Source organism: Taudactylus pleione, unplaced genomic scaffold, assembly GCF_031769625.1.
Source record: "Taudactylus pleione unplaced genomic scaffold, aTauple2 ptg000541l, whole genome shotgun sequence".
Classification (NCBI taxonomy): Eukaryota; Metazoa; Chordata; class Amphibia; order Anura; family Myobatrachidae; genus Taudactylus; species Taudactylus pleione.
In genome coordinates, this window is record NW_028284943.1 from 1766581 (window position 1) to 2006625 (window position 240045).

At 45.1% G+C, this 240045-nt stretch overlaps 2 protein-coding genes and 1 pseudogene across 2 annotated transcripts; 2 read left to right on the plus strand and 1 right to left on the minus strand.

Annotated features, from left to right (window-relative positions):
* The first annotated feature begins 39833 nt into the window (after window positions 1-39833).
* On the plus strand, window positions 39834-110579 carry LOC148500871 (BRCA1-associated RING domain protein 1-like; annotated as a pseudogene).
* Window positions 110580-111122: 543 nt separating this feature from the next.
* SYNC (syncoilin, intermediate filament protein) lies at window positions 111123-151234 on the plus strand. Its single transcript, XM_088451214.1, has 4 exons — window positions 111123-111284; window positions 112748-113519; window positions 118597-118721; window positions 149973-151234. The coding sequence occupies exons 1-4, from the start codon at window positions 111241-111243 to the stop codon at window positions 150025-150027; spliced, it is 996 nt and encodes a 331-aa protein (XP_088307340.1). The 5' UTR covers window positions 111123-111240; the 3' UTR covers window positions 150028-151234.
* On the minus strand, window positions 150421-186769 carry RBBP4 (RB binding protein 4, chromatin remodeling factor). Its single transcript, XM_088451213.1, has 12 exons — window positions 186510-186769; window positions 186106-186253; window positions 185835-185980; window positions 173086-173259; window positions 172512-172627; window positions 172246-172406; window positions 165095-165221; window positions 159468-159545; window positions 159292-159368; window positions 158101-158158; window positions 157895-158005; window positions 150421-151120 (listed from the first exon to the last, which is right to left on the minus strand). The coding sequence occupies exons 1-12, from the start codon at window positions 186523-186525 to the stop codon at window positions 151055-151057; spliced, it is 1278 nt and encodes a 425-aa protein (XP_088307339.1). The 5' UTR covers window positions 186526-186769; the 3' UTR covers window positions 150421-151054.
* Between the last annotated feature and the right edge of the window lie 53276 nt (window positions 186770-240045).

The following is a 240045-nucleotide window of genomic DNA, read 5'->3' on the forward strand; positions in this document are numbered from 1 at the left end:
CAGGGTGGCATTATTTTTTTTTGTGTCAGCCTCCAGGCCGCTCGCTAAGATGTGGGTGACCACCTATAGCTATTGCGAGCGGCCAGGTGATGGTCGCAATAGTCACGACCATCGCGACCATTGGGCTTGTGCCGAGACCCTTGTGCATCGCAAGCCCCAGTCTAATAGAGTCGGCAGCTCACTACTGAGGCCGCCCCCAAACGGCAGGCGTTCCTTCGGGAACGACTCCGTTTGGCCAGCCACGCCCACTGCCCACCTCAAAAACGGGGCGAGCTGTCAATCACAATCGACAGCCACCCCGTTTTGGTGCGAGACGCGTAGCGACGGAGCGCCCTTCGCTGGCCGGGTCTCGCGCATGCGCACGCCGGAGCCAGTTCACAGCGCTTCACTTTTTACAAATTTTGTTATGTTACAGCCTCATTCCAAAATGGAATAAATTAATTTTTGTCCTCAAAATTCTACACACAGTGGGGGTCATTCAGACCCGCTCGTGAGCGGCAGTACGCTTGCAAGCGGGTCGATGTTCCCCCACTGCGCATGCGCATGACGGAGGGAGCTCCGTTGTGCGCATGCGCGAGACCCGGTGAGCGACGGGCTCTCCATCGCTCCGGGTTTTGCACCAAAGGGGGCGTGCTGTCGATGTTGATTGACAGCACGCCCCCTTTGGTGGGCGTGTCGGGGGCGTGCCTGCCAGACGGAGGCATTCCCATGAGAACGCCTACCGTTTCAAGCCGGCCCCAATGACATCACTAGAGCCAAAGTCACTCCAGGGCTTGCGGCAACGAGACCCTACCGCAGGGTCTCTGTCGCAAGCCCGATGGTCGCGATGGTCAAGACCATCGCGACCATCATCATGGACGCTCGCTATAGCTGTGGGTGGTAACCCACAGCTATGCGAGCGTCCATGAGGACGCTCCAAAAAAAGGTAGGTGGGCCCTGATTCAGAGCGAGCGCTCTGGTCAGAGCGTTCAGCTCTGAATCAGGCCATGTACCCCATAAAGACAACATGTAAAAGAAAGAGTTATGGTATAACATACCTTTGTTAACTCTTTTTCTTCGAGGTCCATGGGGTCCACAGCCATTACGTTGGGGTATGAATCCCAGTCACCAAACAGTTAATACAAACGAGCTCTCTGCTCCCAGGATGCACCGGGTTTCCTCCTCATATACCCCACCTCCTGCCTCAGGTAGCCAGTTCTTCCTGTTTGGTGTGTTCACCACATAGACAGTGGGACTGCTGGAGCAGTCCTGCAGATGAGTACAAAAAAAAAAAAAGAAGAGAGTCTTACTCTCTATCTCAGCGGGTGGTCTGAGCTGTCCTGGAAGCAGCCTCGCGCCTGATTGGAGGCCTCCTGCCTCAGGTAGCCAGTTCGTTACCAAGCTCAAGCAGGCAGAGACAAACAAAGGGTAAGAAAGAAAAGACCCATACTTACGAGTCCAGACTCTCAAGAGAAGAAACTACGGAAAACCTCCCCCAGAACTACAGGTGCGTCTGGGTGGGTGTCCTGTGGACCCCATGGACCTCGAAGAAAAAGAGTTAACAAAGGTATGTTATACCATAACTCTTATTTTCTTCTTCAGGGTCCATGGGGTCCACAGCCATTTACGTTGGGGATATCCCAAAGCACTAACCCTACGGGCGGGGATGCTCCTGACTCTCGGAAGAGAGGAGAATCCTACGCCCGAAGGAGGCATCCCGAGAGGCAAAAGTGTCAAAGGCATAAAATTTGACAAAGGTATGGATGGAAGACCATGTGGCTGCTTTACATAATTGCTCAGCAGAAGCAGACTGGCGGGCCGCCCATGATGGACCTACCGCCCTAGTAGAATGTGCCGTCACTGAATCCGGCACACGCTGTGTATAAGCCAATGAAATTGCCATGCGAATCCACCTGGCCAGTGTCTGTTTATTGGCTGGCCAGCCATGCTTATGACAACCATAAAGCACAAAAAGTGAATCGGACTTCCTCCATTTGCTCGTGTGTTTAACATAAATTCTCAAAGCACGGACCACATCCAGGGAAGCCTCACCTTGTGAGAGACTTGTGCCCTGAAATGCTGGAACTACTATTTCTTCATTAATATGAAATTTAGACACCACTTTCGGAAGGTGACCCTCCCTAGTACGTAGTCCTGCTCTATCTTGATGAAATATCAAGAACGGCTCCCAGAAGGAAAGCGCAGCTAAATCCGACACTCTACGTGCAGATGCCATAGCAAGGAGGAATACCGTCTTTGCTGTTAGCCACTTGATGTCTATTGAATTTAAAGGCTCAAACGGAGGAGCCTGTAAAACCTTCAGAACTAGAGTCAAGTCCCACAGAACAACTGGGGAAATGAAGGGAGGCTGAATCCTCAACACCCCCTGAAAAAAGGTCTTTATATCCGGTCTCAGAGCAATTTTATGTTGGAACCAGACTGAAAGAGCTGACACCTGTACCCTTAAAGAGGCCAGGCGTAGCCCTTTTTCCAGACCACTTTGAAGAAAATCCAGCACTCTGGATATCAGGAATTTATGTGAAACATACCCTTTCAGTTCACACCACTGAAAGAAAGTATGCCAAACCCTATAATATATATGGGCTGAGGATGGTTTCCGTGCCTTCAGCATCGTGCGTATAACAGACTCGGAAAACCCTTTTTCCCTCAAGATGGAGGCCTCAAGAGCCATGCCGTCAAAGATAGCCGATGAAGATCCAGGTACCAGCAGGGACTCTGTAGCAACAGATCCGGTCTCAATGGCAGAGGCCAGGGAGTGTCTATGGAGAGAGACCGTAGATCTGTGAACCAGTGCCGTCTCGGCCACGCCGGAGCTATTAATATGACGGTGCTGCCCTCTTGTTTGATCTTTCTGCCCACTCTGGGCAGAAGAGCAAATGGGGGAAACAGATATACCAGCTTGTAACGCCACCTTACTGTCAGTGCGTCTACAAACTCGGCTCTCGGATCTCTTGTCCAGGATCCGTACCTGGGAACCTTGTTGTTCCTTCTTGATGCCATCAGATCTATTTCTGGTAGACCCCACCTGTCCACAAGGTTCCGAAAAACCTGTGGATGTAGGGCCCATTCCCCTGCATTTATCTCTTGCTGACTGAGAAAATCGGCCTCCCAATTCAGGAATCCTGGAATGAACACGGCAGATATCGTGGGCAGATGAGTCTCTGCCCATACCAGGATTCTTGATACCTCTGCCAAGGCGGCCCGACTCCTCGTGCCCCCTTGATGATTTAGGTAGGCGACCGCGGTGCGATTGTCCGACTGTATCTGCTCCGACCTGCTCTTTAAGATTTCCTGAGCCTGCACTAAAGCTTTGAATATAGCTCTTAGTTCCAGGATATTTATCGGTAGCCGGCTTTCCGTCACTGACCACTTTCCTTGGAAAGTGTGTGACCCCGTCATCGCCCCCCAACCTTGAAGACTGGCGTCGGTTTTGACTAATGTCCAATCCGACACCCAAAAGGGGCGACCCTGCCTGAGATGCTTTGTCAGCAACCACCAGGTCAGGGACAACTGTACCTCTGGAGAGAGATGTAGCAGCTGGGACCTGATCATGCGATGATCCTTGTTCCATCTAGACAGAATGAATTGCTGCAGTGGTCTGGAGTTGAATTGAGCGTATTCCACCATCCTGAAGGTGGCCACCATTGACCCCAGGACCTGCATGGCTACTAGAATGGATATTTGCCTGTTGCAAAGCAACCTGCGTATTCGTGATTGTAGAGCAAGGATCTTCTCCTCCAGCAGATATATTCTCTGCACCACGGAGTCCAATCTTGCTCCCAAATGACACATCTGTTGTACCGGACAGGGAGACTACTTTTGCCAGTTTATGATCCAACCGTGACTGTACAGACATGATACTGTCAGCCTCAAATGATCCTGTAACTGCTGTGGGGACTGCCCCAGCAACAGGAGGTAATCCAAGTAAGGCAAAATCCTGACGCCTTGGCGCCTGAGGCATGCCATCATCACTGCCATCACCTTGGTGAATATCCGAGGGGCTGTGGACAGGCCAAATGGCAGGGCCTGGAACTGAAAATGTTCCTCCCCTACCGCAAAACGAAGAAATTTTTGATGAGCCTGTATGATTGGGATGTGAAGGTAGGTATCTTGTATGTCTAGGGACAACATATAGTTCCCCTGTTCCATTGCCAACACAATTGATCACAATGTTTCCATCCTGAACCCGGGGGCTTGAACAAATTTGTTGAGCTCTCTCAGATTTAGAATAGGCCGGTATGACCCATTCGGTTTCAGAACCAAGAACAGATTGGAGTAAAACCCCTCTCGGAACTGGTTCTCTTGCACCGGAATCACTACTCCTGATGCTAGTAAGGCAAGAATAGCCTTCTGAAGGGCCAAAGCTCTTTCTGAACCCACCTGCAGGTTTACACAAAAGGACCTTTGAGGAGGAGTCCTCCAAAAAGTCAGGGTGTACCCTCGGGAAACAACTCCCCAAACCGAGGCATCCTCCGTCGTGAGGTGCTAGGGCTCTGAGAACCGAAGCAGTTGGCCCCCCCACCCTGGGATCCCCCAGGGGGAGGCCCGTCCCATCAGGCCACTGGTTTATCCTGGATCCTAGATCCTGGATGTTTGTTCTGCCAGGGCTTCCTGGGTCCTGCCTTTCTTGGTGGAAATGCGGCCGAAACCCCCGAAAGGATGCCCTCCTCAATTTAGACGAGGTTGCTGATGGTAAACCTGCCGTCTTTGAGGCTGCCATGGAGGATACAATTTTGTCCAGTTCTGGACCAAAGAGCACACCTCCTGTGAATGGAAGGAATTCTAGGGCCTTTTTGGACCCGACATCTGCCCTCCAATCCTTCAACCAGAGGATCCTACTTTCCACCACGGACTCAGCTGAAACTTTAGAGGAAAGGATCCCTGCATCCAAGGCGGCATCACCCAAATAAGAGGCCCCTTCTCTAATAAAGGAGATCATATCCAGTTGCTCCTTAGAGGCATCTGGTAAAGACTCCGTTAGAGTTTTGGCTCACTCCTCAATAGCTCTTGCTACCCAGGCAGTGGCCATAGCTGGGCGGGTGGCCGTTCCTGCCAGCGAAAAAATTGATTTGAGACAAGACTCCCCTTCTCCTATCCGTGGTTTCCTTCAGCGAAACTGCTGGGATTAGCAAAGTGGTACGTTTAATCAGCTGTGCCACATGCACATCAACTGATGGTGGATTCTCCCACTTGGCACAGTCCTCTGCTGGAAAAGGATATAGAAGCGCCGTTATTTTAGAAGAATAGCTTATGTTATCCGGACAGACCCAGGCTTCCTCCATAAGTTCTGATAAATGTTCAGACTTTGGGAATTCTGCCTTAACCACTTTTTGGCGCTTGAACAGGGGGGCTTTGCTAAGTGGAAGATCCCCTTCCTCGATATTTAACACCGATTTTACAGCCCTTATCAGAAAAGGGACATCGGCTACTGGGAAATGATCATCACCCTCCTCAGAGCTAGACTCCTGCGAAAAGTCCTGTGCCTGTTCCTCGGAGGAGGAGGCACTCGAGTACTCACCCATGTAAGGCGGTACATGGCGCCTTGATTTAGGCTGATTTGGCTTGACAGCCTGAGGCTGAAAAACCCCCGAGGATGATGCCATAACCTTACCAGCACCAGGGTCCATCCAAGGCGGCCACATCATGGGCATAGGATGCATCTGCTGAGGCAAACCCCAAACCGGTGGTACCGGGGCAGCCAGCCGTTCTGCCACCTGAGCCATAACCTGAGAAAATGATGCCCAAGGAGGCTCAGGGCCTGAAACATGCAAACTTAATTGGTGTGGTGGTTGTCTGAAACAGTTCCCACAAAGCCCATTTTGAAGAAAGTCTTGTGGGGACAAACCTGCCTTGCAGGCTACACAGGATATCAGCAACGGGGCTCCTGCCACCTGACCCTCAGACTCCTTAGACATAACACTATGCCACTGGTTCTGAGTGTATATGTGCTGCTTTCTACTCTCAACCCACACACCTGTAGCAAGGGAAGGGGAGAGACAGTGACAGTATACAGGAATTACAGTTCTTTTACAGAAGAAACAGTATCCATAAACAACAATCACATGTCATGCATAAATACTCTGCGAGCCATATGCATATAAGCTCTCACTACCATAATCAGCCTCAGCTTAGGTAGGATAGAGCCCTGTAAAAACCTAGACCAGCAGTAGGCAAGGTATACAGGGAGACTGCCCAGCGTCCCTCTTGTAGGAGCAGCGTTCAGAGAGCAACTGATACACTCTGGCTGCCCTATATGGAGGCTGGGAGGAACAATCCACAATCAACTGTGCCAGAGGACTGAACTAGCATGTGGATTGGGGGAGGGGCCACCGGGGAAGCGTACCTCCCCTATGCTGCTTGGTCCTGCCCGGTAAACTGACCTGGCCACCGCCACAAGCCCCGGCTGGTCAGGAACATCAAATCCCGGTGGTCTAGGCTAGGAGAACAAGCCATATGCCTCCTGACTGCAGCGCGCCTCTGGCCAGCTTCACCACCGGAGGCCGGACCGCCACGTGGTCCCAGCGTCAGCGGCCACCGCGACCACCTGCTTACCTGCCATCCCCTTGATCCGGTTGCGATCCAGGGCCAGAAAGCCCCTGCCGAATCCCCTGCCAAAGACCTGCCGAGGCTAGCGGTGCGGCGCCGGAGGAGGTAGTTGCAGCACGTGGCCGGTGCGCCTCCAATCAGGCACAAGGCTGCTTCCAGGACAGCTCAGACCACCTGCTGAGATAGAGAGTAAAACTCTCTTTTTTTTTTTTTTTGTACTCGTCTGCAGGACTGCTCCAGCAGTCCCACTGTCTATGTGGTGAACACACCAAACAGGAAGAACTGGCTACCTGAGGCAGGAGGTGGGGTATATGAGGAGGAAACCCGGTGCATCCTGGGAGCAGAGAGCTCGTTTGTATTAACTGTTTGGAGACTGGGATTCATACCCCAACGTAATGGTTGTGGACCCCATGGCCCCCGAAGAAGAAAAGTTGTTTTGAGATTTTTGCAAATTTAATTAAAATAAACACTAATAAATCACATGTACATAAGTATTCATAGCCTTTACCATGAAGCTCAAATTTGAGCTTAGGTGCATCCTGTTTACACTGATCATCCTTGAGATGTTCCTACAGTTTAATTGGAGTCCACCTGTGGTAAATTCAGTTGATTGGACATGATTTTGAACGGCATACACCTGTCTATATAATGTCCCACACTTGACAGTGCATGTCAGAGCACAAACCAAGCATGAAGTCCAAGGAATTGTCTGTAGACCTCCGAGACAGGATTGTCTCGAGGCACAAATCTGGGGAAGGGTATAGAAAAATATCTGCTGCTTTGAAGGTCCCAATGAGCACAGTGGAATCCATCATCTATAAATGGAAGAAGTTCGGAAGCACCAGGACTCTTCCTAGAGTTTTCCGGCCGTCTAAAATGAGCGATCGGGGGAGAAGGGCCCTAGTCAGGGAGGTGACCAAGAACTCGATGGTCACTCTGTCAGAGCTTCAGCATTCCTCTGTAGAGAGAGGAGAACCTTCCAGAAGGACAACCATCTCTTCAGCAATCCACCAATCAGGCCTGTATGGTAGAGGGGCCAGATGGAAGCCACTCCTTAGTAAAAAGCACATGGCAGCCCACCTGGCGTTTGCCAAAATGCACCTGAAAGACTCTCAGACCATGAAAGACAAAGATTGTACTCTTTGGCATGAATGCCAGGGGTTATGTTTGGAGGAAACCAGGCACTGCTCATCACCAGGCCAATACCATTCCTACAGTGAAGCATGGTGGTGGCAGCATCATGCTGTGGGGATGTTTTTCAGCGGCAGGAACTGGGAGACTAGTCAGGATAGAAGGAAAGATGAATGCAGCAATGTACAGAGACATCCTGGATGAAAACCTGCTCCAGAGCACTCTTGACCTCAGACTGGGGCGACGGTTCATCTTTCAGCAGGACAACGATATCCTTTGATATCTTGGCACACAGCCAAGATATCAAAGGAGTAGCTTCAGGAAAACTCTGTGAATGTCCTTGAGTGGCCCAGCCAGAGCCCAGACTTGAATCCAATTGATCATCTCTGGAGAGATCTGAAAATGGTTGTGCACCGACGCTTCCCATCCAACCTGATGGAGCTTGAGAGGTGCTGCAAAGAGGAATGGGCGAAACTGCCCAAAGATAGGTGTGCCAAGCTTGTGGCATCATGTTCAAAAAGACTTGAGGCTGTAATTGCTGCCAAAGGTGCATCAACAAAGTATTGAGCAAAGGTTGTGAATACTTATGTACATGTGATATCTTAGTTTTTTGTTTTGTTTTTTTAATTAAATTAGCAAAAATCGTAAAAAAAACCTTTTTACACGTCATTATGGGGTATTGTGTGTAGAATTTTGAGGACAAAAAAATTATTTATTCCATTTTGGAATAAGGCTGTAACATAACAAAATGTGGAAAAAGTGAAACGTTGTGAATACTTTCTGGATGCACTGTATATATGTTTGCTGGTAAACAGTTAATTCCTTGATATTTAGACATGGTTTCGTGAATATCCATCGTTATTCAGCCATGGATCTTGTTAATGTATCAGTCCCCGTGCTTTCTCTGGGTGAAACATTAAGTTTTTCAACAGAAGAAGAAAATAAAATTATTTTTGAATCGGATCTACAAGCTTCAGGGGGAATTGACATGTGATTTTTTTTCCAGATTTTTTGTAGAAGCGAGAGATTGATTACATTGCACGGATTAATGCTTTCTGATTACTAGGAAAGATTGGTTTAAAAGCATGGAGTCTAGTATAGTATATGCCCACTATTAATAGGCACAATTTTTGGTAAGTCCTACAAGTTTATATACTGTAGTGCAATTTTGGGTTGATTTTTGGGGCGTGGGTCCCCTGGATTGCTTTGGTTGGTCTGCTCCAGGGCATTGCATTATAACACATTCTTTCTTTTCTGCACAATTTTAATACTTTGTTTGTTTAGTTATATTTGTATTTTCACCTTTCTATGCAGCCATAGCTGCTAGCTGCTCTTACTTTTATATACTTCACTTTTCTCACTATGGCAATGCCCTGGGGTGGCTAAGCTGCGCTGATTTAGGGGTGTCCTGCGCTCTGGATTTGAACCCTAGTATGTTAGGGACCTACCCTAAAGAGGTTACCTGGATATGGTGGGTAGGCCCATAACCTTGGCCATGATTATGCTAAAAACCTCTATTGATTGCAAAATATTATTGCCTTTATATGTTATCAGTAATTTGGGGTTGTGCACCTGAGATCTGTCTGTTTCTGTGCTTTCTGATTACTATCAGATTAAGCACATTCCACGCGGCTTCAGGGTTAGAAATGTCCCACAATTGGACGACAAAGCCAGGATTTTTGCAGCAAGTGGGTGGCAGTGCTTAATTAATGCTCCTTTGACCTAATGCTTTTGGTCATAGGGGAGGCATCAAAGGAGCTGGAAATAACTAAACAGAAGATCTCGTGCTTTGAAGAAATTCACCTACCCACTCTCCTGGTTGACCAAACAACTGGTTGGATTTTGAACTTTAAAACACAATGTGATAAATATTGTCAAGAATTAATTTGTTTTAAAAAACAAAAACTGTTGAAAATGGTCAAAGATTATGAGGAGAATCTGGTTTATCATTGGATTACAGGTGGGGACCATCAGCAAGGCCCTAGGAGAATTCAACGGTTCAGAACGTTTAGACCTTATAGAAGACAACAATATCAGACCAACACTCAAACGTCACAGAGTGATAGCGACTTTGTGGTCTCAGAAACTGACGAGGGATCCTCTACACAAGTCCCTTTAGGGGTAAATCTAATCATTATGGACTGCAGCAATACAGGTCCCATACGAGGAGGGCGGCAGACCAAGAGGAGCTGGCCGCCCTCTGTCGAGGAAACAGTGGAATTTTTTACTTATCTAGTAGGACCTTGACCAAAGATGAAAATAGGGTTCTGAATAGGGGACTCTCTTTTGTTCCAACTAACATTCTTTCTGAGTTTGACTGGAAACTTGATTTACATCACTTTGGCCGCAAATTACGCTTACAAGAATTTTTTACAGAACAGTCTGGTTGTTTTGATGAGGACCCTGTTCCTAAATTTTGTGGGGAATGTATCAAATTAAAATTTGATCCCCCCCAGTACGAAAGCCTCATTAAAATGTTTCAATAGATTACTGGATGACTCTGTGAATAAATTTAATTGGGAAAATAAAGGTAAAATCCAGAGTAGTCTAACTAAAGGTGAACGACAAGCTCTCAATGATTTGAGCAAATATGAAGACATTGTTATTCGCCCTGCGGATAAGGGCGGGGCGATTGTCTTTCAAGATATCTCTGACTATAGCTCCGAAATTTTGAATCAACTTAACGATGGTGTGACTTATAGTTAATTACCAAGGGACCCTACCATGACGTTTAAATTGGAAGTTGATCTGATGTTACAAGAGTGATGGCACTATCACCAAGAGAATTATGGATGCATTGGATCAGAACCACTCTATAGCTCCTTTGCTTTACTCTATCCCGAAAATTCATAAGAGTATGACTAATCTGCCAGGTCCTCCTATAGTCTCTGCCCAGGGTTCTATTTTTAAACCTATATCGCATTCTTGGACATTGTTTTACAACCCTATGTCATTAAAGAAAAAACATATCTAAAAGATACTACATCACCCTTTGGTACAATTGGAAGAACTTGGAACATTGCCAAAGGACACTTTGTTATGTACACCTGATGTACACAGCCTATACACGTCCATTCCCTATACGGCGGGGATTGAAGCTGTACAGAACTTTATTAGTAACAATCCTAATTACGATGGTCCGGATCCTGATTTTATCATAAACCCTTTGTCATTGGTGTTACATCGTAACTGTTTTTTGTTTGATGGCAGCTTTTACTTGCAAGAGACCGGTTCTAATGTCGCAGTGACCTACGCTAACATTTACATGTTTTCCCAATAGAAGAAACTGTTTTTTGACATCCTAGAGATTAACACACACTTACGCCTGCACTTACGGTACAAATATGACCTCCTCATTTTCTGGACCGGCGATGCATTAACAGTACATCAGCATATTGATTCCATCAACCAGGGGCCCATTAAGTTTACGTATAAAACCAGCTATCAGGAGATCGAATATCTTGATGTAAAGATTATGTTGAGTGAAAAAGGATCACAAACCACGGTATTCCATAACGACACAGACCGTATTTCACTTTTGCGATACTCAAGTTTTCACCCTTAAGCTTTGAAATCAGGTCTCCCCTACTCTCAAATGCTTCGCCTTGCTAGGATTAACAGCAGTAGAACATCACTCGAACAACTGGAGGAGATGGTACAAAAAATCATCAGACGGGGATATCCTGAAGAACTGCTCCAAAAACACAAAGAAAAAGTACTTCAAATACCAAGGGACTCGTTGCTCCAGTCTTCCAAATCCAAATCTATGAAGAAACAATCGTGTGATTTGGGCTAGCAAATACACTACTAGCAGCCCTATTGTGCAAAAGGCCACCCGAGCATTGTGGCCGATAGTATCTATGGATAAGGACTTGAAATCATTTAAGAACAAAACCCCAATGTCTTGTTTTCGCTGTGGCAGAAACATCCGAGATCTGGTGGTCCGGACGGATATTACCAACATGGATAATTACAGATTGAGACCTATGACTAAGAAACCTGGATGCTACAGAGGCACCAATTGTGTAACCTGCAGATACTTGGATACGGGAAGTATGTTCAGGCACCTGCATAGTGGTAAATACATCCCTATACAGCAAGTGGTTACATGTACCACAAATTTTGTAGTATATATCATTAGGTATCCGTGTGGACTTCATTACGTCGGTAAGACGTCAAGAGCTTTTAAAGAGCTTATGGTGGTCCACCGTTCAACCATCAACACCAGTGATCAACCGGTGGTGAAGCACTTCACTGAACATAACCATCCCCTGGCCTGCCTGAAATATATGATTATTGACCATGTGTCTGAAAAACTACGTTGTGGCGACAGGAATAAGGAATTATTAAAATGGGAAGCCAAATGGATTTATCACTAGGATATGGTATCACCAAGAGGCTTAAATGAGAAGATTTGTTGGAATAACTTTTTGTGACAATTTTTGGGTCGTTGGATTGTTTTTTGCACTCTTCATTTTTTTTATTATTTTTCAATTTTATTCTTTGTTTCATTTTTATTGTTTTGTGTTATTTTTCTTTCCTTATGCCTTATTACCACGCACATGTCTTACATATTTTTCTCTAAAAAAATTTTGTTGCTTTTTCTTCATTATTACAAATGACTGCGGCATTTAGATATTGCAATGTTTCAGTACTCTTTTAAGTAGGCACTGTCATCAGGCTAATGAATACAAGAAACCACCTTAAATAACAATATATTGAACACCATGTGCAAGCCGAGGCCGGGAACGGAACACCTGTCCTGCGCGGCCATGCCATCATCGCGCCCGATGAGTCACATGTGTCAACCCATCACCATAGCAACATGGAGTAATATAAACAACATAGCAGCAACAGAATAAAATAATACAATAAACATTCTTATACTAACTTGTTGTATCAAGGTGCATGAATTTAAATAATGCATGCACCTACTTATACATAAACAACAATTATATAAAATGCATAAAGCCACATACAGCATATAATATATATCCTGTACACAATCACAGCAGAGGAGTAATTCATAGTAATTATTTATATATACACAAAAGAGTAATTAGTATATACTGTAGCTATTAGCCCAAACCAAAAATACAGAGCATTCCCTAATGACATATATCACATACGCTTCATATATCTATATTACATAATCATATATAATATCAGATTGTCAATAAGGATCATAAACCACTGCTGTCACAATACCGGATGATTATAACCAAAATAACCACATTGCACCATATAATGTTCATAAAAAATAATAGAAACCTGTTTGTTCATTAAGCCCCTTGGGTACAAGGGTCCCTAATCTATGTATTCATTTACTTTCATCTTGTAACCATTTCAGTCCATGGTTACCCCCACGTATATCTCCAGGGATAGGGTCGATCATCCTATAACGGAGTGATTATATGGTATGTTTGGCTTTAGCATAGTGCCTAGCAACAGGCTGTTCGCTGTTGCCACTATTAAGGGCCGCTCTTATTGACGATCTGTGGGCTGTCATGCGTTCTTTGAAAGAACGTTCTGTCTTTCCAATGTATGACAACCCACAGGGGCAAACGATTTGATCGACCACGTATTTAGAGGAGCACATTAGTCTATGATTAATAATATATGGTATAATTTCCCAGAATGTGGGTGATGGAATGTGTTGCCAGAAATCATGAAGCCACATGTAGTGCATGGACATCTATGACAGCCTTTTTTACTAATCAAAAAATTATTTTTATGCTCCTCCTTAGGTTTAGTTATATTAGTCTTAACAAGATGGTCTCTAAGATTGCGTCCTCTTTTATAACTCGCCATTCATTTCACCTGTTGAAGACCCAATTCCCCATCCATCTATATCAGGTGCCACAGTTTTTTAGATGCTCTATTGATAATACCACTAGTGGGGTTATATTGTGGAAAAAGAGTAGGTTGAGTTGTTTTAATTTTTTTTTAGATAATAGCTGATCTCTATCTTAGATAAGTGCCCTCTGTGTTGATTCCATAAGCAATATATTATAATAAACTCTCTCAAGGAATTTATCTATCATCTTATCATATCAGTAAAGAATATTTCTTTTTCAACCTCAAACATAAAAAGGTTGGCATACGATGGGGCCACACTTGACCCCATCACACAACCAACATTTTGGAGGTAGAAAGTACTGTCAAACAGAATTTTTTTTTTAAGAATATTTGTCATAAAACTCATAATCAAATCAATAGTAGGACCTGTATATAAAGGGTGATCACATACAAATCTCTTCATACTATTGAGCCCCATATCATAGGGAATCAATGTATACAAATTGGCAACGTCAACGCTACATAACCAGATATCTTCCTCAAACTTCGGTAAATCCCTCAATTGTGATAACAAAGTGGCAATATCAAGTAGATATCTAGGATAAGATTGTATACATGGCTGCAATAGACTATCAAGATAAACAGCTGTTGGCTGAAACAATGATTTTGTAGCTGCAATTATTGGGCATCCTGTTGGACTCTGCAATGATTTATGGACTTTAGGTGTGGTATATATAATCGGCAGAATAGGATATGCTGGTAGAATTACATCCATCAAATCTGCAATAATAAGTTCATCATTCACAGCTTGTTGTAATATTGCTGTGAGAGACTTCTTAAAAATGTTCGTAGGGTCTCTATCCAAAACACGGTATGACCAGGGCCCCGCCCTTATCTGCTAGTCGAAAAATTTAATCTTTACTTTGTGCTAATTTATTGAGGGCTTGATGTTCAGTTTTCCTGAAGTTATTTCTCAAAGGTGTAGATTTTTTAACTTGTGTGTTCACTTCCTGATCAAGTAACCTCATAAACGTTTTGATCATTGGATTTGATGATGGAGGATCAAATGACGACTTAGGCAACAAGGTAATGTGGGGGATTTAGTAAAAAATTATTTTAGTCTTAATTGACGTTGTAAACAATGTTTTTCTACTCCTCACTTAAATGAATCAAATGAGCTCATTGGTACAAATGATTAGCCTTTAGACAAAATTTGATTTTCCAATGGAGATAACTCATAACTAGATAAATTAATAACTAAATTTTGCGTCCCTGTGGAGGTCTTCCGCCACGTGTTTTTCCTCTGCCTCTTCCATTACTGTCCGCATCTTGTAAAGCATCTATGCCTTCTCCCAGCCCCTTGGCCCTTGTATTGACACCAGTCGGTCGTACACAGTCTTTTGTCCCCACTGGGATATCAGTTTCACTATTAGATTATGTAAATTCAGTTGATGGCCCAGCGTCACGACTGCGCCACAGCTTTTTACGAAAGAAGGGTTTTCTACTGTCTACTGGCCGAGTATTATCAGTCCATCGATATACCATATGGTTGTCATAATCTAGATCAACTTTTATACGTTTTTCCTTTTTAAAGTTTATAAGGTCTCTCTTATAGGTTTGTAGTTGATTGGTTAATTTCTCATACCAATTAGTATCCGGGTCATTGTCAAATTTTATAAGGTCTCTCTTATAGGTTTGTAGTTAATTGGTTAATTTCTCATACCAATTAGTATCCGGGTCATTGTCAAGGATTGGTTTATGTGTGTTTTCAAGCACACTGATTTTGCTCTTGATAGAATTCATTTATTTTGTAAATTGGTCGATAATTAATAATATAAGATCTATAGAGCACTTATGTAGTAAGCCGACCCATTTTTTTTACAAAAGGTTGGATCGTTACTGCCAATGGTAGGGCAATTTAGGACTTTTAAACCACTGGGAATTTTTTTAGCCCTGTAATAGTCACTGAGGGAAATACAATGATAATAAAAAATCATTCTCAGAAGATCTCTATATATATCGTCAAGATTAGCTGCCTCTGCTTGTTCAGATAAAATGTATTTTATATAATATAGAGTCCGCTTCTGGTTCGAAAACCTGAATACATCCCCCACAGGGTAATCAAATTGGGTAAAACCTATAGCTCCCACATCACCTTCATTTTGTGTCATGATTATACAGTATGATCAACTACAATCACCATAACATGCCAATATGTTCAATGTAAGAAAATGCAAAAAAATCCAAAAGAAAAGCTATACTCCGTTTGCAGGATACCACAATGTCAGATAAAGTGTCCAGGTGCTATAAAGTACAACAATATGCAATATAATCAGGTAATATGCTCCCCAATACAGAAGCTGCAAAAGTTGCATAAAGTGTCCAAGTGCTATAGCTTTAAAAACAATCCATTATGGAAAACAAATCCAATAAAATAAGGTATATATCTCTCAAAACCTCAGCATCTCACGTGATGGCAATAGATACTGTATATCTCAATTCCAGTGAGCCTTGACAAGGTAGTATGCAAAATGCCATAGGCAACTACCTATATAAACAAATAGCAGTGTGGTCCGGCTCTCCTTTGTAAAGAATGCTTGGCCAGCTGCCTGCACAATATTACTCACATACAGCAATTTGTGTAAAGCGCACTCCATGCGCTTTGCAAATGTCATAACTCCGGCATTTAGATATTGCAACGTTTCAGTGCTCCTTTAATCAGGCACTGTCATCAGGCTTATGAAAGAGACCTGTTGTAAAAAATGGGTCGGCATACTAAATAAGTGCTCTATGGATCTTATATTATTAATTATCAACCAATCTTGAAAACACACATAAACCAATACTGATAATGCTCGGCCAGTAGACACTAGAAACTCCTTCTTTAGTGGTTCCAGTCAGCGCCTGAGGCTAATTTTCTAGTTCGCTTCTTTCGTAGAAAGCTATGGCACAGCCGTGACCCTTGGTCATCAACTGAATTTACATCATCTAATAGTGAACTGATACCCCAGTGGAGACAAAAACCTGGGTATGACTGACTGTTGTCAGTACCAAGGTCCTGGGAAAAGGCATAGATGCTTTACCAGACGTGGACAGCAATGGAAGAGGCAGAGGAAAACAAATGGTGAAAGACCTTCACAGGGACGCAAAATGTAGTCGTTAATTTTTCTCCATTGGAAAATCAAATTTTGTCTAAAGGCTTATCATTTGTACCGATGAACTCATTTGATTCATTTCAGTGGGGAATAGAAAAACATTGTTTACAATGTCAATTAAGACTAAAATTTTTTTTTTTACTAAATCCCTCACATGACCTTCTACTAAAATACCAATACCTTCGGCATTAACTAGATTGTTGCCTAAGTCATCATTTGATCCTACATCATCAAATCCAATGATCAAAACATTTATGAGGTTACTTGATCAGGAAGTGGACACACAAGTTACAAATTCAACACCTTTGAGAAATAACTTCAGGAAAACTGAACATCAAGCCCTCAATAAATTAGCACAAAGTAAAGAATAAATTTTTTGACCAGCAGATAAAAGCAGGGCACTGGTCATACACAACACTTCTGATTATATATTAGAAATAAACCGTCAACTAAGTGATTCTACCATGTACCGTGTTTTGGATAGAGACCCTACGAACATTTTCAAAAAGTCTCTTACAGCAATAATACAACAAGCTGTGAATGATGAACTTATTATTGCAGATTTGATGGATGCCCTTATACCAGCATATCCTATTGTGCCAATTATATATACCACACCAAAAGCCCATAAATCATTGCAGAGTCCACCAGGACGCCCAATAATTGCAGCTACAAAATCATTGTTTTTCAGCCAACAGCTGTTTATCTTGATAGTCTATTGCAGCCATGTATACAATCTCATCCTAGATATCTACTTGATATTGGGGGTCATTCAGACCCACTCGCGAGTGGCAGTACGCTCGCAAGTGGGTCGATGTTCCCCACTGCGCATGCGCACGACGGAGGGAGCTCCGTCGTGCGCATGCACGAGACCCGGCGAGCGATGGGCTTTCCATCGCTCCGGGTCTCGCACCAAAGGGGGCGTGCTGTCGATGTTGATTGACAGCACGCCCTTTGGTGGGCGTGCCGGGGGCGTGCCTGCCAGACGGAGGCATTCCCATGGGAACGCCTACCGTCTGAAGCCGGCCCCACTGACATCACTAGTGATGTTAGTGGGAGTGATTTTGGCTCTGATAGAGCCAAAATCACTCCAGGGCTTGTGGCTGGGAAACCCGACCGCAGGGTTTCCCTCGCAAGTCCGATGGTTGCGATGGTCAAGACCATTGCGACCATCTTTTTGGACGCTCGTATATGCTGTGGGTGGTGACCCACAGCTATACGAGCATCCAGGAGGATGCTCCATTTTAATGGAGGAGGGCCCTGATTCAGAGCGAGCGCTCTGGTCAGAGCGTTTGGCTCTGAATCAGGCCCATTGCCACTTTGTTATCACAATTGAGGGATTTACTGAAGTTTGAGGAAGATATCTGGTTGTGTAGCGTTGATGTTGCCAATTTGTATACATTGATTCCCCATGATATGGGGCTCACTAGTATGAAGAGATTTGTATGTGATCACCCTTTATATATTGATTTGATTATGAGTCTTATGACAGAGATTCTTACAAAAAAAATTCTGTTTGACAGTACTTCCTACCTCCAAAATGTTGGTTGTGCGATGGGGTCAAGTGTGGCTCCATCGTACGCCAACATTTTTATGTTTGAGTTTGAAAAAAATATTCTTTACTGATATGACTATATCTAACAACATAGTATATTACACACAAATTATTGATGACCTCTATATTTGGAGAGGAAGTAAAATTCAATTCAATTCAAAGATCACAATGAGTGCAACCACCCAGTGAAGTTAACTTATACTATTAGTGATAAACAAATACATTTCCTGGCTGTACAAATATCTATTACTAATGGATATATACAAACATCCTTGTATTCAAAACCAACAGATCGTTACAATCTATTACAATGGCATAGTTTCCATCCACCATCATCTAAGCCAGGGCTCCCATATTCACAGCTATTACGGATTAGTACAGATGGATAAGATGATAGACAAATTCCTGAAGAGAGGGTATAATAAGGAATTGCTCATGGAATCAACACAGATGGTGCTTATGCTAGATAGAGCTATTATCTAAAAATTTCAAACAACTTCTACTTCCGGGGCTCCAGCACTGGGTGTTTTTGAAGTCTACTTAAGGTAAGATGCTTGTACTGTTTCTTTGACCTGACGAAAGTGCCACACATAAAAGGGTAGTATTTTACTTGGCGTTCAGTCCACCTAAAAAAGTCAATAATATTTGAGCTGCTGCCTCTCTTGCTGGATGTTTGCTATAATTACATCCAAATAAGGAGAAACCACACAAAAACAATAACAATAAGAGGCGCTGCTCAAATATATAGATAATTTATTAATAATTTTCAACATTAATAAGACCCATATATATTCATCAACTGATGTTCTTTCTAATAATTTACCAATTGGTCATATAATAGACATGCATGCACAGACATTTATCACAAAATAAATCTTAATATTAATTAAAACCAATACATTCAATATATATCGCTAAGCCACATTAGCCACAATAGCCACAATTTCTTGATATTAATAATTAGAATCCAGTAAATATTGGCCACTCAATTTTTAATTGATCACAATCTTCTGCAATCAATATCTCTAAAGACAGTGTATCATCTAGTATACCATTCAAATAGTAATTGCTCAAAATCCTGTGCTGTCAATATTGGCCACTTCAATTAGTAGTAATTAGTAGTCTCAGTCACATCCAATATGGTTAGTAGGATCCAATGTTATTTTTCATAGTTACCACATATGGCTTATCCCACGTTTTTTCTGTGATCTTCCTTAATAATCCAAGTGATACACTATATAAATCTGGATAGTGGATAATAGTATCTAGCCAATACTTATTTAGGCCTCCTCTCAACTCGCTGCCAGAGTCTCCACTGTGCAAACTGGAGAGGGGAATGATTTCAAATAGTTCACACCTCCTTTGGAGAGTATTCTCTCACTTAACTATGTAGCCCACAGAATGACTACAATAGCCTGTATATAATTTCCACTGCACAATCTAATGGAATGAACTCCACCTCTTGGGAGCGGCTTGCAGACTGGCTGTGTATGATCTCAGCACTCTGTCCTGTTCAATCACAGACTGGCTGTGTATGGTCTCCACTTTGTGGTCACAGACCTCTCACTCTTCTGCAGCGTGGATTATAAACTGGCCGTAGCTCTCGGCGCTCTGTCGTAGTCGTAACGCGTTTCCCCGCCTCCTAATCAGCGGCTTCCTCAGATGAAAAGATGTGATGATCTATACTCTCACATGAGCTTGTTTTTATATGTCGCTCCCATCATGGCTCTATTGCCTGCACCTGTCATCACAGCTGGCTCTCATTCCTCGGATACAGACCATATTTGGCACTCCTAAGCTTTTGGCCGGAAGTCTTGCGTTCCAGCGGCCATAATTGTTTTGAACACATATTTATTAGATTCTGCTTGCATGTGCGTTCCAGCAGCCATTAAACTTTTAATACATTCCAATTATACTGCACTTATACTACATCAATACCAATATCAAAAAATATCAAATAATCTGTCTGCATATGTAGATAGTATGTTACAAAAATATGTCTGGTCTTTAAAATCATTTGTTAAGGACACTACCGGCTTTCTAAAGATGTTAGAGGGTGTTGAATGGAAAAGCACACATATTTTTATCACATGTGATGTGGAGTCACTATATTCAAATATAGATCACAAATTAGGTTTACAGGTGGTGGAATATTATTTATCACTAGATGACACTATCACTGAAGTTACTAAAGAGTTTATTTTAGAATCTATTAAGTTTATTTTAACACATAATTATTTTGTTTTTAATTCACAATATTATTTACAAACATGTGGTACTGCCATGGGGACCAGGTTCGCCCCGAGTTTTGCTAACCTATTTATAGGTAAATTTGAAGGTGAACATATTTGGGGCAGACTCGGGTCAAACCTGGTCCTCTATGGGAGATATATTGATGATGTGTTTTTATTTGGGACGGTCCTTTGAGCACTGCTGAGGTTTTTGTTGACACTTTAAACTATAATAATTATGGGTTAAGGTTTACTAGTACTATCCATCAAACACAGATTACTTTCCTGGATATTGCACTAACCATCATTGATAATAACATCAATACGGAGACATACATAAAAAAGTGGATCAGAATAGATATCTTAATTATACCAGTAGCCATCAAAAGAAATGGAAGGATAATGTCCCAAAAGGACAATTCCTAAGGATTAGGCGGAATTGTTCATCGATGGAAGTTTATGAAAAACAAGTGGTCTCTTTGTACAATTCCTTTAAAGAACAAGGCTATCCTATCAAAGTACTAGATAAAGCATTGGAAGATGTAAACAAGCTAGATAGAAGTAGTATCCTCACCAAGGTTTCGAAAAAAGGGGAAAACAAGTTGGAAAGATCATCATGCTTTATAACACAATTTAATTCTAAAGCTCGTGATATAGAAAAGATCATTAGGAAGAATTTTTACTTACTAAGGCTTGATGATGTTTTAATGAAATCAGAGGTATTAAAAGAAAAACTTATCTTTAGAAGAGCAGATAACTTAAAATGAAAACTAGCCCCAAGTTTTTTTTAGGAAAAAAAAAAAAACATCAACTATGGAAGAAGACCCTCAAACTATGTGGATACCACAAAGACCTATAGGCTTTCATCGCTGTGGGAAAACAGGTTGTTTTACATGTAAATACACAGAGAGAAAAACATCGGTTTTCACTTCTTTTAATTCTAAAGAGAAATTTAGTATTAAGAGTTTCATTAACTGTAGATCTGAATATGTCATTTATGTTCTTAGTTGTGGTTGTGGACTACAATATGTAGGTCGCACAATCAGACAACTACATATTAGGTTTATGGAACATAAAATACATATATTGATGAATTCTAGGACCAATCAGTTATATAAACATATTTCGGACTGTCAGAAAGGCTGTATGGATAGAATAAATATAGTAGCAATTGAACAGATCAAAAAAACAGCTAGGGGGGGTGATAGGTTTAACCTATGTAGGCGGGAGGCCTTTTGGATATATCAACTTAAGATGTTAGATCCAGCAGGCCTTAATGATACCATCGAACTAAATAATATATAAAATCTAGGAACTATTATCCCTTACATTTATTGACATTAATGTATGTTTCTTTGTGAATATTCGGAATACTATTTTTATACAGTATTCCTGTCTATTCATTTTCTCCTGTGAATGTAGATCAATAGATTATTGAATAATTGTATTTATTAACTAACTAAATTGTATCAATATACATTTCTTGTTGTTTATATGTATATGTATACACTTGTTGCGTGTGTACATATATTAATATATGCTTCTATATTATACCCAGATAAATGGGGTCATATATGAGAGGTGAGGTATAAGATGGATTTTAAGGTGCATCTATTTTTATATATTTATTATTTATTATTTTTATGTATGCATTTATTTATATTTACTATTTATTTATTATGGTATTTAATTATTAAAATATTGGTCTGTTTTTTAGTGTAATGTAATATTCTATTGGTATAGTATTTTTGATATTGGTATTGATGTAGTATAAGTGCAGTATAATTGGAATGTATTAAAAGTTTAATGGCTGCTGGAACGCACATGCAAGCAGAACCTAATAAATATGTGTTAAAAACAATTATGGCCGCTGGAACGCAAGACCTCCGGCCAAAAGCTTAGGAGTGCCAAATATGGTCTGTATCCGGTGAATGAGAGCCGGAGGAATGTATAATATGTACCAGCTGTGATGACAGGTGCAGGCAATAGAGCCATGATGGGAGCGACATATAAAAACAAGCTCATGTGAAAGTATAGATCATCACGTCTTTTCGTCTGAGGAAGCCGCTGATTAGGAGGTGGGGAAACGCGTTACGACTAGGACAGAGCGCTGAGACCTACGGCCAGTTTGTAATCCACACTGCGGAAGAGTGAGAGGTCTGTGACCACAAAGTGGAGACCATATGCAGCCAGTCTGTGATTGAACAGGACAGAGTGCTGAGATCATACACAGCCAGCCTGCAATCTATGCTGCGGAGGGGTGAGAGGTCTGTGACCACACAAGTGGAGATCATACACAGCCAACCTGCGATCCACGCTGAGGAGGAGTGAGAGATCCGCTCCCAAGAGGTGGAGTTCATTCCATTAGATTGTGCAGTGGAAATAATATAACAGGCTATTGTAGTCATTCTGTGGGCTACATAGTTAAGTGAGAGAATACTCTCCAAAGGAGGTGTGAACTATTTGAAATCATTCCCCTCTCCAGTTTGCACAGTGGAGACTCTGGCAGCGAGTTGAGAGGAGTCTTAATTAGTATTGGCTAGATACACTATATAAATCTGGATAGTGGATAATAGTATCACTTGGATTATTAAGGAAGATCACAGAAAAAATGTGGGATAAGCCATATGTGGTAACTATGAAAAATAATAAGTAATAAGCATGCTTAGTTACTAACATTGGATCCTACTAACCATATTGGATGTGACTGAGACTACTAATTACTACTAATTGGAGTGGCCAATATTGGCAGCAAAGGATTATGAGCAATTACTAATTGAGTGGTATACTAGATGATACACTGTCTTTAGAGATATTGATTGCAGAAGATTGTGATCAATTAAAAATTGAGTGGCCAATATATACTGGATTCTAATTATTAATATCAAGAAATTGTGGCTATTGTGGCTAATGTGGCTTAGCGATATATATTGAATGTATTGCTTTTAAATAATATTAAGATTTATTTTGTGATAAATGTCTGTGCATGCATGTCTATTATATGACCAATTGGTAAATTATTAGAAAGGACATCAGTTGATGAATATATATGGGTCTTATTAATGTTGAAAATTATTAATAAATTATCTATATATTTGAGCAGCGCCTCTTATTGTTATTGTTTTTGTGTGGTTACACATAAAAGGGCACTGAAACTTTGCCATTCGCTATGCCATTGTGATTGTGCCTCTTATCTATTAGCCAGAGTGCTGCAACCATACTTGGATTTGTTTATTTATTCTGTGCAGGCACCTGGAGAGCCGGACCTCTGTGGATTTGTTTATATATGAGCAGCATTTGAGGCATACAAGTGTTTGCTCTGTCAAGGCTCACCTGCACTGTATTGCATTAGAATACTCAGTTTATGTGTGCACCATCTCCAGGGTACTCAGTATGTTACTGAGATTCTGCTGTTTTATACATTCTTTAATTTTTTTCTATTTTTTGCTAATTTGCACAATATTCTAAGCACAGCTTTTTTTGCACTTACACTGTTACACTTTATATACAGCTGTGACTTCACATAGCGATCTTTTGCACTAAGCATTTGGCACTTTATTTGTTTCTACTATGGCTAATCAGGAGGAGTTTGATGTAGCCAGTGGTTACAATTATACCAGATATCCGGTGGGAGACACATATAGCTACTCCGAATCAGAGGCTGACGGAATTTTATAGAAAGAAGCTCTGCTAGACCAGGTGGAAGCAACTTCAGCAGAAGACCTACTCCAGAAACTGTTAAATTTTAAACGTAAAGAAATTTTTATTACCACTGTATCTCCCTAAGTGAATATCATCGAGTGAATAAAATCCCGCGGGGCTTGAGGGTGAGAAATAACCCCACAATTGGTCGCAATTACCCTGCGTTTTGTAAAAAATGGGTGGCCATTCTTAACAAGTGCTCGATGGACCTCATATTATTAATAATAGAACAATCCACAAGGAGAGATGAATATCCTTAAGGAAAAGATTGCATCATTTTAGTTAATCCATAAACCAGCTTTGGAGGATGCTGAATCTGTTAAATGGTACGAAAAACGAAATAACCAACTACAGATATACAAGAGAGATTTAATTAAATTCAAAACTGAGAAAAGATCCAAAGTGGACCTAGATTACGAAAATCATAATGTCTGTCATTGGACGAATAATTCTAAGGCAGGTGATAAAAGGATACCTTTCTTTTGGAGGAAATATAGGAGACCAAGAGAGTTTGAATCTTTCAATGAATTCACATCTATGGGTAGTGATACAGAGGCTCCCCAGAATCTTATCAGCGGTGAATACCCTTTAGGGGTTATTACAAGAGCCAAGGGACCAGGAGGAGGCGCCAGCACAAATTCACCAGATGTGGGCACTAGTGGAAAAGGCAGGGGACGTGGCGGAAAACCCCCCAGACCTCAGAAAATTTGATTATAAATCTTTCTAACTATGAATTAACTGATATGGAAACCAAGTTGTTATCTAAAGGACTCTCCTTTGTCCCACCAATACTCTTGACCCGCTAAAATGGCAGACTGAACAATATCAATTACATCGCCAATTGAAGCGCAAAGAATTTTTCTTTAAAAATCTACCTAAACAGGCCAGCGAATATGAAGTACCACAACAACTGGCTAAGGTCCAACCCAAATCTACATTTCACCCACAGTCATTTAATGCTTCCAAGCGTGGTGCTTTCTAAGCGTGGTGACTGTTTTATTGCATGGGGACTCGCTGACATCATCTATCTTTACCTGAAGGAGGGAGGAGAATCCTAGGACTCTGAGCCTCTATACCCTAGTCTATCTGGGAGGGTAATATTTAGATGAGAGAAGCAAGCTGACACCCCATTTATTACCCTATGTGGTTATACAGTCAGGTACATAAATATTGGGACATTGACAGAATTTTCATATTTTGGCCTCTATTCACCACCACAATGGCTTTGAAATGAAACAAACAAGATGTGCTTTAACTGCAGACTTTCAGATTTAATTTGAGGGTAATTACATCCAAATCAGGTGAACGGTGTAGGAATTACAATGGCTTCCATATGTGCCTCCCACTTTTGACGTTTATTTAAATGTGAGTGTGATGCGAAAAATAAATTTTTTCTAAAGTATTTCTTGGCTATATTGCACCATGTTCTTGTCTTCTTCTTTTTATACCAACAAATGACGATTTGATTGAAGAAGGATTCTATATGAAGAAAGATCTATGTCCTTAAAAGAAACATCTAGTGAATAAGGAACTATTTTATTTGATGTAAGGACTTTATTACGTTTTTGTGCCATCTGATTAGAAGTTGTTTATGTATATAATGCTTCCATACGGACATTCATGCGGCTTTTGGATGAGGATTCGAAGGACCTTATTTGTCAATTACCTCAAATACGACAAAATTTAAACAAAGTGGAAATTACTGCATTAAAGAAGCTGGCAAATAATAATGATTTAGTCTTTAGACCTGCCTATAAGGAGCCCTGGTATTACAAAATTTGAGTGACTATAAAGAGGAAATCGAACGTCAATTGGGTGATGGTAATACCTATGAAAGACTTGCTAAAGATCCTTCAAAAAAAAGTTAAAGAAGATTTGGTGTTATTTCTAACAGATGCAGTTTATAACAACATCATTCCAGTTAAATTATCTGATGCATTAAATCCATCATATCTGGTAGTCCCTGTACTTTATACTATACCCAAGATACACAAATCTTTAGTCAAGCCCCCTGGTCATCCGATAATTGCAGCTAGGAACTCTCTCTTCCAGCCAGTGGCATTGTTCTTAGATTCTTTGTTTCAACCCTGTATCCAAGACCACCCCCAATTTTTGGTATACACTAGTACCCTATTGAGAAGGATTGGGTTATTACCTAAGTTCCAGGATACTATTTGGTTGTGCAGTATAGATGTTAACAGTCTTTATTCGATTATCCAGCATGCTCAGGGGATTGCAGCAGCTAAGAGGTTCCTAACTAGGCATTTGTTGTATCAAGGTCCTGATGTAAATTTGTGTATGTCATTGTTGGAGATGACACTTACTCGTAATTTCTTTCTATTTGATAGTAAATTCTGTCTGCAGCGTGTCGGATGTGCGATGGGGTCCAGTGTGACCCCATTGTACGCGAACATGTACATGTTTCAGATAGAAGAGGAGATTGATAATATGACAACAAAATTTCTGGAACATAGGTATCCTCTCAAATTACTACAGGAAGCTAAGTTGAAAGTCATCAATGTTAATAGGGATACTCTTAGTCGATAAAGCAGTTACCTCCAATAACGTTAAATTGCCATGGGTCATGGAATACAATATAGCTAGTGACAGCATCAATCTCCAAAATATTGTGGCCTTTGATGCAATCAGATGGTGAACTACCCCTTAAAAATACATCTTTAATGCCTTGTTACCGGCGCGGACAAAATCTGCGTGATATACTCGTCAAAACAGATATTTCTAAACTTAGTAGCCCAACTAACACCAACTTTTTGACTGCCAGATTAGGGTGCATTAAATGTACCTGTACTAAATGTCAATTTCTAATCTCAGGTGACACGTTCCAGCACCCCCATACGGGTAAAACCTGTTACATACGCCACAGACTAACTTGTACGACTAAATTCGAAGTGTACCAAATCATATGCCCCTGTGGGCATATTGGTAAAACCGAGAGACTTTAAGGAACGTATGACAGCCCACATGTCAGCAATTCGATCTGCTCTTAATACAGGTGTAAGCGAACAGCCTGTCGTGCGCCACTTCTGCCAGATTCCCCACACATTGACATCACTACGATACCGTATGATAGACCATATCCCATTATCTTTATGGGATGGGGACCGTGCATTGAAGCTACTTCAATGTGAGACTAGGTGGATTTTCAAATTAGGGATTCTTGTCCCCAAGGGACTTAATGACCATTTAGGTCTACAATACTTTGTATGATTCTTTACGAATTTTGCATATTAGTGCTACATTAGATCCCTTATTTGATATTACTGCCATCCACTATTCTATTATCCAATATTTCTGAGTTTTGCTCCACTGTTATATAACAGTTTGTGCATAAAGTAGCACAATCTATTGTAAGTTTGATGTGGAGAAGTGGATTCTTCTTTCTTTATTTGTGATATGTTTATTTTTGTGTCCATGAATATGTATTTGTTACTTTGTATGTTTTACTACTGTACTGTTACCATGCTGATGGATGCACTACTATGATTCATCAGAGTATAATGTCATACACTATGCGCCATCGGGACGGGTGGTGCGTCCCGCTTCCAGAGCGCTAGCACTGGGTGTCTTTGAAGTCTACTTAAGGTAAGACGCTTGTACTGTTTCTTTGACCCGACGAAAGTGCCACACATCAAAGGGCACTGAAACGTTGCCATTTACTGTGCCGTTGTGATTGTTTCTCTATTTATTAGCCAGGAGTACTGCAACCATACTTGGATTTATATATATATATATATATATATATATGTGTGTGTATGTGTAAGTAACAAGAAGAGTGAAGTTGTGAGAGTAATATAAAAATCAAAATTTACTTGAAGTAATGCTCACGTACATCAAAGATAAAAACTTCATATATAACCCGGTGGTCCTTTCCCATCAATTGGTGGATACCTGCGACTGCCGACAACTTCCCTGGAACAACACTGCCTCTGGATACAGCAGGTGACGTAACAACGTTTCCCGTTTTTGCTTGGCTTACAGCTAAAATATATACTGTTTTTAAATTGTAGAATTTTATTAGACACCTTTAAAATATTTTTATGTTAATTTTGCTATTTGATATAATTAATTTTGGTGAAGCAGTTGCCGTTGAAAAGGGCAAAACATCAAGTTCTGCTATTTCAATTTGTTGTTTTGTCAGAGCAGTATCCACACTGTTATGATACTGATAAGTAGTGTAACTTTATTTTTATATTGTGTTCTATCAGATGTTACATATTTTCTCACTTTTCATCTTGTATGATGTGTTAAACTGGCCACAGATTAGCTTTCTACTGCACTGTGGCACCATGTGAAATCTAATGCAGTCAGCAGAGAAAATTGATACCCCTTTCACACAGAAAACAAAATTACCGGGTAAATCACCTTTACCCGGTAATTTGCTGATCAGCATGGATCGTAATTCCCGGGACTTCGACCTTGCTTTTTACCAGGGTCGGAGACCCAGCAATTTTGACCCGGGTTGACCCTCTCACACAGAAAAATGACCCGTGTTGATCAGCAAATTACAGTGTAAAAGTGCTCTCTGTGCGAACAGGGAGTCAGGCTAGAATTAGCAGAATGACCCGGCAGTAAAAGCCGGGATTTTAAAGAAATCCTGTGCGAAAGGGAGATATGAGTCAGACACACTGCCAGATCTGTGCACATTGTCCACCCACATTACATATACATAAGGCTGTTTCAGCAAAGTGAATGGGTTGCAACGTGTGTGATCAGCTTAAGATATTAGAATGTATACTACTCATTTATTGTCAAGGACTAACATGTATAGAACTTGTTTTTATCTCATGGTAAGCAATACTCTACCATAATGGCACATAGTCAATTTAAATTAATTGCTTACAAGTTCTCCCAAATCTTGATCAACAGTTCTAATTCCACGTTAGTTTGTATTTAATGTGATATTTTGCAGCCCAAATAATTGATGACAAAACAAAATACGAGAAATAAGCCATGGTTTTTAAAATGGTATTAGCAGATTAGAGGTCCAAGAATTACACAACACAGCTTTGTATACATCATTGGGATTGTGTTGACTTTGTCTTCAGAAAGCTTAGCTATATTACAGCTGGATTTAGCTCCTATCAATGAAGTGGTTATGTAGGAAGATTCCTGGGATACACCTGAAGGTTATGTTGAATCCAAATAACATTACAATGTAAGCTCATTATCAGGGAAGGTATAAATCATGTTAAACATTACCTTAATTTAAGGTTATGAAATTATTCTTAAAAATAATGAACAATTACTATAATTTTCTATTTTCTCAGTCTTGGTTTGCGGTAACACAATTATTTATTATGGTAACCTACAACCCATGATATGAAGTAATAAAATAAAGAATGTATGTACTTTTTTTAAATTATCATTGAAAAAAATGAATATTAGAGCATTATGTAATCCCTTTACTGTGGACAACGGATGTATGAATGGTCCACTGCATATACAGTCAAGTGCATAAATATTGGAACATTGACAGTATTTTCATATTTTGGCCTCTATTCACCACCACAATGGCTTTGAAATGAAACAAACAAGATGTGCGTTAACTGCAGACTTTCAGATTTAATTTGAGGGTAATTACATCCAAATCGGGTGAACGGTGTAGGAATTACAACGGTTTCTATATTTGCCTCCCACTTTTTAAGGGGCCAAAAGTAATGGGACAAACTAAACAATCCTAAATCTAACTTTCACTTTTTAATACTTTGTTGCAAATTCTTTGCAGGCAATTACAGCCTGAAGTCTGGAACGCATAGACATCACCAGATGCTGGGTTTCATCCATGGTGATGCTCTGCCAGGCCTCTACTGCAAATGTCTTCAGTTCCTGCTTATTCTTGGGTAATTTTCCCTTCAGTTTTGTCTTCATCAAGTGAAATGCATGCTCAATCGGATTCAGGTCAGGGGATTGACTTGGCCATTGCATAATATTCCACTTTTTAGCTTTAAAAAACTCTTTGGTTGCTTTTGCAGTATGCTTCGGGTCATTGTCCATCTGCACTGTGAAGCGCCGTCCAATGAGTTCTGAAGCATTTGACTGAATATGAGCATATAATATTGCCCGAAACACTTCAGAATTCATTCTGCTGCTTTTGTCAGCGGTCACATCATCAATAAATACAAGGGAACCAGTTCCATTGGCAGCCATACATGCCCACGCCATGACACTACCACCACCATGCTTCACTGATGAGGTGGTATGTTTTGGATCATGAGCAGTTCCTTTCCTTCTCCATACTCTTCTCTTCCCATCACTCTGGTACAAGTTGATCTTTGTCTCATCTGTCCATAGGATGTTGTTCCAGAACTGTAGTGGCTTTTTTAGATGTTGTTTGGCAAACTCTAATCTGGTCTTCCTGTTTTTGTGGCTCACCAATGGTTTACATCTTGTGGTGAACCCTCTATATTCACTCTTGTGACGTCTTCTCTTGATTGTTGGCTTTGACACATGTACACCTACCTCCTGGAGAGTGTTCTTGATTTGGCCAACTGTTGTGAAGGGGTTTTTCTTCACCAGGGAAATGATTCTTCTGTCATCCACCACAGATGTTTTCCGTGGTCTTCCGGGTCTTTTGGTGTTGCTGAGCTCTCTGGTGCGTTCTTTCTTTTTAAGAATGTTCCAAACAGTTGATTTGGCCACACCTAATGTTTTTGCTATCTCTCTGATGGGTTTGTTTTGATTTTTCAGCCTAATGATGGCTTGCTTCACTGATAGTGACAGCTCTTTGGATCTCATATTGAGAGTCGACAGCAACTGATTCCAAATGCAAATGTCACACCTAGAATCAGCTCCAGACCTTTTACCTGCTTAATTGATAATGAAATAACGAGGGAATAGCCCACACCTGTCCATGAAATAGCTTTTGAGTTGATAGTCTCATTACTTTTGGCCCCTTAAAAAGTGGGAGGCACATATAGAAACCGTTGTAATTCCTACACTGTTCACCTGATTTGGATGTAATTACCCTCAAATTAAATCTGAAAGTCTGCAGTTAAAGCACATCTTGTTTGTTTCATTTCAAAGCCATTGTGGTGGTGAACAGAGGCCAAAATATGAAAATTCTGTCAATGTCCCAATATTTATGCACCTGACTGTACATCAAAACTGCACACTACCACCAGTCCCACTCATCCATACTGCAGTACTGGCTCTTCCCACTGGGAAACTGTGCCACTGGGGAGTCAGGAAGGAGGCCACAGAAGAGTTACATTGTCACAAAGGTGCTCCTCTGAACTACAGAAAAAAATTGTACGTATAATACAGGTGATGGGTAAGGAACTGTATGTCCCCTATCTCCCCTACCATCGCACACACAAAGTTTTGGACATCCTCATTAGAAAGGGGTGACTCTTTATTTTCTAATTATGTGCCCCACAGAAATTATTTGGGTACATGTATGAAGCGGAGATACTCGACATTGTAGCTGCTTCTCTAAAATGGACTAAAAGTCTGACCACAGAGAAATTACTGACTTCTCCAGCAGCACCTTCACCTTGTGAAGATAACGTCGCTGCCATTGTCAGCTACAGCAATGTACCTTTATGGAGCATTTACTCAGCAACAAAAAGCTCAGCTTTTGCTCGATTGTCCCCTAATACATTGTGCCAACTGAGGATAAAGCTATGTGTTACTTACCAGTCCCACCGCCGCTTCCTGACGTCTTTGCGTATGCGCCATCAGTCCAGAATGAGATCTCCAGAATGAGACTAAAGAAGTCCAGGGATGGTGGTAGATCTACCCCATTCCTGCTTCCATTAATTTTAGTTTCCCACATTTAAGAGAGGAGTCCCCACTGTCAAATAATGTGGTCCCTTAGTAGTTACTGTCACCTGTGAAATCAATTTAAAAAACAACAACATAATTTTCAATCTGTGGATTTTATTTTGAAAACCTACATATAAAATCTTACTTTTTTGCTATATTGGGAAGGTAAATGAATGCAGACACAAGAACCACCAAGTATTTATTTGTGGTTTTTATAAAAAATATATACACATTTGCTTTAAGATCACTTTCTTAAAATTTCAATCACAAACACATGTTTAGAATTCTCTTGTGGCTGGCATTGCCCTCCCCCTTCCCTGTCTTTTCTTTGTACCCCCTACCTTTCCACGCCTGTCCTCCTTTCCCCCATCTCTCTGTACATCTATCCTCATGTCCTATCTCTTATCTAGCTCTCTCCAATGTGTGCCAGGGAGGGGGGCATTTTGTCCAGAGTCACTGTTAGACACACAAATTGGGAGGGGAGGGAGGGGGAAGTTGGGGGTAGGTGCAGGTTAGCTGTATGAGAGGAAAGGCTGTGGTATCTGGGCAGCTGCCAGTGAGACCTGTGAGGGTAGGGATGGGTGTGGGGCCTCCCTCCAGCTCTCTTCTGTACAGCTGTTAGACAGATGCCTAACAGCTTTATATAATAGATTATATTTTTAGCTGCATAATTGTCATCATTTTTTACAAGGTGTTTGCCTGATGTACCTGTTCTCTATTAGATCTATTTTTTAGATACATTATTGCAAACTATTTTTTAATTAAATAAATTACAATGTATCACACAATTACGGTTTATATTTTTTGTGTATGTGTTTCTGCAGTGCTGTGTTAATATTTTTAAGAAAACAGTTGTTTGGCCATGTTAGGTAGATTATATTTGCCATGGGAGTAGGAAAAAAAGAAAAATTTTATATTCTGAAATTGTAAGGTCTTTTGAAAAATACAAGGTATCATTTTTTTTGGTTACTGCATATAAAATTACTAATATTAATGTTAGAATTTGAGCAGTGCAAAAAGTGGCAAAAAATAGCTCAGCACAGGGATTAAGGACAATCAATAAATTAAAGTGTCGGCTTAGTAAAACTTAGAACATATATTTGGAGCGCTGTGTTAAAGGTGATAAAAATTAAATAGTGTTTAAAACATGCAAATACCTAAAATACATAAAAAATACATAAAAATAGTGTATTTTTATAGCCCTTTTTTGATAAGGGAGTCAGCAGGTCCGGTTTTTCTTTATTGGTACAGGATTCCAATATAAGCATTATGGGGGTAGGTCTACAGGCACTGTATCACGATAGCTATTTTTCCCCATCTAGTACCTCCCGGCTGGTCTCCTTTCCACTCGTGCGGCCACTTCCGGTGACGGTGTCTGCAAGCTTCCGGTTTCCCGCTGTCATCAACCAACGCGTTTCATGCATACAGCACTTTGTCATTTTAGTAAAATGTGACATAGGAAAATTATCAGATGCTACCTGCATATCCTCTCCTGGCTTCTCCAGGAGAGGAATTTATAAATAATATCTGAGGTCCAGGCAAAGTTATACAAAAGAAAACAAAATATGTGACCCTTGTGCTTCAAAATACAGTTGCAGCTCAATACCCACTAAGGTAGTCACACCACACCTTAAATAACAACGATTACAAATATATTGTGAACTTCGGCGCAACCTTCTAGGACAGAACAATAATAAAGGTTGTATAATTAAGTGTCCCAATGGTAAAAGTTAAGGACTTATATATAATTTTCGAAATAGGATACTTCTTAATCATCTAATAATTCCATAATAGTTTCAGGTGCCTTATAATCCATTTCAATATGGTCTCATTTGGTCTCCTCAGACTCCCCAATGATTAGTTTCTGCATTATACATATATAGGGAGAAAGAGAATTCCAAACATAATGAAATAATGTTTATTATAAACACAGTGGACAAAGTAGAAGCAAATACAAAATTTCAAATTCACCACCATAGAAACAAAAGGGCAGCGTACCGGATAGGACGGTGTATATATAACAGCAGGTCACATATGAACTCCTCCCGGGATAGGAACCTGGACACCAATACTTTAGATATTAATATTTCCACCCAATTGTGTCAATTACCGGTTATTTGCTCTCCTGCAGCAACGCGTTTCAACTCCGCTTGAGTCTTTTTCAAGGTGTATAATGATGGTGGCAAGTATCTATTATTTTTGCCCCTAGAAACTTCCTCATAGGTTCAGTCTGGGGACGGAGTCAGAATATTGTATAAAATTACATAGACACTTAAATTAACAGATTTCATACAGTATAAACACATAATTACATAGAGAATAAATAACCCTTTATACCTTTAAAAAGAGACTTTTCATATCTCAAAAACACATCCTGTAACTTCATTAGAACCTTAATTGCGTTCCAGTACTGGAACGCATATTAAATTATATAGTGCCGTCTTCTGGTTCCTCACTTCCAGTCCTGGCATACACCTACTTCCGGTTTCGCATTCCACCTCGTGGAACGCATTTCCGCTTGCCCGGGGCGCTCCTTATGTAAACTTCCTGTGGGCCCCTCCTCTTTATCGGAGGAAGAAAACAGAATGGCTAAATTTCATACCTTATAATAAGATTCTTATTATATTTAGCATATACAGCCCTGAAGTAAAAATACCACAGGATGCATATGAAAAAAGAGAGAGATTAAGGGACATTATACTAGTTACTGTCCCATTACGATTTCAAGTGTTCCACCTATGGACCGCATCACTAGAAAACATAGCAGTCCGTTGGTCCACATATAATGGAACATATCCCGCATATCCGAAAAACAAAAATAAGGAGGGTTAAAATGCTACATAATTATTGCATATATATATATATATAAAGTTCAATAAATTCATACCAATAAAATTATAACATTCATAAAACTTCATAAAAAATATGAGAAAACGAGAAAACATCTAAAATTAATCACTCTAACACAATAAAAGAGGTATAAGGAGTAATTGACTAAAGAAACCACTTAAGTTCAAAGTCAATATTTGAACCTTGGGGTATCAATGTTTTAATTTCATGAATTAATTTTCTTTCTGTTTGGGCAAGCACCCTATCCACATCTCTTTCCCTTCAATGGCTTTACAATTGTTTAATTTCTATCAGTGATATTCAATATGAAACGTTAACTTCACTGCCGAAGTTTACGTTTCATATCGAAGTTTTTTTTCAGCGTTAAAGTATCGGGCGCGCTCCCGCGTATCCCCGTATTCAATTTGAAATCGTCGAAAACGGGAACCTCCGAAGTTGGATTTGCGTAAAGTTACGATTTTTTCCATAAAAAATGTGTAAGACCCCCCTAAAGTTGTAAAATCATGGGGGATCACTATGGGTACCCCCGTTTTAGCCTTTAAATGAAAGTCGGTGATTTAAATAGCCGCAGCAGGTGTTTTTTTCCCGACATTGAAGAAGTGTTGCAGAAGAGCAGTTAGGTTATTTTTTTCGTTTTTTTAAGTGGTCCCATCAAATTTGGGGTACATGAAAATGGGTACTAGCATATTTTTAAGTCCCTAAAGTAAGTTTTTAAAAATTCTGCATTTGTGCACCTGCCGCTATAATTCTATTCTTCAAAACACCTGCCGCATACTTGCAGAATAGCCCTGAACCTATTTCCCTATTGTTAAAAAATTTTTTCCATTTTTTTTTTTTCACCCCAATTTTTAAAAACATTTTTTGGGGTGTCCCTATTTTTTTTTAAACCCAAATTTATTTTTTTAAGGGTGTCCCGATTTTTTGTAGGACATTTTTTTTGAACATTTCCTTTTAAGGGGACATTCCCAAAACGACAGGCTATTTTTTATAAGCCTACACCCCCAAACTCCTATTCTGCTTTTTTTTTCACTTGCTATAGTCCTTAGAAAAATTATCCCTGTTTTTCAAAAAATTACCCTTGAGCCCATTTAAGGAAAAAAACGGGAATTTTCGGGAAATATGCCTGGGACCCCCCTAAAGATGTCCTGACATGGGGTATCACTATGGGTAACCCCGTTATTGCCTGCTTAAGAAAGTCGGGGTTTTAAATAGCTTTGCAAGGTGTTTTTCCCTGCCGCAGCTATTAGAAACCCCGACTTCCTTCAGGAGTTAAAAATGGGGGTACCCATAGTGATCCCCCATGTCTAGACATCATTAGGGGGGGTCCCTAGAATATTTTCCGAAAATTCCCGTTTTTGTTAACCTTTAAAAAAAATTTTAATAAATGTAGGAAAAAAATGACATAAGGTCCCCCCCCAAAAGCCAAACCAGCCCCAGGCTAGCCAGCCAGTGGTGGTTTCTAAAAATACGGGAAACAAAATGTGTAGGGTTCCACCGTATTTTAGAAACCAACACCAGGCTGCAGGGACTAGTGCTGGTTTTAAATATAGGGGGCAAAAACGACGTGGGGTACCCCCTATATTTAAGACCAGCACCAGACCCAACCGACCGGGGTGCAATGCCACAGCCCGGAGACCCAATCACCGGGGCTCCAGGTCCAAAGCATTACACCCCAAGTCGGTCAGCGCAAGCCGGTGATCCCCCCCAAAAAAGGGTCCCCCCTCTCTCGAGCACCACAGGCTTACGCTGAAGCCTGGGGCTCATCCCCATACCCCTGGAGCGGTGGGTATGGGGCTAATAGGGGGGCCAAATAATGTAAACCTATTGTACTTTACAGTGGAACTACAAGTGCCAGCATGCCTGCCATTTTGCACTTGTGGAACTACAAGTGCCAGCAGACATGCGGCACCTGTAATTTCACTGTGAAATAAATAGTTAAAAAAAGACAAAACACACACACCGTGCCCAGTATAAGTTTATTACACACACCTACCCATTCACACATACTTACCTATACCAGATGTTCGGTCCCCTTGTCAAGTAGAGATCCATGGTAGCTGGCCCTGCAAGAAAGATTTCATACTCGCCTACATCCAGCGCTGGTCTCCGCAATAATCCATGGGTGTTTTAAAACAAAAAAACGTGTTACCCGATCCACGCTACAAGCTATCTGTATGTGTGTTGTCACACATACACATAGCTCCCGAATGGCCGCTGCCGGGACTTCACGGGGCATTGCAGTCCCATCAGCCAATCAGCGGCAGCGCTCACTGTAGAGCGCCCGCTGATTGGCTTCGGCAACTGACAGTTCCCACGTGGGCTGATTCACCAACGTGGGAACTGTCAGTTGCCGGAGCCTATCAGCGGCCGCGCTACAGTGAGCGCTGCCGCTGATTGGCTGATGGGACTGCAATGCCCCGTGCGTGGCCATTTGGGAGTTATGTGTATGTGTGACAACACACATACACATAGCTTGTAGCGTGGATCGGGTAACACGTTTTTTTGTTTTAAAACACCCATGGATTACTGCGGGACCAGCGCTGGATGTAGGTGAGTATGAAATCTTTCTTGCAGGGCCAGCTACCATGGATCTCTACTGGACAAGGGGACAGAAACTTCTGGTATAGGTAAGTATGTGTGAATGGGTAGGTGTATGTAATAAACTTATACTGGGCACGGTGTGTGTGTTTTGTCTTTTTTTAACTATTTATTTTACAGTGAAATTACAGGTGCCGCATGTCTGCTGGCACTTGTAGTTCCACAAGTGCAAAATGGCAGGCATGCTGGCACTTGTAGTTCCACTGTAAAGTACAATAGTGTTACATTATTTGGCCCCCCTATTATCTCCATACCCACCAAGCAAGGGGTATGGGGAAGAGCCCCAGGCTTCAGCGTAAGCCTGTGGTGCTCGGGAGAGGGGGGACCCTTTTTTGGGGGTCCCCGACTCCCCCAAGATCACCAGCTTGCGCTGACCGACTTGGGGTGTAATGCTTTGGACCTGCAGCTCCGGTGATTGGGTCTCCGGGCTGTGGCATTACACCCCGGTCGGTTGGGTCTGGTGCTGGTCTTAAATATAGGGGGTACCCCACGTTGTTTTTGCCCCCTACATTTAAAACCTGCACTAGTCCCTGCAGCCTGGTGTTGGTTTCTAAAATACGGTGGAACCCTACACATTTTGTTCCCCGTATTTTTAGAAACCACCACTGGCTGGCAAGCGTGGGGCTGGTTTGGCTTTTGGGGGGGGACCTTATGTCATTTTTTTTCTAAATTTTTACACATTTTTTTAACAGGTTAACAAAAACAGGAATTTTCAGGAAATATTCTAGGGACCCCCCCTAATGATGTCTAGACATGGGGGATCACTATAGGTACCCCCATTTTTAACTCCTGAAGGAAGTCGGGCTTTCTAATAGCCGCAGCAAGTGCATAAATGCGACTTTGAAGAAAGTGGTACAGAAGAGCATTTAGAATTTTTGGGGGGGAAAAATAACTATGCCCAGCAAATTTGGGGTACTTGAAAATGGGGGTCAGCATATTTTAAAGTTGCTAAAGACTTGAAAAAATCATGAAAAACCCACTTGTGCAAGGAGCGGCAATGAAAAAAACACCTGGGGCGTACTTGGGGACCCCCCCAGAGTCAAGTTCACTATTTTTTAACTTTGTTCCCCAACATTTTTTTTTTTGGCCCCCAAATTCAAAGTGCTTTTTTTGGGGTGTCCCGATTTTTTATTTTTATTTTTTTGACACAGATTGTTTCAAAGGGTCATTCTGAAGGGTGCAGGCTATTTTTTTAAGCCTGCACCCCTAAACCCCAATTCTGCACTTTTTTTCGACACCTATTCAATGGTGAAAACTTATTCCCGTTTTTTAACTTCGACTTTTCAAAAATGCGATAAGTCTTTGATATTGAATACAGTGTAAAAGTAAAACCTGCGATAATGATGTCATAATTGCGATATTAACGCAAAAACGATGTTATCGCACCCATATTGAATACCCCTGTATATCTTTAAAAAATGTATACAAAAAAGTTATACAAAAGTAACAGTACAGTGCTTCTAATAGTATAATACACCAATCAGCCTTAACATCAAAACCACTTATAGTTGAAATTAATAACATTGTTAAAATGGCACCTGTCAAGAGATGGGATATACAGTATTAGGCAGCAAGTGAACAGTCAGTTGTTGAAGTTGGTGTGTTAGAAGCAGGGAAAGTGGGCAAGCAAAAGGATCTGAGTGTCTTTTATGATGGTTGGACGACTGGGTTAGAGCATCACCAAAATGACAGGTCTTGTAAGGTGTTCCCGGTAAACTGTGGTTAGTACCTACCAAAAGAGGGTCAAGGAAAGACAAACAGTGAACCGGGGACAAGGCCATGGGCACCCAAGGCTCATTGATGCATGGTGACCAAAACAAGCCCGTCTGGTCCTATCCTACAGAGTTTCTGCAGCACAAATAGCTTGCTATGATAGAAATGTGTCATAGAATATATTGCAGCTTACTGCATATGGGCTATGTAACTGCAGGCTGGTTATAGTGCCCATGCTGACCCCTGTCCACCGCTGAAAGCACCTACAATGGGCACGTGAGCATCAGAACTGAACCATTGAGCAATGGAAGAAGATGGCCTGGCCTGATGAATCACATTTTCTTTTACACCATGTGATCAGCCAGGTGCATGTGCGTCATTTGCTTGCAGAAGGATGATCTATGGCAAAAAGGCAAGCTGGAAGAGACCGTGTGATGCTCTGGGAATGTTCTGCTGGGAAACATTAGGTCTTGCCATTCATGTGGATGTTACTTTGATATGTACCACCTACCTAAACATTGTTGCAGACAAAGTATACCCCTTCCTGGCAATGGTATTCCCTGATGGCAGTGGTCTCTTTCAGCAGCATAAGGTGCCCTGCCACAATGCATTACTGGTATATGTGTGGAAAACTGAGCTTAGTGTTACCACCTTTTCATTTACAGATTCCCAAACAGGGGGCATGACCAGGTAATATAGCTAAAATTGCAGTAGGGTTACAAACATTTTATTTCCCCCGGTCACCCTGGCTGCCTCTGTCACATGACTATGCCGCTCAGAGTGCGCTCTGGGAACCGGCTCCCAGACGCCAGCACCGGCAGGGACTCCTTTACCATGAGGGATCTACCTGACGAGCCAGACACGGGCAGCACTGTGGGAGCTGGAGGGGAGGCTGCGCTGCTCTGTATGTTTGTCAATCTTAAAGGAGCCCATGTGCTTGGGTGGTTGTGAACGTGTTTTGTAGGGTATGTGTGGATGAAAGCATGGAAAATGAGTGCCCTGTTTGCCATACTCCAGCATTGGTAAAAGATGTGCAGATCAACAGGCAGCTTGACAACATTATTCAGCTTTGCAGTAAACTGAATAGCCTACTGGATAAGGAACAAAAAGCTGGAAATAAAATGGATTTATGTCCAGATGTATCAAAGTGAACACTACTGAAGGAGAAGGAGAATGCAAGAGAAAACAGATAAAGATGTGGTTTAGCCCCCGGAGACAGAAGGTGAGATACATCTTGGAGCGCAGAGAGACCAGTCGGGAGATCCCTTCAGACTATGAACAAGCTCCATTTTGCCCATGTTATGATTTTGTCTCTTCTTCACCCAATGTGGAGCCTGTCCAAAAGAAAAGTGTCAAGAAAACTAAGGCCCTCATTCAAAGCCGCACGTTAACAACAGTACGCTCGTTGCGTTCCGATGTTGACTAACCGCGCATGCGTCGGTGTTACACTGCGCATGTGCGTACGGCAGATTGCGGGTTTTTTTTCTCTCGTTCCTAAAATAGCGTACAGGAAGTGACATGTCAAATGTGATTGACAGAACAGGGCGTTTTTGGGTGTTGACGGGGGTGGAGATGAAAAAACGCAGGCGTGGCGAGGCGTTTTTGGGGCGTACATACATTAGCAGATGCGAACGTCAAATGTGTTCGGACCGTCTCATACGTCACTGGAACATCCGCTTTCCCTTCAAAATGCTCACACAGCTTAGGGTCAGGATTACTCGACCACATTGGCGATGGCCTTCTCCTCCGTCCCGGGACTCAACGATGGTGCTGCGATTAATCGCGGCTGGTCTGTAAAGTAATTAGTGTTGGATTGAAAACCGGCTTGGTATGTGTTTGGAAAGCAGTTTATTGGGATAGCACAAAAGCGTACGCAGGTGGAAATCAGAGCTGCTAATGTCATGATTACACAATCAATTAGCGTACATTTTGGGTGTTTTATTTTGGCCACAATTTGTTGGTTATGGCCTATTGTAACAATAATGTCATCATGTTTTAATTAGCTCCCCTTTTTTTTGGTTTACTGTGGAATTTGCATCGCTATGTGATTTTTAAAACGTTCCTTAAAGAGGCCTTTTTTTTTTTTTAAGAGGGTCAGTTTTTGCCTTTAGGGCCAGGATTAAATGTAACCCATTTGGACAATAATGTCACAATACAATCTCAGTTTTGTTTTAAATTTATTGTTTAAACACAAACAAATTGGCCTAATATTTTTTGGCCTTTTTTTTGTGGCAAAGATATTTGTAAAAAAAAAAAAAAGCCATAACTGGTAACATAAACGTAAATACCAAATTTTAAAAAATTTCACAAGAAAGGAGAGGGAAGTTTTGACCAGAAAGGAATATGAGCCAAGCACAGAAGGAGTGTGGGAAAAGTCGCCATTGCTGTCACCGTTTTCTCGCCCGTTTGGCTGGGTGAGGGTGGGCGCCAGACCGGGTCCGGGATGCCATCGGGCTGGCCTGTCCAGAGGCAGATGTTGTGGCCTCTGGACTAGGCACAGGGCTAGGCACATTTGGAGTATTGGCTGATGTTGTGCCAGAGGTGGAGGATCCGGATGTTCCGGCAGGAAGGGAGGTCGGCTCCACCATGTGCTGGCGAACGAGCTGCTCCAGGGCATCGGCGATGCGGATGTTGGCCCTGGTATTTTCCGCCAGGGCCTGAGCAATGGTCACGTTGGCCGCAGCATTTTGCTCCAGGGCCTCAGCCACCCGTATCAGACTGGCGTCCATCCTCTGCAGAATCTCCGTATGGAAATCCGATTTAAAATTGAGTTCTGTGAGGAGGCCCACTGCCTGCGAGGGGGCACGCCCTGGACTGGCTTCTGCAAGGGCCTCAGCCGGATGTACTGGTTCCTCCCCTGCAGAGCCAGCAGAAATTCTGCGGCCAAGGCTCCCCTCTGGAGCAGACTCATCCGCCTCTGTCTCTGTTAGGAAAAATGCGCAAAGACTCACATTAGAATCTACATATTGGCACAATAGCATTTCAGAGTTGGTGACATCACAAGACTTACCTTGGCCAACATGAGGAGCCGCAAAGTCTGGCATGTCCGTATCCATGTTGGACACGCCAAACACCTCCACAGCCTGCACACACCCCTGTGCCAGCTCTTCTAAGTCTGTCAACTCCAATGACACAGGGGTGGGACCCCCACCTGTCCCCCTTGCATGCCTAGCCCTGTCGGCAAGTTTTTGCTTGAGACGATATTTGAAGTCTGCCCATCTGTGGAATGAAATTGGAACCATTATCCTTTGTTTTACAATGGGGTTTGTTTATAGGATGGGAAAGTGTTTACTTACCGCCGTTTGACATCCCGGGCTAGACGGACATAATCACCCACCCTATTGACAGCAACGGCGACCTCCTCCCACATTCTCCACTTCTGGCTTTGGCTCATATTCCTGGCTGCCTGGGGCAGGATGTCAACGCACTTCTGGATCAAAACCTCCATCTCCTTGCTTGTGAAATGTGGCTGCCTTTTTTTTTTGGCAGCTTTGGCGGGTTGACTGGGGCCAGCAGTCTCTTCCATGTCATCCTCCTCACCTATTTGGGTAAATATGCAGATTTAGCCACTTCACAACTTGCACAATATTATGTTTTAAAAGAATCATTGAGACAAAATGCATGAAGGCCTTACCGCCGGATTTTTGGCCATTGTTTCCCTGGTCTGAAGCCATGTCTCTGCTTCCAGAATGAAATCAACCAGAAATTAAATGTGATTTCGTGACGTATTTATACATGCGTCCTTAGTTTGCGGCCGCATCATTGATTGTGCGTCCCTATGATTCATCCTTAATTTGTGCGGGAAAATAAACACTATTTATGGCTTGGTGTGTGTGGAGTCGAGGTTGCGTTGTTGGATTGTTGGCGGTTAAGTTGGTTGGATTTGGTTGTTTGCGGTTGGAGGATTTGGCTGAGTTTTTTTTTGTTTTGTTTTGCTACAGTTGTTTTGGTTTTCCGTTCGCATTTGTTTGGTTTATTTTTTTCCATCGTTTCCTGATTTGGTAAGTTTTGTGCAGTCTAATTTGTGGCCAATTGGTGTCTACTTCTGGTTTTTGGTTTTAGATATTTTTTTTTACACTAATTTCATCTATTTTAGTTTGTTTTGGCTTTCGGACCCAAAGACCTTTTTGTTGGAAATCTTATATATTCGAGTTTGGTAAGTCCATTATTTTTCTTGCATTTGCGAACTAATTAACGCATTTTTGACTGTTGGTGTAGTGACTTGCATTTGCGAACTAATTAACGCATTTTTGACTGTTGGTGTAGTGACTTGCATTTGCGAACTAATTAACGCATTTTTGACTGTTGGTGTAGTGACTTGCATTTGCGAACTAATTAACGCATTTTTGACTGTTGGTGTAGTGACTTGCATTTGCGAACTAATTAACGCATTTTTGACTGTTGGTGTAGTGACTTGCATTTGCGAACTAATTAACGCATTTTTCGAGGCTTATTCATCATGTAAACCAGTTTTGCTTTTCCCTTTTCCATTTTTGGGGTCCATTTGACCCCTATTTGACGTACGGTGTGCAATGTTGTTTTCATCGATGGCCAAATGTGTGTTTCGCCTATTTTATGTGTTGGCTTGCACCAATTTGACAAACATAAAATCACCCTCTAAATTTTTGATGTCTCATTTTTGGCTTTTTTACAGTTTATAGGTATCATGACAATACCCCGGCATGTAAGCAGCTATGGATGGTATCATAAAGCTAAGTTGTTTTATGTTACTTTTGGGGTGGCTCAAAAGCCTTACATTGTAAACTTTGAATTTCAGGTAGATCTGGGGCGAATTGTTCTGGCCCTGCTCCCGGAAGACGACCAACCTCAAACTCGTCCCAGGCGTAGGCATCGTAGGCATGCAAGGCCCCAGATATTTCGAACACGTGTCACCCTTTTTGGAATGCCCGATGATGAGGTTTTAAGACGCTACCGTCTACCTCCCAAAATCATCATAGACACTCTCTCATTAATAGAAAGTGATCTGGAGCGGCAAATTGACAGTCCAACAGCAATACCACCACTGACGCAATTTATGGCGGTGTTACATTTCTGTGCCTCAGGATCGTTTCAAACAACGGTGGGAATAGTGGCGGGCATCTCCCAATCCTCCTTTTCCCGGATCCTGAGGGCAGTGATGGAGGCACTTTTCAAGCACCTCCATCATTTTATTAAAATGCCTTTGGATATGGGTGCCCTTAGTGTGGCCAAGGCCAATTTTTACCAAATAGCTGGCTTCCCACACATCATAGGGGTTGTGGATGGTACTCACATACCACTTCAGCCTCCAGCACGGCTGGAGGCAATATTTAGAAACAGGAAACACTATCACTCCCTGAATGTAATGGTGGTATGTGATGCCTCCCTCCAGATCCTGTCCCTGAATGCTAAATTACCAGGAAGTGCTCATGACTCCTTCGTCATCCGGCAATCAGGGATATGGCAGAAATTAACCAACCTACAAGCTGGTGATGCGTGGCTTCTGGGTAAGTGGAGACCTTTAGTACATAACAATGTTAAGCTTGATACACAGTGTTCCTGATGTTGTCTTTTTTTTTTCACAGGAGACAGTGGATACCCTTGCATGTCCTGGCTGCTCACTCCTTATTTGGCTCCCACACCAGGGCCACAAAGTGCGTATAATTCCGCACTTACAGCCACCAGGCAAGTGGTGGAGCGCTGTATCGGCCTTTTAAAAGGCCGATTCAGATGCCTCCACCGCTCTGGTGGCGAGCTCATGTATGTGCCGGATATGGTGTCTAAAATTGTGGTCCTGTGTGGGATATTTCACAACATTGCCATAAGGAGTGGTGTCCCAATGCAGCCAGAGGATGCCTTACCTGAGGATGGCCCCCCCGAGGTTGGTCGGAGGTCAGTATGTGGGGGGGCCATACGCGATGATGTGGTGGCCAGATTTTTTAGGTAAGTTGTAACAAAACTACAGTGTTTATACCTAATGTGTTTGTGTTTGTTTGCGAACATCTAATTTTGTGTTATTTTTCTCACCATCTTCTGTTTGTTCACATAATCTTTGGCACTCCAACGCTCACTACTTCCTGCTACCCTTACCAAACCTGGATCTGGTCCTTTTGGGCATATATTCTGGAACCCATATCGCAACGCCATGTTTGTGGAATCATGTTGCCATGGTCCTTCGTCAACCAGTTCTTGATTTTTAGTTTTTATTTAATTATTTCTTGGTATGTGTTGTATTTGAATTTATCACTGTGTTCTTTTTTTGGGAGTGACCACTTTGTTTTCTCTGTTATGTTGTGAATAAATGTTTGGAGAGTGAAATGGTCTTCCTTTTTTGGGACGTTAACAGCAAGTGTAACCAGGTTAACACAAGTTACATTTGACTAAGGGGTAATCCAGTACTGACGCCAGTTGAGCTAAACTGAAATATGTTTTCAGCTTCCCAAACCACACCAAAAGGAAGCCTGGCCCAACCTTGGGATTTGTAAGATTGGCCTAAGCAGCTTGCGCACCAACTAGGAACCTGTAAAATGTAGAAATATGTAATTGACACTACACCCAAAAAGGGAAATGACATTGTTACTGTTATGTGTTTCTTGTGTCTGTTTGACATACAAAGACAAAACACAATCTAACTTTTAAAAAAGGGAAATCCTTGCAGGAACAGTCTACTTATGTCATGCTAAACTATCTTGGTTTTGGATGTAAAAAATGAGCCAGAACGTATATTTGTCGGAAAAAATTTATTTGGAAACGTTAACAAAAATAAAAAAACTACTGGCGAAGGAGGCCAGACAGCCGGTCGAGGCCCACCAGAATGCCAATTACATGTTGGCGCATCTGGCCCACACAATCCGCCACCTCTTGCCGACGCCTCTGTTCCTCTGTGGGTGAGAAAAGTGTGTGGGTTAATACAACAATAGGGAATCCACATAAAAAAAAAAAAAAAAACAACGAAATCACTCCTAAACCTAAAAAAAAAAAAAAAAAAAGGGGGGGGCTGCCAAAAATACAAGGCCTATGTACAAATTCCCACAGGTGTGATATGTGTATGTTGAAATCACCAGGAAGAGGTAAAGGCAAACTGTAAAATCACCAAAAGTCAAGCCACAAAAACACGAAGAAAGGCACGACACATGATTACATACAAACAGTTTGTGCTTTAAAAAAAACAAAATAAAAACATACCGGGAGCCAAAACGGGAGCTCCGGAAATGCCTCCATGATCCTCCTCGGAGGATCCGTCATTCCCCAAATAATGGGGAGGAGTTATGATGGACTCCGGGGAGGGGGTAATTGGAAGAGGGGTGGGTGGAGGAGAGGGGGAAGTGGGACGGAGGGGAAGGAGGCCCGACATTTCCGGGAGAGGGTCTGGGAAGGATGGGGAGGAGTGGGGAATAGGGGAAAGATTTGGGGTGGAGTGTTGGCTGGGGGTTGGGGATAGTGTCCGGGAACGCCGTCTGGACGGACGGTGATGGCGGAGTCTTGGCTGTCCCCCTAAAATATGTCAACGAAATTGCGGTTAGTTTATGGACAAATCCGGGGACCAAAACTAAAAAAAAAAAAAAAACCAAAAAATAAGCCAAATAGGAGTAGAATGAATAAATCAGAAAGAGAGGGAAAACATGCACACGCAGATATGAGTACAAATAATAAATAGGACAGACAGGAAAACATGCACACGCAGATATGAGTACAAATAAGAAATAGGACAGACAGGAAAACATGCACACGCAGATATGAGTACAAATAAGAAATAGGACAGACAGGAAAACATGCACACGCAGATATGAGTACAAATAAGAAATAGGACAGAGAGGAAAACATGCACACGCAGTTTGACCCACAAACACAAACATTAAAACCACAATACATAACACTTACTTTCCAGGATCTGCATGCGAAAGCATGCCAGCAAGCGGGGCGTTCGCCGTTGCAGGTCGGACCACCTGCGCTCCAGCTGCCCGATGTTGCGGCGTGAGCCGAAGGACCGCAGGCGGGACCGTGCCTCCGCATACGCGGAGCGCTTCTGCCGGTTGGTCATGGGTTGAGGTTGGCTGGTGATCCGGCGATCCATGACCTCCGTAAGCACCAGCAGCTCGCGCCTGGTGAATGCGGAGGCTCTCATGATGGCAATGGTGTTTTTCTTAAAAAACATTTTTGATAAAGTGTGTAAAAATTTTCTGATTGGCTAATGTATTTTGGAAATTAACAGGAGCAATTTTATTGGTTAGTGTATGAGTCATGTGTTCGACAGGGCCAGAAATCTCTGGAGAGTTATGATAGGCTTGATGCAGTGACATGCGTAAGCAAATGTAAATAAAGAAATGAACCCAGAGAAATATGCGGGGATCCACAGCAATAGAACAATTGTTTAATTGTGGTTCACATGTTTTTTGAACAATAAAAGCGAATGTTTCATCCGTACGTATTCTGCGGGTAAACACAAACACGGACAAGAGTAAAGTTTCTTGCATTGTGTGGAAAAAAAACAAACAATTAAGCTAATTGATACATTGATTGGCATGATACGATTGATGGAGGTAGGCAGAATAAAGGAGCAGGTAATCGACATCTGACAAGGCCACTTCCTGTTTATACTTGTGCGTGCGTTCCTTTCAAGCCATTTCGGGGATGTACGCTCGCTATTTCGTATGCTCGTTAGTTAGAGGAGGGGTCGTCAGAGCTTAGGGAGGAATTTTAGATGCGAACGAAAATACGAGCGAGCCATTGAATTTAAATATTTTTGTACGTACGCCTAACGTACGTGCGCCCGCTTGCGAGTGGGTCTGAATGAGGGCCTAAGATAACGAGGAAGAGGACACTGAAAGATATCAACCAGGAATGGGGCTTTATGTCACAGAAGAGATCGGAAGGCATCAACAAGAACTGCACTTTGCGACACAGGATCAAAGTAACGAAAACTTCAAGGAAAGTGAGTTATTGATTCCAAACAGATCCGTCTCATTTTGCAGTGCTCCTGTTGTGCATTAGACAATCGATGTTGCACAACAAAGTGACTACAAATGTAATACACTGGATGAAAATGAGAGCAGTTTGGAGGAACCTACTGAAGACCATACTAATAATAGAGACCCCAATCAATTGCAAACTGAGTCTTGTGCTTCAGACATCTATTGTTGTGAAGCAAAGTGACTATAACTGTGGGCCACTGGTTAAAAAAAACCTGGATGAAAATGAGAGCAGGTCGGAGGAGTGTATCGAAGTCCAAACTAACAACAGTGACAGTGATCTATTAAAATCTGAGTCCCCTGTACGCCAGGCTCCGTTGAACAAGACAGTGGCTACAACAGTGATCTAATAAACATAAATGCAAAAACCAATAACGAGACCAAGTCAGAGGAACCTACAAGAGAGCAGCCCAATATTAGGAAATCTGTAAGATGTACAAGACTAAGGAACATTTCCTCTGGGAGCCCCAAGAGAGAGAACAAGATTCATGTAAAACGCAAGCATCACCCATCTGGATCTCCTGCTTTTGGCGCTTCAAAACGTCTCAGAAAAAAAGAACTTGGGTCTGCGGATGATTTAAGTCCTGAGAGGTCTACCTATGGGCCGGCTAAGAATGGAATAGATGGCGAGCGAAAACCTGTACCAGCAGAAACGCCTTCAATGCCTTCTTCTCGTAATAAAGATGGCAGAAGAACAAACCAAACTGGTACCAACATTCAGACATCCCAGAGTAATTTTTCAATCACGAAGATAAATCACGAGGGTGAGACAATGCTCCATGTAGCTTCTATCAAGGGGGACTTGCAAGCAGTGGAGGAACTTCTGATGAGTGGGGTTTACCCAAATGTTAAGGACAATGCTGGATGGACACCTTTGCATGAGGCGTGTAACCATGGACACTCAGACATGGTCAAGTTGCTGCTTCAGTACAAGGCTCTAGTGAATACTATGGGGTACCAAAATGACACGCCTCTCCATGATGCTTCTAGAAATGGACATCTAGCCATTGTCCTGCTTCTGCTCAGCTACAGAGCATCGCAAGACGCAGTTAATATTTTCGATTTGCGACCTGTGGACTATGCTGAAACAGAGGAGATGAAGTCGGTTTTACTGCAAACACAGACAAACAAGGAGCCACTTCTGCAGTGCCCTGCTCAAAGTTCATGCCAGTCCAGGGAAGGAGGTGCTCTTCTTCTAGCTAGCGGTCTGTCCTCTGCTTAGAGGGCTGATTTCACCAAGCTTGTTGAACTGCTTAGGTTGGTGATGAGCCCATGCTCCGAAATCGTATGTATTTGTGTGTATTTGTTTCCTTAAAAAATTATATTAAAAGTTGTATTTTAACAGTTTTTTCAAGATAAGAGTGCACCAAACAAGGAGTCTAGCTTTAATTGGTCCGCATCTTGGATCAGTCTCTGTATATATAACAATTTTTATTTGTCAGATTTCAGGCTATTTTCTTACCAAACTAATAAAGAGCCCCATCATGCCCCTTTATTTGCCAGTCCAGAACCCCTCATGTCTCAAAAATTCCTCAGTTCCCAATCATGGTCATTTGTCTCAGAACTGCCATATGCCACTGTATATGCCTCCGTGCCATCCCTCTCATGTCCCATATATGCCTTTCAGCCTCCTCATACACATATATATGCATGCTCCAGAGCCCCCTAACGCCCTATCTTGCGAGACCATCTCAGAGCCCCTCTATATGCCCCTTTATATGCCTCAGAGCCAGCCCTCATGCCACTTCATATGCCGGTCATCCCTTCGTGCCTATATATGCCTCAGAACAAAGCGTAAGTTCACACCAGATGCCATTAGGTGAAATAGATGGAGATGCCCATCCTTCCCCTCGGTGGCTCTGGCTTACGTATGTGACAATGTCTGTCGGCACATGCGCAGTAACACAGCCTCAGGAGGAAGTAATGTGATCCCAGTGACTCATCAATGGTACATCTGGGTGAATAAAGATTCCTTATTGCCATAAGGAATCTTTATTTTTGGGTGTTGGCCGCAAATGATAATAAATAGAGCCTTAAAAGTTTTATTGTAACATATAGTGCACTACCTTAAAACAACTACTGCTCTCCTTCCTTTCATTATATAAGACACAACAGCAGTTGGTGTAGCTCACTGTATACACACTGTGATGTCCCCCACACATTCCAGGACATTTCAACTCAAGGCCCTGGAGGGGGGTCCACTAAGGGGGCTTGTAAACAAGGAATGCAGTCAGCAGTGACTGCATCAATTCACTTATAAAATATGTGGAGAGATCTACTTCTTCTCAGCAGCCCCCTGGGTCCTAGGTGCCTCCTTGACAGCTGGTGCCCAGAGGCCAATGCTTCCACTGCCTCTGGCAGTTACGCCACTAGAGCTTCCTTGTAATGTCACATTTTTACGGGCCCATTTATTAATGATTGCATTTGCAATGCGATCTGGGAGTGCGCCCATGATTGTATTGTAGGATGCGATCATATCTCCCGGATGTAACAAAAAGCACATACAGGGAGTGAAATTACTGCGTCAGTGGTCTCTTCACTCATGTGTCAGGACTCCAGCGCATGCGTGGTCTACAGAGCCCGCATGCACCACGGCCATTGCCATGGGAGGGTTTTTATGGAACCCTCTACCAGTAGTTTTTGCAATCTGTAGCTCATAGGCTACAGCGGGCTACTGCCATCTTCTGATGGCAGTAACTGTGGGGCCAATCTCCAAAATACATCGCATTCTGAAAGTTGGTTAATATGGCAGCATCAAATCCCTCATAGAAACCTATGGGGGTGGCAGTTTCCAGCGGAAATGGAGGGATCGCAGCAGGTATAGGAGACTTCTGCTGTGGTCCCTCTGTTATACATTAGGGGGATACTAAATATTTGTGGTTACCCCCCAAAAACTGGTGTTTTCAAGGTAGAAGCTGCAAATATTTATTGATAAATGGGCCCATCTCAGAGTAGTAGGAGGCTTTACCCACACTTGTTTACAACCTCCTCTCCCATAGCCTGTCCCTTACCACTGCTGGAGCTGCCTGCGCTATAAACCAGCCCTTTGCTTCCATCCAGGGCCGGCTCCATGGGTAGCCCTGTGCCGGAGTCCTCTAAAGCGCCCCATGTGCGACTGAAAATTGGAGCGTGACCTAATTACCATAGACCATGCCCCCTAAGTGACGTTATTTGGGGGCATGCCCGCATGGCACACCTCCTGTGTAACGTCAGGCTGGGGGCGAGCCCAGCACTCCATCACTAGCTTGGCTTCCCCCAGCCCTCTCCCTGCACTGAATGGATGCCGCACGCATGCGCACAGCATCCATTGAGCTCCTACGGGGTCCGGCACTGCCACACAGCTGCGGCGGTGGGGGTGCCCAACCTCCCGACCAGACCACCCGCGGGACATTTCAGCCCACGGGTGGAACAGCGGGACAGTGCTGTCCTGCTGTAATCGGGATGTTGTGAGGGGTGTGCCATCTTTGGGGTGGTGCCCCTGTTCGACCGCACTGGTCGAACACCCCAAGAGCCAGCCTTGCTTCCATCTCTCTCTCTCCTACCACCCTTTTTACCAACAGGATCAAGCAGGGTTGCTCTCACTGGCACTTACAGTGTTTCTGAGCCAAGCTAACAGTGCATGCACATACTGCTGGTAGAACCTCTGACCATGGGATTCCCAGATACCTGTCCTGGATTAGGAGGCCACTGAGCAGAGGGCCTGATTCAGACCCGCTCGTTTGCTCTGAGCGCTCGCAAGCGGGTCGATGGTGCCCTAGTGCGCATGCGCATGACGGAGGGAGCTCTGTCGTGCGCATGCGCGAGACCCGGGAGCGACGGGGAAGCCGTCGCTCCAGGTCTCGCACCAAAGGGGGTGTGCTGTCGATGTTGATTGACAGCACGCCCCCTTTGGTGGGCTTGCCGGGGGCGTGGCTGCCAGACGGAGGCGTTCCCATGGGAACGTCTACTGTCTGGGTCCGGCCCCACTGACATCACTAGTTATGTCAGTGGGAGTGATTTTGGCTCTGATAGAGCCAAAATCACTCCAGGGCTTGCGGTCACCGAGACCCTACCGCAGGGTATCGTTGCAAGCCCGATGGTCGCGATGGTCTTGACCATCGTGACCATCATCATGGACGCTCGCATAAGCTGTGGGTGGTAACCCACAGCTATGCGAGGGTTCAAGAGGCCGCTCCAAGTTTAGGTAGGAGGGCCCTGATTCAGAGCGAGCGCTCTGGTCAGAGCGTCCGGCTCTGAATCAGGCCCAGAGTTTCAGATTTCTGGACTGTCCGGAGGAATCCCGGATGGGTGGCAAACATAACTGGCTGGCAAAGCACAGCTACAATATATGGAGCACTATGTGACACCACTAGTAAATGGGATTCATTGACTTTTATGTATGGAATATGTATGGACAATAAGTGACACAGCTAGTATATATAATTCTCACTACCAGGCAAAACAATGCAGAGAAAGTAATTTGTGTTTCTTGTACAGTACATCTCACTGTCTAGTTGATTTGAAGTTTGAACTTCAGATGTAAGAATGACATAAATGACACATACTGATAATCCAAAGACTTCTGTCTATCTGGCTCGGGGCTATATATCACAATAAGATCTATAATGAATATTAAGAACCTACAAAGAAAGATTGCAATTCTATGTTGATAGTATTACACTATATACCTGTCTTTATTTAATTGTACATCTATACCTTACCAATATATAAATACCAATTAACCAGCACTCCAGAATGTTTTACAAAATCAGTAAAAAAAATTTGATCCATCATAGTTGTTATAAATTGGTAGTACTTTTCAGAAAACATTGGCCCTCATTCAGAGCCGCTCGCTATTTGCGGTCGTTCGTTTTCTAAAAAGGGGTGGCTATTCAAATCAACCGTTCGCACTTTGCGGTCTGTTCACGCCTCTAAGTCTGAACGAGCGAGCAAAACATGCGAACGTAAATTTGAAAAATACGCCCCCTGGCCGCTCGCACCATACGTCATGCCCGCTATTTATTAGATTAATCGAGTACATCGACCAGTGTATGAACTGCTCGCTATTCTTGTGGTTGGTTTTTTCAACCACTATTTTGCGAGCAGTTCTGAGTTAAAAAAAACCAAGTGACGTGGTCAATGACGCTGCAGGATTAATTATGCACTCCCTTAAAACGCCCGTTTTGACCTTTAAGCACGCCTGCGATCGGATTTCCACTCCCCGTTTTCAAGCACCTTCCCCTGTTACCACCCACATACACCTCATTCTGTCACTCAAATTATCAGGCATTCGCTATTTTGCGAGCACATGAATTTCGACCGCACTGACTGGTTCGCGCATGCGTATAACGATCCGTACGCATGCGCAGTTGGGCAAACATCGCTCGGAGCGAACGAGCTGCTGCTTACGAGTGGCTCTGAATCAGGCCCATTGTCTTCACGAACACCAATAGCAACTACAGTGCCAGCCTATGTGGAGCACTGAGTGGCACTGTTGTTATATGCATTTAGCACTTAGGGCCTGATTCAGACCCGGTTGCAAGGCTGCGTTTGCACACAGCCGTCGGCAGTAAAGATATGCAAATTCCGCGAATGCTAGCAAGACATTAGCACGCCTACTATGTTTTGCTGTGCGATCGCGGTATGAATTTAGACACCCACCAGCCTGACACAAGATGCCCACTTCCCCTTAGTAACACACGTCATCTCCAGGAAGTGTATTAAACAATCGGTAACATCGGCTGACATCAGACCCATACGCACCACTTGTGGCTGACCATACCGTACCGCAAGCACTGCGAGTGCTGCTTTGTGTAATTCAGCCATGTGACGTTTATGCTGACGATGAATCTTAATTATGCACGACCCTAAAATGGCGTTCAGACACACAGACACGCCTGCGTTTGCACTACCACACCCCCGTTACTATCGACCACCCCGTCACCACCCACAAACGGCTCGTCCTGTCACTCATGCTTGTGGAGCGTCTGTGAACTGGCTGTGAACGCTTTCAGATCACAGTGACTGGTTCGCACATGCGCACTGCGTCTTGTATGCATGCGCAGATTGCAAACATCGGCAGGCTGTGTGCGAACACAGCCTTGCGACTGGGTCTGAATCAGGCCATTAGCTCCTAATTGCTTTCCAAGCTACCCAGTGGTCGCATGACTACAGATTTACAGTGGGTATACCATTATGGAATCACCACCAGCCTGCACGGTGCCTTGTCGATAATTGGGGTCCATTGCCTCATGGGGTCTGTACCACACCCAAACCATCAGCCCAAAATAACTGAAAACGTGACTCATCGGACCACACCACGTTGCCAGTCCTTCAGGGTCCAATTTGCCCAAGGTGCTAGTCCGGTGTCGTAGTGTTTACAGGGGCACTCTGGTGGGTCTTCTGCTCCCATATCTCATGATAGCTAAAGAATGCTGCACTGACCTGCTGGATATGCATCTGGTACCTCCTGCATTGAATGTGGGTGTGATTTGAGCCAGTGTCGCTTGTTTGTTACCATTGACAATTCTGACCTGACACCGCTGGTCACGATAAGAACCCAGAGTCAAACGCAGGAATGTTATGGGGGGGGAAGGTTCTACATATACATACATATATACATACATACACACGCATATAGGTATACCCACGCACACATATATATATATATATACATATACACACATATATATATATATACATACATAAAAATACATATGTCACACATACCTTACCCCAGATATGGGGAACCTCAGGCCCGGGTGCCGTATAAGGCCCCCGGAATCATTTGGTCTGGCCCTCTGAGCTTTTTCTGCTAGCCTCATCTGGCTAACAGAGTGCCTAGATTGGCACCCTGCAGCCAGAATCTATGCATCCGGGCATTGCTGTAATCACCGTTGATTGTGGTCCCGCCCCCATGTGACATCACATGGAGGGGCATGGCCTGGACTGGGCCCGCAAATGATGTTATATATATCAAAATGGCCCTCGTCAGAAAAAAGGTTCCCCACCCCTGCCTTACACGCGCACAAACACACATACACACATGTCTACACACACGTCACATATACATTACAAACAAACTTACCTTGCAGCAGATCTGATCTGTGCAGGACCTAGAAGGCTGGCACCATGTAATTAGGCCCCTCCCCCTCATGACAAAATGCCGCATTTTGCGGGTCAATCGGGAGGGGACGTGGCCAAATAACTTGATTCTAATTAAATTGTATCATATTGGCTCCTCCTCCTCCATATTGACCCACGAAATGCCGCAATTTGCCGCGAGGGGGCTGGGCTTAAGAACATGGTGTCTACACTCCAGTCTGTCAGGGGGGGGGTTCTGGGTACTCAGAAACCCCCCTGCGTGTGCTACTGGAACCCGTGGTTGGCCACAGCGCTGTCCACAGTGGGCGGTAATGCCTTTCATGAGGTGTTCTCAGTACACTCGTGACACCATAGATCGAGGAATGTCCCAACTTCGGAAATGGAATGTCCCATTCATCAGGCACCCACTGTCATGCCCTGTTCGAACTCTGATAATTGAGGTTGCCTTGCCATGAGCAGCCTATCCGGTGTTCAAACTGACCCACGAGATGTCAGTTTAGAACTGATGCAGGTCTGGGCATTTCCAAAATGCAACAGTACGGTGACGCCACCTACTATTACCTTTGCATATTGCTATCCCATAACTTTTGGCACTTCAGTGTATGTGTCTGTAAGAGTCACATATATATATATATATATATATATATATATATATATAAATATACACACACATCTAAGTCGAGATCATTTTCAATGTAGTAGGTAAAATGAATATAATTGCACTTTGAAATGTAATTCTTTGGAAGAACAAGTTTCTATTTTATGCATTGTTTTGTTGGACGCACCTTCTTTTGTCTTTTATGGATGACTTGTAGGTGTCAGTTTACAACAGGTTGCTATTGCTATCCATAGATAGCTACATATTACATAGGGGCACCAAGACAATACCGCAGGTGTACTGTTTTGTATTATTAGATACATTTTTAATAAAAATGTATCTAATAATACAAAACAGTACACCTGCGGTATATGTATGTCATGTTGTACATGTACAGTATTACATCAGTCTAGAAAGCCTTGTAGTTTTTGTTCTGCTTTTGTGACCCCCTACTTTTTCCTCCACAATGCAACAGCCAGTTTTACCCAGCAGAACCAGTTCAAGGTGGATGTCACCTTCCTCCCTCACCTCCACCACCCAGTCACAGGTACCAGGCAGCGCTGAATTCCTGTGATATGGGAGTGGTCGGGTGATCTGTGCCAAGGCAAACAAAAGGTTCTGCACAGGAGTAGGGAGCCCTCAAGTGGATGTTCTTAAGAATACACAAATTGGTCAATTACAGTATTGAGACTGAATGGGCTTTTTAACTAGTCCAGTATGTTCTACGCTTACATTCACTTATCAAATGTGGACAAAACTTGTGTAAATTAAAAACATAACAAAATCATCTGATGCACAAATGACGATATTGATCAATCAGTGTTCTGTACAGTGAGCAAGATCATGCAAAATTTAGCTTGAATAATAAATATATTAATAGTATTTATTATGTATTTATTTAATAATTGTCATTGCTTCAACAATATCAAAGTCACATGGGAAGGTACCTTTTTTTTCAGGGTTTTTTTTTTAATTAAATCAAAATTGCTAGAAATCTACAGGAAAAATGGGAATACATTGACCCAACTCTCTGTTCTCTGAAAGGTAATTTAATTCAATCTTATGTAATTTGCAGTGCCTTCCATATGTGTAAAAAACGTGATTTAACAAGCACTGAAAATTTTTGCCCATCCATTTCAATGGTGTCTGCAGCACATGTGCTGCATGTAGAAATTCCATAAAATGAATGGATCCATTGAAATTAATGGGTGCATTTATGTGAATGGGAAAAGGACTCCAGGTGCCCAGCAATGCTCACTGCTTTCTCCCCACATTGATGGACACTCCCAAAGTCTTTAATTAGTGTTGATATAGAATTAAAGCAAATTCGTCACATCACTGCAAACCAATTACAAGTGGAAAATGTGGCAAAGCTCTCCTGATTAGCTGTCAGAGAAGGGGAGAATCCCTACTCTGATTATTTAGGAGTGGTTACACTTATACCTTTTTTCCACCAAAAACTCGAGTCCAACCTGGGTTTTCAGACAGGGTTCCAACCCAGGTCAGACACCGTTTACACAGCACCATCAATCTGGGTTATTCTCAGGTCAACCCCATTCACACTGAACCTGGGTCTGCGCTGCTAAACTTAAAAGTGGTGCACATCCCACACTTAACTAAAATCTGTAATCTCTCTTTCTCTACTGGTATCTTTCCATCACTGTTCAAGCAAGCAGTGATCACTCCCATTTTGAAAAAAAAAAATTCTGACCCTAACTCTCTCTCAAATTACCATTCTGTCTCCCAGCTACCTTGCCCCTCCAAACTACTGGAGAGACTTGCCTACACTCGCTTCACACACTTTCTTAACACCCACAACTTATTGGACCCACTTCAGTCAGGCTTTCGTTCCCAACACTCTACTGAGACAGCACTGACTAAGGTAGTAAATGATCTGGTCACTGCCAAGGCTAAAGGCCATTATTCACTTCTAACCCTTCTAGAGCTCTCTGCTGCCTTTGACACTTTTGACCATTCTCTTCTCATACAAACACTACAATCCCTAGGTCTTCAAGACACAGCCCTTTCTTGGTTCTCATCCTACCTATCTAATCGCTCTTTCACTGTTCGCTTTTCTGATTCTACCTCCACTTCGCTACCTCTGTCAGCTGGAGTACAACAAGGTTCAGTATTAGGTCATCTGCTTTTCTCAATCTATACCACCTCTCTTGGCAAACTAATCAGCTCTTTTGGTTTTCAGTATCATCTGTACGCGGACGATACTCAAATTTACCTATCCTCCCCAGATTTGTCACCATCTGTGCTGGTCGGTGTCACTGAATGTCTCTCTGTCATTTCATCTTGGATGTCATCTCGCCACCCCAAACTTAATAAATATATCCAAAACAGAATTAATTATATTTCCACTGGCCAATAGTAGTCGCTGCCTAGGTGTCATCCTTGACTCTGAACTGTCTTTTGTTCCCCACATTCAGTCTGTCTTTAAATCCTGTTACATACATCTAAAAAACATAGCCATATCTTATGCAAGACACTGCAAAAACTCTAAAACATGTACTCATTATTTACCGCATTGACTATTGCAATAGTCTCCTTATTGGTCTTCCCAAAAACAGGCTCTCCCCACTACAATCCATTTTGAATGCAGCTGCGAGGTTGATCTTACTTACCAAACATTCAGTGTCTGCTGATCCACTCTGTCAGTCCCTCCATTGGCTGCCGGTCTTCTACCGCATTCAATTTAAAATACTTACACTAACACATAAAGCTATTAACCAAACCACACCAACATACATCTCTTCACTTATCTCAAAATATCTTCCAACCCGACATCTCCGCTCTGCACAAGATCTGCGTCTCTCATCCCCACGCATTACTTGTTCCCATGCACGGTTACAGGACTTTTTTCGGGCTGCACCCTGTGAAATGCCCTCCCATGCACAATAAGACTTTCCACTCGTTTCCAAATATTCAAGCGTTCTCTGAAAACTCACCTCAGATAAGCTTATCAGATTCCAGGGCCGCCCCACATAACCTTTTATAGCTCCATATCTAACTCCTTTCTTATAGTAAACACCTATCACCTATTCTCTTTCTTCAATTTAACATCCTCCTAACTCTAGGCCAACTTTCCAGTGTGATTGGATTATACAGCTCACCAAAAACATCTGCAATCGGGCTGGACCAATTTGCAATATATAGCACCTATCCTTGTGTATCAACACCTATTTCCCTATAGATTGTAAGCTTGTGAGCAGGGCCCTCTTACCTTTATGTGTGTCTTTTATGTAATTATGTATGTCTTTTACAACCCAGTAAAATGTTAATGTTGATTCAAATTGTAAAGCGCAACGGAATTTACTGCGCTATATGAGAAACTGTTAATAAATAAATAAATAAATAATAAGAGACGGCAGACAAGATCTACAGACTGCATCGTTAGTGACAGAGAGACTGTGGTAAGTCACAGGGCTGTAACTAGGGTGGTGCGGCTGGTGCACCCGCACAGAGAGCACATGCATGCCCTGTGGGCGGAACCGGCCAACTCCACCTGTGATCACGGGCACTACTTCTAACGCCCGCTACAATGTATAATAGTAGCGGTATGCCCGGGTGCACCGCTACTAATACACATTACAATGGGCCGGGCAGCGCTGCCTGCCCCTGTTGTACGCACCCTCACTAGTGTCACTATCTCAGCGAGGGACTGGGAGAGACATCAAGAAGTCTGCTGCTGCTGCTAATCCTCCAGTGCCTTCTCCTATAGTCGTCCCCCAGTAGTAATGCCCCCATGATCGTGCCCCCAGTGCTTCCGACTGAAAAAAAAAAACACAATACTTACCTTTAGCCCCGCTCCTGCTTCCGCTGCTGCTGCCGCCCGGTCCAACCGTGGCTCCTCGGATCTATGGGAGAAACGTCATGACATCATGACGTCCCTCCCATAGAACTCTCTCTGCCGGAAGCCGGAGCTCAGAAGTGAGCTCCAGCTTTCGGCTGCAGGGAGGGAGCCGGGTGCCTGCTAATAACAAATATCAGCGGGCGCCCGGCAAATGCAGCCTCCCGGCGGCGGCGTATTTTTTTTTTTTTTTTTTACTTTCCCTCTAGGTTTTTTTTTTCGGGGGGGGGGAGGGAGACTCAGTGGCACCCTCTAGGTGTTGGCGCTCCGGGCAACGGCCCTGTTAGCCCGCACCTAGAACCGTCACTATGTATGGCACATTACAACTGAGAGCATAATGTATAAGGGGCATTACTACTGTGTGGTCAAATTGTGTATTAGGCTTTACTACTGTGGGCATAATGTACAGTCAGGTGCATAAGTATTGGGACATTGACAGAATTTTCATATTTTGGCCTCTATTCACCACCACAATGGCTTTGAAATGAAACAAACAAGATGTGCTTTAACTGCAGACTTTCAGATTTAATTTGAGGGTAATCCAAATCAGGTGAACGGTGTAGGAATTACAACGGTTTCTATATGTGCCTCCCACTTTTTAAGGGGCCAAAAGTAATGGGACAAACTAAACAATCCTAAATCTACTTTTTCACTTTGTAATACTTTGTTGCAAATCCTTTGCAGGCAATTACAGCCTGAAGTCTGGAACGCATAGACATCACCAGACGCTGGGTTTCATCCATGGTGATGCTCTGCCAGGCCTCTGCTGCAAATGTCTTCAGTTCCTGCTTGTTCTTGGAGCATTTTCCCTTCAGTTTTGTCTTCATCAAGTGAAATGCATGCTCAATCGGATTCAGGTCAGGGGATTGACTTGGCAATTGCATAACATTCCACTTTTTAGCCTTAAAAACCTCTTTGGTTGCTTTTGCAGTATGCTTCGGGTCATTGTCCATCTGCACTGTGAAGCGCCGTCCAATGAGTTCTGAAGCATTTGACTGAATATGAGCATATAATATTGCCCGAAACACTTCAGAATTCATTCTGCTGCTTTTGTCTGCAGTCACATCATCAATAAATACAAGGGAACCAGTTCCATTGGCAGCCATACATGCCCACGCCATGACACTACCACCACCATGCTTCACTGATGAGGTGGTATGTTTTGGATCATGAGCAGTTCCTTTTCTTCTCCATACTCTTCTCTTCCCATCACTCTGGTACAAGTTGATCTTTGTCTCATCTGTCCATAGGATGTTGTTCCAGAACTCTAATGGCTTTTTTAGATGTTTGGCAAACTCTAATCTGGTCTTCCTGTTTTTGAGGCTCACCAATGGTTTACATCTGGTGGTGAACCCTCTATGGCCCTCATTCAGAGCCGGACGCTCTGAGCAGAGTGCACGCTCTGAATGAGGGCCGTCCTCCATAATTATGGAGCGTCCTCCTGGACGCTCGTATAGCTGTGGGTCACCACCCACAGCCTATACGAGCGTGCAGGTTGATGGCCGCGATGGTCTTGACCATCGCGACCATCGCCACTGCGAGCCGGAGCCTGCGGTTGAGTTTCTCAACCGCAAGGCCCGGAGTGATTTTTGCTCTATCAGAGCCAAAATCACTCCCACTGACATCAGTGGGAGTGGGCCGGCTTCTGACGGTAGGCGTTCCCTTGGGAACGCCCCCATCTGGGAGGCACGCCCCCGGCACGCCCACCAAAGGGGGCGTGCTGTCAATCAACATCGACAGCACGCCCCCTTTGATCAGACACAACGAGCGAAGGAAAGTCCTTCGCTCGTCGCGTCTGGCGCATGCGCTTGCGAGTGGGTCTGAATCAGGCCCTATATTCACTCTTGTGAAGTCTTCTCTTGATTGTTGACTATGACACATATACACCTACCTCCTGGAGAGTGTTCTTGATTTGGCCAACTGTTGTGAAGGGGTTTTTCTTCACCAGGGAAATAATTCTTCTGTCATCCACCACAGTTGTTTTCCGTGGTCTTCCGGGTCTTTTGGTGTTGCTGAGCTCTCCGATGCGTTCTTTCTTTTTAAGAATGTTCCAAACAGTTGATTTGGCCACACCTAATGTTTTTGCTATCTCTCTGATGAGATTGTTTTGATTTTTCAGCCTAATGATGGCTTGCTTCACTGATAGTGACAGCTCTTTGGATCTCATATTGAGAGTCAACAGCAACTGATTCCAAATGCAAATGTCACACCTAGAATCAACTCCAGACCTTTTACCTGCTTCATTGATAATGAAGTGACGAGGGAATAGCCCATACCTGTCCATGAAATAGCATTTGAGTTGATAGTCCCATTACTTTTGGCCCCTTAAAAAGTGGGAGGCACATATAGAAACCGTTGTAATGCCTACACCGTTCACCTGATTTGGATGTAATTACCCTCAAATTAAATTTGAAAGTCTGCAGTTAAAGCACATCTTGTTTGTTTCATTTCAAAGCCATTGTGGTGGTGAATAGAGGACAAAATATGAAAATTCTGTCAATGTCCCAATATTTATGCGCCTGACTGTATATGGGGATTTACTACTGTGTGGTCAAATTGTGTAATAGGTATTACTACTTTTAGGAGTAATCTGTAAGGGGCATTAATACTGTGTGGTCATAATGTGTAATTGGCATTACTACTGTGTGGGCATAGTGTGTAAGGGGCATTACTACTGTGGGCATAATGTGTATAAGGGACACTACTATGTAGTGTAACATGTATAATGTGAATTGGTGGTACTATAGTGTGGCCACGCCATTTCCCTATGAGACCACACCCTTTTTTCGGTCATGCATCTGCCCTTTTGAACCACACCCCCAACAGCCACTTCCAGTCCACACCCCCCTCCTGCCCACCATGGAGAACCTCAGTCCTCCGAGTCCTGGCTGCCTTACATAAATAAACGTAAAGAATGGCACAGTGGAAGGCTTTGCTTCACAAGCCCTACCTGCGCCGCTTAGTGTGCCTCAGCTCCTCCTCTATGCCATGTGATGTCACGCCGCGTGATGTCACATAGCTGCCACCGCGCCGAACTCTTGTGATGGCTGCCGCCATTGATACAATTGTGGACACAGAATATGGGGCATTACTGGGGGCTCAGTATAAGGGGCATTAATGGAGGCACAGCATAAGGGGCATTACAGGGGGCACTGCCTAATGGGCACTATATAAGGGGCATAACAGGGGGCACTGCATAATGGGCACTGTATAAGGGGTACTGCATAAAGGGCTCTAATAGAGGGGGCATTGCATAAAGGGCACATCTACAGGGGGCATTGCATAATGAGCACAACTACAGGGGCACTGTATAGGTAGACCTATGAGGGCCCCCGAGGAAATTTTGCCATGGGGCCCACATACCTCTGGTTACGCTCCTCAGGGGGACATAATAATGAATATAGAGAGGGGGACATAAAAATGGGGGATCCAATTGGATGCCTCCCAGCTCCCCCTTCGGCAAGTGCATCCTTCTGCACATAAGATGTCACGACACGGCTGCGTATGAGAAGTGCGGTGGGGGAAATCTGGGTGGGTGGCCGGACACCGTTCTGACAGCTCCTTTGAGCTGGAGTGCAGAGCTGCCCTGCTGCACCGCCTCCCAGACGGCACTGCGTTCAGGTTGTAGACTTATGTGCGGCCGCATCATTACGTCCTAACGTGATGACGCGGCCTGGTTTGAGAAGCGCGGTGGGGCGGGGGTAATCTTGGAGGAATGTTGGAAGCCATTCTGACAGCTCAGGCCTGGGCAGGAATGATCATGAGGACACCAGCGTGCAGGGCCCGGACTGGAATCAGCCTCCCTGGGGGGAGGTAAGTTGCTGTAGCATACTGTTTTAATGGTCATTACTGTGTAGCAATGTTCTGGAAGGCATTACTGTGTGGCATGATGTCTTCTGGGGGCATTCATATTACTGTATGGCATGATGTTTACTGGGGGCATTACTGTGTGGCATAATGTCTTCTGGTGGGCATTTCTGTGTGACATTGTTTTCTGGGGGCCATTAAGTGTGGCATGATGGGGGGAATTACTGCATTGCATAACGTGAATTAGGGGCATTACTATTCTGTGGTGTAATTTGCATTCAGTGTGGTCGTGCCCCATCCCAGCGAGACCACACATGTATCTTTCTGCGATCGCTCTCCCTGCTTCGGTTCTGGGGGCATTACTGCGTGGCATGATGTATTGTGGGGTGCATTACTGCATTGCATAATGTGAATTAGGGGCATTACTACTGTGTGACGTAATTTGCATTTGGGGTACTATTGTGTCGTCATGCCCCTTACCAGCAAGACCACGTTTCTTTTTGCGAGCGCCTCTGGCGCACGCTCTCCCTGTTTCAGTTCTGGGGGGCATTACTGTGTAGCATGATGTCTTCTGGGGGCATTACTGCATTGCATAATGTGAATTAGTTGCATTACTATTGTGTGGGGTAATTTGCATTCAGGGTACTATTGTGTGGTCATGCCCCTTCCCAGCGAGACCACACATGTTTCTTTCAGTATGCACTCTCCCTGCTTTGGTTGTGGATGGGGGCCTCGATGCTCTTTATGTCCACAGGGCACCAAAATGTGTAGTAACGGCTCTGTTTTGTTGTGCACAGATGTGTCATCCTCTGCATTCAGCACTCCTGCCCTAAAAAAACCCTGCAGTTAACACTATCTAATCCTCTACAACTGCTAAGCTAGGGCTTAGTCATTTGGGAAAATGCCTTCACTTTTCTTAGTGTGTGATCTACACCAATTAAGTGCCAGCTTTACCTGACAGAACCAACCAAATACCAAATGTCTGACTATAGCACATGTATGAATTCCCTGCAGGATGAGCTCTGTAGTGTGCGTATTTTAATTAGGAGAATGATGTAAACTTGAATTAGGAGAATGATGTAAACTTTTTTGTTGTTCTAATATTATATTTGTATAGACTAAGTAGTGGGATGAGTCAGAAATAGTAAGGGGAGGAGTTTGAGCCAGGTGCTGACGCGAGGTGGGCTTGTGTGCTGTAAATGCCAGGGCCTATTTTTAGTCCCAGTCCGGTCCTGGAGTTGATGAACTCTCTACAGAACAGTTACACCCCTTAGTGCTAAAAAGAGGCTAAAAATTTAGTCTTGTTTTCAAACATAGGGCGGGATGTACTAAAGTGAAAATGCAATTTTCGGGGTTTTTGCTGCATTTTTCATATGTACTAAGCACCAGAATGCATCGTTTCATCCAGGTGGGTAACACCATCTGATTGGATCCTTCTCAGGGGGCATCCCGAAAAACAGCCTATGGGCTTCTTTTCGTGACGCCCCCTGAGAGGGATCCAATTGGATATCTCCCAGCTCCCCCTTCGGTGCATGCATCCTTCTGCGCATAAGACGCCAGAGGGACTTCTGAGTGTTAAGCCCAAAAGTTCCTCTATCCAAGGGTATTGCAAAGGACAGCTCTTATCGGGAGAGCTATCATTTGCGATTTAAATCGCATTTCTAAGTATATACTGTGGTATGTGCCCAATAAGAGATAGGATGTACCACATTGCAGATGCAGAAAAAAATAATACGATTTAGATCTTTTTATTATAACAATTTGTTTTAACATTTATTTTATTCATCAGGGCAATAGTGCATTACATATCATATAAAAAAAAATAATTGATAAATAATAGATATTAATCAGAAAAATATTTCCATCAAAAGGCAAGAGTAAAAATTGACACACTGTATCAACAGCAATCTGAACATGGCAGACACATCCACCTGAGCGAAAAAAAAATTTCAATAAAATAAATTAAAAAAGGGAAAGGGGACCAAAAAAGAAAAAGACCCCACACCAGATATGAGTGGATCATCCAGTAAAATCCAGATTTCATACCAAGAAGTACTACAGAAGCACAAATGTATTTGCGTTTTAGGGCCAACGTAAAGGAGCTTATAAAACCCTCCAACAGCTGGAGAAAATAAGCAGTTTTAGTCTCCATATGCAGGGTAGTCTCTAGCCAATCCATTTGGAAGGCAAAAAATAATTTAGCCCGGAATAAAGAAACAGATGGGGGATCTGCATGGATTCAAGTCTGTCTGTAGTATACATTTACGGGCCACCGCTGATATAACCAATAATCAATTTTTACTTTCCCCCCCACCCAAAACAGATGGTGGCAGAAGACCCACTGCACCGATAGCGGAAGATAATTAACTAGATACCTGGATTCAAATCTATTGACCGGTGACCAAAATCTACATATAAGGGGTATTCCCACAGTTGCTTCAGAAGCCCCACACTTAGCACAAACACTAGTATCTGACAATCCCAAGAACCTGCGGTGGGGGAAATATATCCATTGTGATAAATGTTATTGAACATTTCTCTATACATACTAGATGAGAGCACTGATTTAGAATAGAGGAATGAGCGTAACAGGCTTACCATGGTAATATAGGGGAATACAGCACACCAAGTAGATAACTCTGTAGATATTTGTGTGGTCCAAAATTTTGTAATGAAGAGAAATTTCCCCCCAACCCCACATAGGTCTAGCTAATAATAGATCCAAAGAGTTAAACCAATCTTCTAAGGAAAGAGGGTCTCATTCAGACCGCTCGCAAGCGGGTCGATGGTACCCAAATGCGCATGTGCACGATGGAGGGAGCTCCATCGTGCGCATGCGCGAGACCCAGATAGCGACAGCCAAGCTGTCGCTCCGGGTCTCGCACCAAAGGGGGCGTGCTGTTGATGGTGAGTGACAGCACGCCCCCCTTTGGTGGGCGTGCCGGGGGCGTGGCTGCCAGACAGAGGCGTACCCATGGGAACGCCTACCGTCTGTATCCGGCCCCACTGACATCACTAGTGATGTCAGTGGGAGTGATTTTGGCTCTAATAGAGCCAAAATCACTCCAGGGCTTGCGGCAGTGAGACCCTACCGCAGGGTCTCGTCGCAAGCCCGATGGTCGCGATGGTCTTGACCATCGCGACCACCATCGTGGACGCTCGCATAAGCTGTGGGTGGTAACCCACAGCTATGCGAGAGTCCAAAAGGCCGCTCCAAATTTAACTAGGACGGCCCTGATTCAGAGCGAGCGCTCTGGTCAGAGCGTCCGGCTCTGAATCAGGGCCAGAGTCCATATCATGGAACTCACATAGTGTTGCACCTGATATAGTGTCAGACAGTGGGATTGAGATAATCCATACTTACCCATAACTCCAAACCTCGGAATTAAGAATTAGGTTAGTCAATACTTACCTTAGGGACGATCGGGATTTTCACCCATGTCGGGCAGCCGCTGTCAGGATTCCAACTGTCAGACATGCGTCCGGGGGTAAATCATACCGATGCTGAAGCAGTAGCCCACACCACAGGATAAGAGTCACCCCAATGTGGCCTCACAGTGGATCCTCAATACAGCACTTCTGACTTATGCAAATTAATACTAAAGTCAGAAACTTTAGCATAATCTAACAATTTATCAAAGATCTTGGGTAAGATCTGTTCTGGATCAGATATATAAAGTAATAAGTCATCAGCAAAGGCCCAGACTTTAAACACCTGGGAACTCACCAAAATACCTTTAATTTCTGGCCAGGAATGGAGAATATGCAATAGTTTGGTCAATATTTTGAAGTCCTGATTCAAAAGTGTAATAGGTCTATAGGATGTAACCAATTCTGGATCTTTGGATGGCTTAGGTATAACTAGCAGAGCCGTAACTAGACTTTTGGGTGCCCTGTGCCAGAGAGAGCATTGCCTTCCCCCTCCCAAATTTTATATATAGGCGCATAAGATAGTTCACCTGAAAAAGGGCCATGACTTCATGGGGAAGGGCCAGGGAAGAGATAGGGGAGGCCAGGAGATGCTGGGGATAAAAGAAGAGGAAGCTACAAGTGAGAATGATAATAAACAGGAAAATTGACAGGCCCAAACAGCACCCCCTGCCCTGCGGTGCCCTGTGCCATGGCACTGGTTGCACCACCCTAGTTACGGCCCTGACAACTAGTATATTCTCTATTAAAGTTTGGATAATGGAACTGCAGTAGCGGAACTAGAGAGTGGCGGAACTAGAGAGGCCCAGGTGCAAGAATATGCTTTGGGCACCCTATGCAGTGTCCCCAGAAGTTGTCTTCCCTATGCAGTGCCCCCAGTAGTGGTTCCCGCTATATATTGCCCTCAGTAGTAGTCCCCCCTATGCAGTGCCCCAGTAGTAGTCCCCCCTATGCATTGCCCCCAGTAGCAGTTCCCCTATGCAGTGCCCCCAGTACTAGCCCCCCTATGCATTGCCCCCATTAGTAATCCCCTCTATTCATTGCCCCAGTAGTAATCCCCCCTATGCATTGCCACCAGTAGTAGTCCCCCTATGCAGTGCCCCCAGTAGTAGCCCCCCTACGCATTGCCCCCAGTAGTAGTCCCCATATACAGTGTCTCCAGTAGCGGCTACCCCCCCATACAGTGCATACTGTGGAAAAGTCCATTCAATATACCTTGATACAGAGTAGTGAGAAACGGGACTAATTGTGGCTGTAACATCTCCCCCGAAAAACCATCAGGGCCCAGAGATTTATTGTTATGAAGATGGGAAATAACCTCAGAGATCTCAATCTCTGTAATATCCTGAGGCAAAATCTCCCTCTGGGCAGAAGAAAGTTTCGGAAGCCTCGTCTCATTCAACAGATCCCAATGTAAGCCAGGAAGTTCCTGAGGGACCCTATACAAAGACTCATAATAGCGCTGAAAAGTAGATACTATATCAGGAGTGGATACCACACAGGTGGATGTAGTAGGATTACGTAATGCCCTTATATATTGGCGAGGGCATTGCAATTTAGCCATATTAGCCAACAAATGCCCAGATCTGTTGCCCCATCTATAATAACGATTTTTTGCATAATCTGTTTGGGTCCGAGCATTTGTCAACAGAAAACTCTCCAGCAATCAACGATTTTGTTTATAAACCTCGAAGTTGTTACCAGAGGGATCAGTCTCATAGGTAACATAAGCCGTATGCATGGCACTATGCAAGGCATTGTATTTACTGTGATATTCCCATCTCTTCCCAGCCTGATAAGCCATAATATGACCCCTCAACACAGCCTTTGAAGTTTCCCAAAAGAGGACAGAGGGCCTGATTCAGAGCCGGACACTCTTTCAGAGCACTTGCTCTGAATCAGGGCATATTTTTTTTTTGTTTCGGCCTCCTGACCGCTCGCATAGCTGTGGGTGACACACAGCTTTTGCGAGCGGCCAGGTGATGGTCGCGACCATTGGGACTTGCGACAAGACCCTTGTGGTAGGGTCTCGTTCTCGCAAGCCCCAGTGAGCTTTCAGCGCTAATAGAGCCGGAAACTCACCACTGACATCACGAGTGCTGCCCCGGCAGGCATTCCTTCAGGAACAAAGTATATAAAAAACTGAAGAAGATAGCGCCACTTCTCTCCCTCTCAAGAGGACACAACATCCTGAACCAAACAGCGAATATGCTCTCCTAACAGACCAAGGAGCCTACATTGAGAGCCACACTGCCCGACTGCCTCTGTAGACACCCACATCTGCCGCTCCTTTGTGCACGGGGGGAGTCCGGTCGGGTGTCCAGACCAGTGTGAAGCTTCACCGGGTACTTTGTCCATCACTGCAGGTGCCCGCTCCCGGGTGTTTGTGCAACAGAGCCGGCCAGCGGCTCCACCACTATCTACACTGCCTGACACGGAGCGGAGCAACAACAACAAGCTTTTCCGTGACAAGAGGGAGACAATTGATTTCCAGCGACGAAAAGAAATCAGTACAAGCGCTGTAAGTTATCGAGACAATACAGCATTTTACGTGGAATATTGAGACCCCTGATCTGCAGATCATAGACAACATTTCTACCAGAATCGGGTGAGCTCACTCCGTGCTATTCAATAGCAACAATATATCCAATTGCTGCAATATATTTTCAAGTTACCACAGATACAGTGTATTCTATCCAAGAGAAACATTTATTCTTTTATTTTTTCTTCTTTTTGCTGGCCTGATATGACCAGGAACACTGACCATATATATCTAACCTGTTTTATTCAATATTGATAGTAATATATGTTGTCTGTATGTATGTATGTATTTCAAATAGGAACATATACATGTTCCATATATTTTGAATATAATTTTTATCTGTGTATATTATTGCCACATTAAAACCTTTTTCATGTATTTTTCACTACAGTGTGATTTATAATAGATATACTTAGTGTGTAGAATTGAGCGCAGCCAATTTTTTCAATCATTCCTTCAGGAACGCCTCTGTTTGGCCAGCCACCCCCCTGCCCGCCTCCAAAACAGGGCGAGCTGTCGATCAACATCGACAGCCGCCCCTTTTGGATGCGAGCACCGGAGAGAGTGATTTCTCACTCGCTCCGGGGCTCGCGCGTGCGCACTGCCCGGCCATCGACCCGCTTGCACGTGCATAGTCAGGCCCAGAGTCCTCCCAATGTTCCAGATTGTCATCAACAAATACCATCCATTTAGAATGAAGGTATTGTTTAAAGTGGTCACATTGGTCAGATTGGCCAAGAAAAGATGGGAATCTCCAAAACCCACAGGACAATCCAGAGGACCTAGGGCCTGATTCAGAGGTGCTCGCTATTTGCGAGTGCTCGCTCTGAATCAGGGTGGATTTTTTTTAATAATCCGCCTCCAGGCCGCTTGCATAATTGTGGGTGACCACCTACAGCTTTTGCGAGTGGCCTGGCAATGGTCACGATTATCACAACCATCGGGCTTGCGACGAGACCTTTGTGGCAGGGTCTCGGTTCCCGCAAGCCCAAGTGAACTTCCTGCTCTAATAGAGCAGGAAGTTCACTACTGACATCACGAATGAAGTCAGTAGGGATGCCCACAAACAGCAGGCATTCCTTTGGGAACGCCTCCGTTTGTCCAAAACGGGGAGAGCTGTCGATCAACATCGAGAGCCGCGGGGCTCGCGCATTGCGCATGCCGCGCGTGCGCACTGGCCGTCCATCGCCCCGCTTGCGAGCGGGTCTGAATCAGGCCCCTAGTCTAAATATCCAAAGAAACCAGAGCGTGATCTGATATGACTATACTATGAATATCACAGGAGAGTACTAAGGGAATCAATAGGTCATCTACTTGTAAATCGATTTGGAAGAAAGACTTGTGTACCCGAGAGTGATAAGAGTTTGACCTGTCAGTAGGGTTTAGGAGCCTCCATACATCACACAAACCATGGAGCGAGATTAATGAACCTGTACCGCCCATTCCCGGAGGAGTCAAAGAAGACGAGGGCCTGGAGCGATCAAGTACCTCATTAGCTACACTATTAAAGTCTCCCCTAACCAGCAGGTTCAGAGAGGGGCGACCAAAAAGTAAATTAGAAAAAAAAAAAAATTAGGGAAATTAGGGGCATATATATTTAGGAGGGTGTAAAGTTCACCCCGTATGAGCACATCTAACAAAATATATCAGTCCTCTGGATCACAGTCTGAGCTAATAATGGAATAATATAAGCATTTGTGAAACACTACAGTCACAGCCCTCTTTTTGGTAGTACAGTAAAATGAAACACATTCCTTAATCCAGGAGCCGTGCAAGCACATATTATCCAAGGCCGCCCAATGTGTTTCTTGTAAAAATGCGATGTCTGACCCCAGGTGTTTAAGATGGATAGCGATCCTTTTACACTTAATAGGAGAATTCAGCCCATGTACATTCTGGGAGACAAATCAGAGTTATGAACAGCAGAGGACGGAGCAGAATCAGCAACCAAAGTAATTTATGATAACTAACCCCAATCTAAAGAGTGAACCCGTGCAGATAATTTAAACCACCGTGCCATCCACCCATCCCAGCGAGTGGGGAGAAGAGCAAGAAAAGAAAAAAGGGGGTGCCACCTGCCAAGCCCAGATTTCACAGTATAAATTACACAGATAGAAAAATAATAAGAACATTGACATTTAAGTTTGTTCTGAGAATCTCCAGTTTCTATTTTTTTCCTCCAAACATAGGGCCTGATTCAGACCCACTCGCGAGCGGCTGTCCGCTCGCAAGTGGGTCGATGTTATGGACTGAGCATGCGCACGACGGAGGGAGCTCCGTTGTGCGCATGCGCCAGACGCGACGAGCGAAGGAAAGTCCTTCGCTCGTTGTGTCCGATCAAAGGGGGCGTGTTGTCAATGTTGATTGACAGCACGCCCCCTTTGGTGGGCGTGCCAGGGGCGTGCCTCCCTGACGGGGGCGTTCCCACGGGAACGCCTCCCGTCAGAAGCCGGCCCACTGACATCACTAGTGATGTCAGTGGGAGTGATTTTGGCTCTGATAGAGCCAAAATCACTCCGGAGCTTGCGGTTGAAAACCTCAACCGCAGGCTCCGGCTCGCAATTTCGATGGTCGCGATGGTCACGATGGTCATCGCGGCCATCACAATGCACGCTCGTATAGCCTGTGGGTGGTGACCCACAGCTATACGAGCGTCCAGGAGGACGCTCCATTTTCATGGAGCCCGGCCCTCATTCAGAGCGTGCGCTCTGCTCAGAGCGTACGGCTCTGAATGAGGGCCAATATCTGATATTAAGTGGGTAGAAAATGAGTCCCACAATAAAGTACCTGAAAATATATAAACAAATAAGTAAGGCAGTATAGTAACGGAAATATAACGATCAGCCAGGATAAAAGCTAAAACAGATGTCAATAGGCAGTCCCAAACTCTTGCGTTCCTTGAACACGAAAAAAAAACAACCAAGTCCCAAAGTAGGAGAACTATTGAAAAAAAGATATGAATCGCAACACTCACTACTAGGTGGCAGCAATGTCACAATAAACAATACAAACTAAGGGCCTGATTCAGCAGCATAAGCAATTGCAACTACGTACGCAGATCGAGTGATTGTTAACCACTGCGCATGCATAGGCACCACACTGTGATCGCACTGCGATTACGGATGCACTGAGGAATCCATCACAGAGTGAGTGACAGGCTGTGAGCGTTTGGGGGTGGTGATAGGGGAGTGGTCGTAAAAACGCAGACATGTCTGTCCGTTTGAACGCAGTTTTATGGGCATGCAAAAATTAGCCACTGCGATTGTATGCACAGCTTGAGTACTCATTGCATGTGAGAGTTTCAGCAGCTGGTTAGACCTGGTGTAAATGTGCATGGCGGCCAATGTGCATCAATGGTACAGATGTATATGCAGGAGAGCGAGGTATTACGGATGTGAGAATGCAGCAGAGGGCGTCTCTATGCTGGCTGAGCTGTGGCAGGCATTAGCATACTTTCGCAGCTGTGTTAGTGATCCTTACTGAATCAGGCCCTAAGTTGGTTATTTATACAGAATGGACCTGATTCAGTAAGGATCACTATTGCGTATGCAGCTGCGAATTTGCACAGAACGCAGATGAACGCAGATAGTCCTTACACACACTATGCAATCCACACGATCTATCGTTCCGATCCACGTTGGGATGATAGATCGTTTCATGGATCGCATAGTGTGTACCTGGCTTAAGACCCAATGGGCCCCAGACAGGATTCTGGTTTGGGCCCCTCCACCTTTCCTATGTATGGCAATAATATATGCATGCATTAAAGCAGGTTAGAGTAATCCAATCCCCTCAGTGCTCAGTAGGCCATAGGCCTAGGCATAATAGGTTTACTAATGGAGGATTCAGCTCTGATCTGTATACCCAGTTACATGGTTTTATTAGCTTGTAAAAATGATAATAGTATAATTTCTGACACTAACCAGTGAGCAGTGACAATTTTGTGCCCATTGATATGAACAAGATAATATTAACTATGGGCGTAACTACCATAGGTGTAAGGGGTGCAGCTGCTATGAAGCCCAGAGCTGAGGGGGGCTTATCTTCCTTGTCAAAGTTACAGGAGTTATATACATTTTTCACCATTGGGTGGTACATACGGGCCTGTACAAACTTCTGCTATGGGGCCTTCAAATACCTAGTTACGCCCCTGGTCTTGACCATGTGGGGAGACTGCAGACAGACAGGGATGGTATAGGGAGGTACACGCTGAAATGGGAGTTATTTTATTATTTACAGTAGAGGGTGACATGAGGAGGAATAACATGTCTCTCTCACCCCCACATATCTCACTCTCCCCCATGACCACCCAATACCAAATGTCATGGAGGCACGGGCAGCTGCAACACTGCAGACCTGCTCTTTCTGACATTTACTATGCGCCTTGACTGTAAAGGATTAAGGATGAGGAGAGGCCAGAGTGTGAGGGAAGGAGCAGGGTGATGGATGTAAAGGAGAGCAGTGTTCCCCCCGTGCTTTATTGCTCCGGTGTTCAGCCCAGCAAAATTTCCCTGCCTCCCGGCCCTGTGACGTAGCCTAAAGTCGCACTGCAGTAATGTTTCATATAACACCATCAGCACAACTTGACTTATTTGCCGCATCACAGGCCACGTCACAGTGCTTGGCGGCAGCAGACTGAAGGGCAGAGTAGATCCCTTCCCCAGTATAAAAAGAAGGGATCAGTGAACAGTGAGAGAGTGGACTGCCTGCATCCACTCTGTGTCTCAGCGCCCACGTTTTGTTACTGGGGGCTCCTGTGTAGCCAGCAAGTGGGTATCTGAGTTAGTTCTTAAAACATTTGTTGTGTCAAAAAAACTCTTTAACTCTTAAAAAAGGTTGATGGAGGAGAGGATGGGAGGAAGATGGGACTGCAGGAGAAGGGTGATAGGAGAGGATGGGCCGGAGTGTCAAGGAAGGAGCAGGGGGAGGAGAGAATGTGGATGGGGTGTAAGGAAAGGAGCAGGTTGATGGAGGAGAGGATGTGGCTGGGTTGTGATGGAAGGAGGAGGGTGATGGAGGACAGGATGGAGCCGGGTGTGAGGGTAGGAGGAGGATGAAGGAGAGTATGTGGCTAGGGTGTGAGGGAAGAGGATGATCAGTAACTGATCAACCATTAGACAGATCAGACTGTAGCTTGGGTGGGCACCAATCCTTCCTTTTCTGGAATAGCCTGAGCAATTATGGACAACATTGAGATGCACCCAACTCCTCCCAGTACTTTCAGCATTGTGACACTGTGGCATTGGCAGATGTCCGTGTAGAGGAGCTGGTAGGGTGCAGCCTCCAAGACTATAAAGAAATGGTGTTTGAAGTTAAGTAGCTAATACTACTACTAATAATAAGTATGATGCTGTATTTGAGCTGTTGTTTTGGGGGTAGACAGGGGTGGAGGGGTAGGGGTATGTGGGTCCTGGGGATAAAAAGTTCAATATATTGTTAAGAGAAGGGACACATCCTATAGCCTCTCACATCAGCATTATGCTAGCTACTTATAGCAGGAGGCAATATAACAATGTAGTGAACCTATCTTTGTTAGCAATTCAAATTATATGGTGGGCGAGGGGAGCCAGAGTAACATTGAGTGACAAGTGGGCCTGATTCAGCATGGATCGCTATTCTGCTTATACGCGCTCACTGCAGTTGCTAATATCAGTGGTGCTAATTAAATGTTTACATTCACATTGCGATCGCAGACTGACATAAGGCCGCCCACTTCCCCCTACTTACATCCGTAGACTTGGCCAACATAGCGAAACAATCAGTAACATCGGACCCAGACACACAGTTAAGGAAGCTCAGACCTCACTCAGGAATTGCTAACTTCTGCGCACGCTATGAGTACTCAGGAGGTGTCTGGTATCGCAGTGGCTAATTTATGCACGCCCATGCAGCGGTGTTGAAGCGCACTGACACACCTGCGTTCGCTCGGCCACCCCCCATCGTCACGCACAAATGACACTTCCTGTCAATCACTCTGCCATGGGTCTGCTTAGCCTATGCGTACGCAGTTCTAGCCGTAGCATCTGGCACACACACATGAGTGCTATGATGAATACGCATGCACAGTGCAAATTAATCGACCGATTGCATGCGTATACGCAAACGCGTTCCTTGCTGAATAAGAATAGGGGTAAATTTACTAAAGTGAGAGTTTTTAGAAGTGAGTTTTAAAAGTGATGTTGCCCATAGCAACCAATCAGATTCTACTTAACATTTAAATAGTACCTTCTAGAAGATAATAGCTAGAATCTGATTGGTTGAGAGAGAGAGGAGCTGAGCAGAAACTCACAGCTGCGCTGCCGTCCAGGGAGGGTACAAGAAGAAAAGAAGGTAAGTGCCGTGCCACTATGCCAGTGACTTTTATTGTCCGGGGTTGGTGGGGTGGATGGTAGTTTAGTAGTTTCCAGGGTGGGAGGGGGAAAAGGTTGTTTTCAGCAGCACTCATCTGATTCACTAGCCAAGGGGGGGTGGCGGCTGCTGAAGGAGGGAGGGGGGGGTTGGTTGTTTTCAGCAGCACTCACCTGCTTCGGTATCCACAGGGGGGGACATTAGTTGATTCCTGTAGCACTCACCTGGCGGGGAGGCAGGCGGCAGGGGGGGAATTGTATGTTTCAAGGGGGTCATTAGGTGGGGGGTGGTCGGCTTCCGTGTGTGTTTTGGGGGGGGGGGGGTCTGATGTGTGCACTATATAAACAGCAAAGAACAAATGTGAAGGAGCTGCAGCCCATTACACCTTATAAATGTACCTTTAAATAGATCAAGGATTCAGAGCGTGGACCACCAGTTGTTCAGATTGGCTGCGGGTCCGCATGCTCCAATTGGCTCACGAGATTTGAATGTCTCTCTCAACTCAAGTGCTGCACTTCCTACCGGCGCGGCATCAAATCCAGGTGAGTGGCTGCTGGAGGCACATGGGGAGCAGGGTGAGAGGCAGGGAGGGGGAGGGGAGTTGCTGGGGTGGGGGGGAGGTCATAATGTGTAAAGGACATTACTGTGTGGCATAATGTTATAAGGGGCATTACTGAGTGTGGCTTAATATGTAAGGGGCATTACTGTTCGGCATAATATGTAAAGGGCATTACTGTTCGGCAAAATATGTAAGGGGCATTACTATGTGTGGCATATTGTATAAGTGGCACTACTACTGCATGGCATAATGTGTATTAGGAGCACTAGCGTGTGGCTTAACGTGAATGGGCTCTGTGTGGCATAACATGAATGAGCTCTGTGTGGCATAACGTGAATGGGCACTACTGTGTGGTATAACCTGAATGGGCACTACTGTGTGGTGCAACGTGAATAAGGAGCACTACTGTATGCTATAATATTACTAAAGGACACTACTGTGTGATGTGATACAGGGCACTAATGTGCGGTATAATGTGACTAAGGGGCACTACTGTGTGGCATAATTTGAATTTGAGGTACTATTGTGTGAAGCTCCTAATCTTGCAAGATAAGGAAATTCTTGTCTCGCGAGACAGAGCTTCCCACCAGTCCCAGGGGGAGACCTGCACCAAAGCTACAAGTTATGTTATTTACTTTTAGGAAAAACAGAAAGCAGTATACCAACTCCGAGATTGACTGTAGGATATCTGTAGCTTAGATAAAAAACTACTGTTATTTCTGGGGGCACAAAAAATAAATTGAAGGTGTAGTTTTTGTTTATTTTTCATTGCATATAACTAATGTAATAATACATATGAATATCATTAAAAAACAACTTTAACAGCTTTGAAAGGGTTATTAAACTCTATTATATCATCACCCTTATGTCTATCAAAAGCCCTTTGTGAAGTTTATTACTACAAACCATCCAACATTTTAACTGTGTTATTTGGGACAGTGAATGCATGAAAAGGTAGCATTGTTTTTCATACTGGATTCTTGGTTGCATCATGCTGCCTCCCAGTAGAAACTAGTGAGGTGTATAACTGCAATGACTACAAAAGAGAAGAGACTGGAAAAAAATGTGTATGATTGAAAAATGGTAAACTAACAAGGCAGAGTTAATTTATTTCAATGTAGTAGTGGTTCAGTGATTTTGATTAAAATATATGGTTAACAACATTAGCGAGCATGGGTAGCAACTACTGTGATACTCAATGCACTGTATGGTTAACACTGGGATGCTCAATTTACTGCATGACATTTGCTGGGATGATATCTGTACTGTATAGTTGTCCCCAATATGATGTCTGTACTGCATGGTGATCACTGTGATGCTCTTTGTACAGTAATAGTGATCACTGTGATGATCTTGATATTGTAATCACTGGGATGCTGTCTTTACTGTATGGCAGTCACTGGGATGCCGTTTGTCCTGCTTGGAGGTCACTGGGATGCTCTTAGCATTGTATTGCAGTTACTAGGATGCAGTCTTTACTGTATAAATGTAACACCCCCAATTTAGTGGGATGTCACTGAGTGGATCGTGCCTGCTTTTCTTCTGGAACCCGTTAGGATGTGGATCAGTGCAGTTCCTCTTTCAGGCTCCTCCTATCACAGCAGACAGACAGACCCCCCCAGAACCCAGCACAGTAATTACACACTTAGGGCCTGATTCAGAGCCGCTCGTAAGCGGCCGTTCGTTCGCTCCGAGAAATTTTTGCCCAACTGCGCATGCGTACGGATTTTAATACGCATGCGCGAACCAGTCAGTGCGGCCGAAAATCGTTTGTTCGCTAAATAGCGAATGCCTGCTATTTTGAGTGACAGGAGGAGGCGTATGTGGGTGGTAACAGGGGAAGGTGCTTGAAAACGGGGAGTGGAGATCCGAACACAGGCGTGCTTAAAGGTCAAAACGGGCGTTTTATGGGTGTGCATAATTAATACAGCAGCGTCATTGACCACGTCACTGGGTTATTTTATAGTCAGAACTGCTCGCAAGATTGTGGTAGCAAAAACCAACCACAAGAACAGCGAGCAGTTCATACGCTGGTCGATGTACTCGATTAATCTAATAAATAGTGGACATGACGTAGGATGCGAGCGGCCAGGGGGCGTAGTTATCCAAAAAACGACCGCAAGTTTTGTTCGCTCATTCAGACATGGAGGCGTCAACTGACCGCAAAGAGCGAACGGTTCATTTGAATGGTCACCCCCTTTTCCTGAACGACCGTCCGCAAATAGCGTCCGGCTCTGAATCAGGCTCTTAGTGTTATTGTGCAGGAGCACTTCGTCACACTGGTAGTGAATAAGTTTGGACATGCGAGAATCATTCAATAATCATTACGTAGTGATTACAGTTGTCTTCAAACACTCATTAATGCATACTATAGTCATCACAGTAATATATTACAATACTTGCTACTTGCTTACTAACTGATAAATAAGTACCTTAAACTCAACTATCAAATAAGCTTTCTATGCATGACAATATGTCTCACACACAAGTGTTTCAGTATATAGCATTATTTGCAAATTATCAATATAGAGCACAATTTTCCTATATGTCCTGCGCAGGCTGTCGTCATGCGTTAAAAGGAGACTGAAGGAATTGTCACAGAAATGTTGCACTTCTTATCACAGATGGCTGTGCTGGAGCTGTCTGTGCTTCTCTCACTGTGTCTCTCCTGGCTTACCCCAGGTACTGGCAGTGCAGCTCCCCAGTCTGTCCCTTTGCAAGGTGTCCCAGCTCAAAGCCTCCTCACTCAGCTGTTGATAACTACAGACCACGTTCAGGGCCGTCCCTTCCATTGGACTTTTAGGGCAGTTGCCAAAGGGCCCGAAGCTTCAAGGGGCGCTCCAGTCCTCTGCAGCCGCGTCAGTGAGTAAATGGTTTTTTTTTTAAATCACTGTCGCCAGCCAACCCCCCCCCGTGACGAGCGACCCCCCCCTTCCGTGAAGAGCGACCCCCCTGGTACGCAGCCGAGAAGGGTGCCGCATAGTGGAGGGCGCCACCGCCTTGGCTGCGACCATGCGGGCCGCAGGCAGTCTGTGTGGTTGTTTTAATTAGCAGCCAATGAGAGTCTGTCAGACTCTCATTGACTGCTGCGCCCACTTGCTGAGCCGGGCTGGAGCTCACTCATCAGCTCCATCTTCCGGCTCCTGCAGTGGGTAATGGGAGAGACGTCATGACGTCTCTCCCATAATGCAGAGTGGCCCGGCCCGGGAGGAGGAGCGGATCGAATGGCAGCGGTGGGAGCAGGAGCGGGGATTCAGGTGTTTTATTTTTATTATGTGTGTGTCTACTGGGGGGGGGGGCACTACAAAGGGGGGACCACTACTGGGGGCACTACAAGGGGGGGCAACTACTAGGGGCACTGCATCGGGGGACCACTACTGGAGGCACTACATAGGGGGGGACCTCCACTGGGGGCATTACAAGGGGGGACTACTACTAGTGGCACTACAAGGGGAGGAGACTACTACTAGGGGCACTGCATGGGGGGACTACCACTGGGGGAACTGCATCGGGGGACCACTATTGGGGCTCTATATAAAGGGCAATACTTGGGGTACTGCATAGGTGGGGACTATAACTGGGGCCACTATTTAAAGGGCACTGCATAAGGGGTACCACTATTGGGGGCACTGCATGGGGGGACTACTACTGGTTGCATTATATAAGGGGCACTGTATAGGGGGTACCACTACTGGGGGCATTGCATAGGGGGACTACTACTGGGGGCACTGCATTTTTTTCCCGTGAATCTGTGCGTAGGGGCCCCAGTGCATTGCTTTGCCCAGGGCCCACACTGCGGTTAAGACAGCCCTGACCACGTTCCTACAGCTCTCTCACACTGCCATTTTCCTGCTGCTACCAGCCTCTTTCGACTAGTTACACTTTCAGCTCTGCACTGAAGCACACACTGCCCGGTCTCCTGGGTCCTAGAGTCTCTGGTTACTGCACTTCAGAATATTCCCCAGCACAGGGCAGCATTTAAAAGTCCAAGAATTTGGGGGTCCTTATGGGGTATCACATGAATGCATCCCACCATCCCCTTGACAGCACCAATATTTGTAGACTGAATAGCATTCCTTTGTATCACAGCTACAGCCCTCAAAAACATTCCTGACAGTTATGCCCTTGTTTGTTTGTGTTGACACACCCCATGGTCACCCCATACACGCCACATATCACTCATGCAGTGGCGTAACTAGGGCATGGCCGCTGGGGCTCGTGCCCTGGGCGCCGTACCAGCCTGTCCTAGTTAGTCAGTGTAGTGCCGACCGCAGTGAGTGTGGTCAGCACTACACATTTACTCAGGACCAGCGCTAGGCTTCCCTGCACCCAGAACCGTCCTGTTTTGCACAGCCGCACCCCTTCCCTCTCCCAGAGCGCTTACCCAATAGCACCAGGCGAAGGGTGGGAGGCGGGCTAAGTGAACCAGTGCACTTACACACACATCGCCGCAGACGTGGCAGCAATGTGTGTTGTTCAGCAGCCGATGAAAGTCAGACAGACTCATTGGCTGCTGCTGCGCCCACTGCAAGAGTTGGGCTGGAGCTTGCTCATGAGCTCCGCCTATCAGCTCCAGCAGTGGGTTATGGGAGAGACGCTATGACGTCTCTCCAATAATGCAGAGCGCGCCAGCCCGGGAAGACCAAGGTGCGGGCGGCGGCAGGAGCAGGAGCGGGGATTCAGATAAGTGTTTTATTTTTGTGGGGTTTTTTACTTGTATCTGCACTACTGGGGGCACTGCATCGGGGGGGCCTCTACTGGGTGGGACTACTACTGGGGGCACTGCATCGGAGGGGACATCTACTGGGGACTACTACTGTGGGGGCAGACTACTACAGGGGACACTGCATCGGTGGGACCACTACTGGGGACTACTACTGGGGCAGGAACTACTACTGGGGGGGACCTCTACTGGGGTCACTGCATAGGGGCAACCACTACTGGGGGCACTGCATAGGGGGGACCACTACTGGGGCACTAGCTAAAGGGCACTGCATAGGGGTATCACTACTGAGGGCCTGCATAAGGGGGACCACTACTGGGGACACTGTATAAGGGGCACTACTTGGGGCACTGCATAAGGGAGACCATTGCATGGGGCACTGCATAAGGGGGATCTCTACTGGGGGCCTGCATATGGGGGACCACTAGTGGGGATGCTGTATAAGGGGCACTACTGGGGGCCTGCATAAGGGGGCCACTACTGGGGGCACTGTATAAGGATCACTACTGGGGGCCTGTATATGGGGGACCACTACTGGGGGTACTGTATAAGGGGCACTACTGGGGCCTGCATAAGAGGGACCACTACTGGGGATATTGCATACTGGGGTACTGTATAAGGGGCACTGCATAGGGGGGACTGTATAAGGGGCATTGTATTAAGGTGCATATGGAATGGAATGTTCAGAGTGGCGAGAAAGGGGTGAGTGTCATGTTAACACACCCCATTTTTAAGTGGCCATGCCCCTTGTGACCACGCCCATATTTTTTGTGGGCACGTGGGGGGGGGCCTCAATTTTTCAATTTGCCCTGGGCTCCAAATACTCTAGTTATGCCACTGCACCCATGAATCTGACTGTGGTTATTTCAGATCAGAATCCAATTGTCAGGCCAGCAGAGACATGCCCTACATTTACTCCCCACATGCATGAACTGCCTCTAATGATGGATGTTGACTGGTGGCCTCATATTTTTTTAAATGAATAAGAAGTGAGCATACAACCAAAATTAGTAGTATATCCTGAAAAATACTGGTAAATTGAACTACTCCTTAGGACTGGATTGCTGGAAGACGATATTACATTGCTGAGGATGTAGTAAAAAGGTAGACAATCACTATATCGACAGTCATAATGTCGGCATCACAATGTTAACAGTTATGAAGTCAATATTGAAATTTCAACAGCCAACACATTGACATTGTCAGAATGTCGACATGCGAAATGCAGACATTGTCAGTATGTCACCATGGTCAGTGTCAACATTAAGACCATGTAGACATTCTCATGTTAACAGGATGAATGTCGACATATCATACCACACCCCACTGATGAACCATGCTCCTTAGGCTATTTTAATGGAGAAAATCACACTAAGTACTTTCCTTATTGGAAATAAAAACATCTAAGTGTTCTTATAGTGAAATACTACCTGCACTACTTTGTTTTTAATACATTGCAATATTCATTTTCAGAAAAACAGAGTAATATATGCACTGCAGAGCACTTTGGCAAGGAAAGGATTAAATCAGATGGCATAAAAGTGACCATATTTTATTCGTTTTTATTCCCTACAAGGAGGTGATTACATGATGTATCTGCCAGCTCAGCTCACAATTAAACATAGCTCTGCCTTTCATAAGTTAATTGCATTCCTGAGACACTGAGTCAAATGTCTTCGACACAACTTGGAAGAGGTTTGTATATAAAAATGTAGAGAGAATTTAATGTCATAACAGCGAAAAAGATTTTTTTTTGCCCAGCAAAGGTAGCAAGCCACATTTCCACAGTACATTTTAAAGGGGAACAGCAATAGTATCCCTAATGTTTATACCAAAACCTTCCTTTATGTCAGTTTTAACACCTAGAGACCACCAAAGTCATTGAGTTATTCTTCCTTAGATGCTATTATCAAGAAAACTGGTAGCGGGTAATTGTATAAGCCGTGTAATGATTATTTAATGCTGTAGGTTGGGGCTGTAAAGGGCTGGGCCGGGGGGCAGGGTGCCATGTGCCCCCCGGGCCGCAGCGTCATGCGGGCCGCGGGCCGGTGCAGTCTGTGTCACTGTGACACAGACTGCACCTCGTGTGTAGCGCTGACCGGACGGAGTTCGGTCAGCGCTACACTGACAAACACACAGCCGCCGGCTCCGGCAGCTGTGTGTTTGTTGTAAGCAGCAGCCAATGAGAGTCTGTCAGACTCTCATTAGCTGCTGCGCCCACTGCGGGAGCCGCTCCATCTTCCGGCTCCCGCAGTGGGCAATGGGAGAGACGTCATGATGTCATATGACGTCACTCCCATAATGCAGAGCGGCCCGGCCCGGGAGGACAGACGGAGGAGCAGATGGCAGCGGCGGAACAGGGATTCAGGTAAGTGTTTTTTATTTATTTATTTTTTTATATTATGTGTGTCTACTGGGGGGGGAGGTCTGGGACTACTGGGGGCACTACAAAGGGGGGGACTACTACTACTGGGAGCATTACAAGGGGGAGGGGACTACTACTACTGGGGGCACTATAAGGGGACTACTACTACTACTACTACTGGGGGCACTACAAGGGGGGTGGGGGACTACTGCTACTGGGGGCACTACAAGAGGGAGGGGACTACTACTATTGGGGACTACTACTACTGGGGGCACTATAAGGGGACTACTACTACTGGGGGCACTACAAGGGGGGTGGGGGACTACTACTACTGGGGACACTACAAGGGGGGGGACTACTACTACTGGGGCACTATAAGGGGACTACTACTACTGGGGACACTACAAGGGGGGTGGGGGACTACTACTACTGGGGACACTACGAGGGGGGACTACTACTACTGGGGGCACTACAAGGGGGTGGGGGACTACTACTGGGGGCACTACAAGGGGGAGGGGACTACTACTACTGGGGGCACTATAAGGGGACTACTACTACTACTACTGGGGGCACTACAAGGGGGGTGGGGGACTACTACTACTGGGGACTACTACTACTGGGGACACTACAAGGGGGGGACTACTACTGGGGGCACTACAGGGGGGGACTACTACTAATGGGGGCACTACAAAGGGGGGACTACTACTACTGGAGGCACTGCAAAGGGGGGGACTACTACTTCTTGGGACACTGCAAAGGGGGGGGGACTACTACTACTGGGGACACTGCAAGGGGGGGGGACTACTACTACTGGGGGCACTACAAAGGGGGGGGAACTACTACTGGGGGCACTACTGGAGGCCTGCATAAGGGTGTTCTCTCCTGTGGCACATGGGGGCACTACGACAGGGGGGGCTGCCCTAATCTTTATTACATTAATCCCATATGGACCCGCCTCCTCCCTGGAACACTTGAGGGGGGGGGCGCGCCGTAGCACGTATATTCTTCGGACACCCTGGCTACACGCTACTCCTCTGCCAGGGCCACCTGCATGCATTTGCCCCCCAGGCTAAAAGTTGCCAGCCAGCCCCTGGCAATATGTCCCCACTAACCTGGCCTAACCTATGGCATTGTAATCTCAGAATAAAAGCCCACATGTCACTTTATGATGCTGCAGGGAATGGTACAAATAAGCCTATCCCTCAATAACGCCATGGGTTACAAAATTATCACGTATGTCACACTTGCCTACTCTACCAGAACCTGCAGTAGGCCCCTGATATTTCGGGTAGCAACCCCGCATCCCCAGAAGAGTAGGCACTTTTCCCCCATCCTGCCCACTTCCTAATGAAGTGAGCAGAATGGGGATAATCTTACCAGCAATCTGCGGAGAGGCGGGGCCTAAGGAAGTGATTGTGATAATTGCGTAATTTCACCCCCTATTCAAATTTGCGCGATTAGCGGAATTCCTCCCATAAGGTGTGGGTCCTAATGATGCAGACTCAGACTCTGCCCCCATCCCTGTCAACTTGAATGTCCTCTCCGGGCTTCTCCCGGAAGAGATAATAACAAAAGTAGGTAAGTATGTGTGATCAAAACAAAAATGTGGATTACTACTTAGTATGTCTGTATATCCAGTCAAATCCACTACATTAATAGACTTAGATTGCCATCCAGTTGCATTGCTTGGGTGTTGAACCGCCAGGGCAGGAGATTTGGTTGGTGATAAGCCTACCTGCTCCCTGATAATGTTGTAATAGCTCAATATGTAGTACTGGGAGCCCCACCAGTGGTCAACCTACTATGATGGAGACACTGGGTTATATTTACTAAGCATCGGTTTTGAGACTATTTCAAATCTAACGGTCAACGATGGGTATCGACGTCGGATTGTCTAAAAAAACAGTATTTACTATGCATTTCATTTGAAATTCAACATTGTTACCCGTTAGATTTCAAACTACTATACTGCAGCAGATCAGATGGCAAATCCTCCACTGATCTGCTGTGGAGGTGAAGCTCTTCGATATATACAAATGTTAAACAAGGATTAAAGTTAAAAAAAAAAAAAGGAGGATTCCTCCCAAATCCATAACTAACCCCAGACCTCTGATTATAGGCTGGCATTGGAAAGTAGGGGGAAAAAATAGGTTGAAGTTCCCCCTATTTTCCAATAGCCAGCACCAAGATGAACCAACACGCAGCTTGGGGTCCCCCTGCCATAATGTTAACCAGACCTAAACTGGTCAGGGCTGAAATCTCTAGGGAAGCATGGACCCCTCACCAAAAAATTGCCCTCCCCCTCGCCAAGAACAATCAGCTTTGGAAACTGCAGCAAACTGATCAATCAGTGTGTCCCCATTTGTTTACTATGGAAAGTGACTGGGAGTAAGCTATCACTCATGACAGGGCTCTGTAAAGAGCAAGTTGCAACATTTTTAATTTTGCCACGATGTGTGGATGCCTACATGAAATGAAGTGATCCTTGCATTTTGTAAGTAATAAAGTGTTAAACAAAGTATGTGTTTTGGGGGGTGTATATTTTATAAAGGACTTCCACAGTTGATGTCCATCATGTCTTTTATTTAAACTTTTTTTTTTTACAGGTGCCAGCGGGCATGCTGGCACTTGTGGTTCTAGGAGTGTAATCATGTCGGGGCAGCTGGCTGAGACCTGTAAAAAACAATTTATTTATCTATTTAATGACTATTATCTCCCAGGCTGGTTGTCCTTGGGAAGGGGTACCCCAGTTTTTTTTTAGGGTCCCACTTCCCTAGGGATTACAGCCCTGGGCTAACCAGTGTGGAACTGGTTGCCGTCAGGGGCATTTCTACAGAGGAGGGGGCCCGTGTGCAGTGTCCGACACGGGCCCCCTCCTCTCTGTCCGGCGGCCGGCCGCGCACTGAGTTGTGTGCGCCCAGCCCCGGAATTCTAGACTCTGGGCACTAGAGTGCGCCCAGAATCTATAGAGTATGCACAGGTCACCGAGAAAATGGCCGTGGTGACCATTTTCCCTGTACTGCACTTGGGAAAACGACGGGAAAATGGCCGCGTTTTTAGAGCGCCGGACTCCCGCTCCAACGTGGGACTCCGGAGAGGTAAGTATGCTATGGGTGCAGGGTGTGCGGTGCAGGGCCCCTGGTTGCCGTTATGGTAAAAAAATCGTTAGTTGCTCTAATGTTGTGATCTAAAGTCAGATTTTTGATCATTTTGCCATCGGTTTTAATACTAGCAAATGCTCAGTTTGCCCTCAGATTGCATTATGCTACACTGTACTGCATTCAGTTCACATTATTTCACCATGTACTGCACCTAATTCATATGATATAATTATATCAAACTGTAGTGCCCCCAGTTTGCATTATGCCACTCTGTAGTGCTCCTAGTTTTCATTATCCCCCCCTGCAATGCCCTCAGTTCACATTATGCCCACCACGGTACTCACCTCCCTGTATACTGGTGTTGTGCTCATCTGGATGTTTTCCAGATGTGTCTGATTGCAGACAGAGGGCCTTATTCAGTACGGATTGCAACTGTGATCACAATAGCGATTCCGCACGCAGTCTCACTGCGAAGATATGGTAATGATTTTGATTGCAATGCCATACGCAGCCTAACATAAGGACGCCCACTTTATCTTACACACATCCGTAATGCTTAGCAACACTGCAAAACCATCGGTAACATGGAGTACAATCGCAGCCTCACGCACACTTGCACAAGCTCTTACTCAGGAACTGCTAACCTCATGGCACGCAGTGAAAACCAAAGCTGCATAAGTCATCGCAGTGCCTAATTTATGTACACCCCTGCAACGGCGTTCAACAGCACTGGCACGCCTGGGTTTCACCGACCCGTCACCCCCCAAATTTTTACTTCCTGTCGATCACTCTGCAATGGGTCTGCATAGTCACTGCGATCGCAATCCCGATTGCAGTGGAGTGTTCGCGAACTGCGATGCATACTGTACTGCCCCACACTAAGTGTCTGACAAATTTGGAGCAGCCAGCATAACCAATACTCTATCTTCCAATAATCCAGTCAGATATGATCTGAAGAACTGAGTTTATTATTCGATAGAGGAACTTGCTAGATGTACACAGATCGATGCGTATAAACAAGTGTGCATGTGTGTGCGTATGTGTGACTGATGAGATGATAATGAGTGATGCTGAAAACAAACAATGAAAGCAATTACGATAAGTAGATGGGAATGCAAGGCAAACATATACATAACATGGGATATGCAAACAACATGAAACATACAGTATGCAAATTATAGTCTGTAGTGTCACATAGTACAGCTAACATGCATAACATAACTGGCTAAGCAGATCTATGGCACAGTTGAAGCTTAGAACTCACCATCGGATGCTGTACCAGGTTGAGCATATGTAATGATGACTGTCTGGGACCATGTGAAAAGGAAAATGGCTGCTTACAGCTCCTTTAGCCCAGAATGCATTGCTAGACTGCTAAGGCATTCTAAGAAGGACAATATAGATCAGATTTAAACTGCTGCTGTCCTGACCATTAGGTGGGGCTGCTAATGTGAATTAGTATAACATAACAAACCTTATGCTGAAGGCATGACACATACGCATGCGGAGAATACAACAATCATCCGATTGTGTGCATAATCGCAGTTGCGATCGCTTCCGAATCAGGGCCAAGAGAGAGCAGCTCACTGCTCATTTATACATAGCAGACGTGATACAGCGCTGAAGGTACTCGGGAGCCGCTCTGAATGTTGCATCTGGAAACTATGGGCGCCTGTTCTTGGGAATTGTTATAGTTATAGGGAAGAAATTGAGGAGGGGTGATAAATCATCCTTTATCAGAAAGAGGAGAAAAAGCAACAGAGCATACATCATGATAGGAAATTCCTGTAGACCAACTGTAGATAACCAATATGTAGCAAAGACAAGAAAAAAAGAGGATAAAATTAAGTCCAAGCTAGGCAACCGCTTTATGACTCACATGTAAACCAATTATGTTTTAGTGGCTGCTAGATGCTGCCTGTGCCTTAGACCATGGCAGGCAGATACTGTACATATCGCATTTTTTTTCCAAAGCAACAGCAAGGAAAGCTCTTTACTCCCACAGGAGAGGATAAATCAATTAAATTTTCATCAGGAGAACAGATAAGGCATAAGCACGCCCACTATGTCTTGGCGTGCAATCGCATTGTGTATGCAGACACCCACCAGCCTGTCTTAAGACGCCCACTTGCAGACGTCATCTCCAGGAAGTATATGCAACCATCGGTAACATCGAGTACCATCTGAAGCGAACGTAGAGCTTGTGGTTGACCATATGCTACTGCAAGCACTTTAGTGTAAAATCCTGCTAGGTGATGTGTACTATGACGTTGCGTCTTAATTATGCACGCCCCTGAAATGGCGTTAAGACGCTCGGGCACGCCTGCGTTCGCGCCTCCACTCCCCCATTTTCATCGACCAACCCCTGTCACTCACCCAGCTGGGCTGTCTATGCGCAGCGAGCGAACGCTTCTCGATCGCTCAAACTGGTTCGCGCACGAGCACTGCGATGCATGCGCACAATGTAAAAATCGGCAGTCTGCGTGCGAATGCTTCTTAGCGAGCGGGTCTGAATCGAGCCCAAAGCTCCAATGAGCGTGGCCAGGTTAATAGCAGCCATTCATTTTTCCAACATGTGAAGCTTCTCTTAGGGTCTGAGAATCAGGATAGTTTGATTAAAATTGGAACTATTGGGGAGGTAAGCTTTACACCCCTGCATACTCATCTAGTAATTATAAGCATTCCAGTGGAGGAGGGGTCTCATGCATAGGGGGCAATGACAGCCAGCAACTGAGTGCCTCTGCCATCTATTCAGGAGCTCAGTTGTCATTGAGGGGTCCATTTACTAAGCAGTGTTAGGAGACAGAGTGAAAAGTGATAAAGTGCCAGCCTATCAGCTCCTAACTGCCATCTCACAGGCTGTGTTTGAAAAATGACAGTTGGGAGCTGATAGGCTGGCACCTTATCACTTTTCACTCTGTCTCCTAACACTGCTTAGTAAATAGACCCCTAATTCTCAAACATCACATATTTTGGCACTATTACATAATTGTTTAAGCATTCTAGAAGAGTTCCTACTTAAAGTAAACTTATGGGTGACATAACACAAGCAGCAGGGGTCCCACCTATGTACAATTATAAAGTTATCAAATACTTTAATGCACATATGAGTCAAAGCTCATTCAGTAAAAAAAAATGGGCAGTGGAACATTGCTGTCCTTACCTTACACAGAGAGGCTGAACTGGATAAAAGCAGTCAGATGACACACAACTTCATCACCACTAACTCCTGTCTTTACCAAGGCAAATTCAAGATGGTCTACCATGCCAGTAAAAATTGACAAATATAAATGTTATGTAAATAGTTAAAGTACAATAAATTGCATACAACACACAACCATTTGTGAACAATTTTTGAACAAGTCACACTGACTTACCTTACAACATGTCTCTGATTGAGCCCATGTGTAGCTTTGCATTCATGTATTTGCTTATCTGTAAGCATGCCAGTATCATAACTAGAGTTCTGTCAGACTGGTGTAATCAGACCCTAAATGAGGATTATGGAATATGACCTTTGGAGAGAGATAAAGGAACAGCTGACACAAATATACAAAACCAGACTGAAATGGAGAGAGAAATTAAAGTATATAAGGACAAAATAATGCACATATATATCATATATGTGTATATATATATATATATATATACATACACACTGTAAATATATAATAAATATATATTTACAGTATTATATATATTTACAGTATATATTTATATATATATATATGTGTGTGTGTGTGTGTTCAAGATAACCATCTTTGTTGATGGAGTTGCTCTGAATCCCTGTCCATGTCATGGATGCTTGTTTCGTCTCCACTGTCACATGATGCGCCCATATTTCATCGCCTATAACAATATGCTGCAGGAACTGCGCTCCCTCCTCATGGTACTGCGTCAAGTGCATGAGAGAAACCCCATCCTATTGGTTTTGTGAACTTCTGTGAGTTGCTCCAGTACCCGGCGTGAAGACTTTTCCCTGTATCCCAGTTGCTCATGAACAATGTTGTGCACAGAACCCACTAAGATGTTCAGTTCATCAGCAATATCACTAACTGTAATGCGTCTGTCCTCCTGGATCATACCTTCAATGCAGCACAAATTGTCATCTGTAGTGGATGTGCTTGGCTGGCCAGATCGCTACTCGTTTTAAACGTCTGTCCTGCCGTTATCAAAGGCAGTGCACCAAACCCAAACCTGTTTCCATGACAGGAAGTTATCACCGCACACCTCAATAAGTTGGCTATGAATTTCAGCTGCTGATGTGCCCTTTAGAAACAGAAATCTGATCACACTACACACCTCAATGTTTGAGCATGTTTTGGTCAGCCTCGCCATCGTACAACTGATGTTGGGACCGTATGGGGGGTTTCAATTAGCCACTCCAGAGCAATTTAATTAGCAGGGATTACCACGCGAATGAGACCCCACAGTCGGACGGAACATCGAAGCTCATGGAGGTGCAAGGTAAAGTCAATGGAAAAAAACACCAAATTGGGTTCTTGCACGGGAAAAATACCCATTGATTCCACAGTTTACGCGTAATCAGTGTGTTTCCGCGGGAGTCACGATTTTTCAGCGTGGGAAAAAGGCTATTTAATTGAATAGCCTTTCCCTGTCCCACGGGGATTTTGGCCAGCAATTAGTCGCGGGGTAAAACCCAGCAGCTTATTGAATATTCCCCTATGACCAATATGAGGCGCAGTCTAATGGCCGTGAGGGGAAGAAGTGGTCTACCTGCTCTGGCCTGGTGGGAAATTAGAATAAACGCTGTATGTCCCCCTGCTATGGCATTATCTCCCCCAGCTGGTTCAGCCTGGTGCTGGTTAAGGGAAATTAGGGAGAACCCCACATTTCCCCTATTTTCCAATACCAGATGAGGCTCAAAGATCCAGGGCTTGTTACTGATTTCAGAGGGAACATCAACTATTTTTTTTCTTTAAAATGAACCTTTTCTTTTGTCTGCATAGATCATACTGTGCAGTGGCACTCTTCCCCTTATTATGTAAATTTGTGTATGAGTGGCAGCTGGTCTGCCAAACATTGGAAAAGTGTGTATGGTGATACACAGGTCTATTTACTAAGCCTTGGATGGAGATAAAGTGAACGTAGATAAAGTACCAGCCAATGAGCTCATAACTGCCATGTCACTGGCTGTGTTTAAATAATGACAGTTAGGAGCTGGTTGGCTGGTACTTTATCTCCATCCAAGGCTTAGTAAATAGGCCCCACATTCCTTTCATCAGACTGTTTCAGCAGATGACAAAAGTCCAGGAATGATGATGTTCGTCCATGTAAGATGACGTTTAGCCTCTTTCTGAGTTCCGTTTTTTTGGAGGGAAAAATCCGAACTCAGCGTGCAAACTCAAAACTATCCGAGCCTGCACATCCCTAATATATATATATATATATATATATATATATAAAATATGGGTTTGGTATGGGTTCCTGGTGTCTGGATGCCGCCGGTCAGAATACAGACAGCAGCATCCCGACACCTGTAGATAAGTATAGTACCACTAATCCTAACCTCTACCCTAACCCTCCCCGGTGCCTTAACCTAACCACCCCCCTAGTGCCTAAACCTAACCTCCCCATACCGGCACCCTAAACCTAACCCCCCCTTAGTGCCTAACCCTCCCCCTAGTGCCTAACCCTAAAGCTAACCCTCGATACTTACCTTCGGGATGTCGGCAGTCGGGAGACAGCATTCTGCCCATCGGGATGCTGACTACATCCCTATATTACAATGAAGTATGCAGTCTCGTTCTTCTTACAATGTATCAAACCAATTGGTGCTTAAACATGTGCTGATTTATTCACAACAACTTCAATGATATTTGAAACAGAAATACTGATACTTTTCTGGATATACACAGCTTCAGTGGATTGAAGTTGACACAGTTACATACATGTACCATACAGACAATAAGAGGCAGTTTTATTGTACTGGAATAATCTCGCTTCCGGGCTGTACGTCTGTGAAACTAAACAGATCAATAAAACATGCAGTAAAGATCACTACTCTTTAGCAGATGATGTTAATCTTAACATATGTCCTACATAAACATTGCAACGAAGTATGGCCCTCATTCAGACCCACTCGCGAGCGGCTGCCCACTCGCAAGTGGGTCGATGGTCCGCACTGCGCATGCACACGACGGAGGGAGCTCCGTCGTGCGTATGCGCGAGACACGCCGAGCGAAGGACTTTCCTTCGCTCGGAGTGTCTCATCAAAGGGGGCGTGCTGTCGATGTTGACTGACAGCACGCCCCCTTTGGTGGGCGTGCCTGCCAGACGGAGGCGTTCCTAAGGGAACGCCTACTGTCTGAAGCCGGCCCTGATAGAGCCAAAATCACTCCTGGCCTTGCGGTTGAAAAACTCAACCGCAGGCTGTTGCTCGCAGTTTCGATGGTCGCGATGGTCAAGACCATCGCGACCATCATCCTGCACGCTCGTATATGCTGTGGGTGGTGACCAACAGCTATACGAGCGTCCAGGAAGACGCTCCATATTAATGGAGGTGGGCCCTGATTCAGAGCGAGCGCTCTGGTCAGAGCGTCCGGCTCTGAATCAGGGCCTATATCTATTCAATTCACAACAGTTTATTAGTTGCTGGCCAGTGAATTCTTTAAAGGTGGTGCACAGTATCTGGCTTGGTAAACAACTGTGTTGAGATAAGTTTTTCAAATCCTGCTGTTTTCCCTGATGTGCTCTCCTATTTCTCCTCACAAATGTGTCCTATTCAGGGCCTGATTCAGCAAGAAATGCACAGGAGAGAATGCACGCACTCGGCCAATGTTTTTGCACTGCACATGCATTGCAACTGTGTGTGCACTAACTAGCCAGTGTGATCGTGTTAGGGTATGCAGACTACACACAGTGTGTGCGTAGACCCCTCTGATATTGATTGACAGGTAGTGCCTTTGTGGGTGGTGACGGTGGGGTATCAGGTGAACGCAGGCGTTACAAGACCGTTATAGGGACATGCATAACTAAGGCACTGCGGTGGCATATGCAGCCGTACCGTAAGCTGTACACAGGAAGCTGGCAAAATCCTGCGGCAGGTCAAGTCAACCACTGTTATGCTAATTAGTCCGATGGTTCTCGATGTTACCGATGTTTACTCTATCTTGTGTGCTGATCAGGCTGTGAGTAAAGGGAGATGGGCGGCATAGTATGAGGCTGGGCATCTGCATCTTGTGCTGCGTTCTCCGTGCATATGCATTGATTAGCATATTCTCGCAGCGGACGGGAACGTGCGTCTACATCCATGCGTTCCTTGCTGAATCAGGCCCTCAGTTAGCACGGTTTATTCCTGCTCTGTGTTGATAACAAAGTTGCTAATTGCCCCATGTATTTAATCTCTCTCTTTTGTACCTGAGGCAATACTAATGTAGCATGCAGGATGAGGATAATGGCAGTCTCACTATATTTGAGTTATAATTACAATAGTTTTGTTCCAACTGCGATATCATTAACGCTGACTTGGAGTCCAATTGTGCTGCTCTTTCTATACCACCAGTAGGTATTGCCAATCAGGCGGCCTGTTGGCAATTTCTACATGGGACTAGTTGCTGGGAAAGACAGTTATTAACTGAATAAAGTAGTGGGTCAGTAAGAGTGAGGGCAAAAGCGGTCTCCAATCCTCTATTATGATCAGGGGACTGCCCCTATCCTTTACTTTCCTTAATGAGGGCTAATGGTAGTCTGGCGCTGATAAATATAATGTTGTAATAAATTGCTTGTAGTGAAAACTAAGGGACTCATTTACTAATGAGTTTTATCACCAAAACGAGTGATACATTTCACTGTGTATGATAATGGTGCTCCAGCCAATCAGCTCCCAACTGTCAACTGTTAGAAAAATGACAGTTGGAAGCTGATTGGCTTGAGCACCATTTATTATACGCAGTGAAATTTATCACTCGTTTTAGTGATAAGACTAGTTAGTAAATGGGGGCCTAAATGTTCTATTAACGCTGATTGCTGCAGAGTGAGGTAGTGATGTTAGGCTCATTTACACACCTCTCCTGTAGTACCAGATCTGATCCTGTGAGGAGCCTGTCAGCAATGTCACTGCCTCCTTCAGTCTCTTCCTCCCACTGGGGTGGTCTCCGGCTAGTGTGTACCAGCGATATGTCTGTAAATGATGTCGTTCACAGACATATATCATGTCAGCTGTTCTGATATATCTGTCCACCGGCAAGTGTGTACGGGTGATCAGCCAATCACCCGTACAGATGCAGCGGCAGCCGAGGGGAGGGGGTCGCGGCTGCCTGGAAGATGATGATCGTTCAGTATATATGAACGACCATCAACAGATATATCTGTGCATCAGCATGATTAGAGTAGAGATAGTAGAGCAATTAAAGCACTGCCACCCCACACACACACACTATACAATGCTCCAATTGCGTCATTGTACAGCAAGGGGCGGGGCTACAATGATGTGATACATGTAGATGCCCAGAGTGGCCTAGTCTCCTGGAAATACCAGGAGAGTAGACACAAGCATGAGTAGGGATGTACGCGACCGCCGGTCTCAATCCCGACAACGTAATCTCAGCAAGGGATTTAACATAGGCGTCGAAATACCGACGCCTATTAATCTCGATGCCAGAATGCTGAGGACGCCGGACCGATCGTCCTCTCTGCCAGGTAAGTATACACTTAGCTCGGGGATGGGAGGGGGTTAGGTTTAGAGACCCCCGGGGGGGACTTAGGGTTAGGCACCTTCCCCCGGGGAAGGTTAGGGTTAGTCTAGGGAAAGGGAGGCTTAGGCAACCCCCCAGGAGGGAGGGTTAGGTTTAGGGTGCGGGATGGGGGGTTAGTTTTAGGCACCCATGGGGGGGAGGTTAGGGTTAGGGGGGGAGAGGGGAGGGTTAGAGTACTTACCTCGAGGTGTTGGGATTTTGAACGGCTGGGCTGCCGCTGTCGGTATTTGATCTGTTGGCTAAACAGCCGCCGCCATTACATACCGATTCTCATGGGTATAAGGCAGCAAAACAGCAAGAAGAGATTAATGTATGGGTGAAAAGACTAGCATAAATAAAAGAAAAGCACGAAGGTATACCCAATTTGCGGTAGTAATTAGTAACAAGGCAAAAGTAAAACATGTTTCTATTTTATGATCTATTGTAGACATATGAAAACTATACAGGGGCTACTAGATTTTTTTTTAATACATTTGTATTCAGGAACTGATGAGGGGGAAACCAGCCCACAAAGACATTAAACAATCTAGGCTTGTGCGTAAAAGCCAGCGCAATCACTTTCCATTGATTAGAGTGGCAAGGGGTATTCTAAGACAGGCCCTTTATTTGGAAGGGTGTGGTATAGTTACCACAGTCATCATTGTAGAAAGCTTGTGGCTGAGGCTATGTTGCATATTTCCTAAGCCTGCTGTCAAGGGCAGCACTACTACCATATCAATAATTTTTGTCATTTTTATAAGATTGGTGATTTATATTAAACAGAAACATTTTACACCCCTTATTCACTATCCTGCAAGCTAAGTTTGAATATTTATCTCCTGCTGTCCCCTATACTGTTTTCTCATTGATCATTTTTTGTTTTGTCAATATAAACCTAAGATTAGTACAATTGCAAACTAGGGGCCTGATTCATTAGGGATCGCTATTGCTAAAGCATATGCAGACGGGCGATTGAGCGTACTGCGCATGCACAGGGGTGCCGAGAGGGGGGTGGGGGGGTAGAACGGTTACAAATTGCCTGGGCTTGCTGGTGGGGCCCGGCGTTGGCCTGAGTACAGCACCGCTCCCCCCCTCTTACATCACAGCAGCCCAGCACACGTTAAGAAGCAGCAACAGCAATCTCCTATGCCTGTGGGGGGAGCGATCAAGCTGATCACGCCTCCCACTGGTTATGTGCCGGGCTGAGGGGGCTCACTGCGGTGCGCTACAAAACTGTCTTTTTTTACCTAAGGAGGCGTGGTCACGCATCCCGCAATTAGGCCACACCTCCTTTTTACGGGGTCAGGCGTGGCTCTTGACGGGCCTGCACATGCATCGCAGTGCGCGAAGGCAACAATGCGATCACACTCTTCATCCCAAACCTCATGACTCTGAGCCCTTACAAGCTGAATGGATGATGAATACTAACATGACTCCACAAGATCTGAACATTTTTCTTTTTCAAAGTAGCGTTTGAACCACGATTCAAATATGTGCAGTAGACTGTTTTGTGACATCACTGTTAGTGTTATAGCTGTGGCATTTTTCACTTCATCATCTGTTGAGAACTTCTTTCTGCGCAGTTGTTTGTTGGGAATGCCCGGAAATCACAGGGCGTCGGGTCCAGGCTATATGGAGGGTGTTCCAGTGCTGTCCCATTAATTTTAGTCAGTGCTGCCAATGCAAAAGTAGCAACATGTGGTCGGGCAGGGGCATATTAAGAGAGGAGGGGGCCGGGGTTCATTGCCTGTCCGGGCCCCCTCCTCTCTAGCCAGCGGCGGGCAGTGCACTAACAAAGCCGTAGACTCTGGGCACTAGTCTGTGCCCAGAGTCTACTGCACATGCGCAGGTCTCTGGGAAATTGGCACGGCAGACATTTTCTCTGTCACTTCCCTACTGCGCATGTGCAAAACGCCGGGAAAATGGCTGCCACGGCCATTTTCCAGGGGTTTTGTATAGCGTTGCTACAGCCGATGCGGGACTTCGGAGAGTCCCGTGTAGATATGCCCCTGTGGTCTGGCATTGTCTTGGAGCAAAATCCACTTTTTCTTCATCAAATGTTGTCTTTTCTTCCTCTTGGCTCCACGCATATGGGTTTTCAGGACGTTTGCATAGTAGTCACCATTGTCGGTCCACGGGGAACCCAGTGCTGTAGAATCATACCGTGCGCATCAAAGTACAGCAGAAGCATGACTACACACAGAAGGAATCATGCAGAATTATTTTGGGTGGAGGCGAATTTGCGTGTTTCCATACACTGGACTGTTGTTTGGATTGCGTATCATAAAAAATGAATCCACGATTCATCACTTCACAATCGATGTCAGGAAATCGGGTATCCTCTCTGACATTCGAACTGTGTTCTTGCACGATTCAACTCGTCATTGCATCTGCTCTTCTATGAGATTTCTGGGTACCCACCTGGCACACACGCGATGCATTCTCAGTTCCTTTGTCACAATATGCTGAATCCATTCGAATAAGATGCCAAGTGAAGCCGAAAGTCAGCATACTGTTAACCTTCTGTCATGTTGCAACATCTCGCAGCTTTGGCAATGTTGACATCTGTAACTGCGGTGGATGGTCTCCCAGAACAAGCTTCATCGGTCACTTGCGTATTTCCCTCTTTCATCACCGAAATACTGCAGCACGGCTAATTGTTTCTCCCTTGAATACTTGTTATAGCACTTTGAGTTTCATTTCCGCTTTTTCCAAGTTTAACACCAAATGCAGTCACACATCTCTGACGTAATCTCACAGACACGTCTTCCTCATCCACCATTTATTTATTTTTTATTTATTAACAGTTTCTTATATAGTGCATCATATGCCGTAGTATTTCACAGTTGGAAACATTAATAGAACAAAACTGGGTAATAACAGACATAGAGGTAGGAAGGTATACAATAGAAAAGAGGGTGAAAAAGCACTGCCAGCACACACAAATTAACCAATATAATAGGGTAATACTAGTAATAATATATAAAACAGAATCTAAAAATATATCACAATACATTAATAAAACCAAAAATGTAAAATGCATTCACAGTTGTATATTCAACATATAGCAGGTATTCTACATAGAACTTACATGTTATGGAGCATACACACAGTCAGATTTGTCAGATTTCTCAGATCTGTCAGAAGAACGATTGAACGATTTTACCAAAGATTTGGTAAATCGATTGGAACGATTTTTGACTGCATTAAAATGAATGGAATCGTCCAAGTCTGACTGCAAATACATCAGATGTCAGATATCGTTATCTGACCATCGGGAACACGCATCGTTCATCGTTCAGGCATGTCAGATATGTCAGATTTTCCTTCAGATATGAATGATTGAACGATTTTTTAAATCGTTATCGTTCAGATCTAAAGAAAAATCTAACCATGTGTATGCACCATAAGTGTGTTACTGAAAAGCAACACTGAATAGATACAACAGTGTAAAAACCAGCTGTAAATAATGTTACCATATGGTTTCCTAAATGGCAACAGTGAACCTCCTAGTAATTCACTATATTGAAAATAAAAAGTATCCAATGAACTGAGAGTTCAGTTGTATGAGCCAATGTCTGCAAGGTGAACAATTGTGGCTGAAGTTCACTACTGACAGTACTAGCAGTAACGCAGATATGTAGTGATTTCTCACACAGAGAAAACTGGAGATTATCCAATAAGTATAGGCAGTATGTGTTATTCATACACAAATCAAATCACCAACTGTGAGATGGCAGATCAGTATACTGCAACAAGGACGTCTCTGGCACTTCAACTTCTTAACTAACAGAAAATAGCAGTCAAATGTATTCCATTATTTTTATTATTGTTTTCGTAGGAACACTATGATATGTAATCGTAATTCTAAGAATAATCTAAGTCTAATGACTACTATCATTTTTATATCCAAACAAGCAGGACAGAATCTGTATCTTGATTATTTTATAACATATATGTTTATAGGTAGTGAAGCACAAGCTGTCCACCATCATAATTATTGAGTGATTACTGACAGGTGTCTTACCTTACTAACATAATGATACTTATAGCCACTTGTGTAAACACTGCTTATTCTGCCTTTTGAGAAAGCCACTGGTCAAGGTGAAACGCGTTAAGGATAAGCGGTTCATATTACCTATTGCTCCTATCACTCATATAGAGCAAGACTGCATTTCCGGATTTACCACCTGCTAAACTGCAGATTCCCAATTAAGGATGTGCCACATTGCCAGGTAGTGACTATAACATTCAAGTGATCGGCTCAGTGCAATTACATACTGAACCAAGCCACCGGGCCGCGGCTAACACAGTTCTACCAGTGCAGCTACAGGGCGAACCATGCTGCTGGGTTTTGGTTATATCATCCAAGCCACCGTCACAGTGTACCAAACTGCACCAAGCATCCAGGCTGCAGTTTCACTAGCGCAGCTATCCACAGCAGGGCCAGTGGAGAGACAGAACATGAAGCTGACATATACAGCTACACCACAGTTGGCAGGAGCAGCATTCCCACTGCAGTGCCAGAGACGTACAGTACTTGTTGCAGTATACTGATCTGCCATCTCACGGTTGGAGGGCTGTATGATCCAGTCACACAGGAATGTTGGCCAAAGGTCAACATTCAAACCTCCATGACAAAACGTACAAAGATCTTCCATTCACTGTAACCAAACAAAGAAGACTACAGCGGTCCAACCGCAGGTTCAGACACAGCAATGTATGAGCTTCACAATAACCAGCATAGCATTGCCACATCTACCTATAAGACAGAAAAACAGAGGCAGTCTCATTACCTTTCAATCAGCCCTCGTACATAAATTGGCTACTGATAAGGCGGACATTGTAACCAGTGGCGTCCCTCCCCGTGGTGACACCTGGTGCGGACAGGACTGTAGTGTGGCAAAAAGGGTGTGTGGAATTGTGGGTAGTGGGCGTGGCTTCATGACCCGAATCCCCGTTTTAGTCACTCCGGGGGTCCCGGAGATGCGGACTGCCCCCAGGGACCAGTCTTTGTGCAGTCCCGGTTCCCTCACTGTGTCAGGAGCAGAATGCTGCACGTAATGCTACAGTGCAGCACCCAGCTACTGTAACTGAGGAGGAGACACCACTGATTGTAACATCATTAAGCTAGAAAGTAGTCTATGTACTGTAAAACCGTAGAGAATGCACTGATATTACTATACATCAGGGGTTCCCAAATGCAGTCCTTAAGGCACCCCAACAGTTCAGACATTAGAGATATCCATGGCTGAGCACAGGTGGTTAAATCAAATTGAGTGAGGTACTAATTAAGTCAACTGTGGTCAAGCATGGATAACCTTAAAACCTGGACTGTTAGGGTGCCTTGAGGACCGAGTTTGGGAAACTCTGGCTAAACTGTATGCTGTATTAGTGGAAATTAGCATGTGCATTCTTATGCTCTACTATGTGATAGGATGCCCTCCTTTACCATGCTTTATGGGATTTTGGTGTTTGTTGGCAGTAGCAACTTCACCACATTTACTATTGGCACCCCTTGGGCAAAACAGCCACTGTTTGCGAGTGCCATTGAACATCATTTTGGTGGCAAATGTGTAAGAGGGAAATTGTTCCCTCATAAGCCCCTGGAACTGATTACATGTCATTGGTAATGTGTAGCTGCTGCAGCACCTCCTTACTAGTTACCATGGTTTATTCCTCCCTGAGTACTTATTATGGATTAGCACTGCTGTGTACTTACCGATGCCCTGGGCATAACACAAGACACCCAGAGATGGACTAAGGGGTCTATTCATCATCACTTAGTTTATACAAAAGCAGGTGAAAATTACCTAAGTTTAAGGGCTATTCATTATAAGGAGATATCACCCATATCTCCTCCTTACCTTTCAGCCCTGATGTGGCTGATATATCTTCATATCACTATAAAAAGGCTAAACAATCCTTCTTCAATAATGGGATACTGATGTATGATGCACATTACTCCCTAACACATGACTTACTTGCCTATACAGTTGCCCCAGCCATTATTAAAGAGATTTATTAAATATAAGGACAACACAGCTCGTCCTTACTACTGGAATTCTTTTACATCTAGCAAAATTAAAGTATGAGGCCAGGGCCGCAACTAGAGGGGGTGGGGTGGGGGGGGATCTGGACCCAGCGCCAGTGTCCTCCAGCGCCAGTGTCGTCCAGCCCGGCGTCGCAGGGAGGCTCCAAGCCGGATGCCCGCTGAGATTTTATTACCAGCGTGCGCCCAGCTCCTTCCCTGCAGTACCGCGGTAGCCGGAGGCTGGAGTTGTTTCCTGAACTCCAGCTTCCAGCTCTCCCCACGGGCACTATGGGAGCGATGTCATGATGTCTCTCCCATAGTTCCGCGGAGCAGACGGGCAGACCAGACGGCAGCGGACGCAGGAGCTGGGTTTAAGGTAAGTATTCTTTTGGTTTTTTTTGTGTGTGTGTGTGACCGGACGCTTTTCGCCTAGGCCGTCCCTGGTCACGGGTTAGCGCTTTTGGATTCCCACTCACAGTCAGTGACTGCCTGTCACTGACTCCGCCCACTGCACCGTGGGTGTGTAACGATGCTGCCACCACCAAACTCTAGCATCGGCATTTGGAACTGCTTTTTACGTTACCCTCAGGCTCCTACCTCGGCACCTGGAACCACTTCTGCTGTTTATGCGTTTGACTAGCTGCGGCCACACCCCAATTGGTGTCGGCTGATTCCTCCTGATCCCTCGCAATGGACCAGGTCTGCACGGTAGCTTGGCAGAGGGCTTGAACTTGGAGACACGGAGCTCTTACCCAGAACAGCCAGAGAATGGAATAGTGTTTGGCACAATTCTGATGGTCGCAGGATTGAGATACAATTGACATCAGGCAAGATGTTTATTGCTCAAAGTCTTGAAGAAGACTCGTCCTTCCGGATGAAGGGGTACATCGCATACAAGAAATCTTATAAAGCAATTCTTCTCCTCAAAGAAGTTACAGGGTGGTACAATATTACTAGGGATGAAGCCTCTTTTTATGCCACTCAGGGCACAGTGCCACAGGGGGTAAGTCCACCCTGGGTTCCTTCTAGCCAATCATGCTAGCTCACAAAATACAAATTAACAACATATTACATTTCAAAGGAGTCACTCAATATCCTCCTTCCTAATCCACCACCCAAACTTTAAACACAAACTGATTTATCATACATTATACTGTTTCCTAAAATATTTATACAACATTTCACAGGAAATAGTAAATGACATTCATCCTTCCCAATGGAAGTATCAGTTTGCCATTCCCAACCTTAACACATTCAGTGACTTCCAAAAGGTTCTTAAAAACAAATTGTCTTTTCAAAGGAAGTTCTGTAACTGAAGTGTTTGGCTATATGACACTAGTCACACCTTTACACAGAGGCCCTGATTCAGAGCCGGACGCTCTGAAAGAGTGCTCGCTCTGAATCAGGGCGTCTTTTTTTTTTTTTTTATGGAGCGGCCTCCTGGCCGCTCGCATAGCTGTGGGTTTCCACCCACAGCTATAGCGAGTGGCCATGATGATGGTCATGATGGTCAAGACCATCACGACCATCGGGCTTGCGATGAGACCCTTGTGGTAGGATCTCGTGGCCGCAAGCCCCAGAGAGATTTCGGCTCTAACAGGTGTTCTCATGGGAACGCCTCCGTTTGGGCAGCCACCCCCCCCGGCCCGCCAACCAAAGGGGGTGAGCTGTCACTCAACATCGACAGCTCGCCCCCTTTGGTGCGAGACCCGGAGCGACGGAGTGCTTGTTGCTATCCGGGTCTCACGCATGTGCACGATGGAGCCAGCTCCATCATGCGCATGCGCTCTGGGCCACCATCGACCCGGTTGCGAGCGCTCAGCACTTGCGATCGGGTCTGAATCAGGCCCAGAGAACTTCCAGTCAAGCCTATTCATCAGAACTCCTGCTAAGGGAATGACAATTAGCATCTAGTTTCCTGCAGCCACAGAGGCTGGTCATGTTTTATACAAAAAGCGCATTTTCGCTACAAAACTTACATTTAAACCATATAGTGCATAGCCTATTAAATATATGTTGCTTCATGCACTAATGCATTGCAGATCAACTGCAGTGCATTACAGCAATACATATATACTTTAATACAGTTTATTATAAACCATGTGCAGTGTGCTTTTACACTGTCCTTTTAAAAATGGCGCAACAGCATGAGGGTTAATCCTCTCAATGCCTTGGCAGCCATTTTAATCTCGTGTGGTCGGCCTCCGGTGGGAATTGAACACATGACCTCATTGCTGTGAGGCAGTAACGCTAACCATTACACAGTCTGTGCTGCCCAGGAGCACTGCTGAAGGGGACATTACTATAGCGGCACTGCTGCAGGGGGCATTACTATGGGGGAATCACCAGGATGAGCACCAAATTACTGTTTTGCCCCGGGTGACAAAAATCATAGTTTTGGCCCTGATGAGGCATTAGTAAATATTTTGATCAAAACATTAAGCTTGCTGCCCTTGTCAAGGGTATTCAATTCTTGCTAGTTGTAAACTGACCTTATGTTTCACATGGTAAACGTGTTACGTGAGTCTGAGCAAAGTCTAGCATGTGCTGGAAGGAGGCCTGTGCATACTTCATCCCAAACATCATGACTCTAAACTCATACAAGCTGGATTGACAATGGATACTGACAGCGTTGTGGTCAGTGGAATCTGCCAATACCCTTTACTTAATTCAAAAGATGGCTCCTTGTCCACATAAATAGGTTTCTTGTAGTTAATGTAATAAAGCATTAATACTGGATAGGAATAGGTGTCAGACATTTTGAGATTAATTAATGTGACAGCTGTTTATGCAAAGCTGCTTTGATTATTCTTACTGGGGACTAATATAGGAGATGGTGTACATAGACTATGGTATGTCTAGATAACACCTAAATCCAGCATCTACTCTATATCCCTACATATCCGGAGAGCACTATAAGCCAGTTTCCTTATTCGCCTATATGATCACTGGTCTCTACACGGTAAAAGATAAGGAAGTTCTGCCTAGTTTACTACTAAGCAGCTCCTCCCACTGACTTCTTGCATAGAAGGAGATGTATCAAACCTTTGATAGAGATAAAGTGGAGAAGTTGCCCATAGCAACAAATCAGCTTCTCACATTTTATTTTTTATAACTTTGCTAGATAAATGATAGGTAGATGCTGATTGGTTGCAATGGACAACTTATCCACTTTACCTCAAAAGTTTGATACATCTCCCTTATACATACTTGCCGACATTCAGCTACCTCCTTAAGGGAGGGAGCTGAATGCCTGCATTCTCCGGGGGTGGCGTGGCCGGGCTATGATGCCATTTTTGGGGCCCCCTCTTCACAATGTAAAAAAATGCATTGTGAAGCAGGGGGCGGGGCCATGATGACGTGATTCATTGGCATTGTGAAGCAGGGGTCGGGAGCGGCACCCGATATTCGGGAGGCTCCCGACCAAATCGGGATGGTAGGCAAGTCTGCCCTTATAGTCTAAGTTTATGCATGGTAAATTGTGGTCAAGAGAGTCATTTGTCTGCTCACTCAGGAACTGTGATCCCTGTTCAGTTAGAATCCTACTTTACTAAATACTCCTAACAAAGCGACGTGTCAGGTTACTATGAAGATTCCTTGAACGGCGCTGTAACTTTGTGGCGCCTTACAAATAAACTATAGTTATCCCTGGGTGAGTGGTGTGGTTCTCCCTGTACCCCTTCTCTATTCTGGGAACGCTGTTACCTACCTTGGTCTAACTGACGGGACATTGGCCAAAATATCTATTACTCACACTTACACCCTCCTAGCTGAATTCTGTGATGATCCCTATGACCTTTACACCTCTGTCACTCCCTTTTAATGTGATTCATCGTGACATATCAAGCAGCATCACATCTCCACTTATTGCTTTATCGTATTAGCTCTGTAATCTTTGCTATTCTATTACTTCGGTGACCTCCATTGCCATTTATCTCGGGCAATACAATGCCGCCTCAACGGCAGAGAAACCCAGCTGTGGTCCCTCCATTAAGCTTCTTCAAACATACCTCACCTGCTACTACTTCCAAAAGTGACATTATGTTGGATACTGGAAACAAACGGCCTAATGCATCCGCTCTGACACAGGATCCCAAATCAGTGAGTCCCATTCCACAAGATAACCTGAGTGATGATGCTCCCCTTACCCTGGGCTCTATGAAGCAGCACTTGGCCCCTTTTAAAACGGATATCTCATCAGAGTTCAAACCTGTCAACAATCGGTCGATGATTTAGGTCATCGCATGGACCACCTTGAAAATAAACTTGAGGAGAGTGTTAAATCCTATAATGACCTCATCAATATACATGAGGAACTCCAGGCCGAGGTCACCACACTACAGAGCAAAGTGGGTGATTTAGAGGATCGATTGAGGCACAACAATATCAAAGTCCATGGTATTCCTGAATCAGTCTCCCAGTCCGATCTTACGCAATATGTCACCGATATCTTTATGAAACTGCTCCCCACAGCTTCTATCTCCGATCTCCTCCTGGATCGCATACACTGCCTACCTAAGGCCAGGGGCAGGATTCTCGAGGGACACATTGATACGCCTCCACTACTTTCATGTTAAAGAATCAATCCTCTGTGCGGCTAGATCTTCGGATACTTTCTCCCCGATATTGGGAGATGTTCAGATTTTCGGTGACCTTTCATCAGCTACACTTGCTCTTCGCAGATCCTTCCTCTCAGTTACTAGGGCTCTCCAGAAAGCTAACATCCCTTATTGCTGGGGATTCCCGACTAAGCTACTGATCAGATGAAATGGCTATACGACAGTGGTCTCCACTCTTGCTGATGGCGATCCGCTTCTGGTGTCCTGTAACATGGAGGACATTTTTTAAAAGATACCTGGTAGTCCCTGACTAGCCCAGGAATGGTCTACTGTGGGCTGTTCTTCTTGATATTTTACATAATGCATAATGTATGTTAGATACTTACTGACTCCCCTCATGGCCATGTGTTGTGTATCTTCACGAAGCTAAATTGTTGTTCACTAGAGTGTCCGTCTTTCAGTTTTCAATCTAATGCTACTCTCGCTGTTTATTATAGTGTTTATTAATAGATAATCGTATCCTATTGGTCAGTTCTGGGGAGTTCAGTGACTGTCCTTAGTCAATATCTGTTTAAGTTATGTTTCGCATTTTATATATGTCATTGTTTTAAGTGTATTGGTTATACACGATGTTCACATATTCTCTATTAGTTTGATTCGCGTACCCGCCATCTCAAAATGCGATTTTCATTGTTTAGTTGTAGCTAATCTCTACTCTCTATACTACTGGTGAGCACTCCAGACTGTTTGGATTATTGCATTGGCATCGCGGAATGGGCGGCTGGTGTGTGAATACTCCTTTTATATTTGTTATTCTATTGGAGTGATGAGGGTTTCCAATGCCTTCACATACCCATATGTGCTACCTTCGGAGGTGGCCACTTGTAGCCCTGCTCTGGGACTATTTTTCTCTTTCTTTAAGTCCTTCCTTTCTCTTCTTTACTATTCTTTTTTTCTTTCTTTCATTTGTTTCCACCCCTATTCCCTTTTTTCCTGGTAGTTCGATTGTGATTATGTACTATTTTCCATGTTATACCCTCCCCAATTCAGTCAGCACACATGGATTGCCTTTAATTTTAAAATATCTGTATGCTCTATTTTCTCATATATCTCTTGGATCCCTAATCGTTAATGTTTTATCTTTAAATGTGAAGGGCCTAAATTCCCCTAACAAAAGGAGACTAGCCTTACGCTATTTTTCTAAAGCTAGTGCACATATTGTTGCTTTGCAGGAAACGCACGTTCTCCGATCCCCCCAATTCTCTGACCGCAAATTCCCACAATGTTATATGTCAAATGGCCCTTGCAAAAAAGCTGGTGTTGCTATACTTTTGTCTGCTTCATGTGAGTTTACCTTAGATAGGCAGGTGATGGACCAGGAAGGTCAGTACCTCATTCTTGTTGGTAAATTAGAGGATACCCCTGTGACCTTAGCGACAGTATATGCTCCGAATTCGAAACAGATTACCTTCACCAGGCGATTTTGCAATGCCTTTCGTTCTTTCTGTAAAGGCTTACCTCTCATTCTGGGGGACTTTAATATGTTCCTTGACCCCAATATAGATAAGTCTATGCCCAAATCCACCCTCCGGGCCCGCCCTTTGCATGGCCACTCTCAGTCATTTAGACGCATTTTACTAGAGTATTATATTTGGAGGGCCAAGAATCCCTCAGTGAGAGATTTTACCTTCTTCTCCCATGTGCATCACTCATACTCGTGGATTGACCTAGCTCTCTCTGACAAGTGGACCCTACAACAAATTATGTGGTCTGCTCACTCGGCCCTTCATTTGCATTGGAATTTCAACTCCTCGAGAACTCCTCCTAGCCCATGGCATTTGGGTGATTATCTACTCTTAGGCCAGGATACAAGGCAATCTATTTCTCAGTCCCGGTCTATGTATCTCGAGACCAATTTAGTGGAAGATACGTTGGTGTTCACCTTCTGGTGTGCATTAAAACCGTTGTCCGAAGAACAGCTATCCAGACAGCAGCCCGACTTCGTTAGGCGGAGTTGGAATTACAACTAGCTGATCTAGAAACTAAACATAAAGCATCCCTGTCTAACAATAAACTTTACCGTCCCCTTCTTATAGTAAGGGAAGAATGGAATGTCTTGGCCTTGAAAGAAGTTGATAGGACCCTTTTCAAACTAAAACAGAAATTATATGTCCAGAGAGATAGGGTAGGTGGAATGCTTGCTAGGAAATTTAGAGGGAAACTAGCTAAAGAATGTTTTAGAATAACCACTAATTCAAGGGGTATAAAAATTTCAGACCCAGTGGGGATTGCCAATGCATTTGCCAAGTACTATTCCTAGCTATATAATCTGGCTAATGATTCCTCAGTCCCTCAGCCAACGGTAGATGGTATAGATAATTTTCTGCATAGCATTCATTTAACTTCTTTAGATATGGATGCTTTACAATCCCTTAATCGTCCATGGTCGGTAGAGGAAATAGTAGCAGTCATTGGCTTTCCTATGGACAAAGCTCCAGGCCCTGATGGTTAAAAAAAATAAATTCTATAAATGTTTTCAAGACTCTTTGGCCCCGATTTTAGCTCAAGTTTTTAATGAAGCCTCGTCTTGTGGTTCCTTTCCCAGAGAGATGTTAGAGGCTAGGATAGTGGCTTTCCCAAAACCTGGCAAAAACCTCAGCCTTCTGTCTAACTATCACCCTATAGCATTACTCAACACTGATGTAAAGATTTATGCTAAACTCATCGCAAATAGACTTAACCCTCTTCTTCCCTCCCTTATACATCGGGACCAGGTAGGCTTTGTGCAAGGGAGACAATCCCCTGATAATACCAGGAGAGTTATAGATATTATCGATGCCTTCTCCGCTTCGGATGATCCTCTTTTGTTATTGTTATTAGAGAAGGCATTTAATAGACTCCATTGGGGTACCTTCATGCTGTTCTCCTTAAATTCGGGATCAATGGTAGAGCATTGACCTCCATATTTGCACTGTACTCTAAGCCATCAGCTAGAGTCTTCATAAATGGTCTGCTATCTCCCGCTTTTCGGATAACTTATGGTACTCATCAAGGCTACCCCCTTTCCACTCTGTATTTACCTTGGCGATTGAGCCTCTAGCCAAATCTATTAGATCGAGATCCTCTATGCAAGGTCCTGTACTGTACGGGATAGTCCATAGTCTGTCTGTTTGCGGACGATGTCCTCCTATCCCTCACTGACCCTCTTTCCTCTCTACCTCATTTACACGCAGTTTTAGAGGAGTACTCTAAGGTATCTTACTATAAATTGAATTGTGCTAAAACCGAGGCCTTTCCCATCAACTTCCCCTGTAACTTCTACAATCCCTCTGAACTACGTACTCATACATATGGCAGGATAGAAGCTTTAAATACTTAGGGATTCAACTTTCCCCTAAACTCTCATCAATGATCTCCTGTAATTACCTTCGTCTCTTAAGTAAGATCTCTCTTATGTTATCTGATTGGATGATGCAAGAGGTCTCTTGGATGGGGCGTAAAGCTGCTTTAAAAATGGTCATATTACCTAAAATATTGTATTTATTTAAAACCATTTCCATTTTAGTTCCCAATTATCTATTAAATAAGTTCTATACCGTTTTTCTCAGATATATTTGGAGAGGCAAGAAACCTAGACTAGCCAGACGTACGATGTCACTTTTAAAATCTGATGGCGGTCTTGCGTTTTCGGATCTACACTATTACCAACTAGCGAGTCTACTATCTCAGCTCGGAGAGTGGTTTGCATTGGATAGTCCCAAGGCGTGGGTCCTCCTAGAACGTGGGCTGATATCCCCTTTTCCCTTGACAGACATTTTGCGGCTGTCATCCACTGTCAAGCTCTATTCGATTTCTCATTCTGATGATGATACAGGCCTCCCATAAGGCTTTTTTAGAATTTCTATCTCTTTCCGATGATGTATCTCTGCCCTTAACTGAGCTTTCATGGACAGGCTTGGCGCAATTGATCCCTGACCTGTCCTTTCATTCTTGGATAGTCCGGGGAATATCCTCTCTGAGCGAGGTCACATTGGAAGGCTCCTTGGTTCGTATTCCCAACTTCAGACACAGTATTCTTTGTCACATAAAGATTTTTACAAATTTGTTCAACTACGACATTGGTTGTGTAGTATTAAACAAAGCCCTCACAAGGTCTCTATACTGCCCCACTACATACGGGAAAAACTTTTTAAACCTGGTAAATCCCCAGACACCTGTAATATTTTCTTCTTTAAAGAAGTAGGAGGCTGACCTCGCTTCTTCTCTCTGATATGATGATTGGAAATGTGTGTTCCAGACTTGCTTCTGTTTGTCTAAATGTATCTCTCATAGTGAACATTTTTATAAACTCCTTCATCGTTTATATCGAACCCCGGCCCTTTTGCATACCATATGGCCCTCTAATTCTAATCTTTGTTGTGGCCATGTAGGGTCCCTCGTCCATATCTTTTTGTCCTGCCCTATGATCTCTACTCTATGAAGTCGGTTTTTGCTCTCATCTCCACAGTTATTCATATTCCCATTAACCCGTGCCTGGTTATAGCTATGATTCATGTATCTCGTGGGGCTATTACCCCTACTGGTAGTTATATAATGGGATATATTCTTATATCCACCAAACTATTATTAGCCTGCCACTGACGCACACCATATGTACCCACCATAGATGCTGTTGAGATGCGTATACAATCCCACTATGAGTTTGAAGTGGCTGGAGTTCCATAATCATCCTCCGCTTCCAATCCCCATATCCGCTAGTTTGGTTGGAGTGAATATTGGGTGTCCAAAAGCTTATAACGGTCCCTTTCTTTCTTATTTTTCTTCTTTTATTAGGTTTATGTATTTGTAAAAGCTGGAGAATGCTAAATTTGGATCTTGTTTTATTCTATAATGTATACAGATGGTTTATTTGATATCTTTTGTGTGTACCCCCTTACCCTACTTCCCTTCCCTTTTTTCTTCTGTATCACTTTTTTCTTCTATATCGTAAATAAAAATTAATATTGAAAAAAACAAATAAACTATAATAATATCTTTGATAGAGAGATGCAGATTACCTCAAAGTTATGTTCCCACTCTTGTTATCTTTGCCCTGCGGAATGGAAGGTTGGGCATTAGAGGGCTAAATTTAGACTATAAACTAGACACAATTTTTTTTTTCTTCAATTCCCTTTCTGTTAAAAAAGCACTGTTTATATCAAATAAGATTGCAGCTGGCAATCATACATATACTAGACACTTCACTGGCCTGACTGGGTGCAGCAAACAGACTTTATAGATTAGCCAATCCCAGTCTTGCTGGCAGTGTACAAATTAACTCCTGGCATACTATAGCTTTGCCAGGGAGAGAGCTGCAGTGTCATCTCAGGCGTGCCCAGCTAAGCACAAGGGCCCAAGTTCTGTTTGCTATATGTAGAGCATAAGTTGACAAGCTGCGAGTCTCGCCCACTCTGTGAAGGGGGGACATAACCCACAGCCTCTTGTAAACCATTTATTAATAACGGAACAGTCAGCATGTGCAGATAAGATGTCCAGTCCAGAGGAGGAAGGGGAGAACACTCAAGAAGGGAGGTAAGATTCCACATAAGATAGCAGCACAAGGGCAGTGAGGCAAGATACCACATGGAATAGCAATGCATGGGTGAGAGAGATGTAGATTTTCACATTCAGCAACAACATGAGATGGCACAAGCAGTCAGAGGTATGAATTCACATGAAGTAGCAGCACTCAGCTGAGGTGTGAGATTGCACATGGCATAGCAGCACAGGGAATAGGGGAGTTTAAAAATAAGTGAACTAAGGGAAATCTGAATAAATGGAGTAAAAAACTAAATGGATTAAATCATTGGAACAGATCCTTACACAGTTTGGGGATTCACTTTATGTTTTAGGGTCAAGGGAAAGTTCAAAGTAGCAGTGTGTACAAGAGAGTAGTTTATCCATAAAAAAAATACAGAAAAAGAAATGCTTAACCACCATAGTAGTAATGTGTGCAGCTACAAATAACCCTACATACATACATTATATATATATATATATATATATATATATATATATATATATATACACACACACATTATATATATATATATATATATATATATATATACACACACACACACATATACATTACATATATACATACACACACACATGATAACATACAAGTGTACTTCTAGTCTTGCAGCATCAAATGTAAAGGTGCTGTTCACCCTCAGGCGGTACATGGACGGGAGTCATAAAACATCTTACTACAGTATGGTGCCGACTGATGTCTGCTGTTGAGAGTTAACTAATACAAATACTTTAGTGTAATATATTTACTAAGAATATTGTATTTTTTAAACAATATTCTGTATAGATGGGAGAATAAAAAGTAAATACTGAACAAACTGTAGAGCACAGGTTCTCAAACTCGGTCCTCAGGACCCCACACAGTGCATGTTTTCCAGGTCTCTTCACAGAATCAAAAGTGAAATAATTATAACCACCTGTGGATCTTTTAAAATATGTCAGACAGTAATGACTACACCTGTGCACCTGTTTACTGACCTGGAAAACGTGACACGTGTCGGGTCCTGAGGACCAAGTTTGAGAACCTCTGCTCTAGAGGATCATTTGTGAACAGTGCCATGTTTGCATCATACTACTACCTTGATATAAACATATTTAACTATAAAAACAGAAATACCTAGTGGTCCTCCAAGTATTTTTATTTTTGACCCTCACCATTCATTGTGGGTGTCTCTAGACTATTTTAGGTATAGCATAGTAGGAAAATAAAACGGTTAAAACGTTTCTATAATGCAATTAATGTCACTTAAATGTTGCACTGTTTAGCGCAATACAATGAAATTTTTTCTCTATTATCACATCACTCATCATAGCAGGAAGGCTGCATATAATTCTTGTAAGTGGATGAGCTTGCTGTAGTTACACATTCAGCGCAATACTTAGCATGCACTTGAATCTTGTATATTACTATATCCAGTAAAGTATCAGAGATTAAAATTTGTTCTCTTTTTCTCTTCTAGGGCACTTCCAGAGTCCAGTTCCTCTTCACCAGGAACTGGAGAACTTTTGTCCCTAGAAGACATAGGAGTAAGGTTCCAGTTTTGTATTGCTGCTGTGGAAGACTTGGAAAGGGAACGGGATGAGCTCATACATGAATTGGCCTTGCTGCGGGAGCCTTCTTTGGAAGCTGTACAGCAGGCACATGAAGAAATAATACAGGCATATGGACAGAGGACTCGTGCAGAATTAGAGAGAGACTCTCTGAGGGAAGAGATACGGGTAATACGCCGTAGGTTATTCCAGGTAACAAAGGAATGTGTAGCATGTCAATACCAACTTGAAAATCGTCGCCAGGAGTTAGCGCAGAAAACAACAGAGCAGGAAGAGCTAGGGGCTCTTGCAAACAGATTGACCAAAGAGCTTACGCAACTCCAGGCTACCTTTACGCAGCAGCGAGATGGAGAAGAACAGCGCCTTAGAGCTCCACAAAGCAGACGGGTCTCACGTGAACTGAAAGAAAGAAGACGGCTTTCAGCAGAGCTTCAGAGCCAGACTGATGAACAACACAAGACTCTGCAAGATCATTATGAACCCAGACTGCTGCAACTGTTGGAGCGTAATGAAACTTTGACTCAAGCTCTACAAAAAGCAAAAGAGGAGTTACTCAAGCTGAGAGAGGAAAGCAGGCCCCTGGAAAGAGAAGCCAACCAACTTCAAGTGCAGAAATGTAGCCTACAAGAGCAAATGATTCTCATGAAGAGGGAGAGAGGCCAGAAAGTGATGCTTCATAGGGTATGAATTTAAGTGGCAAATTGCGGGAAGGTATTGGGCAAAATAGGGATGGCCGATGCTCCAGACTGAATCTGGAATTAGAATGGAGCAAGGCCCCTGAGTATAGCTTAACAGTTAAAATCAAAGGTCAAATAGTTATATTCAATAAACATTTGTTAGTGAATTAAATCAAATATACTACAGAACTTACAATATACACTATGGATTAGATGTACTAAAGCATCTAAAAATGAAAAGTAGAGGGGTTGCCCATAGCATAACAGATTCTAGAGGGTTGCCATAACAGATTCTATGATATGATTTCTCTATTGCATTCTAAAAAATGATAGACAGCACCACCACTTTTCATTTATAAAACCTTTAGTAAATCTACCCCTATATCTGTAAAAACAGTTTAATAATAGCTGGTTTTAGCTTGTGAAAAATAATCTCCCTAGCTACAACAGAGGTTGGCAGTTTAACCTGGAGCTAAAAGTTTGTCTAACCAGAGCAGTGTGCAGTGCTTTAGCTCACCAGGGGCGGAATGCATCCCGCTACCATTCGCATGTATGCCGATGTTAATTACGCCAGTATGCATGTAGAAAATCACAAAGGAAAGCTCTCTTCGAAACAGCTGTCCTTTGCGAATGAGGGACTTCCGGGTCTATGACCCAGGAATCCCTCTTGCGTCCTTCTGCGCAGATGGACGTGCTTGCCGCGTGGAGGGGGGCACGCCGGGAGGGTTCCGATTGGATCCCTCCCAGTGGGGCTTTGTGAATAGAAGCCCACAGGCTTCTATTGGGCCACTGCATCAAAGCCCCGGAATGTCACATTCAGAGTCTTGATGCATATGAAAAATGCGGTCAGACCCCCGAAAACTGCATTTTCGGGAGTTTGACCGCATTTCTGAGGTTAAGAACCAAATGATGAGCTATAAACATGCACCCAGTAACTATGCATGTATTGGTTGAACTTAAAGGAGATGTACTAAGCCTTGGAGAGTGATAAAGTAGAGAGATATAAAGTACCAACCAATCAGCTCCTGTCAGTTTACAGGCTGTGTTCGAAAAATGTCAGTTAGGAGCTGATTGGTTGATACTTTATCACTCTCCAAGGCTTAGTACATCTCTCCCTAAGTGAGCAGAAGTGGAACTAAGCAAAAACATTTTGGGTAGTATATGGTGAATTGGACTTTTGCCAATCCATCATTTTTTTTTAAGAGCATCTACATGATAGTCAGGAAATCATGTATTGCTAGGTTACTGGATGCAGCCATTCCAATTATGTATAAACATATCTGTTATTTTTGAAGCATATTCCATTTAAATTAGACAAAGAAAGTACTGTATTTCCATTATTACAAAATGCCCTTTGGCTTGGGTACAGCCAATGTCACTTTGAAGGCAGTTACATTTGAGACTAGATATGACGCAAAACAATATATAAAAGGTTATGCGATCCGTCATTTGGGAAGTTGTCATGCAAAGTTGTGAAAAAGAAGAATAACAAAATGTAAATAGCCAGCGCTGTGTGAGGTGGGGCACAGCATGCAATGAATATACAATTTCCTCTCTGCTCACCTGATTATGCTTGGGGGTTGGTGTGCGCAGTGGAGCTGTTTTGGTCATTTAGATCCACTTTAATAAAGATTGTAAATCTCAATAAATTATCACAGTGGAATTGAAATACTAGACAGAAGGCCTGATCCTAAGTCGCACACAATGTAGTTGCTCACGTAGCTGGGTGATTTTCTGCATCTGTGTATGCGAGAAGATTCCTGATAACCTACAAGGTGCATGTTCTACGGAGTGTATGCACAACAGGGGGTTTTGCAATCGATTCAGACAATGGGCGGAATGTGCTAAAGGGGAAAATGCAGTAAAACCCTCGAAAATGCAGTTTTCGGGTGGTTGTGCAGCATTTTCCAGATGTACTAAACACCAGAATGTGATGCATCCCGATGCTTTGCCTTAGTGGGTAACGCCATCTTCAGGTGGCTTTACCCAATAGAAGCCTATGGGCTTCTTATTGGGACGCTCCCCCAGATAGGGATCAAATCAGATCCCTCACATCACCCACTGTGGCCCGCATCCTTCTGCGCATGCGCAGAAGGACGCCAAAGTTAAACCCTGGAGTTAAACCCGGAAGTCCCTCTAGCCAGGGGCATCGCAAAGGACAGCTCTCATCGGGAGAGCATTTCTAGGTACATACCACGGCAATCAACCACTGAAGAGATGCAGGATGTACTGCATCGCGCATGCGATGCTTAATACATCCCGCCCAGTATCAGAAATGTTGTGAAAAAGTGATGGACATTCCTGACCTTTGACTACTAGTGCATGCAAAAATGGTCCATTCATTGGGTGTATTATGGGAGCGTCACAGGCGTGTCAATGCAAGCGGCTATATTCACAGACACAGACATAGGAGGCCATGGTCAGACAGAGAAACTGCACCTGCCATAGGGCTGGTGCAAGTTTCGTTGGGAAGCAATCGGGATGCCTAAATACCAGCAGCCGGCTTCCCGACTGTCATATCCCGGCAAGGGTGAAATGCCGGGCGTCTAGAAGTAGACGCCCGCATTTCCCCGACGCCGGGAGACCGGCGCCCGGCATCCCAATCGTAGCGATGCCGGGCGCCTCGAACGGACATCCGCGGGGGCGGAGGGTTAGGTTTAGGGCTCCCGGGGGGGACTTAGGGTTAGGCACCCCCCCGGGAGGGTTAGGGTTAGGCTAGGGGGAGGGAGGGTTAGGGTTAGGCATCCCCCCGGGGGGGACTTAGGGTTAGGCACCCCTCCGGGGGGGACTTAGGGTTAGGCACCCTCCCGGGGGGGACTTAGGGTTAGGCACCCTCCCGGGGGGGACTTAGGGTTAGGCACCCCCCCGGGGGGGGACTTAGGGTTAGGCACCCCCCCGGGGGGGACTTAGGGTTAGGCACCCCCCCGGGGGGGACTTAGGGTTAGGCACCCTCCCGGGGGGGACTTAGGGTTAGGCACCCTCCCGGGGGGGACTTAGGGTTAGGCACCCTCCCGGGGGGGACTTAGGGTTAGGCACCCCCCCGGGTTAGACTTAGGGTTAGGCAGCGGGGAAGGGGGTGGTTAGGGTTAGGCACTTGGGGGGGAAGTTAGGGTTAGGCACCCCTAAGGAGGGTTAGGGGGGTTAGGTTAGTAGATACTCACCTATCCACGATCGGGATTTCCAGCGCTGTCGGGCTTCCGCTGCTCGGAACTCTGCTGATGTCGGCCTGCCGCTGACGGGAATCATACCCATTCCGTTTCGATAGTGCTACTGATGGTGGTGTATCTGAATGCGCCAATCAGCGTGCACAGATGCAGAAGGTGGGAGTCTCAGTCCTTGCAATTCAGCCACATGGATGTACATAAGAGAAGAAGTTTGTAGCAGCATTTGCATAAACTCACAGATGGGTGACCGTGAATAGAAGTTGCTGTGAGCGACTCAGAATCAGGCCCATACTGTGCATGTTACAACCAGGGCCGGATTATAAGGGGGGGGGCGACAGGGGCGGTCGTCCCGGGGTCCCCACACCTAAGGGGCCCACACACAGCAGCAGCTGCACAAGAGCAGTCACCGTTATTAAGCCCCGCCCACCGTGCGGCAAAATGCCGCGATTCGCAGGTCAATCGGCTGGGGGCGGAGCAAGTATGATGTAATTCCATTACAATTGTGTCATTTGGCTCCGCCCTTTTCCGATTGACCCGCGAATCGCGGCCAAATCTGCGAGGGGGGTGGAGCTTAATAATATGGTGCCTTCCTGCCAAGTCCCCTCCTCATCCACAATATGCAGTGCAGATGGTGCAAGGTAAGTGTGTGTGTAAGTATGTTTGTGTGTAATGCGTGTAATGTATGTGTGACACATGCATGTGTGGTGTTTATATGTGTTTTTCTGTGTGAATGTATACACAATATAAGTATATAAATATGTGTGGTGTATGTGCATGTATACAGTATGTGTGTGTATATATAAATATATACAATTATATTGATAGGGGCCCCCACAAAGTTGTTGCCCCAGGGCCCCCTCAAACCTTAATCCGGCCCTGGTTACAACCCCCTTTTGCATTCTCAGAGGAGCAGCGCTGGAGTCAGTACCAAATAGTGCCTTTCCTACTGGCACCAAGGAGCACTGCTAAATAATATAAGAAGAAGGAAGGGTATGCAGATGAATTGTGGATAAACAGATTTTGTAAGAGTCATTTTTCATATTTTAAGCTTAGTGGTCCAAAAGATCAATTACAAAAAATAGAAATAAATCCTTAAAACCAATGTATTCTGCATAACAGACTCCATAACTAGGGTTCTCTAAGAGGTCATATTTCATATTAGTTATAATTCAATAAATTAATCTGTTTAACCATTTAAATAAATTAAATTGGACAGAAAATATAGAAATTACACAATAGACTATAAACAACTATAAACATATAAGTAGTCCTGCTTTGATTGTCAATGGGTATCTACTAAACACCTGGTTTTCTAAGCCAAAAATAATCTAAAACCCCTGTGTTTAGTAAAATAAATATACTAAATCCAGCGACTTTGACTGCTGGATTTAAAATGGCAATAGCAATAAATGCAAAACCAGCCTGATTCAGCATCTATATTGCTGCGGTTGTCTATTCAAAATGCAAAAATCAGCAGCTTGGAAGACCCCCTGTTTAGTAAAAATACCCCAAGCTGTTACTAATATCTCAGCATAGTGAATAATACTTTTTTGCGTATGGGATGTCCAGTGTTATGAAGCAGAGGAAAAAAAAAACTTTTCAATGTGTCACTCTCACTGTTGGCACTATTGCCTCTGGCTCCACTACTCAGGGAGGGAACAGTCTATTTATAACACAGTAACAAACTCATGGCCATAGATCTGAGGCTTTTCCTTTTATCCCATCTGCACATCCACCACTTGTTTTGGCAGCCAAAATTGGGGTGCAGCTCAAATAACACAGGAAGTGCGGGTGCCCATGTATCACCTACTCATATAGCCTATTCCATCAGGTGCCAGCACATTAGTTCTCACACAAACACACTATACCAGATCAGCTCTGCTAGGATCTAATATGCCAAAACCATCTCTTTCCCAGGAACAGCTGCAGGAGCTGGAAGACAGGAGGAGAGAGATTAATATTTCAGTCCAGCTGCAACAACAGCAGAATAAAGAAATGGAAGAATTACACAAGAGTTTAGCCCAGGAGCTTGCAATCTACAAGTATGTTTCAAAAGGGGAATAACACAGTGATGTATATTCATAAATGAAATACTTCCTGTTTTTACGGGGAATATTTTACTTGTAAATAGACAAATAATATACTTATTCTTCAGAACTCTGCATATTTATATTTACATATATACAAGCATATAATGAGTACAGATGCAGTTTCCAACATTTCAAATATTGACAACCAAGCAAAGGTATTGCTCTCATTTGATTGGTGCAGAGAATCGCTATGTAATATTTAAAGATAACAGAAAATAACTATTTCAGAACTAAGGGCCTGATTCTGACCCGCTCTCGAGCACATAGCGCTCGCAAGCGGGTCGGTGGCCGGGCAGTGCGCACATGCGAGTTCCGGAGTGAGTGAGAACTTCACTCGCTCGGGGCTCGCAAGTAAAACGTGGCGGCTGTCGATGTTGATTGACAGCTTGCCCTGTTTTGTAGGCGGGACGGGGGGGGTGGCTGCACAAACGAAGGAACGCCTGCCATTTGTGGGCGGCCCTACTAACATCACGCGTGATGTCAGTAGTGAACTTCCTACTCTATTAGAGCAGGAAGTTCACTGGGGCTTGCGGTGGACGAGACCCTACCACAAGGGTCTCGACTCAAGCCTGATGTAATCGCGACCATCGCCAGGCCGCCCGCTAAAGCTGTGGGTGGTCACCAACAGCTTAGCGAATGGCCTGGAGAAAAAAAAAAACGGCCTGCCCTGAATCAGAGCGAGCGCTCGCAAATAGCAAGCGCCTCTGAATCAGGCCCTAAGATCTATAACAAAAAAAAGTTACAGACAAGGCTTTTTCATTAATAACAGGGTGTGAATTTGTAATTTAAAGACAATACAATAATGTTTTATTTTTTTTATTGCTTTTATTAATCTGAAGCAAAGGGAGGTACACAAAAGTAGAAAAATGGAGTCAGAAAACAAAAGTGAAGGTGTGATAATAATAAATAGCCAATTTGAGACATAACAATTTGGAGAAACTAGACATTTGGTAATGGGTGGTCCCAGTTCCAACCCCTCACCAGAACTTATGTCATTTTCAGTGTTGCAAATAGGATTTTTTTTTTAGAGGCAGTATATATGCTCGCTGCAGACACTCGTCCCCAAAAAATAGGCATGGCTACGCGTCATGAGGGGTGTAGTCACTTGAAATGGGGGCATATCATCGTGACACTCCAGTCACTCCACAATAGTGCCCCCAACTTACATTCCACAACACAGTAGTACCCCTTATTCACATTATGCCAAATAACTCCACACAGTAATGCCCCTTATTCACATTACGCCACACAGTAATGCCCCTTATTCACATTACGCCACAGTAGGCCCCCTTATACACATTATGCCACACAGTAATGCCCCTTATTCACATTACACCGCACAGCAGTACCCTTATTGCACATTATGCCACACAATAATACCCTTTATTCACATTATGCTACACATTAGTTCCCTTTATTCACTTTGTGACACAGTAGTGCCTCAACCACATTATGATACAGTAATTACTCACCTATTCATCTTCTTTCCTCCGATAAGCCCTGCCCCTTTTTTCCTCTCTCCAGCCCCTTCGGTTCCTGGGAAAAGACACCCTGGCTCCCCATTGGTCAATGGTGGCCATCTTTAAGTAGCCTTCTATGGGGGGCAGACATTTTCTGCTAGCCCGTGCTACTCAAAGATCTGTCCTGGCATCCCCAGACCACCCCTTAGTTTAGTCTATGATAACAAAATATTCAACAAACATATCTAAAACACGAAGCAAGGTAACATCAAATAATAGCAAACGTGACATGTAATAATACAATACTAGCAATAGACAAGAATTAGGCGGGTGTCAGCAGCCACAATTTTAATACGGTTTGGGTATGGGATGCCGGCGCTCGAGAACCCGGTGGTCAGAATCCCAATGCCGGGATCCCGAGAGGGTTAGGATACCTATCAATCAGTATCCTAACTCTCCCCCTCTCCATACTCCCCCCCAGTGCCTAACCTTAACACTCCCCCCTTAATGCCTAACCCTAACCCCTAACCCCAGCACTTATCGTTAGCGCCGCCATTCTAAGCGCCGGCATCCCAACTGTTGGGATTATAACTGCATCCCCTTAATACATAACACATGGTATTTGAAAAACATCAATCTAACATTGATGTGTTTCAGGGGCTACATCACACATTTACTAACAGACAATTTTTTTATATCAATTTTAAGTGTTAGTAAATGTGCGATTTAGCCCCTGAAACACAACATTGATGTTGATTAATTTAAATACTTTTTTAATCAATTAAAATCGACCTTTGATAAAGTTATCCCTTATAATTTCAAGTTTTAGTGGCAGTGGGCAGGATATTAATGCCGCTTTCCCATGTATTAAAAAAGTGAGAAACACTGACCTCTGCCGATGTTATCTCCACCCAATCCATTCTAAATAGGATAAAGTTTCTCCTTAAGTAAAGTAAAAGGGGGAACAGCAGGTTGTTACCACACTTGTAAAATGTGGTTTTTTTTTTCGAAAGCTCTAATCGCCAAAGAGAGTCGCCTTACACCACGGGTCATATATTCTCGCAAAGGGATAATTCCCAAAATAGCCCATTCCGGGTAAAGGCAGGAAGTTAACCAAATATTCAAGAACAAACTTTTTAACCATCAGCCAGTAGCCTCTAACATTTGAGAAACCCTAAAGACAGTGATAAATAGCTACCTGATTAGCCAAGCATCTGGGACAAGTATGGGAAGGGGAGAGGCCTGTAAGAAAGCCTTGATGAGGGATGTGATATGCCTTATAAAGAAAAACATTAAACAATAATTCCCAGGGCATACTGGAGTGGACTAATTAGCACAACTCCGATAGAGCCATCAGGAGAGAATCAATTAACTCTGGTAAATGGGACAACCAGAAGGATAGAACCGTGGCCAGTGTCGGACTGGGGCATGCAGAGCCCACAGGGGAGATGCGATGGTAGGGGCCCCCTGAAGTGCAGTGCCACAAAGCTGAATAGGTGTGGTCAGCAGCCAGAGTGGCAGAAGGAAAGAAGAATAACTGCCACGGTCACCTCATTTGAGTGATTCTTCTTTCCTTCTGTCACAATAAAAAGGGTGGGGGTATAATTTTGGGATATGTTCAATATCCCGGCACAAAGGATGCCAGCACTTAGAATGCTGGCACTGGGATCCCGACACTTGTCAGAATCCCGGCGCCGGCATTCCAGACCACTGACATCCGGAAGGTAAGTAGCGACGTTAGGGGGATGGTTATGGGTTAGACTAAGGCACTAGGGGGAGGGTTATTCACTATGGGGGGAGGGATATGTTTAGGGTGCAGGTAGGGGGAGGTTAGGTTTAGGCACTAGGGGGGAGGTTAGGTTTAGGCACCGTGAAGGGAGGGTTAGCATTAAGGTAGGGAGAGGGGGAGTGTTAGGACACCTACCGACTGGTGTTGGTATCCTAAACCTGTCGGGATGCTGATGTCAGGATTTTGACACTCGTACCCATCCCATAATTTTACATATATACAAATAGACAGGAGGGAGGATAGAGAGTTGCGAGAGAAACAGATATGGGGAGAGAGGTACATGGGGAGAGAGATAGAAATAGAGAGAGAAGTATATGGGGAGAGAGAGGTATGGGCAGGGTCGATGTAAGGTTTCTTGGCACCCTAGGCATTTCTTCAGCTTTATGACCCCCCACCCTTGATAGCTACACAAGCCCTTATACAGTGCCCCCAGTAGTGCTGGCAGTAATGGTCTCCCCAAGCAGTGCCCCCAATATAGTGCCCCTTATACAGTGCCCCCAGTAGTAGTCCCCCACCTATGCAGTACCCCTTATATAGTGACCCCAGTAGTAACCCTCCCTATGTAGTGCCCCCAGTAGTGGTCACCCCTATGCAGTGCCCCCAGTAGTAATCACCCCAGTAGCAGCCCTCTGCTAGCAGTGCCCCTAGTAGTAGTCCCCCCCAGCAGTAATCCCCAGTCCAGTGCAGTGCCTCCAGTTGCAGTGCCCCTAGTAGTAGCCCCCCCAGCAGTGCCCCCAGCAGTAATCCCCCCCTCTATGTAGTGTCCCCAGTAGTCCACCTAGTAGCAGTTCCCCCCAACAGTAGTCCCCCTCTATGCAGTGTCCCCCAGTAGTGGTCCCACCCGTGGAGCAGAAGGGCACCTAGTAGTACCACCAGCAGTGCCCTTAGTAGACCTCCAGCAGTGCCCCTAGTACAGTGGCGGATCCAGGGGGGGGGGGCGATTGGAGCGATCGCCCCCCCTAGCACAGTTTGTCCGAACTTTATCATCTCTCTCCTCTGCATCATTAAGTTCAGAGGAGAAAGATAATGGCTGGGCTGTGCTGTGATTGGAGCTCCCATCTCCCAGTTAGGGGGATGTGTCAGTGACAGCCTGTCACCTGACCCGGGAGCCTCGGAGGAAGCGATCACAGCCGGATCATCACACCCTGTGATCAGCTGTGTGGTCTAAACAGACCACATACTGATCATTGCTAAAAAAAAACCAAAACAAAACAAAAAACCCCCCAAAAAAACAAAAAACTTACCTCTGTCCAGGGAGCGAAGATCGGGGCTCCGGTGATGTCCTCCCTCCAGTCAGCTGGTCTCCTGGCTCCTGCACTGTGACCCTGGTCAGCTGCTGCATTAAGCAGCTGACCGTGTCACAGTGCAGGATGGGAGAGCAGCTGGCCGAAGCCCGGAGGGAGAACAACACCGGAGCAGCGGAGGTAAGTGAAAGTAAAGGGGGGGATGGGGGTCACGGGGGGTCGCGGGGGCGGGGCAGAATTGATCATTAACTCACCCCCCCACTAATACAACAGTCTAGATCCGCCCCTGCCCTAGTAGTACCCCCAGCAGTGCCCCCAGTAGTACCCCTATCACTGCTCCTAGTACCCCCAGTAGTAGTCCATCCCCCCCCCCCACCAGACACACACGAAAAAAAACAAAAACCTCTACTTACCTTAATCCCTGCTCCGTCATGTTCCTCCGTCCGGCGTCCTCCTGGGCCGGCCCGCTCTGCATGATGGGAGAGACGTCGTACGTCTCTCTCATCAGCCACTGCGGGAACCGGAAGATGGCAGCTCGGCTCCAGCAGTGGGCACAGCAGCTGATGAGAGTCTCTGTGACAGTCATCGGCTGCTAAAACAAACACACAGCTGCCGGCGCCGGCGGCTGTGTGTTTGTTCCTAGTAATGTAGTGCGGATGGCACTTATGTGCCGTCCACACTACCGCCCTGAAGAGGCCGGCGCTCTTAGGCAAATGCCTAAGTTTGCCTAGTGGTAGCGCCGGCCCTGGGTATGGGGGGAGAGATAGAGACAGAGAGAGGTATATGGGGAGAGAGAGATAGAAATAGAGAGAGAAGTATATAGCGGGAGAGATAGAGAAAGGCATATGGGGAGAGAGAAATAGAAGTATATAGCAAGAGAGATATATGGGGAGAGATAGATGGGGAAGAGACAGCGGTATATACAGTATATAGAGAGAGATGGGGAAGAAAGAGCGGTATATATAGAGAGAGATGGGGAAGAGAAAGTGGTATAAGAGAGAGAGAGTGAAAGCTAATATTACTCAATAACATGGAGCTCACCCCCACTGTGAAAGGGCGCAGCTCTGGATATCCAACCCAGCTGTGAGTCTGTCAAGCAGAGGCTGGGTTCAAGAAAGCTCCTGCGCTGTCACTCTCTGAGCCCGAAGTCCCTGTCACATCCTGTCTACCGCCGTGTAGCCAACAGGAACAGTCACAGGACAGAGGAAGGCAGTTCACATCGGTTCTTCTTGTGAAACTGAAGGCCCCGCCCCCTCTCCAGAAGCTCCACCCAGTCCGAGTGCTGGGACTCAGATTAAGCGAGACTCCTGGGATTTAGAAAAAATAAAGTATATTAATTACTCCCTGCGGGTGGCCACGGCTGTGCTTCCTTGTTATGCTATTCTGCCAGTGTCTTGCAGCCAATGTCTTGCAATAGGTTGCATGGACCCTGAATCTCATGGAGGAGGTGTATTGTTAAAACACTGCACATTACACTTCCTCCTCGCGATGGAGGGGCTGTGCAGCCTATTGCTATTTAGCACAGCCCGACTGTCCATGGCCACCGCTCAGGTAAGCGAGAGGGAGGGAGCGAGGGAAAGGGAGGGAGTAGTGGAGTGGGGAAGATGAGGAAGTGGGGAGGGGGGGGGGGGGGTCGGGGGTGCCAGAATGCCTAGATCAGAGGTTCTCAAACTCGGTCCTCAGGACCCCGCACAGGTCACATTTTCCAGGTCACCCAGCAGCTGCACAGGTGTACTCATTACTCACTGATACATTTTAAAAGTTCCACTGGTGAAGTTAATTATTTCACTTGTGATTCTGTAAGGAGACCTGGAAAACATGCACTGTTTGGGGTCCTGAGGACAGAGTTTGAGAACCTGTGGCCTAGATTATAAGCTCCTAGAAGCAGGGTCCTTCTCCCTCCTGTTCTTGAAGCCCTCATCTCTAGCATTTCAATGACAGCTTTCCCCTTCCCAGCTATATTGTGTACTGAGAATTGTGTTGCTAATTGTTACTTGTGCTCTGTTTATGTTTTGGTAACTGTATTGTAATGTAATGTTCTGTGTACCCTGTACTGTCCTAATGTTGCCATACTGTTTGTACAGCGCTGTGGACCACTTGTGGCACTTTATAAATAAAATTTAATAATAATAATGTCCCCCCTAACATAAAATTGTTCCGACGCCCCTGCCATGGAGTATTTGGTGTAGTAAATGTAGCCCTAAGGCAATTATAATAGGAGGCAATAGCCTTGTGGGAGAGAGCTCCTAACTGTAATTTTTCAAACTCAGTCTGCGACATGGCAGTTAGGAGCTGATTGGCTGGTACTTTATATCCGTTCACTTTATCTCCATCCAAGGCTTAGTAAATAGACTCCTCAATCACACATTTACTATCAGATGATTTTTTAAAATAATTTTTAAGTGTTAGAAAATGTGCAATATAGCATCTTAAACACAATATGGATGTTGATCGATTTAGACCGATTTTAATCAATTAAAAGCAATTAGAATCGACCTTTAATAAATTTAACCCTAGGTCTTTTATTGTTCCAAATACATTTGTGAAAGAGGGAATAAACTGTAATGGTATCTGCTTTAGTAAAAGTAGAGGAAGGCACTGGAAAATATACATAAGTCTTGGGAGGTCAGCTGGAGATCACCCAACCCTCTGTTTGGAGAGATGGGAGATAGAGGGAGAGACAGTCACATGGTAGAGAGAAGGGTTTTTAGAAATCTGGACCCCGAGGTAGGTAAGACTCTTCCATGAACATATGAATGGGACACCGTTTACCATGATATGCAATAGGATGTAGATATAAGGTCATGGATTTTTCCACACTTATGGAAAGACCTGAGATCAGCCCATATAATTAAATTTTATGCAACACACGATGCAGAGGAGATCGTGCTGGATTAGAAAGTAAAGTAGAGTAAAAGATCATCGCAAAAGCAGATATCTTAATTTTATGGCTACCAATGTTTATGCCCATAAAGACCGGCCCCTGAAGGAGGAGATGGAGAAATTAAACAAAAGGGTTGATAACAGCCATCACTGACGGGCCACCCTTCAGACCATTTAATAAGAAAGTGGTAGAGGGAAGATAATATAAATATCTAATTAAACCCACAACGGCAGGGTCATATGTTCTACATTCTACAACATCATAAACATGGGGCTACATGACAATATGAAATGCCTTAGAAGCGTCTAGACTAAGAAGTATATTATGGAAAGAGGGAGAATGAAAAGAAGCGACGGTGTTCACAATTGCTATATGGATTCCCTTTACAGAATGACGACCGTCAAAAACCCCAATTTAACACAAGATAAAAGGTCATTATTATGCTCATTATTTTAACCAGCAATTTAAAAAATGATGGATTGTATTCACCGATAATTTAATTTCTTCGAGAGACTCATGGCAGCCATAACCTTGGAAATAGGACCTGTTCCCCTTAGTATACATAGGAAGATTTATCTGTCCATCGAGCTGTGTGTATGTGCGATCAGCCGACCGCCCATACACTTGCAGCGGAGGCCGCGGGTAGGGGGTAATTGTGCGACCCATGGCCAGCTGATGGTTGGTTAGTGTGTATGAACAACCATCATCTGCAAATATATCTGCAGATTACTCAATCTGCAGATATATCTGATAGGTGTGACTGTGTACCCAACTTTAGGTGGGTACACACTGGAAAGACATATCTGCAGAGTGACTGATCTGCAGATATATCAGTAGATGATGGTCATACCCACTGAATAACCATCACTGCCTCTGGCTGTGGGTCCCACTGGCTGGAGGTCACATTGCCTCCGGCCTCTACAGCAAGTGGGCATCGGCTGACTGCCCGTACACACAGCACGATGAGCAGATAGATCTGTGAAGGACGTCTTTCACAGACATACCGTTTGTACAGACTGGTCGATGGGCAACTGATATATTGGCTGATCAATTGAACAGCTGATGCCAGCCAGTGTGTAAGCCGATGACCTTTATTGATTCCTGTTGGGAAAACAATTAAGTGTTTTATTTTCCTGATTCTTTCACCCTGGATAGATATACTGTACAGAGATTGCTCTCACAAGGTCTAACGTGTGTAATTCTCTCTCTTTATCATCCTTTTAGTTGAGGAAAGAAAACTCGTAATGTAATGTCTTGGTTGAGATGGAAATTAGAAACTATTTTAAGTGCAAATTCTGGATTTGTTCTCAACACCATCCTATCTGGCATGATATTTAGGCATGGCCCCTCTGCCCATAAGGCCTCACTCACTCTTCTAACTGATGTTATTGCAATCAAAAAGACCACTTTCCATGTTAAATATTTTAAGGAGATTTCCTGCAGAGGCTCAAAAGGTGCCATTAGCAACGCCTTCAAAATTAGATTCAGGTCCCACGGGGCTATGGAAGGCCTGATTTGTGGACAAATACTTGTTTACCTGACAGTCTCTTAATCAATGCATCTTCCACCAATTTCTTATCCAAAAGCACACTGTGGGCTGATATTTGTGCTTTTATAGTTGAGAGACTGTCAAACCTTTAATAAGCCCTTCATGTAAAAATTGCAGTACTTGTGAGATGTCTGTTCTTACTGCTTCAGTTTCCATCCCCATATAAAAAAGATGAAAGATTTCCAACTATTATAGTAAATCTCTGAAGAAATTTCTTTCTTGCTTGTATCAGAATCTGGATTACTTGTTCAGAAAGACCCTTCTGTTTTAACATTTCCCACTCAATCTCCGGGCCATTAAATTAAGGACTACTGGTTTCTGATAAATTAATGGACCTTGCGTCAACAGGTCTGATCTAATTGGCAGCACCCATAATTCTTCCACTGTCATTTCTAGTGCTGTTGCAAACCATGCTCTTCTGGGCCAATACGGTAAAGGGGGGCATCCACTACACGATTTTAGCAGGCGATTGAACGATAACGACGTCATTATCGTTCAATCGTTTATAAATCGTGCAGTGTTTGGTCGCTAACGATCAACAATGCGCGCTCCCGCTGGTCGTTTGATCATCTCGTCAGTCGACTGAACATGCAGGTCAATTTCACTTGATCTATTAAAGATAGTTTGCAAATCGTTCAGACTGAAAGATAAAATTGCAAGGGAAAAAAATCAAGGGAAAATCGTTTAGAGATTGGACAGGGAGTAGATCGTCTAGTGGATGTACCCCTTAAGATTGCTATTACGTCTGCCTGTTCTTCCTTGACTTTAGTGTACGGTATATCAGTGGGAACACATAACCCAGAAAAAAATTCCACTTTTGTGCACAGGCGTCTACACCTTGTGTGCCTGGTACATGGTTGTTGAGAAGAATTGAAGTAGTTTTGTGTTGTCGCCATGGTCTACTTCTGGACATAAAAACCTTCTTGTAATTGCTTGGAAAATGCACGTATTTCATTCCCATTCCACTGGAAGAATTTATTTTCTGCTTAAAAAGTCTGCTATGACATTCTCATTGCCTAATACATGAAACGCTGAGAGGGAGAGAAGATACTTCTCTGCCAATATAATGATCCTTGAGACCTCTTTCATAAGGGTTTGACTTTTGATACTTCCCTGGCATTCAGATAGGTTACTACCATTATATTGTCTAAAAGTATACTCAAATGTGGCTACCTGCAGGACAACTTGTAAATTGTAAATTGCCTTCCAAACTGCTCTGATCTCTCTAGTGGGGGGCATCCACTACAAGATCTGAAAACGACTGCACGATTACGACATTGTAATCGTGCAGTCGTTTGTCGTGTGATGTGCCTGCACTGAACGAGCATACGTTCAGTGCAGGGTCATCCATCATCTGGAAACATGCTGAGCCTGACGATATTGTCAGGTTGACCAGCATGTTTGCACGATGATAGATGTCTAAAAGACCAAATTTTCAAACGATGTTTGAACGATTATCAAACAATTATATCGTTATCGTTCAACTTTATCGTCTAGTGGATACCCCCCTTTAGATTTAAGGATAACAAACTTTCTTGCAGGGGCCACCATCCTTGTGTTACATGTTGTGACAGGTGTGCTCCCCAACCTACTGAACTTGCATCTGTCATAAGTATTAGGTATTGTGGCTGTAACAGCGATGTTGAGCTGCTCTCCAGTTTTACACTTTCCCACCAAGCTAGTAACTTTTTTTGTGGCAATAGTCGTATATGACATTAAAATGGCATGTTTTTTCATATGTACTTTAATACATTCCATTGCAGCTCTCTCATGTGCCACCTTGCCCATGGGACTATGGACCTCATTCAGAGCCACTCGAAAAAAGCAAGTGCTCGCTCTGAATGAGGGCGGCCACCCACAGCTTTTGCAAGCGGCCAGGTGATAGTCGCGGCCATCGGGCTTGCGACGAGACCCTTGTCACTACTGACATCACTGGTGATGCCCACAAACGGCAGGCGTTCCTTCAGAGTCTAATGAACTTTTCTTCCAATTTATGATTCAACCATGCATCTGAAGGAACTGCAAAGTTTGACCTAAACTGTATTGTACTGTTTCTCGTTTTCCCGGAAATATATATATTGTCTAGATAAGGCCAGACCACAATCTTCTGTTTTCTAATACCCCTTTTCCACCAAAAACCCGTGTCCAACCCGTGTTTTCGAACATGGTTCCAACCCGTGTCAGAGCCCGTTTACACTGCTCTTTGGACCCGGGTTATTCCAGAGTCGGCCCTGTTTACACTGAACCAGGGCCTGCGCTGCAAGACCTGTCATCAGAAATGGCCTTTTTCAGGGTCACAAAGATGAGGCCATAAAAGTGGGTGGTGACTGCTTACTGAAGTTCCTATCAGCGGCTTTTTTTGCGTGACCCTGGTTGGAAAATTGGTCCTCGGTGCTTGTGAAGGACACAGCCGAAGACGCTGACCCGGTCGCCAGCTCCACGGCCACCGGCGCTGTAGGTTGATGGAGTGGCAGCCACGAGCGTCCTATAGGATGCTCTGTGCTGCCCACTAAAATAAAAAATTAAGATTAGGGGCTACATAGGTGAATGAGATAGGGAATGAGTGTGCATGTACGTGTTATTAAACTTGTACTGTCACGGTGTGTGCATTCTGTGTTTTTTTTAAATATTTCTTTTGCTGTGGAACTACAGGTACCAGCGGGCCCGTAATGCATCGCATGCTGGTACTTGTGGTTCTACAAGTACCAGAATTCGGGGGAGGCTTGCTGGGACCTGTAGTTCCACAGCAAAAGACAATATTATCTCATGAATTTTTTTAAAACCACACTACACTATCAACCCGGCACCCACCGGCCAGGGGTGCCGGGGATAGCCACAGGCTATCAGCCTGGGGTGACATGGAGAAGGGGACCCACTTATTGGGGGGGGTCCCCAGCTCCCCCCGGCCTGGGCTGACTAGCCTCCCCACCAGAAACAGTCCAGTGCTGGTTCTGGAATTTATAGAGAAACCCTACACATTTTTACCCCTGTATTTCTAGGCTCAGAGCCCAGTGCTGGTTGCGCTTAATACAGGGGACCCCCTACATATCTTTTGTCCCCTGTATTTTGGCAACCAGGGCTGGTTCTGAATAGCCCGATGCTGGTTGTGCTTAAAATGGGGTACCCCTATGTCGTTTGTCCCCTGTAGTTAGCACAACCAGTACTGGGACTTCAAAGCCCGGTGCTGGTTGATCTTTTGGGGAGGGGGCCACATTTTTTTAAACACAGAAGCACAGATGGATCTCACGGATCCAGTCTGTGCTTCTGTGTTTATTTACACATAGATGCATGTATCAGGGATCTCCTTGATCCGTGCATACATTTGTAAAACTCTAATAGAAAAAGGTGTTCTATTTGAGATTTCTATTTGGGTACTTTTGTGTGTGTTTTGCAGCTGATTTGCACTATATTTCAGCCATTAAAACAAATTCAAATCCTTAGTAAATTTGCAGGTCCTATTGCTTTCTATGGCAAAGTGCTACCGAGTTGTTCCGATGGTCTTTGTGTCCGAAAATATGTTACCGGCCGAGTTACAGGTATTGGCGGCAGAGTTTTTAAAACCTTGAACGGATCAAAAGTCGGCAGAGTTTAGCCTTTAGTAAATTTAGAATATGCATTTAGTGTGCGATTTAGCCGTATTCGATCTTCATAAATTTACCCCTTAGTATCTGAAGAACAAATTTCCTGTGACTTTTAAACACAACAGTCTCTTAAGATTAGAGAATGGTACAAAAACAAAATGCATCCAGTGATCATTAGCACCTTAATGAGATGTCAGAGCAGAATGCCCAAACTGGTTCAAGCTGACAGTAACTGAAATAACCATACGTTATGAACAGTGGTATGCAGAGGAGTATCTCTGAATGCACAGCACGTCGAACTTTAAAGTGGATGGGTTAAAGTAGCAGAAGACCACATTGGTTTCCACTCCTCTCAGCTAGGAACAGGAATCCGAGACTAGTGTGGACAGGATCACCAACCCTGGACAAGTGAAGATTAGAAAAACATTGCCTGCTCTGATGAATCTGATTCTGCAGCCACATGAAGGTTGTAGGGTCAGAATTTACTATAAACATGATACCTCCTGCCTTATGTCAACGAGTGAGGCTGGTGGTTGTGTAAAGATGGGTACACACCTAACAGATATATCTGTAGATCTAGTGATCTGCAGATATATCTGTAATGCTGGTCGTTCATATACACTGGACGACCATCATCTTCCAAGCAGCCACGGACGTCGTGCACAGACATATCGCTGGTACACACTGACTGACGGGCATCAGATATATTGGCTGATCAATTGATCGGCCAATATATCTGTCAGTGTGTACCCAGCATTAGTGTGAGGAAAGTTTTATTTGCACAGATTAGAACTAATTTACATAACAGAGTATATCTGAGTATGCTGCTGACCATCTTTGGAATGTGGTGCTGTCAAAACTGCAGCAACTGTGTGATGTTTTGTCAGCATGGACCAAAATCTCTACGGAACATTTCCAGCACCCTGTTGAATCCAAGCCACAAAGCATTCAGGAGGAGAGTATTTTTTATAATATACATATGAGAAAAAAACAACATACAAACATATCTTCTAAATGTTATTATGGTTGATAGTCACCACTTATAAAGTTGATATTTTAACGGTTATGTAATCTATTCAATGTTTGGGTGAAGAAAAGCACTATTTATAGGGGGTATCCAGTTACATGGTTGACAGTTACCTATCAACAGGCACCATGTCGACATCCTCAGAATGTTGACATATTCGCAATGCTGCCAGTGGAGAGAGAGAGAACATATATAATTAATTTATATTATATATATATATATATATTAATTATATATATTAGGGTTAGGCACAAGTGGGAAAGGCTGGTCACGAGCACCAAGACCCGGAAGACAACATTGCCACCGGGACCAGGTAAGTGACCGCTGGACAATTGGGGACATTATGTTAAAAACATGATGGTCAATCCAATTTGGTGCGCATGGGACCCTGTAAGCCGTTCTCACAGCTAACTTGCACTGCAAATTTAATTTGATATTCAGTTGCATTACATTGCTTTGTCAGGGGGGGCTGGGGAAAAGTGGGGAAAAGTAGGGAAAACCTTTATTTTAAGATAATAATGTAAACACAGTGCAGAACCTTTGGAATAATTGTACACTTGGTGGGGTTTAAATAGCATAATTTAGCTAATAAGACATGTCAGTTTTCCAATGAATTTCTCTAAAAAGCTCACTATAATGGGTTAAATGTAGGACAGGTATATGGGGGTGTTGTATTGAATGGAGATGGATTTTAGAACTTGCAGATGAGAGGTAAAACTGTTGATTTCAACTTTTTTGTAAACTTGTATAAAAACACTGAAATATTACTAAAAATTTTTCTATACAACAAAATGCTGCAAAAGACTCATTTGCTGAAAAACACTTGCTGACTATCAACCATTAATAGTCATCAGTCATGAAATAAACTTGCACTGAAATGGATATAGCCCAATGAATGTTGACATTTTGCCCGAATGCTTGTCGACATGACATACCACACCACCCTATATAGGGAATCAGCAATAGAAATTGTGATAAGCATATGACTAGGACAGTAATTACTAATTTATGTAAAAGGAAAAAGTTTAGACATTTTCTGTTTTGCATTTGTTTTCAGTGATCATAGCTATTTTTACATTAGGGTAAAAAATTCCAAAGCCAACTTAAGGCACACATTCACTTAGTGATAATACTGAGCGATTGCACCATTATGACATCGTAATCGTGCAATCGCTCAGTAGTCGTGCACTGTTCTGTCAAAAATGACCAGCTTTGCGCGCTCCCGCTGGTAGTTCCCGACATCAATCCTCGCACGAAAATGCCGTACAACCTGACGATCAAGTCGGGTTCAGCATAGTAGTGGATGATTGATGTGCCTACACTGAACGACCAGTGTAGGCACAGCACAGACTGGCAAACGACTGCACGATTACAATGTCGTAATCATGCAGTCGTTTTCATGTCTGCAAGAGGATGTGTGCCTTAAGAGGGACATTTACCTTTTTAAAGCTGCACTACCACATCTGTCAAATATTTTATGAAGGGGTCTTTTATCCTAGCCAGAATTCTGTGGGCTGCTTTTTTTTCCCAGGACATCAATTAGACTAACCAAATCTAAAGTGCAGCTGTGGAGGGAGTGAGCAGAAGGGCCAATTACCAGCCACATGGTTACTTGTGACTTACCTTCACATACCTCTTTACCTAGTTTTTGGCCTGGGCTGCAAGAATCCACACAGCACATGGGATTATGCAAGGGAAGGGGTACCAGACTAAAATCTATTACGAACGATGGCTAAACAGAAGGGATAAGGTGGCACAATTAAAAGGTCACAATGGATGTGTTTGCAGCTCCAGATCAATTGTCCAACTCATTGTACTTCTACAGCAAGACAGAGTGATAGTTTTCAGCTGGAGCAGACACTTGCCACAGAGCTCCAAGAAAAAAGGTACAAAGAGCCCTAGGGCAGAGACGATTCTAGTTAGCACCAGGTGGTAGCAGTTTTAAGGCTAAAGATATAGACAATATTATGAAAGGAAACCTGGTTGTGAACTCAAAAACACATCTAATGACACCACACATTCATATGACTACTTCACAGCAGCCTTCACATATACACTTGTATAAGTAAAGGAGAAAACCAACTTCGGGGGTCTAATTTGACAATATAACCCAAATCCTACATCTAAAGCAATTGCTAGATGCTTTATTTGATTGGATCTAGCCTTTATGCCATTCATCTTCTCTATCAGGTCCTGTGTATGCTCTACTCCATCACACAGGTATCAGTATGAGTGGTGTTGCATGTGAATCTGTTAACACTACTCTCAACTGAATTAAGTTGGCAAGTGCAAATTATCTATTAAAACAAAAAAGACTGAGACTAATTAAGTCCCCTGTGCCCAAGCATGGTTATCCTTAAAACCTGGACCATTTGGGTGTCTTGAGGATCGCGTTTGGAAACATCTGCCATGGTCCTTGGTGTTATGGTCTTTTTTAGTAAGCATCAGTTTTTGCTCGTTTTCACAATGGATTGACAACGGGTATAGATGTTGCATTGCAGTAATAAAAAAAATGGCTTTTATTTTGACAAATGTCATATTAAATGCTAACGTCTGTACTCACCAGATGTTACCCCTATTCCGCAGCAGATCCAACGGCATATCCGCAGTCAATCTGCTGCGGCGGTGAAACCCTCAACAGATCTCTATGATCTGTGCAGGCTTTCTTAATAAATGGTTAAAATTAGGAGGGGGAAAAAAAATGCCCTGGACCTCTGAGCCTAGTCAGGTATTGGAAAATGGAGGGACGCAAGGGGCTTCCCCTATTTTGCAATAACCAGCATCAGGCTATTAATAATATAAGCATCTCACATTGCTTTTATGTCTGATTGCCCACACGCAATGTAAGAGGTTAGTCTGCAGTCTCCAGTTAGTAGTTTTATGATAATGACCCCAATATTATAGTTCTTAGATGGCTAAAGTAATCCTTACTCCCAGAGTGTACCTTGATAAACTAATGGGAATAGGTCAGACCTGGTTTTTAGTGCAGCTTGGAATCCCAGGCTACTGGTATGCGGACCCTCAGACTTCTGGAGCATATCTGTACTGTAGTCCCTTATGATCCTGTCCTGCAAGGTACTGGTGTATCCTCTTGCTCGGCGGTGATAGGATATGGATACCGCTATAGTGGAGTCACACGAGATCATGTCCTACAAGATAATGTGTATCCACTGCAGCAGTGAGGATATGGCTCAGACACCCCTGAAAGCAGGTATGGCACCATGGCCTTCAGTCCAATTAAACTAAAGCTGATAAGCAGACAGCATTAATGCCTGGCAATGTCACTCACTGAAGCGCAATGGTGAAATCAGACCCCATTACTTGACACGTTTCTCCATATATTTTCCAGGAGCGGTTTCATCAGAGGAATTTTAAAAGATCCACAACGGAGCTAATTATTTAAATTTTGAAAATGAGGATATCTGTAAAACACACTGTTAGGAGACGGAGTTAAGCAACACTACCCTAGTGTGGCATCAGTTCATCCAGATATTCTGCCGCACTTCATGCTCATCACTCCTGGCCAATTTCTGGTTCAGTCAAGATGCAGCACAATCAACCTCTAGTGTCCTCCCCAACTGTCAAAACTAGGCAGAAGCCCACATACATTTTTTTTTTCTTATTATTTAAGGCAGCACAGTTAGCACAACCATGACCCATCAACAGAATCGGTATGATATGCCTCCTGTCAGAATACCGACAGCAGTATCCCAACAGGGCTCAGATAACAATACCCCCCCCCCCACCCCCCTTCTGGTACTAACCCTAACCATCCCATACTCTCACCCTCCCCATCAGTTCCTGAACCTAAGTCCTCCGCTCCTTCATGCAGAAACGTAACCCTCCCACCTTAGTACCTAAACCTAACACCCCGCAGTGGTGCCTGACCCTAACCTTTACCCCTCCCTTCCCAAAACCTGACCCCCACTAACTGCCCTAACCCTCCCCCCCTGCAGCTAAGAGGACGGGCACCCCAGACTTACCTCTTTCGGGCATCGGTATTAAGATAGACGTCAGCATTTTGGCGCCTATCTTAACTCCCATGTCGTGTTTTCAGCCAGTCAGCTGACTACAACCCCCATCAACTCATGCATATAGGAACATGCTATTTTAATACTAAAAATTTAGTGCAAGTGCTTATTCAATAAACTGAATTACACTAGACAAAACACTATAGTTACAGGTAACCATAGCTTTTAGCACTATAAAAAGTTTGAGAGATAGTTTAGACTACTGTCAGTGGATGGTCTAAGATAACAGATTGCCTTCATATTTTCACTCCTGCTTTATTAATTAAGCTGTCAAATACCTTCAAATCCCTACACTTTACCCAGGATTTGAGTGGCCTGCCTTGCTGGATTTACAACCTTAGGAGAACGGCTTTATCTGTCAAGTGCAGCACTGGCTTCCACTTGCGACTGAGAGCACCTGATCCCCTTATCAACATGCATTTGCACACCTATTCTAGCAATGCATTCCTAAAAATAAAAAGGGGGGGTTGCCAAATGGTAGGTAGCATCACATGCTAGACAATGCTTCCATTACTGTGACCCTGCATTCCATAAACGATGAAGGAGCTACATGGAAACAGATCTTCCACAAAGCACCTACTTACAGCCAGCAGCAATGAAGCTGGACAACGTGTTAAGACCAAGGAACACAATTATGCTTGTATTGCCATACGTATTTAGTATATTATCATCATTTATTTATATGACGCCACAAATGTTCCGCAGCGCCTTACAAAGTACATAAACAAATTGTGGACAAGCGACTTACAGAATACAATACAGGACCAGTACATGGATAATATATATTGCTGCATTAGCGACCATAGGGTATAGTTGGATCTGGACCCACGGGTACCACGCAGTTAAAGCTGTTGCTGCTCCCAGGATGCACTGGGTCCATCCTCCTCTATACCGCGCCCCAGCCACCTCAGTTGGTAAGTAGCCAAGGCCGGAGGAAAAAACAAAGATAAGGAAGACTGGAACACACAAGAACCATATATGGGGAAAGGGGAACCAATTGCACAAGAGTATGCTTAATATCGATATTAGTGATAAGTATCAAGGGTCAAAAAATTGGGATATGAAAAAATATACAAGACACCAGGGGGTGCTCCCTAGAGTAGAAGTGAAATTTTTTTTTTGGTTTTTCTTTACAAATATAAGAACTATTATGGAGGCACACCCCAGATTATTAGGCAAAAAAGCAGAAATGAAATAATTTTATAACTATTAATTATTTTAAATAATCGAAAAACATAGTAAAGTCTAGCACAAACCAGCAAACAAAAAAGTTTTTTGAAATTGAAAAGTAAAATATTTATCAAAACAGCTCTATATGCTTATTAATTTGCTATATCCTATGTGTCTGACATATCAATCTAAGCCAACCAAAAAAGATTGATGCAGCCAATAAATTAATAATTTTGAGCTTAATAACTCATTCATAGCAAATTCATTGTGGATTCTAACATCCCATTGCACAAATAAATTTAGTGTGCAAAATAAAATATATATATATATATATATATATATATATATATATATTTTGACGTATCGGCAATGTCAAGTGGCATGGCATAGATATTTAGACAGATTGGTGTAATTTCAATAACCATAGAGTATTGATCCTCATACATGAAAGAAAGGCGAAGATGAGACAAAACGATCGTCATTTGGGTATAGTGTACAGCTTTTTAAATTTTGTTGTGTATGTGTCATATTGTATATGTTTTGTTTTATCTTCACCTTTCATTCATGTATGAGGATCAAGCCTCTGATTATTGAAATGACACCATAAGGCAAAACATACAATAAAACAATGACAAATACACAAAATGTAAAAAGCTGTACACTATACCCAAATGACGATATTTTTGTCTTATCTTCGCCTTTCATGTATGAGGATCAATACTCTGATTATTGAAATTACACCAATCTTTCTAAATTTCTATGCCATGCCACTTGACATTGCGGATGTCAGTATAAGTATATATAATATGAGATATGGTAAGAACTTACCCTTGTTATCTCTATTTCTACGAAGTCCATAGGGTTCCACAGGATTCCTTGGGGTATAGGCGAAGGAGTCAGGCATCGGGCACCATAGAGTTAAGTTTTCAGCCTCCCAGGATGCACTAGGGTCCCCCTCCTATACCCCGCCCCCGAGCCAAGGCATCTCAGTTACGTACCAAGCCATAGGCCGGAGGAGGATAAGGAAGAGAGAAAAAAAAAAAGATCTGGACACGCACAAGAATCACATTCTCACCAGAGGGAGACGGAATAACCGGTGACCAGAGCAAAGCCCATCTGCAGCACAGGTGCGACAGGGCGGGAGTCCTGTGGAACCCTATGGACTTCGTAGATATAGAGATAACAAGGGTAAGTTCTTACCATATCTCATATTTTCTACTTCAGGTTCCACAGGGTATCCACAGGATACCTTGGGGATATCCCAAAGCAGAATCCTTCAAGGGTGGGGACGCTCCTGTGCTGAAAGGAGAATCCGCCGCCCGAAAGAAGCATCCTGAGAGGCAAAGGTGTCAAACGCATAATACCTCACAAATGTATGGACAGAGGACCACGTGGCAGCCTTGCAGATCTGGACTGCAGAGGCACCACATCGAGCTGCCTACGAAGGACCCACAGACCTAGTGGAATGAGCCCTCACAGAGGATGGAACAAGCAGGCCTTCATGAACATAAGCTTCTGAAATGGCCATACGGAGCCAAGCTGCCAAAGTTTGCTTTGAAGCAGGCCAACCCTTGTTACGGAAGCCATAGAGGACAAACAAGGCGTCCGACTTCCTAAACGAAGAAGTGCGGTCAACATAAATCCTTAAGGCCCGCACAACGTCCAAAGTGGCCTCACCCACCGACAAGTCAGGCGAGTTAAAAGCCAGCACAACTATTTCCTCGTTGATATGAAAACGGGAAACAAACTTTGGGAAGAAAATCAGGATGAGTGCGCAGCACCGTCCTGTTCCCATGAAAAATCAAGAAAGGGGGTCTACAAGAGAGCGCCCCTAAATCAGAAACGTCTGGCTGAAGCGATGGCCAGAAGGAAAATTGTTTTAGCTGTCAGCCATTTAAGATCCACTGAGCCCAGTGGTTCAAACGGCGGTCCCTGGAGAGCCCTCAGGACCACAGCTAAATCCCAAGGCGCCACCGGTGGAACAAATGGCGGCTGAATTCTAAGAACACCTTGCATAAAGGTGCGCACATCAGGGATTGTAGCAATCCTACGATGGAACCAGACAGACAGGGCAGACACTTGCACCTTTAAAGAAGCAAGGCGAAGTCCATGGTCTAGTCCCGCCTGTAGGAAGGCTAGCACTCTAGACAGACGGAACGACCGAGGTGCATAACCTCTCGGTCGACACCATTGGAAGAACGTATGCCACACACGATGGTATATTCTTGCAGAGGCCGGTTTCCGAGCTCTCAGCATAGTGCGTACTACAGAGCTGGAAAACCCCCTGGAACTTAACATGGCTGTCTCAACAGCTACGCTGTCAAAGACAGCCGAGTCAGGTCCGGGTGAAGACAAGGACCCTGTGACAGTAGGTCCGGTCGTAGCGGCAACCGCAGAGGAATGTCCACAGACAGACCCTGAAGGTCTGAGAACCAGTGCCGTCTGGGCCACGCGGGAGCTATCAACAGGAGCGTCCCTCCTTCCTGTTTGAATTTCCAGATTACCCGTGGAAGAAGGGAAACCGAAGGAAAGAGATAAGCAAATGGGAACGTCCACTGGACGGACAAAGCATCCACCAGAGACGCCTTTTCGTCTCTTGTGCGAGACCTGTACACCGGCAACTTGTTGTTGTGCCGTGACGCCATGAGGTCGATCTCTGGAAGACCCCACCTGTCCACCAGAAGTTGAAAGACGTCCTGGTGCAGAGACCATTCCCCCGGATGAACGTCCTGGCGACTGAGAAAGTCGGCCTCCCAGTTGAGGACTCCCGGGATGAATACCACTTATATGGCCGGGAGATTGCGCTCTGCCCAGATCAGGATGCGGGACACCTCTACGAGTGCCGCCCGACTTCTGGTTCCTCCTTGCCGATTTATGTAGGCCATGGTGGTGGCGTTGTCCGACTGGACCTGCACGGGATGACCGTGGAGAGCATTGAATACGGCGCGGAGTTCCAAGATGTTTATCGGAAGCTCCTTTTCCGCCTGAGTCCATCTGCCCTGGAACAAGTGTGGACCCGAGGCCACTGCCCAGCCCCGAAGACTGGCGTCCGTCAATAGGACCCAGTTCGCCACCCAAAACGACGACCCTTGTTGAGATGGGTCGTCTGCAACCACCAGGCAAGGGACAGGCGAACCTCCGGAGTGAGCACCATCGTCTGGGACTTGAGACTGAGGCAGTCCACTCCATTTGGACAGGATCAATTGCTGCAGAGGTCTGGAGTGAAACTGGGTATGTCGAATACGGACACCATGGAGCCCAGTAACCTCATCGCCGAATGCAGAGACACCCGGCGACACTGCAGACAACTGCGCACCCTCAACTGTAAGGCAGAGATCTTTTCCCTCGTCACAAAGATCCTTTGCTGTCCGGAGTCCAATAAGGCTCCAAGGTGCAGAATTCTCTGAGCCGGGATCAGGGTGGACTTCTGCCAGTTTATTAACCAGCCGTGCCGTTGGAGTACCGCAATCGTGAGGTCCAAGTGGCGTAGAAGGAGCTCTGGAGATCCTGCTACCAACAGAAGGTCGTCCAGGTACGGCAACATGCGGACTCCCTGCAGCCGCAGGGAAGCCGCCATGACCGCCATAACTTTGGTGAACACACGTGGTGCTGTCGCCAGGCCAAAAGGTAAAGCCCGGAACTGGAAGTGATCCTTGCGGATTGCAAACCTGAGGAACTGTTGATGGCGCGAAATAGGGACATGCAGGTAAGCGTCCTGTATGTCCAGCGACACCATGTAATCCCCAGGTTCCAGCGCCAGTATGATGGACCGTAGGGGTCTCCATCCGAAACCTTGGCACCCGCAAGGACTTGTTGAGTGCTTTGAGGTTGAGGATCGGACGGTCCTCTGGGAGAATGGAACAGGCACTATAACGCCAGCCTGGAGCATAGTGTGCAAAACCTTCTGCAGTTCCGTGGCTTTGTTCCGGTCTGATGGAAGACCCGTGGTGAAGAATCGGGACGGGGGCCTGTGCCAGCAGGAGAGGGCATACCCGTGAGAAACCACCTCGAGAACCCAAGTGTCTGTCGTGGTAACCGACCAACACTGGGCGTACTGCAGCAGGCGGCCTCCCACTCTGGGATCCCCCAAAGGGAGGCCCGGACCGTCAGGCCGCAGGTTTGTCATCGGACCTAGGGGCCGGACGTCTGGTACTCCAGGCCTGCTTCCGGGGCTTGGCCGATTTTTTGGGGGCCAGCCGGACGGGGGAAGGACTGTGCTTTAGGCCTACCCTGGGCCCTGTAAGGCCGACGTACCTGAACTGGAAGGAACCGCAACAGACGGGAGACATGCAGATTTGGCTGCCGCCAGCGTGGCTACAATTTTGTCCAGATCCGGACCAAATAGGACTTCTCCATTAAAAGGCAAAGCTTCCAAACCATTTTTGCAATCAGCGTCCGCCTTCCGAATCAACGACTCCCCTTGTAACACGTCTGACAAATGCTGCACAGAACTTGTCAGAGAATTAACCCACGCCGGCTCCTGAGAAACCTGAGGGGGGGAAATAGGGAGACTGTGGGGTACCATCAGTTGTCTCGGGAACCCCTGCATGGGTGACAACACCACTGACTGCTTTGACAATCCCATCTGGGAAAACACAGGTGGCGGAGCTAACTGGCCCACCAGGATTGTAAGCGCTTTAGCGAAACAAACCCAGGGCGGTTCCTGCACCGGAGCAGCGACAGTAATTGGCCGCGTCAATAAAAAACACAGCCGACATAGTCCCTCCGCTATTGGTACCTTACATGTAGTACACAGAAGCTGGAGAGGAAAATCACTTTCAGACATGATGGCAAGTATGTGACCCCTCTCACTGATAAGCGTTCGTATAGTGAGAGAACCGCCCTGCAATCACCGCACCGCAAGGGCTTTAGCAGAAGATGATCAGTGAAAAGGCTGACAGTAGAAAGTGAAAGTACAGGCAGCAGACGCTAGCAGCAGTCACATACAATGCAAAGAAATCAATCCCTGCACTATCAGCGCTGATCCTCAACTACGCAGACACAGGGCCTGGTAGGACTCAGCGCTGCATACACAGACCTGTTCCAACGGAGGAGAGGTATGCTGGGGGACTCAGAACACGATGCCACCGATCAGCAGCTTCCAGCAGCGTTCACCATACTTCCATAAAGATGGCCACCGAGGAGCAGAGAGGATGCCGATCTGGGGGAGGAGCGCTGCCTCAGGACCAATCGGCAGCGCAGAGAGGGCTGTGTGCAGCGGGGGAGGCGCCGGCTGTGTACAGGGAAGGCGCGGTCCCCTGGCATGCAATTAACCCCTGGGACGCCGCAGCGCTACCGCTCAGCTGCGGTCCGCTGTCCCAGGAGGGTAGTGGAAGCGCAGGTCCGAAACCTGGCTTCACGCTGCAGCCAGTCCCCAGGGAGCCCCCTGCCTGGGGACTCTGGACCATGTTCCAGCGGGGACCAACCGCGGGACCCGGCTTCTTACCTGCTGTCCCCCTTGAATCCAGCCATGGTCCCAAACATCTGGGGTCACCGCTGTGACCCCAGATGCCTACCAGCATCCCCGGATCAGTACCGGCGTTCTGGTACCGGGCGGGGGTGTAGGGAAGACAGCATGGACGTAAAGAATGACTGTCCATGCTGTACCTCCAGATGTGCAGCCACAGCTGCCTTGTAGAAAACTTCAGGGGCTATCCTTAGCGCCCCCCTCTAAACAGGTGCATCTGACTCCGGCTGGGCACCAACGAAACTGAGATGCCTTGGCTCGGGGTATAGGAGGGGGACCCTAGTGCATCCTGGGAGGCTGAAAACTTAACTCTATGGTGCCCGATGCCTGACGTCGTCACCTATACCCCAAGGTATCCTGTGGATACCCTATGGACCCTGAAGTAGAACATTTTTTTTGCACACTGTAAATTTATTTGTGCAATGGGATGTTAGAATCCACAATGAATTCTTTCCTATGAATACGAGTCAATAAGCTCAAAATTATTAATTGATTGGCTGCATCAATCTTTTTTGGTTGGCTTACATTGATATGTCAGACACATAGCTCTATACGCTTATTAATTTGCTATATGCAGTCTTGATAAATATATACTTTTCAATTTCAAAAAAACTTGTTTGTTGCTGGTTTGTGCTAGACTTACTTTAAATAATCAAATAAAATTATGTTTTAACTATTTACTATTTCATTTCTGCTTTTTTGCCTAATAATCTGGGGTGTGCCTCATAATAGTTTTTTCTTTACAAATATATTGCCATACGTGTGTCAGATTACAAATTTAGTTTTTCTAGAATCAAAAAAGGGTAGGGTTAGCTGAGGGATGTTATGGAAAAGTTAATCAGTTTACTGCCCTACCTCTTAAGAGTAGGATCACTTAACCCATGGTGTCACAGTTCCCTATACTGCTGAAAGGCAAAACAAGAGATATGGTAAGAACTTACCTTTGTTATCTCTGTTTCTACGAAGTCCATAGGGTCCACAGGGTTGACCTTGGGGTATAGGTTGGGAACCAAATCCGGGCACCACGCAGTTAAAGCTTTTAGCTCCCAGGATGCACTGGGTCCACTCTCCCTATAACCCCACCCCCAAGCCAGAGGCACCTCAGTTTGTAAGTAGCCAAAGGCCGGAGGAGGAGAGAAAAAGAGAGAGAAAACTGGAACACTCAATAACCATACTCACCGAAATGGGAGACGGAAAACCGGTGACCAGCCACACAGCCCATATGAAGCCAGGTGCGTCAGGGCGGGCGCCCTGTGGACCCTATGGACTTCGTAGAAACAGAGATAACAAAGGTAAGTTCTTACCATATCTCTTGTTTTCTACTTCAGGGTCCATAGGGGGTCCACAGGGTTGACCTTGGGGATGTCCCAAAGCAGTTCAACCAAGGGTGGGGACGCTCCTGTGCTGAGAGGAGAATCCGTCGCCAAAAAGGAAGCATCCTGAGAGGCAAAGGAAACCAATGCCTAGAACCTTAAAAAGGTGTGGACAGAAGACCACGAGGCCACCCAGTAAGGCAAAACAGCCGAGGCGCCACAGCGAGCCGCACACGAGGGTCACATGGCCCGAGAAAAAACAAGCATCAACAACAGGAAGGCCTACCCATGGGTAGGCCCCTGAGGAAGACCTACGAGGCCATCCAAGCCAACATTTGGTTATAGGCCGGCCATCCTTTCCTGTGAAAACCAGAAATCTCAGACCACCAATAAGGAGTCCGATTTCCGTAAGGAACCTGAACGGATCACATAAATCCAAAGAGGCCAGACCACAGTCAATGAGGCCACACCAGCCGAGAGGACTGGGGACAGAATGGCCGTACCATAAGTTCCAGAATAATATGGAACCTGAAAACCACTAAGAAGAAACACAGGGCGAGAGCAACTCCCACCCTGACATGATGCCCTCCAGAAGAGGGAGCCACATGAGAACGCTCCCAATTCAGACGCTCTCCTGGTTGATATAAACACCCTGAGAGAAAGAGAGCCTAAGCAATAGACCATGTAATGGCCATCACAACCAGCGGTTCCATTGACTGTCCCCGGAGGTAACGAAGAACCACTACTTACTCCCAAGGAGTCCCTAGGGAGGACAAATGGAGGCATAATCAAGAAAACACTCCAAAGGATGAACTGGATACCAGAGTGAAGCAATTCCATATCTTAACCATACTGACAGTGTAGAGATCCGCACTGTCAGGAAGACCAGGCCAAGTGTGAAACCCAAGCCAGCCGGAAGGAATGCCAGAATATCTGGAAATCCTGGACACCAGAGGATTGTATCGACAGGTACAATACCATAAGATTTATGGCTGCCACAGTTTGTGGTAGGTCCCAGCAAAAGCTGATCCATGTGCTCTAATCATTCCAATGATGACAAAGCCAGGGAAGCCGTAAGACCACTGTAAGGACACAGTCAAAGACAAACGACCCAGGTCAAAGGCAAAACCAAGGACCCTGAGACAACAGGTCCGGGCAGTGAAGCATCAGGGATGGAGTATCGATGTAGAGACTCCGAAGATCCAAGTACCCCTGACATCTGGGGCAATCAGGAGCCACCAGCAGGAAAGCATCTCCGTCTCGATTGAAAACACTTCCAAAGACCTCGAGGAAGAAGGGAGACCGGAGAACACAGGTACACAAAGTGGAAGGACCACTTCACCGACAAAGAGTCGCTGAAGTTTGCTTCAGAATCCCCAGAGCTGAACTGTAACACCATAGTGTGATAAAGTCAGAAGGCCATGAGGGTCACCTCAGGGGGGCCCCCCCTGCTCACCAGGAGATGAAACCTCTCTTGGGGAAGAGACTAGTCCCCGGGATGCACGTCGTGACGGCTGAGGACTCCCGCTTCCCAATGGAGAGCTCCTGAAATGAACGCTGCCGTGTCATTGCCACCCAACGAACAGTGTTGCTAAAAAGGAAGCCACTGTCCTGACCCTGTCGGACTGAACCTTTTCAGGTTCACCGGGAAACAAGAGTTATGCCAGAGTAAGTTAATTGACAGGGTGGAATCGACAGACGTCCAACTGCACTGAAAAGGATTCGGTCCAGACACTGTCCCTAGCAAAGAAAACCCTGGACGAGATGGCCATAGCCACCCGGACAGGGACCGACTTGCCTCCGGAGAGAGCATCATCGTTTGAACAGTTATCCGACAGAAAAAACTCATTCCATCTGGAGATGAGCCAATTATGGAAAGGCCTGGAATGGAACTGAGCCCATTCCACCATGCATCCCAGAGTGTAAAGACATCTGTCGACTGCGCAGACAACCATGTACTCCTAATGGAAGAGAGGAGATTCCGTCTTACGCCAGAAGAATTCTCAGATTCTGAGAATCCAGCAGGGATCCTAGATGAAGAATACCCAGAGAGGGATGCAGGGAGGACTTTTTCCCCGTTGATTAAACGTCTGCACCCTGAAGAAGCCACAGTCATCCTGACCTGGCCGTAAAGTACCCCGGTGATCCCGCTAAGAGCAGGAGGCCGTCCAGGTACAGGAGCATTGGGATATACTGAACAGAAGAACTGTCAGAAAATCCAAAACGCTGGTAAACCCCTGTGGGGCTGAGGACAGTCCCAACAGGCAGAGCCCGAAAAATTGTAAGTGTTGCTGTGATACAGCAAACCTCAGCCCATGCTGAGGAAAGGTCTCTGTAAGTACCCGTAGGCACGCGTCCTGTATATCCAGTGATACCCTAAAGTCCCCAGGTTCCAAACATCGTATGATGGAGCATAGGGATTTCCTCCTGAGCCCAGGTAGCTTTAGGAACTGGTTCAGGGAATTGAGACAGAGAACAGGCCAAAGAGGACCATTCAGCCACCGCACCAGAAAGAAAACAGAACAACCAGTCCCTCACTGAGATAGTGGGGATGGCCCAATTAGCTCCGCTTACCGCAACAACTGCATAGCTTTCTGGATCTGTAAGGCCCTTGTAAAGAGGGCGTACCCTCCTACCCACGTAGCCGCGGCAACTTGACACTAATACCGGGCGAACTGAGAAAATCGGTATCTCCCAGTTGTAGGCCTGTCCCGTCAGACTGAAGAGATATCCGTAGGTTCAGAAGCAGGATCGGCTGGCAGTCCAGGCCTGCTCGGTACTGGATATGTCGGCCCTTGTAGATGCCGACAGTCTACGAAGAAACAGACCTTTAGGCTGACCCAGAGGACAAAAAAGACTTAACAGACTTAGTCTGAGGCCTTGTAGTGGGCATAGCTGAAAGCGGTAAACTTGTCGTTAGTAATACTGCCAATGTTACTACAATCTTGTCAAGGTCAGGACCAAACAATATCAACCCTAAAGATGGTATCTGCACCTCTGCATTCCCAGAGCGCAGCCATAGGGTATTACGGAGGATACAGTCGCAGCCGGAACTCTGAAAGTTAGGAGACTGGTATCCAATATAGGCATGTCCACCTATGACAACTGCATATATTACATGAGCGACCAAATACATTTGAACCCCCGACGTGTTGGAGGGGAAAAAACGTTACAAATGCATCAACCCAATATGCAATAGTATTAACCAACCATGCTATAGCCATGGTAGGATGGGTAACAACTCCTGAAAGCAAGTATACTGATTTCAGGCAGAGTTACCACCTACGGATCCGAAGAATCCGACCACGCAGGAATGGGAGGCGTAGTAACGTCTGTAATCAGACGAGTAACACGCCCATCCCCCCCAGGAGGGGCTCGTGATGACCCTCAGGGAATTTGGGACAGGAGGCCAAACACTGTTGTAACACCTCCTATCTGGCAACAGCCAGAGTCCCGCTATGCGATCCACCCGCTAGTCAGCAACAGGTAACCCGAAGGCACGCAATACTGAGGGTGTATGATACAGGTGCAGGTCAACATTCACTCTAACCAGAATGGACCTGCTACCAGCCCTAAAGCAGGGATAATAATACCTGAAATAGGCTTCCCCCCGTGTAAGAGGGAAAGAGCCCCGAACAGTACCCAGTTCACGGCAGAGCCAACTGGGAAGTAACCACAGGGCGTCAACCACGCCAATTAGCGTTTCGTAGAAAACGACATCCACCCAGGGTGGCTGTTGTGGTAATCCCTGCAAGGGGAATGACAGACTATTGTGGCACCAGGGGGAATTCATATACTGCGAAAAACCCCTGCAGGGAGCGGTAGTCTGTGTCACAGGGGAAGAGTGCAAGAAGCTGCGAGATACCCTGAGATGAAAAGGGCAGTATGGTGAAGTAACCCCAAGTGAGGTACAACAATGGGGCCCGCCCGGCGATCCGCAATTGAGAGGATCCCGAGAAAACAAACCGCCCAAGGGGGTCGTGAAAGAGGCCGGCACCAGATGACGCCACATACAGAACCCTTTATGAGTCAAATCCTCCGCACTAACACCTGCAGCACATGACTTGCAGGATAGTAAAAATGGGTGCAGTATAACGCTCTATCTCCTGGTCAGACATATCTGACCAATCTTGGCGGAAATATCAAGCAGCGCTATACTGGTCCTGACTGATGCCAAAAATTAGCTGCAGGGACCCATTTTCAGCGTATGCAACACACAGTTCCATCTAAAATATGGCAACGTGCAGCACGCAACAGTATGTGACAAACCACACAAATATATTAACAAGTATATAAATGTGAGGTCTCAGAACCACCCTAAGTACAGCTGTATTAGGGCAGATAAAGAAAAGGGATAGATATACACTGACAGGTGAGAGAATAAAGTACAGTCAGCACTAGCATAAGTCACATACAATGCAGATATATACATATATACATAAACATGTCATATAATATACTGCATTCAACTGCCCAGATTCAGTGTCTGGGAAGGCTACAGCGCTGTGTACACTGACCTGATGGTGAGGTACGCAGGGGGACTGGACTCACTGCCATCCTGAGAGATTTCTGCTGCACCACAGAGATAAAATGGCCGCTGGAGACCTCAGAGGAAGCGTGGCCCGCGGAGGAAGCAGCTCAGCGACGCCAGACTATGGATACTGAAAGGCGCGCTGAGCTGAGGGGAGGAGCCGCTGTAACAGGGAAGGCTGCCTCCCCTGGCCGGCTATTAACCCCCGGGACGCCGGCTCCCTGCACCGATCGTTAAGTCCCTGGTGGTCTAGTGGACACACGGGGTATGGGGGGCCCGCCGCCACTGCCGGCGCCTCCGGTCTGTCCCCTGAGACCGGAGGCACAGGACTGCATTTGAAATGCGCGGATCACCGCAAGCGGTGATCCGCGACCTTACCTGCTCCCCGTGGATCCGGCAGCAGTCCTGGGCGCCCGCAGAGTCCGGCTAGTACAGACTCTGGGGTCCCGCTGAGATCCCCAGATCTGTACTGGCGTCTCAGCGCCAGCGGGGTGACGGAGCGGCAGCTTAGACGTCCTATGGACAGTCCGACGCTGCCGCTCTGAAGAGTCCAAAGTCCATGAAAAAACTTTGTCCCTAAAAAAATAAAATAAGCTTAGGGGCTGCTAATCAGCTCCCCCTGCGCTAACGGTGACCCGACTCCGGCCGGGCACCAACTTAAACTGAGGTGCCTCTGGCTTGGGGGTGGGGTTATAGGGAGAGTGGACCCAGTGCATCCTGGGAGCTAAAAGCTTTAACTGCGTGGTGCCCGGATTTGGTTCCCAACCTATACCCCAAGGTCAACCCTGTGGACCCCCTATGGACCCTGAAGTAGAAAATACAATTGTAAACACAGAATTATGCAAACCTGTCGTCCATGTGAAACACTGACTAAATAAGACTCCACAGCATAGCTAAGTCATGTTAGTCATGCAATTTGACTACGTGAAAGTGATAGCTGAACTTGATTCTCAAGTATATAGAGCTGGGGGTATGCACACTAAAATAACTTAGAGCAGGTGTACAACTACTCCATAAACTATATTCACTTCAATATACAGTAAAGCAGTTAAAATATATGCAAAATAATGAACACATTTTAAGAGAAAAAAAATAAATTTTAGATCTGCATAAATTTAGAAACTCAAATGCATTAATCCATGTGGTTTCTTTCACAGGGGATGCCTTGAACTATATGGGCAGCTTTTCAAGACCGTGACAAAAAAAGAATGACAAACCATTGTCAGTCTTTCCCTCTAAAGACTCTAAAAACAACACAAATCAGTGATGACATCAGCTCGATGGAGCCTAAAGTGCCAGGATGATCTGAACCATACTGTAGTGGTAGACCCTATACAAGTGGACCCAATAGGACAATGTTTACGGTATGTGACTAATCATGACCCAGATTGTCTGCGTAGAAACCATCAATTGAGACCACTACATGTAAGAGGGAAAAGAAATCCATATGGCTTTGTCCCAGTGTCAAATGATATCATCGGTGACGATATGGATGCTATAAGTAATCTTTGAAGAGCACCAGTTATAGATTGTGCCAAGTGTCTCGGAACCTTTTGTCCATGTTGCAGGTATACAGAAAACGTTTCTCATGAGAATCAGACAATGTAAAAAATAACAAACAGCCATTTATTTTATGTGAGGTCTCAACCACTGCATTAGGAGATGTACAGCAGAGTCAAATCCACACATTCACAAGGGATATTTCCACTCCCTCTTGGAACTGTTAAGCACAACTAAATAGTGGATGAAAAGGAACGACTCTAAAGAACAAAACATACCGCAATTAAAAATAATAAAATATGGGTTGGGGAAGATTGAGAGTTTGTCCCTGGATAGTACTTGAAGCGGTGTTGCCTTTTCCAGTGGAAAAATACAAGGAATGTTTTTGCATGAAGTTGCCTAGTCTAAGACTCTTCAAAAATATAAGGGATGCATCTGAAGGCACGGTGTCAGACAAGTTATGCTATATACTCTTCTCCTTGCTTCATACAACAACAACAAAAAAAAACACCTCTTTGTAATGGACACAGTTAAAATCAGTCTTATATAAAATATTTATATATAAAATAAAATGGTGATGATTTTTCTTACTAAGATCAATAAAAGCAAGTTTGGGTGAGAGCAGCATGAGTCAGAGCTTGCACTGTAGCACAGGAGGGTCAATGTCCAAGTGCTGGATAAACAGGAGAAGTATCTGGAGGGGGCCAATAAATTGCACCCAGAAAATAAAAAATCATGTCTAGGAGCCCTGCCCCTCCGGATCTACACTGCCCTCTGTCTCTTCATCATTGTAGATGTTCTCTGCCTGCAAACAAAATAAAAATAGGCTTAATGAGACAGCTGCATATGAATATTGTTCTCACAGATTATACATTCAGAGAACCATGGATCCAGAATAGTGTGGACTAAAATTTCTGAATTTGTGCATTAACCAAAGAATGATGAACGCAATAAAGGATGAAAGTTTGAATACATTTTATGTATTATGCATTATGTTCACTAACAAATTTGCAATATTTTTTTTTCTTTTTAAGACACATCTGGAACTGAATGCTCTGTTTCTGTCACAATGTAATTGTGTTTTCCCCACCAAACACAAAAAAGGGTGGTCACTGCCAATATACATCTCAGTGATTTGAGGTTGCCTGGCTAATCAAAAAAAAAAAAAAAAACACGACGTGGCACTAGAAAATAGTATATAATGTAACAGGAGGTGGAATATAAAATGTGAAACTCAATTTACAACACCCCTTGCCTGAATTAAGTTAAGACTGTAAAAGGGGATTTTTGGTTACTTGCCATCAAATCCTTTTCTCTCAATCAGACTCGAGGACAGTAGACCATGGGGTTGTAAAAGGGACTGCAAGGAGCTGGCACTTAAACGCTAACTTTAACGCAAGCTCCTCCCCTCTGCAACCTCATGACTGCTGTACAACTTCAAAAGTGCCTGGTAAGGAGAAGCAATAATAAACTAATTAACGGTTCCGCAGGGACCAACATTGTCAAAAATACAACGCAACACGATTGAGCGCGAAGGAGGGAACGCAGTGTCCCCCAGCCGGATTCAGAGAAAAGGATTCAACAGTAAATCCCCTTCTGTCTTTCATCAAGGCTGGGGGACACTGGACCGGCCGCCCCGCATCAGCATATGCTCGAGAGATGACTGAGCGGATCCAACGTGCAATGGTCTGCTTCGTAGCCGGCCAGCCACGTCTGAGTGTCGTAGAGAACCAGTAGGGAATCCGTCCGACGGAGGGTTGAAGTCCTCTCCAAGTAGATCCGCAGGGCCCAGTATACGTCCAACAGAGCTAGATCGTCCAGGTCCCGGCAAGTCTCCATTGCAGAAAACACAGGAAAGACCGTTTACTGGTTTAAGTGGAAAGCCAAAACAACATGCGGTTGGAATGAAGGAACTGTTCGGAGAACCGCCCGATCGTCATGGAATATGAGGAACAGCGGTCTGCAAGACAAGGTCCCTAACTCCAAGACCCGCTGAGGAAATGGCCATAAGGAAAACTAAAATTTCCATGTGACAGATCTAAGGTCCACGGAATCCAAAGGCTCAAAGGGAGCCTGCTAAAGAGCAGAGAGGACCAAAGTTAGATTCCACGAAGCCACTGGCAGCTGAAACGGAGGTTGAACCCACAACACTCCCTGCAAAACAGTCCGAACCCTTGACAGGTGGGCCAGACGTCGCTGAAAATAAATTGACAGAGCCGAAATGTGTACTTTCAATGAACGAAGCTGCAAGCAGACTTCCAGACCTCCCTGAAGGAAAGCCAACAGCCTAGGAAGGAGAAACCAGGATGTGTTATGCAGCAATGTATAAATCATGTATCTGTCCAGCATTGTTTGTACTGTTAATATCGATTTTCTTGTGTACCTCCAACAGTGTGACTTAACGGGGGCTCTGGACCTTCCGCTTTGGGAGTAGCCTCCTCCTCTGCATCGGAAACGTCTAACGGGCCCCTGCAGGGAGGAAGGAATACGCTTATGCGCAGCCTAGGATCTTCAAAGAAGTGTTCCATACAGGAGGAAACCTCCTCAAAACCCGCCGCAGTGCGCTCAATAGTATTAAACCAAGGTGGATCTGGCCCTGGCTGGGTGACCACCGCGGCTGCGGGAAGGGATGGCCAGACAGGGACCGGCGCTGCTGTTTGAGCCTGTTCTTCCCTCTGACACACCATGAGCCTCACCAAGTCGGAGAGCGACTGACCCATAGCCTGGGCCCACGCCGGTTCGTCTGGGGCGAAAGTGGCACCACCTGATGGCTGTGCACAAGTGGGTCCCAGCTGACAGTCCACGCACAGCACCCCAGAGTCCAACTGTCCACAAGGCAATTTGACATGGCATTGGGCGCACGTAAAAAATATCGCCAACGAAGGGGTTTGGACTTTGGCGGGCCTAGACTTGTCTGTCATACTGGTCCCGCCTCCACTACCCTGCTAAGGCAGGTAGACAAAAAAATTGTAATAAATAAAGTGCGTTCACTGAGCACAGCGTCTCTAAACAGGCAAACACCACCCCGCAGTGGAGAGGAACTGGAACCCTCCTCCCTGACCTTCCTCCGTTTTGTGCAGGCTGGTCCCATTTCAGAGACTGGAGCTCCTACGCTGTGCTGTAGAAGCCTTTCAACTGCAGCCGGAGAGCGGGGGGAGCTAGCCGTTTCTGGCTCAGCCTCCCGCTTAGCAGAGATAGCCGCGACTACTGCCTGAAGTGTTACTCCCCTCAATGGGGAAAACACTTGGTCTGCCAGAAAAGCGTGTGGCCTGTAGCCGGCGCTCTCCCCGCCGTTAGAAGATGGGAAAGATGGAGTTGCCATCCAGGACAGCACTGCTCTCTGCGCCCTCTACCAGGGTGCAGGAGCGTTCTGTCCCCGGGCCCCACACGGTCTCTATGAGACCGGAATGCTTAGGGGGGTGACGGTGATTAGAGCAACCCGACGGTCAGCAAGACGCGGCTGTTTGGCAGGGAGCTGCCATACTCTCGCGGGTGCTGCTGTAAGCAGTGCGCAGCACCTACAAAAAAATATGAGATATGGTAAGAACTTACCTTTATCATCTCTATTTCTAAGAAGTCCATAGGGTTCCACAGGATACCTTGGGGGTATAGGTGATGACGTCAGGCATCGGGCACCATAGAGTTAAGTTTTCAGCCTCCCAGGATGCACTAGGGTCCCCCTCCTACACCCCGCCCCCGAGCCAAGGCATCTCAGTTACGTACCAAGCCATAGGCTGGAGGAGGAGAAGGAAGAGAGAGAAAAAAAGATCCGGACACACACAAGAATCACATTCTCACCAGAGGGAGACGGAAAAACCGGTGACCAGAGCAAAGCCCATCTGCAGCACAGGTGCGACAGGGCGGGAGTCCTGTGGAACCCTATGGACTTCGTAGAAATAGAGATAACAAGAGTAAGTTCTTACCATCTCTCATATTTTCTACTTCAGGGTCCATAGGGTATCCACAGGATACCTTGGGGATGTCCCAAAGGAGAAGCCTTCAAGGGTGGGGACGCTCCTGTGCTGAAAGGAGAATCCACCGCCCGAAGGAAGCATCCTGAGAGGCAAAGGTGTCAAACGCGTAATACCTCACAAAAGTATGGACAGAGGACCACGTGGCAGCCTTGCAGATCTGGACTGCAGAGGCACCATGTCGAGCTGCCCACGAAGGATCCACAGACCTAGTGGAATGAGCCCTCACAGAGGATGGAACCGGCAGGCCCTCATGAAGATAAGCTTCTGAAATGGCCATATGGATCCAACCTGCCAAAGTTTGCTTTGAAGCAGGCCAACCCTTTTTACGGAAGCCATAGAGGACAAACAAGGCGTCCGACTTCCTAAACGAAGAAGTGCGGTCAACATAAATTCTTAAGGCCCGCACAACGTCCAAATTGGCCTCACCCACTGACAAGTCAGGTGAGTTAAAAGCCGGCACAACGATTTCCTCCTTGATATGAAAATGGGAAACAACTTTGGGAAGAAAATCAGGACGAGTGCGCAGCACCGTCCTGTTCCCATGAAAAATCAAGAAAGGGGGTCTACAAGAGAGAGCCCCTAAATCAAACACGTCTGGCCGAAGCGATGGCCAGAAGGAAAATTGTTTTAGCTGTCAGCCATTTAAGATCCACTGAGCCCAGTGGTTCAACCGGCGGGACCACAGCTAAATCCCAAGGCGCCACCGGTGGAACAAATGGCGGCTGAAATCGAACACCTTGCATAAAGGTGCGCACATCAGGGATTGTAGCAATCCTACGATGGAACCAGACAGACAGGGCAGACACTTGCACCTTTAAAGAAGCAAGGCGAAGTCCATGGTCTAGTCCCGCCTGTAGGAAGGCTAGCACTCTAGACAGACGGAACGACCGAGGTGCATAGTGCGTACTACAGAGCTGGAAAACCCCCTGGACCTTAACATGGCCATCTCAACAGCCACGCCGTCAAAGACAGCAGAGTCAGGTCCGGGTGAAGACAAGGACCCTGTGACAGTAGGTCCGGTCGTAGCGGCAACCGCAGAGGAATGTCCACGGACAGACCCTGAAGGTCTGAGAACCAGTGCCGTCTGGGCCACGCGGGAGCTATCAACAGGAGCATCCCTGCTTCCTGTTTGAATTTCCGGATTACCCGTGGAAGAAGGGAAACCAGAGAAAAGAGATAAGCAAACAGGAACGTCCACTGGACAGACAGAGCATCCACCAGAGACGCCTTTTCGTCTCTTGTGAGAGACCCGTACACCGGCAACTTGTTGTTGTGCCGTGACGCCACGAGGTCGATCTCTGGAAGACCCCACCTGTCCACCAGAAGCTGAAAGACGTCCTGGTGCAGAGACCATTCCCCCGGATGAACGTCCTGGCGACTGAGAAAGTCGGCCTCCCAGTTGAGGACTCCCGGGATGAATACCGCTTATATGGCCGGGAGATTGCGCTCCGCCCAGATCAAGATGCGGGACACCTCTACGAGTGCCGACCGACTTCGGGTTCCTCCTTGCTGATTTATGTAGGCCATGGTGGTTGCGTTGTCCGACTGGACCTGCACGGGATGACCCTGGAGAACCGGATGGGCCTGCTGGAGAGCAGTGAAAACGGCACAGAGTTCCAAGATGTTTATCGGAAGCTCCTTTTCCGCCTGAATCCATCTGCCCTGGAACAAGTGTGGACCCATGACCGCTCCCCAGCCCCGAAGACTGATGTCCGTTGTCAATAGGACCCAGTTCGCCACCCAAAACGGACGACCCTTGTTGAGCTGGGTCATCTGCAACCACCAGGCAAGGGACAGGCGAACCTCCGGAGTGAGCACCATCATCTGGGATTTGAGACTCTGAGGCAGTCCATTCCATTTGGACAGGATCAACTGCTGCAGAGGTCTGGAGTAAAACTGGGCATATTCCACCATGTCGAATACGGACACCATGGAGCCCAGTAACCTCATTGCCGAGTGAAGAGACACCCGGCAACTCTGCAGACAACTGCGCACCCTCAACTGCAAGGCAGAGATCTTTTCCCCCGTCACAAAGATCCTCTGCTGACTGGAGTCCAATAAGGCTCCGAGGTGCAGAATCCTCTGAGACGGGATCAGGGTGGACTTTTGCCAGTTTATCAACTAGCTGTGCCGTTGCAGTACTGCAATAGTCAGATCCAAATGGTGTAGAAGGAGCTCTGGAGATCCTGCTACCAACAGAAGGTCGTCTAGGTACGGCAACATGCGGACTCCCTGCAGCCGCAGGGAAGCCGCCATGACCGCTATAACCTTGGTGAACACACGTGGTGCTGTCGCCAGGCCAAAAGGTAAAGCCCGGAACTGGAAGTGATCCTTGCGGATTGCAAACCTGAGGAACTGTTGATGGTGCGAAAGAATAGGGACATGCAGGTAAGCGTCCTGTATGTCCAACGACACCATGTAATCCCCAGGTTCCAGCGCCAGAATGTTGGACCGTAGAGTCTCCATCCGAAACCTCGGCACCCGCAAGGACTTGTTGAGTGCTTTGAGGTTGAGAATCGGACGGTACGACCGATTGGGTTTCTGCACCAAAAACAGATTGGAATAGAAACCCTGGCACCTCTGGGAGAATGGAACAGGTACTATAACTCCAGCCTGGAGCATAGTGTGCAAAACCTTCCACATTTCCGTGGCTTTGTTCCGGTCTGATGGAAGACCCGTGGTGAAGAATCGGGATGATGGGTCTGTGCCGAAAGGAGAGGGCATACCCGTGAGAAACCACCTCGTGAACCCAACTGTCTGTCGTGGTTACCGACCAACACTGGGCGAACTGTAGCATGCGGCCTCCCACTTTGGGATCCCCCAAAGGGAGGCCCGGACCGTCAGGCCGCAGGTTTGTCATCGGACTTAGGGGCCGGACGTCTGGTACTCCAGGCCTGCTTCCGGGGCTTGGCCGATTTTTTGGGGGCCAGCCGGACGGGGGAAGGACTGTGCTTTAGGCCTACCCTGGGCCCTGTAAAGCCGACGTACCTGAACTGGAAGGAACTGCAGCAGACGGGAGACATGCCAATTTAGCTGCCGCCAGCGAGGCTACAATTTTGTCCAGATCCGGACCAAATAGGACTTCTCCATTAAAAGGCAAAACTTCCAAGCCCTTTTTGGAATCAGCGACAGCCTCCTCCTGCCAAGTGTCACTCCCCCTTCCGGGGAAAACACTTGGTACGCCCTGGAAACTGGTGGCCTGTATCCGGCACTCTCCCCACAGGAGCCGCCCTCAGACAGCCCGGCAAGATGGCACCGCCATACAGGACAGCGCTGACACCCTGTGCACTCTACCAGGGTGCGGACGCGAACTGTCCCCAGGCAGTCTCTAATGTGACCGGAGTGCTATGGGGGATGCCACCAGTTAGCACACCCCCTCCCCCGCTCCCAGCTGCTACACTCTGTCATTTTTTAGTTTTACTTAAAACAGCACACAAACAACAAACTCTGTAACTTAGGGCTTTGTTTTAAGTGCCAGCTCCTTGCAGTCCCATCTACAGCCCCATGGTCCAGTGTCCCCCAGCCTTGATGAAAGAGAAAATAAACATTTGTATATTTTTTATATTACAAACCGAACCTTCTGTGACAAGAAAGAAGCAACTCACCATTTGCCAGACCTGCATGATATTGTCCTCTGATACCGAGCAGATTACCCATGGCTCATTCGGGTTCCATGAAAAGTCAGAGATCTTTGCTGTGTGCCCACCGTGAATGAACTAAAGAGAAAGGAAAAAAATAAATAAATATCCAGCAAGAGTGATTAAAAGCTCATATCACATTCATTGTAAAAGCTTAAACTTCATACACTTACCAACAACTCAGGAGGGCCATCTTCTGCATCCTCAGGAGACTGCTCTTCCCCAATTTTACTAGAATGAAAAAGACTGGTCATATAGCTTTGCATGGAGCTTTATAAAAACTGTTGCAAGTGAAGTTAGCTGCATGACCCACAGTATACAGATGTTTGGTTTTCTATCATAAAACAGCACAAAAAAAATAAAAGAAATACTGGAAAATAAAATATTTTTACATATAAATACACCATAAAACCAAGCAAATCTGAATATCAACAGAAATTTATGCAAAGATAATGCACAAGTATTTGCTAATCTCTCCTTTCTAGGATGGCATGATGAATATATAAAAGATTTTGCTGGTATGCAGCGATTTAATATTAATGGCTCATTCTTAAAGTAAATAGATCAACTTACTGTAAGAACACAGAGAGCTAGATGTCATAGCCTAGACCTTGAGGCAAGACTTTGGTGATTTGGCAACTAGATTTAAAGCGCCAAACTATTTAAGGACAAAATCGCAACTTGCAGGTTATTACATTTGGCCCTCAGGATGTGGTCTCAGATTTACAAAAAATAAGAGACATTTGGCATCAATGGCAGTAACATTTTAATTCAAATAGATATGGAGTTTCTATTGATTTTCAGTATCAACTTTAGTTTTGAAAATGCCTATTTATATATTAAGTGCTGTCTCAAACTGTATTTGCTATATTCACAGGCACGGTATTTTACAATATTTGTAGTAATTTTTATTGACCATAAAGCAGTAATTTTTGGCTCCAATCATATTTTTTTGTTTTTTATGGACTGATTTTCTAATACTGCTAAAGAAAAACCACACACACACACAACAAAATGGATAGGACCGATGGACTATTTAAGCTTGTACAGCACTTCTCAAACTACCAAAACAATGGCGCTCCATGGTTGACAATACACTCAGAGCATTATTGTTGATTTCAGGAAATCAAGAAGAGAACATGTTCCCTCTGTACTTTATACTAACCACAGCTGAATAAATTCTTAAAGAAAAAGCAGCAACAGCAGTCATCCCAAAGACTGCACTGTTGTGGAGTGCTTAACTTCTTTTAAAAAAGCTTCAATGTATGAAAAAATTACAACTGCAGTAAGACAACTTTCACTGATGAAGAATGCATCACGTTTCCAATAACAAAGGGTCAAAAAATTCCTGGTCTGCACAATACCTCAAGTCCCAGACATTCAGTCTGCGGTCAGTACCACTAGATGCCAGAATGGTTTCATTGTGTGGAGACCACTGGACCTGCAGGTAAAAAGGAAACATCCACTTTAGTTGAATTCGTATCTCTGCATTATAAGTTTATTGAAAATAGAAAATTGGTTTGATATTCTGGGCACATACCTGGAAAATTTCATCCTTATGGGACTCAAAAGAATGCAATTTCAGTTTCAAATTGCGTAGGTCCCACAATGCCACAGTCTACGGAAGGTAAGGGAAAACAGTTATGCTGTATAATAGGCACGTTCCCTAACAAACTCAAAAGTTATCCAATTCTTTCTACTCAGACTTGAGTATGGTAAGCAATTACAGCAAAAATACGTAAACCAGTCAACCCCAAAGGAAGAAAAAAAAAAAAAAACGTTTCACATTACAGTACGGTAAATGAAGATTTTCAAAATAATGTAGCACTATGTAGTACTATTTACAGCTTTGCAGTTTCTGTCTTAAGCTTAAAGTCTACTCTGCATTAATTGAAAGTAGGCAATACACACTACTACTAACAGGACCTGCTTCTGTCCTGCCATGCACCCCCAGGGCTTCCGCTCCTATGGCTTACCAAAATGCCACTGTGGTGTGTGGCTCCCTACCTCTTTGTCAGCACCACTGGCCTTGACAGATACTGCCATTTGGCCTTGCCCATCCTTTTCCTCCCCATTTTTCCATCCACTTGCCCTTTCACCTAGGTACAAACGCATTTGTTTTGTTTGGGTTACTTCACTTCTACTCCTCCACATAGGATATGCTGCCCAGTTCATGGTCACCTAAACCCTCCCTTTATTATTTTCCATGATTTAGACTATTCTCACTTAATGCAAAAGGGCTTAAGCCCTAAAAGTGGGGCAAGCTTTTTGCCTCTCTGCAGTCACGTGGCCAATTTGGTTTTCCTTCAGGAGACCCATTTCATCCAGACTATGCACCTGGAACTCAGCTTCAAAGCATATCCTCTCTTTTCACTCTTGTGACACAAAACAGAAGAAAAGTGGAGTTGCAATCTTACTAGCCAGTCACCTGAGACTTGACCTGATTGAATCCCATATGTATAAAGAAGGTGACTACCTGATATTATTTGCTTCACTAAATACTTGCCTCAGTACCCTTGTTAATGTGTACACCCCTAATCAAACCCAACAGTCTTTATTTTCTAAACTTGACAAGCTAGATTCCTAGGACGAGGGCAAGATTATAGTAGCAGGTGATTTAAATGCGGTTTTGAATAGTACCCTGGACAGATATACCCCTGCAGTCACTTAACCAACACTCCCCCATCCAGGGATTAAAACTTCTAGCAAAGTTCCTCAAATCCTAGCAGCTATGTACAACTCCTGAAGGGTGAGGAAGCCACTGACCTGTGACTATAACTTTCTATTCCCTAATCCAGTGGTTCCCAAACTGCGCTGCAGCACCCTGGGGTGCCTCAGGACACTTGCAGGGGTGCCTCCGGTTGGTGGTCCAGCACCAAATCAAATTATGGTTACTGTAATGTAAATATGTGCACAAACAGAAGCACACACCTGTCCACCACTATATAACCAACCTAAGGATGACAGATAAGCACAATTTACTTCACTTTACTACTTCTACATTTTTTTTCTGAATTTCTCACTAACAAACTTTTGACTTAGGGGTGCCGTGAAAACAATTCTGATACACTAGGGCGCCGTGATTCAAAAAAGTTTGGGAACCACTGCCCTAATCCATAAATTTTATTTGAGAATCGATATGATCCTGCTCAGCCATAACTTGGCCCTTAACCTACAATCTGCACATGTACATCAGCTTGTCTGTTCAGACCATGCCCCTATTTTCTGGTCTGGCTGTCCCCCTCCACATAATGACCTGGCGTATCAAAGAATGCCTCTTACACATTAATGGGGTAGTTGCTCAGATTAAAAACCTCCTCAGTGAGTATGTTGCTACCAATGACCTCCCCAATTTCTCTCAAAGCAGTCCTCAGATGTCACTTGATTAGTATGGCTTCCAAACAGGAAAAAAAATGGCTAAATTAAACTCCCATACCATGCACTTACACTCTCCAGAACAGATCAAACAGTACCCAAACCCTAAAATTCTCAAAAGACCTCAATAAGGTTAAAGCTAAACTTAACCTACTGGTCTCTAACCAAATTGCCAAAACCCTTAAATGGCTCAAGCAAAACATTCTATGAGAAGGGGACAAGGCCGATCGGTTATTAGCATCAAGCGAGCAAAGAAATCCCAGAGAAACATCATGGCCAATTAAGACACTAAGAATCAGCTTCTTTACAACCCAGTGGGCATTAAATCTGAATTAGAGGCTTTCTACACAAAGCTTTAACACCTCCCTACCCATTCCTCTATTACCAATTGTACTGCGGACACAGGGCCTGATTCAGTATGGATGGCAACTGCAATTATGCTCGAAGTCTCACTGCGTAGATATGCTAATACTCTGCAAATCGCTATACCGTCACAGCACAACATAAAGATGCCCACCTTACCTTACACACATCCGTAATACTTCCATCGGTAAAAGTACAATCGCAGACACACACACACACTTGCACAAGGTGACCTTACTCAGGAATTGCTAATCTCATCGCACGCAGTGAGTACACAACTGCGTATGGCATCGCAGTGTCTAATTTATGCAAACTCTTGCAACGGCGTTCAAACGCACTGGCACGCCAGCGTTTTGCCGACCACCCCTTGTCACCACCCCCAAACCTTCCTTCCTGTCAATCTCTCTGCAATTGGTCTGCATTGCCACTGCGATCGCAACAGAGTTTTCGCGCACTGCGATGCATGTGCAGAACGCAACAAACGGATGATTGCGTGCGTAACCGCAGTTGAGATCCTTGCTGAATCAGGTCCACGGTCATTAACATGTTTTGTCTGCTGCCCAGTTACCTCAACTGGACAAGCAGACTGCAGAATAATTGAATGACAAAATTACCCTAGGAGAAATTATGCAGACTATAAAAGGTTTAAGGGCAAGTGGAGACCCAGATGGCTTTTCAGCTATACAAGAGATTTGGCCTGTTGGCCCTGCACACGCACTCTATGTTTAATACGGTTTTAAAATGGAACAGTTTAACGAGATGTTGGGAGAGACTAGTGGTGATCCCTGAGGGAAAGAGCCCCTATTGTTGCACTATATATAGGTAAAGCTCCCTCCTAATTACTGACCTAAAGCAGTATGACCACATCCTAGTTTATCGCTTGAATTAAGCCCTCCCATCTGGTTCACTACGACTAGGTGGGCTTTATATCCAGTGGTGTCAGGCTAGGGACAACATCAGGCATGCCATAGATCTCAGAAATGTCAGCAACTCCTGCGATTGTACTTTCTCTGGATGCTGAAAAAGCGTTGACAGAATCTACTTGAACTTCATTACTTGTACCCAGAAGAGTTTTGGCATTGCTGGAGACTTCCTTAACAACATGCTAGCTCTTTGTTCTGCTCCCTCTGCCCAAGTTGTAATTAAAGGCATACCTTCCGGCCCAGTGCCCATCATAAATGGTGCAAGGCAGTGTTACCCATTGTCCCAGTGATATTTGCCTGGGTGATTAACCCATTACATCCCACATCAGACTGTCCCCCGGCATTCTTGGAGTGTGGGTGGGCCACACTGACTCGAAGATCTCCTTATTTGCTGACAACATACTCTTAACATAACCTAGAATATGCCTGCCTAACCTATACAACATTATGCATCAATACAGTGAGAACTTGGGCTACGTTCAAAATTATTTGAAACCTGAAGCCATGCTTCTTCACACCACTCCTGGGAACTGGACTGACTTAGATGGCAACTCAAGAAAATCAAATATTGTGGCGTATTTCTCACCTCCCATTACGATGTTATACCAGGAAAATTTCCCAACACTCTTTGTCAAGATACAATATGATCTGCCTACCTGGAGGCATCCTATAATCTCATGGCTGGGCAGGATCATCTCTGTTAAAATGACCATCCTCCCTAAGTGGCTTGCTTTTTCAAACTTTGCCAGTTGTAGGACCGCACTCATTACTAAAAACAATCCATAAACCTATTGTGTGATTTATCTGGAACAATAGACCTCTCAGAAATTCCTCCAACCTCCTTAAAAAACATCTCACTCCTGGTGGCCGCAGGCTCCCCGATGCAAAGTATACTTCACTGCTCACTTCACACAAATTGTGGTTTATTTTGCAGCCCCCAGGGGTGGTGTCCTGGGTTGACATTGAGGCATGCTCTCTAAATAGGCCTTCTGTTTCAGGTCTCTGATTAGTGCCCCGGTAGTAGAGACAACTTTCCTCCATCATTACGGTTTAATGTAAAGTTATGTGGGTGCTGGACTATAGACATGGTCTACCTTTTTTACTGTATATGTTAATCCAAACCAAAGTTATGGGACCTGTATTCACATATGGCAGATTTCACCACCCCACACTCCCCACTGACTCCTATTTGGGACAACCAAGACTTTCGCCCAGGTCAGTCTTGTGCACGGTTTTCGGAATGGATAAATGCTGGCCTTAAGTGCCCCGCCGATTTTACTTGGAGGGGTAGTGGACTCTTTACGGCCTGCAGTGCAAATTCCCATTTCACACCTTGACAACTTTTGAGTTACTCCAAATAACAGTTTTTGTTTTCCCTCCTCTCTACTTATATCCAATCATTCAAGGTCTCTCACCCTTTGAATGCTCTCTGTCGTCGCCAATCACTAGAGAAGGGGAAGATATCCTCCCTCTATGGCCCTTTACTTGATTCATTTCTTCCCCCCTTACTCATCATGCTCATGTGAGGGAGAGATTGGTCTTCCGGCGAATAAGGAGGCCTGGAGATTGCAAAAAGTTCCAACTCTACTAGAATTAAGGAAACATCCTACAAAATATACTATCGTTGGTATTACACCCCTGACAGTCTGGTGCAGGACGTGATGCCTCCCCCTATTGCTGGAAACATTGTGGCCACAGGAGTACGTCCCTCCACATCTGGTATTGAACCTTACTGGAACACTGTCCTTTATCTTCTAAATAGTATGTTGGAATCTCCAATTTCTAGATCCCTGGACATTCCTACTATACTATCCCTCCTCAAGATTTAAGAAAATTTTCTTTAAAAAACCCCATTGGTATAGTATGACCAGGAATTGGAAAAAACCCGCTCTTGTCCACACTCTTGGAACACAAAACTTATGTTTGGCACATTGCAGCTTTGGGAAAAGTCACCTGCTACCTCCATGACAAGAGTCACAGTTAGGTTTTGGCCCCATGTTTTCTCAAAGAACGCCTTGTCCACACTCCTATCTGGATATCCCACTCCCTATCTGAGAATTGTGTAATGTGACCAATCAACCAGTACCTCTGCTAAAATATAATCCTGTATAACCTACATTTGTCTTTTCTCCATCTAGTAAAATATGTAGACATGTTAAGCCCCCCCCCCCCCCCACACACACACTACATCAAGCCTTAACCCCTCCACTCGCTAGCTGAACTTGCCCTCTTGTTCCACACTTGCAATTTGTTTTTGGAACACAGCACTATGCGACTGCAAATAAAAAGCTGCAAGTTCAGAGCTACCTTTTAGTACGGCACATAGCTGCACTGCTTCGTGGCTAATTGAATCTACCCCTGTTTCAGCATGGTCTTTTCCCATTAGGGCACAAGCTCTTCCACTCTACCCCCCTTTGTTACCATATCAGCTTTTTTGTTTTGTTCTGCCCAGATTTCCCTAATGTATATCTATCAATCTCATGTGTGACAAACGAGAACGGTTTACCTTGTCTGCAGACCCAGTGGCCAAGATGAACTCACTGTAGGGGTTGAATGAGAGGCAGTTGACTTCAGCTGTGTGAGCATCCACAGAGTGGCTAGGCTTTGATGTGTTGTTCGAACGAGTGTCCCATCTGCAGACACAGAATTGACATGTCATTGATCATGAGCTCGCATCAGATAAATCACATTAAAAGAGGAAAAATAGACTAGTGATTAAAGTACTGATCTGTTACACCAACAAAATTCAAAAGCGCCTTTAATCAGGGGTTCCTCACTTTAGATCAGTACCCAATACAAGGGAGTCACTAGTCTATTTACATGTCATCTTATTAAGTCAATTTCTTTGATGAAATATTCAGGAAAAGGATGCAACTAGCGCAGTATATAACTGGTTGTGAACTGCCATCAGATGCCGCTTTTTACGCACTAGACATGGAATGTCCACCGAAGATTGTCAGAAACACTTCTGGGTCGTTTGCATTTGTACTGCAATCGTTTACCATGGACCTCATTTCTAAACAATGTGTTGAAATATGTCTGAATGTAAAGGCCATTCTACCGGATGATACGTAGTCCTAAAAAAAACAGAACAACCCAGTTTCCCACCCCTGGGATAAACACTGCAAATATTACTGGAACATTGAGCAGCGCACAGTGCATGACTGCTTTCATGTCTGTCATTTCTAGAGGACTCTTGGTTCCTTCGTGATGACTGATGTAACGCTATGGCATTGTCGGACTGCGGGCCATATCCAATTAGCCGCGATAACTGCTTTTTCCCCGTAAGTTTTCAATTCTGAGAACTTATCGGGAAAAATGGTTATCCAAAATCCTATTAGCTACAATTTTCACGTATGCAAAAACTGTATTGGAATTATCGCATATCACTTTTCACCATCTCTGAGTAGGAGATAAGTTCTGCAAAATCCCGATTTTTGGGTAAAAATGTTGGGACTTGGGCCCTCATTCAGAGCCGTACGCTCTGAGCAGAGCGCACGCTCTGAATGAGGGCCGTCCTCCATAATTATGGAGCGTCCTCCTGGACGCTCGTATAGCTGTGGGTCACCACCCACAGCCTATACGAGCGTGCAGGTTGATGGCCGCGATGGTCTTGACCATCGCCACTGCGAGCCGGAGCCTGCGGTTGAGTTTCTCAACCGCAAGGCCCGGAGTGATTTTGGCTCTATCAGAGCCAAAATCACTCCCACTGACATCACTAGTGATGTCAGTGGGCCGGCTTCTGACGTGAGGCGTTCCCTTGGGAACGCCCCCGTGTGGGAGGCACGCCCCCAGCACGCCCACCAAAGGGGGCGTGCTGTCAATCAACATCGACAGCACGCCCCCTTTGATCAGACACAACGAGCGAAGGAGAGTCCTTCGCTCGTCGCGTCTGGCGCATGCGCACGACGGAGCTCCCGCCGTCGTGCGCATGCGCAGTGCACACCATCGACCCACTTGCAAGCGGACAGCCGCTTGCGAGTGGGTCTGAATCAGGACCCTGGTGCAGAACCCCTTGGACAGTTCCCTTAATGACTAATTAGGAAAAAGGAATGCAATTGGCTCAATCTGGGCAATAATGATGTGGTTTTTGGAGTGAAGAAATAAAAGTTTAGGAAAATGGGTTTAAAATAGGGGTTCTGGCATTTTAGGGGGCTGTATATATGGGCTGAACCATTGTATTTAACATTAGGTTTAAAGTGCCCTAAAATTACAAAATATACTTTCACCCATTTTAATGTACCCCTAATTTAACTGCATTTCCTTCCCCCCCCCAAAAAAATTGCTTTATACAATTTTTTCCCACTGTTATAGAAAAATGCAAACAACAGCCATTTAACATAATTTAAGACCCTGAGTATTTCCACTAACACTTCTATATTATTCCCCTTTCTTAGTTTACGTTTTTGGGGTACAGGCTGATTTCTCCATTTTCACCTGCACTTTTATTGGGCCTTTTGCTATAGGATAGCCCGATAAATGGGAGTGCGCAAACATGCGAAAAGCAGCACATTTGGGTGAATAGTGTTCACTCTAGCTCCGGCGGCAGGCAGGGCGCCGAAGCTAGAGAGGGCAACTTTGTGCGCGTGCCTCCGGAAAAGGGGGCGTGTCTATAAGACGCGTCCCCCTTTTCGTCATACTTGGGGGCGTGCCCGGCACTTACGGACACGCCGGGCAGCCCCCAAGCGCTGCAGACAGTGAGAATAGATGCCGGGCGCATCTATTCTCCGGCGGTGACCGGGTCACCGCACATTTCTCCACCCGCGGGACACTGCGTCCCGCAGGTGAAGACGGCACCCGCAGGCTGTGAGGGCAGGGCGCTTTTTGCCCTCCAGAAAGAGGGCAGGGCGCCGCGCCCCGCTAAAACAGCCTAGCGGGAACGCTAGGTGAATGGTGCAAAAAGGTCTCTCCGGAGAAAACAACGTTGTCGCGGCTAATTGGATATGGCCCAGTATCTTTATTGGTTTCCCTTTAAAAGAGTGAGCCATGAAGAGCATTTAAGATTACTTTTCATTCCAATACACCATATGCAGACTGAAATGCAATTCGAAATATTTCTTAGTTCACACCATTACTAGATAATAGAATGGATTCCATAGATTTTAGATTTAGACTTGCATCCAAAGCTGTGTCAACTATGTATTTAGATGCACCAAATTGATCTAAAAGATGACCCCCCCTGTTGCCGCAAAAATAAAATTAAAGGTCAGTTAATGAGGCAGCATTTAAAATGGAAATAGTTGTAGTGATTGCTAACCTCATTATAGGTGCATTAACTGTAAGTGAACTTCTAACTTCACTATATCGTCGAAAGAAGAGAGAAGATAAAACCCTGCAGGAAATCTAAATTTTCTATTAGGCTTATTAGTTCACGCATCTACCAATAAATGATAAATTTCCTGGGTTTTTTTCCATTAAACAAAGAAACATTAGGAGACTCTTGTCCTTCATGACCTGAAACAGTATGATGCACAGCTCTCACTAATATTTCACTTTTTGAGGTATTTTTACGAAGGACAGTTTTTGACCTAAGATATATGGTGTGCTTTACGCTAATTAGAGCCACTTTAAATTTGGAGGTCAACCTGAAGAGTATTGTAAAAGTCGCAACATCGTAAATATACCCCCTTGTTTTACATGAATCTTCAAGAGAACACATATATTCACATTGTTGGAAAGAGAACATATGACTAACAAATGCTAAATTATTGTTATACAGGTGAATACACCGTAACAATTGAAAAAAATCCTCACTAGAATTCACAAGTTTAAGTAATCAAAATTGTTAAACTACTTCTATTCATGACAATATAAAAGAAATTCTGAGGCGCAACGGGGGTTTACAGAAGCTATGAAGCACTTCGATAAGTGCCTACTCCATACAGAGGAGCAGTGTAGTGAGTGTGTCTCCGGCATATTAAATTGTGTCAGATTGGTAGTATCAGAAACACTTCTTTGGTGGAGTGTCTGAAGTCTGAGGGGCGGTGCAACAGCCCTCTTAGCCATGAGGTACAGCTTCTGCACTGTGTCAAAGCCTTGCACATGCATATATTTGCACTGATTGTGTGTTGTGCTAGTTGGATGTTTGGTGTTGCGCTGCCGCTGGCACACTTGTTGAAGCGGGTGGATGCTGGCAACTCAGGTTTTTGCAAAGTAGTGGTGATTTATTTTCTGTTTGCTCATTTGTTGTGGGGGCTTGCCCTGACATCAGTTGTCTTTGCCCATAGCTTGGTGGCCAGGGACATGCTGTGTGTGGGCTGTCAGTCATAAGACCTCTCAGTCGAGGGGTTTAAGGTTAGTGCAGTCTCCAAGTGGTGTCTGGAGAGATTGCCTGTGTGGTTGTGGCACCCCGAAGATAGAAGTGTAGAGGTAGCTCAGACTTGCTGATTGGTATTATGAGAAAGTTCAGTGTTGGATCCAGTACTTTTTTAGCTCGTACGCAACTCAAAACGGTGACACCAAAGGGCCCCAACGGACACTTCATCATTCAATCACCGGAACCGGGTAGTATAACAAGTGCCGTGGCAGAAGACTATCATACACCATCTAAGGTAGTGCTAGACCCAACCCCTATATCAGATTACTGCTGTTTAATGAACCTCAATATCGAGGTGAAATTTCAGTGCCAACAAAAAGCATCACATAACCTCAAAACAGCCTGGTTCACCTAGTTTATAACCATAGCAAAGAACATTAAAATGTAAAATATAATCCACTTAACATTCACAAGACTCAATTGCTGTTAATATTTTAACTAATTAAAAAGGCTATTTTATTTTTGGATTCTACAACTATTAATAAAAAGGTATCCAGATGTAAGATCTACAGTGTTTAGATACAATCAGACAATAGAACAGGGTCAAATTGTTGACGCGGAAAGGGTTGACTAGACACCTGATTTTTAGGGTTAGGCACCTGGCGAAGGATTAGGCTGCATAAGGGGATGGTTAGGGTAAAAAATAAAATAAAATCAGTGTCGACCTTTTGACCCCGTCAACCTTTTGACTGTCTATGTATACACTGTCGATCTTTAATACCACACCCTAATACAGGGCACGACAGGGGGCCAGGTCGCCATGGCTACCAGATTTTGCTGTCTGGCTACTAGATTTTGCAGTAAGGGAGGAGGCAGATCCTCATCAGCTCCGGCGGAGATTTGTGCCTATAGTATTGCAGTGTTCATATCATGCACAGGAGTTCATTTGCTGAGTGTCGCCTGCGGTGACTGCTGTGCCTGTGTCCGTCCTGGCCTGCGCTTTCGACTCCTCTTCATCCTGGCCTGCTGTGATCCCTGCTGTCTGTCTCAGTCTACGCTGATCCTCCTGTACATCCCGGCTGTTTATCGTCTCCTATCTCCGGCTGCATAGAGCTCACCGGTAGTAGGGTCTATGGTGTGACCACGAGGGGAGGGGTTTGTTGTACTTTCTGGCATCATTGTTTTATATGAAATGTAGTCAGTTATTACTGGAGGGTGGGGGGTGGAGCAGGGGAGCTGTGCAGAGCAGTGAGGGGGCCCTCCATTTTACTGTATCCACTCAACTGTGACCATTTTGTGGGCTAGTATAGTGTGTATAACACACAGAGCTGTGCTCCTCACTCACTCCTGTAACTTTTTTGGGGGGACGGTGGTCTGGCTCCTACACTTTCATCCTGGCTCCTAGATTTTAGAAAAATGTGTCAAGCCCTGCCCTAATACAATGCACTGAGCAGGAAAAGACTTATGTGCTCTGGGATATTCGAAAATTTAAGATTTCAGTAGCGCCTCCATAACTTAATACAACTGCATATATTGCAGGAGAAACGGGGTTAATATATTTGAAAACTGAGAAAACTACTTTCATTAAACTATTTTCCGTACAAATGTATTTTCTGTTTCACTCATTTCAGAAGAATTTCAGTCTTTCATTTGAATATTTCACTCATGCAGCTTCCATTAAGTCAATGCTACGAATTGGAATTATTTTGAAGAGGTACAAAATGTCAGAGGCCGGCCAACTAGAAGAGGCTCTGACATAATAAATGTTGAAAAAGGTAGACCGAAAAAAGCCCTGTGTAAAACTCACAGAATTAGAGGGACTGGAACAGCTTCACACAATACAGCAGGATAGAATAGTTTTCAAATACTCTCTATAGCTTCCCTCATTCTAGACAACACAAAAGGAGGCGATGCGGCAGCTTCAGTTTCGTGTCAGTATCGAGCATGGATTCCTCAGAAAAACCCACAATGGGTGAGAATCAATCACTGAAGTGAATATTTTGCCCCTTGCATACAGTACATTTAAGACATATCCTATTCTACACTGGCATTTTGTTGGGGGACTGACCAGTTTACAGCCCCACAAAGACCCTTTAATACTGCCACCTTTGGCTGTGCAAAGTATGTGACTCCTCCATATTCCGAATAGTGGGAGAGAAAACTTTAGCGACTGGGCTCCCTACAAAGCCCATGAAATGAATGGGGTGCACTGCTAAAAGTGATGCCAATCGTTACCTCAATCCACATTCAGCTAAGCTGCTCAGCTGTCTAGCAGTGCTAGTAGAAATACAGAAAAAAACACACACACACACACCCCTCTCAATTATATACACACACGCAATCCAAAAGTCTGGCACTCCCTAATGTCAAAAAGAACTTTACCCCGATGTCAGCATCAGCATATCAAAGTAGAATTGCTATAATAAAGATGCAGAATATATGCGGCACTCGGAGGCTTCAATAAGACACATGACACAAGTCTTCCTGTGGTCAACGTTTCAATGGCTACGCATTTTCGGCAGGATAAAAATGCATAGCCATTGAACGTTGACCACAGGAAGACTTGTGTCATGTGACTTATTGAATCCTCAGAGTACCGCATATATTCTGAATAAAAAAAATATATATCATCTCATACACACACATAGCTCTATCTATACACATACATGCATACATACATACATATAAGCAAAGTTGCCAAATGCAGAAATACCACAAAGCTCCTGTTGGTACTTATACAACTGCAAGCTCACTGGCTGGGCAATAGTGAGATTTATTACTTTTTTCTTAAAAAGCCTAAACTCCTCTATATCAAACTGTTCCAGTGAAACAAAAACCACCAAACTAATTTTTAGCCCACATGAGGCAGACATCACAGTATCCCCCATCAGAACAGGTGGCTGACATCACATTATGTCCCAACATAACACTCACAGGAATCATGCAGTATTTGTTTAAAAGTGGAATTAGCCTGTAAATTTGACTTTCAAACCACATCACTACCAGTAAAACATTTTTCCCAAGATTCCCTTATGACTAGCCGCAGCCTCAAGGTATGCTACGTACAACCATCTCTCCTGGGGCTTCTCAATTACATTTCTGTCCCAGTAGAAAACCAGAGGTGAGTGAGCAGAAAGACTAAAACCATGCTTGCTGCTAGTCATTGATCTTTCTGCTAGCACATCTTCCACTGAGGTAATTTAAAGAAAGTGAAAATAAAATTAAATGTATTGTAGATATTGCAGAGTCACAGGAAAATGGATGCATGCAGCAGCCATTGCAGATTTGGCTATGGAGAGAGGCCACTTTACATAAACATTTCACAAGTTGCAGTGCAACTTTGGCAAACATATACATAACGGAATCACAAGGTAAATATTTTACCAGGTCACTACACTCACATCATGAGTTTCTGGTCATCTGCCACGGATCCAAACAGAGACTCGTGTAATAAGTGCCAGGAAACATCTTCCACCACTGCAGTATGTCCTGTGAAAATAGTCTTCGCATCCACCACCTTTCCCTCTTTAGGAACAGCACTAATGTCCCATAAGCAAATTGTCTACAAGCAGAGAATACAAATACTTAAGTTTTACAATGATGGCAATAGAAGGACTTAATGAACCAACATGTGACTCAGGGAGAGATGGTAAAGCTTATAACTCACATGGTCATCAGAAGCACTAAGTAGGTTTCCACTAAGATTAGGGTTCCAGGATAAGCCATATCCTTCCTTTTGGTGCCCACGAAGCCGAAGGTCTGGATTACATTCGCCTGAGGGATCTACCCAATTAAACGTACAAATTCATTAATTCAGTTAAGTAACCCAACTCTTAACTACAAGCATTTTCAATTATTGTTTAAATGCAATAAATGGATTTAAAATGTTTGTTATGATGCACTCCAAAACATTTCAGAAAATGGTTTTGCATCACATTTCTGAAGTTCATTTTTAGAGATTACTGTATCCCAATTAGTACTGGTATTGTTGATGTGCACTACATAGTTCAGGTGTAAGATAAAATAATCAGTTAGTACCCACACAAGATGAGAAGTTTAGGAGACAAATAGTCAACATATCCTTGTGTTCTGTAATCCCTAGACCAGAATACAACTTTTCACATATGCAATTTGAATGCAATGTAACTATTATTGCTAGTTTCCAAATTAATGGAATATTTATTTTGCAAATATTGTGAGCACAAACACATTCAGAAAACAAGAACTAAATAGATGCTTACCTGGTTTGGATGGGTGTTTTGTATAGTCAAACACAAGGACATCACTGGATGGGGTTTTTGTTGCGATGATGCAAGGGTTCTGTGGCATGTAGCGAGCTCTGTTCACTTCTCCCTCGTGGTTTATTTTGATCTCAATCTCAATTTTCCCACTAACTGAACCAAAGCCTCCAAACTCTGAGGAGATAATAAATTTAAGTTAAAATTTATGAAACATAATGAATTGCAATTGTAAAGTCAACAAAATACTATGTTTTTCACAACAGTTTAAACACTTCAATATTAAATTCTCAATAACCACACCCACACATTCATTTTGTACTGCCCATATTTTCAACACTTTCATCCCTGGATAAACAGCAACTGATGGTGTCCGCTGTGACCCTCTTGCACTAACTCAGCTAGATGAGCACAGTAAACCAAACATCTATTGGTTGCGATTTAACACAAGTACAGAAAAGGAGAGTTGTGGTAAAAAAAACAAAAAACCACAAAACAAACTTACCTTTGTTAACTCTTTCTTCGAGGTCCATAGGGTCCACAGGGAGACATTGAGGTGGAGGTAGGACATGGAGGACCGGACACCATCAGCAAAGCTTTTCAATCCCAGGATGCTCTGGTCCTTTCACCCTATACCCGGCCCACAGCCTGAGGGTACTTCAGTTTTGTTAACAAGCCCAATGCAGGAGCAGAACAGGAGAGAAGAAGACTGGTACACTAAGGAATCACACACTCAAGCAGAGAAGGGAACAAGTGACCAAGAGGAGAAGCCCATAGAAGCCAGGTGTGTCAGGGCAGGTGCCCTGTGGACCCTATGGACTTTGAAGAGATAACGAAGGCAAGTTTTACCATAACTCTCCTTTTCTTGTTCAGGGTCCATATGGCTCCACAGGGAGACATTGGAAGATGTCCCAAAGCAGATGTTCAAAGGCAGGAACGCTCCTGAGCGGATAGGAGAACCCTACACCCGAAGGAAGCATCCCGAGGCGCAAATGTATCAAAGGCATAAAACCTAAGAAAGGTGTGGATAGAAGACCAGGTGGCCGCCTTGCATAGCTATTCAGTTGAGGCGCCATGCCAGGCTGCTCACGAGGGACCCACAGAGCGAGTAGAATGAGCAGAGACTGTAGTTGGCACAGGAAGGCCAGTCTGCGTAAAAGCCTGTGAGATAGTCATGCAAATCCATCTTTCCAGAGTCTGTTAGCTGGTCATCCCTTCTTGTGGAATCCATATAGGACAAAAGGAGGGAATCCTATTTCCTGACAGAAGTAGTACGGTCCGTAGACCTTCAGAGCACAATCCGGAGAGGTCTCACCTGCCGAGAGGTCCGGTGAATTAAAGGCCGGAACGACAATTTCTCATTCAGGTGGAAGTGAGAAACCACTTTGGGAAGGAAGCCTGGGCATGTTTGAAGAATAGCCCTGTCCTGATGAAAGATTAAAATAAGGGGGAGCAACATGAAAGCACCCCTAAATCCGATACCCTACGGGCAGATGCTATAGCCAGAAGTCTTTGCAGTGAGCCATTTGACAACCCCCGATTCCAGGGGTTCAAATGGAGGTTCTTGAAGTGTTTTGTGCACCACTGTCAAATCTTAAGGAGCCACAGGAGGGACAATGGGAGGTTGTATGCGTAGAACACCTTGCATGAAGGTGTGAACATCCGGTATAGGAGCAAATCTGCACGAAAACCAGATAGAGCAGAAACCTGCACTTTGAGAGATGCTAGGAGGCCTAGGTCTAGTCCAGCCGGAAGGCAGGTAAGACAGTGAGAAACTTTAAAGACTTGAGGGTCATCGTTTTCAGGAGCACACCATTGGAAATAAGTATGCCATATTATGTGGTAAATCCTGGCTGAAGCTGGCTTACGTGCTAAGGAAATCCGCTTCCCAATTGAGAATCCCCCGGATTAACACTGCGGAGATGGCATTCGGCCAATGTGAGAATGCGGGACACTTCTGTCATTGCTTACAGACTGAGTGCCCCCTTGGTGATTGAGGTAGGTCACAGTCGTGGCATTGTCGATCTGTACTTGTACTGGCCTGTTTTACAGAATGTTCTGAGCCAGAGCTCTGTAGATGGATCGACGTTCCAGGATATTGTTTGGCAGCACTGCGGCCCCGGAAGGAGTGCTGGCCGGTTACTGCGCCCCACCCTCGGAGGCTTGCGTCTGTGGTGAGGAGAGCCCAGTCCGGTATCTAAAAGGAACGACACTTGTTCAAATGGGAAGTCTGTAGCCACCAGGCTTGGGACAGGTGAACCGCTGGGGGGAGGCTCAGCATCTGGGATCTGAGCAGATGGGGTAGCCCGTTCCACCTGGAGAGGATCAGGTGTTGTAGTGGCCTTGGGGTGAAACTGGGCGAATTCGACCATGTCGAAGGTGGACACCATTGATCCCAAGGCCTGCATTGCAGAGTGAAGCGACACTCTGCGATTGTGGAGCAGTCTGTGCTGTAGTGCTGAAATCTTGTCCGATGTTAGGAAGATTCTCTTAACTGTACCATCCTTTGAGAGGGTGTCAGGGAAGACTTTCCAGTTGATCAGCCAAACGTGCATTTGTAGAAAGGAAATTGTTACCTGCAGATGGCGGTGAAGAGTCTCTGGGGAGCTGGCCAACAGCAAGAGATTGTCCAGGTATGGGAGCAGTCTGATCCCTTGATGACGAAGAGAGGCTGCCATTACTGACATGATCTTGGCAGAGACCCAAGGGGCCTCTGAAAGGCCTAATAGCACAGCCTGAAATTGATAATGTTGCTGCAGTGTAGCAAACCGGAGATATTGTTGACGAGAAGGTGCTATAGGTACATGTAGGTAAGCATCCTGCATGTCTATGGATACCATAAAATCTCCCGGGCTCCATAGCTAGGATAATAGAAAGGAGGGTAACCATGTTAAACCTTAGGAACCTGATAAACTTGTTCAGAGATTTGAGGTTAGGCCGATGAGACACATTGGGCTTCTGAACTAAGAAAAGGGTAGAATAATAACCCATGCCCCATTGTGAAGAGGGGACCTGAATTATTACCCCTGAGTTCAGGAAGGACAATTACATTTTGGAGCAGCAGGGTCTTGATTGAGTCAGATGAAGGTCCTGTGTAAAAGAACAGCTGGGGGTGGGGGGTCACCTCAGGAGGAAGGAGAGGGTGTATCCATGGGAAGCAACTTGTCTTACCCAGGCATCGGACGTGATGCCAAACCTGGGCGAATTGAAGAAGTCCTGCCTCTCAGGCTGCAGGCTTGTCCTCAGATTTAGCAGCTGGACGTCTAGTAGTCCAGGCTTGCTTGGCTCTAGGCTTAGAGGCCTTGGCTGATGTCTACTGCCATGGAAAGGACCGAAATGATGACATCCCAGGTTTTGTATTATATGTAGAGAGCAGGAAGGCAGTTTTGGAAGCTGCCAAAATAGTCACAATTTTATCTAATTCTGGACCAAATAGGATGTCTCCCTAATAAGGCAGACACTCCAGAGCCCGCTTTGAGTCCGAATCTGCTTTCCAGGAACAGGGCCAAACAATACGGCAGGCCACTACCGCAGTGGCGGATGTCCTAGAGGCCAGGAGAGCCGTATCCATAGCTGCTTCACCTAAGTAGGAGGCTGCATCCCTAATGTGAGATATGGATAGTCGTTCCCTTAAAGCTTCATGGAGAAGTGTCTCTTCTAGGGCCTCTGCCCAACTCTCATTGGCTTTCGCCACCCAGGCCGTAGCAGGACGAGTAATAGCTCCTGTAAGAGTATATGGATTTGTGACAAGCTTCTATACGTCTATCTGTAGTCTCCTTCAAGGAGGTTGCAGTATGAACAGGTAATGTAGCATTTTTAACCAGATGTATTACATGAGAATCCACTGCTGGGGGAACTTCCCATTTAGTGCAATCAGCAGCTGGCAGAGGGTAAAAGGAACTGAACCGTTTTGGAATTTGAAATCTTTTACCAGGCATATTCCATGCTTCACTCATGTGATCAGATAGCTGATCGGATTGAGGGTATTCTGGTAAAACCACCTTTTGTCGTTTAAGAAGTGCACTATTTTTGTTAGGAGCAGGTTCATCCTCTTCTATTTGTAAAATTGATTTTACAGCTCTCACAAGAGGAGGTATATTTAGTTTAGAGGGTGGCTCCTCTTCTCCTGAGACAGAGTCAGAGAGGTCTGCATCTTCTGCTTCCCCAGATGATATATCCGAGTCAGATAACAGTAGATTTGAAGATAACAGAGCACGTTTACTAGATTTAGTAGGTAAAGGTTTGTCCTTTTGCAGCATTTGCTGAAAAACCAGAGTGGTATTAGCCAAACTCTGTACTGAAGTAGACAGCACATCTACCCATGGGGGAGGCACAGGATTTGCAGGGAGTACCTGCTGTGGCCATCCCACGTGGGGAGCCACTACGGGGACTGCTACGTGGTCCGTAATTTTTGCCAGCATCTATGAAAAAGCCACCCAGGTTGGGTCCTGAGGGAGAGACACAAGGGTCGAAGGGCCTGGGACTGTGTAGCAATTAATACAAAGACCAACCTGAATGGGGTCCTCTAGGGCTAAGTCTGCTGAACAGGACTTGCATGACAACAGAGTAGAGGCAGCAGCCCCAGGCTGCTTGTTATTCTTTCCTCTGCCAGACATATCCACAAGAATACAATACACAGTATGATACAGTGCAGTGAACATCCTGCAGTATGTGTAATATGGCACAGTAGTGTGCAGCAGCATTATATATATGGCACAATGTAGGGCGTAACCGCGCTATATAGTATGTGATTGTACCTCACTTTTTCTATACAAGTGTGAGGACTATGAACCTATACCTTAGCATGTCAGGGTACAGTAGAATAAAGTGACAGTTCTAAACTGACATTATAGAAAATAGAGATTAGCGCTAGCACAAGTCACACACAAACATTACATGTCTGCAATGGGCACTAAAATCAACTACACAGACCGCAGTGGCTGGTACGATATAGCGCTGTATAACCTGGCCCGTTGATTGATAGCATAAAATGGCTTCCGCGTGTCTGAGGGGGCGGAGGGTGAGGGAGGAGCATCTCAGGAATCACCAAGACCACAGTGAGCTGTAGGAGGGGCTGCAGGGAGAGCACCCGTTCCCCTGGCTGACGTTAACCACTGGGTCCCCTGGCCATAATAATGTGCCTCTGCGCCAGTATAATTTTACCCCGGCGGTCTAGTGGAGTAGAGGGAGAGCCAATGTCCACATCTGCGCCTCCGCTCTCTCTCCGGAGACCAGAGGCAAGACTGCACTAAACTGCGGATACCCGCGAATGGTGTTCCACCTTACCAGTCTCCTGGGTTCCGTGCTGCAGTCTGGGGAGCCTGCTAGCTGGCCCCCGTCGGGAGGACCTAGCACAGGCTTGGTGTCACGGCACAGGAGAAGGGTGATGGGGCGGCAACACAGACGTCCGGAGTACAGTCTGGTGTGGCGCGCCCGTTATAGTAAAAGTAGAAAAAAAAATAAATCATAAAATAAAAGCTTGGGCTGCTTAATGCAGCCCCATTATAATGGTGATCTTAGCTCCTGCTAGACACCAACGAAACTGAAGTGCCCTCAGGCTGTGGGCAGGGTATAGGGGGACGGACCGAAGCATCATGGGATTGAAAAGCTTTGCTGTTTGTGTCCGGTCCAACAGGTCCCACCTACACCCCAATGTCTCCCTGAGGAGCCCTATGGACCCTCAAGAAGAAACTTCCATTTTATTCTTCAGCTTTTGGAGCCACACTGGGATGTACCAAAGCTATCCTAAATTAATGGGGCAAATTCTCAAGAAAGTACAGCCTTCCTAAGTAGAAAGAATGGCTAAGATGTCCACCCTGCAGAGCTTGGAAAAGAAATTATAGGGACATCCAAGTGCCTCATTGCCAAAGGTACCATAAAATTGTCAAGGAAGAACAGTCTGTCCTGTGAAAGTGCCATTGGTCCTCGTGAAAAATAGCTATCAGAATCTGGTAAAAACAAGAGATATGGTAAGAACTTACCTTTGTTATCTCTGTTTCTACGAAGTCCATAGGGTCCACAGGGTTGACCTTGGGGTATAGCTGGATCTGGATCCATGGGCACCACGCAGTTAAAGCTTTAGCTGCTCCCAGGATGCACTTGGGTCCGTCCTCCTCTATACCCCGCCCCCGGCCACAGCACCTCAGTTGGTAAGCAGCTAAGGCCGGAGGAGGAGACTAAACAGAGAGAAGGAAGACTGGAACACACAAGAAACCATACTCACAGAAATGGGAGACGGAAAACCGGTGACCAGCCACACAGCCCATTTGAAGCCAGGTGAGTCAGGGCGGGCGCCCTGTGGACCCTATGGACTTCGTAGAAACAGAGATAACAAAGGTAAGTTCTTACCATATCTCTTGTTTTCTACTTCAGGGTCCATAGGGGGTCCACAGGGTTGACCTTGGGGATGTCCCAAAGCAGTACAACTAAGGGCGGGGACGCTCCTGTGCTGAAAGGAGTACCCGGCGCCCAAAGGATGCATCCTGAGAGGCAAAGGTGTCAAACGCATAGAACCTCAAAAACGTTTGAATTGAAGACCAAGTGGCCGCCTTACACAGCTGAACAGCAGAAGCGCCACGTCTAGCAGCCCAAGAGGGACCCGCAGAACGAGTGGAATGAGCCTTATCAGAGGCTGGCACAGGTAAGCCCTCCTGTGCATAAGCCTCACAAATAACGGAACGAACGTTTGTTTGTTGGCAGGCCAACCCCTCTTGTGAAAACCAAAGAGGATAAACAAGGAATCAGACTTCCAAACCGAAGCCGTCCGGTCTACATAAATTCTAAGCGCCCGGACCACATCTAAGGAAGTCTCACCAGCTGAAAGATCAGGGGACTGAAAAGCTGGCACAACAAGTTCCTGATTAATATGGAACTTCGAGACCACTTTGGGCAAAAACTCAGGACGAGTGCGGAGCACCGCTCTGTCCTGGTGAAAAATCAGGAAAGGAGGGCGACAGGAAAGCGCCCCCAATTCAGACACCCTCCTGGCCGAAGCAATTGCCAGGAGAAAAACAGTCTTAAATGTCAGCCACTTGAGCTCCACCGCCTCAAGAGGCTCAAACGGAGGACCCTGCAGGACCCGTAGCACCACCGCCAAGTCCCAAGGAGCCACAGGAGGCACAAAGGGAGGCTGGATCCTGAGAACACCCTGGAAAAAGGTGTGAACGTCTGGTAGTATTGCAATCCGCCGTTGAAACCACACGGACAAGGCGGACACATGAACCTTCAGAGATGCAAAGCGTAAGCCGAGATCCAATCCTGACTGAAGAAATTCCAAGATCCTAGAAACTCGGAACACCTGAGGATCATAATGTCTGGACTCACACCACTGAAAGTAAGTGTGCCACACTCTGTGATAAATCCGTGCTGAAGCAGGCTTGCGTGCCCTGAGCATGGTACCAATAACCGAACTGGAGAAGCCCCGAGACCTCAAGACGGCTGTCTCAAGAGCCACGCCGTCAAAGACAGCCGACCCAGATCCGGGTAAAGGCAGGGCCCCTGAGACAACAGGTCCCGACGCTGAGGAAGAAGGTACGGAGCGTCGATGGAGAGGCTCCTGAGATCGGAGTACCAAGGACGTCTGGGCCACGCCGGAGCTACCAGCACGAGCATGCCGCAGTCCTGCTTGAATTTCCGCAGAACCCGAGGAAGCAGGGATATCGGAGGAAACAGATACGCCAGGTGAAACGTCCATTTCACCGACAGCGCATCCACCAGACTTGCACCTGCGTCTCTTGTCCTTGACCCGTAAACGGGCAACTTGTGATTGTGACGGGAGGCCATCAAGTCCAGCTCCGGCAGTCCCCACCTGTCCACGAGTAGCTGAAACACCTCTGGGTGAAACGACCATTCCCCGGGATGCACGTCGTGACGGCTGAGGAAGTCCGCCTCCCAATTGAGGACTCCGGGGATGAAGACCGCCGAGATCGCTGGAATGTGACCCTCCGCCCAAGTCAGGATACGAGACACCTCCGACATCGCTGCCTGACTGCGAGTTCCGCCTTGGTGATTGATATACGCCACCGTGGTGGCGTTGTCGGACGGCACCTGTACCGCCCTTCCGTGAAGAGCGGGGCCGGACGACTGCAGGGCCCTGTATACTGCCCGCAGTTCCAGGATGTTGATGGGGAGAAGTGCTTCTTCCGCTGACCAACGACCCTGAAGCTACAAAGAGCCGGTCACTGCCCCCCAACCCCGGAGACTGGCACCGGTCGTGAGCAGGACCCAGTCCGGGATCCAAAATGGGCGCCCCTCGACCAGATGAGCTGTCTGAAGCCACCAAGCCAAAGATAGCCGAACGTCCGGAGACAACACCAGCACCTGAGAGCGGATCCGGTGAGGTAACCCGTTCCATTCTGATAGAATCAGCCCCTGCAGGGGCCGGGAATGGAACTGGGCAAATTCCACCATGTCGAATGTCGACACCATGGACCCCAGAACTCTCATAGCCGAATGGACCGACAGGCGGCAACGGCTCAGGCAACTGCGTATCCGCAGCTGTAGGGAGGCGACCTTCTCCGGAGTCAGGAAGATCCTTTGCTGACGCGAATCCAGCAGGGGTCCCAAATGAACCATCCGCTGTGATGGAATCAGGGAGGACTTTTCCAATTTATCAACCACCCGTGTGCTTGCAGGCAAGCGATCGTCAGGTGGAGATGTTGAAGCAGTACCTCCGGGGAGCTCGCCGGCAACAGGAGGTCGTCCAGGTACGGCAGCAGCCGTACATTCTGGTTCCGAAGATGTGCGGCCATGACCGCCATAATCTTCGTGAACACCCTCGGTGCCGTGGAGAGACCAAAGGGTAGCGCCCGGAACTGATAGTGGTGTTGAAGGATAGCGAACCTCAGATACCGCTGGTGTGAAGATGCTATCGGAACATGGAGGTAGGCGTCCTGGATGTCCAGGGACACCATGTAATCCCCCGGTTCCATCGCCAGAATGATGGAACGTAACGTTTCCATCCTGAACTTGGGAACTCTGAGGAATTTGTTCAGAGACTTCAAGTTGAGGATAGGGCGATGAGAACCATTGGGTTTCTGCACCAGAAACAGAGACGAATAATACCCCGTCCCTCGTTGTGATAGAGGAACGGGAACAATGACCCCTGCTTTCAGCAAGGACTCTATAGCCTCCTGAACCTGTAACGCCTTGGTCTTGTCCTGAGAAGGACTTGTGCAGAAAAACTGGTGGGGTGGTCTGTGCCGAAAAGACAGGGCGTACCCCTGGGAGACCACTTCTCGAACCCAGGCATCCGTGGAGGTATTGTGCCAGCACTGGGAAAATAGAAGTCGGCCTCCCACTCTGAGGTCCCCCAGAGGGAGGCCCGTCCCATCAGGCCGCAGGTTTATCTTCCTGCTTGGAAGAAGGGCGCCGAGCACTCCAGGCTTGCTTCTTGGGTTTAAAGGCCGTCTTACTCGCAGACTGTCTCGGGAAGGACTGACCTTTCGCCTTACCCTGAACCCGAAAGGAACGAAAAGCCGAACTCCGAACCTTAGCAGGCAGTGCCGCCGAAGGGAGGAAGGCCGACTTGGATTTAGCCAGGGTGTCCACTATTTTGTCCAAGTCCGGACCGAATAGTAATTCCCCATTGAAAGGTAAGGCCTCCAGACCTTTCTTTGAATCAGAGTCCGCTCTCCAGGACCGCAACCATAAGGATCGGCGGGCAGACACCGCTGCAGCCGATACCCGCGAGGTCAGCAGACTAGCATCTAAAGAAGCTTCTCCAATGTAAGAAGCAGCGTCCCTCATTTGTCCCAACAACGCCCGCTGGACATCCGGAGCGTCGTCCGGGAAGGTATCTTCCAATGCATTGGCCCACCCCTCAATGGCCTTGGACGGTCGGGCCACCGCCCCGGAGGGAGTAAATAGACTTTAAGCAAGTCTCAACTTTCCTGTCCATGGGATCCTTCAGCGAGGATATCGACGGTAATGGTAAGGTGGCGCCCCGAGTTAAACGGGTGACATGGGAATCCACCGCCGGTGGAGTTTCCCATTTTTTACAATGTGCCTCAGGGAAGGGGTAATTAGAAGCCAACCGCTTCTGAGGAAGGAATCTCTTACTGGGCGCCTGCCAAGCTACCGCCATATGATCCGTCAACTGATCCGACAGGGGAAACACCTCAGAAGCCACCTTAGTTTTTTTGAAACTAGGAAACTTCGACTTAGGAACCGGTGCCTCATCCTCTATAAGAAGAATAGCTTGCACCGCCCTAACTAGTGCTCGCACATTAATGGACGACTTGGTATCCATTTCCAGGACCGAGGCGTCCGAGTCAGTGTCATCAGGGACCTCCCCATCATCTGAGGAACCCTCTGAGTCCGATACCTGAGCAGCCCGTGTCATGAGTGGGCGTTTTGAAATCCTAGAAGGCATGTCAGTCTGCAACATTGACTGAAAAGCCGAGGAAGCGGCCGCCAAATTTTGCACGGAGTTGGAGAGCACATCCACCCAGGGTGGAGGAGTCACCATAGGGGCCTGAAAAGGTACCACAGGCTGCTGCGGCACAGGGGAAGCCTGTATATACATAGGCAACCCCGCATAGGGACCCACCGACTGAGACCCAGGAGGACTCCGCAATAACTGCGGGACACCCGGGGAATGGGGGATGGTCGGCTGGGGCAACGACCTAGTAGGGAGAGCAGTCGGGACCGACAGATGGTCCGCAATAGACACCAGCACTTGAGAAAACATCGCCCACGGTGGTTCCTGCGCCAGAGAAGGTCTGGATGGGCCAGGAGCCACCTGGCATCGACTACACAGGCCATCCTGTGACAAATCCTCCCTATCTACTCCTGCAGAACAGCGTCCGCAGGAGGCCAACACCGGAGCCACTGAGTGCTCAATCTCCTCGTCCGACATGACAAAATATATTATATAGTCAAAAAATATATCTGGCAACAGGGCAGAAGAAAACGCACTCACCGGTGTGCTAAACAACAGCCCACAATACGGTACTGTGTAGCACACAACTGTATGTGACGGACCTCACAAATACGTGATCTATATAAGTGAGGTCAGTAGAAACGCCCCTCCCCCACACACCTGTAGGGCTTGTAGGAGAAGTAAAGGGATAGGTATAAGCTGACAGTAAGCGGAAAATAAGCACAGACAGGCAGCACTAGCAAAAGTCACATACCATGCAGGAAGATATACTCACTGCACCTTTCCACTACAATCAACCTGCCCAGATTCAGTGTCTGGGAGGGCTATAGTGCTGTGTACGCTGTCCTTAATCAGGGGAGAGGTACACAGGGGGACCGGTCCGCGTGCTCCCTGAAGATCTGCGCTGCCACTGTGAGAAAATGGCCGCTGGAGACCTCAGAGGAGGAGTGGCTGAGTAGCTGCAGCTCAGCGACGCCAGACTCCGTGCTGAAAGGCGCGCTGAGCTGAGGGGAGGAGCCGCTGACAGGGAAGGCTTCCTCCCCTGGCTAGCATATTAACCCCAGGGCTTGCCGGCATCCCGCTTGCCATATATCCCTGGTGGTCTAGTGGTCCCACGGGTTATTCCTCCTCAGAGGGGGAGCCCGCTGCCACCGCTAGCGGCCCCCGGTCTGTCCCCTAGGACCGGGGGCAAAGGACTGCATCTGCAGGCAAAACCCGCGAGCCGCCGCTAATCGGCGACTCGCGGCTTACCTTGTCCCCGGCGACTCCGGCAGCAGTCCAGGGAGGGACCCAGAGTCCGGCTAGTACGGACTCTGGCCTCCCGCCGCGATCCCCAGTGCAGTACTGGCGGCGCCAGCGGGGAAGGAGAGCGGCAGCGTGGGCGTCTGCATAGACAGCCCGTCGCTGCCACACTAGAGCCTCTGTTTTAAAATAAAAATCTAACAGGCTCTTTTTTTTTTTTTTAAATAAAAATAGAAAGCTTTTGGGGGCTGCTCCTGCAGCCCCCCTGCGCAGGTGACCAGACTCCGGCCGGGCACCAACTCAAACTGAGGTGCTGTGGCCGGGGGCGGGGTATAGAGGACGACGGACCCAAGTGCATCCTGGGAGCAGCTAAAGCTTTAACTGCGTGGTGCCCATGGATCCAGATCCAGCTATACCCCAAGGTCAACCCTGTGGACCCCCTATGGACCCTGAAGTAGAAACAGAGAACATCTTGGACAAGACATCACATTTAGGGGTATAGTTACTAAAGTGTGGGTTTATAGAAGTGGAGGTGTTGCCAATAGAAACCAGACAGAAATGGTTGCTATCATTTATCTAGCAACTCTTAGAAGAGGACACCTAGAATATAATTGGTTGCTATGGGCAAACCACCAATTCTATAAACCTGCACTTAAGACAATATATTTCTTAAATAAGAAAACCCAGAGCAGAAAAGTTTACTTTAACTAAAATAGACCAAAATATAAACTTTCCTCCGGGCGTCTGGGATGTACTTATGCCACTGGAGCATGCCAAATCTTTATTTTCCGCCAACATTTTTAAAGTAGAAACTTATTTTTATCGCACCAAATCTAACATGGTTTCCAGTGCCAGAAATATCAGCCACAAGACAATTCTATAAACCTGTCTAAGAAAATCTAATATCCTGTCAACCCCATGAATCCACCAGTATTGGTTGTGACCATTAAGGAAAGTAAAGGTCTTCAGTAGCAGTTCTTTAAAGCTCACATCAATTTGCTTAGGTTATGATTCATGCAGCCTGAAAAATGTGATCAAATTAAGTGCAACACCAACTAAGCCATAATGTGGTGGTCCTGAGTGTTTCAACTGACCTAAACCAGGTAATAGAAGTCTGTTCAATACCCACCTCCTTTCTCACTGTCATAATGAGAAGCATCAAACTGGGCATCATCATTTGGAAGTTGCACACTAGCAATCACCAAGTGATTCTGTTCATCAGAGGTGTGCGTCCCAAGAACCAAGCGGTGGATGCTAAAATCTTTCCCTTCCGGCCTGGGAAAAGAATCAGATATAGAAAATAGGACGTCACATTGATGCTCCAAGGAAGTAAATAAAATAAATGTAAAGACATAAAAAGAATGTGCTGCTGGGTGCTCCCTACACATTGCCAGGCTCACCTGGTGACATCTGGCAGCCACTGTGCGGTGAGGCTGGGCCACTCCAGGGCATGCGTCATCACCAGGTCGTAGAGGAAGGGGGTGTTCTTCTTCCAGATCTTGTACTCCTCGTTTATCACCCGCTCCTCTACCGCATCATCAAACGCAGCTGTATTAGCGGGGAGAGAGGGACAGCACAGGGTAAGGCACATGTTAACTTCTGCCGCTCTGCGGGACACTGGGGTAAGGAGGTGCCACACACCGCCTCCCGGGCTACTGCTACCCACACCTGCCAGCGGGAGGGCACCAATGTGCCCTAGAGGTTGTGGCCTCACCCCTTGGTCTATAGTGTTGGTCGGTTTCCCGGCAGTGAGGAGATTCCCGGTGCTCCCTGCACAAGAGCCGCGAACTTTCTCCACACTTACCCTCCTTGTCCGCCATTGTGCCCGCTGGGAGCTGCACTGGCGATACTACGGCTTCTCCCGGCCTCACTCTCCAGACCGTGTCCCCCTCTCTCAGTCAGGGCGGCTGGCTGTGGGAGCAGCTCCTCCCCTGAGTCCCCGGTCTCCGCTCTGCTCCTCCCGCTATTGTTTCCCGCCTCCCCGTAACTCGCACTCGCGCACCTTCGCGCCAATCTAGGCCAATCGGAATCGTAAGAACAGCGAGCGCTGCGGCCAATCGGCGAGTATCGCGTCACGCAGAAGGCGCCCCCGTAGTGCTGCGTATGCGGCTCCCAGAGCGGGCGGGCGGCCCAGTGGGCGTGGCCTGATATCTCCATGACAACACAGGAGTATCCAGGGCAACGCAGAGGCATCATCATGGGATCGTCCATGTGAGTGAGCTACCGTAGTAGTACGTAGTACTACAGGCACAGGCAGGGTAGCACGATGGGCAGCACAGCAATGGTGGTCACGTTCTATCCCAGCTCATCTGCCCCCTATATAATCTGCACCAGCAGCTTAGCCACCTCATAGCAGGAAGCACTCTCTAGCTTCTTGGCCAGGTAAACGTTATGGAGCGTACACACGGTCAGATTTGTCAGACTTGTCAGATTTGTCAGATGAACGATTGAACGATTAAACGATTTGAACGATTTGAACGATTTTACCAAAGTTTTGAACGATTGAACGATTTTTGACTGCATTAAAATGAATGGAATCGTCCAAGTCTGACTGCAAACCCATCAGATGTCAGAAATCGTTATCTGACCATCGGGAACGCGCATCGTTGATCGTCCATCGTTCAGGCATGTCAAATATGAACGATTTTCCTTCAGATATGAACGACTGAACGATTTTTAAATCGTTATCGTTCATATCTGAAGGAAAAATCTGACCGTGTGTATGCACCAGTAGTGTTCTGCTATGCACTGCTTCCCCGGGGTAACTTGTTTTTCTGAGTTTATCCAAGTAAATTTTATTTTGGTTAATATTTTTTAATGGCATAGAGAGCTTTTTTTGGTAGCATTTATTTATGAGGATTCAGTAGACTAAATTAGACAAAAATAATAAGTGGCACCATCTTTCAAGTCCTTTTCTACTTACATCATGCGGAAACTGCAATTTTCTTAGATGATGTTACCTGCTTCATGCCTATGGAGGTGTTCCCAGATGAGGGTCCGATTGTCCACACAGGAAATTAAACTACATTAATCTATTCCCCTTAAATAAATATTAATTAATATTTATTGGATGTATTGTTTGGCAAATTGATAGCCACACTATCTGTGCTACACATGCAATTTTTGTAATAGAGGTTACTGATTTTTGGCCACACCACTCTGATTTTGCATATGCCCGCTCACATGGAGGCTGACATAGTCCTGGCAAAACGTAGGAAATATGGACAAGTTATCGAGAATGCACACACACTGGTCGATAGCCAACCGATCGGATAACCAAAGGTCAGTTTGGATGGTTTTAACTGTTTTATCAGGGGGAAAAAACTAAACAATCGTTCATACAAATTATACAATAAATCAGTCCGATCACCCGGTTATTGGCAAATCAGACTAATAATTATGCAGTGTGTACCTAACTTAATCATAGGGAAGGTGTACTTAAGAATAAAAGCAATATAGTACAACAAACATGCAAGATTCAAGTATTCTTGTATCGGGCACTCACAGATTTTTCCAATGCAGGGTTATCATTGTTGTATATTGATATCAAAACTTAACTTCATAATTTATTTATACACTTACAAATGTAGAGGTGAAATATAAATATTAAGCTGAAAATTAAACAAAACGTGAAGTACTAACGTCAGAATATGACTAAGGGCTAAATCCAATTAGGAGCAAGAGTGTGTTTGTTTCATGAAACACGCATAAATCGCACTAATGCGCATCCCTGAGAAATGCAAGATCCAATTAGAAATGCTAATTTTCATGACTCGCGGCGAAGGTGCGCAATTTTTTGAGAAAGGTGCAACCTGGGAGAACTGCATTAAAAAGTGGGGAAACCATCCTATGCCCAAAAAAGTGACAACTGAGATAGGAGGACCATATTGAAGGCTGTTATTGGCCATAAGGAAAGTACTGGAGATTCTTAAAAGATGTGAAATGTGTGATTTTTGCACTTTTTATTAATGGTGGAAAATTGATGGCAAGATTTTAAGCAAATCAAAGTCTTTCCAGCATTTTGGGGTGAAGACAAATGTCTGTATGGAAATTGTACAGTATTTTATACAAGTTTCTAAAAAGTCAGAATAAACGCTTTTAGCTCTCATCTACAGGTTCTAAAACCCCTCTACCGTCAATAAAACACCTACATGTCCCACATCATTTAATCTAGGGGTGAGCGGGTTCGGATTTCTGAAATCCGAACCCCCCCGATCCGAGTCCGATCCGAGTCAGGCTCGACTTTTCCCGCCTGACTCGGATCTGAAATCGAGGCAAAACGTCATCATCCCGCCTTCCGAGTCTCGCGGGTTTTGGATCCTATATAAGGTACCCGCTTCGGCGCCATTTTCTCACTCGGCTGTGGACAGTGAAGAGGGAGGGTGGGAGTTAGGGCTGTGTAGTGTAGTGTAGTGTAGTGCTGCTGTTGTCCACTACTTCAAAGTCCATAGGGGCTGGCTGTGTTGTGCTGTGCTGCTGTTGTTAATAGGGGCTGTGTCCACTACTTCAAAGTCCATAGGGGCTGGCTGGACTGTGTTGTGCAGTCAGTTCTCCATAGGGGCTGTGTCCACTCCAAAGTCCTGTGCAGTGTCCCAGTCCTAAAGGGGTGCTGTAGTGTTGTCCAGGGGGTGCTCTGTCCATCAGGGGTGCTCCCCCCAAGTGCTAAAAAAAGAATATATTTTCTGTGTTTGTGAATTGTGTGCGCAGTAGCCGCACGTGCATCAACAAAGTAGTGACAAGCGTGCGCCTGTGTCATAAGTAAAGGGCCGGCTGGCTTGACCGTTAAAGGGTGCTGTAACCCCCCAAAGTACACTCCAGTCCAAACCAAAAAAAAAATTATTTTCTGTGTTTGTGAATTGTGTGCGCAGTAGCCGCACGTGCATCAACAAAGTAGTGCCAAGCGTGCGCCTGAGTCATAAGTAAAGGGCCGGCTGGCTTGACCGTTAAAGGGTGCTGTAACCCCCAAAGTACACTCCAGTCCAAACCAAAAAAAAAATTATTTTCTGTGTTTGTGAATTGTGTGCGCAGTAGCCGCACGTGCATCAACAAAGTAGTGCCAAGCGTGCGCCTGTGTCATAAGTAAAGGGCCGGCTGGCTTGACCGTTAAGGGTGCTGTAACCCCCGAAAGTACACTCCAGTCCAAACCAAAAAAAAAATTATTTTCTGTGTTTGTGAATTGTGTGCGCAGTAGCCGCACGTGCATCAACAAAGTAGTGCCAAGCGTGCGCCTGTGTCATAAGTAAAGGGCCGGCTGGCTTGACCGTTAAAGGGTGCTGTAACCCCCAAAGTACACTCCAGTCCAAACCAAAAAAAAAATTATTTTCTGTGTTTGTGAATTGTGTGCGCAGTAGCCGCACGTGCATCAACAAAGTAGTGCCAAGCGTGCGCCTGTGTCATAAGTAAAGGGCCGGCTGGCTTGACCGTTAAGGGTGCTGTAACCCCCAAAGTACACTCCAGTCCAAACCAAAAAAAAAATTATTTTCTGTGTTTAGCCGCACGTATATATCAAATTGATATAACATAAATGGAGGACCAAACTTTCTCCGATAAAAATAAAATAGAGAAAGATCAAGAACCACTTCCTCCTAGTGCTGAAGCTGCTGCCACTAGTCATGACATAGACGATAACATGCCATCAACGTCGTCTGCCAAGGCCGATGCCCAATGTCATAGTAGAGGGCACATACAATCCCAAATGGCAAAGTTCAGGAAAATGACCTTGAAAAAGACATTTAAATCAGCTGAAGAGAAACGTAAACTTGCCAATATGCCATTTACGACACGGAGTGGCAAGGAACGGCTAAGGTCGATCCCTAGTATGTTCATGACTAGTGGTTCAGCTTCACATGACGATGGAAGCCCTCCTCCCACTAAAAAAATCAAAAGAGTTAAGCTGGCAAAAGCACAGCGAAGAACTGTGCTTTCTAAGAAGATATCACAAATCCCCAAGGAGAGTCCAAGTGTGGTGGTGGTTGCGATGCCTGACCTTCCCAGCACTGGACGGGAAGAGGTGGCTCTTTCCACCATTTGCACGCCCCCTGCAAGTGCTGAAAGGAGCACCCACAGTCCACTTGCTGATATGCAAATTGAAGATGTCACTGTTGAAGTACAACAGGATGAGGATACTGGTGTAGCTGGCGCTGAGGAGGAAGTTGGCGAGGAGGATTCTGATGGTGATGTGGTTTGTTTAAATCAGGCTCCGGGGGAGACAGTTGTTGTCCGTGGGATGAAAAAGCCCATCACGGTCATGCCTGGGCAGAAGACCAAACATTCCACCTCTTTGGTCTGGCAGTATTTCTATCCAAATCCGGACAACAACTGTCTTGCCATATGTACCATATGTAAAGGTGAAATAAGTAGGGGTAGGGACGTCAACCACCTAGGAACATCCTCCCTTATACGGCACCTGCAGCGCATTTATAAAAAGTTACTGTCAAGTTCAGAAACTTTGGCTAAGACCGTAAGCAGTCCAGGGACACCTAAATCCCGTTGTCCTGTTGTATCCAAGCGCCTGCAAACCACACCGTCAACTCCCTCCTCGTCAATTTCCTCCTTAGTCAGGATCGGAAGTAGTCCTGCAGGCCATGTCACTGGCATGACTGACTCTCCTATCCGGGATTCCTCCGGAGGATCCTGCATTGCTACGCCTACTGCTGCCGCTGCTGCTGTTGCTGCTGCTGGGAGTCGTTCATCATCCCAGAGAGGAAGTAGGAACACCACTACTTTTACTAAACAATTGACCCTCCAACAGTCCTTAGCGAGGAGGATGAAGTACGACAGCAGTCATCCTGAAGCAAAACGTATAACTGAGGCCTTGACTGCTATGTTGGTGTTAGACGTGCGTCCGGTATCCGCCATTAGTGCAGTGGGATTTAGACAATTGATGGAGGTAGTGTGTCCCCGGTTCCAAATCCCGTCTAGATTCCACTTCACTAGGCAGGCGATACCGAGACTGGACAGAAACGTCAGAAAAAGTGTCCTCAGTGTCCTGAAAAATGCCGTTGTACACAATGTCCACTTAACCACGGACATGTGGACAAGTGGAACAGGGCAGACTAAGGACTATATGACTGTGACAGCCCACTGGGTAGATGTATCACCTTACGCAGCAACAGCAGCAGCGTCACCAGTTGCAGCATCTCAGAAACGCCAGCTCGTTACAAGGCAGGCTACGCTGTGTATCACCGGTTTCAGTAAGAGGCACACCGCCGACAACCTCTTAGAGAAACTGAGGGAAATCATCGCCCAGTGGCTTACCCCACTTAGACTCTCCTGGGGATTTGTGATATCTGACAACGCCACCAATATTGTGCGGGCATTACATCTGGGCAAATTCCAGCACGTCCCATGTTTTGCTCACACAATAAACTTGGTGGTGCAGAATTTTCTGAAAAGCGACAGGGGCGTGCAGGAGACGCTTTGGGTGGCCCGAAAAATTTCTGGCCACTTTCGCCATTCAGTGACTGCGTGCCGAAGACTGGAGCGCCAGCAAACACTCTTGAACCTGCCCCGCCATCACCTGAAGCAAGAGGTTGTGACGCGGTGGAACTCAACCCTCTATATGCTTCAGAGGATGGAGGAGCAACAAAAGGCCATACAAGCCTATACATCCACCTATGACATAGGCAAAGGAGGGGGTATGCACCTGACTCAAGCGCAGTGGAGAATGATTTCCGTGTTGTGCAAGGTTCTCCAGCCCTTCGAACTTGCCACACGTGAAGTCAGTTCAGACACTGCCAGCTTGAGTCAGGTCATTCCCCTCATCAGGCTTTTGCAGAAGCAGCTGGAGAAAGTGAAGGAGGAGCTAAGACGGAGCGATTCCGCTCGGCATGTGGGACTTGTGGATGAAGCCCTTCATTCGCTTTGCCAGGATTCCAGGGTGGTCAATCTGTTGAAATCAGACCACTACATTTTGGCCACCGTGCTCGATCCTAGGTTTAAAGCCTATGTGGTGTCTCTCTTTCCGGCCGACACAAGCCTGCAGAGGTGCAAAGACCTGCTGGTGAACACACTGTCAGCTGAAGCGGAACGTGACACGTCAACGGCTCCTTCTTCATTTTCTCCCGCAACTGGGGCTGCCAGGAAAAAACTTAGGTATCCTAAGCAACCCGCTGGCGGTGATGCAGGGCAGGCAGGACCAAGTTTGGACATCTGGTCCGGACTGAAGGACCTGGCAACAATTTCTGACATGTCTACTGTCACTGCATATGATACTGTCACCATTGACAGAATGGTGGAGGATTACATTGGTGACAGCATCCAAGTAGGCATGTCAGACAGTCCATACCTGTACTGGCAGGAAAAAGAGGCAATTTGGAGGCCCCTGTACAAACTGGCTCTATTTTACCTGAGTTGCCCCCCCTCCAGTGTGTACTCCGAAAGAGTGTTTAGTGCAGCCGGGAACCTTGTCAGCGAAAGGCGTAGGAGGTTGCTTCCACAGAATGTGGAGAAGATGATGTTCATCAAAATGAATTATCAGCTCTTCCAGGGAGACCAGCCTCCAGAAGGTACAGAGGGACCTGTGGTGGTGGATTCAAGTGGGGACGAGTTAATACTTTGTGAGGATGAGGATGTACACACTGAAGAGGGTGAGGAATCGGTGGATGAGGAGGATGAGGATGACATCTTGCCTCCGTAGAGCCAGTTTGTGCAGGGACACATTAATTGCCAGCTTGTTTTGTGGGGGCCCAAACGAACCAATCATTTCAGCCACAGTTGTGTGGCAGACCCTGGCGCTGAAATAATTGATTTGTTAAAGTGTGCATGTCCTGTTTATACAACATAAGGGTGGGTGGGAGGGCCCAAGGACAATTCCATCTTGCACCTCTTTTTTTTCTTTGCATTATGTACAGTTTGGGGCCTAGTTTTTCTAACTGCCATCCTGTCTGCCACTGCAGTGTCACTCCTAGATGGGTCACGTGTTTGTGCCGCCCACTCGTGTCGCTTAGCATAGTCATCCAGCTACCTCGGTGCAACCTTTTGGACATAAAAACACTATTGTGAGGTGTTCAGAATAGACTGGAAATGAGTGGAAATTAAGGTTATTGAGGTTAATAATAGCATAGGAGCAGAAAAACCTACAAATTCTGTGATTTTAGCTGTTTTTATGCTTTTTTTCAAAAAAATACAGATCCAAAACACAAAACCCAGAACCCAAAACACGGAAGGGTGGTTTTGGCAAAACCAATCCAGATCCAAAACACGAAGAAAGATCCAGATCCAAAACCAAAACACAAAACACGAAAAGTGGCCGGTGCACACCCCTAATTTAATCCATTATTGAGCTTTTTAGAGAAATTCACCTGAAAACTGACATGACTTTATTGGCCAAATGATGATATTTAAACCCCTCAAAGTGCATGAATATTTATTGGTAAGGGATGCCTGTGCTTGGGGATCTGGCGGTCAGAATCCCGATGCCGGCATCCAGACAGAGTTAGGATATCGACACATGTCGGTCAGTATACTAACCCTCCTCACAAACCCCGCTACTTACCTTCCGGATCCCAGCAGTCGGGATGCCGGCGCGGGTATTCTGACTAGTGTCGGGATTCTGGCATCGGCATACTGACGGAATCCCCGCAGTTGGGATATTGACCGCATCCCCATTGGGGACCAAAGGTTTTGCACTGTTCCTGACATTTGTACTTTAAAATAAAGATTTTCCTACCTTTTCACTTGCTCATGGGGTTGCACAAAAGAAAAACCCCACAAATTTCCTCTGAAAAATTAATGTGAGTTTGGAATTGGATTGCAAATGGCTTGCTGGACCCAACTTTTACCTAATTGACTGACCCCAAAGAATTGATGCAAATGAAAACTTAAACTGTGGGCTTCTCATCATAGTTTTTTTTTCTAAATTATATGTTTGCTTCATTCCCTTAGATTTAATCAAATAAAGTTATGGGCCAGTCACGTATTATCTATAATCTTTGGATCAAAACAAAATTGCTATAATGCATATGCCTAGTATGTGCTTGTTATATTTGTATGCAGCTGTTGCAAATAAAATGCCATTTTTACTATGGCTCCTTTGTTTTCTGTTATTATAAGTCGGCTGTATGCAATGCCTATATATTCAAATGCACAGCTGTGATTGATTTGTAATGGCAAAATAATAAATTGTTGATGTAGTATCCTATATATTAGTATGGTGAATAATTATGGTATGTTATCTGCCTCATCCTCTCATAGGATGACAGCTTCTACCTCGCGCTAGCATCTCAATGTGTCTTTAAAGTTACTTAAGCTGCCCATCCACTAGATGATTTTGACAGGCGATTGCACGATAACGACGTCGTTATCGTGCAATCGCTCGTAAATCAGGCACTTTAAAGTCGGACATGACTAGCGATGCGCGCGCCAGCTGGTCGTTTCCGACATCAATCATCGGGCAAACATGCTGGTCAATCTGACGATAACGTCAGGTTCAGCATGTTGCCAGATGATTGATGAGCCTGCACTGAACGACTGCTCATTCAGTGTAGGCTCATCACAGACAGAGAAACGACAGCACGATTACAATTGTCGTAATCGTGCTGTCGTTTCTATGGTCTGCTAGTGGATGGGCAGCATTAGTTTCATTCTAAACAGAAAGATTATATAAAAACAAATATTAATTAGTAAACATATGTAAACAAGATATTTTACAAAAACATGCACACATTAAAAACATAACAATATAAAAACAAATAGTAATTAGTAAAAATAAGTTGACAAAAACATGCACACAACATTAATCTGTTTTTAATCTGTTTTTTTTGTTTTGTTTTTTAATCTGCAGATAATAGGGCCACATTAATAGTTAAAGAGGGCCTGATTCAGAGGGGGACACTAATGCATGTGAGGCTGCTATCCCTTACGCAGCAATTGTAGGAAAATATGCAAATATCGCAGCCCCCAGGATTTGTATTGAGACACACACTAGCGCCATCTAAAGTCCGGCCGTTTGTGTAAACATTCGCACCATCAATGCATCATCGATGTTCTGAGCAAACCTATAGTCGCTCAGAATGTCCATCGGAAGAAAAACCGCTGGAGCCTTTTTATGAACTGTGTATGAATTGGCAGTGGCAGGAACAGCAAGCGTCGAAACGGTCGCAACATGCTTGTGTCTGAGTCGCCATTACCATTACCAGAGATGCTTTCTGTCTGTCAATTACACTGCATCCAAGTCCACACTGCGACCGCCATCAGTAATGAAACTTGATGCATGCACATTGCGTCCACCTCTGAATTAGGCCCAGAGTTATAGGGTCCATACAACTGCATGACCAGCGCAAGATCAGATTCATCATACGATTTCCCCACGATTCCCCGGAGCTCACTGGCAGTCCCGGCAGCATGTTTGTTGTTTTTCTTAGCACAGGATTTGTCGTAAGATCGATCCTGTGTCTCACAGGCTCATAAGGGAAACAGTCATTAAAATGACTCAAATTGCTGCACAATGGATCGCATGAACAAAATAAACGGCACGATCTGCACACGATACGATGTAACATATGTGCTGCACATATGATCATATGATCCGATTTAAGGAGCATCGGGAGCGCACATCATATCACAGTTAAAAAATACACGATTTCTACAAGATTGATCGTATGGCGAGTCGAAAAACGTCTATTCGTCCAAAAATCGCGTAGGTGTATGGGGGCCTTTAGATAAATGACATGTCCAAATAAAGGTCTTCAGTACAACTTCCTATGCACTGTAGTATTATTTTCCCATATGATTCAGTACAGCACTATTTTACTACTCAGTTGGGTGGGTCTTTTGCATTTTTTGAACTACCAATTACTATCATAGCAATTTCTGATGAAGATAACAAGGCAAAGCTTGTCAATAGCATGCATACAGTGCAGACTTTGCTGTCCCATCTATGTCTTGCATACTTATGGACTGGGGCAGGCTGTCTCCACAGCAATGGAGACAGAATAGACTACCAGGATAGGATTGATGATTACATGTAGTTGCAATGTAATATAAATAGGGAAGACTAAGAGATGCCTTAAATTGCTGATAAATGAGCATATCTCTAATATTACAAACTGGTTACGGGACCTGGTCTGCCACCTTCCCGGTGTCTATTATAAACTGGTGGAAAATGGTCCTCCGTTCTCTCTGGCTGGTCTGTCCCATCGCTACAGTGGTAGTATTTGAGGGTGTTTGCAGGCCTGCAGTGCGCACCCTGGCTCCCACTACGCATGTCGGAGACAGGACAGAACTTAGCCAATTATTATAATGATAGTATTACAGCACACAGCCTTCAAATATATTTTAACAGCTATGAAAGGGTAAAATTGCATCCTTCACCTTTAAGTATATTGAACACATATTTATTAAAAGGAAAAAAGTAGATCAGGATAAATTATATAAAAATATTTAGTATTGTCATTTATATTAGGTTAATCCTAGGCTGTGAAAAAAAAATAATTCTGCAATAATGGGTTAAAGGCAGGAGCAGGTTTGAATTGTGTATTAGCGCATGCAAGAAAGAGTTAATGACAGGAGCAGGTTTGCAGTATACCCTAAAGTGAATGATAATGCCAACTGAAAGTACACTTATTCTGGCAATTGCAGAGAAAAAATAGATTCAAGGCAAGGATACAATGTATAAAGTTATTGAAGGTAATCTTTAAATAGTAACCAACTAAATTAACTTCATAATCAAGGTGGGCTTTGACATTGTAACATAACAATATTTCTCCAGAGTCTATAGACACTATATTCCCGGACTCCTGTTTAATGTCCAAGCTGGAGATTGTACCACTTAATAAAGGATAATGCTTTACCTTTGTATCAAACTGACAACACGTACTCCAAGGTGTAATAAGTCTTGATGCTAGAATGACGGGAGTCGAAAAGAAGCTGTTGCCTAATTGCTCTACCGCCAGCTAACAAGATGTTAGTTCTACTGCCCATAAACCCAGGGCCAGACGGGAAGAATATGTTGGGCACAACTGCCCGCCATACACCGGGGAGGAAAGTGTCGCTCACACTGTCATATAACAGGAGCTCCAGCATGAGATATAGGGGCTCATTTATCATTGTATATTTGAGGTATAATACCCAAAAATCAACAGTTTTCGGGTGTTAACCACAAATATATATATTCCCTATGATGTATGAAGGAGGGACCTCCGATACCTGCTGTGATCTCTCCATTCCTTCAGGCAGCCGTATCCCCCATAGGTTTCTATGGGGGATGTGATGCTGTCAAATTTACCAATTTACGGAATGTGATGCATTCCCCAGTAGCTCTCCGGGCACATCGCAGGGACGGCCTCATGTCCCTTCTTGTGGCCGGATGATACATCCGGGCACTATGAGCCTGATTCTTTAAGGATCGCTTTTGCGATCACAGCTCCGTAAATTGCATGCAGTACTGCGAAAATATGCTAATGAATGCTATCGCAATGCCAGCATAGAGATGCTCACTGCCTCCCACTACCGCTATCTCACATCCGTAATACCTTGCAATCCTGCGTATACATCGGTAACATCAAGTACCATTTGCCCCTTACACAGAATTACAGCAGCCCTGACCTTACTTAGAAATTGCTAATCTCGTTGCACGCAGTAAGTACTCAAGCCGCGTATGCCATTGCAATGGCTAATCTATGCACGCCTATGTAACAGCATTTAAACAAACAGGCACGCCTGCGCTTCTCCGACCACTCCCCCGTCACCACCAACAAACGCTGACTACCTGTCACTCACTCTGCAATGGCTTACCATGCTCTGCGTAATTGCAGTGCGATCGCAGTGTAGCATTTGCGCATGCACACTGCGATGCATGAGCAGTACGCAACAATCAGCCAACGGCATGTGCTGTTGCAGTTGCGATCCTTAATGAATCAGGCCCTATGATCGCATATTGCAATGCGATCATATGCAGTAATGTCATGCCCAGATGGCATTGCAATAGCGATTATTAATAAATGGGGGACATAGAATTATACTGAGTCACAGGTTAGTAGGTTACTTTCACAGCCAGAAAATGCACAAACAGCGGCTCGTGAAATGGCCATGCCTATAGCTGACGGTTGGACACAACAGTCATGTGTCTTTCTCAAAGTCATATTTTAGAGGCTAGCATGAGATCTTTTAATATTTAGCCAAAACAGATGCTATTAATTTATTAACTAACATAGTAGTTCCCCATTACATAAAATGTAGCATAGCCTATCTCTTTGTAAACAATTATGAAAGTTTAAACAACATACAAAAATATTAAAATATGCACAGTGCCTGTGCTAGGTGTTTCGGCACCCAGCGCCGCCCTGTGCTCCCCCCGCCCCTTTCCTCACTGTGCCCTCCACCAGATCATAAAATAATAGCAGAAGCAGGTGGGTGGTGGGCGGGGTTCTTCTGCTTCCGGATCCCGGCAACCATGTGCGGCCACACGCACGGCATGTGCCTGGAGCCGGCCTGAATATGCATTTATCTGACTGCCCATAAACTATTAAATTAAGTTGAACTACTGCCAACGTAGCAAGGGACCATATACTGAATATGCCACATAAATAAATATAAATCTTCCCATATGCATATAGTTGGTGCCTTAATATGAGGGCTGATTAAAAAGTAATGAGACCATGTCCGGGGGCTTCCAGAAGATGTCCTTCCGTCTGGCTTGATTGATGCCCTCAATAAAATCTTCGGAGAAATCCTGAAATTAAACCCCAATGATCCTATCGAATTCGACCGCGCCCATAGAGCCCTTCGCCCGAGGACTGATCGTCCAATAGATGTTATATGTCGGGTCCATTACTTCTCGCAAAAAGAGGAACTTCTCCATAAAGTTCGCAACTTGGAAGTCGTGAAGTTCAACGGCACTCGTCTGCAGATTTTCCAAGACCTCTCTCAGCGGACTCTCCACCAGCGACGGTTATTGAAACCCTTAACAGGTTCCTTGCATAAATTGGAACTCAAGTATAGATGGGGTTTCCCATTCACTTTTCAGGTCACCCATGCCGGTAAACATCTGGTGCTCCAGTCTCCTGCGGACTTACCTGACTTCTGTTCTAAACTGGGCTTGGAGCTTATTACACTTCCTGATTGACACTGGTACCCTGGTGGTTCTCCTTTTTTTGTCCGGTAGCGGTATTTCATTCCGTACGATGCTGTTTTGTTATATTACAGTAATTTTCCTTTTTTGTCTCCCCCCCCCTTTCCTCTTGTTTTTCCCCTTCCCTTCGTTTTTTCCTTTCACCCTCCATTTTCTGTTCTCATTTTCTTTACTCCTTTTTACTCCTTTACTTACTGCTCCTCCAGTTTTGGTGTAAACTGTTCTATTGCTCTGTCTATTCCCCTTACTTATGGCCACTTCACTCTGTATAGTGTCTATCAATGCTAGAGGGTTGAACGTCCCCGAGAAAAGGGCTCAGGCTCTCCATTCTTTTCATGCTGATGGGGCAGACATTGTTTTCTGCCTCTGTACCACTGTTAAGTAACCAATTTTAGCTCACCGTTTACTATTGTAATTATTCCCAATCAAAATCCAAAGGTGTTGCTTTTTTATTTGCTAAACGTTTGTCTGTTTTGAACCCTGAAGTCCATAACCTGGAGGAGGGGAGATGTTTGCTTATTAAATGCTCAATTTTTAACCATCTTTTCACAATTGTCAATATATATGCCCCTAATCAAGGTCAACCGGCTTTTTTTGAGAGGGTTCTGGACAAAGTTGATCTGCTCCAACAGGGAACCCTGGTAGTAGGTGGGGACTTCAACTGGGCCTTGGACTACCTCCAAGGCACTTCCTCAGGTTCTTCGACGATCCCCTGCTGCACGTTAAGACGGATGAGACGTTTGCTTCATACTCATTAGCTGTCCGATGTTTGGCGCATACTTCATTTCACGGAGAGGGATTATACTAAATTACTCTAGTCCCCATAAATCATATTCCAGGATAGACTATATATTGCTAGGTCATAGATATCTCCACCTGGTCCAGGCAACTTCTATTGGAATAACAGCTTGGTCAGATCATGCTCCTGTTAGTATAGACTTGTCACTAAAGCTGGCCACACATCGAAAGATTATCTGTCCAACCAGCCAACTTCTTGATTGGTTGGAATGAAAATCTGGTAAGGTATGAAAGCAAATGACAATCAGCAATTTGCTCCCAAATGCCGGAAAATGGACCAAAAATGTTGTTTGAACAAATTGTTTAGATCAAACATTTAACAAACTTGTCTGACTACCATTTTCATCTGTTTTCTTGCATTTAGGAGAAAATTGCTGATCATCACTTACTGCCATACATTACCAGATTTTCATTCCAACCAATCAACAAGTTGGCTGGTTGGATGTAAGTTGGTCTAGTGTGTGGCCAGCTTTAGGCCTTCTGATCCTGCCTGTAGAACTTGGCATTTTAATGATCCCCTACTGTCCGACCCTTATTGTAAATCTCAGATGGAGGTGGCGATTGAGGTCTACCTAGACTGTAATGTTACTCCTGATGCCTCGAGCCTTACTGTTTGGTAGGCTGATAAGTGCGTTATAAGGGGCAAATGCATCCAATTGGGCTCCTATTTAAAAATACAAAGGGTGAGCCAAGTGGAGGGGCTACTGCAGCAGATACAGGCTTTGGAGATAGCCCACAAATCTTCCCTTCTGCTGTCTATGTTGATCTAGTCAAGGCACAAACGGCACTAAATAAGCTCCTTTTGGATAAAGTTAAACATTCATTTAGGAAGTGCCGTAGTCGATACTATCGGAGGGGTAACAAACCTGTAAAATGCTGTCCAGAGCCCTGGGGACTCAAAGAGCTCGTTCTTTTATCCCCTCTATTAAGGATGGAAAGGGGCGGGTTTTCCATGATACTGGTCAGATTGCAGAAGCCTTCTGCTCTTATTATTCCTCATTATATAATCTCCCTCCCCCCTGACCTACCCTAACATTAGTGGGAAGCAGAGAGCTATTGAGGTGTACCTTTCTAGAATTGGGTTTCCTAAACTTGTTGACCTTGCCAGAGAAGAATTAAAAGAGCCTTTCACTCTACCTGAATTGGAGGAGGCAATTAAATCCACCCCCTCGGGGAAAAGTCCGGGCCCAGATGGCTTTACTATCAATTATTATAAGGCCTTCAGAGATAAAATAGCTCCTATACTTTTGCAGGCCTTTAACACTATTTCGACTGAGATCCACTTTTCTCGCCAATCCCTAGAGGCTCATATAGCGGTTATTCCCAAAGACGGCAAAAACCCCTCCCTTTGTCCCAGCTACCGCCCAATCTCCCTGCTTAACGTCAATGTTAAATTGTTTGCCAAGCTCCTCGCCAATAGATTGAAACATTTTTTACCTTCTCTTATCCACAATGACCAGGTGTGATTTGTTCTGGATCAAGAAGCTAGGGACAATACCTCCAAAATTATAGCACTCATTCACCACATTTCAACTATGGATGCCCCAGCAATTTTGTTATCTACAGATGCTGAGAAGGCGTTGAACAGAATAGATTGGAGCTTTATGTCTGGGGTGTTGGTTCATCTGGGACTACTGGCCTGATTCAGACCCACTCGCGAGCGGCTGTCCGCTCGCAAGTGGGTCGATGTTATGGACTGAGCATGCGCACGACGGAGGGAGCTCCGTCGTGCGCATGTGCCAGACGCGACGAGCGAAGGAAAGTCCTTCGCTCGTTGTGTCCGATCAAAGGGGGCGTGCTGTCAATGTTGATTGACAGCACGCCCCCTTTGGTGGGCGTGCCGGGGGCGTGCCTCCCTGCCGGGGGCGTTCCCACGGGAACGCCTCCCGTCAGAAGCCGGCCCACTGACATCACTAGTGATGTCAGTGGGAGTGATTTTGGCTCTGATAGAGCCAAAATCACTCCGGAGCTTGCGGTTGAAAACCTCAACCGCAGGCTCCGGCTCGCAATTTCGATGGTCGCGATGGTCTCGACCATCGCGGCCATCACAATGCACGCTCGTATAGCCTGTGGGTGGTGACCCACAGCTATACGAGCGTCCAAGAGGACGCTCCATGAAAATGGAGCCCGGCCCTCATTCAGAGCGTGCACTCTGCTCAGAGCGTACGGCTCTGAATGAGGGCCTAGGTCCTGTCTGCTTTCAGCGTATTCTTGCCCTCTACCGCTCTCCCTCTACCCCTATTAGAATTAATGGCTCCCTTTCTGATTCTTTCTCTTTTAATAATGGGACTAGACAGGGTTGTACTCTATCTCCCCTAATTTTTTTTCTCTGTATGGAGGCAGGTTGAACCCAGATAACAGGTTTTCGACTAAGTAGTGGCGAATACAAACCTGCACTTTTTGCCGATGATTTATTGGCCATGATTACGAACCCTGTAGTCTCGTTGCCAAACCTAGTGGATGAATTTAAGATTTTTGGAGACCTCTCTATTTTTAAGGTCAACTGTTCTAAATCAGTTGCCTTGAATATTATGGCACCTCCTCAGATGGTAGCAGGCCTTAAATCGGCGTTTCCTTTTGCCTGGCATGCTTCTCAACTGAAATATCTGGGTGTCATTATTACTAGGGAGCTTTCTACATTATTTGAGACCAATTTCTCTCCCCATTTAGTTAAAATACGTTCTGACCTACATTTGTGGAAGTCCAGGCCCTTCTCGTGGGTTTGGGAGGTTAGGGGTTCTCAAAATGCTCCCCAAGATTCTGTACCTGTTGCAGACCCTGCCTATTAGGCTACAGTCTAGTTGGTTTCTAGTGGTCCAAGCGTTGATTAGGGAATTAGTTTAGGGAGGTAGTAGGCTTCGTTTGTAGTTAGACATTCTGTTCCGTCATAAAGATAGAGGGGGGCTACATCTCCCTAATATTCGAGGTTACTACCGGGCCTGTCTCCGCCATAGAATTTTAGAATAGTCCAGGACAGACTCCATTAAGCAATGGGTGCAAATTGAAAATCAGGCGATAGGTATTCCTATATCAGTAGCTCCATGGCTTCCCTCCCTCCCCTGTTCTGTACGAAGATCTTCCACTCGCTGTGACCAAACAAAGAAGACTACAGCAGTCCATCCGTAGGTTCAGACAGAATTGGTATATAATGCCGGCAGCTGTTTAGCCGCTGGATCAAATACCGACAGCGGCAGCCCGATGGGTCAGAATCCCGACAATAGCAGGTTAGACCTTTAACCCTTCCCTCTCCCCCCCAACCCTCCCTTAGGGGTGCCTAACCCTAACCTCCCCCCTAGTGCCTAATCCTAACCTCCCCCCATTAGTGCCTAAACCTAACCCCCCCTCCCCGCACCCTAAACCTAACCCTCCGAGGGGGTGCCTAACCCTAACCCCCCCTAGTAGTGCCTTTCCCTAAACCCCCCCCTTTCCCTACCCTAACCCTCCCAGGGGGTGGCTAACCCTAAGTCCCCCTGATGGTCCCTAAAGCTAACCCTCCCCCCCCCCCTGCGGCTACACGCTAAGACACCCGGCTTACCTGTGTTCGGTAAGCCGCAGGGGCAAACGCGGGATTTTTAAGGGGGGTTTCCATATTTTAGAGAGAGAGAGATTATTTTATATAGAGAGATTGTTGTGTGTGTGTGTGTGTGTGTGTGACATACACACAGTATACATACACACACAACATACTTACAAACACACACACAGCATACATACATGTTCCCTTGTCATTTATACCAATTAAATATTCACATTGAACAAATAAAAAGGAAAATGGAATAGTTATACAGTTTATTTACAAAGGAAAAAAAAAGACTCCAGAGCTGTTAGTATTTCATGCTCCTACATTCCCCTACTCCTCCCCTCCTGGGACTTTAGATGCACAGCACCCACCTGGTCAATTGGACCACACTGGCACCAGCAATGTCTGTGTAGATATAGCTTGGTGGCACCAAACAGCCCCCCCCCCCCACCCACCTTCCCTGGGACTCCTATATCTCACACACACACACATCACAAACACCCTCCCCCCACCCCCCTTCTTCCCTGGGACATCAATGTCACACACATTCATCACACTCACACACACATCACACACAGAGCAACACATACATATATCACACATACTGTACATCACACACACACCACCTACCCAGCCAACACTAAAAACAAAGAAACTGACCTGACATGATTCTGCAGTTAGCCTCTCAGTGCCGTGCCGCCCTCCCTCGTCGCACTGCGCCGACCAGCTCCTCGATCCCTCCCTTGTATGCGCTGTGGCAGTTGTCACTGGAGAGAAGACATGTCGTCTCTCCATAGAGCCAGCGCACCATGCGGGAGCCGGAGGAGGCGGAGCTCAAAGGCTCAAAGCAGGGTCATGGATAGATCCCCTTCCGTAGATGTATCAACAGAAGGGGATCTATACAAAACCCTCACAGCAGCCAGGACAGCCGGGTGCGCCGCTGATATACATAGCAGCAGGCACCCGGCAAATATTAATTGCTCCAGAGGCCGTGTCCGCCCAAGAGCATTCTCCGCTCAGTGTGGCCACCCTGGTTACGGCCTCTGAAAAAAGAATTTGATTGGTCAGGGGGGTTTCTGGGTACTCGGAAACCCCCCTGCGTGCGCGAGTGAGCCGGGTGTCGGGATTTAGTAGTGGGGCTAATAGGCGTTGGGATTTCGACGCCTATCTTTAGTCCCATGTAGGGATGTGGCTGTCGGGATATTGGCGGGCGGGATAGCACCCCTCGGTATCCTGACTACATCCCGTTCATTCACAATTACCAGCATAGCGTTGCCACATCTACCTATGGAAAAACAGGCAGTCTCATTACTTATCAATCAGCCCTCATATATGGCAATCTGATTCACCTACAGAACTGCACACCATAATATGTATGAATATGTATGAATTTTACCTGGTCTAACCTATAAATTAATAAAAATCCTAAAGGGAGATCTGCCCATCAAAAATAATGATGTTCAGAATAGTTAGTTAATCAATGAAGCAACAATAAAACTAAACTAGTTAACGTTAGCAGTAGGTATAACCCTTATATAATAAATATACTAAAGAAAAATCTAAATATATAACCCCAAACACAGATTGTGAGATGCATAAAACCGTAGGTTGTGTGGATACATGAAAACATTTATTTATTAGTATTGATATTATAAAAAGTGAGTGCAGAAGAAGAATGATTTTTTTTAATTCACACCACAGATAGTAGATTGCCGTAGATTAAAGCCTATTGTTTATGTATACATACACACAAACACACACTAGTCAATAGTTTTAGAACACATTTTTACAGTTTTTACTAAAGATGAGCGGGTTTGGTTTCCTAGAAACCTACCTTAACCGAGGAGATCCGAGCCACTGCTCGGATCTCTGCGCAATTTTTGGATTCGAAAACGAGGCGCGACGTCATCCTCCCGGCGGTGGATCTCGTCTGTTTTGAATCCGATATAAGTCCTTCCTGTGGTGATTCACCGTCATTTTCACAGGACCGACGGAGGAGAAGGAGGGTAGGCTAATTAGCTTAGCTAGTGACAGTGAAAGTCAGGACAGGCTGTCTTTGATGGGCAGTGCCACCCTAGCTAAAACTGGCCAAGCTGGTTTTTTCAATAGCCAGTCAGCAAATCATTGTTTTTTTTTAATAGTGCTGAACATCATTTAATAATACTAATATAAATAATATTACTTGTGCGTGGCTTAAACAAAAGTTTTTTTTAGTGATAAAAACTTCAGGCTGTGGTATTGTGTTTGTGATATATAACAGTCAGTAAGGGTCAGTAGGTCAAGGGCTACCGCTTATACTATCTGCACAGTGTGTCTCAGTCGGTGGGCACTTTTTTTTGTTTAAAATATTTTTTTTGTGATAAAAACCTTCAGGCAATGATACTGTGTCTGTGATATATAACAGTCAGTAAGGGTCAGTAGGTCAAGGGCCACCGCTTATATGATCTGCGCAGTGTGCCGCAGTTTGTGGGCAGATTTTTGTTTTAATGAAAAAAAAGTATATTTTTAAATATTTCTGTCGTTGATATGGAACATGACAATCAATCAATAGAACAGTAGAAGCAGCAACCAAACACTAGCTCTGCAGGTGCTGCCACCACCTGTCATCATAATGATACCGCTTCAACGTCATCTACTAAAGCCGATGCTCAAGGGCATATAGGCTTTCAGTCAGGGCATCTAAAATAAAAAAAAACATATTTTACTGCATTGCTAAAGAAAAAACCTTTAATAAAGAGAAAGTTTCCGACAGAGAAACATAAAATTGCCAGCATGCCTTCACACGCAGTGGCAAGGAAAGGCTCAGGCCTTGTCCTTTATTGAGTGGTGGTTCTGCAACTGCTGTCAGTCAAGTATCTTCTACTGCCTCACATGATGATGCAAGAGCGTCTCACTCTATGAAAGGTGTCAAAAAATGAAAACCAGAATATCAGTGGTGAAAAAAAAACCATTAAGGCAGTAGAACAATCTGTGTGTTGTTCAGAAACATCACAAATCCCTGAGGAGAGTCTAAGGGTAAATTTACTAAACTGAGAGTTTTTAGAAGTGAGTTTTAGAAGAGTTGTTGCCCATAGCAACCAATCAGATACTACTTAACATTTAACTAGCACCGTCTAGAAGATAATAGCTAGAATCAGATTGGTTACTATAGGCAATATATCTTCTAAAACTCACTTCTAAAAACTCTCACTTTAGTAAATTTACCCCTAAGTGTGTCCGCGAGTGCTATGAATGAACCTAACCTTTCTGGTACTGTACTCATAGAGAAGCTTCCTTCCTCCATTTCTGCATCCTCTGCAAATGTGGGGATGAGCAGCAGTAAATAAGGTGCTGACCTAGACATTGAGGATGTTACAGTGGAGGGGCAACAAGATGAGGGGAATATTTGTGTAGCTGACACAGGCACTAATGAGGATGTTGATGATGAGCATGTTTGTAAGTGAGGCACCAGTGGAAACAGTTGTTGCCCGTGATAAGAAAAAGGCCATTGTCACGCTTGGGCATAAGACAAAAAAATCCACCTCTTATGTGTGGAATTATTTTTAACCAAATCAAGACAATTGTCATGCTATCTGTAGCATTTGTAATGCCACGGTAAGTAGAGGTAGGGACTTTAACTATCTAGGAACCTCCTCCCTGTTACGTCATTTGCAGCGCATTCATGAAAGGTTTTTGATGAAATCAGAAGTATGCTAAAAAAGTAACAACAAGCAGTCCAACGTCAGCTAGCTCCCTTCCCTCTGCTAGATCCAAGCACCTGCAATCTCCACCACCAACAGCTCCTTCATAAATATCCTCAATCATAATCGGAAGTAGTCCTGCATCCAATTAAGGTTAACTAAGATCTCCCCTATCCAGGATTCCTCAGAAGAATCCTTGAGTGCTAGGCCTGCTGCTGGGGGTGGATCTTCATCCCAGAGAGGGACCAAGAAGACTACTACTAGAAGTAGTTTAAAAAAACAATTGACTGTTAAACAATCCACTGGTAGAGGAAGCAAATATGACAGCTGTCACCCAGTTGCACAGACTGACGCCATTACAGTTATGCTAGTATTAGATCTGCATCCAATATGTGCCATTAATGCAGTTGGGTTTAGACAGTTAATTGAGGTCCTGTGTCCCCGCTACCAAATTCCATCTAAATTCCACTCCACTAAAAAAGCAACTCCCGCCTGTACACAGGCATTAAACATAACTTAATTAGAGGCCTCCAAAATGCTGGTGTATCCACATTCCAGTTAACCACATATAAGTGGACTGTTAAGAAGCGGGGGTATCTCAAAAGCGGATAGTCCAGCAAGAGCCTTGAGGGCTGGTGATGCTTGATTAGATGCGGCCTTAGGGCTGTGCAGCAGCCTTGAGGGTTGATGAAGAAGTAGTCCAGCAACAGCCTTCCGGGCTGTTAATACTTGGCTAGATATGGCCGTGAGACAGCCTTGAGGGCTGGTAATGCTTAGCGTGATGTGGCCTTTGGGCTGTGTAGCAGCCTCGAGGGCTGATGATGCTTGGCGTGATGCGGCCTTTGGGCCGTGTAACAGCCTTGAGGGCTAACGAGGAACAAAGTACAGCAACAGCCTTGAGAGCTGGAGATATTTGGCAAGGTGACGCTGGAGTGCGACTTGCGCCGCCTGGTTGACACAAGTGGCAGTACGTAGGATTGTGTGTACTGGAGACGCTGGTGTGCAACTTGTGATGCCGAGTTGACACAAGCGTTATTCTAGGATGCGCACACCAGTGCTACAGTATCTCCACCAATAGTTCCGGAAGCTACTGGGCACAGAGTTGTCCAAACTCAGGGAGTAGATAATATAAATTAAGGTATTGTGTCCAACGCTTACCTTATGTATCTCTATGGGTGTGGATAAAATAATAATATATTAATGTATTATGAACGGTACAATAGTCAAGTGTAATGATGCAAATTTGTGTTAAAACAGTAGGTATTTAATGGGATAAAAATAGATATTGTTAAAGGAGTCACAATACTCCTGTGGAAACAATAAACAAATAATGAATATTCAAATAAATGTCCAGATATAGCCTGATGATAGTAATTCGTGATAGACACTGGCTTTTATGGGTAAGTAAGAGAGCTTCTTTAGGGTGACTTTTTCCGTAGGACACCAATGGGTGTCTACGTATCACTTTAGCCAAACTGGGTAATATCCCTATGGAGTAGGGTATGTCTCTGAATACAGGTGTATTAATCCACCTTGTGTGTGGGTTGCAGGTAACATAAGGAGACCCCTAAAGGGGGCCCCTTTCCGTTTAGCACTGTGTGCCTACGTCTCCCTATTAACACCAATGTGACAACCCGTGTGGCTGTGATGGTATTGGCAATTCAGTATGCGTGTCTCACTACGGAGTCTGTCCCATGTAGGATAGTGCAGGGTGTGGGTATACCCTCAGTTAGGGCTGACCTGCCGTATGAGAGTATCAAACGTTCCCTCACTAGAAGGTGGTGGTGGTGAAGGATGGTGTGCAAGCTGGTGTTAGTATCAGACAGGGGCGGAATCCTGCACTCCTGTCCTTACCGTAGGCAGAGTAGTGTCCCGCTCGTGCAGCGTCTCCAATCACCTCCACGCGCGGCTTTTGGTCACCACTCCTCCTCCGGGGTGCCTGTCTGGCGGGATGGATGTCTGCGTGCACGGTGTTAACGTGCGCCAGTGGTCTGCTGCTGCTGCCCGGATGCTTGTCCCGCTCGTGCAGCGTCTCCAATCGCCTCCCGCCTCCACGCGCGGCTTTCGGTCACCATTCCTCCGGGGGTGCCTGTCTGCCAGGATGGATGTCCGCGTGCATAGTGTGTAAGTGCACCGGTGGTCTGCTCCTGCTGCCCGGATGCTTGATAATATGCTGGGTTGTTGTATGATTCACGTGTCAAGCACAACGCGTTTCAGCCTGTCGGTCTTTTTCACAAGCGGCAGAGATGCTGGATTGTGCGCACAGGTGACGCAGGTGTGCACTTTGTGTCTCTGGGTTGACACAAGCAATTGGACGCTGAGGTGCGGCCTGTGCCGCCTAGATGACACAAGCGGCTGGGATGCTGGATTGTGTGCACAGGTGATGCAGGTGTGCCCTTTGTTTCACCGGATTGACACAAGCGATTGGACACTGCGGTGCGGCCTGTGCTGCCTAGATGACATAAGCGGCAGGGATGCTGGATTGCGCGCACAGGTGACGCTGGTGTGCGCCTTGTGTTGCCGGGTAGTCACAAGCGATAGGACACTGAGGTGCGGCCTGTGCCATCTAGATGACACAAACGGCAGGAGAAATACAAGACAGGCTGAGATAGGGATCACTCGAATAATGGGAACAGTCACCAGATCTGGAAACACGTGAAATGCTATCACCAGCACCTGAACAACCTATGGACAAGACATAAAAATACAGGAGCCAATCAGGTTAGTCCAGGAATGACAGGCAGGAGGTAGGAGGAGGTGTCATGGTTGTCACTGGAGTATTGAAGGCTGAGGTCTGGGCTTGTGGGAGAAATCGTAGGCGAGGGACCTGGATATATGATCTCCTTATCCATGGGTCTTGGACGTTGGCAAGACCTGGTCAATGGTGCAGAGTCTAACCTACAGGGAGGTGTCTCCAGTGACCCCTCCAAGCTGAATATGGGTTTCGTGGCCCAGGGAAAATGCCTAACCAGAGGCAATAGCCGATCCTAGGCTGAACCCTGAGAAGAGGCTTGTGACATGGACAAGCGGAACAGGGTGGGTATATTGCCTTTTGGAGTATGAACAGCAGCAGCATCTAACAAATGTCAGCTCATTCAGAGGCATGATACTTTCTGTATCACCAGCTTTACTAAGAGTCATACCAGTGTTAACCTCTTTAAAAAATTCAGGGAAGTCATTGCAAAATGGTATACCCTGCTTGAACCCTCCTCTGGATTTGTGATTTCTGACAACGCTACAAATATTGTGAGATCATTACAGCTTGGTGATTTCGAACACATCCCATATTTTGCTCACACAATCAATTGGCGGTGCAGCATTTTTTGGAAAATGTTAGGCATGCGTTTGTTGTCTGCAGCCCTAAAAAATTTGAGAAATTTTTGGAATTAAACAGCTGCATGTAGAAGATTGCAGCACCTGCAAGAACAGTTTAATTTGCTGAAGCAAGTGGTAGTAACAAGGTGGAATTCCACCCTTTATATGCTTCAACGGATGTTGGAACAGCAAAAAGCCATCCAAAGCTATACAAAGAGCCATGACATAGGGAGAATGTACCTTACTCCAGCGCAGTGGAAGACTTTCTGTGTTGAGCAAAGTGCTAAAACCCTTCAAAGTTGACACCTGTGAAGTGAGTTCAGACACTGCCAGCTTGAGTCAGGTGGTTCCCCTAATTAAACTTTTGGAAAAGCAGCTTGAGAAACTGAAGGATGAGCTGAAACAAAGCAATTCTGCTAAGTATGTTACACTTGTAGATCAAAGGCCTGATTCAGACCCGTTCGCTATCTGGGTACGCTCGCCAAGGCATAAGCACACCCACCATGTCTTAGTGAGCGGCCACTTTGTGTATGCGTACGCCCAATCGCACAGGCAGCGCCACCCAGCAGCAACATGTCATCTCCAGGAAGTGTATTGAAACATTGGTACATCAAGCACCATCGGATGTGAATGCAGTGCCTGAGGTAGCTTTACCCTACCGCAAGCATTGCAAGGAAATCAGTGTAAAAAAAGGCAAGTGACGTGTACTATGGTGCTGCCTGTTAATTATGCACGCCTCTAAAACAGCGTTGAAATCCTAAGGCACACCTGCATTCTTCTCTCCAACCCCCCGTTATTAGTGTCCTGCCCCTGTTACCACCCACAAACGGCCTCTCCTGTCACTCATTAACCTGGGCTGCCTTTGCTGGGCGAGCGAGATGGTTGCAATCGCAGTGTGTAGTTCACGCACGAGCAGAACAAAGCGCGCGCATGCACGTACACAGAACATCAGGCCGCTTGCAAACGCACAGTGCAAGTGAGCGGCTCTGAATCAGGCCCCAAGTCCTTTATTCGCTTTGCCAGGATCCAAGGGTTGTCAGCATCTTAAAGTCGGATCAATACATTTTGGTGACTGTGCTTTAACCTAGGTTTAAGTCATATGTCCTGTCTTTCTTTTCCAACAGAAACAGATCTTAAGAGATGCAAAGAGCTCTTGGCGAGCAAGTTGTCAGCTCAGGTATCACCTGACACAGCGACAACTCAGCTTTCCTAAGAGACCCACTGGTAATGCAGATGAGTCAACACAACATTTTGACATCTGGTCGGGTCTAAAATAATTGCCTAAAATTAGGGTTCCCATTCAAAGAATGTTGAGGATTATTTTAATGACAGCATCCAAATAGGCATGTCAGACAGTCCCTTTAACTACTGGCAGGAAAAAAAGGCAATTTGGAGACCATTGCACAAACTGGCTTTGCTTTACTTAAGCTGCCCACCCTCCAGTGTGTACTCGTTTTCAGCTCGACCAGGAACATTGCCAGCAATCAGCATAGGGGGCTACTTCCTCAAAATGTGGAAAAGATGATGTTCATAAAAATAAACTACAAATTCCACGAGAAAGAACTTTACCGGTAATTATGTCAAAGTCCAGAGGCACATGTAATGGTGGTTTCCAGCAGGGATGATTTAATACTGTGTGAAGATGATGTACACCCTGATGAGGGTGAGGATGATAAGGGTGATGACATCTTGCTTCTGTAGAGCCAGTTTGTACATAGAGATCATTGCCAGCAATGTCAGCTGCCCATTAGTGGCTTGTTTTGTGGGGGCCCAAACAAACCAATCACGTCAGCCACAAGTGGTAGTCCCTGTCGTTGAAGTGATTGGTTTGTTAAACTGTGCATGTCCTGTTTCATATTCAACATAAGAGTGGGTGGGAGGGCCCAAGGACAATTCCATCTTGCACCTCTTTCGTTTGCATTATGTGCTGTTAGGGCCATTGCTGACTGTCTTTTTGCATAACCACAAACATTTTTATAGTTTATCAAACTGCCATCCAGTCTACCACTGCTGTGTGGCAATGTTTCATAGACAGTGTCGGACTGGAGCATGAAGGGCCCACAGGGAGAGTGCAATGGTAGGGCCCACTGACGGGAGGCGATGTAAAGCTGAAGGTGTGGCTAGCAAATTGGGGTGTGTGAAAGAAAGCGTTTCAATGACAACATTATACAGAGAGCGTTGCAGTGAATGCCATATAATACAGAAACAACGCAATGACCACTATGTAATCCAGAGAGCAGTGATTGCCATATAATACTGGGAGAATCGCAGTGAACACCATATAATGCAGAGACCATCAGCGACCCATAATATAACAGATAATATTAATACAATCCCCACTACCACCATTACGCACATACACACAGCCTGAAGTGACTGTACACCTGCTACCAGCCCCTCAGGTCCCGCTCAGACTCCCACAGCACGGTTATTCCAGCTGTAGTGTGTGTGACTGTGCAGCGCTGTGTGTCGCTGTCTATGTACGCACGTGGCTCTGGGAATTGTAGTTCTTATGCCCAGACATCACTACTTCCCAGAACCGTGGGCAAAGTACGGAAACACTACAACTCCCAACATGCCTCGTTCCTGTGTAACGGCAGAGTGGCGTCAATGCACCAGACTGTACAAAGTACCTGAACCAAGTCAGCCAATTGGAGAACAGTTGTGTAATAATACAGTCCATTCCAAGCATCTCCAGTCTCCTCAGAGCACAGTAGATACAGCAGTGCAACATTGTGACATACAGTGTGCCCAGTACCTGTCCTCCCTAGGTCCCGTCAGTGCTTCTCTGTACCAGGTTAATGCCCCATTAAAAAAAAGTTACCATCAAAACGCCATCGACTGGTAAAAATAATACTTTTGAAAGAAAAGCATTGATGATCAGCAACCAGTGCATTTCGGTGTCCATCCCTTGTACACTCTGAACACCACATACCACCTGACAATACTCGTACACACACACATATATATATATATACTATATATATATATATATATATATATATATAGTGTATGCTCGGCACTCCACAAAATAATAGACAGCGTTGCCAGGTGCCTTAACCAAATAGCAATAGAGACACAAGGAGAAACAGGACGGCACGCCGGCTGTCTACATCCATACAAAAAAGCAGACACATCAGCTGCATAATCGGTTGTCAACGTTTCAGAGCCGTTGACAACCGATTACGCAGCTGAAGTGTCTGCATTTTTGTATGGATGTAGATAGCTGGAGTGCCGTCCTGTTTCTCCTTGTGTCTATATATATATATATATATATATATATATATAAGAATGTACAGGACATACTACACGGCGTGCAACACACATCTATAGCAATAGACAGGTTACACTACACAGCACACAATCACATATATACCAATTCAAAGGTCCTAGTGTACATTACTTATGGGAGCTTTTTCATCAAACGATAAATGGAATGGTAGTTTCCGCATATTTAAGTTACTGGGCCATTCATCATGAGGGGTCCGATAGGACTCCTTTGGTATTCAGCAAATTCCGAAAATTGAACGTTTTCGTCGTTTGATGCCGAGAACAAGCACCATCTTCAGACAGTGCTTGTTCTCAGATCCCCGCTTCTTCCTATGGGAAGGAGTACCAGGGATGCGAAGAGGGATCTGAGCGGATCCCTCCGCCGCCTCCTCACCAGTTCCCCGGCGGCTTTGCATGTGTAGCCAGGATGAGCTACAGAAGTAGCTGCGATACTAACCATGGGGACAACTGCTTTTCAGAGCAGTTGTCCCCTCAATGGAGCAATGATTAAATGTTCCGGTGTCACTTTTCCCCACTGAGAGTTGGATACTTAAGTATCCCTCGCAGTGAGTTCAAAACTTCAGAATCGGAGGCCATACGGCCTTTGATGATGAATAGGCCCCATAGACATATAAAACAATACAGAGTTCACACTAGAGACAATACACAACGCAAAAACCTATAACAATGCATAGGCATGGCCGTAACTAGGGGGGGGCTGAGGGGTCATGTGCACCGGGCGCCATCCTCCAGCGGCACCGGCCACATACTTCTCTGTGCCGGAGGTCTGCAGATAGAGACCTCCGGCAGTGGTGCGCGCCGGACAGTGGTCACTGAAAGTCGGCGCAAGATCCCGCCCTCCCTCCTCCCCTCGGAAGTTAGGGTAAGAGCTCAGGGGGGGAGGAGGGGGCGGAGAGGGACGGCAGTGCTGCACAGGGCGCACTGCCGTCTAGCTACGACGCTGGCATAGGTATCACTATAGTGTACAACACACAGGGGTTGGGTACGGGATGCCAGCGGGGGCCAGCAATATATATATATATATATATATATATATATATATATACAGTACCAGTCAAAACTTTGGACACACCTCATTCAATGGTTTTTGTTCATTTAAATTATTTTCAACATAGTACTGAAGTCATCAAATACTGAAGACATCAAAACTATGAAAGAACACATGGAATTATGTTGTAAACAAAAAAGTGTTAAACAAATCAAAATATGTTTTACAATTTAGATTCCTCAAAGTAGCCCCCATTTGCTTTGATGACAGCTTTTCACACTCTTGGCAATCTCTCAATCAGCTTCATGAGGTAGTCTCCTGGAATGGTTTTCCAACAGTCTTGAAGGAGTTCCCAGAGGTGTTGAGCACTTGTTGGCTGGGTCTCCCATCGAGACCCAGTGGGCTTTCGGCTCTAATAGAGCCGGAAGCACACTACTGACATCACTCATGATGTCAGTAGGGCCGCCCCCAAATGGCAGGCGTTCCTTCGGGATCGCCTCCGTTTGGCCAGCCACCCCCCCTCCCCGCCTACAAAACGGGGGGGGGCTGTCGATCGACATTGACAGCCGCCCCGTTTGTAGCGAGCCATGGAGCGAGAGAATATCTCTCGCTCCGGGGCTTGCACACACACAGTGTGCACGCGGTGCGTGCGTAGTGCCCCACCATCGACCCGCTTGCGAGCGGGTCTGAATGAGGGCCTAAGTCTGTCACCGTCTGTGGACGGGATGCATGACTCATCGCACTCGCGATGCATTCCGCCAGTCATCGAATGCATGCCGCAAAGGACCGCTCTGTCTGTAAAATCGGCCCTTTGCGATGGAGGGACTTCCGGTTCTATGACCCAGAAGTCTCTCCAGGGTCCTTCTGCGCTTGCTGCGGGGGGTGCTGAGAGGGATCTGATTGGATACCTCTATCAGCACTCTGCAGAAAGAAGCCCATAGGCTTCTATGGATAACACCGTCAGGAAGATGGCGTGCATTGCACTCCGGGGTTTAGTGCATATGAGAAATGTGGTCAAACCCACATTTTCAGGGTTTGACCACATTTCTACCCTTCCTGCATCTCACCCAGTGTGTATTAACACCAGCAGGCCAGCCAGTCCAGGGCCAGGATGGACTTGGTCATAGGCTGCAATGGGCGGGTGGTTCTGCCGGCTGCCACCTCAGCCCACAGCACTGGCAACATAAAAATGCCCGGCGGCACCAATGATACTTCTCCAAATGCGGACCATGGCTCCTGTCTTCCTCTCCCCCACTGCAGTGTCTAACACTGTTTGCGCCTGCAACGTGACGTCATGATCCTTACAAGAAGTGTGATGCAGAAGTGTGGTGCAGCTGTGTCACAGTGACACAGGGGTCTATTTATCAAGCAGTGAAAAGTGTGGAGAAGTGGACCAGTGGAGAAGTTGCCCATAGCAACCAATCAGCTCCAACCTATTATTTTATAGACTGTACTTGATAAATGATACTTCAAAGCTGATTAGTTGCTATTGGCAACTTCTCCACTGGTTCACTTCTCCACACTTTTTACTGCTTGATAAATAGACCTGTCGAAGTCGAATAATTGCATGCGACCGCAATTCAATTGTTATCGGACGATTTGGTCCGCTGTCCGATTTGTGTTTGTACAATCCATGATGCACCATTGCGTGCGAACGCACCCAGTGTGCGCACATATCCACACATTTGCACAACACTAATTAGCGAATAATATACAACACTCTCACACTGACAAACACAATATTCATGCAGGGTCTAGTTAGTAATGAGAAACAGCTTCTGTATACATGTCTGAGAAAAGTAATAAAAAAAAATACACCAGTATTTTACACAGTATACTGTGAGTGTTTTACATAGAAATTGAGAAGCCCCGCATACAGACAAGTATGGCTGTGGCAATTGAAATATAACCCAGACACTGATATGTACAATTGAATTTGTCTGAATGAGATATTAGAAACAATGGTCGGAGGTTTTCTTAAGAAGTACTGACAAGTGTATTCTAAATAGGCAGAGGAAAACCTTTGAATTAGCTATCAGACGAAGTGGCAACGGCAGTCAGCTGGGGGTCTCCACCCTGCTTGAGAGTGAACCTCACTGCTTGTAACACCTTGCACTGTAGTTTTAAAATATGTTAGAAAGGGATAATATATATATTAAATCCATCATAAATACACTGAATTGCATAACACACACATAGACTTACATGCATAACACATTAAATAAAACATATAAATATATCAAAGCACAAAACACATAAATGCACAACACATATTAGTGAAACTACACAATATTCTTACACTTACACATTGCACACTTACATAAAAAGGTTCCCTAGCATTAAGGTTAATATTCAAGGTTTATTCATTATTAATTATGTAATGAAGCGACTGTATTTAAGATCTCAGGTTTAGTACATGATAAGCAGACCGTGTTTGGTGCTATTTTAAACCACTGTTTATTTGCAGACTTCCGGTTCCATCGGCAAGGAGATTGCAGCAGGCATTCGCAAGATATGAATTATAGGTTAGAATGTATCTCTGTATGAAGTGTCTATTGATTAGTTAAAACAGACACAAAGAAGCTGTTGGAGGCTGAACTATTACAATACAAACTGACCTATGAACTACATCGTAACAGGAGAACCAGGAAGAAGAACCAATGGGATTATGCCAACTTGTTCTATTGTATTGCCTATCTCTGCAAGGGTTTATATGCAAGCTCCCTGAACCTGCTAGTCAGTCATCATATTCTTTCTGTTGACGGAGGCTTCACCTTTGATGACGGAAATCTGGATCGCCTGCGTAATGTATTGACTGTACCTTGTTTATGTATAATTGCTAATTGTATTTAGATCACAGCGTGTAACTATCTGCTTTTTGGTGAATAATATCTTTTTGTGCTTCGGAACCACAATCCAAGTCTGGAAAGCAATTATTTCTTGTGCGACCTATAACGCTATTTAGCGACATTTAGAGTGTATAGATAGGTAGGAATCAATAGACCCCACAGTCTCCCCGCCGGCCGTCCCAAGCTCAGCTGCTGGCTGCCTTGTAGTGTTAAATTATAAATTTACATTGTTGCGGGCCCCTCCGAGATGGGGGTATCCTTTGTACCCCCCTGTTGCCGGGCCTGAGGATACTTCCCCCTCTCTCTAACTCTTCCTCCCCACTGCCTAACCTAACCTCCACCTTAGTGTCTAACCTTCCCTCTAGTGCCTAACCACTAACCCTGCCCCTAACACCAGTATCTACTGGCAGTCAGGATGCCGGTGCCAGGATTCTGACAGGTATCTGGATTCCGGGGCCGGCATTCTAAGTGCCACCATCCCGACTGTCAGGACTAGAATTACATTCCCACACATGCACATTTCTAACAAAGCATAGGTTACACTACACAGTGTATAACACATTTATATGCATAACAACATACAGGTCACAGCATAGTTACATAACAACCACCTACTACAATACATAGGCCTTGCTATAAAGTGTAGATAACACCACAATTCTATCCCCCTCCCCCCCAAACCCCCACTCACCTCTTGCAGATGGATCTTTCAGCTGCAGTCACTGAGCAGGCAGCAGGAGGCAACAGGTCCCAGAGGAGTAGCCTTGAGACAAGTCAGAGGCAGGGTGAAAGCTGTGGATGTAGTGCTCACAGTGGGAGTCAGGTCACCGAGGGCTACAGGTCAACATTCCTGGCTCCGAGGACTGATGCAGGTGGAACAGGCTGTCTGACTCTATGAGAGCCCAGGGACTTCCCCCGCTGCGCTCTCAGTATGTGTCCTTTAGAAGCCCCCCCCACACCATCCTGCGCTGAATGTGGCTGGAGTTGACCTACAGTAAGTGGAGACTGTTTTTATCATGGACAAGTTTACATGGCTCTTTTGCGTGTCATGTCAAAACGAAATCTTTTCGTGTTGACATCAGGAGGAGAAACTACTAATATCATCTACAAGGTAATCTTAAGGGGGGTATCCACTAGACGATAAAGTTGAACGATAACGATAAAATCGTTCGATAATCGTTTGAACATCGTTTGAGAATCGTTTGAAAATTTGGTCTTTTAGACATCTATCATCGTTCAAACATGCTGGTCAACCTGATGATATCGTCAGGTTTAGCATGTTTGCAGATGATTGATTGTGCCTGCACTGAACGACATATCGTTCAGTGTGGGCACCCTGCAGTGTAGTGAACGACTGAACGATAGCGTTATCGTTCAGTCTTTTCACTGTCGGGTAGTGGATACCCTCCTTTATAAAACCTTGGTTAAAAGACTATCGCAGTAAATTCAAAATTACACCCATGCGAAGCTGTGGCTGGTTGCTAGTTTAATATAAACCATGATCTCATGAACACCAATTTGCATAGGTGTAAATTATAACTAAATATGACTTTTATATTGGTTAAAGAGAGATTAGCTATTTTATTCAGTTATGACCCTTTCAGGAAATTGTCATGCTTGAAGAAATGCGTTAGTGTAATTTGTGATACATTTTTTAACCATCAGATTTGTCATTACAAGCATATTAAGCAGTCACAGTCTGGATTTATGCAGCTTATTACAACACCATTGGGTGACTGATGTTAGTATGCACTACAGCATTTTGGGGTCTAATTACTAAGCAGTGTTAGGAGACAGAGTGAAAAGTGATAAGGTGCCAGCCAATCAGCTCCTAACTGCCATCTCACAGGCTGTGTTTGAAAAATGACAGTTGGGAGCTGATTGGCTGGCACCTTATCACTTTTCACTCTGTCTCCTAACACTGCTTAGTAAATAGACCCCTTAGTAGTCCACTTTTTCAGATCAAAGGAAGCAATATGATATAACAGAACAACAATCCAAGCAGCCAGAGATGAGAATTATTAATTAGCCTGATCCAAACAAAAATATTGAAATCTTCTGCAGCTTATTAGTATTGTATGTAAATGTTTAATGCAGTGGTTCCCAAACTGTATGCCGTGGCACCCTGGGGTGTCTTGGGACACTTGCAGGGGTGCCTCAGGTTGGTGGTCCAGCACCAAATCAAATTATATATGGACAATTTAATGTAAAACATGAACAAACAAGTGTAATCCTGTCCGCCACCACATAACTGAAGCTAAGAATTATATATAAGCACAATTTACTTCACACTACAATCTTGCTAGATTTGTTTCTGAATTTCTCAATAACAAACTTATATTTAGGGGTGCCGTGAAAACAATGCTGATACTCTAGGGCGCCGTGTTTCAAAAAAGTTTGTGAACCACTGGTTTAATCTTTAATGTAATATTTAGAGTAGCTCTTTTAGGATGAATAGTCAGCAAATAGATGTTAATAGGATTAACCCAAAGAAAACTTTATAGTGTCTCAAGGTCTTTTTTAGCATAATGCAATTAAGCAGAAGCAGAGCGATAAGATGGGTACAAACCTGCAGGCCTGGCAAGAGCCGCACGGGGCCCGGATAAAAGAGGGCGTGGCCTAGTCGTGGGAGGCAAGGTCATACCTCCTTAGGTAAAAATAATTAACAAAAAAGAAAAGTTTTGCAGCGCCACAAAGTGGTGCTGCGCGCTGGTAAGTCAAGTTGATCGCGCCCCCCACAGGCATAGGAGACTGCTGTGGCTGCTTTAGCAGCCGCGAAGTCTCCCAGTGCAGCCCAGCACACAGCAGCGTGAGCTGGGCTGCTGTGATGTAAGAGCGGTGCCGGATCCTGGCCCCCGCTGGGTCCCTCCTGCAAGCCCGGGTAATTAGTACCCGCCCCCCCCCTCTCGGCCCCCCTGCACACATGAAAGATACATCTGCAGATCGAGTGATCTGCAGATATATCTTTAGATGATGGTCGTTCATACACACTGAACGGCCATAATCTATCTGGCAGCCGCGGGTCCCGCTGGCAGGTGGGCAGGGACGCCCCCCTCCTGCTGCTGTGTGTGTACAGGTGGCCTGCAGACCGCCTGTACACACTTGCCGATGGACAGATATGTCTGCAGACATATCTGTCCATCGGCTGTGCAGCACAGCCAATGCCATATGTCTGTGAATGACGCGGTTCACAGACATATCACCTATACACACTGGCCGACGGCCTGCAGATATATTGGCCGATCAATTGATTGGCCAGTGTGTACCCAGCATTAGCATCAGCACAATATTATGGCATCCACTATTCCAAATGGACAATTCTGATGGTAACAAAACACTTTATAACGTATATCTTAACATTGTATGAACTGGATACAGAGAGTTTGCAGAAATTAGCACAGTTCATGCAGTTACCAGCATTTAAAGTAAACACTCCATCCCTTTTAGTGTCAATCTCCACAGGTCTTCTAATTAGTTGTCTGACAGTTGGCAGGTAAGTAAACTGTCTTTAGACTTATTTACGCTTTTAGTGTCTCACTGCTTATAGGAGAATTGACCATCAGATTTTCTGTAAATAAACCTCTGTATCAGTCCAAATCCAGAGCACTGAGAGCTGTAAGTAGTGATGGGCAGGGTCTTAACACATTTCTCTGCCTTTAACTCAGCGGCTTTCGCAGAAGACATACCTCACTTTAGCCATGGCTCCCTTTTATGCAGCAGCTACTTGGCTTTGATTGCTTTCAAAGTTGCTATCAAACTTGCACCAGTGTGGCACATGTGCACTATATTGTGCGTTCTACGCTGGTATGAGGCATACAAACTGTACCATGCATTACAAGCTGGTATAGAGCATACGCAGTGTGGCATGCATTCCAAACTTCTTTCTTAGTTCATATCTGTTATATCAGTGCCTAGATTTTTTGACACTTGTTTGGGTGTATCTACCTAATTCAGTGTTATGGAGCCATTTGGCAAGTAATATTTTGTTTTACAAGTAGATTTTTTTAAGCAAATCCTAGATATCTTAAAATGTTATACAACTATGAAAAATGAAATAAACATATATGTATATATATATATATATATGGATCACATAAAACACATGATATCACACAGTATTATTTAATCTCAGAGACATGTGTATACATACATCCTCCTTTTCTATTATTTAATACAATTATTAGAATAATGATTAAAATATTAGAAACAATAAAAAAATCTATATGTACAAAGACATAATAAACATCTAATAAATATTAAAAATATATAATATAAATAAAACATAATAAACAATTAATAAAAATAATAAATATAAATAAAATAAATAACATTTTCTATTTTACATATATATATATTTATATATATATATATATATATATATATATAAAACAAATATATATAGCACAAAAATTAAAGTTTATATCTAAACACAGGTATTCCGCTTATACCAAATAGCATCAAATTGCTCTGCTATAAATCATGCATTATTTAGCTCTACCGTACCATTACGTCCCTGTGGCATCAAAGTTTTTTTTTTAAATAACCTATATGCCTACCACCTGCAGAACTTGTTAAACCTATCACCTTCTTGGTTTGTAAATTTAACAGTTTAAATGGCTTCAATAGTCACATTACTAAGCATGTCACCATATGACATATGTCGATCTACAATTCATAAAGTTTTTTATAGTGTTTTCCTTAAATACAAAATATCTCAATTGTACTGTTTTCCAAATGGCTCCACAGTGCCGGTTAAGTTAGATACACCCATACAAGTGTAAAAAAATCTAGCCATTGAGATATAACAGATATGATCTGAGAAAGAGGTTTGGAATGCATGTCACATGGCGCATGTGCCATACCAGCATGAAACGCACAATAACGTTTTCTTTGGATTAATCTCATTAACATCTATTTGCCGAATATTCATCCTAAAAGATCCACTTCCAATATTGCATTAAGCAATTACATACTAACATGCGATGAAGGATTTCAATTTCCTTTGCTTGGATCAAGCTAATTATTAATGATCATATCTGGCTGCTTGGATTTTGTTCAGTTAGTTGCATAGTAACAAATTGCTTATTTTGCTGTTAATAGTGTTCTGTATTTGATAACAATTGTGCCGCAACTGCTACAAATATATATATAGACTAACGATACTGCCTTAGAACCTCTATACACTCCTTCCTATACCTTCTAATATCCTGCCTATACCTTCTAAGGATGACGCTAATTTGCGTACGCAGTCATACAGTAAATACAGACTTCAGACCTGGAATCTGTGGTTCCAAAGCACAAGTATTATTCAAGTAAAAGTTCCAGACACAATTCGGCGCAAAGGAATTATACAGACCCAAGTACAGTATACATACGCAGCGCTTCCGGACCAGATGTTAGGCATCAGCAAGAAACCCCTTCGTCAATCAGCATTCAGCAAGAAGACTAAGACCCAGTGCTGGAGCACACATATTTATACCCCCCAGGAATAGACAAAACAATAGAGAAGTTTGTTGCTGATGCCATTGGTTCCCGAGGGGGATACATCTGTTACAGAACGTTTAACAGGCTGATTCAAATAGACCCAAACCAGCCTCTAACAACTGGGGGTCTCTGGGTTCCCGCCTCATGCAACATCCTAACAGTTGTTCATATTATATACATTTTGTTGCTTGAAGTCTCTGCGGTCCATAAGTTGAGAATGCATGATGCGATCTCCCCACCGATGATACTGGAATACTGTGGAAAGAGTACGCATCAGTACAAAACCAAACACGGCTTACTTATCATGTATAAAACCTTAGTTACCAAATAATTTTTATTTCACAGCATTTATACTAAATGAACAAACTTATATCTTATACCTTAAAGCTTATGGAACCTTGTATGTAGATATGTAATGTGTGAGTATGCGGGGTTTGATATAAGGACGCTAGTTAACTTGGGACAGATGCGTTCTCTTTCCTGCCTGGGGTGTCACTCTCTGCTCTGCTGCTTCTAGCACACTCTGGTCTGTAACTCAGCAGCTTGTTGCATCAGATGAGTGTGCTAGAAGCACCAGAGCAGATAGTGACACCCCAGACAGGAGAGAAGAACAACACATGTTTTGACAGGTGCAGGGTGAAAGAATGAACACTACTAGGGCTGCAATATTTGGTTAGTGATATGTCGTTATAGTTTCACCTGCTTCTCAGTCATCATCCTCCATGTAGGAGAAACAGACTCACCTTGCTTATGCTGATTAAATCATTCTCTTTGACAAAGCCTATGCAAGAGGAAGCAAAACCGGTCAGAGGAACTACTTTTGCTTACTGATTTTATGATTATTTACTGCTGCAGTTGTTCGTTTGCCCCTTTTGGACTGAGTATTGGTGCTGGAGACTTTTGCAAACCATTGCCGCAGCTGGGATGTACAGCTGTTTGTGATTGCTACTGCAGTGCACCCCATTATCCCTGTGTTTATTGAACAACAGCACCAGAGCCATTTTCGTTCGAGTGCTGCAGTTGGGGCTTGTTGTTGGTGAAGGAGCACATTGCATGTGCATGCTTCAGTCTTGGCAGCTTTTACATTCACTAAGCAGCGCTGTGTCAGGTGGCTACCACTACGTATGTGCTGGCCTAAGGAGTGTGTAATTCAGCCGGAGGACATTCTGGTAATTAAACATACCCTCTAATAGTTTCCGGGAAAAGACTATTTTATTACTGTATGATATAGATATATTTTATTCCTGAAGTTTGCATGTATTTGTATGATACTTATGTGCATTTAATTAGTGTGGTTATTATTTGTTTGAGGGTACCTCACTGTGGAAATGTATTCAACTTGTACATATGCATATAGTATAATCAATATTCTGGCCTTGGTGCAGATTATTTTTCCACATAGTCCCCATACTTGTCGAAGCATTTATTGCAACAGTATGCCAAGGTATCTATCCTGACACAGAAGAAATCAGTGTCAAGCTCCTGAAGCCAGGACATGACGGCTTGCTGAACTTCAACGTCAGTGCTTCTTCAATGGTCCAAAGAGATGGAAATTACTCAGGGGCCTATTCATCATATGATAAATGGCCTGGTAACTATGTGGAAACGCTAGTTTCCGCATATTTAGGTTACCGGGCTATCATCAGGGGTCCGATAGGACCCCCTGATATTCAGCAAACTCTATCTTCAGACGGTGCTTGTTCTCGGATCCCCACTCCATATGGGAAGGCGTTCTGGGGATGCAAAGAAGGATCCAAGCGGATCCCTCCACCGCCTCCTCACCACCTCTCCACACGAGGTCACGCAAGCATAGCTGGGATGACAGGGAGCAGGTAAGTAATACAGCTACTTCTGTAGCTGCGATACTAACCATGGGGACAATTGCTTTTTGGAGCAGCTGTCTTCGTACCGGAGCAATGATGAATTGCTCCAGTGTCACGTTTTCCCCTGCTGCAAGTTGTATACTTAAGCATCCCTTGCAGCGAATTCAATACTTCATCATGATGAAAAGTGAGGATGGTCCAGTACCTCCCAATGGTAGTGCCGAAACAACTCACGTGTGCGGTTGACTGGCATTATTGTGCAGCAATACGACGCCTGTTTGCAGCAGCCCGGGTCATTTTCGACTAATTGCCCTCCGCAACCGGCTTAATGTGTCACATTAGCAGACAGCATTCATGGTATCTCCCTTGGTGAGAAGGTCAACAAGAAATACGCCCTTGTGGTCCCAAATCATGGTCGCCATGACCTTCTTTGATGATGTTTTGAATTTCTCTGAAGGTGGGGACGATGTGTGTTTCCATGTCACGGATGCTTGCTTCATCTCTGGTGTCACATGATGCACCCACTTTCATCACCTGTAACAATACGTTGGAGGAACTGCACTTCCTCCTCATGGTACCACATTTAGTGTATGAGAGACAATCCCATACTATTAGTTTTGTGAACTTCTATGAGTTGCTTCCGTAGCCAATGCACTTTTTCCAGTAACCCAACATTGTTGTGCACAGTATCCACTGAGACGTTCAGTTCAACAGCAATATCACTAACTCGAATGTGTCTGTCTTCCTGAATCAGACCTTTAATGCGGCACAAATTGTCATCTGTGGTGGACGTGCTTAGCCAACCGGATCACTGCTCATCTTGAACATCAGTCCTGCTGTTATCAAAGGCAGTTCACCAAAGCCAAATCTGTTTCCGTGACATGATGTTATCACTGTACACCTCGACAAGTTGGCAATGAATTTCAGCTGCTTATGTGCCGTTTAGATGCATAAATCTGATCACACTACGTACAGGTTGAGTCTCCCATATCCAAAATGCTTGGCACCAGGGGTATTTTGGATAACGGAATATTCCGTATTTGGGAATATTTGCATATCATAATGAAATATCTTGGGAATGGGACCCAAATATACACAGAATGCATTTATCTGTTATATACACCTTATACACACAGCCTGCAGGTAATTTTATACAATATTTTCAATAATGTTGTGGCTTAAGCTATGTTTGTGTACATACATGAAATTCATTTATGTTTCATATACAGTCAGGTGCATAAATATTGGGACATTGACAGAATTTTCATATTTTGGCCTCTATTCACCACCACAATGGCTTTGAAATGAAACAAACAAGATGTGCTTTAACTGCAGATTTTCAGATTTAATTTGAGGGTAATTACATCCAAATCAGGTGAACGGTGTAGGAATTACAACGGTTTCTATATGTGCCTCCCACTTTTTAAGGGACCAAAAGTAATGGAACTATCAACTCAAAAGCTATTTCATGGACAGGTGTGGGCTATTCCCTCGTTATTTCATTATCAATTAAGCAGGTAAAAGGTCTGGAGTTGATTCTAGGGGTGACATTTGCATTTGGAATCAGTTGCTGTCAACTCTCAATATGAGATCCAAAGAGCTGTCACTATCAGTGAAGCAAGCCATCTTTAGGCTGCAAAATCAAAACAAACCCATCAGAGATAGCAAAAACATTAGGTGTGGCCAAATCAACTGTTTGGAACATTCTTAAAAAGAAAGAATGCACCGGAGAGCTCAGCAACACCAAAAAACCCGGAAGACCACGGAAAACAACTGTGGTGGATGACAGAAGAATTATTTCCCTGGTGAAGAAAAACCCCTTCACAACAGTTGGCCAAATCAAGAACACTCTCCAGGAGGTAGGTGTATATGTGTCAAAGTCAACAATCAAGAGAAGACTTCACAAGAGTGAATATAGAGGGTTCACCACAAGATGTAAACCATTGGTGAGCCAAAAAAACAGGAAGACCAGATTAGAGTTTGCCAAACAACATCTAAAAAGCCATTACAGTTCTGGAACAACATCCTATGGACAGATGAGACAAAGATCAACTTGTACCAGAGTGATGGGAAGAGAAGAGTATGGAGAAGGAAAGGAACTGCTCATGATCCAAAACATACCACCTCATCAGTGAAGCATGGTGGTGGTAGTGTCATGGTGTGGCCATATATGGCTGCCAATGGAACTGGTTCCCTTGTATTTATTGATGATGTGACTGCTGACAAAAGCAGCAGAATGAATTCTGAAGTGTTTCGGGCAATATTATATGCTCATATTCAGTCAAATGCTTCAGAACTCATTGGTCGGTGCTTCACAGTGCAGATGGGCAATGACCCGAAGCATACTGCAAAAGCAACCAAAGAGTTTCTAAAGGCTAAAAAGTGGAATGTTATGCAATGGCCAAGTCAATCCCCTGACCTGAATCCAATTGCACATGCATTTCACTTGATGAAGACAAAACTGAAGGAAAAAAGAACAGGCAGGAACTGAAGACATTTGCAGTAGAGGCCTGGCAGAGCATCAACAGGGATGAAACCCAGCGTCTGATGATGTCTATGCATTCCAGACTTCAGGCTGTAATTGCCTGCAAAGGATTTGCAACAAAGTATTAAAAAGTGAAAGTTAGATTTAGGATTGTTTAGTTTGTCCCATTAATTTTGGCCCCTTAAAAAGTGGGAGGCACATATAGAAACCGTTGTAATTCCTACACCGTTCACCTGATTTGCATGTAATTACCCTCAAATAAAATCTGAAAGTCTGCAGCTAAAGCACATCTTGTTTGTTTCATTTCAAAGCCATTGTGGTGGTGAATAGAGGCCAAAATATGAAAATTCTGTCAATGTCCCAATATTTATGCAGCTGACTGTACACCTTATACACACAGCCTGAAGGTAATTTTATACAATATTTTTAATAATTTGTGCCTTAGACAAAGTTTTTGTACATTGAACCATCAAAAATCAAAGGTTTCATTATCTCAGTCATGCCAAAATAATTCTGTATTTCGGAATATTCCATATTTCGGAATATTTGGATATGGGAGACTCAATCTGTACCTCAATGTTTGACCATGTTCCCAACAGCTACGACATCTTACAACTGATGTTGGGACAGTATGACTGATATGAGGCGTAGTCTAATGTCTGTGAGGGTAAATAGTTGCCTTCTTGCTCTTGCCTGGTGTGAAATTAGAATGCAATAGCGAACATTACACACATGACAAGGCTTGCTACCTTACTTATTGTATATTGATTTTCATTCTACAGTACACTATTAAATAAAAAAATATATTTTTATTTTTTTATATAGCGCGTCTTGATATCTTTATTATATCTGCCATATCAGATGTGGTGTTTTGATTTGTAAAAGCGCAGTTCCTTATCAGGTTTGACATTTTAACCATCCCGACATGTCATTCAGGACCTATCAACATTCTGAATGTTGACTTTTCATACAACACCCATGAACACAAACCGTATATAATAGCCAGGCAAGTTACCAATTGTTACCAGGGCTAATTCACATCCCAACAGCTGTGTGCAATCACCTTAGAATTATGTCAGTGCTAGTCCAGTCTCCAGATCCTGAGCGAGCTCATTTTATGGGTTTAGTTTGTGGAATCTACACGGTTGACTTAGATAATATTGCAGATTGCTTACTGCTTAGGCAGTGCAGATCTTACAATACAAATGCATAGTTGAAGCCACACATTAGTAGACATATTTATATGACTTCCAAACTGCACATAAATCTATGTTGTCTGTGCCTGCAGATTGTCCCCCTATTGTGTGCCGGTGTCAGGCCAATAGAAAGGATAACTCCTATTTCAAGCAGTGGGACATTGGGTCTCAGTAAGATATGTATGCAAACAAACCCGATGATTTCCATACACCTCTGATGGTGGGTGTGCAGAATAGGTCCTCCACTGTTGCATGCAGTGCCCCTGAACCTTAGTCTGATTGACAGTGTCACGATCCATATGGAAAGTTCCTCAGGTGAGGACAAAAGCCAGGGGGTTAGGGAACAACAAGGTGAGTGACTAGGTCTTCCTATTGCTACCAAAACCAGGTTTGGCTAGACCTGCCCAGAGGCGCGGAGTCTAACTCACTTGGTGGTCTTCACCAGTGACCTCTCCAATTGGGATATGGGTTTCGCTGCACCAAGTGAGCAGGTCGCTGCCCTCTGGACAGGTACCTGGGAGTGGCAGGAAGACAGGTAACTATATTTATGAGAATTAATTCATAGGAAACCAGCACAGAGACGAAAAAGGTATAACACTAGAGACCAGCGTAAGAACTTAATACTTGAACACAGTAGATCAGCATATGAACTGAATACTTGAACACAGGAGATCAGCATATGAAATGAATACTTGAACACAGGAGGTCAGCGTATGAACTGAATACTTGAACACAGGAGATCAACGTATGAACTGAATACTTGAACACAGGAAGTCAGCGTATGAACTGAATACTTGAACACAGGAGATCAGCATGTACTGGAAATTAATAAAGATTCAGGTGCTGACTTGCACAGAGAAATGTGGATACAGGCATGTACTGGGAATTGCTAGAGATCCAGCTGAGAGCTACTAGTACTTAGCATGAAAGCTGACACCACAGTAACACGGGAGGCAGCTGGGGAACTGAACAGCACAATAATAACAATACAAGAGCTGTTACATGAAACATTGTAATTCTGTGAGAAAGCTAAAGTAACACACTGAGAATTAGCATGGAAGCTAATACAAGTAACATTGGAGAACAGCGAGAAGGCTGGAGCAAAACACTGAGGAATTAACACAGAGAAACACTGGTGAGGATCACAGTCACTGGAACAGCAAAGTTAAACAGCAGTTTCCTGTTCCTGGAGTCAGACTGAAATACCCCTGGGTAGCTCGTCATTTGATCAGAGGGAATCGGTATGTAATGCTGACAGCGGCAGCCCGACTGGTCGGAAACCCGACTGCAGGAGGTAAGTACTCTAACCCTCCCCTCTCCCTAATCCTCCCTTAGTGGTGCCTAACCCTAACCTCCCCCCATTAGTGCCTAAACCTAACCCTCCCGGGGGGGTGCCTAACCTCCCCTTTCCCTACCCTAATCCTCCCGGGGGGTGCTTAACCCTAAATCCACCCGGGGTCCCTTAAAGCTAACCCTCCCTCCCCGCGGCTACACGCTAAGCCACCTGGCTTACCTTCGTTCGATAAGCCGGGTGTCGGGATTTAGTAGTGGCGCTAATTTAGTCCCATGACGGGATATCTGCAGGCGATATAGCGCCTGCCGGTATCCTGACTACATTCCGTTTAGAGGATCAGCTGAGTGACCACAGGACTACCCATGCCTGGCACCCCGGAAACCAGAACGCACGGAAGCCCTAGCAGACCCCGGGGAGAATAATCAGTCACCACTCACCTCCACTCCCAGCCACTGAACACCTAAGCCCAAGGACACCGGCACGGAAGTGAGTAGCGGCTGAACCAAGGCTGCATCCTGACTGTGACCATTTGGTGGCGAGGTGAGGGAGGTGCTGGCCTCCGTTCCGGAAAACCAGGACGTGTTTTACTAATTGGGGGTGTGTCTTTTAAAGTTGGTTTATATAGGGGATGGGGCCACATTTGTTCGGATCTTGACAAAGGTTCCTGTTTAGCTGATGTGCTATGTTGTGATTTCAATGTTAATAAACGCTTGCATTTTTTTCAAGCCTGGTGAGTGCACCACCTGATTTATCTTTTTGCATTACTTGAACCTTTGGACTCTTTTTGGGTAGTCATCACAGCAAGATTATGATACTTACGTGAGTGACGACTACTTGGAACCATATATATAAATATATATTGTGATAGGATCACTGGTGAAGTGGTCTGTGGCAGGTACATTTGTCCCAGACTAGGGGAGAGACTCGATCTGGCAGTTGCTGAAGGGATTATTTCTAGCAGTTTGAAAGATGCATTGATTCCTAACTTTCCATCTGTGGCTCTTCTATATACCTTACCCAAAATACATAAACGCCTGGACAATCCCCCTGGTCGACCTATTATATCTGCCAGGGGGTCATTGTTCCAGGCGGTGTCTGTATTTTTGGATGATGTTTTGCAACCTTGCATTAAGGAACATCCTAGATTTTTGCTTGATACCACCTCCTTTTTGAATAGGATTTATGCATTATCGGAGATACCGCTGGGGAGTTTCTTATGTAGTATAGACATCAATAGTCTATACACTGTGATCCCTAATGCGGAGGGCCTGATGGCAGTTAGGAAACTTATTGCTGAAAGTACCATTTATAAAGGTCCTGATGTAAGTTTGGTGGAAGATCTGTTGGACATGATTCTCAGTAAAAAAAAAATTATGTATAATGAGAAGCTGTATCTGTCGCTAATTGGTGTAGCGATGTGGCCCCATCCTACGCCAATGCATATATGTTCCTAGCGGAACAAGAGATTTTATTTCAGGATGTCTATGTATCTGGCATGATTTTCTTTTATGCCAGGTACATAGACGATATATTCCTGATCTGGACAGGTACTGAATTGCAGTTCAGGGAATTCATGGACCAACACAATCGATCCGATAATCCAATTAAATTTACATTTGACATAAGTGATATGGGGGTGAATTACCTGGATGTCAAATTAAAATTTGAAAATGTTAAATTGGTGACGGAATTGTTTAAAAAGCCTACAGACAGGAACACTCTATTACATTTTGGTAGCTGTCATCCAAAAGCATTAAAGTATGGTTTACCATACTCACAATTCCTGCGGGCCCGCAGGATTTGTAGTGATGAAGCAATGGCCCGTAGGGAAATTGATCTGATGAAATGCAAGTTCCTTGAGAGGGTGTATCCTGTTAATATTCTGAATCAAGCAATTAAGAAAGCCAAGAATATACCCAGGGTTGATCTTCTCAAAACAGGGAGAGTTAAAGAAAGGAAAATGAGCAAGTTACCATGGGTCAACCACTACCATACTCAAAGCAATGAGGTTAGGAATTTAACTAAAAAATTTGGGCCAATTGTAAGGACTGACCCAGAGTTAAATCTGCAGGATATTAATATCATGCCCTGTTATACTAGAGGTCGAAATCTTCGCAACTGGTTGGTAAAAACCGATATTAGCAACATGTGTAAGATTGATAGGGGATGTTTTTTGCGTCCTAAATTAGGATGTTTCAAATGTCTCAATTGCATGACCTGCCATTCGCTAACAGTAGGTAATAGTTTTTGCCATCCATGTAGTGGTTATAGGTATACCATTAGGCATCGTTTAACATGTACAACTAGGTTCATCATATATGTAGTCACCTGCCCCTGTGGGCTTGTTTATGTCGGCAAAACCGATAGAACTTTGAGGGAGCGGATGGCGTTACACCGGTCGGCCATAAGGGCCGCCATTTCATCTGGTGGTAGTGACCAGCCTGTGGCCCGTCATTTCGCTGCAAGTGGTCACAGTGTTGCCTCATTAAAATATATGATCATAGATCACATACCGAAATCTTCAAGAGGAGGTGACAGGTCCCGCAGATTACTCCAATGTGAATCCTATTGGATTTTTACATTGGATGCTTTGGCACCTCGTGGGTTAAATGAAAACTTGGGGCTTCATTGCTTCCTCTAAAATTATGATTGATAGTATAGATAATGATTGGTTGATGGAGGAGAGGATGTGGCTGGGTTGTGATGGAAGGAGGAGGGTGATGGAGGACAGGATGGAGCCGGGTATGAGGGTAGGAGGAGGATGAAGGAGAGTATGTGGCTAGGGTGTGAGGGAAGAGGATGATCAGTAACTGATCAACCATTAGACAGATCAGACTGTAGCTTGGGTGGGCACCAATCCTTCCTTTTCTGGAATAGCCTGAGCAATTATGGACAACATTGAGATGCACCCAACTCCTCCCAGTACTTTCAGCATTGTGACACTGTGGCATTGGCAGATGTCCGTGTAGAGGAGCTAGAAGGGTGCAGCCTCCAAGACTATAAAGAAATGGTGTTTGAAGTTAAGTAGTTAATACTACTACTAATAACAATAAGTATGATGCTGTATTTGAGCTGTTGTTTTGGGGGTAGACAGGGGTGGAGGGGTAGGGGTATGTGGGTCCTGGGGATAAAAAGTTCATTATATTGTTAAGAGAAGGGACACATCCTATAGCCTCTCACATCAGCATTATGCTAGCTACTTATAGCAGGAAGCAATATAACAATTGTGATAGGATCACTGGTAAAGTGGTCCGTGGCAGGTACATTTGTCCCAGATTCCTGTCTTATGTGTTTTAAACCCCCAGGAGAAAGTCTGCAGTGTAGCAGGCTTGAGTTTCGGCTTTTTGAAAAGCCGGTTTGGGACCTGGGGGTTGTGGGTGAGAGGAGAGGGAGGGCTCCACCCACGGCCACTCCAGGTTTTGGTTCTCGCAGCCTGGTAACAGGCTTGTTAGGGTTTCCACCTGAGAGTGCCCAATATAAGCCTAGTGTGTTTAGGGCTGAGTGTCTCATCTGGGAGAGCAGGCAGGGAGTTTGCTCAGAGACACTTGAAAACCTAACTGTGAGTGTTGTGCTGTGCCTTTGTTGCTGGTGAGGGCATTAGGCCCTGCCAGGTTCTGGTAGTGAGGGAACCACCTGTGAAGTTAGTGCCCCGACAGGGCTAGGATTTATGTTTATGTTTTCTTTATGTTATTTCTGACATTGTACAATAAAGACTGGCGCCGACCAGCTTGTACTCGCATCCAGACTGGTGTGTTGCTTCCCTGCTGTGTGTGTGTGTGTGTAAGGAAGGAGACCTCTACCCAGGAGAGGGACCCCTAATCTGACTGTGTCACAATATGGTGGAGAATGCGGGCACCCACACACACTGAAGTTGCAGCGGGAGGAAAACTTTCCGTTTAAAAATTAAAGGGACAGACACCCAATTTGTGAGTGTGGAAATAACGCTGTGTCCTTGGAGTCCCATAGAGGAGGCGTCAGCCAGTGCTCAGAGAGGCAAGGTTCAGCTTCCAACCTACACCCCAGGACAAAATGGAGGACATTATTAAGGCCTTGCTCCAAGCTACAGCAGCTCAGCAGGAGACAAACAAACTTCAGCAGGAATCTACCAGAGCTCAGCAGGAGACTAACAGACTTCAACAGGTCGCCATTGAGGAAACCCGCCAGGCCTTAGCGGAAAACAGCCAGGCCATAAGAGAGGTGGTACAGCACCTGGTCGCCCGGCCCAGAGATGTTAATACTGGTCCTCCCACCACCACTCACTCCGTACGAGCCAGTCACTTCCTCCAAAAGATGACTTCGGGCGATGATGTGGAGGCCTATCTCGCCGCATTTGAAAGAACGGCCGAAAGGGAGAGTTGGCCCAAGGAGCAGTGGGCAAGTCTGGTGGCACCTTTTTTGTCTGGGGAGCCACAAAAAGCATATTTCGACTTATGCCTGGCTGATGCCAAGGACTATAAAAAACTAAAACAGGAGATCCTAACTCGCTTGGGAGTCACCACCTTTGTTCGTGCCCAACGGGTCCACCGCTGGGAGTTCCATATGGACAAGCCTCCACGTTCACAGATGCATGACCTCGTCCATCTGTCCTCAAAATGGCTACAGCCCGAGACGCTGATGGGACCACAGATCGTGGAAAGGGTCGTGATGGACCGGTACCTGCGATCGTTACCCGCGACTCTGCGCAAGTGGGTGAGCCATGCAGACCCTATGTCCGCGGACCAGCTGGTCGAGCTGGTGGAGAGGTACGTGGCGGCTGAGGAGCTGATGAGTATGCCCCACCGAGCCCCGATGGCGCACCGGCGAACTCCCACAGACACTGGTAAGACTGTTCCAGGGGAGAAGGGTGCTGGGCGGTGGGATGTACCTAAGACTGAGGGTGTAGAACCTGGAGACAGGCCTGCCAGGCCAGGAAGGTTCTTGCCCCGTAAACGACTAGACATTAATATGATTCAGTGTTTCCGGTGTGGTGACTTCGGCCATATTTCCGCTAATTGTTCACTTACAACTGAACCTATGCAATGTGATACTGCTCATGTCTACCGCAGGGGGTCTTTCTTTGAACAGACAGCCTGTACGGCTGACCGGCAGGCTGAGACTGATAAGCACATGTGTGTACTCACTGTAGATGGCAACTGAGTAGAGGCACTGTTAGACTCTGGTAGCTTGGTGACACTTATGAAAGCTGAGCTGGTGAACCCCTTGAGGCGTACAGGGAAAACTGTTGGTGTGACCTGCATACATGGGGATACTCGATATTATGTTACTGCCGAGGTGAACATCGAGACACCATGTGGTTCTGTTATAGGTTCTGTGGGTTTGGTGCATGATCTGATGTACGATGCAATATTGGGGAGAGACTTTGCTCACTTCTGGAAGTTGTGGGAAAGCCGTTTTGTTCCAGAAGTGAACAACCCCGATCCATTTGAGAAGGTTGTCGGTGTAGTGGAGGAGGGAGTTTCTTCTGAGTCAGAGGTACTCCCTTTTTCTACTATGATTGGCGAACTAGAGAATGCGGAGCGTGACTGTGGCCCGCCAACTGATGTGCCTCCCATTGAGGTGGGAAGTGTTGTTGGGCCAGGTGATCGTCTGCCTGATTTAGAGGTCAGAAGAGAGGTCTTTGCCGTGGAGCAGTTGAATGATCCTACTTTGGTAAAAGCCAGGGAGAATGTAAAAGTAGTTGATGGTAAACCCGTAGACCCTGATAGTCCTTTTTTCCTATCCCCACATGGCAATGTGTCAGGATTTGTTATATCAGGTGACTAAGAAGGGGGAAGATATTGTGGAACAACTAATAGTTCCCAAAGCCTACAGAAGAACAGTGTTGGATCTGGCCCATGGTCATATAACGGCAGGCCATCTAGGGGTAGAGGGTAGAGAAAAGCACTGAGCGAATAATGCAGAGGTTTTTCTGGCCCGGGCTTCATAAAGAGGTGTCTGACTTTTGCGCATCCTGCCCTGAGTGTCAGTATCATGCTCCCAGGCCACATTTTAAGGGTCCACTAGTTCCAGTGCCTATTATAGAGGTGCCGATAGTAAGAGAGCACCTGGAACCGGCTCAACAGGGACGGCAGAGGGTATACAACCGCAATGCTCGGTTCCCACTGTGGAAAATAAACTTTTGGCTAAATGGCAAGGGCCCTTTGAAATCTTAGAAAGAGTGGGACAGGTCAATTACAAAGTTTACCAGCCGGGGAAAAGAAAGCCGGAACAGATATACCATATAAATCTGTTAAAGCCCTGGAAAAATAGAACGGTACTGTCGGCCATCCGAGACCCTCCAGTAAATCCAGGGCCCTTAGTTCCCGAAGTGACAGTGGCAAAAACCCTGTCGGCAATTCAACAACGAGAGGTCAAGGAGTTTCTGGTCAGAAATAGGGTGCTGTTCTCTGACGTACCTGGGAAAACCTCGGTCGTTAAACATGACATAATCACTGACCCAGGGGTTAAAGTTAATCTAAAGCCCTATAGGTTACCAGAAGCACCAAGAGCATCGGTGTCGAAAGAAATTAAAAATATGCTAGAGTTAGGGGTTATTGAAGTATCACATAGTGAATGGTCAAGTCCCATTGTGTTGATTCCAAAGCCCGACGGGAGTGTGCGTTTCTGCAATGACTTCCGAAAGTTGAACAGTGTTTCAAAATTCGATGCCTACCCGGTGCTACAGTGGAGAAGGAGGCATTGGCCATAAAGTGGGCGTTAGAGGCTCTCAGGTACTACTTGGTTGGAAGAAAGTTCAAATTGATCACTGACCATGCCCCTTTGAAGTGGATGTCCGGAAATAAGGACAGTAGTGCGAGAATTACGAGATGTTCTTGGCGTTACAAACTTTTAAATTTTCAGTGGAACACAGGCCAGGGGGCCTGTTGTGTAAAGCAGACGCATTGTCACGCATTCATTGTTTGGGGGCTTCAGTTGTTCCGCCCCATAGGTCGAAACAAAGGGGGGGATATGTGATAGGATCACTGGTGAAGTGGTCTGTGGCAGGTACATTTGTCCCAGATTCCTGTCTTATGTGTTTTAAACCTCCAGGAGAAAGTCTGCAGTGTAGCAGGCTTGAGTCTCGGCTTTTTGAAAAGCCGGTTTGGGACCTGGGGGTTGTGGGTGAGAGGAGAAGGAGGGCTCCACCCATGGCCACTCCAGGTTTTGGTTCTCTTAGCCTGGTAACAGGCTTGTTAGGGTTTCCACCGGAGAGTGGCCAATATAAGCCTAGTGTGTTGAGGGCTGATTTTCTCACCTGGGAGAGCAGGCAGGGAGTTTGCTCAGAGACACTTGAAAACCTAACTGTGAGTGTTGTGCTGTGCCTTTGTTGCTGGTGAGGGCATTAGGCCCTGCCAGGTTCTGGTAGTGAGGGAACCACCTGTGAAGTTAGTGCCCCGACAGGGCTAGGATTTATGTTTATGTTTTCTTTATGTTATTTCTGACATTGTACAATAAAGACTGGCGCCGACCAGCTTGTACTCGCATCCAGACTGGTGTGCTGCTTCCCTGCTGTGTGTGTGTGTGTAAGGAAGGAGACCTCTACCCAGGAGAGGGACCCCTAATCTGACTGTTTCACAATATATATATATTTTACATAGGAATCCGTAGAAATTTTAACTTGTTGGAATATGATGGGCATATCATAGTCAATTATGACATCAGATCAGCCGCGTCTGCGACAGGTTCCTGGCGTCCACTAACAAAGGTAAGAAAGTTTTCTTCATGTTTTGTAATCCAAATTAAAGAACTGGTAAAGTTTCTGAAACTTTAATTGAAACAGACACGGGATTCAGAGTATTTATTGACAAGTCACAGAGTTCGTTTTCATTTGAAAAGGTAATATTGGAAGGTACCTAGACGGCAAAATTGTAGATTTGCATAGAAGTGCCGGCCTTTCGCAAATTGTGTATATATATATATATATATATATATATATATATGTGTAGATGTATAAATGCTCCGGCACTAACTCATAAAAAAGGGTGTACTTTACCCCTTTGCCTGCTGAACACAGCGTGCCTGTTAAGGTACGCTATATGTAAGAATACATTATGAATCCTCTGAGTGTCGCTTCCTGATGTATGTATGTATGTATATGTATATATATATATATCCTTACAATGTATATATATTTATATATATATAAGTCCACACAGGCGGCACTCTGTCCTCTAAAAATGACAACACAGGAGGTGTGATGAATATCACCGACGTCTCGGAGCCTTTATTGCAGCCCCTTCATCAAGGTACAACACAAGAATACAAACAATACAAACATTTATACTCACTGAGCCCCACGTGTGTGGTCCGTGCCGCGCGCTGTCCATGGCCGGGTCCCCTGCTGATGACATCATCCTGCCTCTCCTCCACACCAGTGTTTCAACAGCATCAGTCCTAAGAGAGTGGAGACGCCCACAGCCTAGTTCATTCTTCCTAGTCAAATCTATCTGGATACAATGATGTGGTGTTCCGCCCTGCGGATAAGGGCGGAGCAATCGTGATTCAAGATCTTCATGAATACAAGTCAGAAATTGACAGACAATTGTCAGACATTACAGTATATAGTTTACTTGAAAATGATCCCACCGAGATATTTAGTAGACAACTACGGGAGAGACTCGATCTGGCAGTTGCTGAAGGGACTATTTCTAGCAGTTTGAAAGATGCATTGATTCCTAAATTTCCATCTGTGGCTCTTCTATATACCTTACCCAAAATACATAAACGCCTGGACAATCCCCCTGGTCGACCTATTATATCTGCCAGGGGGTCATTGTTCCAGGCAGTGTCTGTATTTTTGGATGATGTTTTGCAACCTTGCATTAAGGAACATCCTAGATTTTTGCTTGATACCACCTCCTTTTTGAATAGGATTTATGCATTATCGGAGATACCGCTGGGGAGTTTCTTATGTAGTATAGACATCAATAGTCTATACACTGTGATCCCTAATGTGGAGGGCCTGATGGCAGTTAGGAAACTTATTGCTGAAAGTACCATTTATAAAGGTCCTGATGTAAGTTTGGTGGAAGATCTGTTGGACATGATTCTCAGTAAAAAAAAAATTATGTATAATGAGAAGCTGTATCTGTCGCTAATTGGTGTAGCGATGTGGCCCTATCCTACGCCAATGCATATATGTTCCTAGCGGAACAAGAGATTTTCTTTCAGGATGTCTATGTATCTGGCATGATTTTCTTTTATGCCAGGTACATAGACGATATATTCCTGATCTGGACAGGTACTGAATTGCAGTTCAGGGAATTAATGGACCAACACAATCGATCCGATAATCCAATTAAATTTACATTTGACATAAGTGATATGGGGGTGAATTACCTGGATGTCAAATTAAAATGTTAAAATGTTAAATTGGTGGCGGAATTGTTTAAAAAGCCTACAGACAGGAACACTCTATTACATTTTGGTAGCTGTCATCCAAAAGCATTAAAGTATGGTTTACCATACTCACAATTCCTGCGGGCCCGCAGGATTTGTAGTGATGAAGCAATGGCCCGTAGGGAAATTGATCTGATGAAATGCAAGTTCCTTGAGAGGGTGTATCCTG

Coding starts and splice junctions, on each gene's coding strand:
- SYNC (XM_088451214.1), top strand. CDS start 111,241: ATGTCCAGTCCAGAGGAGGAAGGGGAGAACACTCAAGAAGGGAG. Junction 111,285..112,747: donor GAGAACACTCAAGAAGGGAG/GTAAGATTCCAC, acceptor TTTCTCTTCTAG/GGCACTTCCAGAGTCCAGTT. Junction 113,520..118,596: donor AGAAAGTGATGCTTCATAGG/GTATGAATTTAA, acceptor TCTCTTTCCCAG/GAACAGCTGCAGGAGCTGGA.
- RBBP4 (XM_088451213.1), bottom strand. Junction 173,260..185,834: donor TTATGACAGTGAGAAAGGAG/GTGGGTATTGAA, acceptor TTATCTCCTCAG/AGTTTGGAGGCTTTGGTTCA. Junction 151,121..157,894: donor TCATGCAGGTCTGGCAAATG/GTGAGTTGCTTC, acceptor TTTTGTTTGCAG/GCAGAGAACATCTACAATGA.